The sequence below is a fragment of the Panthera tigris genome, chromosome A1, assembly GCF_018350195.1.
Source record: "Panthera tigris isolate Pti1 chromosome A1, P.tigris_Pti1_mat1.1, whole genome shotgun sequence".
In the NCBI taxonomy this organism is placed as follows: Eukaryota; Metazoa; Chordata; class Mammalia; order Carnivora; family Felidae; genus Panthera; species Panthera tigris.
Window position 1 is genome coordinate 204,769,846 of NC_056660.1, and position 288,358 is coordinate 205,058,203.

The 288,358-nt window shown below is 38.7% G+C and overlaps 1 protein-coding gene, 2 long non-coding RNA genes and 2 pseudogenes across 24 annotated transcripts; 2 read left to right on the top strand and 3 right to left on the bottom strand.

Moving 5' to 3' along the window:
- The first annotated feature begins 2,531 nt into the window (after positions 1-2,531).
- PLCXD3 (phosphatidylinositol specific phospholipase C X domain containing 3) lies at positions 2,532-221,584 on the top strand. 21 transcript variants are annotated; one of them, XR_006221024.1, is made up of 8 exons: positions 30,013-30,662; positions 33,610-33,705; positions 155,253-155,335; positions 171,251-171,959; positions 174,728-174,839; positions 176,713-176,902; positions 187,594-187,672; positions 220,930-221,010. XR_006221024.1 is itself a non-coding variant. In XM_042995794.1 (6 exons), exons 4-6 carry the CDS (start codon positions 171,364-171,366, stop codon positions 221,002-221,004), a joined length of 783 nt encoding a protein of 260 aa, XP_042851728.1. In that variant the 5' UTR covers positions 3,818-3,904; positions 16,076-16,208; positions 116,335-116,462; positions 171,251-171,363; the 3' UTR covers positions 221,005-221,584. The 21 variants fall into 21 exon arrangements, 13 of the variants coding, with proteins under 13 accessions (XP_042851638.1, XP_042851649.1, XP_042851656.1 ...); XR_006221020.1 differs by lacking the exons at positions 187,594-187,672; positions 220,930-221,010 and adding an exon at positions 177,591-177,670; XM_042995794.1 differs by lacking the exons at positions 30,013-30,662; positions 33,610-33,705; positions 155,253-155,335; positions 176,713-176,902; positions 187,594-187,672 and adding exons at positions 3,818-3,904; positions 16,076-16,208; positions 116,335-116,462 and having other exon boundaries at positions 220,930-221,584.
- LOC122241081 lies at positions 8,924-11,752 on the bottom strand. The gene is made up of 3 exons (XR_006221046.1): positions 11,588-11,752; positions 11,356-11,501; positions 8,924-9,114 (listed from the first exon to the last, which is right to left on the bottom strand). It is a non-coding gene; the product is annotated as an uncharacterized LOC122241081 (long non-coding RNA).
- On the bottom strand, positions 25,538-29,874 carry LOC122241080. Of its 2 annotated transcripts, XR_006221044.1 has the most exons (4): positions 29,296-29,874; positions 28,196-28,261; positions 27,586-27,633; positions 25,538-26,228 (listed from the first exon to the last, which is right to left on the bottom strand). It is a non-coding gene; the product is annotated as an uncharacterized LOC122241080 (long non-coding RNA). The 2 variants fall into 2 exon arrangements; XR_006221041.1 differs by lacking the exon at positions 28,196-28,261.
- Positions 221,585-261,906: 40,322 nt separating the features above from the next.
- LOC102954345 lies at positions 261,907-262,716 on the bottom strand (annotated as a pseudogene).
- Positions 262,717-282,735: 20,019 nt separating this feature from the next.
- Positions 282,736-284,371, top strand: LOC102968040 (annotated as a pseudogene).
- Positions 284,372-288,358: the final 3,987 nt, after the last annotated feature.

The window sequence follows — 288,358 nt, forward strand, 5'->3', positions numbered from 1 at the left end:
AATTTTCTAATAACTCATTTAAAAAGAAGTAATTGGCAAAATCTAAAAATGGCTAATTTGTGTCTGCCTGCCTGTATAAGTAAAACGTTGCATTGTCCTTGTAGGTTGTGAATAAAGAAATAGTTAAGTGCATGTTTAGTATTGATGCTTAAGGAATTACATAAGAGCCTGATGCCAGGAGGTATAATGTTTAGGCCAAAAAGGTCTATTTTAAGTGTTATGATTAGGAATTACTCTTTCAGAACCAGGATACAAGCAGGAATTAATATTAGTTTCATTGTCATTTTTGTGAAAGTGAAAATTGTTTCCTAAATTAAAGAGGTTATTTGCATAGATATGTTGAATCACACACATAAGAAACAAATGCTTTTTTGTAAAAAAAAAAAAATTATTAATTTTCTAGAGCTGATAACAAATTACTACAGACCTGGTAACTTAAAACAACAGAAATAGGGGCACCTGGATGGCTCAGTTGGTTGAGCATCTGACCCTTGGTTTCTGCTCAGGTCCTGGTTTCAGGGTCATGGTATCGAGCCCCACATCAGGCTCCACACTGAGTGTGGGGCCTGCTTGAGATTCTCTCTCTCCTTCTGCCCCCTGCCCCACTTGTTCTCATGCATGTGCTCTCTCTCTCTCAAAAAACAAAGAAAAAGGAAAAAAGAGGAAAGAAAGAAAGAAAGAAGAAGAAAATAACAGAAATATATTCTGTCTCAGTTCTGGAGGCTGAAAGTCTGAAATCAAGAGGTCAGCAAGGCTATGCTGTCTCTGAAGGCTTTAAGCAAGAATTCTCCCTGCCTCTCTCTCAGCTTATGGTGGTTATCAGCAATCTTTGACATTCCTTGGCTTGCAAATACATCATTCCAGTCTCTGTTATGGCCATTTCTGCACATGTCTCTCTCTGTGTCCCAATTTCCTTCTTGTTACAAGGACCTGTCATTAGATTATAGCCTGTCCTAATCCAGTATGACCTTGATGACATCTGAAAAAGACCCTATTTCTAAATGGTATCACATTTGCAGGTGCTAGGGGTTGGGACTTAGGCATAATTCTGTGGTCAGTGTCTCAAAGCATGATTCTGTTCCTTTTTTGTGCATTTCCCTTCTCATCAGCTTTCTTTCTCAGGTACATAACCCATTGGGTTTCTCAGGCCAATAACCCATCTTCTCTGAGTTTTTACAAAACAAAAACAAGGAATCAGAAGAACTCATAGAACTCATGGACCAAAAGCAATGGATTAATATTCAGACACCAGAGTCTAGTCAGGAAAACATAAATCACACCAGTAGTTTTAATAGAGAGAATTTAATATAAGGAATCGGAAGATGGGAAAGGCAAAAAAGCAGCAGTGAGGTGACACAGAGGTAGTAGCTGCGGGAAGATCAAAGGGGAATGGTTGGAACTTGTGCTTGGAAAAGGGGCTCACAGAGCTGAGACCAAAACCACTGTGGAGATGGTGTTGGGCCATCTGCTGGTATCTTAAGGGTACACTGAGGTTAGTTATGAGTGTGGAAAATATTGGAAACCAGAATCACCTGCCACTGCCTAGGTGACAAGATGTCGCTAAAATGACACTGATAGCAACAGCAAACATTCAGGAAGGAGTATGTCCCTTCTCCTTCTGCCTGTCACTAGCGTCCCCTTAGTTAGTACATCTGATTATGCCAGAACCAGACTGGAAGCCATCAAGCAGAGGTGAGACACGTCCAGAGTCCTGGCTGCAGCATCGCAAAGCAGAGTGTGGAAAGATGGGTTTGGAGCTGAGAGATGTAGGTCCAAGTTTTCAGAGCCATTTTTTTTTTCAGATTTGAAAGATTAGTCAACACTGGAAGCTGGTAGAAAGGGGGTAAAGAGGAAGTCTTAATGAAACTCAGAAAGAAGCAGAGGAAGTGGGGAAGAAAGACTTCTTTCAAGACCAGGAAGTAGAGTAGAATGAATGAAGTTGGTGGATTCCTTACTAACACTGGATATTTTTAGCCCTTGAACTGAAGGTTTTGAACTTAAACACTTTGGTTGGAGATAAAGGCATGTGGGGGAAAACCTTACCTTCTAATCAAGGAGGAGCTAAAAAGACCCAGGTGGGAATTTCCTCACAACCCGGGGCAGCTGCTGGGACTACATCGCTGTTTAAATTCTACTAATAGGGAACAAGTGCTATTTATTATATGCTCCTGTTGTATGCACTGAAGGGAATAGAAAAATAAATATGAACACATGTATAACTAATTATGTAGCAATCAGTGGATAGGAGTTTAGGGAACAAATAATTTATACTCTGTACTGCAGTGTTTCTCAACATATTTATTTCTCATTGTATGTCTGCCCCTTGAAAGTGCCCCTTTCAGACACTTTTTCCTAATTGTTCTCTTCCCATAAAATTTTCATACCATAGATACACTTAACTATACATCTGTCTATATAGTGTGGCTGGAGAGACACAAACCATTGTAATGCCGAAGGTTTCCCCTTCCCACACCCTGCAAGAACTAATTTACCCCCTTGAGGGAACACTGCCCCACTGAGAATTTACGCCACAGCGGAAGTCGTAGATGCTCCACCCGGAAGTCGTAGATGCTCCACCCGGAAGTCATAGATGCTCCACCCAGAACTCCGTCAATGGTGGTGAACCTCTCCACCCAGCTGCTTTGGGCGTTGCCCTAGGAGAACTCTCCAGAGGATTGCCCTAGACCCAGTGGAGGTTTTATCCGTCTCAAAATCCCATCAAATCCTCCCCACCTAAAAAAGCTGTACCTACTTACAGTGAGGTACAGAAGGCTGACCTTCTGTTCCCTGCACGGGCTCCTGTAGGCCTCTAGTTGTGCCAAACTGGAAGCTGGCCCCTCAGCCTTAGGCTCCAGAGCAAGCAAGTAAGCTTTTTTCACAATAAGACAGGGGGTGTGTTTCAGTCCATTGTCTGCGCAGTGCCCTGGGGGTCCGCCGAGAACTCTCGGATGATTATAGTCCCATAGGACCCAGAGCCAGGCAATCACTTAGTGACCCCTGGGAAGCAGCCGTTAAAAACCAGGGCACCAGGTGTGTCTAAAAGCTCCCCTCAGAGGATATTAGTGTTCTGGAGTGTGGCAGAAGGAAAGCATGAAGTTGGAGTCCACCAGCTGAAATGAGGCAGAGGGAGAGTATATAGATGTTTCCTGGGGGGAAAAGTAGGAGGGGGGGCGAAGCCCAGGGATAAAAACAAGAAATATTTTAAATGGAATGGAATGGAATAGAATAGAATAGAATAATAAAGAGGGTGCCTGCTAGCTAGAGTGAGGCCGGGGAGAGCTTGAAGATATTGCCCGCCAGCCGGCAGGCCTCTAGATGAGTGCTAAATTAGATGCCTGCTCCTCAGGCCATCACTTTGAGGTTAACAAATGAGCCTCTTTCACATAACGTCTGGGCATCTAGATCTGCTGCTTCTTTGCCAAGCTGTGGGGAGAGTGAATCCCAGTGGGTGACCCCTGTAAGAGCTATTTGTCAGAGAGCTATAGTCTTGTGGGCCTTGTGGATATGGGCCCCAGTGGCTTTTAAAGCTGGATGTTTTGAGGGCTTGCCTCTCAGGTACAGGTCTTAAAAGTTGGGGCTTCCCAATGTGGGGTTCAAACCCTTTCTTCTCAGGGAGAGAAGTTCCAGGTTCTGAGATCCCCCCTGACTGTGGTAGCCACCTGGGGGTAGGGCCTATGGTGAGACTGTGTCCCAGCCTCTCCTACCAGCTTTGATGTGGGCCTTCTGTCCTTTGTCCAATTAGGTATGATCACATAGTTTTTAGGTTCTTTTCAGAGGAGGTTGTTTCATATTTTGCTGCAGGTTCCATTTGTCTGTGGGGAAAGGTGAGCCTAGGGTCCTCCTACATCACCAAATGCAATGAGAATTCCAAGAAGCTCCATCCTAAAGGAAGAGTCCAAGCTAGGTGAGTAGGGATGAGTGAATGAAATATATTTGTGCACATCAAAATGGGAAAAGATGTAGAAATTTTTGGAGATGGTGAAGAGGCTGTGTGTTCAAATTAAAGAGTAAATCAAAATGAGTGAACATGGTCGCTATTTGAGAGAATGGTTATTCTGTTTTGCAGAGAGATTAGGAAATTTTGAAGTGTTCTGGAGAAAACAAAAGCAATTCAATTTGTTAACCTCAGGGAATGATTTACTGAGAGGTTGCTTACTTACTTGGAGTGAGGGAGGGGAGACGACAGACAGAGGCAGGCACTTCCAGACCCTGATTAAGTGGGAAGGTCAGACAGACACACACATGGAGTAGTCCAAGAGTGACAGAGGGTAGTGTAACAAAATGTAACATTGTGTGGTTCCTCTGTGCTGGCTGTAGGATTGTAGAGAAGAGTGTGACTGATGTGGTTGACTGATTATGCAAATCCTGAGTGATAAAGCAGGGCCAAATAGAGATAAAACAGGATTTGGAACTTAAAGCCGTTCATAGTATAAGTCACATTACCTCCTTATAGGCTGTTGGGCTGTAGCAGAATGAGGAGTGGGTGAAAGCAGATAGCTATTTGGACAACCTTTTCAATAGTTCTCTGTCTTCAGAGATCTGACATTTCCAGAAAAAGCAAGCCCCGAGTTTGTCAGATGTTCTGCTTTTGGACGAACGAGCTTCCTGTTGAGTTTTGTTCTCCTTCTTTTTGGCAGAAAAATCAAACTCTGGCTTATAGATTGAGAGAGCCAGTGAGAAAACTTCACTGCACATCCCTATGGTTAATGGCCCTGAGCATTTGAGGAAACACATTTATTCCAAAGTAGTAGAGGACAAAACAGCCTGTTGGAAATAAGAATAACTGAAAGGTAGTGGATCAAAGCAAAGGAACCATGGACATCTAGAAAGGGTGGGGTTAAGGGAGTATAAGATTAAAGAGAGAAAATGATAGTCGATGCAGATTCACCTTGAGGCAGATTCTACAGTTCTTGCTGATTCTAACTTTTTATTCTTTCTTAAATTTGTCCCCATCTCTCCATACTCATTGCCACTGCCCCTGTTTGGATCACAGTTACTGTTCACCTGGACTGTTGCAACACTCTCCCAGCTTGGCTTTACTGCTTCATGCCTTGCCACTCTCAGCCTGACCCCAATTCATCTTTCACTCTGCTGACAACGAGCTTTCTGAAATGTTCATCCATTCATCACACAAATATTTGTGAAACACCTCCCATGAGCTAGGCACTCTACTGGGTGCTGGTCAGACATTGATCCGCTAACCATACATGGCCTCTGCCTTCAAGGGGAATGTCCTTAATGGACAGCTGCAAACAATGAATAGGGTTTTGAAGACCAAGTGTGAGAAGGGTGCCAGCACCACAGGGGTCATGGTGTGGTTGGGAGGAGGGAAGGGGCAGGATCTAAAAGAACCTTAAGAGACCGATGGCTGCAGGTCATGTTAGAGCTTTTAGTTATTAGCTGAAAGCTATAGAAAGGCTGGCCAGATGAAGTTTGTTGATAAGAGGAGATCTGAGTTTTGCTAAGACCATTCTGGCTGCAGAGCTGAGAAAAGTTTGGAGGGTGCTATCTAATTGTATCTCTGCCTTCTCTCCTCTCACACAATCCCTGAGTTTTCAGGTTTAAATCCTGGCCCCTTAGTTTAGTGTTGAAAGGCTTTTAACAGACTGACTCTGCCTCCCTGACCAGTTCCATCAATTGTTGGATCTCTTCTACAGTTTATACATCTGGCTCCCAGTCAGAATTACCTGGGGACATGTTAAAAATTCAGATTCTCAGGACCCATCCCCAGGTATTTTGTTTTATTAGTTACAAGGTTTGACTTGAAAATTAACATTTTTTTTTTTAAGTTTGTTCGTTAATTTTTAATTTTTTTCAATGTTTATTCATTTTTGAGAGGGAGACACAGGGCATGAGTGGGGAAGGGGCAGAGAAAGAGGAAGACAGAACCTGAAGCAGGCTCCAGGCTTTGAGCTGTCAGCACAGAGCCCGATGTGGGGTTCAAACTCACTAACTGTAAGATCATGATCTGAGCTGATGTCGGACACTTAACTGGCTGAGCCACCCAGGTGCCCTGAAAATTAACATTTCTAAACAGTATCACATGCTGACCGTCTAGACCAGGGATGTCTAAACATAACTTCCTGTGAAAATGGAATTTTCCCTTATCTGTACTGTCCAATATGGTAGCCATTAGTCACATGGAACTATTGAGCACTTGAAATATGGCTAGTGCAACTGAGAAACTAAATTTTAATTGTAATTAATTTAAATGAATTAATTTAAACAGCCACCTGTGACAAGTGGGTACCAAATCAAACAATTCAGGTCTAGACTCTAGTGTGAGACATTTCCTGACTCATGGCTGTACTCAATCTGTAGTTCCCTGCCTAAGGGTCTAGGCACGAGTTCCCCATTCCAGGAGTCTGTTCTCCCCTAATCATCCTGTCTTCCCTACATGGTCAGCTTCCATGAAGTTTATGGGTCTCTCCTCCAAGAACATTCCCTTGACCTCTTCAGGGCTGGATTAGATACCCGTCTTCCAGTATTGCAAATGTATGCCTCTTTGTATTCCCAACACCTTGAGGGCTGCCTGGATACAGAACTGTCTGTACATACTTGTTGTATAAGTAAATAAATGAAAAAATAAAGAACACTAAGGTGTAGAATCACTTAACTGAGTCAGGCACAGGTAGATACTGATAATTAGAAGGACTGCAACTTTGCTATATGGAACTCCACAAAGCTGACCTCCAGAGAATTAAACTGTTCATGATCTTTATTTGATAGTGGGGTCGATGTCATGTCTTCAATCTGTTTGTGGTTCAGTTAGCTTTGCAATGTGCAGGTGATGGCATAGTTTGGGGAGAAAAATTTTGGAGCCAGACTACCTGTATTGAAACACTGATTCTGTCACTTACTAGCCGTGTGACCCCAGGGTAGATGTTGTTACTTAACATTTCTTTTACTCAGTTTGGTCATGTACAAAATGGGTTAACCATAGTACCTACCTCTCAGTGTTGTTAATGAATTAATATTTGTAAAGGGCTTAGGACAATATTTGACACACATTAAAGAATTAAGTGTTTGTTAAGTAAATGAAAAGCAAACTTAGCTATTGACTCCATTAATATCCCTAGTTAGTGATCTTGTATCTTGATCAAAAGGGGACTTAGGAGAAATGTAGGCAGTATATATTCTTTCTTTCTTTCTTTCTTTCTTTCTTTCTTTCTTTCTTTCTCTCTCTCTCTTTCTTTCTTTCTTTCTTTCTTTCTTTCTTTCTTTCTTTCTTATTGGTTTTGTAGATGTTTTATTTATTATGCCACTTCTCTACTAACTTTTTTTGTTTCAGGTTTTTATTTAAATTCCAGTTAACATCTAGTGCAATGTTAGTTTCGGGAGTAGAATTTAGTGATTCACCACCTATATATAACACCCAGTGCTCATCACAAGTGCCCTCCTTATTACCCATCACCCATTTAACCTGTTCCTCCACGCACCTTCCCTCCAGCAACCCTCAGTTTGTTCTCAATAGTTAAGAGTCTGTTTTGTGGTTTGCCTCTCTCTTTTTTCCCCCCATGTTCATCTGTTTCATTTCCTAAATACCACGTGTGAGTGAAATCATCTGATATTGGTCTTTCTCTGACTTATTTCACTTGGCAAAATACATCATTAATAATTAGCAATCACCATGTCTTCTAGGACTCAATCAGGATGAGAGGGAGAGATAGCATTATGAACATTGAGACAGGTTCATGGTAAAGAGCACTGCTCTATGAGTCACTACAAAGACTGCAGAGTGTGAGGAGTAGGTGAGAAGGAGTTCTGGAAAGGTAAAAATGAAACAATCAAGTTTTAAATGAAATCTGGGGGGATTTTGATGTAAACGTAAGCTTTCTGTAAAACACCTCCTTTCAGATATCTTATTACTTTTTCAATCTAAGCCTGAAATAGATTTTGGAAATAGAATGTAAAGTAAACTTCCATGTCTTCTTTCTCAAAGGGTTGCTAATGGGCATTGGATGTTCTCTCATCTACTAAAATTATGACTCTTTCCTACTAGCACCCTTCTTTCTCTTCTGGGGGGAATTTCCTCCTTGCCATTGTAGGTACTCTTGGTGGGGAGGAAGTCAAGGTGCCCTGTCCGCCTCTGGGGGATGGACATGGATCTAACACAGGCTAATCAGACACTTTCCTCTAGGACTTTGAAGTTTGAGGGAAAGATATGTGAACTGGATTTACCAATCCAGTCATTCATTACCTTGATACCTAAACTCCATGGTTAAGTAGTTCCTTAAGGCTTTGGGCTTAAGGCTTTGGGTTTGCCCTTATTCCTGAATTGGTTCTGGAATTCTGGCTTATTCAGAATATTAGCTACTAAATACACCTCCAACAAATTCCAGGTTGTGTTTACATTAGCCAAAGTTAGTTTTTGGTGTAAAGGGTCTAAAATATGACTCCATATTCACTTAAGTCGTGACCTAATGAAATGAATGTTGAACTTTGTAATTTTCCCTCAAAGCACTATGTTTGAGGATATTCTTTTTGTTGACTCTGAAGTAGAAAAGGAAGTTGCAAGGTTGCAGTGATGGGACTTTTTGAAGTGAAAAGGAGTGCTAAACATTTAGGGATATCAAATAAGAAATACAGACTAAAAAGGGAAATTATGTCCCCAAATCCATCTCTAGAACAGAAGTCTGCAAATATTTTCTGAAAAGGCCAGACAGTAAATAATTTAGACTTTGAGGGCCATACAGTCTTGATCAAAACTCTTGAACTCTGCCTTGTATCACAAAAGCAGCTATTGACAATGTGTAAACAAATAAACAAGGCTCTGTGCCAATAAAACTTTATTTACAAATATAGGCAGCAGACAGGATTTGGCTCATGGACCATAGTTTGCTGACAGTTGCCTTGGAATTGTGCCTGGTATATGTCAGGCATTTAATGAATATTCATCAACTGGATGAATGAAAAAAGGGTCAGTCTCTAGGAATGGCACAGTTCCCATCTGATGACTTCTATTTTCTTTGAGTATTAGCAGCAAGAGGTCAGATATTGACAGTGGAATAGAGTTGGGCTTTGAGATCCTTAGAGAAGTTCTGAAATAACGGCTGGTTGGGGACAATGTCTGACTCCAAAATCCAATTCCTGTAGTTGGCTAAGAATAGCTTACTGGAAGGGAAAGGAAAGGAATTAACATCAAGAGTTCGTCATGAAAAGCTCTTTGGAACACTGGAAACAGAATTATCTGAGGTGTTTGTTAATAGATGGGGATTCTCAGGCTCCTCCCCAGACCTTTTGAATCAGAGCCTCTGAATGCACTGCTATTTTCATCAAGGTCCTAAAGTGATTCTTATGCAAATTAAGTTTGAGGACCAGTGGCTTGGTTGATATCAGCAACTTAAAATATATTGTATAATCTTCACAACAACCTTATGCAATAGATATTATTAGCCCCATTTTATAAATGGAAATACTGGAGCTTAGAGTCACAGAGAGGATTGTGCAGTCACATATATAGTAAGTGAAAGCACAAGGTTGCACATCTGCACTTGTCTGCATTAAAGTCCACGATTCCCCACTATGCTTTTCTGCCTCTAGCAACAACAACAAAACGAAAACATGGATTAAATTCTTCTAGGACGTTATTTGGCTCCATCTGTGAAAAGATTGAAAATACTGCTGAGGTTCAATTTGAAAATGAAATAGCTGAAGATGAAGCATTTTGGACTGAGATTTGAAGACTGTTGTATAAACTAAGGACAGACAGTCCTATAAAAGTATAGTCCCTGGGATGAGTGGCGGATTTGGAGTAAGGAGGAGTTTCTTTGAAATGTGTCATATTTTTGTTTTCAGTGTTCTAGCACAACAGAGATATGCTAGAGATATTTTTCTGAGGCTGTTCCTGGAATCAATTTGATGCAAGCTCCTTTTGATGTGTAAAGAGATAAACTAAAATTCACTCATGTTATGAATAACATCCAGATTGGCTCCTTCTATAATCATGTTGTATCTTATTTTACCATGCATAACATATTTAGTTCCCCTGTGTTGGCCATGCCATCATTTCACAGAATTGTATATTATATAGGCTATGTTTCAGTTCAAGTGGGGTAAACTTAACTGCCAGTTGTTTCCAGCTATGTACTACCACCACATTGAACTGGGACTTCTGTGCTAATTCCTTCATGCAGGCCATCCCTTGACCAGCAAGCCAGCTGGAAACAAATAAGCATAAGTATGATTTTCCTCCATCCAGTGAGGAGCTCTGAGATAGGGCTTGGTGAGATCCAGAAGGTACAAGAAAGGACCATGTGAATCTCCTGCAAATGAGGCATAGTTGGGTCCTCTTGCTCTCCCACTGATTGCTAACTTATGTGTATCTGAAGTTGTACAAGTTTGTTGCCTGGCTAACTTTATTCCAAGACTTAAAAGGCTCTGTTTTTGTTCAATATTTGGAAATACAAGGCAACTATGAGAATTTGAGTATGGAGGAGGATCTGGAATACCAGAGGAGTAGCGATCTATATTAACTGTAAAGAAAATGTGCCTGTTCTGAACAGGCAATATCTATTCCATTTACTTATATAAAAGTAAACCCTAATCAGAAAGACAGAATTTACTGTACAAATTTAATAAAATTTAAAAATAACTCTGATTATATGCAAATTTGGGTTTATGGGATACCCTTTTGAAGGTCACCTTCCAGTATGATGTGACTCCGCTCTTTTGAAATAGTTGATACGTGCCGAATTGCACCTTAATTAAATTCCCTTATGTGTTGTTGGATTAAAAGCACCATCAGCACTTCATAAACTGTATGTAAATTTTTTAACAGAAATTTGAAACATTGTACACTGGCTTTTATTCAATACCCTCCCCTCTTTCCACAAACTGCTGTCAGTGGCTGTGTGCCCATTTAATACCAGTCTAGGCAAAGCATAGATGGAAAAAAATCACATCTATTACCAAAAAAAAAATCATCCAGTATAATATGTTCCCCAATTATTATCCAAGTAGTATATTGTGTGTTATCTATGCCAAGGCTCAGCTTCTTTTAGCATGGAAAATCGAGAAAGGACTAGACAGCCAAAATTATAGTGTTTACAAAGGACAACTTTATGAGCCAGAAAGAAACTGCCCTACATTCCTGCCAATGGCAGGAAAGAATGCCTTCCTCCTAAGCCCAGCCATAAGGTTCCATCTGCCAGGTGATATTGCAGTAACAAGGAACAGATGATTCCATGGTCTGCCCTGATTTTCTTACCCCACAAAGAGTCTAATATATAACATATAACAGGAGGAATGGCTGAGAACTCTTGTACTGAATGAAACCTGCCTGACCAAAGATACTGCAGGGTCAATACCCTGCTGATAAATGTCCTCTGGAAGAAGTAAGAAATTTCACAGTACCTTACTTAAAGGGACATCCAAAAGAGCTGCCAGAATTAGAGCAAGGAGAAAACTCTTGGCTGAAAACAAGTCTTGAGACTCCTCTTGAACTTTTATCCTTAAGAATACAGGTTCTCCATTTTATGAACATCTCATTTGGAATTATTCTGTATATAAGAACAAGTGGCTCACGTCAGGTAGGGGCAGTGGAAGGAATAGTTAGTCTTTGCACTCAATTAGAAACAAAACTTACCAGATCCTAACAGATGTCTGGAAACAACAGACCCCAATCAAGTAGAAGGAATGTAGACAATTTTTAGCAGTGAGAAGTCAAGCACCACAGCAATGATGTTTTGTAAGAAGCAGTAAGAGTTCGCATGATGGGTACCATGCCATAAAGACTGGAATCTGGGCCAGGACTCCAGATTGCAGGAGAATTCTGGGGAGAAAGATAAAAATCTCTGCACCAAAGGAGTGAAGTTAGGGAGCAGACACAGGAAATAGCACAATCGTTTTCCCAGAGCAGGAAGAATGTCTTAGTAATTTTGGGGCCCCATTTTCTAGCTCAGTGCCTCGGGAATAGGGAGTGCATTTGAAACTGCTGATCACTGTATTCACTCTTGAACAACAATTCCCTTTGGTTTCTGTGGCATTAACTTTTTCTGTTATTCTTTAACTCCCTTGGCCATGCCTTTTAAAAACCTCCTTTGAAGGGTTTCTTCTCACTACTTACAGGACATCTCAATGGATATCTCATTGGTACCTCAAATTCAGTGCATCCAAAATACAGACTCTCATCTCTAAACCCGAGGCTTCTCCTGTGTTCCCTGCCTCAGTGAATAGCACCATCATCTTCCCAAAAACTTAAAACACAAGCTTGGTGGCAGCCTTTCCTTTTTCATCTCCCTCAGTGTCTGCGTCCAGTCACCAAATCCAATTGATGTGTCCTTCTAAATAGCTTTCAAAACTACTACCCACTTTTTTTCCTACACTGACTGCACTACCCTATTCAGGCTACCATGATCTTTCACCTACATTATTGCACAACCAGCCACTCTTCTTGCTTTTACCTTTGCCACCATCCAAAGCATTCCCGCTAGTGCAGCCAGGCAGAGCTTCTAAAAACACAAATCTAACCATGCCTTTTTCTCTGATTAAATCCTTCAGTTCTCCATTATTCTTGGATTTCCACATTAAGAATAAAGTCCTGGTTTCTTAAAATGATTATAAAGCTCTTTTTGATCTGGCTTCTGATTACTTCTCCAGCCTCCTCTTTCAACTCCTTTGTCCTTTATGTACCCCTCAGGCCTTTTCCACTTTATTCTAGAAGCATATTGACATGAGCTGTCTATAAAAACTTCAGACCTTTGCACACTGCTGTCTCTGCCTCAGATGCTCTTGCCCTCTTTGTCTGGCTAGCCGCTATTCATTTGTAGGTCACCCTTTATATTTCACCTCTTCTGGAGCATGGTCCATGCTCCAAACACCCCATCATGGAACTTATTAGAGAGTATAGTGATTGCTTTTCCTTTCTTATACTCTCTATTAGAATGTAATCTGCATAAAGGCAGACATGATCCATCTGCCTTGCTTATCATTATATTCCCAGAGCCTAGCCCTGTTTCTGGAACATTATTCTCTTCTAGTGAGTAGTGAATAAATGAGGGTTTATTGAACTCACCTGAAGAAATTTATAGACATGAGATTTGAAGGGAGAGGTTGAACATAAAAACAAGGCAACACCCCAAAGTTGTAGCCATGACAAGTGTGTGGCCTTTTTAAGAGTCCTGGAGGAACTCTGCAGTAGATTAAAAATGGCTAAAAATTCTTTGACTCTTTTCACATGGAAAGGCAAAAGTTTATTTCCCCTCCCTTTGAATCTGGGCTGGCCACTGTCAATCTGACCAATAGAATATGATAGAAATGATGCTCTGCCAGTTGGAACCTGGCATTTGAGAAGACAGGTATCTTTTACGGTACTCTCATGGAATTCTAAGATGCCACGTAAGAAGTTCAACTACTCTAGTGAAGGGACCACAGGGAGAGGCTCTGAGACTGCATGAAGAGAGAGAGGGACCCAGCTGAGCCCAGGCTTGCAGTTATTCTTGTTAAGGTTTTGGGCATGGGAGTGAAGCTGTTGGAGTCTTCTAGGACTTAAGAAACAGGCTACCAGGCACAAGTGATCCCAATAAACTCCAAGTGAGAAGAAGAATTGCTCAGCAGAGACTTGCCCATATTCTTGACCCCCAAGATTATGAGATATAGGAAAATGATTTAGGGGTGGTTTGTTATACAGCAGTAGATAACCAGAACATCCAGTGCTTCCTTTTCACTGGCTGTTAGAGATGCAAGGTAGGGAAGGGATTTTCTCAGTTCTGCCATATTCTCCCTGCAGTAGCTGGGGCTTCAAAGACCTGTCCTTGCAACTTATTTCATTCCATCCCAGATTATGGGGTCAATCAAACCCCTAGGTGGAGTGCATATAATGGCTAAAGGAATTTATATAAGCTGGTCTTTTGTTTTGGCCTAGTAGGATTCTGGTGTACCAACTCCTAATTACTCATGGCTCATTTTCCTGTACCAAGTCATTGCCTGGTATCTCAGTCCTTTAAACAGGTATTTTTTATGATAAAAATCTCAGTCTCCCAAAGACCAAATCTGTGATATCTGCTGCCACATATCTCTTATTTATCTCAGACCTTGTGGTTTCTCTGAGATATAGAACTCTGGAGATTACTTGACCCACCTCTACTTAAAACAATGTGCTTAGTTTGGGGATCCATTTGGACTTCTCCTCTCTCATTCTTGTGCTCTAGTTCCCTCTCCAGTTATTACCACCACCTTCACCTCCCCTTAAAAGGTTAAATCTCCAGTTGGTCCCAGTTGACAGTGTGCTTAAGGCTTATTCTCAACTTTGTTTCCAGATTCCTACCCTTTTGATAACAGGGTTATTTCAGTTGTAAGAGACACACATCCAACTAAGTCTCATTTAATCTAAAAGAGAGAATGTATTGTTTTTTGTATCCAACTAGAGAATGAGAGCATCCTCTAGGGCAACTGGATCATGGGAGTGATCCATGGCATTATCTCCTGATCTCTAGCATCTGCTTCTCTCATTCCCTTTTGCTATAAATGTGTCAGGAAACAAAGCCACAGAATTCAGGACTTCTATCCTTTTAGTAGGAAACAGAGAAGGAAAAAGAGTTTTCATTTTTACCTGATGCTCTGATCATTTTTAGCTGATCATTTCATGTGCCCAAACTAGAGCAGTCATCATAGGGCAAAGCACTATGGCTGCCTGGGTCTGAGCACTGTGCCCAGCACTGTGACTAGAGAGGGGCCTGTTACCAGGTAGGTGCTTGGCCTAAGGGAGGCCTCAGAAACAATGGTGTGACTTAAGGAGACCCTCAACTTGTATTTGCAACTCTTGCAGCTGGGATTGTCCAGGAGTGAGCTGGGATGGCATGGATGAGAGGGACTGCGGAGTCACGAGGAATCCACATGGGAGAGCAGGAACAGAGCAAGGCAGGAGTGTGTCCATCTGAATATGTGCCTGAGTTCAGAGCAAGGGAGTATAGGGGAAGAATGTGGATTTTTCCCAGAGAGGCCAGATCTTAACTGTATATCCATTTATAGAGATTTGTTAAGAATGAAACATCAAATATAAGCATTGGAGGACTGGACAAACTTGAGATTGAGCTGTTTATTGCTGGCATTAGAATGGTTATTTCCTCCGGCGCCTGGGTGGCTCAGTCGGTTAAGTGTCCGACTTTGGCTCAGGTTATGATCTTACGGTTCATGGGTTCAAGCCCCGCATCGGGCTCTGTGCTGACAGCTCAGAGCCTGGAGCCTGCTTCAGATTCTGTATCCTCCCCCTCTCTCTGCCCCACCCCTGCTTGTGATCTGTCTCTCTGTGTCTTTCAAAAATGAATAAACATTAAAAAAAAAAAAAGAAAGGTTATTTCCTGCAGGTAATTCTGTTTTATTTGAATTGTGTTTATTTACTTATACTGTGCCCAAAGGATAATGGCTGGACTTCATTTGAGCTGTTAGCAGACTCAGGAAGGAGGACCCTGACCTGAAATAGAGTATGAATAAAGATAAATATGTTTTTCTTTTTTCAGCCAAAAGCAGCTAAAGAGATGAGAAGCTATTTTCAGATAACTGTAAAATGATGAAGGGAAGGCAAACAGATTTTTTAAAAAATTCTTTTTACAAGAAGGAAATTAAATATTTTGAATAGATAGCCTAATTACCTTATTTAATAATATCTTGTTAACTAAGAAAATAAAGTGAACATGTTTAAATAAATTATGAGTTGAAAAGTTATAAAAATGCCTTTAAAAAACAAAAGCAAAGATATTGCATTTTGCAATGAGTCAGAAACCTTCTGTCTACTTTGTTCGTTAATGTGCATATATTGCATTACTAAATTGATTGTCTAGAATATCCTTGCCACTTTATGGATTAAAGCTTAAGCATCTGTATAAGCCTTCATTGGTAAGACAATTGATTTTAGAGTCACCTATATTAAATCTTGGGATAATGCTATGTTTACACACATTAAAACAAATATTAAGTATGTACATATTAAGGTAAATCATGCTTTACTAACAAATTATTCTGGAACTGCGGTGCCTTTTCTATTTCCTGTCTTAGTTTTGATTCTAAATCTGGTGGACAATTTTGAGATCTGAGATGAGAGAATATTCTTTTCACGGAAGTATTTTTGTCTTTGCAGAAGGCAAGGGCACTATAGTTGGCTGTTTTTCACAAAATGTGGCTTCGTGTTTCTTGATGGCTCCTGTGACAAGTTGACCGTCCAGAGAAATTTGGATTTCGCATATGTAGTTCCAGTGACTGCATTCATCCAGGTTAGACCATATGTCTTGGCTTCATGTTCAGAAAACATGGACTTTATACTCAGGCAGCAAGAGTGGTATAGATTTTACCAATTTTCCAATGCTCACCTGGAAAGCTTAGTTCAAATTGGCTGAAGTGGGAAAACTGTCATAAAGTGAAAAGTGGCTCAAAGAATACAAGAATGTGTTTAAAATGAACACAACAGGTAGTACCTGAGCCACATCTAGAATCCAGTTTATTAAAATGCAGATTGGACTAGAGGAAAATCATTGTAGAGAGAAATTCTCAATATGTGAGAAACTCACAAATCAGTCATCCTGCGGAAGGCACAGGTTGAAAAGTAATTTTAAATATCCATGAGTATACTGGGTTGTATGGACATTTCAAAATTGACTCATGGAAACAGATGCTGAAAGGCAATAAGGAGACAAAATGTTTGAGCTGCATATTAGGAGGCAGCTTCTTTGCAGACCATCAGGGGGTAACAAATGGGCAAGATGCAACTGCCTTGATGCAAAGCCATCTCATGAGATAGGTAGATAGAAAAACATGGAGCCATGTCTTGAGAGGTTTCAGGGGGACGTTTGTTTTCTCCCCTTGGTTTGATGATGTTAAAGTGTTGAATAGGGTCCCCTGCAAATTGATGTCTAACTAGAACCTCAGAATATGACCTCATTTAGAAACATGGTCTTGGCAGACATAATTAGTTAAGGATTTCAAGATGAAATGATCCTGAATTTAAGGTGAGTCCTAAATCCAATGGCTGGTGTCCTTTACCAGACATGTGAAAACACGGACAGAAATTAGAGTTATGATCCACATACCAAGGAATGCCAGGAGCCATCAGAAGCTGGAAGAGGCAAGGATCCTTCCCTAGAGACTTCAGAGCAAGTGTGGCCCTGCTCACACTTCTTTTTTTTTTAATTAAAAAAATTTTTTTAATGTTTACTTATTTCTGAGAGAGAGAGAGAGAGAGAGAGAGAGAGTCAGAAAGAGAGAGGGAGACACAGAATCCAAAGCAGACTCCAGGTTCGAGCTGTCAGCACAGAGCCTGATGTGGGGCTTGAACCCACGAACCATGAGATCATGACCTGAGCCGAGGTTGGATACTTAACTGACTGAGTCACCCAGGCGCCCCCCCCTTTTTTTCTAATTTTGGAAAAATGTTTATTTATTTATTTAGAGAGAATCCCAAGCAGGTTCCACGCTATCAGCACAGAGCCCATTGTGGGACTTGATCTCATGAACCATGAGATCATGACCTGAGCTGAAATCAAGAGTCAGACACTCAACAAACTAAGCCACCCAGGCTCCCCTCACACTTCTGATTTCAGATTTCTGGCCTCTAGAAGAAGGAGGAAGTAAACTCTGGGTTTTATTTTAAACCACCGAGTTTGTAGTAATCTGTTACAGGAGCTCTTGGAAGCCATTACAAAGGGGGAGCACTCTGTAAAGCTGTCTGAGACAGTGGCAAGTCCCCCTGAAGCCACTGCATCTGGCTACATAGAGGTGGACTTTCTCAGTCTTTGAAAACATCTCATTTGTTAGTAGGGAGGGACAAGCGCAAATAACCACTGCACGGGTAGGGTGAATCTAACGTACAATCACATTTACAAATATTACATCTGCGTGGGGAGTGGTTTGTGGGAAAACAGTATGTAAATTGTACATCAGTTCTCCAACTGAGAACTGACACGTAGGTACATTTTTATAGAGATTTTAAAAAATATCGGATATGTCTTGTAGCCCAAAATTGTTGAGTGGAGGGGAAGTCTGGCCCTGGGAGTCTCAGTATACAAACCTGGTGCAGCAGAACAGCTACTAGCAGCTAGAGGCTCCCACTAGTGGGAAGCTCTGAAAGTAAGGTGAAGGAACCCAATATGAGTAGAACATGTAGACATATGTAAGATGTTTAACAAAATGCTTAAAATATGGTAAATATGACAGGTGTTTAATAAATGTAAATTCCCATCCTGGTCTCCTTCCCATATTGCTAAGCATAACGAACTCTAAAGAATTATGTATCTTATATATGAAATATTTTGGAGCTATTCCCCATGTAGGTCAACGTCAGAGCATGGTCATATCGACACAAACCAAACCCCAACAGAAATTCTAATGTTTACTTGTCCTTTTCTCTCAATGAGAAGGATACAAATATATATTCCATGGCAAGTATTTTATTTTATTATTTTTTTAAATGTTTATTTTTGAGAGAGAGAGGGAGAGAGCAGGGTCAGGGGAGGGGCAGAGAGAGGGAGAGACACAGAACTCGAAGTGGGCTCCAGGCTCTATGTTGTCAGCACAGAGCCCAACGTGGGGCTTGAACTCACGAACTGTGAGATCATGACCTGAGCTGAAGTCGGACACTTAACCAACTGAGCCACCCAGGTGCCCCTCATGGCAACTATTTTAAATTCTCCTATTTGCTTCTGTTCTCCTTTACCCCCAAACTGGAGGTCTCTTATTGTTCTACCTCAAAGAACTTTGTCATCCACGCTATCCAGGCCCTGCTTGGATCTTTGTTCTAAGACCAAATCTTATCTATGCCTCTATGGCCCCATGACATATTCCTGACACTTGGGTGCAGTTAGGTCTCAGGAACTATAGTGCTTCCTTCTGTGTGATCTTCCCAAGAAGCTACACATAGCAGAAATTTCATCTTTTTTCTCCTTGAGGAAAAGGGAAAGAAGAAATAAATCATCAGGCAAAAGGTATCAGGGAAAGACGGCAAACCTTTCCACATCAAATGATTTTATTCAATTATATGCAATCTAATAAAGCTATCTATATTTGACTTTCCTGTGCAGCACATTTTTCTTCCCATCTCATGTCATTTAACTGAATATGGAACCTTCATTTTAAACCTATTAACAAAATTACCTGATGGTGTGTGGTAGGTGCCATGTGCTATGGATGGGGAAATGAAACTAAGATGAAAAACGTGCCCAGAAAAGTATTGTCGAGCAAAAAATGATATGTTGCTACATTTCTGTCCTCAAATGCCATTGGTTTTGCTAAACCTAACCAACTCCTACTGATTCTTTAAGCCCCCTTCCATATTGTACTTCTGCTGTGAACTCTCTTCTGTCTCTCCCAGGGATAATCTATCATTGTGACCCCACATAAATTATTACACAGTTATTTATGTGTGGATGCTTTGTAAACTGTTGGTGTATCTGTCCCCCTGGAAGACCACTGGTCCCGTAGGGATGGGGACCTTTATCCTTAGAGTCAAGCACATATGTAGTAAGCATTCTGTAAATATTTAATATAGTTAGTTATTTTTATACTCAGTTTCTCTATACTTTTCCATGCACTTTCAATAATTTATGATGAAGACTATTGGACCTACCTGATTCATTACAAGAGTACTATCTAAACTCATTGATTATAGATTTTGTCTTCAGTGGGCTTTGACATGTGACCTTTGATCAAATAGTATGATGGAGGAAGGATCCCTTGTGTGGCTGTTTAATTCCATGTTTCAAATAATGACCTTCATTCATTATTTTAAAAGGGATACCCAAGTATCTGCTAGCCATAAGTGAGTGGCCTCTCAGGAGACAAGAGGAGCTCAGAGATGAGGAGGCTTCGAGGAGCATGGATTCAGTAAAAGCTTATGAGAACGAACTTGAAATATGGCTGTTGGAAAAGGTCAATAGCCTCTGGTTCCTTTACACTTAGGCCTCACCTCCCATCTTTTTCTTGTCAAGGACTGCCCTCATCTAGACTTGGACCAGTCATTTTGGACCAAGAGCTCATTTTGCTTGGTCCTCCAAAACTTTTTTTTCTTTTCTTCTCCTTCTTTTTTTAAATCCAGCGGCTGACTCTGTGAAGTACATTACTAAAATTGGCCAAGATTTTTGCCCTAGAAGACCACGAGGCACAGGAGGGGTGTAGTGAAGAGGAATAACAGGAATTGAGAAACTTCTCTTTGTGAACCTGATGGAATGGAAAGAAGTAGACTCTGGGTCTAGAAAACCATCCTCAGGATGGGCACGGGAAACTGGAAAAAAGTGAGAAATGTGTAGAAGAGCGTCCTGCTTATTGCTGGCCAAAGTGTTGGTTTGCGGTGAATATACGCAGTATGGACATGACTTAATCTCTTATTGAAAAAGTTGTAAATTTGCTTCAAGCTGTATTTCCTTCTTTAGTAGCTTCTTTTTCTCTTTCTTTCTTTCTGTCACTTATTTTTGAGAGAGAGAGAGAGAGAGTGTGTGTGCGAACAGGGGAGGGGCAGAGAGAGGGAGACACAGAATCCAAAGCAGGCTTCAGGCTCTGAGCTGTCCAGCACAGAGCCCGAGGTGGGGCTTGAACTCACAAACCATGAGATCATCACCTGAGCCCAAGTTTGATGCTTAACTGACTGAGCTACCCAGGTGCCCCAGTAGCTTCTAAGTTGCCTGCCACTGTATTATTAATGTGGTTGAGGGCTACCCATTGGCATGCAGGATTGAGTGGTTGAAAGTACTGGCCTCAGAGGTACACACCCTGACTGTTACCAGAGGAGTTAGTCTACAGATGTGTTCTCTTACCTAAAATGATAATAATGCATGAAGTTTTGATGTTCTCCAGGTGGAAGTATAAAAGTGCAGCTGCTATGTTATCATCATCATCATAATGGCAATTATTGTTTCTGTTAACAGTAAGAATCTCAGAAAGCTAAAAGAACTTGAAAAGTGAAATTTAATGGAAGCTGAAATTGCCAGAAGAAAAATTAAGCACATTATCATTTATCTCCCCTTTAATCCTCCTCTGGAGGGAGCAGAGGGACAGAAATTTCAGGTCAAACCTTTTTATCAACAGTAGTTACACAGAAAGTGTATCAGACAACTTCTCTTCTTTTCCCTAGAGCTAAAAATCAGGGTGAAACTGTTTTTGGATATTTTATCCCTTCAAAGAACCAGAACTTCTATTGCCTACTCAGAGCATTCAGAATCCACAGCTTTGCAAAAGAGATTAGCTTAAAAGAAAACATTATTATCTGGTTTTACAGAGACTTCCAGCTTTGCTTCAAGTCATGTGTTTTTCTTCCCCTCTAAAAAAAAAAAAAAAAAACAAAAAAAACCAAAACATAAAGAATAGAAAAGCGGATATTTAGAAGGTCAAATGCATTGTTAAAGGGAGGATATATGGACTTTCAGTCTAATTTTCCTATTTCCCCAAGGATCCTCTGTTAGCTTGTGGGATAACCAGTGCAGCCACTATCGAATGGGAGTTCTGAAGCTGATGAGGATCACATATGGGGTACAATGAGGCGTATTGTGGAGGAAGCTATTCTTGTCCAGGAGGCAAGAAAGAGCTTCTCCTATGAAATAATAGGTAAGAAGAAACCTGAATGATGAGTAGGAGTTACTTTTCAAAGTGAGGGAACATGATGTGTGACGTTCCCAGGCAGAGGAACTGAGAGAAAACCAATTTGGGTAGACTGTGTGGAATGAGGGATGGGGGGAGAGGGGAGAAGACAGTTTGGGAGATAAGCAGACTTTGAAGGGGCTCAGAAGGCATTCTAAGGGTTTTGAGCTTCATTCTGTAGTAATGGAAAATGAAGAAAAATAAGGATCAGATTTACATTTTGAAAAGATTCACCCAGCTTCATAACTGATGCAGCCAGTGATCATGGATGGATGCTCAACCATTGGATGGAAGGTCGAGGGGACAGTATAGTAGCATGGTGCTGGGGATCACCTGACAAATCACTTTCAAATTGGAAAGGGAAACATGTACAGTTACAATGAAGAGAGCCTAGAGCTGTCAGTCAACACCTTAACCAAGTGCTAAAATTTAGCATCTCAAAGTGAGGAAATAAGCCAACACATTCAGAATGTGGGACATTCTACAGTGTAACTATCTTGAACTTAACAAAAATTCAGTGTCATAGAAAAATGGAGACAATTCTAAAATAAGAATTAAAAGAGATATAACAATGTAATGCAATGAGTTAATCCAGGTAGAGGAAGCAACCACAAAAGACATTCGTTGGGCAACTGGGGAATTGGAAATATGGACTGGCTATTATAGGATATCATGGAATTATTTTTAATTTTATTAGACATGGTATTGTGGTTATACAAGACATTCTCCATATTCTTAAGGTGTGTACCCTGAAGTCATAGGGGTAAATTCTCATGTTATTTATAACTTACTTTCAAATAGTATAGATAAAATTTGAATAGTTTTACATTCATAAAAGTATTATATCAAAAGACTGAAATAAAGAAATACAGTACAATGTTAACAACTGGGGAATGTACGTTGTTCATCGTAAAATTTCTTTGAAGGTTTCTATGATTAAGACTTGGTAATAGAGAGGATTCAATACAAAATAAAAAGGAATAAAGAAAGCAAGAGTGAATGTGGCACAGTCAGTTAGGTTGTTGTAGTAGTTCAGGTAAGACCTGGAGCATACATGATAGGAGTGGTGGAAGAGATAACTTAGCAAGTTAGATCACTATTTAGGTAATAGAATGGACTAAACAGAATAAATTAGAAGTGATTGTTTGGAATAGTGCCTGGTGCCTACTGCCTAGTAGGCACTTAATTGTCTCAGTGCATAAAAGGATGAATGTATAACATGGGATTCAAGAAGAGGGAGATGTATGCTTTACAGATTTTTTACTTAACCAATTGGGTGCATAATAAGACCATTAATTAAAATAAAAAACAAGAGAAGGAGCATGTTTTGGGAGGAAAATGATATGACTAGGTTGAATTTGAGATTTCTTACAGATCTTCAAAGTGGAGGCCTCGGGTTGGCATTTATATATAAAGCTCGGGAGCAAGTGATTTCAGAATTATTAGCCAATTAAAAATTGAAGCAGAAAAAAATATCCCAGGAAGAGTTTACAGAATAAAAGCTAAAGCAAAAATGGTCCAGGATAAAGCCCTGAGGCACTCTAACCTTTAATGTATGGACAGAGAGGGGTGGCTAGCCAAAAATGTTGAAACTGAGTTGGAGAAAAACCAAGAGAGAGTAGCAACAAGGAAGTCAATGGAAGATTATTTTAAGAGGGAAGTATTTGAACAGTATCATATATTATCATATATTATTGAAAAATCAAGCAAGATGCGATTGAAAAGTGAATATAAAGACTTAGCAGACTTAAGTTGTTGGTCTGAAAGAACAATTTTGGAAGAGTGATAAGGGGAGACATTAACCCACATTGGCTTGTGAAGTTGAGTGAGGGGAGATGATATGAAAAGAGTGTTAACTCCTTTGGGAAATTGGACTGTGAATGGAAAAACAGAAACCAGGAGTGGGAAGAAAGTTTTTTTTAAAGGTGGGAGCATTGAACATATATAAATAGAAATTGGAAAGGAAAGCTGTGAAGCAAAATTATAGTTACGGAAGAGGGAGGGAGTACCTAATAGTACAAAGTCTCTGAGAAGATTGGATATGGTGGGATCCAAAGCAGAGATAGGAAAGGTAGGTCTCGTTGTCTAACCATGCTAGGTTCCAGTTTTTATTGATGAAGAGCATCAACTGAAAGATTTCCAAAGTGCTTTTAGCTCTAGCAATTTATCGTTTTGGGTGTCTGGAAGAAGAGGAGGGGCTTGGAATGTGGATCCTATTAGGGTATCAAGAGTGTATAAAGGCAACTGGACACCATCAAACTTCAGGGTCGGGAGTGACTGTTCATGGGGTTGTCATCTGTAGGGTAGATGAAGTGAGTGAACGGACACCTGTGAAAATCACTCTAAACTGTGAAATACTGGTGGTTGGTATCACTCCCATCGAAGCCAAAACAGGAGGAAACAGAAATCACATTTATTTTGCAGTTTTACCCATGGCTAGTCTCACAGCTGCCAAAACTTTAGAGTTACTCTGCAAGATATTTTTTCAACTGGCAGCTGAATTTAAAATAGTTTTCTTTAAGGTTGTTTTTATATGCAACTCTAATAAAAGAGCTTGACCTTCCCAAATGTTTTTTTTTTGTTTTTTGTTTTTTGTTTTTTTTTGACTCTGTGGTAACTGTGCCTAATGTAAGGATATTGGAGAAGGCAGACTTGAAATAGGAAAATAGTGAAAAGAGGGACTGTGGGCCAAGATGTGAAAGTGGGTCAGTGCAATGGAGAGGAGACAGGCAATGAGATAGGGACTGATAAGCACTGATGCTGATTGTGACTCCTATAGGGGTTCAAGAGTCCATTTTTATTCATGTTAACATGAATCACAACAATAATATGACCATTTATTGAGCACTTACTTTGTGGCAGGCACTATACAAAGCTATTCATGATCTCATGTAATTCTCAAAACAATCCCGGGGTGGGGGGGTACTATTATTATTCCTATTTTAATTTTGGTAAGATATATACCACATGAAATTTACCATTTTAAACATTTTAAGTGACATTAAGTACATTGACATTATTGTGCAACTATCACCAGCATCCATCTCCAGGACGTTTTCAACATCCTGAACTAAAACTTTGTACCCATTGAACAGTAACTCCCCCATCCCCCTCTCCCCGGTTATTCCTGTTTTGAAGATGAGGCAGCTAAGTCTTCAAGAAAATAACAAGTATTTCCCAAGGGCACAGAACTGATTTGTGTCCTTAGTTTTAGAGTCTAGAATTTATGTGTCTTGAAGAGTTTAGTTTCAAGTGCATATGGAATTCCAGGCAGAATTGCCAGTCTGTGCCTTCAGTTATCCGTTGAAGTAAGAAGGATTATGCTAAGAATACAAGTCTGAGTTCTGGAATACCAAAGGCCCTTTAGAACAGTTAGCATTCTGCTCTGGCTGAAGAGTTTGCTACTCTATAGTCTCTCTTACTCATGGCCAAGACCTTGGGCCTCTATGAAATCTCTCCATCCTGCCAAGGAATAAGGACTTTTGAGGATAACCAGGAAGCTTTCTTGAGTTACCTTTCAGGCTAGAATGGCCAGCTACAGAAGAATCTAGTAAAGTATATCATTTAACCCCAAACTGTGAACTCCCCCGGAAATTAGTAATTTATTGAAAAATAGCTTGACCAACCCCTTTTTTGGGGCACACTTAACTGAGAAATTTTTTTAAACACTGAGAAACAGTACTACTTTTCCTTGTGGTTTTATCTGCTTCTTTTGCTTTTTATGCCTTTCTTTTTCCTGCCTCTTAACCTCTTCTGTAAAGTCAAGCTTACCCACAAACTATACATACATCCGTTGGCAGTGCACTTTAATATGTTGCTTGGATACAGATGTTTGGAACTATAGGAGCAAAATTTATACCTGATTCTGTTACTAAGGAAACCAGGGCAACTTAGGAATTTTCCTTTGGGAATCATGGCCATAAACTGGAAAGAAATCTATTAAGACTTTTGGAAGAAGAAAGATAGGTAATACATGGTTTAATTGTATTTCTACACTGGCAAGTTAATATTTATGAGCTTCTGTAGCCTTTTTCTGCCTGTGGTATAAATATTGCTACATGAATCTTTTTCAGTAAGTTTGATCACATTATATGTGGGGGTGGCCAGGGTATTTAAATATAAACACAAATCACACTTGTAAAACATTTCCTAAACCAGACTATAAATAAAAGCATTCGTGCTTTAAGGGACAACAGTTACAGGATTTTAATTCTATAAGCCTTTCCTTCACAATCAGAGCATGGGATTTGCAGGAGAAATTCTTTGCTTATGTCAGCCCTACTGGCAAATCATCCCAGGAGAAACAAACAAGAAGTTAATTTGCAGAATCTGTTTTGCTTCTCCAACTACAAGGAAACATTACACCTGTCTGAGATTTCCTTCCATCCAAACCCTGACTGGGTTTCTTAATGTTAGTGAGGCTGGCACTGCGAGAGGTAAGTTTAGTACAGCAAGAGAAACTCTGCCTGCCCAGGCTAGCTGATAGAACCTTTTAACATGTATATGTAATCTTGTGCTGAAACAGAGCTCTTCATGAAAGCGAGAATGTTCTCTTCCAGACGGTGTCTTTGACAAAGCTCGGTGTTCTTGTTAGAGCTCTAGTCATCTTCTAAAAACTGCTGCAGCCCAACTGTAGGAAGTACCTTGTCTCTGAACACAGAGCCCAAACAGTGCTAAAAAGGGAAATGGAACATATGGTAATAAACTCTCTGAAGCTTGGATGCCGGGTTGTAATCAGCAACCAGGGTGAGAGAGGCACTGGCAAACATGAACTCTGCCCCTAGGGCCTCATTAACAAGGCCAACTGTGCCGCAGTGGAGGAAAACAGTATCACATTCTTGAGGGAGATCACAGCCTGTCAGGGCGAATCCTAGATTTCCCTTTGGCTGGAGGGAACATTAACTGGAAGCAGAGGAAGCTTCCGCAAGAAGCTGGAAGAAAACCATGGCCCCCTTTGCCATACCTGCCTCTGCTTATTCAGAAATAATGATGATGAGCTTTTCAAAGTTTATTTCTGTCAAATGATGTATGCAGAGCACTGGAGGTAAAGGATCAGATTTGCTCTTTGGCTACCCCTAGCATCATGGAGGTGGGAAGTCATTCTTTGCCTCACCTTTCCCACAAGTGTAATGAGGAGGGCTGTCTGGCCTGAGTATTCTCTAGGATCCTCCTATATTCTGCTAAGACCCTCCCTCCATGCAAGAGACATTTTTCCTCAAGGATGAGAGCAGTAGTGGGTGATTTTATGGGCACTGCCAACCAAGACCATGTGTCTATATTTCCTTTTGACTTCAAAAGGTATCTTTATGGGCAAGTATTTCTGAGGCACACATGTATCTCTGTATACTGTGTACATTGTACCCACTTCTATTCTCTTCCTTTCTCTTCCTCTTCATCTTCTAACTTATTCTTGCTAATGATAGATTTCCAAAATTCTTGGTACTATGCGCTAAAGATACACATCAAAATGAGAAAAAAGTTTCAAGCTGGGTAATATCCCTGATCCTACCAACTGATTTAGTCCCAGTGGCCTCTGGTTACCCAGTCACAATCATATTATCTATTTGTATGCAGGGTTTTTTTTTTTCTTTTGCATTTTACTGTGCAGTTCATAACTGCTTCTTACCTCTTTCTACTCAAACGCACTTTATTTAGCAGCTTTCCTTTGAAAATAATAATATTATTCAGTCATCCCTTTTTTGTGCTTGTTATATTCTTTAAATACAACATCACAATTAATCATTTAAGCAAGTCTTTGGTATGAGTGTTATTATCTTCATTTTATAGATGAGGAGGCAGAAGCTCCTAAAAGCTCTAAGTCACAGAGGGAGTGAGTAACAGTCTTGATTCGTAGGCAGCTCCCTGACTTCAAGATATGCAGCCATTTAATTATATAAGGCTACCTTTCGGAGTAACCATTCTCTAGGGCGTCCATAGCACTGGTGATCACATGCCTCATTCTGCCAGGAAATGGGGCTAGAAGTATATGTGTGTGGGTATGTGAGGGGGAGCTGAAATTCAGGCACTTACCCCAGATTTCCCTCCATCCTTTCACGGTTTCTCTTCTAGGTTGATGATCTAAGATATTTAGAAATATTTGTAAATATTAAATATTTAGAAATGTTTTTAAGATATCAAGAAGACTTGATTGTAATTTACCTGGAGCAAGAGGACACCTGAAGCTCTTTCCAGAGCTATATGTTGATGCTCTAAGTGTGGCACATAGTGTAGATATTTGCAGCCATATGGTTACAGTGAAGTATGGAGTAGGGTATGAGAAAGTGGTTGAGAAGTCAAGAGAGACTTGTATTCTACCCTTATTTCCAAGGGTAACAAAATGTAAGACTTTGAACAAGTCACTAACCAATTTGCCTTCCTATTCCTCCTCTGTAAAATGATTAGTGAACTTTTTATATGGCTGCGTTAAAGGAAAATTAAAAACCTTCTATTAATCTGTGGCATAGAGAAGCTAACTAGATCTGTATAACATTTATATTTCTTAAAGTCACTTAAACCTTTGTAGCATCTCTTAACAGCCCAGATGTGTTCTAGAAGATGGGTGTATCCACACCGAATGACTTTTCTGTGGGACTGGTAGTTGAATGGAGAGAAAGGGGACAGAGCCCATGGTTGAAAATACCTCCAGACCCCAACTTTGGAGCTCAAGGTCATGATGCCTTTCTGTCAAATATCTTAGATCATGAACCTAGAGGAGAAACAGTGAAAGGATGGAGGGAAATCTGGGGTAAGTGCTTGAATTTCAGCTCCACTTCACACACCCACACACATATACTTCTAGCTCCATTTCTTGGCAGAATGAAGCATGTGATTACCAGTGCCATTGATGCCCTGGAGAATGGTTGCTCTTGTTGGAGAGCATGTGTTGGGAAGTGCATCTCCTCTTGTTGAGAGAGATGCTCCCCAGGCAGAGCTGGAGAGACTACCCTACACTCTTCTAAACTGGGACATGTCCCACATAGGGCCTATTGTTGGTGCTTTGTGGATCCTTCCCTCCCAGAGCCCATGATAGTCCTCTTCTTTGGAAGGGATAAAGAGGAACCTCCTGCCACTACCTATTAAAGAGCCACGCTCCCTTCCGCCTCCATGAATAGCGCTAATCTGCTTCTCTCTCCTGTCTGGATCATCTCTCTCATCTGTGGGGTCCTATACTAATAACAAAGCAAGATATTTTATGTTAGGTCTCCCACCTTTTGGAAATGCTTGCAATGTATAGTTCTAAAAACTGCCAAACTTTATAATAAATGCCTACATATCGAAAAAATGTATGCACTCTGAAGTTGCATCTTGAGAAAACACAAATTCCTCCATTTTTCCTCTGGATATTTTTCCAAACAAACTACTTAGTCTTTTGTTCAGTCTTCTGCTCATGCTACAACAGCAGCACCTGCCCAAGTGAGATGTGGAGCAGGCAAGGTTAATTCTCACATGTACAGGCTCATATAGTCAACTATCTATTGGACATCTCCATACATTTCAGATGTACCTAAAAAAGCACTGGAACTTAGCATGTTTGTTGAGCTCTTGATTTTCCCTCCAGCACCAGCTATTTTCATATTCTACATATCTACATTATTGACAACTGTCTTCTTTTAGTTACTGTAGCAAAAAGTCTTGTGTCATCCTTGACTCCTCTCTCTCTTTCACACCCCATGACCAATCTGTCAGCAAATTTTGTTAGCTCTACCTTCAAAAAATATCCAGAAACTAACGACTTCTTACCATCTCCACTGCCAATCCATCATCATCTCTCACCAGGATTATTTCAAAAGCCTTATAAGCTGAATCCCTGCTTCCATTCTCTTCCACTATATATTTTTAACAGTGGCTGGAAAGGTCCTGTTAAGATAGAAGCCAGATCATGTTATCTTCTGATCAAAATCTTCCAAGGGTATCCGACATTACTTGGAATAAAACCCAAAGTCTGCATATGATCTGGCTCCTTTATAACTTCTCAGAACTCATCTCCTACCACTTTACCCCTTGTTCATCTGCACCAGCCATGCTGGCCTCCTTGCTTTTCTTTGAACACGTCTGGTATATTCCACAGAGTCTTTGCATATGCTCTTGTGCGACCATCCACAGGCTGGCTCCCTTGTCTTCAGATCTTTATGCAAATACTTCCTTTCATTGAGACTTATTTTGGCTACTCTATTTAAATGCATCTGACCCCTATTCCCCACCTACACACATGTCATAATGAATTTTCCTCCTTCATTTTTCTGATAGCATCTAGTTTGGGTTGAATTGTGTCCCCAAACACATCTATTGAAAATCCTAACCCCCTGTGCCTGTGAATATGACCTTATTTGGAACTAGTGTCTTTGTCCATTTAATCAAGTTAAGATGAGGTCATGAGGGTAGGCTGTAAGCCAGTATGACTTATGCCTTTATGACTGGAGGAAAACATCATAGAAAGACAGAGACATACAGGGAGAATGAGAAGTGACAACAGAGGCAGGGAATGGAGTAATGCAGTTGCAAGCTAAGGAAAGCCAAGTATTGATGTTCACCACCAGAAACTAGGAAGAGGCAGGAAAGGAGTCTACTCAGAGTTCTAGAGGGAGCACGGTCTCACTAACACCTTGATTTCAGACTGCTAGCCTCCAGATTATGAGAGAATGAACTTTTGTTGTTTTAAGCCAGCTAGCTGTAGTACATTATTATGGAAGCTTCGGCAAACTAATACAGTATGTATCACACCTTCTGATATACTACATATTTTACATGTTTGTTGTATTTATCGTCTGTCTCCCCAACATGGTAGAGTAAACTCCAAGGAGGACACACCATTTCTGGCTCCCTAGTCCATACTGCTCTGATCTCTGCTGGGTTCCACTCGATTCGACTTCTGCCTAGGATTAATTGATCCTAATGCTTCTGGATGAACCTGCAGAGAAATTTCATGAAGATATGAACTGAACTCAAAGCAAGAAGTGGAAATTCTACCTTCTAAGGATAGTGGAAGAATAATTTGGAATTGTATAAAATTTGGAGACGACAGACTACAGTGCTGTAAAGGAAGTCTTCCATTTGGACTCCCAGATAATACTGCCCATGTGCCCAGACCACATAGTGTGAAGGGTTAGGTAAGTGCCTGTGTATTAGATGAAGAAAATCATGATGGATTGGTTGGACACAGAAGGATATATACCCCAGAGAATTCCTGATAGCTCTGAAGATATCTTGTCAAAAATTTACGTGTTTTTAATTTTTCCTCGGTGTTGGTTTTAATAGCTTTTAATTTTTTTTCACAGCACTGAAAGTGTCTCAATAACACTATGCCTCAAAGGAAATGTATTGTCTTTGTAACACAATATTATACGCATTATTGAATTCTGAAGCTAAACATGCTAGAAGAGCAATGCAAAATGAACAAAGCATTCTCTAGAATGCTTCAAATAACACCAAAAAGATATGTTGTCCATCTATCACCCAGAAGATGCACTATACCTTATTTCTGGTCTGTAAATACAAATAGAAAATTATTAAGGAGAGAGAAAAATTTTTAAAAATCTGAAAAATAAAATGAGGATTCTTAGGGCAATATAATGCAAAGTTTGGGGGAACAAGACTATGGAATTAGAGCTGGGTTTGAATTCTGGTTCCAAGACTCAGTAGCTGTGGAGTTACATGATAATAATATTATGTTAGTGACGACTAGTACATGCTTAAAGTGTTGTTGTAAGTTAAAGTGGGTTGTAAATGAAATACACATGAAAAATACTTAGCTTCATCCTTAGAAAGTGGCACCTGTTATTGCTATGTCTTCCAATGCAATTGCTATCTATAGGTGAGATTTATTTTAATCTCTTGTGAAAGAACATTGAGAGAGAGACTCAGTTCGCTACTGTAGAGCCGCTCAGAATCTCCTTTCAGGCTATGATCTGAATGTGCTTGTTGACAATGACTATTATTGGGATAAAGAATCATGTACAGTCTTCCTGATTAACTACTGTATCACTTCCCATCATTGTCCTTTTCATCTTATTTGATATAAATATGTAACCGCATGATCCTTTCACTTAAATCTCTCCTTTGATGGGGAGATTTTCAAAGTGCTTTTTCAGAAATTCATTAATTAGGCAAGTCTACCCATTTTTCTAGAGCCTATTACTGAGATACTTGAAGAACTTTGGGGACTAGGAAATTCCCCCTAATTTTCTAGAGGAGATGGAGAGATAGTCTCACAAATTTCAGAGTATATCATGTATAGGAGGAAAAGGGTTATTCTTGGAGTTAACCTTATCATTGTTTTCATATTAATGTTTATTTGCAAGTTCCCTTGAAAAGCTTTCACCATATGCATGAATTGACCACAGTCTATCATGACAATTTTCCTCCTGGAAACTGTGCCTCCCTATTTTGATTATCTTCCTTTTTTAAAAAATATTTATTTATTTTTGAGGGAGAAAGAGAGGAAGACACAGAATTCAAAGCAGGTTCCAGGCTCCAAACTGTCAGTGCAGAGCCCGATGTGGGGTTCAAGCTCACAAACAGTTTGATTGTGACCTGAGCTGAAGTCTGATACTCAACCAACTGAGCCACCCAGGCTTCCCTGATTATCTCCTCTTTAAGGCCTGGCATCATGGACTCTGATTTCCCAGCAACACCTTCACCTCTCTGATTTCATATCATGGCAAATGTCTAATTGGGGGTTCAATTTTCCCCTTAACTAGGTGTAGCTGGTTGTTAGATAACTGTGAACTTAAAAATACTCAGCTACGGCCACCTGGGTTGCTTAGTCAGTTAAGCATCTGACTTTGGCTCAGGGCATGATCTCGGGGTTCATGAGTTTGAGTTCTACACTGACGGTGCAGAGCCTGCTTGGAATTCTCTCTCTCTCTCTCTCTCTCTCTCTCTGCTCCTCCCCCACGTGTATTTTCTCTCTCTTTCTCTCTCAAAATAAATAAACTTAAAAAAAAAAAAACCAGCAAAAAACTGCTAGGCTAAAGGAAACCACCAGGTTGCAGATGATCCAGGAACTTCATTGAACCTGAGTTTTGGCTGGCAATCTGAGCAGAGAGCTTGGCTGTCAACGAATGAAGCATGTTTTAATTAGGAAGCTTTATTACATCATTACAGGGAGTAAAGAGAGTGTGGTTTGAGAGATTGCAGGCTAGATGCTTAAGGAGGCTCTCCTGCCATGAGACCCTTGTCAGAATTTGACCTTTGTCATTCTGTAAGATGATAAGAAAGAAAAAGTGCTATCTTCCTTGGTTTGTATGGTGGTTAAGAAAATAACCAGATTTTTTGAAATTGCAGTAAAAGTGCCCTTCTTCAGAATTATTTTGGAAAAAGAGTGTGAGATCATTGCTGTGCCCTCTTCAGGAAATCCACACCCTAAGATTGCATGCTTCTCGCTTTGCTTGGATATCTCTACTCAAATGCCTCCTCCTCTATCTTTCTTTGTGGAACACATTACAACCTTCTCATTATAATTTATATTTGTAGGGTTATTATTTATTGTCGCCTCTACTGGAACATGAAGTTTATGATGGCACAGACTTGAGATGGTCATCACTCCGTTGCCAGTAAATAATCATTAAATGAAAATTGAAAGATTTGAAGGAGGGCCTGGGTGGCTCAGTCAGGCATCCAACTTCGGCTCAGGTCATGATCTCACGGTTCGTGAGCTCCAGCCCTGTGTCGAGCTCTGCACTGTCAGTGCAGGGCCTGTTTGGAATTCTCTTTCTGCCCCTCCCCCCACTCGTGCTTTCTCTCTCTCAAAATAAATAAACAAACAAAAAGAAAAAGACTTGAAGGAGGTGGTGGAGAGATGTTAGACGCATGGTGTACGATAATCAAATGGACACAACTAGCTGGTCTGGGGGCTATCAGGCCTAGTTTGAAAAAGTTTTATGAAAACCTGACTAGTCTTGTAAGAGCATAGTTTCTGTCACTGTGGTAATGAGAAGCAGGAAGAATTATAATATACAAATAATCCTAAGAAACTCTTAAATTTTAGCCAATAGCTTAACCTCTCTGCCAAAATAACCTGCCTCCTATTTTCTGCATTGTTTTTCATTACCCCAGTCAGAAGAGGGAAGAGATGAGCTAAGGAAAACATCAGAGAGTAAGGGAAGGCTGGCCACTGGATGTGTTGGGGCTGGTAGGGACTTGGTGTGAAAGGTAAGTGTTGAGGCTTTCTGTCTCAGGTGGCTGATGACAATAGCCTGATACATCGGATTTACTCTCCTGTTCTCCATGGATCCTTCCTTCCTTCCTCACTGCTAAACCTTATTTGAACCTTCCTCCTTTGCTTTCCTTTCTTATTAGTATCTTTCTTTCCATCCTGCCTTCATGACTGGGCAGCAGATGACTCAGGCTCCCTCTGGGAGAAGTCAGAGTATGAGGTTTGGAGCTAAAGGACAGGGACACCAAAATAGTATCTGTTCTTTTAGTTATTGGCTGAGCTGGCCAGACTCTGTGGTTGGGGGGGTTGGGTATAAATCATTCGTTTTTCCAGTTTGACTTTTGCCCAGGGAGTGGTAAGAATGGAATAAATCTTAAATGCATTTTTAAAAAGTATACTTATGCTCTTCTCTGTGTGTCTGCTTTGAATAAGTTTATTGTCTACTTTAGTGAAAAATATGAGACGATGATGGCAATTATGAGGGCTATCATTTCTGAACGCGAATGTTTCAGTCCTTGTACTAAGCGCTATATTTGCATAATTTATTTTTTAATAGTTTTAACAATAAAGGTGGGTATTAGTATCAGCTCCATTTTATAGCGAAGGAAATTCAAATTTAGGTTTAGGAACTTGCTCAAACTCGAGCTAATAAAAAACAAAGTTTGCGGTTCAGCATAGGCAATACACCACATTAGTAGAATGAAGTATAAAACACACATGATTATTTCAGTTGATGCAGAAAAAGCTTTTGAAAACTTCAACCACCTTTCGTGATAGAAACAATCATTAAACTAGGGATAGAGGGAAACGATTCGAAAATGTTGGCAAGGATGTGGAGAAATTGGAACTCTTGTAAATGATTGGTAGGGATGGAAAACGGTGGAAAAGGGTGGAAAACGGTATGGAAACTATGGAAAACGTATGTCAGTTCCTCCAAAAATTATAAATAGAATTAACATATGATCCAGCATTGTCAATTCTGGGTATATATCCCAAAGAATTGAAAGCAGTGTCCTGAGGGCATGTTTGCATACCCAAGGTTATAGTGACACTATTCACAATAGACAAGAGGTAAGAAGCAACCCAAATGCCCATTGATGGATGAATGGATTCACAAAATGTGGTGCATATATACAGTGTAATATTATTCTACCTTAAAAAGGAAGGAAGTTCTGACACATGGTACATCATGAATGAAACGCAGGGACCTTATGCTAAAGTGAACATAAGCTAGTCACAAAAGGACAAACGCTATAGGATTCCACTTATGTGAGTTACCCATATGAGCCAAATTAAAAAAGATGAAGTAAAGTGGTGGACAGGGGCTGGGAAAAGAGAGAATGGTGAGTTAATGAAGGAACAAACAGTTTAGGAAGATGAAAAAAGTTCTACAGATGGATTGATCACGATTGTTGTACAATGTGAATGCATTTAATGCCACAGAACATGCACTTAAAATGGTTCAAATATTAAGGTTTAAGTTATGTATATCTTGCGACAATTAAAAAAATAAAGTTAGGACTTATACTTGAAATTTGTTAAAAAATGCTTTGAGAACCCAGCGTGCTCAGAGCACTTGGCAGAATTACAAAGTAACAACTCTTCTATTGAGCCCACGGATTCTGAGTGTCTTCTGTGTTTTGGTCCAAGATGCCTGACCAATGTGATACAGAAACCAGTATTAAAAAATGGGTAAGACTTCCATTTCACAGTCAAAATGCCTAACTTCAAGTCCCACAGTTCATGCATGAGATTGCATTGTCTGTTAATTGGGTACCATCCTTCTGATGCCCTGATATGAGTGGTAATTTCAGAAACTTCTGAGGCACATATCAGTTGCACTGCTTGTTTGGACATAGTTCAGGTGTGGCCTGTACCACAACTTTATGAATGAGGTTTTGAGGCAAGAGCTATTCTTTCACACCTCATGTCCTTACTTTTAGAAAATATTTTGTGAACAAATTCAGTAGACAATGGAGTGGACGTAGATTTGGTATGGTCTAGCCTTTTGAAGTCTAGACTTAGCAACATGTGAGACTTTTCAGTGGGCTATTGTAAAAGAGGTTGTTGTTTTTTTTTTCTTTTCCGATGTGCTTAACAGAAACTAAATATCTAAAACCAGCTTCAGCCTCTGCTTTAATGACTTCCAACCACCAACATGGAAAAGGGTATCCAGAAGAATTTTAGGAAAATTAAAACTTATTCAGTGCATGGAGGGGCCATACATGCAACTTCTAATTATGGCCTTCTATACTATTTGTTGGCTGTGTGACATCGAGCAAGTTAAGTAACCTTCCTGAGCCTCAGTTTCTTTATCTTAAAGTGGGTTTTGTAATAGTGTCTACTGCACAGGGTGGTGGTGAGGATTAAATGAGATGATCCCAAATGGTCTTTCTATTTCTACCCTTGCTGTCTTAACACTATTTTAACACAGCACTAATAGTTACAGGCATACTTTTAAGTCAGACCATGTTGCATCTTTGCTCAGTACTAGAATGGCTTGCCATTTTGCTTAGAGGGAAAGCCAAAGTCTGCATAGTGGTCTGCAAGGTCAGATGTGATCTGGCCCCTCTAACCTCTCTGCTATCCACTTTTACTATTTTCTGGTCTCTTCCCGTTAGCAATTGTGACCTTCAGCGTCTAGGGATATTCCTGCCTAGAAGCTTTTCTGGAGGCTTATCCTTCTCTATGGAACATTCTTTACCCCCATTATGAACCTAGCTCATTCTTTACCTGCTTTAAAATTTTATTTCAGGTTCCTGGGTGGCTTCCTCAGTTGAGCATCTGACCCTTGGTTTTTGGCTCAGGTCATGATTCCAGGGTCGTGGGATCAAGCCCTGCATCAGGCTCCATGAGCCTGCTTAAGATTCGCTCTCCCTCTACCCCTTTCCCCCATGTGTGCTCTAAATCTCTCTCTCACTCTCTGTCTCTGTCTCGCTCGCTCTCTCTCTCTCATATAAAAAAACCAAACCAAAAACTTTATTTCACGTCACCTTTCAGTGAGACCCACCCTAACGACCCTGGTCAAAATAGAATACTCCCTCTCCAGCATTATCTACCCCCCTTAGGCTTTTATGATCTTTATTGGCACTTATCTTCTAATACACTAAGCAATAAACTTACAGATTGCGTATTTGACTATAGGCACTACTAGAAGTTAAGACCATGAGGACAGGGATGTTGATCTGTTTTTTCATTACTGAATCCCCAGTGCCCAGAACAGTGCCTGGCATATGGTAAGCATTTAACAGTTTTGAATGAATGAATGATTCCATATAAAGCACTTAGCACCGCTACTGGTACATAGTAAGTGCTTAATATATAGTAGCTATTTTAGGGACTGCAGGCTGCTTCAAATCTGAGACCAGATGTGGTGTTTCAGACTTCTGCTGTAATGAACATGAGGAAAGCAAATTTATCAAACACGTATATGGGAAAAGTCCTGTGATGCCAAGGTCCTGAGCATATTATTTCCCATTCCCTAATTGTAGAAAGTGGTTAACAAGGGCATGTTTTTCATGTCATATAATTTAAAACAATCAAGGGTCTCAACGAAGTATATCATTACTATCAGGCAATCCAATTCTTAGAAAGAAACTTAGATATTTTTGCATTAACCTCTTAAACAGCAACTTTGGTTAACTATATGATTTGGGGCAAGTCATTAACCTCAGTGTCTTATCTGTTAGTGTCAGGTGACTGGGGATTGGAATACAGTTCTGGGTGTGGTCTCTCCAGGACCGTCAATTGTACCATTCAGTATTTTCATGGGATGAGAGGTTGAAGGTCTTTATTCAGACCCATGTCCATCAGACTAAGGCTTAAGAAAATAAATGAATATTAGGCCCTGGAAAATTGTGTCTACCAAGTCAACTTCTGTTTGAGTTAAGCTTAGCCTAAGAAATTGGCTCTCTGTAAACTTGTTGCTATGGTTTTGAACTTTGCTTTTTGTTAGTTCTCTCTCTATTTTTCCCCTTCTCTTCTGTCCTCTTCTTCTCTTTCTGCATTCTTCCTTCCTAAGGTGTAACCCCTGCTCTGTGTGGCTGCTCTGGTCTTTGGGGACTTTGATGTCTATTCCCAAGATGAGGAAGTCCACATCTATATCTAGCTCTAAAGATTTTCCCTACACTCAATAAATTAATAAGAACATTATGAATAATTTTATGTAAAGAACTCTGGAAACTTACATGAAATAGGAAAGTTATCTAAAATCACAACTTACAAAAACTGACACAAAATGGAATATCTGAATAAGGTCTATATCTGCCAAAGAAATTGGAACCGTAATCAAAATCCTTCCCATGAGGAAAACTCCAGGCCTAAACAGCCTCACTGGTTTATTCCTCCAAAAGTTCAGGAAATAATACTGTATTTATACAGATTCTTTCAGAAAATAAAGAGAATGCTTACAATTCATTTTGTGAGGTCAGTATACCCTTGAAACTGAAAAATGATAAGGATATTATAGGGAAAAAATTACATCTTTTTATCTACCATGAACATAGATGCAAAATTTCTAAACACAATATTAGCAAATAGAGTGCAGTAAGATTGAAATAACATAATAGTTCACAGCCAGGTAAAGTTTATTTTAGGAATATAGTAATAGTTTAATATATAAAAACCAATTAATATCATTTAAAAAATAACTTTAAAATAGAGAAAATCATATTATCATCTCAATAGATACAAAAAAGGCATGACCCACTCATGACTAAAACAAAACAACTGTGAGAAAATTAAGATGAGAACTCTCTTAATGTGATAAAAAGGAATCTAAAAAATCTACAGCTGACATCATTTCTAATGGTGTAATACTGAACTTTTTTCCCTTAAAGTTGGAAATGTCCACTGTCACCATGTTTATTCAACATACTTTTGAAGGTTCCAGTCAGAAGAAAAAGGAATAAGAATTACAAAAATATTATATAATGAGAAGAATAAAGTTACCTCTATTACAAATGACATAATTATATAAGAAATTCAAAAGAAGTTATAAACTATTAGAATTAAGGTATTACCAAATTTGCTGGATGGAAAACCCATATGGAAAAAGTACTTATTTCTATATTTCAGCCAAAAATAAAACCATAAAATTAGAAAAGCAGTACCATTTAAAATAGGAGCTAAAAACTATGTACCTCTGGGTTAAACTTAAGATTTATAAGATGTCTATAATTAAACTACTAGTGTTGGTGCTCCTGGGTGTCTCAGTCGATAAGCATCTGACTTCAGCTCAGGTCATGATCTCAGGTTCGTGAGCTCAAGCCCCTCTTCAGGTAAAACAACAACAACAACAAACAAAAAACAAAAAAAAACCCACAAAAACCATGAGCCCTGCTTTGGGTGAGCCCCACTTGTTTCTCTCTCCCTCTCCCTCTGCCCCTCCTGGGATTCTCTCTCTCTCTCTCTCTCTGCCCCTTGCTCATTTGCACCCTCTCTTTCTCTCTCAAAACAAAACAAACAAAAAAACCCCAAAAACCTTGTTGCTAAAAGAAAGAATACTTAAATGGGGGAGATGAATAAAGTTTGTGGATTGAGAGATTCAATATTTGTAAGATGTCATTTTCTCCAAATTGATCTATAAATTTGATCTGACCCCAATCAAAACCTAGCAGGATTTGTGTAGAAATTGACAAGCTGATTCTAAAATTTATAGACAAATGAAAGTACCAATAAACCTTAGATAATATTGAACAAGAACAAAGCTGGAGGGCTTACAACACCAGACTTCCAGACTTAGTGTAAAGCTCCAGTAATTAAGACAGTGTGGTATTATGCAAGGAGAGACAAACAGACCAACTGGACAGAATTATTAGTCTAGAAATAGACTCACACATACAGAATTTCTTGATTTATTAAAAAGGTGCCACTGCAGTTCAGTGGGAGAAAGTTGGCTTTTCATTAAATGGTGCTATAACATTATTCTTATGAAAAAAATGAACCTTGCCTCCTATATTACAGTATACAGTAAAATTAATTTGAGAGGGAATATAGATCTCTATTTGCAAGATAGAAAAAAACGGAGCTTTGGGAAGAATACAGAAGATATCTTTACGACCTTAGGTAGGCATGACTTTCTTAAACAAGATACATAAAGCATTAACCATAAAAAAAAAAAACCCTGATAAACTGGGTTTCAACAAAATTGTGACTATTAATTCATCAAAAGATATCAATCATTATGATAATGAAAAGACAAGCCATATACTGGAAAAAAATATTTGTCATTTATATGTCTGACAAAGGCCTGGTATCCTGAATATACAAAGAGTTCATGTAAATTAATATGATATAAACAAATCATACATTTTTTTTAAATTTCAGGCATTTCGTAAATAAGATCCAAATAACCAGTAAACATATCAGAATCTAATCTATGTTATTATTCATCAAGCAAACAGAAAGCAGAATCAGACCTATAAATACAGAGAACAAACTGATGGTTGCCAGAGGGGAAAGGGTGGGAAGATGGGCAAAATGGGTTGATTTTGATCTCTGCCTTGATTCAGTGGTGGTTACACAGGAATATACATATATGAAGACACATCCAGCTGTATAGTCAAGATTTGTGTACTCTATGCACTTTACTAGATATGCATTATACTTCAAAGGCAAGCAAAATTAAAAATTAGATTTTAGTAAAAGTAAAAAGCATTAGTTAAAAGAACATACACAAGAAAGAGTCTAATGGGAATGGACTAATGGGAAAAAGTGTCTTCAACAAATGGTGTTGGGAAAATTGGACAGCTATATGCAAAAGAATGAAACTGGACTAATTTCTTATACCATACACAAAGATAAATTCAAATGGATTAAAGACCTAAGTGTGAGACATGAAATAATAAATCCTAGAGGTGAACATAAATAGTAGCCTTTTTGACATCAACCATAGTCACTTCTTTCTAGATAAGTCTTCAGAGGCAAGGGAAACAAAAACAAAAGTAAACTATTGTGATTTCATAAAAATAAAAACTTTTGCACAGCAAAGGAAACAATCAATGAAACTAAAAAGGCAACCTATTGAATGGGAGAAGGTATTTGCAAATGACATATCTGATAAAGGGTTAGTATCTAAAATATGTAAAGAACTTATAAAATTCAATATCCAAAACCCAAACAATCCAACTTAAAAATGGGCAGAAGACATGAAAAGACATTTTCCCAAAGAGGACATTCAGATGACCCACAGACACATGAAAAGATGCTCAACATCACTCATCATCAGGGAAATACAAACCAAAACTATAATGAGATATTACCTCACACTTGTCACAACGGCTAAACTCAACAACACAAGAAACAACAGATGTTGGCGAGGATGTGGAGAAAGATAAACCCTTTTGCACTGTTGGTGGGAATGCAAACTGGTGCAGCCACTCTGGAAAGCAGTATGGAGGTTCCTCAAAAAATTAGAACTACTCTACAATCCAGCAATTGCAACACTAGAATACAAAAATACTAATTTGAAGGGATGCATACACCCCAATGTTTATAGCAGTATTGTCTACAGTAGTCAAATTATGGTAACAGCCCAAGGGTCTATCGACTGATGATTGGATAAAGAAGATGTGGTATCCTTGGAATATTAGTCATAAATATTGAAATATGAGTCATAAATGAGAATGAAATATTGCCATTTGCAATGACATGGATGGAACTAGAGAGTATAATGCTAAGTGAAATAAGTCAGTCAGAGAAAGACAAATACCATATGATTTCACTCATATGTGGAATATAAAAACAAAGGGAAGAGAGAGAGAGAGAGAGAGAGAGGGAGAGAGAGGCAAACCAAGAAACAGATTCTTAACTATAGAGAAAACACTGATGGTTACCAGAGGGGAGGTGGGTGGGGAGATGGGTGAAATAGGTGATGGGGATTAAGGAGGGCACTTGCGATGAGAACTGGGTGTGGTATGGAAGTGTTGAATCACTATATTGTACACTTGAAATTAATATTACACTGTACGTTAACTGGAGTTTAAATAAAAACTTAAAAAAACAGAATAAAATAAAAAAAGATAAGCCAACAGGTGGATGAACACAAATCCCAAATTCTCACACCAATGAATGGGCAGAGCACCAGGTCACAGTTCCTTGGGGCGAAACAACAGGCCGTGTACATCGAGGTCTGTGCAGGATTTAGGCTTGGTAGACGTCCCCTAAGCCCCTGAGCAGCAGACTGTAAAGCTAACAGCCCTTCAGCTCCTGTGGGTAGCTCAGCTGATACCAAATAGGCATGAATATCTCAAAAAGAGAACTGAGCAGCTTCACCAGCTGGACTCTGCAGTCTAGGAGCCTCTAGCAACCAGAAGGGAGCCTTTAGCAGTTAGCCTTTCCTTATCTCACCAGCAGATCCTGGAGGATGCCTCTGGCATGGACTGACTTAGGACCTTTGCCTTTGGTTCATTTTCCACAAAAAAAGAAGTCCCACTCTGTGCAAACCTTTCTGAGGATGAGTTTGTAGACATCGTCAATAAGACGACCACTTGGTAATCCATTTTAGGATATTGGAAAACTAGTTTAACTCCATTCTGATGGAAGATTTTATGCAAGAATTAAAGCATTCTAAGTCTGGTTTTTCGATTTCATATCACATCAACAAACTTTGCTGTGGATGGATTTAGCAGCCAAAGAGCTCTGTCTAAATCATTGCTTTGTGTTGTCCTAAGCTTTCTCAGTGTTGGATGTTGGCTTAGATGCCAAGCTGGACCAAGAACATCGTAAACTTCTTGTCTATTTAATGACTAAAATAATAGCCCTGTTTGATAATAGCCATCCCAGACTTATCCATCTCAAGCTATAAAGGGAGGCACATTAGTATTTGTGGTCACATATTGACCAGTTGAAACCGCATACATGGCTTTCAAAAGCAAGTGAACAAATGGTTTTTTGGGGTGAGGCACTGCAAAGAGCTATAGAGCATTGTAATTGGAAGCTCTTTATACAGCATACATTCATACTCACTGATATTATCTTACATTTATACAAGACTTCACAATTTCAACATGCTTCTCTATACATTCTCCCACTTGATTTCCATAAATTTCCATAAAATAGGTATCATATCCATTGGAGGTGCATTCAAAGTCACCAGTAAGTGAAGGAGGTATTCACATGACTTACTACATCCATATCTATGGTTGGTGAGGCTGGACTTTCACAAGTGAAATCCTTTGCTTTTCAGCTTTCGAATTAGAGAGTTTGAACTAGCAAGTGGCCTTTCCTTCTTCTATCTCGTATTGGCCCCAAACCTTGCAATTCTTGACATTTATACAAGAGGTGCTCATCACACCATTCTATGAGGTAAGTCATACAAGGATCATGAACCTCATAGAGATCTTATGTTTCTCCAATATGATGGGCACCCATGATAAAAGTAGGAGCCTTGTAAAAAGTCATAAGAAAAGCTCCACATTTTACTTTAGGTTTAGAGAGTGTCAGACAAACTTTTATTGAATCAATAGAGAAAGAAAACAAAAGCATAGTTGCCCTCTGAAACACCTAAATGACATTATTTTTTTAAATAAAGTGTAAAATATAGGACTTAACTCTAGGAAGACAGTTTAAAAATTAAGTTCTCTGTGAGGTCATTCAGCAGCTGAAATGATTAATAGTAGATAAAACTCATGAACTATCATAATTTCCTATGCTGTGGGTATATTATTTTTCTCTCTGGTTTTATTAAGATATATATGAAGAAAATATAATTTATACCAGCAAAATTCCTCCTTGTTAGCTGTTCAGTTCTGCAAACTTTGGCTAACGCATACAGTTGTCATACCACTACCCAAATCAAGAAGCTAGGTTTAAAAACATGTCAGTCAGACCCACCAGCTCTTTTCACTATTCCAGGGTACACTATTCTTGGGATCTGGAGGTATAAAGCTAAGAAATACCCAATTTATGCAGACAGACCTAAGCAAGAACGTCTGCTAGGAAAGCAGTACCTGCTGAGGTGGTCTCCAGCTCCCTGGTTATAAAGAAATAGGTTGTTCTTTTTCTTTGACAACAAACCCACCTTCATCAATAATTTTTGACTTAGCCTAATGTAAGACTCTTATCCCTGTATGAATACTGCTCTGATTTTCTAGTAGAAATTTGATAGAGAATATATTTATAGACTCTGATGTACTTATCCAAATGGTTAATTCCACAATTCTATGATTACAACTACAACTTGACCTTAAAGTATGTGATGCCTAATTTTATCAATGGGCAAGCTATCCTGGACTGAAACCCCAAAGAGGAAGAATGGATGAGTAATCAGACAAGTAAAAATTTGCTGCTTATAGCATCATCCAACTGTGTGTAGAGCAAGAATCATTATATTTTAACATGCTGGGAACATTTGTCTTGATTGAGTGTTAGTCAATAAAAATTCCTGTTTAAAGGATTGCTGCTGTGGGGTCTGCCTTTGTTCCTGAAACTGCAGGGACACACTGAAAATTCGAAGAAAAGCATACTACACAATACCTAATAAAGTGTTATAAAGTACAAAAATAGCACAGTCCCTTGTCCATTAAAAATGTAGTAAAATTTTCTGAAAATGAAATTTAATATTATGTGTTATTTTTTCTTTCTTGGAACCATAGATTACTTAAATATTTCCATTAGCGCCAAAATAGAGTGATATGATAAAAATGATGAAATGAAAGATTATGGTTTTCCACTGAGTATCAGAAGAAAAAAGATTGGGAGAATTATAATAAAAATAAAACTCAAAGGAATTCAAATGCATTCCATTTGCAATTAAAGCACACATTTAAGTCATAGGGTGATGTAGCCTTGGAAGAGGAGCTATGCTAATTTATAGGTATTTAATTAACTCCACAGGGTAGAGTCCCCTGTTGTTACTTTGTGTATATAATATTTATATTGATAATTACAAAACTAATTTAAAATACTAAAAAAAGACCTAAGTGAATACAGTAAAGCCCATTCTTTCTCAATTTCCAAATGGTCCATATCAGATTGTGAAAACTGACCCAATATATTTCTTTAAATTTTTTAATGTTTATTTATTTTTGAGAGAAAGACAGAGCATGAGCAGGGGAGGAGTAGAGAGAGAGGGAGACACAGGATCTGAAGCAGGCTCCAGGCTCTGAGCTGTCAGCACAGAGCCTGATGCGGGGTGTGAACCCACAAACTGCAAGATCGTGACCTGAGCCAAAGTAGGATGCTTAACCGACTGAGCTGCCCAGGTGCCCCAAAACTGACCCAATATTTAGCAAGGTCTTTACTTGAAACTTTAGTCGTAGTGGAACAAGGATGAAGAGGGAAGAAAGGAAATGTAGAAGATTCCTTCCTTTTGTTTTCTTTGGATGGACGAATCTAAAGAGTGTCCTATGTAAACCTAAATGTGAGACCTGAGACCATAAAAATCCTAGAAGAGGGCACAGGTAGTAATTTTCTCTGATATCAGCCATAGCAATCTTTTTCTACATATGTCTCCTGAAGCAGGGGAAACAAACGAAAAAATGATCTATTGGGACTACATCAAAATAAAAAGCTTCTGTATAGCAAAGGAAACAATCAAAACTAAAAGACAAGCTATTGAATGGGAGAAGATATTTGCAGATGACATACCTGATAAGGGGTTAGTATCCAAAATATATAAAGAACTTCTACAACTCAACACCCCAAAAACAGATAATCCCATTTAAAAATGGGCAGAAGACGTCAACAGACATTCTCCAAGGAAGACATACAGATGGTTGATAGACACATGAAAAGATGTTCATAATCACTTACCATCAGCAAAATGCAAATCAAAACTACAATGAGACATCACACCCGTCAGAATAAAATCAACACAAGAAACAACAGGTGTTGGCAAGGATGTAGAGAAAAAGGAACGCTCCTGCACTGTTGATGGGAATGCAAACTAGTGCAGCTACTATGGAAAACAGTATGGAGGTTCCTTAAAAAATTAAAAATGTAATTACCATATGATCCAATAAATCCGCTACTAGGTATTTATACCCAAAGAATACAAAAAAACTAATTTGAAAAGATGAAAGCAGGGGCGCCTGGGTGGCTCAGTCGGTTGAGCATCCAATTTTGGCTCAGGTCGTGATCTCATGGCTTGTGAGTTCCAGCCCCGCGTCGGGCTCTGGGCTGATAGCTCGGAGCCTGGAGCCTGTTTCGGATTCTGTGTCTCCCTCTCTGTGCCCCTCCCCTGTTCACACTCTGTCTCTGTCTCTCTCAAAAATAAATAAATATTAAAAAAAATTGAAAAGATGAAAGCAATCCTATGTTTATTGCAGCATTTTTTACAATAGTCACTATGGAAGCAACCCAAGTATCCATTGATAGATGAATGGTTAAAGAAAAAGTGGTATATATACACAATGGAATATTATTCAGCCATAAGAAAGAATAAAATCTTGCCATTTTCAACAACATGGATGGAGCTAGAGCTTACAATGCTAAGTGAAAGAAGTCAATCAGAGAAAGACAAATACTATATGATTTCACTCATACGTGGAATTTAAGAAACAAATGATCAAAGAAAAAAAGATGCAAATCAGAAAACAGACTCTTAGCTATAGAGAACAAACTGATGGTTACCAGAAGGGTGGTGAGTGGGGAGATGGATTAAATAGGTGATGGGGATTAAGAATTCCACTTATCACTATGAGCACTAAGCAATGTAAAGAATTGTTGAACCCTGATATTGTCACCTGAAACTAATGTAACACTGTATGTTAACTATAGTGGAATAAAGACAATAAGCAAACAAACTATGTCCTTTTGCTTTGTACCATCTTGGCTGAAAGTAACATAGGGCCAACAGAAAATGAAGTTTTGTTTAAAAGACAATTAGTATTTATTCAATATAATTTTTTCACTTTGCTTGTATTTCTACCATTCCCTTTAAGGTACTTTTTTTTTCCTCCAAAGTCATCACATGACTGTTTTCTCCTTTCTGTTTAAAAAATGGTTCAATTCTTGAGTTTGCTGGAGGATCAGCCTACAGGGCTGTAGACCTCAGGCAATTGTGGGCACGTCCATGCTCTCCCAACAGTGGCGGCAACATCACTGAGTTGAGTAGGCAGAAAAGTCCTGAACAAAAATCCATTAAACTCAAAATTCTTAGAGGAAGTAATGGAAATCTAAAAAGAGGCATTAGTTGACAATATTTACTGAGCATGTAATGGACAGTGTTTACACAATTATCTCTAAGCTTCATCTTGCCTGCCCTTGGAGAGGAGTGTACAGTGTTATTTTCTAAATTGTCTAGAGTCAAAGCTCTGATTGATTCCAAACATATTAGAGAGATTGTTACTAGAGTAAATATATTTTTAAAAGAATAAGACATTATTCGTTACTCAGAATGGTATACTTAGAATATAACATTAGATCTATTACAGTATAGCGTTTTTAGATCTCCCTCTCCTCTGCTTCTGTCTTCCCATCTCCTTCCTGGACTCTGACCCTTCGGCCCTCATGCCTCCCTCTTCCAAGGACACTTAAAATTCCACTGAGCTCACCCCAATAACAGGATAATCTACCCATCTCAAGATCCCTGACATATGTACATCTGCAAATTTCCTTTTGCCATGCAAGGTAATATATACACATGTTTCAAGGATTAGGATGTGGATAACTTTGGGGGAGTCATTATTCTGTCTATCACACATGCCAGTTGCTAGGATGTTTTTCCTTGATGACCATCCCAGGTTTCTACATCTCTGGTTTGAGATAAAACTATATTCTCTGCAAACTATATATCTACTTTAGTAGCTTGTTTTCTCTTAGGTTTTGCCAATAGGGGGCATTAAAGGATACTGCAAGGCAGGACGAGGAAGTGAATTAATTCTTTTTTTTTTTTTTAGCTCGATGCTCTTGATTGGCACTTCCCCAGAAAAGACCCTCCCTGGCAGGTGCAGATGGTGTAGATCCCAGCTTTTCCTCAAATTCTCAGCATGGCCACACTTCCAGAATCAGTCTCATTACCCTCAGACTATGCACACAAGCTGGGCAATGGACATCTTCCGAAGTTTGAGTCTTCACTCATCAGAGCCACTGTTCCAAGCATCTGGCTTCTGAAAACCTCAAATTATTTTCTTTCTTTCTCCAGTCCTAGAGATGACAGCAGCTTCTTGCAATAATTAGCATAGTGTTCATTTTTAGGCGTTTCAGTTCTCCAGCATCTGTTTAACTATTTCCCTACATTAAAATCTCTTGGTTGAAGTACCTGGTATACTTTTGTTTTCCTGATAAATTTGCACTATGGTCAGTTTTTTTTTTTTTTTTTTTTTGGTCAGTTTTTAAAATACCCCAACAAGTGGTTACAGAACTAAAGAGTGGTAATAGTCTTAGAAGAAATGGGTAGAAAGACCTCTGAGGGAAGAGATCTCAGACCTGTCTGATGCAGTTGTTTTGCAAGAAACATTATGGTATAGAAATAAGAGCCTATCTTCCCACCAAAATCACTTCACAGGATCATAACATCAGATTTTTTTCTTAATGTGAAGCAACAAAAATCCCAAAGACAATTACTTTGTTTTTGGGGTTTGTTAAATAGCAAAATCCTTTAAAAGAATACAAGACAGAATTACTAGAATATCTCAATCCAGTTTAAACTATGTAAGAAACTGATTTAATGTGGCCAGATTTAATTCAATACTTAGATAACCTTTAATACCAGTAGTTCAATAGTCTTCTCAGTGAAGATCTTAATAACATTTCACACACATGTGTATGTGTTCCCATGTGTGTGTTATAAGAGAGATTTACCTTACATACTCTTAGTCTTTTAGCTGCCAAAAGAAACTATGCATTTGAATTTCTACATGTGTGCTATAGTGAAACTACCCTCACAATTTATGACCTCGTTACATGTTTGAACATCCTTTAGATTACACTCTTGCCAGAGATAAATGCACTCAACATAAAATAATAATGTTTCAATCATGGAAATGTGATCTTAATCATGTTTAAACCTGCTTTTTAAACTCTGACATTAATTAGCAACTCAGAACTCCTTCTAAACCTCCATACCAGTCTTTGAAGAGGTTATTCATCAGATAAGAATGATGTTTGTCTAGGAGTGTACTTCTCTTAATGGACTTAATATCATTATTTCTAAAATGTCTGGGTCCCCTTCTCCCTCATCTCCTGCTCAAGTTCAGTGGCCTACATAGCTCTTTAAAGTCATTAAGACACTGGGAGGAGGTGATGTACTAGAAGTATACAAGAAGTGAAAACAACCAAGTACATGTATAATAAAAAGATGACACCTTAGGGGCTAGGTAAGAGGGCTTGGGGACATAGAGCAAGTCACACTGAAGGTTATCAGGTATCTGAAGTTGGGTTACATGAACGATGGAGTTTAAAAGGGAAAAGTAATTTCTGAAAAGAAAAACTGAAGTGGCGTGTATGTGTGTGCACACATGTGTTTAGGGTAGAATGTGAATAATATTTTCATGTTCCAATATGAGGTCTAGTGCTAGTGCTAAGAAACCCAGGGAATGTAATGGAGGTTCAGGTGCATGGATTTTCCCCCACTGATTACTAGTTGCTTCCTTGAGTTGTTGTCCATCCTTCTGCTGTACCCTCCTCCCCCAAGCACAGAGCTCAGGGTTATCACAGAGGTTTCCCAAATCCTAAGATAGTCTTGTATACTGAGAACTTAATGAGCTCTTAAATGGGATTAGTTATGTCATTGTCTAATATGTGACCTATCATAGAAATGACCTTAGCAGTCTTAATTATTGTGCAATATAAGAGATCCAGAATGCGTGCTAGGTAGAAAAGAGAGAAGAGGTTCTATGGGAAAATATTAATTTTGATTTGAAAATATAGATGTAAGGACAAGGACTGCCCTTGAAGTTTAGACTCTAGAGGAATAATACCAAACTTCAGGAAATCTTGACTGAAAGGAAGACCAAAAAGAAAATCAAGTGAAGGAAGAGCAAAACCCACCTATAAATTAATTTCGAGTTTATAAACCAAATTCATGATTCAAAACTATAGACAAAGGCTTAATTGACCCCCTTGGTGTATACCTAGCTTCCCATACATGCTTTTCCTGAATATCACAGGATAGTGAGCATGGGAAAAGCAGAATCATTAGCAAAACACACAGTGAAGGGTATAAGAAAGTGGTAGAAGGTTTGAGGATATTTAGCACCTTTGCATTTTTCTGATGACTCCATGAAAATTCAAGTCTAGAGAGAGGACTTTGGGCACTAATGGGTTAATGCCTCTTCATCCCCATGTGAGTTAATAACAGAATCATATACATACTGTGTTGTTTATCCTAGTGCCTACAGTATGTACTAACGACTCAGTAACTATACCTACTATTTTATGTGTGCCTGCCTTCTTCCCTGGTAGTGATTTTCAGATAATATATGGTAGGGAGTCTGGATCGCTGAGTGAAATATGGCTGATTAATTTTTCTTTTAATTATTATGTTAGATGAGGGTATATTTTCCGACATTGTTTAACAAATATTTTAAATTATTTTAAAAATGTTATTTTCTATCCTCTTGTGGCCTGGCATATGTCTCTAGGGAATTACACAAAAATTTACCACTTGGGTCTAATTTCTGTTGAAATGATGTATACTGCCAAAATATCTAAATGAAACAAGAACAAAATTCAAGCCTTACTGATATAGGCAAAACATCTGAATAATTGAATGAATCACCCCATTTTCATCTGGGTGTTTTGTTAGAGGGTAGCTTTAGGCGTAAGTACACAATAGAAAGTGAAATGAAGAGGAACAAGCTAATTAGTGTTGTCAAATAAACAAGAGTGCAGAGGTGCCAAACTTGGTGTCTTGATCCAAATTAGCCAAATTTTCTACGGTAATTGTATTAACTGAATAATTTCCAAATTTCAGTTTTTCTTTCTGTTGTAAAGAATGGTCAGATAAGTTCATGTGTTATCTCATTGTCATTCCATTTCACCCTTTGCCATGTCTTACACCCAACTTTTGTTTTGTTTCTCTTCTTGGCTTCTTCTGTTTTCATTCCATGATGGCTTCTGCTTTTCTTCTCCTCTGTCGATTGCTTGCAGTATAGGTTATACAGATCATGTATAGTTTAATCTTAAAATGGTTAAGACTTCTCAGTGATAGATACTTAAAATTATCTTTTGTTAGTCTGAAGCCATTATGTCATATTACTAATCAGCTGACCTGCCAATATTTGCCTCACATGAAATCTGGTCACATAATTTCTAATTTTTTTTTTTTTCGAGAGAATATGCAAGTCAGGAAGAGGGGCAGAGGGAGAGAGAGAGAGAGAGAGAGAGAGATTCCAAAGCAGGCTCCATTGATCCCACAATCCTGGGATCAGGACTTGAGAGGAAATCAAGAGTCAGATGCTCAACTGACTGACCCACCCAGACACCTCTAAATTTTTTGTAATATATTTTAATTGTTCCTATAACTATTAGTTCAACAAATCCTACCATCAAATCACATCATTAGATACATTGCATGTGGAAATGTGCTTATTCACATAGTTTTATTATTGTTTCCAACAGCTATTTTGTATAGTTTATTTAAAAGTAATTTTTAACAAGGTGAAGGCCTCCCGATCCCGTTTAGAGCCATTGTCATGAACTGCAGTCAGTTCAAATGTTGGATTTTCCAAGTCCTGTGTCTTTTAGGTATAAGGCAAGAGCCATAACTCAGTTTTTCAGTGCTTGTGAAAGAAAATACGAGTGGCATGAATAATCATAGTAGATCTATTCTCTTTCAATCTCACTAATCAAAGTTAACAATGAGGTTTAATGAGTAATATCTTCGTGGAAAATTATAACAACAACTGTCATGTTGAAAAATTCAGGTTTTATAATTATACAAAGTACGTGATAATGCTGGGTTATAATTTTCTTACTAGAAAATATTTTAAATAAAAAATAATTTCCCTGTTATTAGCCAGTGCATACTGGGACATTCTTCTGTGGCTTAACAGCCTGCAGGTGGCCACATTACTTAACCATAACTTTAAGTATTGCATTTGGGATTTCTATGCAAAATCAAGATTAGTCTTGTGACTTTTTGGAGTGAAACCAGCATGATTCACTTTGAGAAGTGTGCCACTTTTCACTTTCCTGACCACATGAGTTTTCTGCCAATCTCATTAAAATTTAGAGGCTGTATGCTTACTGATTTTTCTGTTTCCGGAAGGTAGCTCCATAACTTCCTTATCCCACAGTGATGTGGGAAGATTGTGGGGAGGTCTCCTCTTGAATTGTGTTTTCTTAGCTCTTATTCTCTTCCAGGTGCCTTACAAATTAGAATCTCTCAGCCAGGGAAGTCTAGGCATTTGCAGTCTCCTTTTGGACCTTTTTAGTCAGTTGCTATGTGATTTATTATGGACTTGGCATTCATCTCTTCAGGGTCCACAGTTGTCTTTGCTGGGGCCAGGAAGGCTTCTCCTGAGGGACTTTATATTAATGATACTTTGTTCCTTATTTGATGTGGTATAAATTTCGTAACCATCTTCTGCAATGTGTGTAAAGGCAAGTTTGTTTACAAGCTCCTTATACAAGCTTTTAAAGATACTTTGATTCTAAATATAGCCATTTAGCACTCTGTACAAATATTTACATCATTATTAGATAGAATGCATTCCTATATTTTAGCAATGTTATTTCTCTATAACGTGAAAGTGTCCCTATATGTATCTTCAGAGCATCTTTTTTTAAAATTTCTTTTTTATGTTTTATTTACTTTTGAGAGCGAGAGAGACAGAGCATGAGTGGGGGAGGGGCCGAGAGAGAGAGGGAGACACAGAATCTGAAACAGGCTCTAGGCTCTGAGCTGTCAGTATAGAACCTGACGTGGGGCTCGAACTCACATACCACAAGATCATGATCTGAGCCAAAGTCAGACGCTTAACCAAATGAGCCAGTAAGGCGCCCCCTCAAATGTATTCTTAATATGCTTTCAAATAAGGGGCGCCTGGGTGGCTCAGTCAGTTAAGCGTCTGACTTCAGCTCAGGTCATGATATCATGGTTTGTGGGTTCAAGCCCCGTGTCAGGCTCTGTGCTGACAGCTCAGAGCCTGGAGCCTGCTTTGGATTCTGTGTCTCCTCCTCTCTCTGCCCCTACCCTGCTCATGCTCTGTCTCTCAATAATAAATAAACATTAAAAAATGTGCTTCCAAGTATTATTTTCAAGCTATATGCAGTAATTAAGTAAAATTATATTAATGCCTATATGAGAAAGTAAACAAATATTACATCTTATATACATATGATACATAATAAAATAATTTAGTAGTCATGTGGGTGACTTGGTGTGTAGTGAACAAAATGAGGCCTAAGTCTTGTTTTTTTTTATTATTATTAAAAATTCAACACCCTAAAGCCAAATAATCCAATTAAAAATGGGCAGAAAACATGAATAGATGTTTTCCCAAAGAAGACATACAGATGGTCAATAGACACATTAAAAGATGCTCAACATCATTCATTATCAGGGAAATACAATGAGATGTCACCTCATATCAGTCAGAATGGCTCAAATTAACAACACAAGAAACAACAGGTGTTGGCAAGGATGCCCAGAAAGGAGAACACTCTTGCACTGTTGGTAGGAATGCAAACTGGTGCAGCCACTCTGGAAAACAGTATGTACGTTCCTCAAAAAGTTAGAAATAGAAGTGTCTTCCTATCCAGCAATTGCACCACTAGGTACTTATCCAAAGAATATGAAAATACTAATTCAAAGGGATACATGCCCCCCAATGTTTACAGCAACATTGTCTACAATAGCCAAATATGGAAATGGTCCAAGAAGATATGATATATATATCACGTCTTGAATGAAATCCATAAAAAAGAATGAAATCTTGCCATTTGCAACAATGTGGATGGAGCTAGAGAGTATAATGCTAAGTGAAATAAGTCAATCAGAGAAAGATAAATACCATATGATTTCACTCATATTTGATGTCTGACATACTGTTCCCCAGCTGATCTGCAGTCCCAGGACTAGGGCTACACTGAGAGCCCCTTATCTGGCTTTTCTTCTCAGAATCTTCCCCAAGGTGTTCGTGGTGTCCCACAGCATTACTGTGCCCACCACACAGCCCAAGATATAGATGGTTGAGTTTGGGGTTTGCAAGTTGAGTGAGTTACCCTGCAGCAGGGATTATCTTTGCTTCTATATACCCAAGGAGCTATTCGATGGTGGCAAGAGGATACAAAAGGTTTCATGGGGCATACTTGTGCAAGAACACTCATGAAATATGAGCTTACACATGCAGACATATAATTTGCTTTGTTGCATCAATCTGTTCATGCCATAAAGTATAAATGAAAATGTTATGGATGGGGAGTGCCTATCAAAGTTGCTAATGATCTCTATGGTTGACAAAGATCTACTAGACTAGGATTCTTAGAACTCCAGATAAATTACATTGGGCCATGTCCTTCTACTTCATGAGTGAGAAAGAGAAAATTAGTCCCTGGCATCTAGCTGTTCTCCAGGTCCTATCACCTTGGCTTTGGTGTTCACCTGTCGGACATAAACACATTCACAGAACATCAACATTAGACAAGGCCACTCTGTGACCTTGATGAAAAAAGACATGATCCCTCTGTAATCATCTGTGAAAACAGACAATACCAAAACATTGGTATTGTCCGTGCCACAGAAATAATCTGCTATACTGTGCTCTCATGAGTGACTCTTGATGCTTTACTTACTATATAGCTCTAGCCTTAGTCTAGTCTATCCTCCTTCTAGATAAGACTTTTAAAGATCCTCATTGAATTACCCCATACACCACTTCCTGGCAGCATCCAAGTCAAAACAAACACACTTCCTTAAATCATCCCCCCGAAATAAAGAGTAAATTTTACAATTCAAACACCCCCTTAGGGAGATGTTCTAAAGTTCTCATGATATGTGTTTTCCCTCATAGCAAAAAATAATAAACCCAATTTGTATATTTTCAGGTGTGTTCCTGGTAGTCAACAGCTAAAAGATAAACTATTACTCAATGATTATGGTAGGAACTTTATAGTTGATCAAACAGCTATGGTCCTTCTGATGGCCAACAGTTGCTGGTCCTTAGGTGTTGTTTTTTTGTTGTTGTTATGATAAAATACATATAACATAAAATGTACCATCTGAACTATTTTTAAGTGTACAGTTCAATGGCATTCAGTACATTTACATCGTTGTGTAGCTATCACACTAACTATCCATCTCCAGAACTTCTTCATGATCCTAAATTGAATGTCTGTGTCCATTAAACCATAATTCTCATTTTCCACTTCCCCAGCCTCTGATACCTAAATGTTGTACTTTCCGTCTCTGTGTATTTTACTATGTTAGGTAGCTGGTATAAGTGGAATCAGATAGTATTTGTCCTTTAGTGTCTGGCTTATTTCATTTAGCATAATGTCTTCAAAGCTCATCCATGTTGTAGCAGGTATTGGAATTTCCTTCCTTTTTAAGGCTGAATAATATTCCATTATACAATTATACCACATTTTGTTTATGCACTCATCTGTCAACAGACATTTGGGTTGTTTCCACCTTTTGGCAATTGAGATTAATACTGCCATGAGCACTGGTATAATTACGGGGTAATTATTTTATTCTTAGCAAAGATGAGTAAAAATAGTTTCAGGATTTTTGAAAATTCTGCACATGAACCTAAAAGCAGTCTCTTCCTTCCTTCCCAGGCCATCCTTCCCCTCTAGCAACTGCCATTCTCTGGCAACTCAAACATTTTGCAAGTAATAACCCCTCAAAATCAACATCATGTTTTTTCTAAGTGTCATCACTGACTTTACCAAGGTAGCACTAGGGCTGGGACAAATTAGAGGAAACAGTAGAGATGCAAAACAATTTGAACCAACTTTTCTTTCAAAACATACTCTCAAAAATAAGTTATGTCTTTTAGTACTTAGTAAAGTGCTAAAAGACAGGCAGACTAAAGGAGGCTTATTGACATTGAGATGTCATTTATTTATTCAGCCATTAAGTTATCATTTGCCACTTTCTGCTAGAAACAAATTCAAGGGACTTGCTGCTCTATCTTCTCTAAGAGCACATAAGAGACATTCAAGAAATATTTACGAAATGAGTAAGTGAGAGATTATTATGAGCCCTTATTATGCCTGAGGCACCGTGAAAGCCATTATAGGGTATCAAATAACACCATCCCTGTCCATATAATGCTTTAAGGCTAAATGCAGAATTAGAAATACACAAGATAGCTATAAACAAACTGCAGTGGGTGTGCAGAAAGAGAAGATTACTTCTACCTTGGATAGTAAGGGGAGTTGCAAAGATGAGTTAGAATTTTGACAGGTAAAAGCATGAGAGTGCATTCCGTGGTGGTCGCAAGAAGCAGAACTATAAAGTTTACGGAGTTCCTATTCTGCTCAGTAAATTTTAAGTTCTCCATTTAAGCCTCGGAGTGCCTTCCATTTTCCCACCCACAGGAGGAAATAATTTCTCTTCACACATTAGTTAAGGAAACCAAGAAACACACAATAAGTGGGAAAACATGGATTTGAACCCAGGCCTTCCGATTCAAGAGCACGTGATTCCAACCACTAGATTATATTCAGTGGGTGCTAATAGCTTCTTCTGGGCTGGCACATAAGGTGCAGACATAGGGGAAGAGGGGAGAGCGAGAACCGAAAACTGCAGGGTCAAAATGGTGGAGGGAAATGGGGATTGTAACTTTTTTTCTACTTTGAACTTAAGTGCAGAAAGCATTTTTATACTCGAAATACAGTAAAGCTTTTTGAATGGACTATTGTAAAGAATAGTGAGAAAAAAATCCACATTGATTTTAATAGTTAATTTTACAAAGATTCTTTATTGCCCATTTTATATGCCCTTTTCTTTAAGTTTGACTCTATAAATGTATATTTCCAAACACTGTGTTTTTTAATGATCTGGCTAAGATCATTAAGCAGACATCCTCTTTTAAAATATTTATTGTTCAGCTGAAATGTGTTCTAATGTTTTCTGACCTATAAGAATCTTTGTTTTTCAGAAAATAATTCAGGAACAACTTAATTATAAAAATAAAACACATATTCTCTCCAACAACTGAGAAATATTGTGAACTACTGAAAGAAAATGCATAGCAAAGAGGCATGTATATTTTTTCCTCTAATATATTTTACTTTTTAAATCGAAGTATAATTAACATATAATGCTATATTCGTTTCAGGTATACAACATTGTGATTCAATAATTCTGTATATTACTGAGGACTCACCATGATAAGTGTAGTCATCATCTGTCACCAAACAACATATTAAAATATTATTTATTATATTCCCTATGCTGTACTTTTAATCGCCATAACTTATTTATAACTGAAAGTTTGTATCTCTTAATTTCCTTCAGCTATTTTGCCCATCCTCTTACCCACCTCCCTTCTGGAAACCATCAGTTTGTTCTCTGTATTTAAGAGTCTGCTTTTTGTTTGTTTGTTCATTTGTTTTGTTTTTTAGATTCCACATATAAGTTATATCACTTTGTATTTTTGCTTTGTCTGACTTATTTCACTTAGAATAATACCCTCTAGTTCCATTCATGTTATTGCAAAATCCCATTCTTTACCATGGCTGAGTAATATTCCATTACATTATATATCATATAATATATATGTGGTATAATATCCCATTATACCTATCTCTATCCATTCATCTATCAGTAGACCTTCGGGCTGCTTCCTTATATTGGCTATTGAAAAAAAATGCTGCAGTAAACATAGAGGTGCATGAATCTTGTTGAATTAGTGTTTTCATTTTCTTTGGATAAATATCCTGTAGTGTAATTACTGGATCATATGGTATTTCTATTTTTAATTTTTTAAGGAATCTCCATACTGGTTTTCACAGTGGTTGTACTGGTTTACGTTTCCACCAACAGCTGCATGAAGGTTCCTTTTTCTTCACCTCCTTGCCGACGCTTGTTATTTCTTGTCTTTTTTATTTTAGCCATTTTGACAGGTGTAAGGTGATATCTCATTGTGGTTTTGATTTGCATTTTCCTGATGATTAGTGATGCTGAGCATCTTTTCATGTGTACATGTTGGCCATCTCTGTCTTCTTTGGAAAAATGTCTATTCAGGTCTTCTGCCCAGGTTTTGATTTTTGTTTTGTGTGTGTGTGTGTGTGTGTGTGTGTGTGTGTGTTGAATTGTATAAATTCTCTATGTATTTTGGATATTAAACCCTTACCATACATATCACTTGCAAATATCTTCTCCCATTTAGTAGGTTACCTTTCTGTTTTGTTGATGGTTTCCTTCACTATGCAAAAGTTTTTTATTTTGTTGTGGTTCCAATCAGTTTATTTTTGATTTTGTTTCCCTTGCCTGAGGAGACATATCTAGAACAATATTGCTAAGTCCAATGTCAAATTATTGTCTATGTTTTCTTCTAGGATTTTTATGGTTTAAGGTCTTATATTTAGGTTTTTAATCCATTAAATTTTTTTTAACATTTATTTATATTTTGAGAGACAGGAAGAGACAGAGTGTGAGTGGGAGAGGGGCAGAGAGAAGGGAGTCACAGACTTTCAAGCAGGCTCCAGGCTCTGAGCTGTCAGCACAGAGTCAGACACAAGGCTCAAACTTATGAACCGTGAGATCATGACCTGAGCTGAAGTCGGATGCTTAACCAACTGAGCCACCCAGGCTCCCCTTTAATGCATTTTGAGTTTATTTTTGTGTATGGTGTAAAAATGTGATCCAGTTTCATTCTTTTGCATGTAGCTGCCCAGTTTCCCCAGCACTATTTGTTGAAGAGACTGTCTTTTCCCCAGTGTATATTCTTGCCTCCTTTGTTATAGATGGACTGACCATATAAGCATGGGTTTATTCCTAGGAAGAAAGAACCATGTATTCTTAATAGTGGAAGAGGATATGAAGAAAATGTTCCAAATAAGTAGCAATGTTTACAAACTGGGCATGTGTGATTTTGATGGACAACTAGAGTACATGAATAAGTTTTAATGGTAGCATGAAGCCACTGCAATAAGTTATTTTGTTCTTTCCACTTATGCTTAGAACAATTTTTTAAGGTTAGCTATTATTGATACCACGATTAAAAATCATTACTATTTTCTCATTTCTGTTGTGGTGAGAAAATTTTATTCTATACCTTGAGTTTTCTTAGGGTAAAAGGATAGAGTTAAAAAAAAAAAGACAAAGGAAATATTTTCATTCTTTCTCTTGCTATTTCCAGCAGCCATATGCATAAGAAAGTATCAGTTGTAGAATACTAGGGTCACAGTGGTCATTAGAAATCAGTAACAACTTCTAGTTTAGTCCAGTTTGCCAGTGGTAGTGATGGTTAATTTTATGTGTCACCTTGGTTAGGCTATGATGCCCAATAGTTTAGTCAAATACTAACCTAGATGTTGCTGTGAAGGTCTTTGTGGATATGATTAGCATATACTTATTTGACTTTGGGTAAAGCAGATTATTTTCTATAATGTTGTTGGGCCTCACCCAATCAGTTAAACGTCTTAAGAACTGAGACAGGTTTCCTAAAGAATTCCTCTTCAAGTCTGCAGCATAGAAGTCCTACTTGAGTTCCCAGCCTACTGGCCTGCCTTTTGGGTTTTCCAGCTCTTATGATCACATGAGCCAGCTCCTTAAAATAAATCCTTCTCTCTCCTTCCTTCCCTCCCACCTTTCCTCTCCCTACTTCTCTCTCTCTCTGTGTGTGTGTGTGTGTGTGTGTGTGTGTGTATGCAGAGAACCATGACTTATACAGTGGGCAAAGTAAAACCCAGTGAAATCACATGATTTTCTTAATGTCATTTAGTAAGTGGTAGCAGTACTGGTAATAGAAAGATGAGGAAACTGGGTCATAAAGTTGCCTAAAAGATCGTTTATAAGTCTGGTAAAGAAATTCAGAACTATCAACTTTCAACCCTGTCCTTTCTGGTGGATTGCATGCTGAGAAATGTGAAGTTTTATGCAAAATCAATATATTAAAAATTCTGGAATTTAAAGCAGATAAAATAGGAGAGGGATTGTTTGCTTTACCAAAAGATACAGTGTACAATTCCTTATAGAGACAACTTTCCTCAACATTTAAAGTGGTTTCATTAAAAAAATAATAAAAAATGTTTGTAAATTTTTAGAGACACATAAGTTCAACATACTTGAGCAGGGCATATTTTTAAAGTGTATCCTATTAAAAAATATTCCCAAGATTCAATAATTATTTCATTCTCTTGAAGATGAATACTCTGTAATTATAGAAAAGGCAATAAAATAGACATATGTTATTGTCTGAATAAACATAAATCTCACATTTCATATGCTGCTTTGCTGATAACAAAGCTTTTCATATACGCCCCTAGAAGATTTACTACAAATCTCTGAGTTATTATCACTATTTTATAATGGAGATAACAAGGGCTGACAGAGACTAGAAGACTTGCCCAACATACTCAGAGACAGAGCAGCTGATTCCAGATCTGAGCTCCTATCATGGCCCTGCCATGATGCCCACAGAGCACCAACATTAGTCAGAAGGGTGGTATTTGTAGAATCTTATAGTGAGCTAAATTATTCACTCTAATCAAAAGGATATGTGGGCTCCTACTAGGCTAGCAAGAATATTAAGATTTTCCTTAGGAAAAAAAATCCCAGGACGTTTCTACCTTATTCTTAAAGATAACCCTGCCATGTCTTCTTGCAGCTATGATCTGATTCTAGGCAGGAATGGAAAATTTGATCACAAGGATGGGGACTGATCTCTTCTCCCCAACCTTCTCCCAGTGCTCCCCATTTGGAGTCAATATTCTTTGGGCTATGCATCTTCATACGATAAACAAGCTTTAATTGTGGATTTTAGTGCTGTAGGGTTTACTGAAATGAAATGATCATTCCCAGGTTTGACAGCTCTCTCTCTCACCTTGTTTTCATTTCCCCAACAGAATAGCATTTTACTTTAGGAACAGGATTTACACACCACTGGATCACAGAACAGAGGTACCGTGTTGCATCTACATTCTCTGGGTTGCAAAGACCTAGCCAATTTTCATTGCATCACTTATACATTCCTCAGGCCACCCTTAGACTCATCATGTTTGTAAAACTTTCCCTTCTCTTTCTCATCTGAGAGCAGGTGGACCAAGACAGTTCTTTGGAGGCTCAATGAGTGATTTCTCCTGAGAGAGACACATCTCTCTAGTCTGCCAAGGAATGAAAAATCAGACAATCGCATAAATCATTTTGAACGTTGCCAAATAAATTCCACCAAATGGTACTGGCAATAATCACAGTATGTCACCAGGAAATGTGATTTTCTTCTATCATTGGGCTCTAGCCTTGTCCTGAGTGCCGTGAAAACGAGACAGAGGACATAGCTTTCCCATGGCGATAACAGATTTCTCATGATCCCAGAAACGAAGGGGTTGAAATGCTTCTTTACCTTGAAACGTCTGGAACAGGGTATCAGGAATTAAGTAGGAACCACCTGGAATTTACTGCTCTTTGCCTACAGCACAATTGCCAACCATTCCCCAAATTAGGCAAATGGTGATTAAAGACCACCATTTTGTTATACGCAGGGCTGTGGGCTCCGGCTGAGAAGAGGCACAACCTGTTGTAGCTTATAAAAAAGGAAAGCTCTTTGGTAAGAATGGAAAGTCCTGAGAGCCAGTAGGCGAGTCTGCTCCCCAGGAGGCGATAGCATCCCAAGTCCACTAGGATTTTAGCTTCAACCACCGGACTGTCTTTCGTCCAGACTGGACCAGGAAGTCACATCAAAGGGCCGAGCAAGACCCTGGACAAAGCAGCTGGGTGAACCAAGTTACAAAGAAGCCAAGGAAAGCTGCAGAATGGCGAGAAAAGGCAGAGACGCATAGGAGGGATAAGACGGGAGGAGGGAGGCGGGGAGGGAGGGGAGAGAGCAGAAAGCCGAGCACGGACGTCAGGAACAAAAGCTCCGGCGGAGTCTGGCGGAGGCACTAGGGGAGCACGGGGTGTTTTGAATAATTATTAAAATTAGCATGTGTCTGCGCCATCCTGTGGGTGTGGCGCAGAGCGGAGTGTAAACTCTAGCGGGGCCGGAGCAAACACTGGATTAGCGGCAGCAGCCTGCCAGCCTGCCCGGGAGTGTGGGGACCAGCGCGCGGCACGCCGACCGGCACGATGGCCTCGTCTCAGGGGAAGAGCGAGCTGAAATTCGCCGACTGGATGGCAACTCTGCCGGACAGCATCCACAGCATCCCCCTCACCAATTTAGCCATCCCAGGTAGGCGCGCAGAGGTTGCCGACGGGGCGCTCCACCCGCCCCGCCCTGCATGATCTGCCACGGAGTGGTAACTTGCCACGCTGCCCGAGGGAGAGGAGCTCGTCCCCAGGGGTGGGTCTCCGGCCAGGCGAGCGCGCGCTGGGAGCCTCGGGCCTCCTGGCGTTTTGCAAACCTCTGGGGACCGTGGCGCGGCGAGTCAAGGTGACTGCTGTTGCACTGGGCTGTGGAAGCAGGCAGGCTGTGCGAGAGGACTGGGGCAGGGGGAAGCCTCGGCCCTAGGGTCCTCCTCGTGCCCCCTCCCACGGTTTTCCTCCTAGACTCGGGGTGGGGGGGGGGCGGGGGCGATTTCTGGGTCTGCGGGGTGACAGTGCGCGGGGAGCGCGAGCTGGCGTCCGAGGGCTCGGCTCCGGCTCGTGGACCTCCGACTCCATCCCTGTCACGGAGTCGAGCGGATTTGGTAGATTTCTCGGTTAGAACCTACCCGAACCATTAATATTCGTCCCCAGTCTCCTTTAAAGAGACAAAGCGCTTCCCGAAGAGCGATGAAAGTTCGGGGACCCGCGGCGGCGTGACCACTGCCCTTGACGGGGAGCTGAAGGGAGCGAGGGGCGGAGGGGCGCCGCTTCCCGGTTTGCGTGGACCCGGCGGGCTTGGCCGCGTGGTCACCGTCTGGATTGCGTTCCGAGTGCTGTTAGCGTCGTGTAGCGCCCGGGTCAGGAAAGCAAACCCTTGCGGACCGAGCGTCTGTTGCTTGGGACAGAAGCCCAGCAGGGAAACCTGCGTGAGCGGCGGCCGAGGGTGCGATGAACTGGTCAACCAAAGGGGAAAAAGCGGACAGTGCGAGCGTCCAGACAGCCTAGAAGGAAGTCCGGCAAAGCGAGGAAGAGACGCGAGGGATCCAGAGTCTTCAGCATGGCGCGCGCGGTTTAGACCAGAGAACTAGGCAGCTTTCTGGGGCGGGAGCGCTCAGTAGCCCCTAGCTCAGGTGTGCAAGAGAGAGGGACATTTCAGGGCGGACTACTACGGTGAGAGCTGGGGCCACGGCCATACTTGGTTACCAATTTGACTCTTCACTTGGGCTGCGGGTGCAGATGTCTGATCCCTCCAGGACCCGGCTAAAGGACAATTTACCCGAAGGTAGTTCATCCCTAGCCCAGAGCTCAGCCTGGTTATCAAGTTCACCCTTCTGGTCTATCTCCTCTTGACCTGCCCCATCCAGCGCCCCCTCTCAGCCACTGGAGGAAGACATAATAAAGAGGAAAGGAGAAAAAACAAGAGAGAAGGGTTCTTTTGAAAAATCCCAACAGGCTGTATCTAGCCAGCAGCGCTGGAATTGATCAGTAACTCAAATCAGTGGTCGTTAGTCAAGTGGATGTTTGGCTCCTAGGACAGGCACAGGTTGCATTCTGAGGGCCAACCCCTGAAGGAAGGGTTTGTCTCCTTTTGCCCTTCTTCAAGAGGTTGCTTCCCAAGAGCCCAGGTATCCCCGAGGAAAAGAACAACCCAGCTTCTCCACCCTGCACTTACCCTGAGACCCGGGTGAGCCTCCAGATTGCTCTTTTGAAGGAGACGATAGAAAGTGCACAACTTTGTTGGCAAAATTTCACTCTCACTTCCACAGGCGTTCCTATCTTTTCTTGCTTTTTATTTGGCTTGTAGACGGTTGCTTTCATATGATCTCACCTGAGCATTTCTGTACACATAGAAAGTAATAAAGGCAAGGACTCTGATGCCAGCCTTCTGATAGATGACTCACCAGATATGCAGGGGGTTTAAAAGCCTAAGTTCACATTGCTAGTTCTGAGGGATGGTATGACACTATGTCAGAATCTATATTACATTTCTCTAATTCTTCACCTTTCAAAGCCATAGTATTTACACCAGATCACATAATCCTTCCCCAAACCTCATGAAGCACACTGTTTCTATTAACTCCATTTCATAGATGCAGCTCAGTGAAGGCAAATGATGTACCATCAGATAAATGATCTGGCCCCTAAAGTGGTCCTTGGGGAAAGTCTCCTAAGACTTTTAATAGGGAAACGCATTGGGATTTGTATCGGGATGACTCAGTGGCAAGAACTACTAACCAGGGTGAGGGGACAAGGAACGAGGCTTTAGCAGGATACAGGGCAATTTTCCTTTTCTTCCCATGAGTCAAAGTGAAAACCTGAGGTCAGAGACTTTGATATTCTGCTTGTCTTCCAGTAGAGGCATTGGGGGTGAGACTGGGAGGCTTCACATGAGACCCATTTTGAATATAGTACTAGAGGGGCTGTGGCATTGGACACAGTGGGAATTTTCACTGCTTTCCCAGCCCTTCTTAATATTATACTCAAAGCGAATCCCCTGCAAAGCATCCCATTCTCACCCCCAATACTTCTGAGAAAAAAAAATGTTTTGCCAAATCCACACCCCTGAATTTCCCCAGGATTTTGTAAAGTAGGTTTGGTAGATCCATATATATAAATCTAGGTGTAAAAATGGGTTTGGTACTTTTCTGCATTGCTCAACTGTGAGAATTTTTGGAGGAAAAAAGACATTCAAACTTTGATACAGAAGACTAATTGGAGACTATTAAACACTAATGGAATAATTGCCTTAAAATCATGCTAATAGCTTCCTGGCTGCTACATGTTTACTTGGCCAGTTGCTGCAGCTTGAATTAAGTAATTATCTCCACCATTTAAAACCACTCCTGATGCACCATACAAGTGTTTCTGTGGAAGGGAACGCCTGCTCAGTCATCCACTAAGTTCAGGTTTTCTTAGGTGAAGCAACCAGAGAGTGAAGAGCTGCTTGATAATGAGACTACCCTCTTGGGGCAGCTGACCCAGATTATTCAGGGCTAGTGCAAAGAACAATATGCAGGTGCGTGATATTCCCCACCATGAGTGCAGTTCTGGCATCTCCAAACATTTCTCTCCTGTCTGCGTCTTTAATGCTTTCAGAACCAAATCGCTTACTGGCTGTTTTGCATTTAAATGGCGTCATGATTTGGTATTGACTGGCCTAAGGAATTAAGTTAGTATTAGTAGTTTTTACTTCTAGTCTACTTTTCAAAAGAATGGTACTGTCAGAATACGTTGACAGTTACTCAGATTTTAGTCTCATTCGTCATTTCTTCCAGCCTCTGATGACACCAAACTAAATTTTCATTCATACATGTTTCTTTAAACAATATCCTGGCATTTTGGGTTATGAATGATACTTCCTCTCACTATGGGCAGGTGAGAGAGGATCGACAGAGATGCAAACAGAAAGACAGACTATAAAATTCAGGTGAGAGCGAGTCTGATGAATTTCTGGCATCATTACAGTAGAGGTCTAACTCTATAATCATGGTGCCTCCAGAACCATGGTAAAGAGATCCATCATTGGAGCAAGCAAGCTGTTGCTTGATCTGGGTAAAGTGTTAGTGATCTGGGTCTATGATAGGTAGTCATTCTGTCCAAAATTTGAAACATCGGGCAGGGTTTTTTTATTCCATGGGAGGGATCGGCTGTGCGTTTTCTGATATGTGGTGAAAATCTTCTTCACATAATGAAGCAAACTGACCAAGTGACAATGAAAGATGGGCTAAAATATGTGGTATTGGAATTCAGAGAGGATGTATGTTTCCTTGGCATTGGAGGAGTTCATGGAGAAGTGGAGACCTCAAGATGGACCCCACAATCAGAGGCTCCTTACCCCACCCCTATCCTTGGAATGTATTTTCCACACCTGGAGCCCTTTTCAAGGATGCTGCCTTAAGAGAGTAAGTTGTTATTGAGACCATCTGGCAGTACACGTGACCGAATCTGGGTAAGGCCTCTAAGATTCTGGTGGGTGGGTGCAAAGATGTACTCTTCTTGAGGCCACTGAAGACAAGCCTTGTATGTAGGTTCTCTTGCTTTACTAAACTTGCCACCTACCAGGCTGGGGGGGGGGGGGCTGCTTCTTTCTTTGGTCTCTCCTGCCCTCTGTGTACACAGGTCAGGGTTTAAACCAACGCTTAAACTTTCGATAAGGAACACAGAAGTACTTTGGAAATCAATAATCATGCTGTTGATTTTGTTCATTTCTTCCAGAAAATGCCAATGGCAATGAAAAAGAGCAGTTTTACTTAGAGAAATTAGATGTTTATATGGTCCTGATTTCTGTGTTCTTGTGTCTGCTTTTATTAGTTTTTAATGTCTTTCCCTACAACGATCTCTTCTTGTTGCCAGTATTTCTGGAGCCAGCTGTCTTTTTCCTTTTCCTTGTAACTTACTATTTCTGTTTTGATTGGGATGAGACCATCTACAGGACATATCTAGGATTGGGTCTAATTGTACAAATTTCTTTTAAAAAGCAAATTTTTTTCCCTATAATTTTAGTCAGGGTGGTGACACTGAGATTAATCCTGGAAAGCAAACAAAAGCAACAAAATTGTTTAGGATGAATATCTTTCTTGTGTTGCCTTTCCAATTCCCAGTTTTGTTTTTGATTTTGCTAAAAATGAAAAATTAAATATCTGGAACATAATTTATTCTAGGACTTTTCTTGATGAGTTGAACTGAATCACCAACTTTTAATATAAAGTGATCCTGATGCCATTTTACAAAATGCTTTCTCATGTACACACATGTTTTCTACATGTTCTATCAGTAAACCTCCAAGGCTTTGCCACTCAAAGTTGGTCCAGGAAGCAGGGAAGGAATAGGGGAGCTTGTAGAAATGGAGCTCAGACTCCACCCCTCAGACCAGTTTAATTACAATGAGCATTTTATGTGATCCCCACGTCTTGTTTTTTTGTTTTTTTGTTTTTTTTTTTTTTTTAATTTATTTTTGAGAGAGAGTGCGTGAGAGAGCGCACAGCGGGGGAGGAGCAGAGAGAGAGGGAGACACAGAATCTGAAGCAGGCTCCAGGCTCCAAGCTGTCAGCACAGAGCCCTGTCGCGGAGCTCCAACCCACAAACTGTGAGATCATGACTTGAGCCGAAGTTGGACACTTAACCAACTGAGCCACCCAGGTGCTCCCCTCCCTAGGTCTTGTTATATATACATTTAAAGTTTGAAAAACACTGCTTTAGGGTAGCTTTAAAGAGATCCTTTATGTAAGTGGCAGAGCCAAATTTAAATATACATTTTTGAGTAAGCTCTTTCTATTGGACTATGCAGTCTATTTATGAGCGTTCCAATTTACAATCAGGCTTAGAGCCAGAATATGGGTATTTGACTCCAGGCTAATGGCCCAGGTTGGGAACATACTGATAAGCTGATATTATAGTTCCTCATGCACCTTGAACATAAATGTGACTTAATTGCTACCTAAGTGTTCAAATTAGGTCGCTGTGATAAATGTAAAACCTTTCCCCTCATTTCCTTAAAGTACTGCTATCAGCCATCAACAGCACTTAAAATCATCCTATCTGGTGATGCTTGTGGTCACTAATGACAATTTAGGAAACCACCCTGTGTTGGTTCGTTGTCCATTGGTGTCATTCTTCGTTATGTTACAGGCTCAGCTACTATTGTTGTATTTATAGGTTACAGATTCATTCAATTTATCTATAAGCTAGAACTTTTCAGTGTTGCTCTTGAGTAATAGTGGTATCATGAATGCAAAATGTGTTAAATTATCAGCATCAGAAAGCCATCAAAACCATAGGTGAACAATAAATTGATGTTTTATTAAAAAGGAAATGATTGAGGGGTGCCTGGGTGGCACAGTCGGTTAAGTGTCTGACTCTTGATCTCACGGTTTTTGAGTTCGAGCTCCACATTGGGCTCTGTGCTGATGGTGTGAAGCCTGCTTGAGATTCTCTCTCTCCTTCTCTCTGCCCCTCCCAGCGTGTGCTCTCTCAAAATAAATAAACTTAAAAAAAGGAAATGATTGATCTTGTTTATTTTGCAAACCATGCCTCATTTGTTTGAAGCATGGTTGACATGGAATAGATATATAAATATGGTTATAATTCACTTACTTGAATTTTAGTTATTGAACATAATCTGTGTTCTAAAACAGTTAAAATTTTTAAAAATCCTCAAATTGCTTCAATGAATAACACAATGTTTACAGGTTAAGGCTTACACACTTTACCCTTATGCAAATTTCTCATATCTTTACTTAGAGTTTATTTTCTCATATTTGATGCCAACCCTACCCAATCCAAATAGAGAGTGAATTACAAAGAAGAGGAATATGACTGCTGAGTGTCATGTATCAGCAGTAACATAGGGAATATTCACGGGGGAAGACTAATAAAAGACCCAGGGACACAGAAGGTAGGGTTTCCTAAACCCTGCCACTCCCAAAGTAAAATCAGAATCATGGGGAAATTGTCTGTTTTGATACTTCCCAGACACCTCTTTAATGGACTTCCACATAGTTCTAGAAATCTCTGGTAAAATTCTTAAGTATGCTTTTTAAGCTGATTTTGGGGGCTACCACATACGTGGTATCCGCCATTTTTCTTCTTTCCTGTTTTGAGGACACTTTAAGGAGTTGTCACTTTTGCTGATTGGACATCTACAGGACCTGTGCTTCCACAATTTTTATACCCACAATACCACTGCTGCTGACAATCCTGCCACGGCCAGAGCTATGTCTGCAGAGACCCAACGTGGAGGATGTTAGTGTGTCAAAAAGGCCCTGGATTCCACTGTGGTCAGAGGCTCCCAGAACTGGTTTCCCTATTGTGGAAGCTGCTGATGCCAACTTCTGACCTGGTCTGCCATCACTGCTTGAGCTACGAATGCCAACATTGACAGAAACTTTTAATATTTTTGCCTAGCAGGGATGTCAGCAAAAGAGCTTTCTGAATCTATATTGATTCTTTTGTTGTTGCCCCCTCACCCTAGAACTCAGGTATGAGTTTATAAAATAGAAGATAATATGTAGGATAGACTTTGTTCCTTACTGTGAATTATTCTCAATTTTAGCCCACTCTCCATGCGCACGTGTGTGTGTACACACATATAGTGGTAATCGACTTTAACTATTTTTCCAAGAAGCTTGTCTTTTCCCTCTGCCCTGTAAGTAGACCTCTGGTGGGTGCTACCTAATTAATCCTTCCTCCGGACGGGTCCAGAGTAGGAATGCAGCTGGGGTCTATACTGTTTTTGGTGAGCAGCCTGGAACAATGTAAATAGAGCCAAATAAACTGACATACCTAAAGTAATTGCTGACACTGCCGTTGTTTGAAAGCAGAAGAGTAGAGTAATTGATGTACTCTGAGACTTAAAGAAAAGTTTAAATCTCATGCATACATAGATATGTATACACACGTTTTATTGTTGATCAAAGGAGTCAGCTCTGTTAATATAGAAATTTTTACCTATTACGACTAATGAAGCTGCCTCTTACCTAAAAGCATTAGTTTGGGGAAACCGGATGAGCACTCAAGGAACTTCTGGATACAATCATGGGACTTGATAGTTTCAAGAAGTTTATATATTCTCTTATTTCTCCTTCTCTGGGTGGGGTTAGGATCCATCTTAGAAGATTGGGGGCCAGAAAAATGCCTAAATCATATATTCCAGAAGGCAGGAAAAAGTGAGAGAGAAATTTACCATGGTTCACATGGAATTCTGCTGCCAGAAGCTTTCTACAGAGCCATATGTTTTTATTATGCTCTATTAAGAGAGGAAGATGGGTCAGGAAGAGGGGCAGGAGGAGATGGTTAAACATTCTTGAGAAGCAGCCAGGATTAGTCACCTCCGGAGGCCAGGTACTGAAGCAGATGGCACATTGATTTGTTAGATGTGCTCTTGTTATGTTCCTATCTTTCATCACAGACCCTGGGAATGGACAACTCTGTTACCACTCTATCTTAAATGCCAGCCAATACTATGTTTCACATAGAATTCTTCCTGTGAATTAATTTTTACGAAGCAGCCATGTTTATCCTTAGTCAACATTATAAATGATAGTTGTGTTCCTTGATCTACTTGGAGAATTTACTTCATGAAGAAAAGTGGACTAAGATGAATGGGTAATCTTAGTTGCCTGCTAGGCTTTCCTGGAGGTCCCCTCTGGCTTCTTGGGTGGCGAAGAGGAAGATGTGCTTGAAGGTGTCCTAATGGGCAAATGGGAACTTATCTCAATGCATGTCTCAGGCCACATTGCACTGTGGAAGGAGGAGGGGCAAGGGGAGGGAGAGGAGGAGGAGGAAGTCCAGGGCTGTTTTTTGTAGAGTTAGCTCTAAACATACTCCTGCCATGTCTTGCCCTGAGCTTTTCTCCCAGGAAAGGGTAGGGGAGAGGCGGTGTTTGGGGGTTGGGGTAGGTGGTCAGGGGGATGTGAAGATACTGACTTGAAAGTTGCTAGAAGGGAAGGCTAAAGAACTGTTTTGTTTAGTCTTGATCACACCCTCAGGTCCTTATTTCTCCTTGTATCTGTTCAAATTCCTTGGGTCCAGCATTAGAGTCCCAGTCTTGAAAATGTCCTTATTTCTCTTATCTCACTCTTTCTATCTGCTTACCTGGAAAAGCTTCAACTTCATTAACCTCTATTTTTTTTTAAACTTATTTAAATCCCAGAAAACTTCAGTGGCTAAACATTACTGGTGGAAAAATTACATAGCCTGGATGCCTCAACTCACTAGAAATTTCTGACCGTGTATCTTATTGTACATCCCCAGTAAATTAGTTTCCCTGTTCTCTAAGATGATAATTTCATACTTCTTCTTGCTCCTCAAATCAACTTGCTCCTTCCCACCTCACTCTAAACTTAGGACCTCATCTTATGTTTTACCCACACACACACACACACACACACACACACACACACACACACACACACACGCACACACGCACACACACACACAATATACGTACAGAGAAGAACTTCCTCAGTTTCCCATCATTAGCCCAGCAACCTACCTGCACTGGTTTCTACACATTCTGCTTTTTCTTTATGTAAGAGAAAGCCCTGGATATGTTCCTCCCTAAGTCCACCTTCTCTACTTGTGGTCTGGATCCCATCCACTTAAATCTCCTCAGAGTTTACTCCCAAATTCATCCCCTCTCTCTCCTGTGTCATTATTTTTCTCTACCTCTACTGGATCACTCCAGTCAGTATACAAACATATGTAATTATTGCTCCTCTTAAAAAAAAAAAGCCCTCTGGCTCCATACCAGCCTCTCTCTCCACTGTACTATTTCTCTCTGATATTTGTAAAAACAACTCCTCTGTCTTGAAGTTTCTTCCTTTTCTCTCTTTATTCCATGCTAATCTCATTATTTCCCTACCACTGGCACTAAAATTGTTTTTATCACGTTTGTCAGTGATCTGTATTTTGCCAAAGCTAATGGTTAATTCTATATCATCTTATTTGATCTTTCAAAATCATTTGATGTGTTTGACCCCACATCCTTTCTTAGACATGTTCTTCCTTTGGCTTCTTATGGCACTTAAAAAAATTGTGGTAAAAAACACACAACATGAGATTAACCCTGTTTTTAAGTGTATAGTATTATTAGCTATAAATATAGTGGTGTGTAGTATATCTCTAGAACTTTTTCATCTTGCATGACTGAAGTTTTATATCCATCAAATAACAACTCCCCACTTCCTCCCTCCACCACCCCTGGCAACCACCATTCTACTTTTGCTTTGATGGGTTTGACTACTTGATGCCATTTGAATGTAGTATTTGTCTTCTGTATCTGGTTTATTTCACTTACCATAATGTCCTCAGGTTTCATTCAGCATATGACAGTATTTCCTTCATTTTTTATGGCTGAGTAATATTCCATTATATGTATATTCTACATTATATTTGTTCATCCATTGATGGACAGTAGGGTTGTTTCTACATCTTGGCTGTTGTGAATAATGGTACAAGGAACATGGGAATTCTAGTATCTCTTTAATATCCTTATTTCAGTTTTTTTTTTGATAAATACCCAAATATGGAATTGCTGGGTCTTATAGTAGTTCTGTTTTTATTTTTTTTGAGGATCTGCCATATTGTTTTCCATAGCACCTGTATCATTTTACAGTCCCATCAGTAGTAAACAAGGGTTCCAATTCTCCACATTTTCACCAACATTTATTTTCTGTTGTTGTCTTTGATAATGACCTTCCTATCAGGTATGAAGTGATATCTCATTGCAGTTTTGATTTTAATTTCCGTGATGATTACTGATGTTGAACATCTTTTCATATACCTGTTGGCTGTTTTTATGTCTTTTTTTGGAGAACTGTCTATTCAAGTCTTTTGCCATTTTTAAAGTTATTTGGTATTTTGCTATTTGGTTGTAGGGGTTAATTATATATTTTAGAAATTAATCCCTTATTGATATATTGTTTGAAAATATTTTCTCCCATTTCAGAGGTAGCCTTTTCACTCTATTAATTGCTCAATTACTTTCTTGCATGTGGAAGTTTTTTTATTTTTATTTTTTATTAAAAAAATTTTTTAATATGAAATTTATTGTCAAATTGGTTTCCATACAACACCTGTTGCTCATCCCAACAGGTGCCCTCCTCAATGCCCATCACCCACTCCCCCAACCCCCCATCAACCCTCAGTTTATTTTCAGTGTTTAAGAGTCTCTTATGGTTTGCATCCTTCCCTCTCTGTAACTTTTTTTCCCCCGTCTCCTCCCTGCTGGTCTTCTGTTGAGTTTCTCAGGATCCACATAAGAGTGAAAACATATGGTATCTGTCTTTCTCTGCCTGACTTATTTCACTTAGCATAACACTCTCCAGTTCCATCCACATTGCTACAAATGGCCAGATTTCATTCTTTCTCATTGCCAAGTAGTATTCCATTGTATATATAAACCACATCTTCTTTATCCATTCGTCAGTTGATGGACATTTAGGCTCTTTCCATAATTTGGCTATTGTTGAAAGTGCATTGGGGTACAAGTGCCCCTATGAATCAGCACTCCTGTATCCCTTGGGTAAATTCCTAACAGTGCTATTGCTGGGTCATAGGGTAGATCTATTTTTAATTTTTTGAGGAACCTCCACACTGTTTTCCAGAGCGGCTGCACCAGTTTGCATTCCCACCAACAGGGCAAGAGGGTTCCCGTTTCTCCACATCCTCTCCAGCATCTATAGTCTCCCGATTTGTTCATTTTAGCCACCCTGACTGGTGTGAGGTGGTATCTGAGTGTGGTTTTGATTTGTATTTCCCTGATGAGGAGTGACATTGAGCATCTTTTCATGTGCCTGTTGGCCATCTGGATGTCTTCTGTTTTTTTTTTTTTAATTTAATTTTTTATTTTTAAAAATTTACATCCAAATTAGTTAGCATATAGTGCAACAATGATTTCAGGAGTAGATTCCTTAGTGCCTCTTACTCATTTAGCCCATCCCCCCCTTCCACAACCCCTCCAGTACCTCTCAGTTTGTTTTCCATATTTATGAGTCTCTTCTGTTTTGTCCCCCTCCCTGTTATTTTTGCTTCCCTTCCCTTGTGTTCATCTGTTCTGTGTCTTAAAGTCCTCATATGAGTGAAGTCATGATTTTTGTCTTTCTCTGACTGACTAATTTCACTTAGCATCATACCCTCCAGTTCCATCCATGTAGTTGCAAATGGCAAGATTTCATTCTTTTTGATTGCTGAGTAATTCTTCATTGTATATGTATACCACATCTTCTTTATCCATTCATTCATTGATGGCCATTTGGGCTCTTTTCATACTTTGGCTATGTTGATAGTGCTTCTATAAACATTGGGGTGCATGTGTCCCTTCAAAACAGCACACCTGTATCCCTTGGATAGATACCTAGTAGTGCAATTGCTGGGTCGTAGGGTAGTTCTATATTTAGTTTTTTGAGGAACCTCCGTACTGTTTTCCAGAGTGGCTGCACCAGCTTGCATTGCCACCAACAATGCAAAAGAGATCCTCTTTCTCTGCATCCTTGCCAGCATCTGTTGTTGCCTGAGTTGTTAATGTTAGCCATTCTTATAGGTGTAAGGTGGTATCTCATTGTGGTTTTGATTCGTATTTCCCTGATGATGAATGATGTTAAGCTTTTTTCATGTGTCACTTTTTCATGTTTCACTTTTTTTCATGTGTTGGTTGGCCATCTGGATGTCTACTTTGAACTGTCTATTCATGTCTTTTGCCCATTTCTTCACTGGATTATTTGTTTTTTGGGTGTTGAGTTTGATCAGTTCTTTATAGATTTTGAGTACTAACCCTTTATCTGATATGTCATTTGCAAATTATCTTCTCCTATTCTGTCGGTTGCCTTTTAGTTTTGCTGATGGTTTCCTTTGCTGTGCAGAAGCTTTTTATTTTGATGAGGTCCCAGTAGTTCATTTTTGCTTTTGTTTCCCTTGCCTCTGGAGATGTGTTGAGTAAGAAATTGCTGTGGCTGAGGTCAGAGATGTTTTTTCCTGCTTTCTCCTCTAGGGTTTTGATGGTTTCCTGTCTCACATTCAGGTCCTTCATCCATTTTAAGTTTATTTTTCTGAATAGTGTAAGAAAGTGGTCTAGTTTCATTCTTCTGCATGTTGCTATCCAGATCTCCCAGCACCATTTGTTAAAAAGACTGTCTTTTTTCCATTGGACATTCTTTCCTGCTTTCTCAAAGATTAGTTGGCCATACTTTTGCGGGTCCAATTCTGGAGTCTCTATTCTATTCCATTGGTCTATGTGTCTGTTTTGTGCCAGTACCATGCTGGCTTGATGATTACAGCTTTGTAATATAGCTTGAAATCTGGGATTGTGATACCTCCTGCTTTGGTCTTCTTCTTCAAAATTACTTTGGCTATTCGGGGCCTTTTGTGGTTCCATATGAATTTTAGGATTGCTTGTTCTAGCTTTGAGAAGAATGCTGGTGCAATTTTGATTGGGATTGCATTGAATGTGTAGATTGCTTTGGGTAGTATTGACATTTTAGCAGTATTTATTCTTCCAATCCATGAGCATGGAATGTTTTTCCATTTCTTTTTTTTTTTTTAATTTTTTGAACGTTTATTTATTTTTGAGACAGAAAGAGACAGAGCATGAACAGGGGAGGGTCAGAGAGAGGGGGAGACACAGAATCTGAAACAGGCTCCAGGCTCTGAGCTGTCAGCACAGAGCCCAACATGGGGCTCGAACTCACGGACCGTGAGATCATGACCTGAGCTAAGGTCGGATGCTCAACCGACTGAGCCACCCAGGCGCCCCTGTTTTTCCATTTCTTTGTATCTTCTTCAATTTCCTTCATAAGCTTTCTATAGTTTTCAGCATACAGAAAACTTTTACATCTTTGGTTAGTTTTATTCCTAGGTATTTTATGATTCTTGGTGCAGTTGTGAATCAGTTTCTTTATTTGTCTTTCTGTTGCTTCATTGTTAGTGTATAAGAATGCAACTGATTTCTGTACATTGATTTTGTATCCTGCGACTTTGCTGAATTCATGTATCAGTTCTAGCAGACTTTTGGTGGAGTCTATCAGGTTTTCCATGTATAGTATCATGTCATCTGCAAAAAGTGAAAACTTGACTTCATCTTTGCCAATTATGATGCCTTTGATTTCCTTTTGTTGTCTGATTGCTGATGCTAGAACTTCCAACACTATGTTAAACAACAGCGGTGAGGGTGGACATCCCTGTCGTGTTCCTGATCTCAGGGGGAAAGCTCTCAGTTTTTCCCCATTGAAGATGATGTTAGCTGTGGGCTTTTCATAAATGGCTTTTATGATGTTTAAGTATGTTCCTTCTATCCCGACTTTCTCAAGGGTTTTTATTAAGAAAGGATGCTGAATTTTGTCAGATGCTTTTTCTGCATCGATTGACAGGATCATATGGTTCTTATCTTTTCTTTTATTAATGTGATGTATCACATTGATTTGTGAATATTGAACCAGCCCTGCAGCTCAGGAATGAATCCCACTTGATCATGGTGAATAATTCTTTTTATATTCTGTTGAATTCGATTTGCTAGTATCTCGTTGAGAATTTTTGCATCCATATTCATCAGGGATATTGGCCTGTAGTTCTCTTTTTTTTGCTCTGTCTCTGTCTGGTTTGGGAATCAAAGTAATGCTGGCTTCATAGAATGAATCTGGAAGTTTTCCTTCCCTTTCTATTTTTTGGAACAGCTTGAGAAGTATAGGTATTATCTTTGTTTTAAATGTCTGGTAGAATTCCCCAGGGAAGCCATCCGGTCCTGGACTCTTATTTGTTGGGAGATTTTTGATAACTGATTCAATGTCTTCGCTGGTTATGGGTCTGTTCAAATTTTCTATTTCTTCCTGTTTGAGTTTTGGAAGTGTGTGGGTGCTTAAGAATATGTCATTTCTTTCAGGTTGTCCAATTTGTTGGCGTATAGTTTTTCATAGTATTCCCTGATCATTGCTTGTATTTCTGAGGGATTGGTTGTAATAATTCCATTTTCATTCATGATTTTATCTATTTGGGTCCTCTTTTTTTTTTTTTTGAGAAGTCTTACAAGAGGTTTATCAATTTTGTTTATTTTTTAAAAAAAACAACTCTTGGTTTCATTGATCTGCTCTACAGTTTTTTTAGATTCTATATTGTTTATTTCTGCTCTGATATTTATTATTTCTCTTCTTCTGCTGGGTTTGGAGCGTCTTTGCTGTTCTGCTTCTATTTCCTTTAGGTGTGCTGTTAGATTTTGTATTTGGGATTTTTCTTGTTTCTTGAGATAGGCCTGGATTGTAATGTATTTTCCTCTCAGGACTGCCTTCACTGCATCCCAAAGTGTTTGGATTCTTCTATTTTCATTTTCATTTGTTTCCATATATTTTTAAATTTCTTCTCTAATTGCCTGGTTGACTCATTCATTCTTTAGTATGATGTTCTTTGACCTCCATGCTTTTGAAGGTTTTCGAGACTTTTTCCTGTGGTTGATTTCAAGTTTCATAGCACTGTGGTCTGAAAGCATGCATGGTATGATCTCAATTCTTTTATACTTATTAAGGGCTGTTTTGTGACCCGGTATGTGATCTATGTGCATGTGAGAAGAAAGTATATTCTGTTGCTTTGGGATGCAGAGTTCTAAATATATCTGTCAAGTCCATCTGATCCAAGATATCATTCAGGGCCCTTGTTTCTTTATTTAGTCTCTGTCTAGATGTTCTATCCATTGTTGTAAGTGGAGTATTAAAGTCTCCTGCATTTACCACATTCTTATCAATAAGGTTGCTTATATTTGTGATTAATTGTTTTATATATTTGGGGGCTGCTGAATTAGGTGCAGAGACATTTATAATTGTTAGCTCTTCCTGATGGATAGACCTTGTAATTATTATATAATGCCCTTCTTCATCTCTTGTTACAGCCTTAATTTAAAGTCCAGTTTGTCTGATATAAGTATGGATACTCCAGCTTTCTTTTGACTTCCAGGAGCATGACAGATAGTTCTCCATCCCCTCACTTTCAATCTGAAGGTGTCCTCAGGTCTAAAATGAGTCTCTTGTGGGCAGCAAATAGGTGGGTCTTGTTTTTTAATCCACTCTGATACCCTATGTCTTTTGGTTGGAGCATTGAGTCCATTTACACTCAGTGTTATTATTGAAAGATACGAGTTTAGAGTTATTGTGATATCTGTAGGTTTAATGCTTGTAGTGGTGTCTCTGGTACTTTGTGGTCCTTGCAACATTTCACTCAGACTCCCCCTTAGGATCTCTTATAGAGCTGGTTTAGTGGTGACGAATTCCTTCAGTTTTTGTTTGTTTGGGAAAACCTTTATCTCCTTCTATTCTGAATGACAGACTTGCTGGATAAAGGATTCTTGGCTGCTTATTTTTTTCTGTTCATCACATTGAAGATTTCCTGCTGTTCCTTTCTGGCCTGACAAGTTTCAGTAGATAGGTCTGCTACTACCCTTATGTGTCTACCTTTGTATGTTAGGGCCCGTTTATCCCTAGCTGCTTTCAGAATTCTCTCTTTATTCTTGTATTTTGCCAGTTTTACTATGATATGTAGTGCAGAAGATCGATTCAAGTTATGTCTGAAGGGACTTCTCTGTGCCTCTTGGATTTCAATACCTATTTCCTTCCCCAGATCAGGGAAGTTCTCAGCTATGATTTGTTCAAGTACACCTTCAGCCCCTTTCTTTCTCTCTTCTGGAATTCTTATGAAACGGATATTGTTCTGTTTGATTGCATCACTTAGTTCTCTAATTCTCCCCTCATACTCCTGGATTTTTTTTATCTCTCTTTTTCTCAGCTTCCTCTTTTTCCATAATTTTATCTGCTAATTCACCTATTCTCTCCTCTGCCTCTTCAGTCCATGCTGTGGCCGCCTCCATTTTATTTTGCACCTCATTTATAGCATTTTTAAATTCATCATGACTATTTTTTAGTCGCTTGATCTCTGTAGCAATAGATTCTCTGTTGTCCTCTATGCTTTTTTCAAGCACAGCGATTAATTTTTTCAAGCCCAGCGGTGGCTATTATTCTAAATTCTTGTTCCGTTATATTGCTTAAATCGGTTTTGATGAATTCTTTAGCTGTTGCTACTTCCTGGAATTTCTTTTGAGGAGAATTCTTCCGTTTCATCATTTTGGCTAGTTTTCTGTCCCTTATGTGTTTTAAAAGCTTGTTGTGTGCTCTGCACCTGTGAGCACTGCTATATTAAAGGAGGGTCATACACTGTCCAGGGCCTGGCGCTTCAGGAGGTTTTTTTCTGGAGATTGTTACTTGCTCTCTGTTGTTGTGACTTTGGTTATTTTATTACCCTACTCGTAGCAATATTATGGACCCTCCACCAGGTGTGCTTTGATTTGTTCCTTGGAGTAGCCCTGTAAAGGAAAACAGACAAACAGGAGAAAAAAACCACACAAACGCACAAATAAGTAACACAAACAAACAAACAAAAACAAAAACCTAAAGAATAAAAACAAAAAACCCCAAAACACCGACTGCAAGTAAAGGAGAGGGTAGAGGTGGAGCTAAGGGAAGAGCACAAACAAGGAGAGAAATAACAGGAATGGGGCGGGGGCGGGGGTGGGGAGGAAAAAATAAACATTGATTAGGCAGAGAGACTAAAAGGCTTAATCCAGAAAGATAGAAAGGAAAATAAAGATGGAGGCGGGGAAAATAAAGTTACCCAGATGGAGAAACTATATGGCTTGATTATTCCAGAGAGAGAGAGAAAGTGTAAAGAAGGAAGTGTAGAACATGTATCAAGACACTGGATTAAATATGTTTGTTTAGACAGACCAATAACCAGAGTAACCAGCCTAAGGGGAGGGAAGAGATAAGGAGGAGAAATGGGGGCAGGGGGAGAATATATCTCGATATCCAGAATTGACCTAGAGTTAATCCAGGCTGCATCACTTGTAGGTAGTAGCTGTCTTCAGGGTCTCTGCCCTTCCGGTGGATATGCAGTTACCCAGTGCAAGGGGGCGTGGTTTGGCGTAATCTGAACCTACCTCCACTATGGGCCCTGGGAGTAATCCCTGAGGCCTCGCCTTGGTGGTGGTGGGGCAGGAGGGGGGTGGATGGTGATTCCCCAGTCTCTTCTCCATGGAGCTGGACCCGGTGGAGTCAGTTTGAGTCGTCCTCACTGTGCCACTGGCAGAGATTGGGTGGTCCTTCTCTCTCTGCCAACTCCTTTGACTCTGCACCTGGCTAGGATTCAAAGACCCACTCCATGAGCTCTGGCCCTGGGGAAGCGCCTCTTAGTGCTGCAATATGTGGTCCCAGCTGGCTTTGTCTGTGCCACTGCACTTCAGGGAGGTCTGACTTCTCCTACTGCAGACTGAGCCGCTGCCCTCGCCTCTACCAGCCCCCAGGGGGGTGGACACAGGCAGGCTTTATCCTTCCTACAGCATTCCAGGGAAACAGTGGCCTTATCCTCCTGCAGATGTACCCTCAGCCCAGCCACTGTGCCTGGGGGTGGCAGACGCAGGCAGGTTCTGTGCTATCACGCAGCCCTCCAGGGAGGGAACTGCTTTCTCCAGCTGTGGACTCAGCCTCTGACCTACGCCGCACCCAGGCCTGACTCCCCTCCTCCCCAGGTGCACTAACAGGGAGCCGGCTGGATCCCTCTCAGTCTCAGTCTGAGGTCTTTCTCCTGTCCAGATATGGTCCTGCACTTCCCTAGCCGCTCTTTCTCTTCTTTTTGTGTCTCCTCAGAAGGGGGTCTCTCCCCTCCATGCCCACATGGCCTTTTTTTATCTCTGCCTGTTCGCAGTTACCCACCTATCTTTTTTTCCAGCTTTCCCATTTTATTCCCAGAAGATTCCGTCTCTTTTCCTCCCAGGCTCTGGTGTTCAAAGTCCTTTGGCTTCTACACTTTTTTGTTTGAGAGACGCTGGAATTATGGATTTCCCCCTACTTCTCCACCATGTTGGCCCCCACATGTGGAAGTTTTTTAGTTTGTAATCCCACTTTTCTATTCTTCTGTTGTCTGTTCTCTTGGTGTCCTATGCAAGAAATAATTGCCAAGACAAATGTCCAGAAGGGTTTTCCTCATGTTTTCTTCTAAGAGCTTTACTGTTTCAGGTCTTATATTTAAGTCTTTAATTCACTTTGAGTTAATTTTTGTGTATGGTGTAAGATAAGGGTCCAATAAATTCTATTCTTTAGAATGTAGATATCCAGTTTTCCCAACACATTTATTGAAGAGCCGATATGTCATTGTATATTTTTGGCAACCTTGTCAAAGGTCAGTTGACTGTATGTATATGTGTTGGTTTAGTTTTGGGCTCTCCATTTTGTTCTATTGATCTATGTGTCTGTCCTTATGTTAGTACCATACTGTTTTGCTTACTATAGTTTTGTAATATGTTTTGAAACACAAAGTATAAGTCTTCCAGCTTCTTTTTTTTTTCAAGATTATTTTGGCTATTTGGGTTTTTTGTGGTTTCTTATGAATCTTAGGACTGTTTCTTCTATTTCTGTACAAAAAGGTCATTGGGATTTTGATGGAGATTGCATTGAATCTGTAGATAAATTTGGGTAGTCTGGGCATGATAACAGTATTGTCTTCCATCAATGAACAGGGGATGTCTTTCCATTTATGTGAATCTGTTTATGTCCATCTGTTTCACAAATGTTTTACAGTTTTCTGGGTACAAATATTTTATCTCCTTGGTTAAGTTTATTACTAAATATTTTATTGTTTTTAATGCAGTTACATGGGATTATTAATTTCCTTTTTGGATTGTTTATATTTATTTTTTAAGTTTATTTATTTTGAGAGAGAGAGGGAGAGTGAGAGAGAGAATGAGCAGAAAGGGGCAGAGAGAGAAAGAGGGAAAGAATCCCAAGCAAGCTCCTCACTCAGCACAGAGCCTGACTCAGGGTTTGATCTCACAAACAGTGAGATCATGACCTGGACCAAAATCAAGAGTCAGACACTTGATCGACTGAACCACCCAGGCACCCCAGGATTTTTTTTTTTTTTTTGGCATATAGAAAGGAGACTGATTTTTGTATATTGATTTTTGTATCCTGCAACTTTACTAAATGCATTTATTCCAACTGTTTGTGTGTGTGTGTGTGTGTGTGTGTGTGTGTGTGTGTGTGTAATCTTTAGGATTTTCTACATATTTGATCATATTATCTGCCAGCCAAAATCATTTTAATTCTTTCTTTCCTATTTGAATATCTTATTTTTCTTGTAGAATTGCTCTGGCTAGGTCCAGTACTGTGTTGAATAGAAATGTTAAGAGTGGGCATACTTGCTTTGTTCCTAAGAGGTTTTAGCTTTGAGTGTGATATTATCACAGACATTTCATATATGACCTTTTTGATGTTAGGGTCATTTCTTTCTACTCCTAGTCTGTTTAGTTTTTTTTTTTTTTAATATGAAAGTGTGTTGAATTTTTGTCAAGTGCTTTTTCTGCATCTGTTAAGATGATCATGTACTTTTAATCTTTTATTATGTTAATGTGATGCATCATATTGATTTTTTTTTAACATTGAACTATCCTTGCACTCTTGTGTTAAATCCCACTAGGTTATGGTGTATGAATTTGGTTTGCTACTATTTTGTTGAAGAGTTTAGCGTCTTTAACTCATCAGGGATATTGGCCTGTAGTTTTATTATCTTGTAGTGTTTTTATCTGGCTTTGGTAGCAGAGTAATGCTGGTTTCACAAATGAGTTTGGAAGTGCTACTTTTTAATTTTTTGGAGGAGTTTAAGATAGATTGGTGTTAATTCTTTAAATGTTGGGTAGAATTCAACAGTGAAGCAATCTGATTTCCAGCTTTTCTTTGTTTAGGGATTTTTGATTACTCGTTTAATCTCTTATTAGTTATAGATTTGTTCAGATTTTCTGTTTCTTCATGATTCAGTCTTGGTCAGTTGTGTGTTTCCAGGAATTTATGCATTTATTCTCGGTTATACAGTTTGGCATATAATTGCTCATATTAGTCTTTTTTTGAACTGTTTTATTTCTGTGGCCTCAATTGAAATATAATACATATATATAAAGAATATATTGTTTTTATGCATTTGAGAATTTCTTATTCTATTGATTTCTAGTTTTATTCCATTGTGGACAGAAAAAGACACTTGGTATGATTCTAATCTTTTAACATCCTTGAGACCTGTTTTGTGACCTAACATATGATCTGTCCTGGAGAATGTTCCATGTGTGCTTGATAAGAATGTGTATTCTGCTATAGTTGGATGGAATATTTTGTGTATGTCTGCTCAGCACATTTGGTCTATAGTGTTCAAGTTCTCTGTTTCCTTGTTGATCTTCTGTCTAGATGTTCAATCCATTCTCCAAAGTGGAATATTGAAATTTCCTATGTATTTCTCCTTTCAGTTTTGTAGTATTTGCTTTGTATATTTAGGTAATTTGTATATTTCCCTTGTAAATTGACCCCATTGTCAACTAGGTTTTATCTGTGGGATGCAAAGATGTTTTAACATATACAAATCAATAAATGTGATATCCCACATTAATAAAATCAAGAATAAAAATCATCTGATCATCTCAGTAGATGCAGATAAGCTTTAACAAAACTCAATGCCATTTCTTGATAAATTCTCCCAACAAATGGGGTATGCAAGGAACATACTTCATAAAATAAAGATCATATATGACAAAGCCATAGCTAACTTCATACTCAATGATGAAAGCTAAAAGCTTTTTCTCTAAAATCAGAAACAAGATAAGGGCGCCCCCACCAATTATTCCTATTCAACCAAGTATAGAAGTGCTACCCATAGCAATTAGGCAATAAAAAGAAATGAAAGGCATACAAATTAGAAAGGAAGAAGTAAAATTGTCTGTTTGCATATGACATGATCTTATATGTAGAAAACCCTAAGAACTCAGCCAAAAACCTGTTAGAACTAATAAACAAAGTCAATAAAATTTCTGCTTAGAAAATCAACTTACAAAAATCGGTTGTCTTTCTATACCTAACAACAAAATTTCTGAAAGAAATTAAGAAACAATTACACTTACAATAGTACCAAAAAAAAAAACCCAATAAAATACCAAGGAATAAATCTAACCAAGGAGATGAAAGACTTGTCCATTGAAAACTATAAGACATTAATGAAAGAAATTAAAAAAGACAGATTAATGGAAAGATCTCCCATCTTCATGGATCATAATATTGTTAAAATGTCCATACCACCCAAAGCCATGTAGATATAGATTCAGTGAAACCCCTATCAAAATTCCAATGGCATTTTTCACAGAAATAGAAAAAAACTATCCTAAAATTCATATGGATCCACAAAAGACCCTGAATAGTCAAAGTAATCTTGAGAAAGAACAAAACTGAGGCTTAACAATACCTGAATGAAAACTATACTACAAAGCTACAGTGATCAAAGCAGTATGGTATTGACATAAAAATAGGCACATTGACGAATGGAATAGAATCAATAGTCCAGAAATTGATCCATTCATATATGATCAACTAATATTTGGCAAGACATCCAAGAATAATCAATGGAGAAAGGATAGTCTTTTCAATAAATGATGTTGGGAAAATTGCTATTTGCATGAAAAGAATGAAATTGGACCTCTATCTTAACTATACACAATAACTAGCTCAAAATGGATTAAAAACTGAAACTGTAACACTCTTAGAAGAAAACACATGGCAAAAGTTTCTTAGCATTGGTCTTGGCAATGACTTCTTTGGATACGACACCATATGTATAAGAAATAAAAGCAAAAACCTAAACCAAAGAGGTAAAATATCTGCATACTGAAAACTACAGAAAGCTTATGAAAGAAATTGAAGAAGATGCAAAGAAATAGAAAAAAATTCCATGCTCATGGGTCGGAAGAACAAATATTGCTAAAATGTCAATACTACCCAAAGCAATTTACACATTCCATGCAGTCCCAATCAAAATTGCACCAGCATTCTTCTCAGAGCTAGAAAAAACTATCCTAAAATTTGTATGGAACTGGAAAAAAACCAGAATAGCCAAAGTAATGTTGAAAAAGAAATCCAAAGCTGGAGGCATCACAATTCTGGACTTCAAGCTGTATTATAAAGCTGTAATTATCAAGACAGTATAGTGCTGGCATAAAAACAGACACATAGATCAATGGAACAGAATATAGAACCCAGAAATGGACCTACAAATGTATGGCCAACTAATCTTTGACAAAGCAGGGACGAATACCCAATGGAAAAAAAGACAGTCTCTTCAGCAAATGGTGTGGGGAAAACTGGACATTGACATGTGGAAGAATGAACCTGGACCACTTTCTTACACCATACACAAAAATAAACTCAAAATAGATGAAAGACCTAAATGTGAGACAAGAAACCATCAAAATCCTAGAGGAGAAAACAGGCAACAACCTCTTTGACCTTGGCTGCAGCAACTTCTTACTTGACATGTCTCCAGAGGCAAGGGAAACAAAAGCAAAAATGAATTATTGGGACCTCATCAAGATAAAAAGCTTCTGCATACTGAAGGAAACAGTCAACAAAACAGGCAACCCCCCAGAATGGGAGAAGATATTTACAAAGGACATATCGGATAAAGGGTTACTATTCGAAATCTATAAAGAACTTATGAAACTCAACACCCAAAAAACAAATAATCCAGTGAAGAAATGGGCAAAAGACACAAACAAAAGACACTTTTCTTAAAAAAATTTTTTTTAGTTTTTATTTATTTTTGAGACAGAGAGAGACAGAGCGTGAGAGGGGGAGGGGCAGAGAGAGAAGGAGACACAGAATCCGAAGCAGGCTCCAAGCTCTGAGCTGTCAGTAGAGCCCGACGCGGGGCTCGAACCCATAGACCATAAGATCATGACCTGAGCTGAAGTCAGAAGTTCAACCGACTGAGCCACCCAGGTGCCCCAAGACACTTTTCTAAAGAAGACATCCAGATGGCCAATAGACACATGAAAAGATGCTCAACATCACTCATCATCAGGGAAATACAAATCAAAACCACAGTGAGATAACACTTCACACCTGTCAGAATGTCTAAAATTAACAACTCAGGAAACAACAGATGTTGGTGAGGATGTGGAGAAAAGAGAATCCTTTTGCATTGCTCATGGGAATGCAAATGATGGATCCACTCTGGAGAACAGTATGGAGGTTCCTCAAAAAATTAAAAATAGAACTACCTACAACCCAGCAATTGCACAACTAGGTATTTATACAAGGGATACAGGTGTGCTGTTTCCAAGGGCACATGCACCTCAGTGTTTACAGCAGTGCTATTGACAATAGCCAAATTATGGAATGAGCCCAAATGTTCATTGACTGATGAATAGATAAGAAGATGTGGTATTTATATACAATGGAAATATTACTCAATGATCAAAAAGAATGAAATGTTGCCATTTGCAATGATGTGGATGGAACTAGAATGCATTATGCTAAGAGAAATAAGTCAGTCAGAGAAAGGCAAATATCATATGATTTCACTCATATGTGGAATTTAAGAAATAAACAGATGAACACAAGGGAAGGGAAGGAAGGGAAAATAAGATAAAAACATAGAGGGAGGCAAATCATAAGAGACTCTTTTTTTGTTTTGTTTTAATGTGTGCTTCTTTTATTATTTTTATGAAGATCATCTTTTTTATATGGTCAGGGGCCATTGGTTTTTCTTTTTTTTAACTTGTTTTATTTTGTATTTTTTAAAATTGACATCCAAATTAGTTAGCATATAGTGCAACAATGATTTCAGGAGTAGATTCCTTAGTGCCCCTTACCCGTTTAGCCCATCCCCCCCCAACCCCTCCCGTAACCCTCAGTTTGTTCTCCATATTTATGAGTCTAATCATAAGAGACTCTTAAAGACAGAGAACAAACTGAGGGTTGCTGGAGGGATGATGGGTAGGCAGATGGGCTAAATGGGTGATAGGCATTAAGGAGGGCACTTGGGATGAGCACTGGGTATTATATGTAAGTAATAAATCAGTAAATTCTACTCCTGAAACCATTATTATGATATATGTTAACTAACTTGGATTTAAATAAAAAAATGCATTCTCCACATTTTTAACAGAAAAAAAAACCTTCTTTGTCAAAAAAAAAAGAAAAGAAATAAGCAAAAATGAATAAAAGCACATCACAGCACCTGGGTGGCTCAGTCAGATAAGCATCCGACTCTTGATTTTGGCTCAGGTCATGATCTCAAGGTTTCTGTGTTCGAGCCCCACATTGGGTTCCCTGCTGATAGTGCAGAGCCTGCTTGTGATTTTCTCTCTGTCTCTGTCTCTCTCTTTCCCTCTGTCCCGCATTTATGCTCAAAATAAATAAACTTAAAAAATTAAAAAAATAAATAAAAAAGCAGGACTATATCAAACTAAAAACCTTCTGCACAGCAGAAGAAATAATTAACAAAATGAAGAAGCAACATATAAGATGGTAGAAAATGTTTGCAAATTATATGTCTGATAAGGGGTTAATTTCCAGAATATAAGGAACTCTTACAGCTCAATAACCAAAAAACAAACAAACAAACAAACAAATGAAAACCCAATCTGATTTAAAAATGAGCAGAGGACATGAATAAGGCATTTTCCAAAGAAAACATGCAAATGGCCAACAGGTACATGAAAATATGTGCAAAATCACTAATCATCAGAGAAATGCAAAAAACAAAACCACAATGAGATATCACCTAATATCTATTAGAATGGCCATTATAGAAACATACAGATAACCTGGCTAGAGATTCTAGAGGCCTCTCGAACCACTTTTGTGGATGTGTCTTCTCTGGGCTTGTGTTTATAGATTCTTAATTAGAGGGATTTGCTGGTCCCTCCTCTACCCTGCCAGCATCTCATAATTTCTCACTCCCTCTCGTGTTTATTATGATGCCACCTAGCTCTTTTTTGTTCTCAACAGTTCTTGGGCATCTAGAATATGCCAGATCCCATCAAGAGGCAGGCAAAGCAGCGGTCAGTTCCTTGAGCAGCTCCTTGAAAAATCACGTTGGACACATGCTCTATTCTTCCCTACTCCTTGAGGAAGAGGTTGCCACGCTGTACTGGCCTCTGTCTGTGATATTGCCAGTGCTCTGGAGCAACAACAAACCACACAGCTTTCTTGTTTTTAGTGAGCCCCAGGCATCTAGAATGTACTGGGCTTTCCATTACAGCTCTTAGACAGGTGAGGCAGAAGCCAGTGTCTTGGGTAGCCCCTTGACCCCCAAAAAGTCAGAACATTGGAAATATGGTCCAATCTTTCCCTTTTCAAAAAGAAGCTGGGAATTTACTCTCAATCATGTAGCACCGTGTCAGGGAGGGACTAAGGCAAGAGTGTGCCACAAATTTTCCTACCAGCTTCAATGGTTGGTATTGCACTTGTGTGGGGCATAGGGGCTTCTGACTTGGTTTCTGGATTTCTCACAAAAGGAATTGATTAATATATTGTTGAAAAATTAGTGTCTCCATGGGGGGAAGAAGGGTTTGTGGCTTCCTCTTCTGCCATATTGCTACTGTTACTCATTACTATCTTATTTTTCCAACCTTATTACTATTTCCTTTAGGTCATCTTTGCTAGCTATGCCTCCGTTTCTTTACATCTAGGGCTTAGGCCTTGATCTCTCTTTCTCTCTCTTTTTCTATAATGACACTCTTCCCCAAGGTTAAAATATATAAACCAATGACTTGAGATAATATCTATGTGCTGATGACTCCTTAAGTTTATATTATTTGCCAGATACCTCTGCTGAACTCTGTCCTCAGATACCCCACTGCCTTCCTATCATTTTCATTTGAATGTCCTATAGAAACCTCAAACTTAACATGACCTAAAAAGAACTCTTAAGTTTACCATCCATTGTTACCATCCAAGTTTGTTCCTAATCAAGTGTTCCTCATCTAAGTCTTTTACCTCACTGTCCGTCAGTTTCTCAAGTCTTGGAATGATTCTTCAGTTTTTTCCCCTTCAAACCCTAAAACCACCCAAACAGTAAATCTTGTTGAATCTTTCTCCAAATGTATCCCATATCTTTTCATTTCTCACTATATCCACTATTAAAATGCTAATCTAGTTACTGTCCCCTCCCACATGAATTACTCCAAAGGCCCCTAACCCGTATCCCTGGCCTCATTTTTGTCCCTCTACACAGAGTAGCTTTCAAAAGTATAAATGTGGTATATTATCCATTTATTAAAACTCCTCTACCTTTAATTACTAAAATTACTGACCTCTGTCTGTCTCTCTGACCTCAACTCCTTCTACTCTTTTCTTACTCACTCATCATAGCCTTTTTTTTTTTTTTTTTTGGCCATCAGGCCCTCCCAGTTTTCCTCTTGCTTTAGAGATTTGAATCTTCTAGATTGTCACCACTCTGCCTTCTTCCTCTTCTAATGAAGTCCTCTCCTCAGGAGACATCCCCTGACCATGCTAGCCAAAGCAGTTTATCTCTATCCTTATAATTTTTCCAACCATTGCTTGACCTATCTTCTTTATAGTGCTTAAGTAAAAACAATTAACTACTTTCTTTATATATTTATTATATGTCAACCGAGTATAATACAAGCTCCTTGGGAACAGGACCTTGTCAGTCTTTGTAGGTACACAGAATATGTCTGGGCTACAATCAGTATGCAATCCATACTTGTCGACTAAGAAATAACAGTATAGAGGGAGTCTGATCTTTCACAAAGACCTCTGATCAGTTGATTTGAGAACAAGGCAACCCAACAAAAGTATTCAAGGCAGATTTATTATTTGAATTCTTTGTAAAGTCCTGACCTCCATGAACATTAGTTAAGATTATACTGGGCTCAATGTTTTTTTGAATGAGATACATGACAGTTGAACAGAGTGAAATCGGAATTTGCTTTATATAGCAATTTTTAGCCATTATGGTACCACATGTTCAACCAGTTTTCTTCTATTTTTATATATTAAATTGAGTTATCATAATAAAAACTTTGATGAAATATCAGATTGGACTATGACTTAAGGGTAAAAAAAAGTATGCAATCTTTAATACTATTCTGGTTTCTTATTTATTTATTAAAAATTTTTTTTAATTAATTTATTTTTGGGAGACAGAGAGACAGATGCAAGCAGTGGAGGAGCAGAGAGAGAGGGAGACACAGAATCTGAAGCAGGCTCCAGGCTCCGAGCTGTCAGCACACAGCCCGATACAGGGCTCAAACCCATGAAGTGCAGTATCATGACCTAGGCCAAAGTCAGATGACTAACCGACTGAGCCACCCAGGCACCCCAATACTGTTCTGGTTTCTAAGCTTTGTATTCTAATTGTCTGTAAGTTGGTCACTCGAATATAATCTGTATAGTGACTTATTTAACCAAAATATAGTAATAATACTAGACCCCACAATTACTTTGAGTGCTTTTATTATTAGCTTCATAAGAAATATGAGAAATTCTATTAAAATACAACAAAAGTATACAGGCTAGCCCACAAGGCAAAAAAAGAGGATACAAATATGTACAAAAGATGTAGGAGCTGTCATTTAATTGCAGAAATGTATCTGCGTGACTGAAGTCCAAAAAAGGTTGACACTCAAACAAAGATAATATCAAGATGTCTCCTCCCTATGCTTGGAGCTAGATGTAGTACAAGGGAGGTCTAGAAGATTGCTTGAGACAGATCATGTAAAATGAACAAATGATACCAAGAAATAACCACTCCCTAAGTCAGGCAGGGGAGGCATAGTTTAAAAATTCAGGCTCTGTTTTCGAATACCTGGGTTTTGGGTTTGCGAATTTGGGAAAATTATTTAATCTCTCTGTCTTCCAGTTTCCTCAACTGAAAAATGAAGATAATAACAGTACTATAGGTTGAGTACTTCATAGGAATAGTATTTCTTGGCTTGTTGCAAGGATTAAATGAGAATTAAATGCTACCTATTCATATTTTATTTGTGATTTTCAACCAGAATGAATAATCTTCAGAAGCAAAGTGAAAAGCTAGTAAGAAGAAATGTTTTCAAATGTGTTCAAGCTTTTGTGCCAAGGCAATATGTATCTCTAGGTACTAAGGGAAAAAACAACTGACAAAATGTTACAGAAGTCAACGGTCATTTCTAGAGATTGTAGAAACTGAAGTATACAGATATATAACTGCCACAGTTTTCAAAAGAGGAAAAATAGATCCTAGCAACTTTACGTGGTAATAATGAATGGTCTGTGAGTAATTAAAAAGGAAGCGATGGTAATCTATATCCTGGATAGAGGTAAGGCATCACCCTCTGGTGAGAAAAGTGAACTGCCTGGGAGATATAAGACGCGCATTGTGGTGTTGATTTGCAAACAAGTCTTGGCAAGTCACTTAACTCCACCCAGCCTCTGGTGTTACCTTTGTAAAACTGCTTAACAGTTGATGTTATGGGCCAATTTGGTCCAAGCCATGGCTCTGCTACTTACCAGCTCACTCAGGGGAGCTCCTAAAAATTCTCTGGGTTACAATTTCCTCAGCTCTAATATGGAGAAAATGACAGTACCAACCTCACATTCTTTGTTATAAGGATTCAATAGGAATAAGCATGTGTATGTGTGTAAGGTGCCTGGGTGGCTCAGTTGGTTGAGCATCTGACTCTTGATTTCAGCTCAGGTTATACATGTGGTACATATGTACACATATATATGTATGTGACAGCATACCTGTCACGGAGTAAGTAGTCAATAAATGTGGTTTTTTAATCATTCCATCATGTCTAATTACCCTCATTTACTTTGCTGACTGGGTCTCTGGCAAGGCCTACCTGGTTCTCTGCCTCTCTAAGTGCCTCTTTCCTTGTCTCCCCTCAATTAAAGCTTCTTGGCTTTTCTGTCTTCCCTGCTCAGGCTCAGCACAGCCTTGGGCTCCAGAACCAGTCCAACTATAAACAAGGGAATGTGAAGAGGGCTACTTCAATGTTCACCTTCCTGTGTCTAGCATTCAGGTTCTCTGATGCAGCTGAGTACAGAAAATGGGCTTTATAGGAGGGGCAGATGAGAGTAACACAGAGGAGACTGGATCTCCCACTGGTGGAGAAGATGTTGGCTAGGTAGATACAGTGACAAGTGATTGGGAAGGTGTCCATAGCCAGAGAGGACAGTGACCAGCAATAGTTCTGGTGCAGCAGAAAGAATAGGTTCCAATATATGGACAGAGATAATAGGAAATCTACAAGTAGGTTTTACAGAAACACAGGAAAACTGCAGCCAGATTAGACTTCTTCGTATGAAGTTTACTTGTCTGTGTTTGATCTTTGGACACCACCTAGATGACTAGATTTTTCTAAGATTAAGCTCTTCAGCCCCAGACTATACCCATATCATAGGACAGAAAGATTTCTGTACGACTCTTCCTACCAAGTTTAGAATGCCTTGTGCCTGACTGAGTGCTCTCTCACTGTGATTTATGAGAAAACTCCCAGTTGTCACAAGTTGATATATTAGGTAACGGAGCCTAAATTTTAAAATGACTTATAAACTTGAAGATTAATTGAAGCTATTCTGATGAGCTTTAACAAGAATCAAACTAATAAAAAAAAAAACAAATTAAAATATGAAATATGTAATAGGAACCTATGGTTTGTGAGAAAAAGACCTAGGACACATAGCCACCTGGAAGCTGAGTATAAATTAGTAGTGTGACATGGCAGCAAAAATGTATATACGTGCTTGGGCTGCATGGCTAGATACAGTTTGCAGAGCAAGGGATGTGACAGCCTGGCTGGCCCCGTGCTCAGCTAAGCCATTTGCAGCATGGTGCTCCGTTCTAGGCTTCAGACTTTCACAGAGGTCTTGGAAAGCTGCAGTGTTTTGGGATAGCAAGGGAGTGGGGATTGTGGGAGGGCTTTACCAAATCATTGACTCTGACATTTCTGGAAGCCAAACCATATGGGAATATAGCTACCTCTCTTCAAATACACGAAGGAGAGGTCTCTGGAGTTCTAAATTAAAGCAACCATAAAATAGAATGGAGGTATGAAGGTTTTGGCAAGCTGAGGGGAAAGGGAGAATGCCTTATCAATGTGACTTTTAAGTAGTGAACTCGTCCTCTCCAGTAGAAGTGTGTAAAGAGAGGCTGGATGGTCATCTTCCAAACAGCTGCATTGACACAGTGTTTGAGCCAGATGACCTCTAAGGTCTTTGCTGGTTTTAAGATACTGTGTGGTTTGGTTACTTAGTCTTTTTGAACATCAGTTTCTTATATAAAATACGGATATGAATAGTACCCATTTTCGTGTGGTTGTTATGCAAATTAAATGGAATATTTGGTCTGAAATATTTAGCATAGTGCCTGACCCCTAGTAAGTTCTCAATGTATGAGTTATGAGTATTTAAGTAAGCTAATGAATTATTGACAGACAGAATAAATCAAATGTCCTAATCACTATTTCTACCTTACCTGTTCTCCATCTATAGCATGTTTTTGGTCTTTTACCTTCATTTTTTTTATAGTTTTACTTATTGTTTAATTGCCTATAAGGATTTAGCAATCTCTTTCGGCAGGCAGGATATGAACTGAAAATTGAATACAGCAGGACCAAAGGCCGTTTTAATTTAGGACCTGAACATTATTTCCAAGGCTATTAGATTAAACAATAGTTTGGCATATCAGTAGTTAGAACTTACTTTTCTCTTGTGTCAGTGTGATTATTGAGACTAAACTCCTGTGATAGAAGATGTGCAGACTCCAGGCTGCAATCATTCCATTACCTATACACAGATTGGGATCCCCTGGGCCTTTCCTGAAGTCACGGTGCCAGAATGACCCTAAGGACCTGACTTCAAGCAAAGTTCTTGAAGGAGAAAGCAACAACCCTGGCTTCAAGATTTTTGAAGAATGTTTTTCCCCTGAAGCCAACTGATTCTTTATTTCATTATGATAGTGGACAGTTCATCTCAAAGCCATTTAAACAGTTTATTGGGGGACACACTATAGTATTTGGCAATGGTATTTGCTTATTTAATGGTGATAAAATGAAAGATTGGCAATAGAAAAAACTGCTGGACTTGAGAGCTAGAAATGTAAGAACAAACACCTTGCAAAAAGTTGCTAAAAAACAAAGGTATGTGACTCATGGAGACAGTAACTTAAACATGGCTCCCCTACTTTGGTCTCAATAATTCAATGAATGTGCATGTGAACACTAGAATATGTGTGCATTTGTGTGTTTTAGGATCTTAAATCACATGTTTTATTGGTATCAAGTATTACCAAGTCAGTCTGATTAAATATTGGAAATAAAAAATGTAAGACCAATTTCTCATTCCTCCCAGTGTACTTGAGAAAACGGGCATTACCTTTTTTGGTGATTGCTGACAGTCCGGACTCTTGGGGTAGAGTAAGTCACTCAACATCTTTGTGATTGTTTGCCCACCTACTCAGATGGTGGTCTCAATTATTGCTTTCTCAAAAGGAGAATGATCCTATGTTAAAGCATGTAAGGCTTTTGTAAAATATGTGTGATAATACCAGGATCAGTAAAATTAGACTAAATAATTATGTGTGCGTTTGTGGTGCTGACAGTATTTTTGATGCAGGAGTGCAGAAAAATGGCAATTCAAAATTGAAACACTGACACATGACTATGAATTTACAAGTGAAAATATGACTTTTTACTTACCAAATATATAATCTGAGTGACCAATAATTTTTCAAGATGTAAATAGTGTTTTATACATATATAAACTTAAAGATTTATACTTGAAAAATTATGGTAAGAGATGTACAACACAAGATTTGCCATTTTAGCTCTTTTTAAGTGTGTAGATCTGTGACATTACATACATTCACTTTGTTGTTGCATCCATCACGGCCATTCACCCACAGAATATTTTCATCTTACAAAACTGAAACTTGCTAAACAATAAGATTTAAAAATTACTTTGAAAATAACCTTACTTTTACCCATAAAGCACTTTTGATATTGTAAAGACATAGTATCTATTTTATCATACTTGCATCAACAATCTTTTAAGAAAGATGGGGACTCAAGTGTCTCTGAGTGCTTGGTAGCTTTGCTGGCTCTCGCTCTTCCCATTAATTGGAAAGTCAGGACTGGAACTCAGGACATCTGGCTTCCTGTGCAGTAATTTTCCTTCTTAACCCCTTAATAATAAAAATGAACGCATTGTTGTTTTCGCCTGTACTCAAGTAACTGGGCTCATTTTCCTTGATTGTGCTAACCCATTGTAAACTTTGTATTGCCCTCCAGGTTCTCTTTTTAATCCCTATTGTTCGAGGTTTGTGGGTTTTTTTCTTTTTCTGATGGGATCATATTATGTTCACTTTAATTGAGATTCTTTATGCTTTCAATGATATATGTAGAAACTGATGTTAAAGTGAACCTGGATCTTGAGAACATGATGCTAAGTGAACTAATCCAGTCACAAAAAGACATATACTGCATGATTCCACATACATGAGCTATCTAAAATAGTGAAACTCACAGAATGAAAGGGTAGATGCCAGGGGCTGATGGCAGGGCAGGGAGCTGGGCGGTTGTTGGGCGTGAGTAGAGTTCCAGTTTTGCAAGATGAAAAAGTTCTGGAGATCTGCTGTACAACAGTGTGAATACAATTAACACCATTGAACTGTGGAAAGTTCAGGTGGAACAGGTGGAAAGTTTTATGTTACGTGAGCATGTATTTGTTACCACAGTTGGTGGGAGACAACTTGCCCAGTCAGATCAGGTCTTATGGTTTTGGACATAAGTGGCTGGAGGTTAACTCTGTGGTTTCCCAGACTGTTATAATTCTTTGAGTCTCTGACATGAAGAAACAGCATCTTCTTTAGCTTTGCTTCTGGCTATGAGACTAATAATCTTGTTTTTTCCTCATTTCATTCATGATTTCACTGATTGGAGATGGCCAAGTCACATTACCTTCTTAGGTCTCTGTGATATCAGACTAATGTACTTTGTTGTCTTTAGTATCCTGCTGGTAAGGATTAATGAAATAATAGATGACAAGCTTTCAAATTCTTTCTATTGGAAACATCTTCCTGGGTTTGTAAAACAGGTTAGGATTCACATTGCACAGAGTTACCTACCAAGGAAAATTTCTCTTCTTGGATGGAGTGAGTGGCACCATACTACAAATTGGACAAGATCAGGATTCATTCTTCTAGAAATTACATACTAAACAACATATCCCAGACTGTTCTTGGAGCTAGAAATGGAAGTAAACAAGCTAAGTCAGGAAATTCCATTCAGTTGTAGGAGGGAAGGAGACCCTTTGAAAGAACTGGCAAGCAACTGTAAGTTGTAAAGTAAAATGTATATGTTTATTTGAGGTCTTAGCGATTGTAATCTGGGAGACAGAATCGACCAAAATCAAAAACGTGCTGGAGAAAGACAAGGAAGGCTAGAGTTTTTAAAGAGGAAAGAGGGGATTCACATAAGTTGTTTTGAAGAAAAGGTGATTGGTGCTGGCTTATCTACAGTTACATTAGTCTATGTGTGATTGGTTGCTGGGGCTGGTGTTAGGCAGAAAGTCCATTTATGCCCATTATATCAAAAGTATGTGCCTTCGCTTTTAGCTGAATTCAGAAAAAAGATAATCAATTCCAAGAATTTGAGACAAAAGGTGTGCATGAGTCCCACCTCCTCAGTGTCCTCTCAGCTCCATTTAAAATAACTCTCTTAGCAATAGTTACTCCATTTTCTTTTCTTCATTGTTAGAATTTACCTAAATCAGAGGATAATGTTGAATTTTATTGAAATATCTGAGCTGTAGGTGAAAAAAGTCCTCTTGGAAGATTTTATTTGTTTTCATATTAAAAGGTACAGCATGGGCACAGTGGTTGGGGCCCCATCACATGCTCCCATAAGCACTCTTAGGTCATTATCCACATGGCTTGGGCCCTGAATAACCAATTAAAGACTGAAGTTTCCACTCTCTTAGTTTCAAATATCCAGCTGAAGGCCTGGACTTTTCATCTTTCTCAGGGATGTTCTTGTGGACTAACTTTCTGATCTTCATGCTGGAAAGTGGGACAAGGGAGGGAGGCCATGGCTGAGGTGCTCATCCCAGAAGGCTCTCCGCCAGCCTTTAACCTTGTTCCCTACGCGGCCTCTGTTTTTTTAGTCTCCTTCCAGACCTGGGGACAACCGCTTGCAATCGTATTACACTCTTTATTTTTCTGCATCTTCAGTTTCAGGCCCTGACGGGAGTAATATCAAAAGAAAGCATCTGCTCTTTTTGCTTGGCCCTTTTAGAAGCTGTCCATCTGGTTGGAGAATGCTTACTGAGTTCTGGGGTCACCCTGCTGAAAGAAGTTGTTTCAAAGGTGATGGAAAGGCAGTTGTTGGTTTTTTTCCTTATGTTTGATTCCAAAAGCGTAACCTGACTCATCTTCAGTAGGCTGGAAAGCTCTCATGCAGTTCTGGGAGGTTTAGGTAAAAGTCCTATAGCAGTATGTTCGTAGAACAAGATTGTGTTAATAGCTGCCATTTATCAAAGGCCTGCCTTTTGGCAGTTTCTTATGTATACTAACTCTAATCTTTATAACAACCCTGTGCAGTCAATATTATTCCCATTTTACAGGGGTGCAAACAGATTAAACACTTGGGTTCACAGAAGTATTAGCTGATGAAGACAGTGCTGTCAAATTTCCAAGTTCAAGTGTTCTTTTCTTTTCTTTTTTAAAATTAGGTTTTGTATCCTGAATAAAACTTTTAGGTCTTGTGTAGCAGTCCCCATTATTTGTCCAGAATTTTTTTCTTTGATAAATGATATTTTTCTGTGTTGCTCTGTTTTAAGTAAAGAGCATATTTGAACACATTTAAAGACAATAACTATTCGTGTATTTTAATGTTTTAACTTACTTTCTTGTTAGGCTCTAACTTTAAAGAAAGGACCTAGACATTTTCTTAAATCCTTAAACAAGTAAAGCACCAAACCTAATGGAATTAAATTCAGCACGAGTAAGATTAAAAGTTTGCTTTATGGCCAAATTGTGTTTTTTCTTTACATCCTATCCCTGGCTGCAAATGTCATCATACCATTTTCTATCAGATGAGAAATAGCAAATGTTATAAATGAGAAAAATGTTCAGTGCAGCTACATCAGCCTCACAAGTGCCTAAGTGGAACTTTAAATCCAGTGTTATATTCGAAAGGACATTGCTGCGTAGTGCAGCTTGGAAAGCCTCTCAATGGGTGATGCATTGGTCCTTGACCCTGAGAGATGGCATTTTGATTTTGATTGCTTTTTTTATGGCGAGTTTAGAACCTTTCCTAGAATATTGCTTTCAGGGGATTTTTCTTGGCTAATGTTTGGGCAAAAATCATTTTTATTCCAGCTGAAAGTCATCTTTTTTATCAGAATTCAGAGTAGAATATGACAAAGCTTTGGCTCCCATCTACTTAAAACTGTTTGATTTCACTGTAATATTTGCTGACAGTCATAACAAATGTATTTTCCCAAACTTTAAGACAATATTTTTTTTTGCATTGAATTTTATTTTATTTTATTTTATTTTATTTTATTTTTATTTATTTATTTTTTTAATATATGAAATTTACTGTCAAAGTGGTTTCCATACAACACCCAGTGCTCATCCCAAAAGGTGCCCTCCTCAATACCCATCACCCACCCTCCCCTCCCTCCCACCCCACATCAACCCTTAGTTTGTTCTCAGTTTTTAAGAGTCTCTTATGCTTTGGCTCTCTCCCACTCTAACCTCTTTTTTTTTTTCCCTTCCCCTCCCCCATGGGTTTCTGTTAAGTTTCTCAGGATCCACATAAGAGTGAAAACATATGGTATCTGTCTTTCTCTGTATGGCTTATTTCACTTAGCATAACACTCTCCAGTTCCATCCACGTTGCTACAAAGGGCCATATTTCATTCTTTCTCATTGCCACATAGTACTCCATTATGTGTATAAACCACAATTTCTTTATCCATTCATCAGTTGATGGACATTTAGGCTAAAAAGAATGAAATCTTGACACTTGCCATTCACAATGATGTGGATGGAGCTAGAAGGTATTATGCTAAATGAAGTAAGTCAATCAGAGAAAGATAAATACCATATGATTTCACTCATATGTGGAATTTAATAAATAAAACAGATGAATATATGGGAAGTTGGGGAAGAGAAGAGAAGGAGACAAACCACATATCTTAATGATAGAGAACAAACTATGGGTTGACAGAGGAAGGTGGGTAGGAGATGGACTCGATGGGTACTAAGGGGCACTTGTGATGAGCAGTGGGTGTTCTATGGAAGTGATGAATCACTGAATTCTACTCTTGAAACCAATACTGCACTGTATGTTAAGTAACTAAAATTTAAATAAAAAGAATAAAGATCTATAGTATCTCACGGAGGCCAATGATTTTAGGGAAAAATATGTAAAAATACAAAAAATAAAAATACAGTATGATTAGAACCAAAGTAGAGATCTGCCATGTATAAGCAGTAGGAGGAGTGGACAGAGAAGATTTACCGTAAGAGGCAATGCTGAGGTTGTGTCTCAAGGAATTCATTTTCTTGGTAGAAAAGGAAACCCAGGACAATTCCAGGCAGAAGGGTCAGTATGTGCAAAAAGCATCAAGGTGTCAAGTAATAAGGCACATTCATGGAATCGTTAGTCGTCAGACACAAGGAGACATTTGGAGATGATGTAGAGTAGGTAAGGAGTCGATAAGAATTAGAGGAGAATGAGGCATTTTCAGCGGGAGCTGAAAAAGAAACATTCTGGCACCTATGCTTAGGGAACAATTCTGTATTTAAATATGAAATGCCAAATAAGACTTCATATTAGAACAGCTATAAGTCTGGGGAATCCTATATCACTACATTCTTTGATCTTTGGAACTGGGACCACTCAGTTCCACTCACTGTATAGGCTCCAGGCAATTCATCTAAGACTTTGGGGACTGGAGATATCTCTCCCAACAGATTGGTTGCTTAACGTTAATTTAACTTCATTTCCCTGTGCATTAATTTCTCAATATAAAAGAGGCTTTGGATTGGCTTCTCAATCAAATTGGTGATCTCACTCTGACATTTGGTACAAGGTTCAAATGGCTTCTTAATACGGAATCCTAGAGTTAGCTTGGCTAACTCTTCGGGACTCTAATTGTTATAACCTGACAGAGAGGGAAACATAACACATTCTCTGGTAGGACAGGATGTCTGGCAAGAGAAAGGCAAATGCTATATGTGATAGAGTCATTCCCGTGCCCTTAAAGGGAAGAACAAAAAAGTAGGCATAGAAAGAAGGAAGGAATTCCTCCCCTCAAATAACATCTGCTCAGGTTTCCATAGGACTTGAGTTTTGTCTTTCCACATGATCCTCCAGAGGACTTAAGTTATACCTTGAATCATGGTTCCCATATCAATCCTGCCATCAAGTTGGACACCAGGATACTGCCTTCATCTTGGCTTTCTTTTCTTGCCTCCTATTTAAAGTTCCCCTAATTGCCTTTTGGGTTTGTCTCAGCTTTATAACCTGTCAACAAAGCCTAACAGCCAAGTATTGTTCGTAATGGGTAATTTTACTCAGTCTTTCTAAGCTCTTATTCCTGTTGAGGGAAGATCATGGTATGTGTGATTCATTGTGTGTGAAAAAATGGTTTCCTCTGGCTAGTTGTCATTTAACTTTTCTGGTACTCAGAGTTCTTGTTTTTAAAATCTGAGGATTGGACTAGATGATCCTAGGATCCAGGAGGCTATCTTATCTAATGACTCCATAGTATGTTGAAATATTGGCCCCTGTTCTTCATCTTCCCACTCATCCACATGACATAGCCTCATTATGAGCAGAGGATACTTTCCTACTCCTTGATTTTGGAATTGGCCATGTGACTTGCTGAGAATAGAACAGAAGGTACAGTATGCTAGTTCTGAACCTAGTCCTTAAAGATGCCTCTCTCCTGCACTTCTGCCATGATTATGAGAGTAGCTTCTCTGGGTAGCCTGCCAGTCCCCAGAAGAGGATGAGAGAGATGTGGAGCAGAGCCACCACACAAGCCACTGCTTCCTCATGTGAAGCCTTCTTGGCCACTTCAAACTTTTAAACAAGAAGTGAGTGTTTATTGTTGTCTGCCACTGAGGTTTTGGTTTATTACATAGCAATATTATTGGAATACCTAACTGATTCAGCCTATATGGCTGTAGTGTTTTCATATAGTAGACTTGATAAATATTGATTGAATGATTCTGTTATTGAGAATTGTCTTATTGTTTTTGCATGAAGCACAATGGTCAGTATAAAATTCCCCTTAATTATACATAGAATCCATCTAAACTGCACTGATTAGGGATTCTTAAAAAACACTTTTCTGTAAGAGAAAGTGGAGTAGCAGTTATTGAGTGCTATACCTTTCAGACATTTCTTAAAGTACTTTTACCCTTGCAACTACACTCAACTGCACCCCTAGTCAGTACCTGTCTGTCATCAGTCCTTAGAGACACTACTCCACGCTCCCTGCAGAAGCTTCTCAAATGACTATGTAATTTCTCTAGCTGGTTGTATTGGGCCATCCTGACCTAGATCATTTGGGGGAGAAAAGAGCAGCTGCTGAAGAGATGAAGGTTTTTAATGAGACTCTTTTCACTGGAGTTTTTACAAATTAGGTCAGTTATAATCTGATAAAAGCAGGAGATAGTCTAGTGGATAATTAGGAAATTGCACTGAGATATAGGACAGCCTCTTCAAAATGACTTTTAATGCCTAGATGAGTTTTTCTGGAGCAAGCTGCAATGCTGAGAAATCCCGAGTTCAGAACTTACTGTGGTATAAGGAGAATGGATCTTAGGTATCATGGACAGGAGAGACCTCTTGATCCTGAGTACCATATAAGGCTAAGTATCTGAGAAAAGAGGCACCTAATCCTTTGAAGGACCCTTCAGAGAGAACCAGGTAATGTCATAAGCCTTTTAGCAATGAGGATGCAGACTCAGAAGATAAGAAATTGACCCAAATTCTTTCTACTACCCAGTGACACTCTGGTTATTTTTGCCATGCTAATAAAGTATGTTTTTAAAATTGATCATCTGCAATAACCTGTGCATTGTACTAAGAGATGGGAAGATTATTGGTTCTTTTTGAAACTACATCTATTACTAGTAGAAAGTGCCATTTCTTGAGTTCTTATTTTGAACTAGATAATTTTATCTGTGTTATTTCATTTGATTTTCATAATTTTACTGTAAGGATGATAGTATTATTACCATGTTTCAGATGAGAAAGTAAAGCCCAGAGAAAAGAAGTAACGTTTCTTCTTGTTCACAGAACCAGAAATATAAAACATAGGCTTTTAGGAGATTTGAGGGAGTTTTTCTCAGGATAACAGGGATAGAAAAATGATATGTGGTAGATGGTATCAGTACATGTGACATAATATTGGCTAGGAGAGCAAGGCCTTGGCATGAAGGGTGTAGACGACAGAGCTCAACCTTTTTCTATAAAGGGCTTGGAGGGCCATATGGTCTCTTTTGCAATTACTCTGCCAGTAACATGAAAACAGTCATAGAAATTTGTAAACTAATGGGCATGGATGTGTTCCAATAAAACAATATATGAACACTCAAATTCAGATTTCTTAATTTTAATGTCCTCTTTTATTATTCTTTTGCCTTTTTTTAACCACTTAAAAATATAAAGGTATTCTTGGCATGCAGACTGTACAAAAACAGGTAGCAGACTAAATTTGTCCTGTGGTCTGTAGTTTGCTGACCCCTGGTCTGGCATCCAGCAGTACGTATGTATCCATATGTATAAGTTTTCATTATTTATTGTAGCAGGAAATGGGAACAACACTGTCACCGAATACTGGTTAAACAGAGAAATCTGTGGAAACCTCATTTTGTAGCCGTCTCAAAAGCAGTGGAAGATGCTTTCTAGATCGTTTCTTTTCAGCATGTTATGTCCCCCAGAATCATCTTTGACCTTTACTAAAAGCCTTGATGAGAACTTTGGGATTTTCTTAACCTTTCTGTACTTCAGTTTTCTCCTCTGTATAATGTGGGTAATAAGAATACACTCTCTAAGTCAGGTTCCCTGAAACCATCCCCAGGTTCAGCAATTCACTAAGGGGAATCAGAGGACTCATCATTTGGTTATATTCACAGCTGTGACTTACTGTGGTTGAAAGGATACAAACCAAAACCAGGAAAGGGAGAAGGCACGTGGGACCAAGCTAGGAAACCAGGTGCAAGCTTCCATTGGTTCTCTCTCTCCACGCGCCTTTTCCCTTTCCTGATTTTGGTTTGTATCCTTTCAACCATAGTAAGTCCCACAAGACATGCATAATTCTTTCAGCAATGAGTTAAGACAACACATGTGAGATGTTGTCAACCAGGGAAGAGCATTAGAGATTCAGGGTTTTTACTGGGGGCTGATCAGATAGGCACCCTCCGTCTGGCATGTGTCAAATTCCAGATACCCAGAAGGAAAGCAGATGTTCAGGGTATCATTCGCACAGATAGTTTAGGCATAGTGAACTATTCCTGTCATTTCCGGAAATGGTAGAAAACTCCCTGAAACCCAATTCCTAGATGCCAGCTAAGAGAGAAAGTTGTAAGTAGGCCTTTCAAAGGATAGCAATGGGGCCTATTAAGTTAACTCTTTATTGCGTACTTTCCCAAAGTGGTGAGGATTACGTATGAGTTAACATATTGTGCTTAAATAATGCTTGGCAGAGAATGAACCCGCCCCCCCCCCAAAAAAAAACTGTACATATCACTCTCAGAAGATTAACCAGGAGACAAGAAGGCCTAATTAGAAGGTGTCCTAGGGTTGCAGATAGGGCACATTCTCTCATGGATATATTTTTGTGGTGTGAATCATTATACACTCATATAAACATATGGGAAAGTGTAGTTAATTTTACCTCTTAAACTGTAGCAATTAAGAATATGCCTTTCCCCAGTAATCTATTCAGTGTTATGCCTTATAGGCCAAACAGATACTTAGAGAGGTCCACACACCAGAGACAATGTCATCCTTCTGTTCACTATCCTTCTGGTAGTGGAGGATGCTGTTGCTCATGAACTCCTGAAGATTTGAAGAGTTGTTTGAAATTAACAAAGAAGACATTTTGTTGTAAGTTTCCACTGAAGGACTGGAGGGGATATCCAAATCATTGTACAATAGTAAGTGACAAGGTTACCTCTGTGGACTGTTCTGTATGGCTTTCTCTCTACTAAGGATGCCTGAATGCAGAATGGTTCTTCTATTGGTTCAGTCATTGTATTACTCACAATTGGTACCAAGAAAGGATGATAAATGTGCTATCAGTTTGTACGAAGGAGCAAGTCATTACTTTGTTTTGTGCTGCAGAAACCCCAGTGATCATAAATTGATTCATTTAAGGCCTAAGATGTCAGAGTTCCTCTTTTATTCTGTTGAGATACTGTTAATCCTCAATTACCCGCCAGTGCATTTTCCACTTTATGGCTAATTTAGATGCTAATTTTTAACACTGGGCAGAGTTTCTCGTGCCATCCAGAATATTTTCCTTTATGTGGAAATATTTTTTTAGACAATAAAAATGCTTTAGAGAGCAAAACAGTTAAAAATCTTCAGCATAACGTATCATATAAATTAAGGAGCTAGACATGTTCTTTACACATAATAAAATGATTTATCTTTTTATAATGGAGCTGTAACTTAAGATGCATATTAGTATCTATAATGAGCAGTTCTTCCTTTTTTTAATCTCCTGAGTATTGAGGAATTGATACTGAGCTAAAGATCATCAAGTCTCTAATAACCCAATGGTTTTCTGACAAATCCATAACGTTCAAGCCATCACCACTTCTTAGAAAGCAGAGCCTTAAGCCACGGCAGTGTCATCTCTGAAATACAACAATATGGCCTGCCTATTCTGGGATGACAATTCATGGTATTTTTTTTTAAATATAGAAATTATGGTCTAGATCGTTTTCTTTTTAAGAGTCTGCTTTAATTACTGACAGACTTTTTAAAAATCCCCTTGAGTGAAAACTAAAAATTGCAGCTATTTCTAATTCTGTCATGTACAGTTTAGTATAGTTTATAAATTTCTTCATCGCCTTAAATATCTTACTGAGTTTTGTAGGCCTAGGAGTCTTAAGTCACGAGAAAAATGGTATTTAGTTTGACAATAAGGAGAATGAATAATTTACCCAATTTGGGGGCTATACTCTATTTACCAAGCGGTTTAGAAACCAGACAGGGCAGATTGGATGCAGCTACTGATACAGAATTAACTGCCTGTTCCTGAAATGTATGGAATGGCAGAAGCATTATAGTTAGAAAAATGGAAAGAGGAACTGCCTCAACAATATATCTTTTATAACCAGATAGGGCATCCCTTATGCCATAGGCCTGTTGGAAACTTTAAATTGTGAACTCATTACATTTGGCAACTTAATTTTAAGTAAGAAATAGATCCAGATTTTAATTCTGTGCCACTGTTCTGAGATGGGACCAGGGGTTTAGAGTCTTGGCAGTCACGGAACAGAGGAGACGAGATAATCATTAGAGGGCAATCAGCTACATAGTGGGCAACAGGAAATAAGGCAATATAAAGAGGGAAGGGTATAAGCAAATAAACTATAATTTGCCAACAAACATTTCTATATGTAACAGTAGGAAAGACCATCTTTAGTTCTGATAAGCAATCATATTGGTATTTAAGCTTGGTTATGAGTGATTAAGCTCAGTCTCAACCCCAGAACCTTAGTTAGTGAAGTGGGGAGGGGGTTTTTCATTTACCTTCAAAGATGGGCCTAAGGAATGGTACTGCCTTTAGTAATTCAACTAGACTCAAGATCAAAATGCTCATTTTATTAAAATTCATATAGGTTTGTTACAGGTGTTCATTTAAATTATCCAATTAAAATCTGAATTAGGTTAACTGTAACTTTCAGTATGAATGCACTTTGAAACTTGCCTTTGCTAGAAAGTCCATTCTAGGATACATTCTAAAAATGTATCCTACTGATATGTGTGTACATTTATAAAGTGATATGTGTATTAAGATGTTTCAACATTGTTTGCAATAGCAAAACATTGGAAACAACCAAAACACCTATCTGCAGAGATCTTTAAATAACTTATGAACAATGAAATACTCTGCCAGCATTAAAAAAAAATAGTAGGATAATTCTATATGTCCAATGTGGAATGATCTTCACAGTATTTTAAATGAAAATTATCATGCATAAATCTGTATTATGTGCAGCCATTTGTATTCAAGTATATTTTAATGCTTATTTATGAATATATATATGAATTCATATATGAATATATTCATATAAATATGTGTTTATATTCATATAAATATAGGAACATATGAATATAAATATATGCATATGAATGTAAATACATATTTATATTCATGTTCAAAATCCATAGAACATCTTTGGAAGGATACTTAATAATTGGTAACAATCACTGCTTCTTGACAAATGAAAAGGTGTTGAGCACTAGGGATGAGAGGAGGATTTAAATTTCACCTTATATACTATTTTACACCTTTTGACTTTTGCAATGTGTGTGTTTTATCTACTGAAAATGTTGTCTTAAAAAATTTACCTGCTTGGGAAGAGCAAATGAATTTGTCCTCTTTTGTCCAGAATACTTTGTTCATACTATTATTATCACATTTCTCAAATTGTCTCCTACTAGGAATTTTCTGTTGAATTCCCTTGTTAGTTTGTGAGCTCCTTTACCTTATATCTGTTTTATGCATTTTAACATCAGACCTAACATCTGGCATATGGTAAGGGTTCAATAGTGTTGTATGAATAAATGTAGTTTTGTATGACATGATTCACTTTTATCTGACTAAAAACTACCTTAGTTTTTACTTTATTATTTTATGATAATCAAATTGCAAACAAATCAATAAATTATATAGTACAAAACGGCTTATATTGTGAAAAGCAGAAGTCACCTATCCCCATCCAGTTTTGTCCTATAAACTACTCTTAACTTCCTTTTTGCTGCATTTTCTGATATTTGCTTCCATACCTCTAAATAATAATTTTATATTGATGTTTGATGATATTTCCATTTTGGACACCATCTGTTGGCTTCTTGGTATGGTACTTGAGGACTTAACTCCCTCTACTGACTCCTACTGCCTCCCACCTCCACTCCTATCATCTTCTCATTATGATTATATTGCTATTTTTGGTTAAATCCTAGAATTAATGTGTACATTCCTATGGCTAGATATCTATTGTTCACTACTAAGCCAAGTAATATACTATGATTATATTTCATACAGTTTTTTTTCTAAAGCTAAAGATTGCATTAAAAATTGTTTTCTTTATGCTTATGGCTGTTATGTTCCAATGCTCACAAAGGCTTGTCACTTGCCTATAATAATTTTTCCAAATGTTCACAGTTCCACATGGTGCATGGGTTTATTTTTCCCTGGGTACCCCACTCCTTAGCCCTCCAAGCTTCTATCCTAGTGTGGATTGTTCTCTAGATAATATGCAGCTATGTCCTGGACTTACTTTTCTGCCTCTGTGTCGAATTTCCTTTCTCCTGGATTCTAAATCTGTATCTTCTGTGATATAGTAAAGCCAGTAGTGATACTGAATAGCATTTGTTATGTGCCAGGCACTGTTAACATTCATGAACTCACTGAATCCTAATATACTCATGAAGTTAGGTACTATCACCTCCATTTTACTGATGATAAAATTGAGGTGCACAGAGGTTAAATAGTTTTCTCAGTGGCCCACAGCTGGAAAGTGAAAGGATTCAAGCCTAGGATTCTGATTCCAGGATCTATGCCTTAATCAATTTAATATACTGCCTCTTGTTCTCAAAATGTGTCTTCAGTATACATGAAAGGGCATTTAGGAGGGAAACTTTTGAGTCTTTGCATGTCAGAAAATATAATGTATGCTCATGATTGACACATTAGCTAGATATAGAAGTCTAAGTTGAAAATCATTTCAACTCAGAATTTTGAAGGTATCGTCTTTTATTTTTTATTATTTAAAACCCTTTTTTAAAAATTTATTTTGAGAGAGAGGTAGAGAGCAAGCAGGGAAGGGGCAGAGAGAGAGGGAAACAGAATGCCAAGGCAGGCTCTGTACAGAGCCCAATGCCGGGCTTGAATTCATGAACTGAACGGTGAGATCATGACCTGAGTTGAAATCACGAGTTGGACTCTTAACTGACTGAGCCACCTAGGCACCTCTGAAGGCATTGTCTTTTAGCATCAGTGTTACTTTTGAGAAATAAAATGCCATTTGCCTCCCTGTGTTTTGATCTGTTTATAAATAACCTCTGTAAACTCAGGAAATCCTGTTTAGCTCTAGTATTTTAAACTCTGATGATACGCTTTCATTCATTCATTTTGCTGGGTAATTGGTAGCCCTTTCAGTCTATAAATTTCTGTTTTTAGCACTCAGAAATTTCCCTTTATTGCTTCTGTGCTAATTTCCTTCCTGTTCTTTTTGTTTCTTTATAAAAATCCTATTAGTCTGTGTCCTTAGAGATCCCTTTTCTCGTTTGTTTCTGGTCTCTTTCATGTTTGGAGTTTCATTCAAATATATGGTGATCCTTGGATTCCCAGTCATGCTTAAGAGTGAGACCAGATGAAAGTTTATTGGAAGTTTGAGAATGATGGTGGTGATGATTTGAATGTGTATTGTAGGGAGCTAAGGGGTGCAGCTTATCAATTCTCAGGATTCATTCTAAGGTGATCAGATGGTAAGCATGTCTGCTCACTGAGGTAGATACCTCCCCAAGTTGTTCTGGGGAAGTATTTTAAGAACATTCTAGGGTTTTATGTGTGTGCATGTGCATATGCATGTGTATGCGTGTGTGTGTGTGTTCTGCCTGTTTAGGCTTCTAACATTAGGGAAAGTAGGCCAGGAAGGGAGCTGGGATTTCCACTGCTGAATAGCATTTGCCCACCTTCAATTTCCACCATACATAGGCCCCTATTGGGTCAATTTCTCCTGAGCAAATCTTTGTCCTCCTTCCAGTTTGTGTGAGGAGAAATCCTTGCCAAGTTGTATGGGATGAAGGAAGATACCCAGTTATATGGGTCTAAGTGCTCTGATTTCTAGATTTTTGACTAATGCTTTCCTCATTTCTACCTTGTCTCACTGATTTCTAGATTTTTGACTAATGCTTTCCTCATTTCTACCTTGTTTCATTGTATCTCCCATGATACTTGGTGCTTCTAAATCCTATGCTTTTTCAGGCTTCTATGGAAATTGTCTTTACATCTGTATCCTTCAGGCCCTTGGGTTGCAGCTCCCTCTGCTCTTCTGTCATTCATAAGTTATTTGTTCATCCACCTTTTACCTTCTAGATATGTGTTGATATTTCTTTATTTCCTTTTACATTCTCATTTTTTCCTGTAATTTTTAAATCTCTCTCTCTTTTTTTTTAATTTGGGGAGGAGGCAACATATTTAATTTGCCATATTTCCTAAGTTTATTCCACATCGTCCACTAAAAAAAATTGAAGTATTGTTGACATACAATGTTACACTGGTTTCAGGTATAGAACATAGTGATTCAACAAGTCTGTACATTATGCTATGCTTACCACACATCAGATATGTGTATGTATGTGTGTGTGTGTGTGTGTGTGTGTGTGTGCGTGTGTGTGTCTGTTTTAAAGCTCTATGCCCAATATGGGCCTCGAACTCATGACCCTGAGATCATGAGTCACATGCTCTACCAACACATCATATATCTTTAACTGATGCCTTGGCTAGCAAAATCACTGGACACAGCTGCTGGTCTGGATCACACCAAAGAGGCCTTCTTTCTAAACTATCTGCTTTCAGCCCATAATCACCTTGATCTCACCATTCTTATTTTCCATGTCCCTGAAGCGAAGCAAAGTATTTAAGAAGATAGAGACTATGGATAAGGCTGTTGGTGCCTAAGATCTTTCATTAAGGTGAAAGAGTATGGTAGATGAATTTGTGACTCACACCACAAAGTGATAATAAAAACAGCATAAGCTCTGACAGAAAGAAAATTTTCCTACCAAAATAATATATAAGTATAAAGATGAAATGTACCCTGATGTTTTTTCACTCGTTATTTCAGTGATGGTAAGTTTTTAAAAACATAATTACTGCTATTTTATAAAAATTTAACTATTATACCTTTTATAGTATGCTGCTTTTCCCCACATTGCTAGATTCAATTATTAACTTTATATCCATTTTTAGATCTGCTTTTTCTGTCCAGTGCTCGATTTTCTTATGCATGAAAGTACTTTTATTTTGTTTAGTTTTTTTTTAATTTATTTTTTTAAGTAATGTCTACACCCCAGCGTGAGGCTCAAACTCACAACTTCAAGATCAAGAGTTTCATGCTCTACTGACTGAGCCAGCTAGGCACCCCTGAAAGTACTTTTCAATGAAATCTTAAAAAAATTCTGACCCTCAAAATTTGTTTTTTATTAAACATTTATATAGTATTTTAATGTTAAATTCTCATTAGAATTTTAATTCTATTTAGAGACTACAACTCTTTAGGAGATTAGAAAAAGAGGGCATGAAAGAGAGAGCAATGCTTTTTTTTAAGTGTTGGTTAATGAGATCCAGGGAGAAAGATGAAAGAAATGGGTTTCCTTTTGTGTTTGCAGGAGGATAAGGGGAAAAAAGGAAGAACAGACTTAATTGGGTAGTTTTTTTCTTACTCAAGATTTTGTTTTCATGGGTTAGGAAAATTTGGGACTTAAAGTCTTAGTCAATTTCATAGCAGAGGTATATATTCACATTGAATTGAGAGGAAAGGTCTTTTGAGGTTAGTAAGAAGCATCAAGAGGGAGCTGAGACAGCAGCTTTTACCCTAGGCTATTTGAAAAGTCAAGAGCAGAGCTAAGAATAGATGTTTGCAATGGCCTGTCCAGTTTTCAGACCACAGACACATGCTCCCTGGTCCCCATGGCTGCTTAGAGTATCACTTTAGAATATGCAGTGGTTGGGTATATTGGAAGAGACTGAGTCACTTGCCTATCCAGGCTCAATTTTTCTTTTACTGCCCTGGTTGGTTATTAGATTGAAAGCAAAGCTGAGGCAAGGACCAAGAGCAAGGCTTCTGGATCAAGGGAGTGTATTGAGAATTGAGCACATGCTGAATCATCTCTCATATGCTTTAAACTCATACAAAAATATTGGGTGCATACTTATAAAAATTAAGAAAAAAAGACATAAATTTCAAATGCTGAGAAAGGGAAATCTCTGGAGACTTTAAGTAGAACTGCTTAAAAAAATTGACAAACACCTATGTGGATAGGCAGAAGCTGAAGTTTAGGAACATAAAATGCTGTTCTTAAGCTGAGTTTTCCTAACAGGGTCTGAGTGTTGTGCACTACACCATCAACGCTGAAGACTTCATGAAACTATAATGGGTTTACACAGAAGATAACCTCCCTGAGTACCTGATAAGGTCAATAGAATGAAAAGCATGCAATAAATTTAGCAGGCTTAGGAATCTATATTTCCCAAAGCAGGGATTATTAAATAATCTGAGCAAAATTAAACAAATACTTATAATGTCCTTTAAAAGATAAATAATGGAATAGGAACATAAAAATGTATAGGTGATAATAAAATAAGTGACCATGAAAAAGCAGGTGTATTGAAATTAACATTAAGATTCTTAGACGGTAGTAAAATAGTTCTAGAAAAACCAGAGGGAAAACACATACATTGCATAGAAGACTGGAAACAGATGAGGAGAGAATGATGAACCAGGAGAACGCAACACAAAGATGTAGAAATGGAAAGTATGAGATAGTGAGGGGACATAGAAGATTCCCAAAGTCCAACGCACATGCGCTACAAATTGAGAAAGAAGAAAATACAAAGAATGGTGTCAAAACAAAATATAAAGAGATAATGGTTGACAATTCCCTAGAACGAACGTAAGAGTATTCAGATTAGAAATGCCTTTTAAGTACTGCGCAAGATAAACAATGACCAGGGGAAAATAAAGGAGCAATTTTTGGGAATGGACACCAAAAACAAAATTTTTACTCATATTTATTGTATCTCATCTCTTTCTATTATATGCGTTATACTGTTCACAATATACAAAGCAGTAGTATACACACATAAATATTTTTTTGCTGATTGTGGTGCACAGTCAGTAAATTTTGGGACTCACTGATATTTATATCTCATAAGTATAATCTTAGGATTTTTTAATAGGTAATTAAGCTCAACCTAAACTGTGGGAACTTGATGTATCCTGAACCTCGTATGTCCTGAAACTAGACCATAGAGTTCTTCATATTAAAGCTGACTGATAAATCAGCACAGTGTAGAGTGAGGGATCCTGTCAGACTAAAAAGATAGAATAATGATTATTTTGCAATCAGTACTGGGCATGATGTTGGACTGGTGTATGAGTGGCAATTGGATGGTTCAATTATGGAAGCCCAGATGGTCAGCGAAAAACTGACCCAAAGTGTCTAGAGCAATACTTGTAGCATAATAACTAAGAAAACAATTACATTAAAAAGTGTTGTCACTGATTTTGTTGAGTTCCCAAGGATTTAGGAAGCCTAATTTTCCTTGAGAGGGCAAGTATTCAAAGAGGAAGGGTAATCCTGAAAGTGAATGCCATGATTAGTAGAAAAGAAGGAAGCTCAAGGAAAACTAAGCCTAATAGTGGTCAGTGACAATGCACAATGCAAGAGGCATGGAAATAATAGTACATCAGCAGGTTAGGGATACCTGCCATGATCAGGAATACAAGCCTATGCTAAGGTAATTTAACTCTGGGGAAAATTTAACTCATAGAACCTTTGCATCCAGATAGCAAGATCTGGGAAAATCCCTAAGAAGTTGCAAATAGGGATTACAGATGGAAAGCAAACACTCAAAGACCAGAAATATGAATCTTCTACCATTAGAAGCAAGTACACTATGGGGCACCTGGGTGGCTCAGTCAGTAAAACGTCTGACTTGGGCTCAGGTCATGATCTCACTGCTGGTGAGTTTGAGCCCCACATCGGGCTCTGTGCTGACAGCTCAGAGCCTGGAGCCTGGTTCGATTCTGTCTCCCTCTCTCTACCCCTCCCCTGCTCTCTCTCTCAAATATAAAATAAAACATTAAAAAAAAATTAAAAAAAGAAGCAAGTACACTATGACAAATTTTTCTTGAGGTAGGATTGGTGTTTAGGTGAGACCACAGTAGTTTTATACAATTGGTTATAAGGCACACAGTTCATAAACTTTTCTCAAAGACAAATTTGCTCTGAGTTCTATACATGGAAAGATCTTACTTTCCATTCATTTTCTCACTTAAATCAATCTAATTGCTGTCCTTACCATTCTACTAAAAATGCTTATTATAATTTACTGATAATTTTAGGTTGGCAAAGCGAATGCACACTGTTTAATCAGCATCATTTCACAAAGTTGAGCTTATTCTTTCTTTCAACAAGATAGTTTATTCCATAGGCTGCTGTTCTGGGCACTCTCATGGATTTTTTTCCTACCTCTTAAGCCACTCCTCCTCAGGCCTCCTCTTCTATCACATTTCTAAATATTAGATTTTGGTTTTATCTTGGACCCTCTTCTGACCCCTCAGTCTAGATGAGATCATTGAACACCACCAATCTGCAAATAACTCCTAGATTTATATGTTCAGTCAAGATCTCTCATCTTTGTTCCAGGACTGCTCAACTCCCCACATGCTGTCTCCATGGGACTGCCTCACAGGCATTGCAAATATGTTAAAAACTGCACTCCTCAAACCCCATTTCCCCTGAAATCTCATACCCGGATTTCCTGATCTGACCCTTGGTTAACTTGTTAGCTCTGTTCTGCTGGTGACTTGATCAGAGCAAAATGTTAACCATATTTTTATGCAGAATTGCTTATGATAAATGACCTTGGCTTTCTAAACTGAATCTTGACTAAGAGCATTGCCATATACCTCATGTGAACATCATAGCTTTGGGCTTCCCTGAATATGGTGACTCTTGTAATTGGACATGTTCCTTGCAGAAATATGACACTGATTGCCTGGTATAAATGACTTGCTGAAGGACTAGACTGAAATCACATATGATCCTGAGGCTCTCTAAGGCTGCTAGGTGCAGTTTTAATATCATTAATTTCTCAGGGCTGTGGGTAGAACAAAGTTATTGATTATGAGACATGTACTTCTTCAGTGGATTTGACACCTAATTAGAATTAATTAATTAATGTTGATTAATGTAAAACAGTTGTATGGACCTAACTTATCACAGCTTGATTTTTAAAGAGTTGTCCCTGAGATAGGAGTGGAAGGCTGATGTGTTGGTGTGGAACCCAATTGGGTTCTGACCATGACACTGAATTGGTCTGCTGCCACTGATTTGGAGCAGAATAAGTCGTTTCATTCTCCATCTTCCAAGCAACCACCGTGGCTGACCCTTCCTCTGGATGGTCTTATCACATAATCATTTGAAAGATGATCAAGCACTTCTGAGACACTGTAAAAATAAGGTGAAAGTAGAAATATCAGTGTAGGTTAACGAGTGGGGAAAGATGATGAAAAATGCTCCTATAACCCAGTGTCTTAGGAAGAAAGAAACCACCACAATTTTGCAGCACACTTTATAGGGGAGAGAAAACTAAATTCTCAAGTGTGTGTGAAACCAATTGCAGTGACTTAGAGGAGAGTCATTATTTCAAGAAAATCACATTATTCCTCCCCCTCTCCTCTTCTACAGATTTTAGAGGTAGGAGGGACAATTTCCTGATCTTTTGTAGGATACAAGAAAAAAAAAAAGGAAATTATTTCAGTCATGCATTACACTGTTCCTGTAGGCTTCTCTAGCTTAGAATCCTGTTGCCTTCATATAAGCTAAAGTACCCATTTTGGTTGTATCTGTTGAGTCAATTTATGGATTATATAGAAAAGTCTGTTCCAGTATCTAGAAGAAATGTTTTGCTTGAGTTTATTTACAAATAACTAATATAATAGCAAAATGTATTATATAATTTGATTATCCATTTCAGTTTTTAGATGTAGTCCAAACAACTTTTAGTCCTTTTGGAAAATAGCAAACCAATTGTTAGAGGACAAATATGAGACACCACTGAGAATGCATTTGCTGATAAAATATGAACAATTAATCTTACACCAAATTTAGAAGCCAGACTTATTATAATCCCTTTGATCAAAGGCAGAATATTTAGGCAACAACAATAATTGCAGCAAGAATAAAAACATGACAATTCCAAAACAATCAAAGAGTAGTTTCAATAACTTTAAGTTTACACGTTTGTAATAAGACTTGTAAATAACACAGAATGCAAACTGTAAGCTTCTTGTTAATGACAATACATAAAATCTAATTATCAAAGATTTCAAATGAAATTTCATTTCATAAATACATTAAAAAGTCTATCATAAATAGAGCGATGAATCCTTCAATTCTTGCAGGGTAAAGAGGACTCACTGGGTAAAATTATTTGTGTGGAAACACATTTAATTTCTTGGTTACCTGCAGTACGATGTCAGTAAAGTAGAAGCATATGTAAACCGCTTGACTTATTTCAGTGTGCCAGGCTCTGCTCTCCGTGTTGATGAGCTGCAATAAAGCCCAGAGTTTCCATGCTGGGATTTGATAGCCCACATTCCGATGTTTCTTCAACTTAAAAAAAAAATGGTGAATCTGATGATGCACATGTCTTAGTCCATTAGGGCTACTCTACCAAAATTTTATGGACAAGGTGGTTTATGAACAAGAGAAATTTATTTCTCATAGTTCTGGAGGCTAAGAAGTCTAAGATTAAGGTATTGGCAGATTTAGTGTCTGGTGAGAGCCTGCTCCTTGGTTCATAGATTGTTATTTTATGTATGTATGTATGTATGTATGTATGTATGTATGTATGTATGTCCTCATACAGCAGAAGGGGAAAGGAAGCTTTCTAGGGCATCTTTTAAAAGGGCACTAATCCCATTCATGAGTGTTCTACTCTCATGATCTAACACCTCCCAAAGCCCCACCTCCAAAGGGCATCACATTAGAGATTAGTGGTTTCAGTACATGAATTTGGGAGTACATATTTGGTTTAAAGCAGCACATACTCTTACAGAAGATGAGAAAGTCATGTATCACCTGTGCACCTCTATTTAGCCACAGTTTGAAAGATTTAAGTACAGTTCAGCAAGAACAAAGGTGAAGTGTATTAAAATTCAACCAACATTTTTGATAATTGACTTGCGGTCACCATTGTGGTGGGCATTGGTGTGCTGAAATGAAATTCCCCAGTCTCTGAGAGGTTTATAATATAGATGGGGAAATAAAGCATCCATAAAAGCACCTTTTGCAGGAGACTGGGAATTACATTATATTTTTATACACACATATCTTTCTTAGAAAACATAGGTTAGTTAACTCCTTTAAATTGGAGTTCTTTTCTCTCTGCACTGTATAATTAAGTCTTTGTTGCATATGACCTTGACCTGGGATTGTTTCTTGACATTTTACTTTGACCTCCATCATTAGTTCCTTGCAGGATTTGTGTTTATGTATCCAATCATTTCTCCTTCCCTTCTCCCCACACAGAATAGATGCTCAGTCAATACTTGTCACTTGTTTGATTGTATGCTTGATGGAGGTGAGCCTTAAGTTGGGCACAAAAGAAGCTGGTAGGAAGAGGTGAGAATCTGACAGGTAGTTGAGAGTGCTGATATTGGCAGAGAACATAATGGTAGACTGAGAAGTCATAGGGAGGTATCTGATAGAAAGGAGTAGAATGTGTTATGAAACAGTAAGAGATATGGCCATCTAACCAGCTGGCAGTCTTGAAGCCGGGGCTATGAAGTCTTGTTATTACTGACTTTAGGAACATGGTATTTTAGGAACATTAACTTGACATTGGTGTGCTAAAGGGACTTAGGTAGTGTTGCTAGTTGGACATGTCCCATTCATTCATGTGAATTTATCATTCTTTCAAAATTAGTGAGATAAAGCTGGATTTGAAGTATTAATTCATCATGATGTTACTATTATTATTTTTTTTTTATCTCAGGTTGTGTTGACTGATTTCTCACCTCCATTTATAGTAATGGAATCTAATTGAAGGGCTTTTAAGTAAGCAACTCTGCCACACTGATGTGGGTGATTTTTTTGTGAAATTCTAATGACTCTTTTTTCCCTTTTATCTAGTCTGAATGGCATTTACATTTGGAAGAATCAAGACATGAAATCCTTCTAGCCTCTTCAAACATAAAAGTGGCCGTGAATATGTTATTTGTCTTCTTAAGCCATATTTTTCTCTACAGCCTTGAACCTAGGTGAGGAGACTTAGAAGAGAGTGTTTAATCAATGACTTTACTTTTCTTTTATTTAGTCATTTGAAAGAGTACTTGGCATTTAAGGGAAATATTTTTCTTTGAAAAAATAGGTAAGAAAGAGAAAAACTCAAGCAGTACGCCGTGGAAATGTCTAAACAAAAGATGCTTTGCATAAGGAAATAAGTTGTAGGAATAGATACTCTGAAAAGCATATAAATATATCTTTTCTTACTTGAAAGGGTACAGCTAAAATGTAGCATGAGTTGCATATGTTTGCATAACACCACCCAGTGTTTCTGTATACATTTTTTTTACAGGGTCTGATAAGAAACTTTCCTTGTTAAATGTGTATGTAGCTCCTGAAATAAATGCAATTTATGTAGATGCCTTTGAATGTTTTCCCTCTGATCCTTTATTTTTCACTTCAGCCCATTCTTCCTGCTTCAGCTTTCTCTGGCAGCCTCACAGCCTAAAGAAAAACATTCTCGGGTTTCCAGGGGGAAATTCAGCATTTCTGTGAGCTGACTCCACCCTATATCTTGGCCACTTGCTTTAAATCCACTGTTTTGTCCACCACTTGATCCCAGCAATTAGCATGGCTTGTGGCATGGGATTGGCATTCAGTTAACATTTCTAAATGAAAATGATTAAAGGTCCTTAGATTTGCCCCAACTGGTAAACTTTTGCTGTTCAAAGTAAATGACTCTATAATTTCTTATCCATCTCTATCACATTTCTTCTTCCCTCTTATTTTAGTTTCAACTTTTCAGTTTTGGTGTCTAACCTTTCATTTCCACTGGAGATTCTCAGGCTGTTCACTGTGTTCTTTATTCCTTCTATGTTCAGTTCTTTCCATATTGAACCCCTAAAGCTTCATCAAGTTGGGTCATATCTAAATCTGTTTTCTAAAATCTTACCCTGACTACCCTCTACCCTTTCATCTCTGATCTAATTAATTTTTAAGAATTGAAGTAAAATTGACATATATTAGTTTCAAGTGTGCAGCATAATGGTTCGATCTTTATATTTATTTCACCTAGCTAACCTTTACCACCATGGCTATTATCTAGAATGGGGAGAGGGAGAAGGAAAAGCGATTGATGGATGGTGGTTAAACACTGTTCCGGTGACAACACACATTTGCTCTCTCCCTTTGAAAGTTGTTGTGTTTCAAATATACTGTGTATGATGATGGTTGATTCTTCCCTAAATTAAACTTGCTGCCTCTGTTGGTTCTATCCACTCATATATACGCAGTTTTTCTTTGCAGCCATCCACCAACAGCATTTTATTTCTGTGACTTATATACTGTTTTCTTTCTTATAACTATAGAATATCATTCTTTGGGAGAGTGAGCTGAGACACAATGGTCTGCTGAGATGGGGAAGACCCAGTCTTTTTGCAATTCCTCGAAGAAACTTATGGCAAAGTCAGGGAAATACGATCGTCTCAAGAATACCAGGGACTTGCTGAATGACTCTGGGGAATTCAGCAGCTATCCCCTTCTGGGGAAAAGTGACTGAGACACAAATTTCCTGCACGTGAACTTATTCTCATGTCTAAGGACTGGAGTCTGGTTGATACACAACCCTGTGCAGAGAAAGCATCTATTTCCATTGAGGAAATATATTTAGTAACTACCACATGCTCAGAGCTATACTAATGTCTTTATAAAACATAAGTAAGTCATCTATTTCTCCAGACAACCCTGTAAGATACTTATTAGGTCCATTTTACAGAAGAGGCAAAGGTATTGTTAAGAAGGTTAAAAACATTTTGCCCAAGTTAAATAGTCTTAATGAGTCATTGGACTAGAGCTTGTACCCACGTTTGTCTACACTTATGCTGTACAACAGAAACAACAAAGCAGACAAACTCCAGGTGAGTGACTAAATGAGGGAACATACCTATGAAAGAATACAGATCTCTAGGAAACCAGTCCCCATGTGGTAGGAAAAAGATGATAGAAAATAGTAGGCATAACAGCAAAACATTCAGCCAACAGTCCGTGATGCTTATATCAGTTCTTTGGCATAAGAATATTGATAGGACCGCCTGGATGGCTCAGTCAGGTAAGCACCCAACTCTTGATTTCAGCTCAGGTCATGATCTCACAGTTCATGAGTTTGAGCCCCACATTGGGCTCTGTACTGACAATGTGGAGTCTGCTTTGGATTCTCACTCTCCCTCTCTCTCTGCCCCTCCCCTGCTCATGCTCTCTCTCTCTCTCTCTCAAAATAAATAAATAAACTTAAAAAACAAAAGAATATTGATAGACTCTCTGGCAAGAACGGGAATGTTACAGGGTTTTTAGACTGGAGTTAGCTGTGGGAGCCTCAGAAATGTGTTGCTTTAAGTGTAAATGCTTTTAAACTTCTGATACTTGCTGGGAGGGCCAACACTGCTCAAGAAAATCATTAACTATTGTTTTAACAAATATGTCTCTGCCCACATTGATCTTGAAGTATACCACACAGAGATCCCTGGGAGGAGGGCAGCTGAATTGTGTATCACTGCCTTGTGTGCCTGCTTTTGAGATTTTTCACTTGGAGGTCATATTGGACACTATCTTTGTTGTTGTTAGTTTTTTCTCTGTAATCTGTAGTGTTGTCTCTTTATCAACAGTTACACAGGTCTCTTGGATTGAGTTTCACCTGCTCTGGGAGATCATGAACTTCTCATTTTAGATGCTGCACTGGATGAAAACTTCATAGCCTCTACTTATAAAGTTTAGACCTTTCAAACATGCCTTATAAATGTGTTGAAAATCTTACCAGCTTCATTTCATGTATGTAGATTTTTCTTGAGTAATTTCCCCTTTGTTCTTCCTTAATATTTAGGAAGTTTCCACACTTGTGAAAGTTCTATGCCATAGTACGAAAGAGAACCAAAGGGAGTCTTGTCCCAACTCTGATGAGCAATTTAACAGGAGACAATGCCAGCAAAATTTGGGAGAAGAGAAGCCTATGGGAAGGGCAAACTTGGGAGACAAAATCAGGGCAGCTTTGTCTGCTTTCCCCATCAAACTCTTTCAGGCATCAGTGCCTTGGGCACTGTTTTTATTTCAATAAGGAATGTGATCCCTGAGAGAGGAAGGAAAAACTAGGCTGACAGTGTGGTAACCGAAACATCTCTCTTTCTCAACATTGCCACAAAATCGTCCTCATCTGAGAGTTGGGTAAATATTCCACTCTGCATGCCAGGCAGGGCTTGGGAAGCCTCTAACAACAAGAAAATGATATTTTATCTTACTGTTCAGTGAATCAGTTGATTATATTGTTTAAAGAAAATTGCTATCTGAAAACTCTAGAATAAAGTAATAAAAGTGAAAAAAGAAAGAACCCCCCAGGGAGAGCCAGTTCTTAGGGTGCGGCCTCCCTCCACCATCATTCAGTGAGTTCATCTGGTTCTTTGCTGATAACAAGGATTAGGAATTGATGCCCAGTGGGAAATAAAAAGAGCCCAGCTCTACCTGACAAAACAATCACTCTGTTCCTCTTCTGAGGTATTTCTCAAATGTTCTTGGCAAAGCAGTGCTTTTTCGTCTCTGCATAAACATTCGGGGCACACCACCTTTATTATCACAGTGGTCTACACCCGTGTTTTCTGCTAGACTTTGACCTTGTTGGCACCAGGGACAGTTTTATGCTCACTTTTGTAATAATAGGCATACGAGTGTCTGTCAAACTGAATTGTAAATATAATCCCACCATTTTCCTCCTCAAGTGGAGATCTTTTACAGAATTTCCCAATGATCATCATATGGCAAATATTCTATGCACTTCTTCCGGCCTGAAATTCACTGGCTTACAAAATATTCCATATGTGTATCTCAGGAGCCAAAAAATAATAAAACAAATGTAGATGTGCACTTCTTTTCATTGAGATGTCTTAGGATGCTTTGACATATATGTATCTTATGAAGAGTCTAGACTAAAACTCTTTGTTCAGTATGTACCAAAGGAACATTATTTTCCCAGATTCCACTTATTTCATCTGAAGTTTATCAGAACATGCTCCTGATTCCGAGGCCTACTCCAAACTAGAAAGAAGGACACCAAGTTGCATTCCAGGGTCATACTAATTTGGTATAGAGATAGCAGGAGGCTCCATCTCCAGTTTTGCTAACTGTCCTCCTCATCCTCCATTTTTCTGCTTCTGTCCTCCCCAAGGTGGATGGGTCTGTGCTGCAAACTATCTCCTTCTTTGCCCCCTTTCTATTGCTTCTCTTCTGTTTATCTGGGGAAACTTTGAACAGAGAAGAGGGAATGAGTTGATGCCACCCTTCTTCACAGAGAAGGATGAGTATGCATGCCTCGGGGGCAGCCCAAGGAGCCGGGAGACCTGCATTTAGAAAATGTGCCACTGATAAAGGAACTTCTATAGAAACTTTTATCTCCCCTTAACAAATAAAGCATTTTTGGAAGATGAGAGTTAAATGGGAAAACAGTAAATCTGTCTGTCTTTGCTAGTGGGGAGACCTGAAGTCAGGTGTGTTTTGCAAGAAAATTTCAACATGTTCTATCAGTTTAAAATCTGTGTAAATTGCCAGCAGTTCTCCTGACAGCCGCCTTTCCCAGAAAGTGCCCATGGAATGTCCTCTTTAAACTGCTGAGGAATAGAAGGTTAATTTTCAATTCTCTGTCAACTGAAACTTGTCAATTAAAATTTCATGTTCTTTTCTCTTTAAGACTTTTGAAGAATGGAGTAGAGGAGCTTGTCTAGAGGTAATATAACTACTACCTGGCTTGAAGCTTTTGTACCTGAGATGCTATAAATGTTCATTTCCTATCAGTTGCAACCTGCAAGAAAATCCACAGCTTTCCTGCTTTCCTTGCATCAGTCTTTCATGTGGCATCTTCTTTTTTTTTTTTTTTTTTTTAAATTTTTTTAATGGTTATTTTTGAGACAGAGAGAGACAGAGCATGAACAGGGGAGGGGCAGAGAGAGAGGGAGACACAGAATCCGAAACAGGCTCCAGGCTCTGAGCTGTCAGCACAGAGCCCGACGCGGGGCTCGAACTCACGGACCGTGAGATCATGACCTGAGCCGAAGTCAGGCGCTTAACCGACCAAGCCACCCAGGTGCCCCAGCATCTTCTTAATCCTATCCTTTGTCCCTATCTTCACTTCGCTCCTCAACATCTTGATCTGGGGGAAATCAAACTAAAACTAAGGGGAGCTTTGCAGATTAAAGAAAGGTTGAAGTCCCATGGAACAGAGTTACTTTTTATCTGTTTGTTCTCAGGGTACCATTTCTGTATATAGATGTACTTACTATATAATTGCTCTTGTGCATACTCCTCCAAAGAATGTCATTGACATCTCCTTTAGAATGAGGATTATGAAAGTATTCGGTGTCAATACCATTTCTCTGGTAACAGTTATGCTTTAAGATACACGGTATAGCAAACCCGGTTGATGTCCTGTATGTATATCCCCTTGGCACTCCCCATTCCTGTGCCTGCCAGTGGCTTCTAAATGCAAGGCTTCTTAATGACACGATGATGGGGGTGGGGTGGGCGGTGGGATGCCAGCAGAGCTCTAACCAATGAGGAAAGTTTTCTTCATCCACCCCCCCTCCCCCCCTGTAAGACAGCTCTGGGGCATGTTCTATTTTATATCCTAGATGGTCCCAGCAGGAGGAAGCCCTGGTCTCACAGTGATACCCTGCTCATTACCACACCTTGCATTGGCTTCTTTTTCTTTCCTGTCTCCCTTCCCCACTCTCCTTCTGGTGCTTCTGCAATCACCTCCCAAATAAACTACTCATCTTAGGCTCAGCATCTGCTTTTGGGCAATCCAAACTCAGCTACAAGCAGAGATAATACATTTTATTCTTCGAAAACGAAAATGTATGGTGTCATTGATAGTGGTAGAAAAATCTGTGTATAGTTTAGAAAATTAGAAAGTTATCTTGAAAATAGACCAGGGCCTATGCTCTAAGATTTCTGCTTTATAATCTTAGCACAATCTTGTTCAGTCACTCATTTAGAATTTTTTTCTTGAGCTTTGATATAAAAGATATTAATGCAAATTGCTGTGGGGATATCAATAAATGTAATATCTTTTCCTATTCATAAGAATATTAGGTTGTACATTTGAAGAGATTAGGGGAAACATAAAAAGATAAAAGATAATAGATAATATGCAGAATGTCAAGCAGTAAATGTTAAAATGTAACACAAAAGTCGAGATAATATATACTGTAGGAATTCAGAGAGACCTATGCATGGGCTAAAGGAAGTTTTACAGGTACAGAGTGTAGAAAGCATGTGTGTGTGGCATTCTGGGTCTGGCTGAAGTGGAAGATTCTTTTAGGGAAGTGCTAAAGTTAAAAATATGTAGGTACCATGGCGGGGAGGGAAGGGGAAAAATAGTTACAAACAGAGAGGGAGGGAGGCAAACCATAAGACACTCTTAAATACAGAGAATAAACTGAGGGTTGATGGAGCAGGGGGAGAAAGGAAAATAGGTGATGGGCATTGAGGAGGGTACCTGTTGGGATGGGCACTGGGTGTTGTATGGAAGCAATGAATCACGGGGATTTAGCCTCAAAACCAAGAACACACTGTATACATGATATGTTAGCCAACTTGACAATAAATTATATTAAAAAAATGTAGGTACAGGGGTGCCTGGGTGGCTCAGCTGGCTGAGTGTCTGACTCTTGGTTTCAGCTCAGGCATGATCTCATGGTTCGTGTGTTTGAACCCCATGTCAGGCCCTGCACTGACAATGTGGAGCCTGCTAGGGATTCTCTCTCTCTCTCTCTCTGCCCCTCCCCACTCTAAATAAATGCATAAATGCATAAATAAATAAATAAATAAATAAATAAATACTTTAAAAATAAAATGCTTCTTCTCTTTAAAAACAAAATATTTAGGTACATTGTCCCAGTTAAGAAGAACCTGAATGTGTCTAAGGAGTTTGGAAAGTGAATACAGTTTTTCTATTTCTTTTTTTTAAGTTTATTTTATTTATTTTGAGAGAGAGAGAGAGAGAGAGAGAGAGAGAGAGAGAGAGAGAGAGAATGAATCCCAAGCAGGCTCCACACTGTCAACACTGAGTCCAATGTGGGGCTCAATCCCATGAACAGTGAGATCATGACCTGAGCTGAAACCAAGAGTCAGACGCTTAACCAACTGAGCCACCCAGGCACCCCATCTTTTTTTTTTTAATAAAGTGCTATCATTTATTCACTTTCTCATCTGTTCACTAAACACATACTAAACTGCTCTATTTAAAGACATACACTTGGTTTTGTTACTTGAAAAGAAGACAGGAGAAAAGGATGACTCAGATGATTAAGAAGGTAGGAAATTTAAGAGAGAATTGAGTTTAATTTTAGACAAATTCTGTATTTATTTAGTTATTCACTAACTTTTTCAGCAACATTTAAGGCAGGCCACCCTGAACCCAATATACCAGTCCTGTGTGGTTTTTACAACATGAGAGATCTTCACAAATTTCTCTCATTCTCTGATTCTATCCATTCTCTCAGTTACTTTTTGAAAACCTAATTGGCACCAAATTTTAAGAGATTTTTCAAAGCATTACAGTAATGGCCAGTAGCCAGATTAGGATGTGGGATCAAGAAGGCTCCAGCCAAAGTAAGTTCACCCTAAGCTTGGCCCCAGACCTCTTCTCTTCAAGGGCAGGTGGCCTTTTCATCCTTCTCAACTCATTGAAGTCCACAGGGTTTCTGGCTTGGATCAACTCTGCAGGTCCCAAGAGTGATGAAAAAAATGGGCTCCGGGTGCCAGTCAAGAGCACCTTGTCAGGTGCATTGATTTTATGAAACCTTTGATGTCTGTTTTGGTCCTGGAGATCTGGGGAAATATGATCTATAGAGTTGCTGTTTCTACACTTTATGGCATGTTAAGAGCTATTATGAGGCTTTCAGTTACAGTTGCACCAATGTCGGAGGGTAGGTTTCTCTCTTGCCTCCTCCAGTCTCTCTCGTAATTTTGGTGTGTGAATGGTTGGTGGTGTTTGTAGTGTTATATTGCACATCAACTGACAACAGCCAGAATGCTTCTGAATCCACATTTAATTTATTCACAGCACTGTGTGCAACCAGATGATGATGGCAAGTTAATGGGCTTTGCCTTAATGAAATAACTGCCTCCCAGGTTTGGAGGTTTATGCTAGTTTTATTTGTCAGCATTACCTAAGTGGATACAAGAAGAAATTGTAGCTTTATGCTGACATATTATCAGGTCCATTTGCAGAGAAAGACAGATGTTATGGCCTCCTGCTGCTGCTCTGTTCTTTGAGCCGTGTCAAGTTTTATCTCCCTTCATTCTTGACAATTAAATGCTACAGCCCTTGGGGCTCACCTATGTGGCTTAGATGAAGAGGCTTTTCAAGTTGCATATTCCATGGAGTTGCATCTTAATTCCAATATGCTGTTATCGAGCAAGGCCTATAAGTGTACTGGCTCTGTCTCTCTCTCCCTTTTCCCTTTCCTGCCTCCTTCCCTGTCTTTTAATTCATCAGCATTTAGAATCCCAGAAATAATATGACATAAAAACCAGTGCCTCCCAAAGAATGGGAAATTGACAAGATGCTTGGCCTTAGTTTTATATGTACATATTTTGGCTTTGTTCTTTTTCTCTCAAATTCTTTTTTCTTCAATTACTACTGAGTCTTTAACCCCGGCTAAGGACTATGCCTTTCCCAGTCTGCCTTTCTGGTAACTCATTAATGCTTAGCAATGAGAAGAAAAGGGCAACGGCTCTATTAACACAACCAAATTGATTTATAATCAGACATGAACCAGGAACTGGGTGAGAGTTTTACAAGCACTAAAGGTTAATAGAACCATTCTCTAGCCCATTTTCCAAACCAACCTTCTTGAGGTTTTCTGACCTCCACCCCCAGATATACAGCCATTGCATAAGAGACTTTGGCAAGGGTGGCATGTAGGTGGAAGTTATTTATGAACATTAATAGCTTTTTCAACTATTGTACAATTATCAGAGAACCCCTACATGTAGCCCTAGCTAGGTTCAGAATAAAGCAATTATATAGTTAATTTAGCATTTATCTGGAAGACTGGGTTCCAAATTAAAAAGCTTGTTCAGTTGAGACTAGCACTTATTCATTTCATGGGGATTTTTACACAGGCTCTGTTTGCCAGTATGAAACACTCATATGAAACTCTTTTTTGGAGTTGACTAGTTGAGTCAGATCACAGTCCAATCAATTTCAGAATGAACAGCCAGCTGGATAGAAGCCATACTTTCCATTACTGGTTAATTGCTTTGGTATGAATGTGAATGGCTAATCCATCCTCCAAAGCCAAGAAGACTTTAAAATAGTTTGTATGTGGTGACCAGTGAATTACTGGTAGGAAGGAATCAAACAACAGCACTCCCCCTCAACCACCCCTTGTATGCTAGTCTCTGATTGTTCTGAAGAATAGTTTCATCTTCCTCCCTCTCCCCACAAATACAGTTTCCCTTACATTTTAGTGTTTGGAGATTTTATCTCATTGATCTTTTTCTCAAAAACGACTCTGCCACAGTTTCACAGAGGAACTCAACGAAGCCTCTCCCCTTGGAATTCGAGCCTTGCTTCCTAGTGAGAATCAGTGGCAATATTGCCATATTCCCACTGACAGAGTTTTAAAGATTTTACTAATCCTTTACCTGCTGGATGACTCATTTGCTGAAATTCTGTCATGCACCTGAGGTGTGATATTAGTTTTCCTTTGACCCACTGGATAAAATGTGGCATAATAAGGACACCTCAATCAGCATGATTTCTGTGTTTGGAGCCAGGATGATCTGATTTATGTGCCCTTCCTTAATAAGAGACCCTGAAACACTGGATATAAATAAATTGGTACTTGAAAATAGTCTGCCACCAGGAATTATGCCCCACAATGCAATAAACCAGCCTTGTTATGAATTCGGTTGGCAGGATCCTAGCATCACAAATCATAATTGACCCTACCCTTGTCAGCTGTGCTCAGCACATTAATATAAAGAAATGGGTTTCTCTTCAGGGCCATGGACTTAGATTCCTTTCCCATGAATGGAGAGTGTTTTCTGGAGCTGTGTCTAGGAAAACCATGTTACAGATTCACATGTTGTTCCTAGCTGTCTCTGTGACAAAAGCTTATTGGGGAAGCTCATTCTCTTCCTTTCACTTCAAGAATACGACCCAGGGGCTCCTGGGTGGCTCAGTCAATTGAGCGTCTGACTTTGGCTCAGGTCGTGATCTCACGGTTCATGAGTTTGAGCCCCTCATCGGGCTCTGTGCTGACAGCTCAGATCCTGGAGCCTGCTTCAGATTCTGTGTCTCCCTCTCTCTCTGCCCCTCGCCCACTTGCATTCTGTCTGTCTCTCTCTCTCAAAAATAAACATTGAAAAAAATTTTTTAAAAAGAATATGACCCAATTATTACTTCTCTCTCTCCCATTTTATTCTTTAAAATATAATACCCAAATAATACAAAGAGTACTCTACTAATTCTACTGCAAAAATTAATACCCATACTAATAGCAAACTCTTATATAGACCTTACTATAAGCTACCATAATCAAAAAGCCTAGCAGGTGCTAATAAAATACCTTGGGCACAGATATGCTATGAGAAATTTGTGTCTGTTTGTTCTGATGCACAGTTAATGGGCTTCAGCCTATGATGCCTACTTAAAATTGAATTGACCACTTGATTATTCATTTTTATTAATGTCATTATCTGCAGTTGTGAAACCAATGCTTAAAAGGTGTCCTCTTTTATTCATTCATGTAGCATTAACCTTCCAGCATGTATTGTAGCTTAACTGGTATTATAGGACCCAAGTCATTTGTTTAAGTAATGAGGACAAAATAAGAAGAGCTGGCCATATATTTCAGAAGGAGGATTTAGCTCAATTATAGGCAAACAGGCTGCTCTTGGCAGACAAAGTTGATACTACTCCCCAGGTGGAAGATTGGCTAATGCAATCTGAGAAGCACCGAATGAGTCCCTGTAACCTCAACCGAAACTGTGACTCCATCTGTTTCTTCTGGTACCTGAAGTGCTATCATTAGGATTTCTTTCCTTTGAATCTAACTTTGCCATCCTTGGACAGAATGGTTATAGTAATAGTACTCCTAAAAAAGCTTGAGGAGTCTTGGGGACATGTATGAAGAAAGCCTAATCAGATGGAGATACCCCTGGATATACTAGGGGACTAAAATACCAGACAAATAACCAAATGACTGTTATGTGGGAAACATGGTTGTCATCACTGTTCACTTGGAATTAAGGCCACTGAATTCTAGGGTGAAACTTAATACTTGCCTGAAGATAAGTAATGAAATGTGAGATGAAATATGTATACAGACTGATTTACACTCGCTGTTTTTTCCCATGTAAAAGAATGCCTATAATAATTTAATTAGGAAAAAAAAAAAGCAGACTCCAACCTTTTACCAACAAAATAGCTCAGGAAAAGTACCAAGACAGAACAGAGTTAAAAAACAAAAACTAAAACTAAAAGTTGCAGAAGAGTATATATGGATTCTCAGACAAATTTGTTCTTTTTTAGTACAGTCACAGGCCATCCTATATACTTACACCTAAGTCTGGTATGTCTGTACTTCACCCCAGCTGCCCTGAAATACTATTTTAAAAAGCTAATAATTTTGTTTTATCAACACATCTCCAGTTTCCTTAAAGGGAAGGCTCAATTCCTATTTCTTCCCTAAGACTGCTGCCCTACTCAGCGTTCCTGCAGAAGGTCAGCAGTCTTTCCAGCCTTCATGCTGTGCTTCTCCTAATTAAAATAATAATAATATATTGAATACTTACTAAGTCTGAGGTCCTTTAATGACTGATTTTATCTATCTATCTATCTATCTATCCATATATCTATCTGTCTATTTAAATTACTGGACAAATGTTAATATGTGAGGATTCCCTGGATCTCCTTATCCTCATAATAAGGAGAATTCTTCTTCAGAATTTACACACACACACATGCACACACACACACACGCACACTAATAGAATCATCACAACAACTCTCTATAAGGTAGATATTACTTCCTTTACTTAACGGATTAGAAAACTGAGACATGAGACATTACATAATTTGCTCAAGGCCACGTAGCTAATAAATGGTGCAGTTAGGATATGAACCCAGCAGTCTGACTCCTGATTCCATGGACTTAATCGCTATATATTCCACAGCTCTTTATAAATGGCCATCATATAAGCCAAGCCATGGCCCCCAAGTCTATGAATATTTCCCTTCCTACCCTTGTCCCAGTTGACTTATTCCTTTCTACTTCTTAAAAGTCATCATCACTTCTATTCGATTTAACACTAGTTACTATTGTACTATTGTTTTTCACTGTTTATTCTCTAAATTCTTCCTGCCCAACTAGCCTGAGCAAATATCTGAAAACAGACAACGTTATATGGTTCTTCTGTGTCTCTGGAGAATCTGGTACTTGAAAAGGGACCGACATACAACTGAATGGAAACTTGAGATACTGGAAGTTTTAGAAATTAGGTTTCAATATGTAGGAGGTTGTCAATTTAGGAGTAAGTTTCATGGCATAAAACAGAAGAAAAATTCAAATAATAGTAGCTTAAGCAAGATTTATTTTCTTCATGCCTGAAGGAAGTTTGGAGGGCTAAAACGGGATCTTTAAGATGTCTTCAGGGACCCAGCTCCTATTTTTATGCTCTGTCATCTTTAGTAGTTAGTGTCCATCCTCAAGGCCACTTATGGTCAGATATTACATCTGCATTTCAGACAGCAGAGAAAAGGAAGGGCACTTTTCAGTGGGAGAACTTTTAAGGAGACTTCCTGAAGGTCTCAAATAATACTTTAATTTATATCTCACTGGACGGACCTCTTTATACGGCTGCATGGCTGGGAAAGGTAGTATTTAATTTAGCCTATCAATGTGCCCACTTAAAAATCAAGGTTCTAGTAATAAATTGGAAGGGGATAATGGATATTAGATAGTCAACTAGTAAGTTCTGTCACAAAAAGAATGAAAATCAGTTTCTTCTCAGGTATCTTTTGTTTTTTTATGAAAAGGTTTTCCATTCATGACCATGACCGTGCAAGAAATTAAAATATATTCTGGGTAGCTCCTGGGAGTTGCAGGACACCTGAAAATCAGCCTGGTCTCCTTTCTATAGAAATAAGTATCAGGAAATATCCCTGAGCACCATTGCCAATCACTGATGGTACTGTTTTTGTTTGCTTAGATTGTTAAAGATGAGGGTTTTCTTGCATTGAAATTTACCTTGATAAATGTATTTTTATAGTTATAGGAACGAATACATGTAAAGCTTTGCTTTCTTTGGCTCTTTTCCAAGGAGGAAAACATTTGGCTGAGCATTTAGATTTTTTGATGCTCTGAATTTAGTTTGTATAAATAGCTTGTAAAGTTGTTTGTCTAATCAGAAGTTCAATACTAAATAATAATTTCCAAAGAACTCTCCCCAAGTTAACAACCTTGGCTATTTCTAATGGAGAGACTTCCATATGTGTTTGCATGCTGCTCTTATTGTCTTGTTTATTCATTAAGGTATGATTAAGCTGCTGAAATAAGAAGCCCAACAACACTTTGACTTAAAAAGAGGAATTTAATTTCCCTCTCACATAAAATTCTGATGTGAGTGTTCTAAGTCAGCAGCTTTGGTCCACATAGTCATTCAAGGATTCAGTAATGATTTGTCTAGTGACCACGTTTCCAGGCAACTTAAGACAGAACAAACCAAAGCCTAGGGCTAGGCATTTCTTTCCAAACATTACTTTCCCTGCATTCCATTGGTAAGTACTGCACATGTCTTATCATGTGTAAGAGGAGTTGGGAGATGTCTTGTAGCCTTGTGTCCAGTGGGGTGCCTGGGTGGCTCAGTTGATTAAGCGTCTGGCTTCGGCTCAGGTCATGATCTCACGGTTCATGAGTTGGAGCCCCGCAGAGGGCTCTGTGCTGACAGCTCAGAAACTGGAGCCTGCTTCAGATTCTGTGTCTCCCTCTCTCTCTTCCCTTCCCCCACTCTCACTCAGTCTCTCTCTCAAAAATAAATAAGCCTTAAAAAAAAAAAAAGAAAAAACTAGATTTGAGTGAATGGCTAGCAGTATTTATCTCACACTAATGGTCAGTAGTTAGTCTCCCATCATAATCCAATCTCCCCCACATTAAAAGGTCTTTTGAAAAAGTAAATTAGATATTACTTTTTTTCTGATCCAACTTCTCTGATGGCTGCCCTTAACATTTGAATAAAGTCCAAACTTTTTGCCACTATCTACCAGACAGGGCATCATGTAGCTTATGACTCTTCTTCACCCCATCCCCTACATTCTTGCATTGTTTGGGTTTTGCCACATCGGATTTTTAAAAAAAAATATTTGTCTACTTTGGGGAGAGCACAAGTGGCGGAGGGGCAGAGAAAGGGGGACAGAAGATCCCAAGCAGGCTCTGTGTGGACAGGCTGATAGCAGCAAGCCCGATGTGGGGCTCAAACTCATGAACTGAACCATGAGATCATGACCTGAGCTGAAGTTGGATGCTCAGCTGACTGAGCCACCCAGGTGTCTCTGGCTTCTATTTTCTTGACCTCACCATGCTTTCCAACTTTCAAGCTTGTGAATTTGCTGTGTTGTGGGTCCAGACTAGAGTACACTGAGATGATCCCGTTGCTGCTTCCTTCCCATGATTTCACTTTCTCCTCAAAGGTCACCTCAGCAAGGCAACCTTCCCCAACCACTTCTCACTACCAGTTACTGTAATAAGACTCTGTTATTAAATTACCTTTTTAAAAATTCATTTTCTTATTTATCGTGTTTATTTGCTATGTGTGAAAGTTTATTGTGACCAGAGCCTCTGTCTGACTGGATCATAGCCCTATCCAATGAGCCTGATGTCTCAGTAGTTCATATTTCTATTGGTTTCATGTATGTTGCATTGTTCACTATATTTAGATTATAAGCTCCACAAAGACAGAGGTGATATTTTCTAAATAATTATATATTTAAATTTCCAGTAGGCTGAGTTTATTAAAGATAAAAGGGAAAAATATAGAAGGTTTTTAAAGAGAAAATGGCCCAAGGGGCTAACATTTCAATCAGATTAGATTTTATACCACTTCTCTTTCTAACCTCATGAAATTCTGGTGACAAAGCTTGTCCCTATGATGCTTAAGTAAACAAGTTTTCAGGTGGAATTAAAGTAACACTTTCTGTTAAATTCATAGTTTTTCCTTGACTATATATGCTAGATATCCTAAAGTATAGAACCATGCAATAAAATAACCGAACTTTAGTCAAAGTGTATAGAGAAATTATTTTGATTTTTGGTTTTGAAAAATCTGTTCTGAAGTTGGTTTACATCTTTTGTCCAGTACAGCTCACAGGAATGTGTAGTTTTCTGCTTCCTACAGGCCCTGAATTTAGCTCTCTATACCTTCATTTTGTGCACCTGCTAAATAATATTGAATTGAAAGATGTCATGGCTGCTTGCATAGTAGGTAGAGGGTCACAACATTTGACTGTTGGAATTTCTTAGTAAAATACCTGCTGATGCCGTTACAAAGAGATGCCTTATAAGAACTTTTCAAATAATTCAGCAATAGTAAGAATTAATATTTATTGAACATATTAAGTAGCAAACTCTGATGAGAGTGTGTGTGTGTCACTATTTAACCGAGTTTCTGGTTGGAGATGTATCAACCAAGGGTTAGAGACGTTAAGTCACTTACAAATGATCAGACAGCTGGTAAGAGATGAAGCCAGGATTCAAACCCAACTTGGTCTAGTAATAGATCCCATTCTTTTAAACAATGCTAAAGTGCCTCGTATTAGTAGGTATTTACAGGGATGGTGCTCAGATATCTTTAGAAAATTGCTAAGTTAGTTTTCAGGGTTGACATTTATAAATCTAACCCGTTGTAGTATTCAAAATATGTATCAGGCATTCAGTCAGAATGGATACCTAACTAATGTAAATGGATGCTAGCATATCTTACCCGATACATGCTTACTGAATATCATTCCTGTTCCAACGACTCTTTCAATATTTGCCCTTCCTCAGAGAATACACCAAGAACCTCTCATCCCCAACCAACGTGTCAGGATTAAGTGGTATCTGCAGGGCGGGCCATGCTGTCAGGTGCACGGCTGCCATCCAGAAGGTGGTATGGAGTCATCTCAAAGGCCCCACAAAGGGTTCTGCATAGTATGATGCTAAATGATAGTTCTTGTTTCTTCATGGTAGAAAGAGGGTCTCCTTTCTCTGCTAAAGTATGATAAGAACCTCTGTTCCAGTAACTCATCTCCATAAATATTATCTTACAAACTTTATTCAGTGCTTTAAAACTTATTTTGCAACAGAACCATTATGTTTACCAAAGAACACCTATTACCTTTGCTCTGGATTAGTGTTTTGGAAGTGCTGTGTAATCTGAACGTGACTTCCCCTCCTGTACACGACCAACCCTTCTCCCCCCACCCTACCCCCTTATCTGTCTTTCCCCCCTGCTCCACCTCAGTTACATATGAAGAAATTCATTTTCAGAGAAGCTTGGTGACTTTCCTAAGATTTCTCGGGCAAAAGCTGAGACTCTCAAGTTTTCAAAATCTTTACCATCTAGTCCAGTGCACTTTCCACTATATCCCCCTGCTTGCAGTGGGGGATACAGCTGACCACTGTCCATGTGAGTGGCATCCAATGAACTTCAACTATCAGATGATAGACGAGACACTAATCTTGGGTTTCAATGGCACGTTGACATTTTTTGCATACTCTGGCTTCTCTAAAGATGTTTATTAGAAGGTTACTAATAATTGTCAAAACTTGGAAAATAATATCCATCAACATGGGACTAGTTCTATAAATTATGGTGCAACAATATAGTGGCATCTACTGTCTTCTTAGGAATGGTGACAACATTGTACACTTGTGGAAGAGATGCCTAGAGCATATCAAACAGGAATAATGGCAGCTCACCAAATAATGTTCTCGGTATGATATCATTTAATATTATATGTATGTCTTCGTGGACACATGTCTATATGCCAAAAAAATCTAAAATCTATATGTCAAAATATTTACAGACAATTATTTGAATAGTGATATTATATGAATTTTTATTTTCTTCATATACATTTTATGCTGCTAGAAATATTTTATGATGAGTGTGTAATACCATTAAAATTAAGAGGAAAAAGTTATGATGTTATTTTTTTTAGAGAAACAAAACATCAGCCATTTTTCATAGCTTCTTTACCAGTTCTAAACCCACCATTGTCTCTGACAATGTTCCACAGTACCTGCTAATACTTATCTCCAGGCATAACCCCAGGAGCCACCTAGAAATAATTCCTCCTGCCCTCTCTCTCATCAGGCTCCCTTTCCCCAGGTCCTTGATAATTGGCTTCCTTCTTGTATACACAGTGTCTGCCTCTTCACCTTTCACCATGTTATCTCTATCTACCAAAAATGTATTCATCTCTCAAGACCCATTCTAAGATTCACCTTTGGATAAACAGATGCTTGGTGCCTTTGAAATCACCCCATCCATTGTATTTTTATGTTGCTTTTATAAGATTCCATATCACAGGATTGGATGCAGGGCTCTGTGCTGAATATGCCTTGTATAGAGGTGTGTGACAAGGGAGTGAGTGGAGAATGAAATCCAGACTGCAATCTGATCATCAAGCTGAGCCCCCTGACCTCCATTACTAGGTCACATCCCTCTGTTATTAACCATTGTCCCACTTATAATTAAACATTATTAATACTCATCTCTTCATTACCCAACGAGGAGAGGGTTTGGGTCTGCTTTTGCTCCCCAGTACCTAGTACTGTGTCTGGCACACAGAAGGTGCTCAATAAATATTTGATTGAGTGAATCAATAAATTAATAAAAGGCCAAGTGACTTGTCTAAAATGACAGACAGAAATCACCCCCGGGGTGCTTTGTAATACAGCATCTTGGGTCGTTGCCACCAGGGCAAAGAGAGGTAAGCAATGATATGTAGAAGAACCACAAGTGTCTCCAGCTTTTGGCGAGTGCCCCCTGGGTCTTTCTTTCATTCTGTTTCCTGTGCAGCGGGAGAGGAATGAATGGCTGTGGCACTGCTGCTGAATGTGTTTGCAAGGCATGTGCCACCCGTGCTCAAACACTCCTTCCCATTGGCTCCAGCCACATCATAAGACATCACAGCGACACAAGTGACCCATTCATTTTCTCTTCCCACCTCTAGGCGTTTGATGGAAGCAGATTACAGGAGGGGAAAAACCAGATCACCTCAAGGGGGATGAGTCATTTTATGTTTTTGTTTCTGTGCATTAAAGAATTGATTCATGAGATTTTAATGCTTTACTTGCTATTGCAGAAATTTTCTCTCCCTACTGTGAGGGTGCTGATGAGAGCCACTGAGATGTGCAGCACTGCGTTCACACCACTGTAATCATTCTTGGAAGGAGCATTTTATTTCCTGATTTCTACTGTCATCCTTGTGAGTCAGTAATAGAAAAAAACACTTTGGCACCAAGGCTCAGGTCTCGTATCTTCTGTGCCTGAGCAAATATGGAAAAATCTATAATATTGCTCTCAAGGTTACTGAGAAATTAATCTAGCTACCTTCAGCTTGAGACTGAGGAGAGGGGTGTTTTAGCAATTACTGAGTGGACTGCCTTACGATAGGGAGATTTGGGGACCGAATATCAGACCATTTTTCTGGCTTTCTCATTAGCAGTACTGAGGCACATACTAGGTGAGAAAAGGGGCAAAAGGGAAAGAGATGAGTATCACTTAACAAACACTGGGCATATTCCAGGATGTAAGTATTAAGGATTTATTGTCATGTAATCCTCAAACAGAAGGATAAGGTTGGTGTGATTATTTTCACTTAGGCTGTGGGTTCAGAGAAGCAAAGATTGGCCCAAGGTTACCTGATTGGTAAATAGCAGTGTCTAAATTTTCATCCTGGTCTCACTTTAGCAGGGGAACAGCCTCGAAGGCATAGAAGGCAGGCTGGTGTGTGCAGGTTAGCCCTGAGCTCCTCTTTTCACGTGATGGTGAGAGCCTGGCTGTCAGGGTGGTTGAACAGAGCTTCGGTGTGCAACATGACCTTGCTAGCAGCACCAGCTCACTGCTCCAAGACCTTGAAAATAAGGTCGAGTTCCTTGTGGAGGAAACTGTTCCTTGTAAGAAAAATGGTTCTCAGTTAAAAGAAAACTACAGGCAAGACAGAGGGAGATGTACAGAGGACAGAGTAGACAGTCCCTTTTGCCCCTTCACGGGAAAAGAAAAAAATGCATCAGTCAATTCATCCTGTGAGCAGGTCAGTTCAACAAAAATATCAAGGAAGTCACTGGATCGCACAGCTATTTGTTTAAAGCATAACAACTGGTTGCTACATTTTTTGTTTTTCATCTGTTGGTCTGTTATATTAAATAGAATCTTCTTGGTTGTGCTATTATATTAAATAGAATCTTCTGGCTACCATTTATTTACTCAACAAATATCCATTAGTCACTGACTGGCAGATTTTGCTGGGTGCTCAGATATTACAGATGTGATCTCTTTCCTCTTGGAACTTGGTTCTCTTGCTTTTCTTTGGCAGAAGGTGCTTTGGAAAGTACAGTTTTAAAGCACTTTCTGGAGAAGTAGACATTGAAAGAACACCGTGCAGTTTCTCACTGAAAATTTTAAGACTTTATGAAGGAAATAGGGAATAAACATCAATTCGGTACGTCTTCCTTCCTCTTCCCTCCACTTCCTCTGCTCCTCTTTTCTTCCATTCTTCCTTTCCTTTATCTTTTGAATATACTCATTGCTGTCCACCAAAAAAGCAGTGGCAGCCAAAGAAGTGAGAGTTTTTCAGCTATGATGAACTTCCCCAATTTACACAATTGAAGCATTTAGAAAGAAACTCTACTTGTAGCACAAGTATAAGAATTGCAATTTCTACATTAAAATTGCTTTTCTTTTAAGTTATAGAGTCAGGTGAGGGAGGCTTGCAAAATTATCCAGGGTATGGGCCTTCTAAAAGTCTTAGTCTGCTCTGGATTATTAAGTCAATTTAAACAATTGACTTTTCATCCAACAGCAGGAAACTAGGGAAAGTTGGGTCCTTTGTGGCTAGGCACTGTCTAGTTAGAAAAAGTCCCTCTTGTTTCCCAGTGAGATCTGTCTCTTCAACTTTCTTGTCCCTCACTAGCTTCTCCTTCCTGTTCATCTTTCTCAAGGTCCCATATAGTTGCCTTGGTCACTTTTTGAACAACAAACTTTACGGGTCTAGCTATCATGGACCAGTTGTAAAGAGATGGCCTTGAAATGGGAGGTAATTACATTATTGTTCCCCTCTTGAATTTCTGAAAACAAAGTGTAATCTGAATCCCTCTGAAATTATCTGCTTCTCACCTTCACAAATCTTGTTTCTTTTAGGGATTTGTGAGTAATGGCTCAGCAAGACAGCCAGGTCAATGAGACCTTCCTTTGTGGGTTTTAATGTAAAATACTCCACATTTAGTCTGAAAACAATCAAACAAAAGGATGATTGGATTCTGTTCTGCTAGTTTTCTTTTTGAATGAAGAACAGAAAGATAAAATATACAAACATACAGCTAGCCACTTAATGTAATATCTAGTGAATGTTTTCCTCCCAATTCATGTTGTAGAATTTCTAGGACCTCTATATCTAGAAAATTATCTACCTTGACAGGAAAATTTAGGATTAACTTATTGTGAAACGTGTTTGTGTTATATGAATAAACCTATAACCTAATACAAAAGTCACTTGTGTAAGAATTTATAACTCTAAATGTAGGGAACTTTATGGATATGTTTATGACATAAGTCGTGATAATGGTTTCACGGATATTTACTAATCTCCAAACTCATCAAGTTGTTTTTGCTATATATATACAGCTTTTTGTATGTAAATCAGACATCAATAAAGTGTTTTAAAATATAAATATAAAAAAATAAAACATAAATATCAAGAATTTTATATACTCAATGTGCTTTGTATCTTTGCACTCTTAGCACTCTGAGTATACTCTCATATACTCAGAGAAGTATATATAAATAAATATTTTTCTGATTCCTATTCAAGCCAGAGAATAAACCAGTAGTTCTATCTGTGACCATTCTATAATTAATTAAACTTTTGAGTAACTACCTCAAAATCTAGTGCTTAGAATTCAAAACATCATTAGTGAGAGATGAAAGCTCTACATGGAAATGGATCAGTCTGGCCTGGGAAATTGGCATGAATATTCTCTAATTCTGACATTCTCTGCATCTGCTTGGCGATTCTTTTTTTTTGCTTGTTTGTTTTGAGAGAGAGAGGGAGAGTGGGGTAGAGGGGAAGATGGAGAGAGAGAATCTTAAACGGGACCTGATGCGGGGCCTGATGTGGGGCTTGACCCCACGATCCTGGAATCCAGACCCAAGCTGAAATCAAGAGTCAGATGTTCAACCAACTGAGCTACCCAGGCACCCCTGCTTGGTGACTTGCCCATGGTATAGTGAGCTCTCAGGAGAGAATTTCTTTCTTGCATATTTCCAAGTGAAGAAAGTTTGGTCAAATACCCAGTAGAGGACAACCAATTAGTCAGTCAAAGCTGGGGAACGACAGTTGCTCTTAGAGCCTGCTTAGATGAAAACGTTGTAATGGGCTGGAAGGACAAAGTTCTGAGGTGCCAGCATTTCCTCTTTCATGGTAACTTTCCTATTTCCTTCACACCTGACCGTAAGCTTTTAAGGATTTTATCATTTAAATATTTCACTCCCCCTTCTGAAGCTCTTAGGTAATTTATATCTTCTAATTATATGAGCCCCAAGTACTATACCCCCTTGAAGGTGTCCTGGAGAGAAACTGGGAAGGTCACCCGCTAATAAGTAAGTGCCTTCCCTTGGCATGCAGCACACATCGGGACAGAGAATTCTCTTGTATGCTTGCAGAGTTCATTTTGGACAGGCAAAGGCCCAAGTGGAGAGGCAGGTGAAAACCTAACCACGCCTGTGAAACATTTTGTGTCTTTCCTAAATATTCCTGCCTCATTAAGCTCCATTATTATGGGAAGATGTGGAAATTTTTGCTGCTGAAGCTGCAGTTATCTCCAATAAATTGAATTAGTGCTGTTTTCATACTTAACCTTGGAAAACTACAGACAGGTCAGTTCTTTATGAATTCATTATTTTAGTTTCACAATCTAATCTTACCAGAATTCCAAGCAACTGTTTGATTCATTTCAATTTGTACCTTTCATGTTCATTCTTCTTTCAATTAATTAAATGTATGGATTTACTTTATTGACAAACATTACATAACATTTGCTACGTGCTGGGTACTGTTAAAAGTGCTTTACAAATATTAATTCACTTAATTCATAATAACCTGATGCAGTAAGTGCTATTATTATTCCTATGATATCTGTGAGGCAACTAAGATACAGAGAGATTAAGTAATTTGCTCAAGGCTACACAGCTGGCAAGTAGCAAAGCTAGGATTCAAACTCAGACAGTCCTGCTCTAGAATTTGCTCTCTTGCGTTAGATCACTGCGACATGCCTTGCCAAATTGGCATTAGGTCCTATCTTTGACATTTGCTTTCCTCTGATATATGAAACAGTGTTTACAGAGGTATCAAGGTTGATAAGAAGCTGAATATTTTTCTAACATTATGATACTGGTAATTAACTGGTGCTGAATGAAAACATTAAACATAAGTTAAACTTTAGCTTATATGACTTCTTAACTGACTTTTATAAATTTTTGGATCAGTTTGGATGTGAAGAGATGTTAGCTTTTACAGAGAAGTCTCAGATCTGAACTTTTCCCTTCCTTATCCTTTTTTCTCTTTCCCATATCCTTCCTTATCAGGCTTGCTCATTTCTCTTTTTTGAGGACATTTATTTCTAAAGCATCTGCATATTCACAGCATCCACTCCCAGTACACCTGTTTTTTTTTTCTTATGTGAAATCATGTGAACACATTCATATTCAAGATGATATGGATCCCCAATTTGGTGACATAAAAATCCCAGTTCAGTAAGATACAAATCCACAAAATTCCCCTTAAATTATTTGGCATACAGTCATGTGTAATCAATCTTTACAATTATATTTCACCAGGTAGTTGCTAAGGTAACATGAAATAACATCATTAGCCATCTCTCTTTATCCCTTTCTCTTTTCCTCCCACTCTTTCTCTGTACCACGCCCCCCCCCGCCCGCCGCTGCCCAGTAGGTCATTTCCAGATATTAAATGTATCTATTCCCCTCCCCACCAGTAGCAGTGTCTTCTTTGTCCTATTCCATTCAGTTTTCAGTCTCATCCATGAACTTGGTCTTTCCTAAGCAAGCCTTAGCAGAAAGCAGACAGATCATGCATGAGTCCAGTAGCTTTTCTCAATGGTGAAAATTTTCATAGGTAATATCGCATTTTTGTTTTGGTGGTTGACGGTATGCCCAATGCAATAGATGAAAGAGTGACTGCCCTTCTGAGGAACATCCCAAAGTCTTGGCCGTTTGGGTATAGCCTGAGTGGTATAGATACAAAGACTTTCTAGGAAGCTGGAATAATTCAGTACTTCTTCAAGGTAGAAATGCTCGTTTCCAGCTCTCCCAAAGTCAGTCCATAGTATGACAATTCCAGTTTCTGAACTTAGAAAGTCTTTGAAATATTGTATGGATAAAACTGGTACTTGTTTTACCCATCCTATGTATCTTACTGTGATACCAATTTTTTAAAAACTACCTTTTGGGGCGCCTGGGTGGCTCAGTCGGTTAAGCGTCCGACTTCAGCTCAGGTCACGATCTTGCGGTCCGCGAGTTCGAGCCCCGCGTCAGGCTCTGGGCTGATGGCTCAGAGCCTGGAGCCTGCTTCCGATTCTGTGTTTCCCTTTCTCTCTGCCCCTCCCCCGTTCATGCTGTGTCTCTCTCTGTCTCAAAAATAAATAAAAACGTTAAAAAAAAATTAAAAAAAAAACAACTACCTTTTGTTACCAACTGTTTGCTTTTTAATAGCAACGGAAGCTTCTATAAAGTATTTTCTTTGTGTAGAAAAATGCACTAAATATTATGGGGTAGAAGTAGGGAGGATGAGGATATTGATTTTTAAAAATTAAGCAATTTCTGAAAGAAATATCAGTAGACTAGGATGGAGATACTTGTGGTAAAACACGGTAATAGTCTGCTAGGGCTGTCAAAACAAAATAGCACAGATGAGTGGCATAAAAAACAAATTTATTTTCTCTTAGTTCTGGAGACTAGAAGCCCAGGATTAAAGTGTCAGCAGATTTGGTTTCTTCTGTGGCCTCTCTCCTTGGCTTGCAGATGGCCATCTTCTCTCTCTGTCCTCATATGATCTTTTCTCTGTGTGTACACACCCTGGTGTCTCTCTTTGTATGTCTAAATTTCCTCTTCTTATAAGGATACCAGTCAGATTGGATTAGGACTCACCTTAATGCCCTCATTTTGACTTAATCACCCCTGTAAGGCCCTATCTCCAAATACAGCTACATTCTGAAGTTAGAGCTTAGGGGTTAGGGCTTCAACATAAGAATTTTATGGGGACACAGCTCAGCCTATAATAAACATCTAGGAATGCTGGTTGAAATATAATTTCTTAAATATATGTCAAGGTTAGAAGAAAGATACAGAAATTCCTGTGAGCCGGAGATAAGAAGGAGCTAAAGGCTAAGGGAATTGTTTTCCATATAAGCCATGGCAGAATGGGGTGCAAGGTGTTGGGGGGAGGGATAAAGCTTAGGTTTGAGTGTCTTCATAGGGACAGAAACAAGGCATCTGACCCAAAGAGATCCCACGGAAAGTTGGAAATGGGTACTGAGACTCCCAATGAAAGATGGAAAGCTTGAAGCATTTCTACTTTAAGAAAAAGGAGGACTAACTGGATTCACCACTTAGCTTGGGAAAAATGCAAGATGTTTGTTTGTTTTCTGGTTTTGAATAGATTAAATAAATATTCCCATGTGCCTTTAATGAGATTGGAGCCCAAATTTATCCTGCCTAAGTAGTACTTCAAGCCCTAACCTGAAAAGTTAACTTAGAAGTTGTTTCCATGTGAATGATACCCATGGGGTGAATGGAGGAAGAAAATCCCAAACTGTTTGACAGCAACACTTCAGCAATCCAGACTCTCTTAGGAATGGGAGTCAGGATTCCCTTAGGAAAAACAATGCTTGCTTAAAATGGCCTCCCAATAAAAGTTTCAAAACACACTTGGAAATTATCTACCATGAACATGAGGCAGCAGATGATTAATTTGTAAGGCTGGCTGGAGGATTAGCAACAAGAAAACTTGATAAAAATAGACAAATCATCTGAAAGAAATATTCACATAAGTATAGCTAAAATTATTAAAAAGCTAAAACAAGATTTAGAAGACAAAAAAGAGTAAGATGTTACTTATAAGAATAAGAAAAATATGAAAAAACTCTTATGTAGAGAGTATTCTTCACTGAATTTAAAACATGATACGCTGGGTAAATAGCCATTTTATATAGAGCTGAATACATTTAATGAACTAGAAAACAGAGCTGAGAAAATTAACCAGACTGCAACACTGAGGGAAAGAAATGGATACATGGATGATAGGGTAAGAGTCACGGAGGAAAGAATGAGAAAATCCAAAATAAAGGTAATAGGATTTCTGAAAGAAATAGAATGGGGAATGCTATTCTTAGATCCAAGAAATCATGGCGGAGAATTTTCCAGATTTGATTAGCAACATGAATGCTCATAATGAAAAACCCCATGGGTCCTGAGTAGAAAGAAAACAAACAAACAAAACCCCCAAATTTACATGTAAACATATTGTAGTGTGATTGCAAAACAAAGCAAAAAGTCTTAATAGCAACAAGAAGGAGGATCAATATGTTACAAAGAATAAAATCAATTAGGAGAGTCCTCAATAAAATCATTAGTGGTCAGAAAAGAGTGAAATAATACCTTCAAAATGCTGATACTAATAATAGTCATTCTAGAATTCTTTATTCAGATAAATTATTTAAGTGAGAACAAAATAAAGCCATTTTCTGAAAAACAAAAACTGAGAGAACTAATCACTCAAAGACCCTCATCAAGTGGATTACATTAAAAAATGGCCCTTTAAGAAAGAATGGGATGAAGGAAGTAATGGGGAGCAAAGAAATTAATAGATACATATGTAAATCTAAATGAACATTAGATGTAAAACTTAATAACAACAATGATCATTTGGGCAGAGCATTATAACAAGATAGAACTAAGACCTATCTTCTATATAACTGATATATAACTTATATATAACTGATTTGTCAGTTCTATAATACCATGTTTTTCCAGAGAAGGATAGAAACATTAATACTAGACTGTTGAATTAAGTGTGTGTGTCAAAATTTGAAGGATAATGACTAAAATAGAAAAAGAATGAATAATTTTCAAAGCAGTAAAAGTACAAGAGAGAAATAAACTTGATTAATACAAAAGAAAGTAGAAAATAATCAGAAAAAGTACGGCAAATAGAAGACACAAATAAGATGGTAAGAATAGATCCAAACTCATTGCTACAATGAATATAAACAAATTAAGAGACGATTAAGAAACACCCCAATTAAAAATGGGTCAAAGACCTTAACAGATACGTCACTAAAGAAGATCTACAGATGGCAAATAAGCGTATTAAAAGATGCTCCACATCGTATGTCATTAGGAAGTTGCGAATTAAAACAACAGCGAGATGTCACTGCGCAGCTATTAGAATGGCCAGAATTCGAAACACTGACAATACCAACTGCTGGTGAGGTGGCAGAGCAACAGGAACTCTCATTCACTGGGGGGAAGAATGGAAAAGAGTTATAGTCACTTTGGAAGATGGTTTGGCAGTTCCTCACGAAACTGAACATACCAGCAGTAGTGCTCTTTGGTATTGACCCAAAGGAATTGAAAATTTATGTCTACACAGAAGCCTACACGTGGATGTTTATAGCAGCTTTATTCCTAATTGTCCAAACTTGGAAGCAACAATGATGTCCTTCAGGAGAATGGATAAATAAACTGCGATACAGCCAGACAACGGAATGTTATTCAGCACTATAAAGAAATGAGCTATCAAGCCATAAAAAGACATAGCAAAATCTTAGATGCATATTACTAACTAAAAGAAGCCAATCTGAAAAAGCGACATACCATATGATTCCAACTGTGTGACATTCTGGAAAAGGCAAAGCTCTAGAGAAGTGAAAGGGTCAAAGGTTGCCACGCATTAGGGAGGGAGAAAGGGATTGATGCGCAGAGTCTGTTTAGGTCAGTGGAACCAGTCTGTATGATTTTATAATGGTGGATACATGTCATTATATATTTATCTAAACCTAGAGGTGTACACACCAAAAGTGAACCCTAATGTAGACTATGGACTTTATGTGATAATGATGTGTCAGTGTTCATCAAATGTAACAAAAGGTTGATAATGTGGGAGGCTCTGGGTGTGTGAGGATAGGGAATATATGGGAAATCTGGGTAGCCTTCAATTCACCTAAAGCTTCTTAAAATATAAAGTCTATTTTAAAACAGACTTAAAGACAATTAGGAGGCAGTTTCAAGGAGTCCTGCTTTTGCAGTCTTCACGGGAGACTCACCTGAGACATAAGGACATAGGAAAGTTGAAAGTAAAAGGATGGAAAAAATATACTAAGTAAATATTAACAAAAGAAAGTTGGTAATAGTAGTTATCAGACTGTATTACGACTGTAAGGCAAACAGCATTTCTATGATAGAAAGATAGTTACTGCACAGAACAATTCACCAAGAAAAAGCTTGAACAGCCCTAAAGATGGCATTCACCTAACAAAATCAAAATAGCCTCAAAATATACAAATAAAAGCTGTGTGCATGTCAGTCACTAAAGCCACAATTTTAGTTGAAGAGTATTTTTAGTATAATTATCATATTATGTGCTAGATCATGCAGTTAAGAAATTAGTAAGGGTGTGTATGGTTTGACAAGACAATAAAAAAGCTTGATATAATGGGTATATAGAATCATGCTCCCCTCAAATTAAAGGATACTCATTCTTTTCAAGCACATATGGAATATATTTAAATATTAATCACATACTGGGTCACATAACAGGTCTCAAGAAATACCAAGGTTAATTATCAAGATTATACCTATCACTTTCCTTATTTTCAATGCAAAAAAAGAGAGAAATAACAAAAATACAGAAAAAGTAGTTTTTAAAAACATCATTAAAATATTAAAAAAAATATTTCCTATTTTGAATAAAAAGTAATGGACACTAAAGTAGGTATCAAAACTTGCGTAAGAAAGCTAACCTGGTCAATAGAGTGGAATTCAGAGCCCTTTACGCATACATTAGAAAGGAGAAACATGGGGGTGCCTGGGTGGCTCGGTAGGTTAGGCAATTAAGCGTGGACTTCAGCTCAATTCCTGGTCTCATGGTTGGTGAGTTCAGGCCCCAGTGCCAGGCTCTGTGCTGATGGCTCAGAGCCTGGAGCCTGTTTTGGATTGTGTGTCTCCCTCTCTCTCTGCCCCTCCCTCTCTCCCACTCATGCTCTATCTCTCTCTCAAAAATAAAGAAATAAACATTAAAGAAAAGAAAATCATGGGAATTAAGAAGCTAATCATCTAATTTAAGAAGTTAGACAAATAAAGAGAAATTAAATCCAAACAAAGGAAGGGAAAATGATACTGGCAGAAATTGATTAAATACACATCAGAAAATATAGAAAGACAGCAAAATAAAAATCTATTTCTTCTAATAAAATAGACTATCCTCTGGAAAAACTAATCAAGGAAAAAAGAGATTACAGAAATAAATAATGCTAGAAATGAGGAGGTGTAACTATTAGTGCCATAGAATTTTAAGAGTTCATGAATTACTTTATGCCAACACATTTGAAAAATTGACTGTTTTAGAAAAATATAACTTAACTAAAAATAACTCATTTGAAATAGAAAATCTGAAAGGTCTATAATGATTAAGCATTAAAAAAAAACTTAAAAAAAAGTCTATCTTAACTGACAGATAAAACATTTGGATCAGACTATGTTCCAAGCATAATGTTCTAAGCCAGTAGAGAACATATAACCCCTATTTCATATAAACTTCTGGAGAAAAGAAAAAAAGTTATAATAATAAATCAAAGCCAGATAGGGCTGATGTCAAGAATGCAAGGATATTTTAAAATGAGAAAATCTATAAATGTTTTTTACCACATTAAAAAAATTTAAAAAGGGAAAAAATTGATCAACTCACAAATGCAGAGAAAGTATTTAAAAAATTAAACACCCACTTATAATTTTTAAAAATATATACTTTTTAGCAAGCTAAAAATAGAAAGGAGAATCCTTAACCTGATAATGTATCTACCAAACAACTAATTTTAGCACTCTATTTAGCAATAAAAAGACTCTCATTAAGTTTAGAAACAAGACAAAGATGCCCACTGTCATTACTGCTCTCCAGCATTGTGTCGGAGGTCCAGCTAGAGTATTTAAAAATAATAAATAAAAACACACCTATTGGAAAGAAAGAAAGAAAACTGCTACTTTTTGTAGCAAACCAAACTATAACATACCTGAAAATAAGTCTAACAAAGAAGCATACAAACTTCATAAACAAATTATAAAGCCTTATGGACATAAAAAAGACTTAAAGAGTTCAATATGTTATTCAATATGTAGTTCAATTCAATATGTAGTTCAATATGGGGACAATTCTCCCCAAATTGTTCTATCAATTACTGAAATCCCAATCAAAATCTCAACACATTTTTTCTTTTTTCTATTTTTTTTAATTAGAGAGTACAAACAGGGGAGAGGGGCAGAGGAGAGAGAAGGAATGTTACGTAGATCCACGCTCAGCACGAGACACAATGCGGGGCTCCATCCCATGATCCTGGGATAATGACTTGAGCCAAAATCAAGAGTCGGATGCTCAACTGACTGAGCCACCCAGGCGCCCCTCAAATTTCTTCACTGGATCTAATATATTCTAAAATTAATAGGAAAGAATGAAACTCCAACATTAGCCAAGGCAATTTTCACCAAGAAAGGGAAGTGTGATGGTGAGACCCGTCATATCCAGATATGTAAAGACAGTGGGTGATAAATTTCCCAAGACTAGAGTTTAGTAAAAGGCAAAGCTAGGATTAAATCCTAGTTCATATTGCTGCCAAGTCTACATTCTCACATATCATGCTCCTCAACGACATTTAAGTCATAATTTAAAGTTATTTCTAGGATTGATTAAATGGATAATGTGCATGTAAAACAACAAAGGTAAGGAAGTTATAAGAAGGAGCAAGCTAACTAATTGGGCTGTGGACCACATTAAATCTGCATTATGAATAATTATTCAGAACTATAGAATTATAAGTCTTTGCACAATAATGTATGCTTTCTATTATCTATAAAGATCCAGAGGAAGGATAAAAATACAAGAAGCATGTTAAAAAGAATACATACACAAGTAATTTTTAAAGCAAGGTTGACAACTTTTTATATGCACTAGAAAAATATATAAAATATATATTTGGAAGAATCTAGGTTATCTTTTTGTGAGTGATACTGAGAATTGAGTAAATATGTGAAGAAAGTATATGTCATTACATCAAACGTGTTTTATTAATGGGTAGCTAGAACATGAGATCTTACTGCTTGGGACACCTGAGTTGACTTGAGTGTAAATTTTTGCTAAAATCAGCTGAAATGAGAATATGCATATATTTAAGTTTTCCATTCATCTGGTTTCTGCCAGCTAGTTTTTTTTTTTAAAGATCTGCTGAACATCCACAATATAATACTCTGTAGACTCTTAAAAGAAATATAATTCATGGACTCTACCTCCTCTCAAATTCCTTATATTTTAATTAGAGAGATATGGTCTAGACACAATTAAAAAGGAATTAAGGATTGAGCATTGTGAATCCGGCAGTGGATTTTATGAAAGAGACAGGAAAACAGAAGTATCAGTAGGGAAGAATTTAATACATTCTGGTTTTAGTATTTGGAGCCCTGATATTAAACATATTTTTCTATTTTTATGTTACTGAAAAAACCCTCTAGGACTTCAGAGATCAGATATTGTTACTGGAAAGGTCTTTTGTTCACCTTGGGAGAACAGAAGACAATCAGGGGTCTACTTGGTAGGTAGGATTCAACTGAAAGAACCAGAGAATGCAGGGGGAAATGTCCCAATCTGTGAGCTTAATTGATAGTAAGATTTGATTATCTGTAGCCTCACATGATGGAGTTAACTGGCCACATGACTGCAGAGAAGTCGCCTGAAAGAGTTAGGATAGTGAAAACAACCAATAACTTTCTACCACGCAGAGGTGGTGTGACAAAATTAAGGGGTGGGGGAAAGACTACAAATGCAGAAATAATGTCATTTTTTAATCTGTGTTCCATGGCCTGGCTGATTGCCTATAATTATCCTGCTGTGAAAAGGTAAATTCTCTCCTGAGCATTAAAGGTGCCATTTGCCACAGAGGAGTGGGAGGAATTGCACTGCTAAGCGTGTTGGATTTGGCAGAAGCCCAGTCTGAGAGATGTAACCTATTTGCTGACTAGTAGGGAAAGGAGTTTGGTAGGTGGGCATAGACAGTTTAATTTCTTTGCATCTTTTCTTGTTTCCCTTTAGAGTCCTGAAAGAAAATGTGATTATCATAATCTTGTTTCATGTGGCATCTTAAGTTGGCTGTTGTGGAGGATGAGGAACACTGAATTGGTGCCAATAGGTGTTGGGGGTTGTTGTGTAGCCATGTGACTCTGAAAAATGTGGTTTTCTGGGCCAAGGAAAAGAGACAAACAGAATGGATTCATTTCTTTTTTTTTTAATTTTTTTAATGTTTATTTATTTTTGAGACAGAGAGAGACAGAGCATGAGCAGGGGAGGGGCAGAGAGAGGGAGACACCAAATCTGAAGCAGGCTCCAGGCTCTGAGCTGTCAGCACAGAGCCGGACGTGGGGCTCTAACTCACGAACTGTGAGATCATGACCTGAGCGGAAGTCGGACGCTTAACCGACTGAGCCACCCAGGCGCCCCACAGAATGGATTCATTTCAAACACTTAGTGATATATATGTGCTTTCTTCTTTTTTCTTTTGCTATATGCTCTGACATATATCCAGAAGTTCCTTTCTGTTGTATGGATAAGAATTAGATATGAAACGAAGTCCGTTTAAGAGCTCATAGGTAAGGTACTTGATATAGGTACAATCATGGTCTTTATTTGCATTTATAATTTACTTCCCACATACTTTTTGAAAAGATTTGAGCATATTGTAGCACACCACATTTGACACTAGAAAATTAAAATAAAAAAAATAAAAGGAGATTAGCAATTAAAGGAAAGAGATAAAAGAAACTACCATATATCTCTAGCCTGGAATTATTTCGCTACCAAAGGAACTTGCTAAGGAAGGTTCAAGACATAATTTTCTGACAATAATCATAATCAAAATCATAATACCTAATTCTTTGGCAAGCACTGTGCTGAGGGCTTTATGTGCATTACATTATTTAATTCTGCTTGTGGCCCATTGAATGAGGTTGGTCTATGGTATTTTCCCTTATCACAGCTCAGGAAACTGAGGCACAATAAGATTAAGTCATTTAAATTGTCAGATAGCTAAGAAGTAGTGGAACTGGGTAATCTAACTTCTAGAATCCATGTCATTCTCTCCAGTATGACTGTTGACGTGGAATGAGTTAGTGGACAATAGGGTAATACTCTTCAAGAAAATAAGAGGATTTTGCCCTGGATATCCAGGGGTTCAGTCTCCGAGTTTTTTCAATTGCTTCATGGTAAACATATTGCAGAATGCTATTTACCATTTTCCCCAAACTCCAACTATGTCTTGGCATCATGGAGATTTGCCTGACTTGCCATATATATGTTGTCTGTTGAAAAGAAAATCTCATGTCCTAGGAAACCTCATAAATCCTCCCTAGCTCTTTGATTCCAAAGTTCCAGGAAATTATTCTAAATAATGCATGCATTGCGTAGGATATAGGACCTAATTTTTTGTGATATCCTTTTTTTAATCATGAAATCTGAGGGTATGGAGTTATATGATTTGGAGGAGACTTGTGACTGCACAATCTTCAGCAGAACCGGGAAGGGAAGAATTCTTGCTGCTGGCTGCATTTTCCTATAGGGAACCCCATCAGAGGGCATTTTCCCTCAAAATGATTAACCCCCAACCCCTTTCCTGCAAACCTTCCAACTTTTATATTTCTAATCTACACAGAGGGAGAAAAGAGAACTAACAGTGACATAGAGTAAGATCTGTTCAGCAATTAAGGGCTATGCCCTCAGTCATAGCCAGTCCAAGATGGCAGAACTTCCTCTATTGCCTGAGATTCAGATTTGGCCCCTTTTTGACTCTACTGCTCTCCCCACACAAGTGATTTTATAAGGCACAGTGTAACCTTTTGGGGTGTAATGGTTCATCATTTCACTGTGAATCATAGGAAATGATGAAATATTTGGGAGTCATATCCTTTCAAAAAAGATGAATGATTCAAGTGTCACTGTTGGAATAGCAAATGGCTCAGATAGTTTATGAGTGAATGTGTTTCCAGTTGGAATCTGGGGTGGAAGGTGTGGGGAAGAGGTATGGCAGGAAGAAGAGAGGGAATAAGAAGATATTACTTCCACTTTAGGAACTCTTGATCTAGTCTTATAAGCTAGAGGACTTGTGAGGTAATCATAGTGTTCAACTTTGTGGTTGGCTCAGTGTCTAGGATATTGCCAGGCATATGTTAAATATTAGGTAAAGTCTACCAAAAAAATATAATATAACCCTTATGTATTTTTTGTCCTAAGCTTCTAGGTTTATAAAAGACCATAAGGGTTCTTTCTGCTGCTTGTCCCTCCGTTTCCACATAGGGCTGTACATTACCAGAATTTATTGGAATTTTCCACCCAAATACTTCTCTTTTTTAAAAAAAATATATATAGAGAGAAAGAGAACATAAGCAGGGGAGAGGCAGAGGGAGAGAGAGAGAATCTCAAGTAGGCTCCACTACATGGGGCTCGATCCCTTGAACCCTGGGATCATGACCTGAGCTGAAATGAAGAGTCAGATGCTCAACCAACTTGAGCCACCCAGGCACCCCTGTACTCAAATACTTCCAATGACTCTTTGTGAACAGAAGCCCCCAAATAGGAGTGGGGAGGGGGGTTTGAGTGTTGTCCAGAGTAGCCTGTCACAAAAGAGGAAGTCTTTGAAGCCTCATGTTTCATCTTAAAAACAAAAGCAATTTTTGTCCTCTTTTTGGTGTGTGTGTGTGTGTGTGTGTGTGTGTGTGTGTGTGTGTGTGTGTTTGATAAAAATAATCTTATTCTCCTTAAAATATCAGCCAAAATTGGTGTTCTATAAACATATGCCATGCTTATGCATTGGCTTCTAGAACACCACACTGCCATGTACCTACATTGCAATTTGAAAAGACCTAAGCCTTCCTGGACAAATTTTTCCCCTAATAATGAAGAAGCAGTTAAATTTGTTGTCTGATTATTTGATAGGGCTGAAGTTCAGACACTTTAATATGTCAGTTGAGTTCTGAAAAACAGTGCATAGGTAACTCTAAACTGTTAGAACTGTTAGTAAGTAGTGAGATGACACAACACCTGAGTGTATTTTCTCTCCTCTATCCCATACATCCTACTATCCAAAATCTTGCTTGATCTGTTCAGCCAGTCTGACATGTGCACCAGATTCAGCTCCACCGTAGGCGGGCTTCTCTGGCCACCCTGCCCTGGTGTCCATGGATTTCTCATGGAAGTCTAGTCATTGCAGGTTTGTGCAGCACATATCTGTGCCATAGCTTGACAGCTTTGTGATGGCAGCAGGGGAAAGGTCGGTAAACTCATTTGCAGCAGTTAGCTGCTGGTCAGAGAGTAGTTAATACTAATGTGTTATTCTTTACAGGATGTTTTTTTTCTTCTCTTGGGATTTCTCCAAGGTTTTCTCAGAGGCCTGATTGCCTTCCTCCTGTTGATTCTTCAGTCACCAGCTCTGTCTTCTTGCCTTGCTAGCTAGAACAAGAGGCAAGGGAGTACTTTTTCACAGTCTGGATCAGACAGCACCCTGAGTCCCTTTCTTGTCATCAAGCCAAGTTCATCATCTGCTTCTAACTATTAGTCCTAGGGTGTGAAGAAGGAAGCTGACCCAGGAATTCAGCTGGGGTTCCTGAGAAGACATGTTCCGTCAACATTCTTCATCTAACTGCAATGAGGAAACTGTTTGTAATGCAGGAATCGACAATGGAACCATCTGTCAGGATAGTGGCCATCCTAAGGTGTAGAAATGGATATTCCTTCCTGGGGCCATTAGGCAGCCCACAGTGGGTAATAATAACAATTGTCATATGTAGAGAGCCCTACAATTTACAAAGTGCTATTTCATTGTTTTGTTTAATTATCATAATAGCCCAGTGAGCAATGTCTACAAAGGAATAATGGGCACCATTAGTGTTAACTACATATTTGAGAATGAAAGAGAGAGGTCTAGTAGACATCTACTAGATCATCCTGAAATGTCCCCACCATTGTTCTTCTCCTGCCTGTGCATACTAGTATTCTCAGTCTGATGATTAGTCCTGGAAAATGTTTTTTGTTCATATAGGATTAATTGTTATCTCTGGCACTCTGCTGCAATGGAGTTTTAGGAGAGTTGCCTTCAAGCCCACAAACAAGTGTGAGTCTATTCCTGTCTTCCAGAATTTGGTTTCACCTCTTACTGGGGCAGAGGTCTTAGGTGTGGGCAAAAGGACACCAACGGTTCTTGAACTTTTCCTCCTGCCAAATCCCTTCTCACATAGAAGGACACTTCACAGAGTTAACTCAAATTCTGAAAATTAGTATGTCTATTTTAAATCCAACCAGATCTGTCTTTGGCTATGGTCCTATGCTTCACACTGTGTCCGGCCTGCCATATGCTGGGTTGTGTCACTGTTTAGCAAAAGAGATGCTGAATGGATCTTGTTGTTTGGAACATTCTACTCACTTGGCCCTGGGCACTACACTGGCTTCCCATCTGCTTCTGGGTACAGCTCTTGGATCTGATTCTAATCCTGAAAGTAGGAGATGGTCTGAGACCCACCCTCACTGGGCTGTGACTCAACCTTATGTGTGCAGAGCTTCCTTCTTTTGGGGAGAGTTTTTATTCAATTCAGTTGAACTCAACTCAAGTCATTAGGCATTTTGAGCAGCATGAGAAGAATTACGTTCTAGTTAGTAGTGGGTCAGAGTTTGGAGAATTACAACCAAAGCTATATGTCCTACATATTGTTTCTTTCCTCCAGATATCTCTTCACTTGCTCTTGGCTCCTGACTATTATGGACTTCATCAGTGGGCTTCTGTGTTCTCAAGTTCTCATTGGTTTGACCTTGAGTGGAGGTACCTTGAGTGGATGTAGGAAACTGATGTTGGGGTCTGGGGGATTTATTGCTCTAGATACCTCTCTGAGCTTGCTTTGGGTGGGTGAGTCCCTTCACTAAAGATTCCTTCCAAGACAGCCTTTATTAGAGCCCTCTTCTACCAGTGTTTGGTAACACTCTTCATCCTTACCCTTTGCTGCCTAGCAGTGGTAGCAAAGTCTTTGACTGTTACTAGCATTAGACACTACATTATAGTCTGTGGTTTCTCTATAACCTATTAACATGGTCCCATCATATATAAATTTTCCTTGAATTACCCTAATTGGATTGTGCCATCTGTTTTCTGTTGAGACTCTGACAGATACACTGTGTGATTTGGGGCAAGCCCCTTCACAGAACTAGTTAACCTCAAATGTTGTGGGAGATTTAAAGCAGATAACATCCCTTCCAGCTCAAAATTTGCTTGGCAATGTAGGGACTGAAAAATAAATCTCTTTTTTAGGAACCTCTGAAATGCAGAATAAAACTAAGCATCCAAGTGATTAGGATACATAGTAAGCACTCTAAGAATTTGGAAATGGGCAAGGTCACTGATGGTCAAAGGAAACATATGGATCTGCCAGTGAGTTCTCCTCCAACACTGAATAACCTTTTATTCGTGGATTTCCTAATCTAGATCCAAATTGGATGGTGTCTTCAAGCCTGTACCAAGCAGAAAGCCTATTTTGGGACTACTCCAGAGATCCCACACAATATTGGTTAACCTTAGACAAGGCCTTTTGGAAATGATTTACTCTTGATTTACTCAGATACATCCCACAATAAAATAGAAAACTTCTCGGATTTATTAAATTGAAATGTTCTTTTTTAAAAAAAAAGTGTAGAAAAAGCAGATTAGGAGCTGAGAGGCTGGAATTCTAATTTTAATTGTCCTTCTTTAGCTCTGCCTTAAATGTTTTTTGATCTGAAAAGAATTCTCTTTTATTTTGTTATAGGTTACTTTGGTTTTTTTCTTTGATTCATCTATATTAAAGACATATACACTGATATAAGAATAATATAATAATCACCATCATATCTACCATACAAATTAAAAGATGAAATACTATCAATACAATTAAAGTCCATGGTACATGCACTATATATATATATCCCATTTGGATACTACTTTTTTCTCCACCAAAAATAATTCCTACTCCCTCTCTCCACCTACCCACCCCTACTCCCTCTTTCTACCCGCCCACCCCAGCCAAGGCCAAGATGGACACATCGCTTTGCCAAATCCCTTTGTGTAGGGAAGCCTCACTTTCACTGAAGATATAGAGATATACTTTAGCCTCAAAGGATGTTAGCTTTATGTGAACACTGCTTGCTCAGGCCCAGGCCTTTCTGCTGTGTATCTGTAAAAACCCAAAGCCTTAGGGGTTTAAATCCGTAAATGTCCCCATGACATCCAAGGCTTCAGGGCTGGCTTACCCTATTGGATTCTGTCTGCTCTTTGGTTTGGTTTTGAGCATCGGAATTTTCCTTATTTTCTTACTAGTTCAGTTGTACATTTTTAAAATAAGATATTTTAAAAATATATCTTCACATATTTCTCTTATAGTAGAAGACTATTTAAAAAAAAATTTGGTTTTCCATATTCTGCACCAGGGTACAGAAGCTAGACATTCTACTGAGAATCAAAGACTACTCATACTCGAAGTTTGGGAACTCTTCTCCCATTTCATAGGCAAGATGACTATTGCCTAAGCTAATTATGAAAATAGAAAAACTTTTATAGCCATGAAGCTAATTTGGCTAATCCAAATCTGCTGTAATTCAAATACATTGACTATTAGAAATGAATAGTAGAAAGTAAAATAATAGTCTCTTTAGCAGTATTCTGCTGTAGAACTTTTCACTTAACATTCCTTAAAGGCAGGGACCATCTTTTTAAAAATATTTAGTTGAGTTTATTAGAGGCAGCAATTGTCGTACTTATTTTTACATCTCTCATGGTGCTTAGTACACTTCTTTTCATATTGCAGGTGTTCAAAATGTATTTGCTAATTTGATTTGAATTGACTTTTTCAAGTTCAATGTGAAAACAAAATGGCCCTCATGTTTTCTCTTGTTTTGCTTGTCCTGACACTGACATTGAGCCAGTTCATAGCAATCCCTTCTGTAGGTTCTAGAGAATTTGTGACTGTCCTGGTCTAATATTGGGCTCATTCAGTCGCAAAGTATTTGCTTGGCTTGTACAAAAATAAATAACTTTTAACTAGGGAGTTGTGTTTTAATTATTTGCAATCCTGTGTGGCTGAGTGTTAACTCCCAAGTTAAACATCTAACAAGTATAATACAATAAACGGCAGAGTTTGTTATGATTACGTTTGTTTTGTTTTCATCTCAGCCTGGGATCATTAGAAATGACTGAGTGGCGTGGGAGATCATTCCATCTATCATTATGTCTTTTTCTCCCCGAAGAGACCAAAAGTGAGTAAGAACACAGAGTGCACATTTCACCACAATTTAAACCCAATCTGAACACTCCCTACTTGAAGACAGCACAAATAGTCTGGTACAATAACAAGGATTTCCAAAAAAGGAAAAAAAAAAAGAATTTCCTTAAGAAGTAAAACAATCAGTTGAGGTCTCTGTGCCTGGTTCTGTGTGTTCTACACAGTGCATGTCCAAGTCCAGAATCTTTGAGCTAAGGCCTGGAGTCGCTAGACATCAGAAGTAAAGACTAGCAAAAAAAGAATATAAATGAGGAAATAGAGATGTGAGGCATGGAGGCTGAAACAAGAAATGTGTGCCCCGCCGGGAGCGGACTGAGGAAGGTGTGAGATTGGAAGAGGGTCGTAGCAGGAACGGGGGGGTGGGGGGGGGGCAGGGGAGCTGGAATTTTCCCCAGTCACAGCTCCCATGACTGCCGCAGCCTGCTTTGGGTGTCCTTTACTTCTCTTAAGGTAGTGATCCGGGGCACCTGGGTGGCTCAGTCGGTTGAGCGTCCGACTTCAACTCAGGTCACGATCTCGCGGTCCATGAGTTCGAGCCCTGCGTGGGGCTCTGGGCTGATGGCTCAGAGCCTGGAGCCTGCTTCCGATTCTGTGTCTCCCTCTCTCTCTGCCCCTCCCCCGTTCATGCTCTGTCTCTCTCTGTCTCAAAAATAAATAAAAACGTTAAAAAAAAAATTAAGGTAGTGACCCAACTCTGAAAGGAGATAGGAAGAATAAAGTAGGGGAGGAAGAAAGAGTGTGTTAAGTCACCAAAAAAATGAGACCACTTATTGTAAAAACAAAAATAATAGGAGGAGATTCCCTTCAGTATAATTTATATGAGAGGAAGTTCAGAAATGTATGCTAATAAAGGGATTATTCTTTTAAATGTTTTTATTTTTGAGACAGAGAGAGCATGTGAGCAAGGGAAGGGCAGAGAGAGCGGGGGAGATAGGATCCAAAGTGGGCTCTGAGCTACAGCAGTGAGCCTGATACAAGGCTCTAGGGCTCGAACCCATGAACAGTGAGTTCATGACCTAAGCCAAAGTCTGGCGCTCAACCAACTGAGCCATCCAGGCGCCCTGCTAATAGAGGGATTATACATGTTAGCATATGCAATATAATGAAATCATCTAAACAGTGTTTGAAGACTATGTCATAATGATGAAAAAGACTATGGAAAAACTTTGATGATATAACCTAATGTGTTTGGTCTGCGCTGATCAAACTGTGTAAACTATGAATGCGTATGGATCCATACTAAAAAAAACATATGGGTAAATGGAAGGTTTTCTCTAGGGTGGCTCTATTCAGGTAAGAAAACTACATATCTTTTCCATTTTTAAACTAACCCTTAATGTTGTCATATTTGCTTTGTAGCCAATAAAAACACCATATATGTGCTGGAGTATGGAAAAGGAAGTGGGGTGAAGTGGTTTGGGAATATTTGTATTGTGTGTAATACGTATGTGTGTGCATTCTTGGACTTAGGAGATCAAATATCATGTAGCAGTAAGGTGATGCTATTCAGAATCTTCTTGGATTTAACGTTGCTACCCGTACTCTAGTTTTTAGCAACCGGTCTGCATGCGTGCACCAGATCTACCAGACACAGCTTATTATCTTAGCTTGGTAGTGTGTTTGGAAAGCAGGAGGAGGTATGCAGTTCTCTACATACCCAGATTTCAAATCCGAAGGCTGGAGGAAGGGAAGGGGAGATTGGTAGAAGGACCAAAGGAATAAATAATCCCCATGCCTCAAACACTTCTTTGATAAGAAAAGATCCAGCTGTTGGCTAAAAGTGGTGTTTTGTGAGGGCATCATAGAATCAAAGGCTTAAATATCAAGGAGATGTTCTCTCTGTAGCACAAACATGATTAAGGGCAATGTTGTTTTATTTCAGATTTTTATTATTCATAAAAGGGAAACCAATAGTGCCAGACATGCAAGAACAAAGCTAAATAAGCTTCAGAGGCCTTCTGGCTCTCAAATCTAAGAGAATATAATAACTGGACTGTTTATTTGCCATGTTTCATATTTGTTTTCTTCTTAGAGGTATAACACAATAGAGATTCATTTCATTCAGAATAGTTGGTTTCAATGATAGGGTTTCGGTCTTATGTAATCTGTCCCCTCCCTTTCCCCAGGTCATTCATTATGTCTGCCCACGTAACCAGACCTGCTCCTGTGCCTACAGACATAGAGGGCTGCCCCAAGCTTTGGGATCTGTCAGTATAGGGAAGTTCTAGTGGAGAAACCAGTGGAGCAGGTGGCGTTAGGAACACATCAGCATCTTAAACAACTAGCTCCTAAAGAGGAGTGGGGAATGCCGGGCTGCGCGTCTGGTGACCACATCTCCCTTCCCAACTTCTTTGCCCTTTCGATGCATGTTAGCAGAGTCTGACTGAATTTCCTTAGTTCCTGCTTCAGTGGCTGCTCAGATTTGGGTACCTGTCCCAAGTATAAAACTCCTGGGGGGAAGAGGTGGTCATGGAGTAAGCTTTCCTACTCTCGAGCCCCTACAGGCGATCTGGGTTGAAGGGAAGCTAAGGGTCGTGGCTCTGGATATCAGGAGGAAAACTTACACTTGTAAGAATCTGGAATGGCATGTGTGTAAGGAGCAGAGCCTTCCTGTGATGGCAGGCTTTGGCATTGCTGCATCCAGTGCGGGAAAGGACACCCGTGGTCCAGGGAATCGAAAAGAGAGAGGACTTTAAGACATAATTTTCTCTCCACTGCACCCCTAGATGTAGTGGCAATATTTTCACTGAGTGGTTCTACAAATTTATGACAGCTATAGTGTTTATAACCTTTTGGTGCAATTCTCATTCATTCATTTATTCGGTCTATGCTTGGTGAGAATCTACACTGTGTGCTAGGTAGTTTGTGCTCAGAATTAATGCGGAAATAATAGTTAATATTGATAATAAAAGCTAGTACCTATTGAGTATTTTCTATAATCAATGTTTAGTGCTTATCATTTACTTAAACTTTATAGGTAGATAGCATTATCAGTCCCATTTGCAGATTAGGATATTGAGGTTTAGAGAGATGGAAAGACATTATTTCATACAACAAATATTTATTGAATATCTTTTATGTGCCCATAGCCATGCCTTTTAATGGGTATATAGTAGTGAAAAAGACAGATTAGAATCTCATTCTCATGGAATTAAATTCTAGTGAGGGGAGATAGACAGGAAGCAAACAAGCAATTAAATGAAGTGCGACTTGAAACTAGTGATAAATACTGTGAAGAAAATAAAAGGTGATCATGTGACAGAGACTGACAGGCAGTAGGGAAGGGTTGGATGAGTTACACTCACTTTACATGCAGGAGGTTTACTTAAAAAGATGGCAGTTGAGCTGAGACTTAAACAAAAAGTTGCCAGCCCTGAAAACAACTAGGGGCAGAGTATTGCAAGCAGTGAGAATAGAGAGAACAAGGGCTAGGCTGGAATGAACTTAGTGTATTCAATAAGCAGAAAGAATCCTGGTGTAGCTGGAGTCCAGCCAGCAGAGGGAGAGGGACCCATCTTGAGTGGCCATGAGACCCGGGGCTACATTCTACCAAAGGCTCCTGGGAGTCTAATCTCCTTCGACTTCATGGTGCATCTTTGGGGCCAGTGAATGTGGAAAGAACCACACAGTCTGCTCTGCAAAACAGGTTTTCTTGTTGCCTCTTAAATAAAGCATGTCTCTCCCCGGTTCAGAATGTCTGGTCCTTCTTGAGCTGTCCAGGCCCTTTAGAAGTCAAGGCAGAGCAGATCGCCAAAAGGAGCATGATTTTTTTTTCTGGTTCTCTCCCAGATTATTTGCCAACAGATAAGTCCCTTCTGAGTTTCCCTCCAGGCTCTGCTAAAATAACTAAGGCCAAAATTATTGACAAACTATGCCATTTTTCTTCCGAATCTTTGCCACATTTCTTTCATGGACACCATCTCCCATCTTTCTTATTTAGTCATCCTTGATTGATTCTTTTCCCTGAATCATGGCATCTGGCAGAGTGGCCATGATGAATCTGGAAATACAGACATCTGAAGAAATTGCAGCTTGGTGGCCTCAAGGATAAGAGCAACGAGGCTTACCTGTGCTCTGATTTGCTCCTGCCTTTTCTTATAGCTGGGACTTGTGTTTGGTTATTACTTGAGATGTGCAGATTGATTGGCAGTGTTCATATGAGTAGTAATGAGCAAATGACTTCAGAAAATTTATCAAAAACATATTTTATTATAAAAATTACCAATATGAATATTTTATTGATAAATAAAAAGATCAGATAAGATTTTCTTCCTTGTGACACAGCAAAGTATTCAATCAATAATCCAAAACACAAGCATTATAACATCTTCCCAAACTGCACACAAGCAAAAGTATATGCATCAGTGTGTGTGTGTGTGTGTGTGTGTGTGTGTGTGTGTGTGTGCGCGTGTGCGCATGTGCAGATAAGGGAACTGAGGAATAGGGATGCACAGAACAATGGGGAGAGAAGGCAGTATAACAGTAGTTGCAGAGAAGATGAGGCCAGTATTATCTTAGTACCTTGCTATTCAAAGTGTGGTCCTTGAAACAACATTGATAATACCTGGGAGCTTGTTAGAAATGCAGAATCTCGGGGCCGCCTGGGTGTCTCAGTCGGCTAAGCGTCCGACTCTTGACTTCGGCTCAGGTCATGATCTCACTGTTTGTGGGTTCAAGTCCTGCATTGGGCTCCGCGCAGATAGTGCGGAGCCTGCTTAGGATTCTCTCTTTCTCCCTCTCTCTCTCTCTCTCTCCCTCAAAAATAAATAAACATCAAAAAAAAAAAAAAAAAAAAGAAATGCAGAAGCTCATGCCCCTTCCCAGACCAACATAATCAGATTTTAACAAGATACTTGAGTGATCCCTATGCATATTAACACTGAAAAAGTTTCATGTGTTTGGGGTTTTGTTCTCACCCTTTCACATTGATTAGTAATTATTCTGAAAGATCCTGTTGAGCTCAGGACTGAACTACTCTTTTATCAAAAGGTATCATATGTAGCTTATCATAGCATCTTTCATACTTTATGATAATGGTGGCTTTTCTTGCTTATTTCTCCCCACTATGATCTGAACTCCACAAGGACAGAACCTAGATGAGTCTTGCATCTGTTTTATTTCCATATCCTTGACCCAATGCATGGCATATAATAGATACTCAATAAATGTCGACCAAATGCTTGGCCTGATAGAGCAGAAGATAAAGCATAAGAAACAGAGGGAACCCACCTTCCCTTTTTTGACTTAGTAAATGCTAATTATTTTAATCTCTCCAGCCCTCCACCTCACCTCTTCACAGCCATGCATAGAACTTTCATACTGCCTTGCACAGAATAGGTGTTTGATTTATTTAATACATTAAAGAAGAACTAGACAAATCTTGTCCTCATAACATTCATGCCACACAGAGGCTTCTGGAGTGGTGATGAAGACAACGAATAAAATGTACCTGTCCGCATGGGTTTAATTTTATCCTAAAAGGGCTACTGGTTACCTTGAGAACTTGTTAGAACAGTTGAACGAAATGTTGAAGTAAAAAATCAAGAGATTAGTAGAAATAAATGCCAAAGCCACATATTCTGTTGGGCTTTAAATAAACTCAAAAGCAATGCCTCATGTGTGGCAGTTTTTAGTTGCGGTACGTATTTAGACAGCTTCAAAATAGAATGGCACAATAAGTGTATGAGAGATGTGTTATAGGTGTGGGGAAATGTGTATATTACAGATGAAGCAGGGAAATTCAGAGTGTTTGGTTTCTACCTCTGGAAATCGCTCTGCCTGTATGGTTTCCACTAGGGTAGGCTTTCTCAGTCTTGTTATTACGGGCATTTTGGGCTGGTTGATTCTTTGTGGTGAGGGCAGTTGGTGGATGTAGTTGTAGGATGGATAGCAGCATTCCTGGTCTTCTGCCCATTAGATGCCAGTAGCGGTCCCCTTCAGCTGTAACAATGCAAAGTATTTCCGCATGATGTCAAATATCTCCTGGGTCAAAATCACCACTGGCTAAGTACCAGGGGTGCTTAAAAAAGCAGATGGGTCTATTGCTCTTTTGAATTACCTGACAAATACTGCTGATCTACTGATTTTTTTCTTAAGACTTTATATTTACGATATAGATTCTTCCTGGTCTCAGGACCTTCCCTTTTTGGAAACTGCTCTCACTGATGCTGTGTTGCTGGGCTTAGAAGGTCATAATGCTGCCAGTGTTGGCTTAACAGCACAATATACGTGGCAAAACCTCCACTCACGATTCCATTGGACTCTGCTGAGAAGAAGGGCCGAGATAGATGCCGTGGAAAGAGAGAACGCATTGTTGAGCTGGCTTAGACAGTAATTTCAAACTTCTCTATTTCTTGGGGTCTCTTTTAATTATTTTCTCTGGCATCCCTATTGATAGTCCTTAAAAAGAAATTCCTATAAAAGAAGGTTCAACAGTTTCACCAAGGGTGGCAATTAGAACAAGCTGCTTTTTCTGCCCCTTGCCTGGAACATCACTGCTCTTAAACTATTCACTGTCGGCTCATCTATTGGTTTAAGGAAACAGCCCAGTAATTCTAAAGATATTGTGATGAATATTGAGCTTCTGTACTCCTGGGAAGCATCAATGTAATAGGGCTTCTCAAATTTGGCATCTGGGATCCTGGATCAAAAGACTTAAGTAAGGAAACCAGCCTCTTTTACTTCAGCTTACTATCTCTGAGGTGTGCTGGGGAAGAAGGCGTTACACAGTATGAAAGATACAGATTTAGCCAAAGAGAAATCACAGCACGACTATTTTGATTATTCCTTTACAAAAAGATTCATCTCAGTGTTCTGCAAGATATGTCAGGTTTATTACTTGAAAATGTTTTTTCTATACATTTATTATGTCAAGTAAAATATATGCATTACAGGTGTGTAGTTTTTAATTATCCATTCAATCCTAAAGTGTTCTGGTTTCTGATACATATTGTACATTATCTGATGATGAAAAATCTCTTGTATTGTGCACAAAGACCTGATCATGTGCTGTAGGGCTGAGGCAAGATTGTGTGCCAGGAGTAAGGAGTGATCCCTATTCTTCAAGGTTTGGTCTTTGTCTCTAAAACAAATCCCAATAACTCATCAGTTTAATTAATGGGGCAAACAAAAATTAGTGAGATTAATGATACGTTGTCAAGTAAGAACCAACTAATTAATTTTAAAGTTTTTTTTTTTTCTGTCAGATTGAGCATCATGTATTTACAATGGAGAGGACTGATTGACTTCCAAACCAAGTAAAAGTGACTTAAGAATTAATATTATTTCCATAATCTGTGCATTTTCTCTCCTCCATTACAGTTAGAAGCCAAGAGTGGATTTTATTTAAGTACTACCAGTGATGGGGCAGTACAGATCCACCTGCAGAGAGGATCATGTGCTGATGTTAGAGTTCCATATACCATCAGTCAGGTTTGCAGCCTCTCAAAGCCAGAGTCCACACACAGGGTTGTGTTTAGTGATTTAGTACAAGGTTACAGTGGATGGAGCTGTCTAATTAGTACCCTGGAGACAGCATTGAAGGGTATTAAAGGAATACCGACAGGTGGACAGACTCAGCAGATAACCAGGTTTAGTTACCATTCTAGTATATAATGATGGGATTTCAGTCTCCCAGGGGTGGTAGGGGCTTATAAGAGCAAATAATTCCCCCAGAAGAGTTGGGTACTAGATATGTTACCGAGTCAAAATTCCTGTTAATGAAAAATGGGGCAGAAAGCAAAAGGGACTTGTTGATGAATGCCAGGGTATTTAGCTGGAAATCAATTATATCTTCTTTCTAAGGTTAAATCCATTCTAGAGGCCAAGACAGGGTAAAACCTTTGAGAAGGGTAGAATGGCGGCAACTGGGATGAAGGAAATAGTACCTGAAAGCGATTTCAGTGGTCCCAACAGGAAACCAGGCCCCTGGCAGTGGAACAGAAAAGAAGAGGGCATATCTGAGAGAGGATTTGAAGGTCAATACAATGGGACTTTAAGACCAATTGAATGTGGGGTTTGAGAGGCAGGTAAGAATTGAAGATGAAGCCAAGAATGAGATAGAAGAATCATAAGGTAATCAAGTATGTTAGGCAGCACATGAAAAGGAGGATTTTGGAAGAGGAAGATGCTAAGGTTCACCTGGGACATTTTAAGTGTAAGGTTCCCACAGACTGATGAAATTTAGTTGCCTGGTAGGCAGACAGGGGGTCTGGAATGCAGGTCAGATTAGATGGTGTTAATTCATGGTGCATCTGTTAAAGGCATGAGGCCAACGAGGTAGAGGAGATCAAGCAAGGAAAAAGAATGGAGCCACTTGAAGTCTCGAATAGAGCTCTGAATAACACCCTCATTTAGGAGCTGGAAGAACAAGAAGAGGTGGTGAAGGAGACTGAGAAACAGCAATCACAGAGGGTGTAGAAAGACTAGTAAAGAGCTATGTCCCAAAAGCCAAAGGAGGAAAATATTTCAAAGAGGGAGCATAGCAGTATCAAATGTTCCAGAAAGGCTGAGAAGGATTCATTCATCTGCTTAATCAACGACATGAGCTAAATGCCTGCCACGTTCTGTGTGAGGGCTTAGGAATGAGATCACAGAAGTGGCTCGTGGGTTTTCTTTAGTGGTCATCAGTGATATTTCACAGAGGATGGATATGAGTTGCAACAGTGATGGTCTGACTACAGTGGATGAAAGATGGAACCAAAGTCAGGGAAAGAGAACCGGGCTGTGTAGACTAATTTCCTGAGAAATTCGAGAGGAAGTGGTAAAGAAAAATTGCCTAATCTGTAACAAATGATTATTAGAAGCAATTATTTCACCTTTGCAGCATATCCTGTATAAATTTTATTTGGACCCATTGGCCTAAAATAGGTTTATATTAATAAAACCAGGTGCAGTAGTGGACGTGGACTTATAAGGCATGGGTTTTTTGGTTTTGTTTTTTTTTTTTTTTAGGAAGCTTGCAATCTGCTTATAGTGTGTGCATATATATGTGTATATAGGAAGGAAGGTTTGTGGGTGGAGAGTCAGAAACAAAGAGAAAATACTTAATGAACATGACGAGTGTTAGTAACAACATCTAATAACAATTACTAGTTGATGAAAGGGTGGGTGCAGACCAGAGGGACTGTGCACTCAGGAGACAGGAAGACCACCATGAATGGAAATAATTCTTCGCTGTACAGAAGGGAATACTTGTGGGTCATAAAAGAAGACTAGGATTAAGAATTTCATAAAAGGAAGACAAGCGGGTAAACTTCACACCATCTCTTCCAATGGAAAGTGGAGATTGTGCCACCTGCTCATCCCTACCCTAGAATGAGGACTCAGAAACAAAATCTACCTTTTCAGTTCCTCACCCAGCAGTCTTCTTTTGGTTCCCAGGTAAAAGGTACATATGCTTCCCCATTCCTGTGGTGTTGGTCCTATTATCATAAAAGGTATCAAGGTATCAAATATGCAGGAAGCCTGTTACCAGACAGCAGGAGTCTTGAAAACCTCAGCCCTGTGCCAAACAACAGGAATAAAATAGGGAGAGGGAAGCCTGGTATGCCATACATAAATTTGCAAGCTCAGTGCTCTGCAGAGCAAGGAGAGGAGCAGTTGTCATTTTGATGGAGTCAGAGCCTGAATTCTAAGGTCAGGCTATAGATATTGGAATTGTACACTCATGGGCACGTCAAACCTTAGCCTACTGGGCCTTTTGTTCTGAAGGTTCACAGATGAAATTGACTTGATACATTCTCTTTGATGTTTATTAACCCCATGATTTTGTAGAATTTGAAATGGAACTGTGGCCAAATCAAGAGACCAATAGAAGTTCATCCCAAAGAACTTGTATAGATAATACTGGAAAGATACTGAATGAAAGAAGGTTACTATTTAGTGTAAGTACATGGCAGGATGTCACTATTCAGTTGCTGTTCAAAGCCACAAGACACGGGGTACATTTGATCGTTCAATATTTGCTAAAACCTTAGACAAATGGCGGATAAGAATCTTGTTTTCAGAAAAGTATTTACAAACCTAAATCCTACAATTTAAATCATCTCCCATGTGAGTGTGCACTGCCATCCCGACGTGTATTCACCTAGGTAGTGTTTCTTTAGTCACAAGCGTATCTGTTTTGTGACTAGGTATACCACTGCAAGAGAACAACAGTAATTTAAGTTTTATAGTCCTTTTATGGGACTTTTGCAAACATGGTTTCATTTGTTCTTTGTAAGAACCCTGTGAAGTAAGTGTGGAGAATGTTTTAGTTGAGCAAACTGGTAAACCCAAAGCCAGAATGGTAAACAGTCTGATGATCCTCCAGTGTCAACTTGTGAGTTAGCGATTGAGCTTGAATTTGAAACTAGTCACCCAACCCCCACTTTAGTGCTGCCTTCATTACCTGATTTACTTTAATCTGAAGACCAGACTGCAAATCAAAGTGTTGGCCAAGGCTGTAGTCTCATCACCTGAGGCCGAGGCTCCTCTTGCAAGCTTGCTGCTTGTTGGCAGAATCTAGTTCCTTGAGTTGTGGGACTGTGGTCCTCAAGCTCCTAGAGGCTGCCCACTATGTAAGGGGTTGGGAGGAAAACTTTTTTCCTCTCCCAGTTTGGGTCCTGTGATTGGCAGTCTGTAAAGTAATTGATGATAGATTAATAGGAGAGAAGACAAGGTTTATCTATGTGTCCACAGTGTACATGTGGGATCACTCAGTGATGAGTGACTTACTGAATAACCAGAAAGGAAAGGCTTGTATATTAAAGTTAGTCAAAGGGAGGCAGGTAGGGCTTCAGTGAGAGGGTATGGAAGGTTATATTGGTTTTTTTTTTTTCTAATGACCAGCTGAATTTACACAGTCTTCCCAGTCAAGAAAGTCCCTGGGGGAGAGGTCAATGGCAGCTGTATTTTCAGAAGCTCTGCTTAAGTTTAGATAAATGTTTCTTTTTGTGGCTGCTGATTGTTCAGATGTTTTCAAATTAAAGAAAGTCTCATAGCACTTTGGTATTAATCCCTTCAACTGCCATGTTGCCCTCTCTGCAACATTGCATTTTACTTAAAATTGACAGGAGAAAACCTGTTGCTGCTTGTTGTCACGTTTTATGGCTTACCTGCTTAGGTCAGGCCCACCCAGAATACTCTCTCTTTGGTTAGCTCAAAGCCAACCAGTTAGAGACCTTAATTACAAATGGGGGAAAAAACTTCCTTTCCGTATCCTGGAACATAATCACGAGAATGATATCCCGTCATATTCACCACATTCAAGGGGAGAGGATTACACAGGGCATCTGTACTCACAGGGTGGAGGTTTTGGGGGCCATTCTAGAATTTTTCCTACTACAGCACCCAATAGAATGAGCAGCTAAGTCCAGTGCTATCAGAGACCATAAAATGAGATTATCATACATATTCTTTACATTGTTGAGTTAATAAAATGGGTGATGCATGCTAGTTGGTTAGACCAGATGACATCTAAGATCATCCACCACAGTATGCAGAATGACATTACTCCAGTTGTGGATTCAAGAAGACCTTTTAAGCCAACTTTCTTTCATTCTTCCTCTTACCTTATAGTTTTTATGCATAGAAAGTTGCACATGAACATTAAAATTTTTTTTAATATTTATTTTTGAGAGAGAGAGAGACAGACAGACAAAGTGCAAACGGGGAAGGGGCAGAGAGAGAGGGAGACACAGAATCTGAAGCAGGCTCCAGGCTCTGAGCTGTCAGCACAGAGCTGGGTGCGAGGCTCAAACTTGTAAACCATGAGATTATGACCTGAGCCAAAGTCGGATGCTTAACCAACTGAACCACCCAGGCACCTTGCCCATGAACATTTTTAATTAATTTTTCTTCATTAAAATTTTGACTTGTCTATTTAGTTTAAGTATGGTTGACACACGATGTTACATTGGTGTCAGGTGTTACAACATAGTAATTCAACTCCATATATTATGCTATGCTTACCACAAGTGTAGTAAAATTCCAAGTTCTTATATTGGGCAGTTGAGTCTTTAGACCTCAAATCCTCTCATCAACACAAAAGAGTTGTCACAGCCTGTATTTGTTAACTGTTGCTATGTAATAAATTATCCCAAAACTTAATCACTTAAAACAACACACAGTTTCTATGGGTCAGGAATCCAGGCAAGGCTTAACTGGATTCTCTGCTTCGGGTCTCTCTCAAGGCTACAAATCAACATCCCTCCGGGGCAGGGTGTGCTTCCAGTCATACTCTGTGGCTTCAGATTCAGGATTCAAATCCTTGAGGGCTGTTCAAATCAAGGCCCTATTTCCTAGCTTGCTATTGGCTGGAGGCCATTCCCAGTTCTTTATCACCTGGACCTTTCCAACATGACAGTTTGCTTCATCAAATTCAGCATGAGAGAAAGTAACATGATGGAAGTCACAGTGTTTGTAACCTAATCTCAGAAGTGGTATCCCATCATATTTGTGTTATTTAATTCATCAGAAGCAAGTCACTAGATTAGGCCCATACTGGGGGGTCAGGGGGCAAGGATGAATGCCAGGAGGTCAGGGATTTGGGGGGTCAATTTTAGAAGGATACCTACTGCCTAAATGAAGGGATGATGTGGCAGACTGAGGAGGAACTAGTAAAAGTGATTGTTTCAAAGAAATGAAGGGGGGGCAAAAAAAGACCTCTTCTAATCAGTTCATTTCTTCAGAGCCAGAGCAAATGAATTTGATTGGTGTGGGTTCATAATGGGAGTGGCCAGGTCTTCTCTGACTAGAGAATGCAAATCAGACCCAAAATTCAGAGGCTAAGTTCAGAATCAGGGGAGCAACATTAAGTATCAGGTCCAAGGTATGAGTCTGGGTCTGTAGACAAGAAAAAGATAAGAGGTGAGGAGCCCAGAAATACTGAGCCAGTGTAGCAGCAAAATATTAGAGCAGATAAGGCAGAAAAGTTGTGGATGTAGCCAAGAACAAAGAAATAAAAAGCACTGTCTTGCTTGTGGGCAGGGCTCTCTGGTTTTTAAAGAATGAGGGCTCAGCCAGACTTTTCCTCTGTTACTGAAAGGTCATAAAATACCATTGTATTTTTGTTTTAAGTTCAAACAAATAAAAAACTTAATGGGTTAGTGAAAATGTTAAAATTGGGGAGGAAGTACTATTCCAAATGAAATCAAAAGCCATGAAGATAGTCCTTTTTTGGCCAACGTTAGATTGTGTATTCTCTCCCCCAGTGCAAAGACAGTGTTTTTTATTGATTGATGATTTAATTCTCTCCAAGTGATGTTTGCCTCTGCACCAAATGCTGTACATGGACCTCAGAATCACCTAGCTTAGGACAAAAAATGGTGGGGGTTTCTTCTGACTGTTAGCTGTTTTTAATTTTTATTCCTAACATTCCCTTATTTTGATCTCCTAACATATTGTCCTGAAATGTCAACAAATAATTTAATCTAGAGACTAATGTCCTTTTATACGATTTTCAAAATTGGTGACTTTTTCTAGGCTTTTTTTTTTTTTTTCTAATTTGCCAGATAGCCACATGACAGAATAATGAAACCAATGTCATATTGAAAGCAAAGAACCACTCATTTCTGGAAAAAGAAATCTAGTCATATTTAAATTCCCTTTCTGCTTGCTTCCAAATATGTCTATCACAATATTACAGAAGTAGCCAATTATTTTCATCTCCCTTCTTTTCACATGCTTGGAAATTAACTTTAAAAATTTTTCAAATTTTATAAATTAACCCTTATTTTGAGAGTTTAGTTTTTCATTTATACCTATTTTAATCCTAGATCATTTGATTATAGCTCTTCTTCAACTCACCTTTTTATTTCTTCCTTTAATCATGTTCTGTCTGTATATTGAGCCACAGCACAGGTTGTTTAGCGTTTTCATTTATATAGCAATTGGCTGAACAGCAACTAATAAGTTGATATGCGGCAATTTCAATCCCTGTTAAAATTTGCCAATACAGATCCAGACTGCCAGTTTTGCTTATTTAGAAAGTGCTAACATTTTCTTCCTATCCCATGTACTGAAGATAAATAGATCAGACAGTTCCAGATTAAATTAAACATGGCATTTCTGTATTTTGGAGTTACCTTTCATTGTTTAAAAAAAGCTAATAATTCTGGGGAGTTAGCTGTTCCAAATCTTAAAGGTTATCATTTGTAAGGCATTAAAGTATTCTTCAAAATATTTTCGCTAACAATTTACCAAGGTATCTGAAGTTCATACTCTTGTTATTCCTCTGGGCTGTTTAATGCTCGACATAGATAGATGTACACATGGACATATAGATATAGATTGACATAGATATGGAATATAGACAAAGATAAATATTGCATCACCGAAAACAATTGCTTCAAATAGCTTATCAGGCAAAGGCCTTGAGGTGATGGATGATAAATATAAAGGGAGTATGTGTGTGTATGTATGTGTGTGGGTGTGTGTGTGTGTTGGGTGGGAGGAGTGTAAGAAGTAGAACAAGGTGTGTCTTTTTTATTTTCAAAAGAACTAGATCAGAAATGGGGCAACAAGGTCGAAGGAAGCCTGAGTAACAGATGGGGAGTGATGCGTGTGAAAAATTCAGGACATATTAATTTCATGTTACCTGTTCAGTAGGTCATGCCCAAGAATTACAGGAGGCTTTCAAAAATAAAATTAAGGGGCATCTGTGTGGCTCAGTCCATTGAAAGTCCAACTTTGGCTCGGGTCATGACCTCACGGTTGGTGAGTTTGAGCCCTGCATTGGGCTCTATGCTGTAGGCACTGAGCAGCTTTGGATCCTGTCTCCCTCTCTCCACCCTCCCCTGCTCATGCACATGTGCGTGATCTCTCTCCCTCTCAAAAATAAATAAACATTAAAAAAATTAAAATGAAATAATTTTTCTTGATTAGATCCAACAATATTTTAAATGGCACTCTGTACTTACAGGCAAATCATGCACATGTTCATTGCTGCATTTCTGGAGTTTTGATATTTGTAACAGACAAAAATAATAATAAATAATTAAACTAAATTAGTAATAAATAATAATTAAATGAATAATAATAAAATAATACATTAAACAATTAATAATAGTTAAATACATAATAATTAAATGATAATTAAAGGTTGCCCTTGTTCTTCCTAGGAAGAAATTCTTCCAAATTTGGAAGCTAACTCCAAAGAGAGCTTTCACTGTTGAGAGGAAATATTTGTGAAGAAAATAGTCTATTAGTTAATTTTTTAAGTGCTGTCAGTTTTGTTAACTTATAAGAAAATCTGCTTATTCAATATGAGAAAAGTACTTGGCCTCATCCAAGTTCACCTTTGCTCAAATGAAGAGTAAGGAATGATGTTAAATGTTATCAACATTGTTCTGTCCTGTTGCTTCTTTCTCCCTGACTCTAACCCTGTGACATCTTGTGCCTTCCAGACTGTATGAGGTAGCAATTCATATGTTGATCATCTGTCCATGAAAAGGGCTTCTTTATTCGTTGACACAAGCTCTCTACCATTAAAATCAACTCCGAATGAATGGAAAGGGCAAGATCATAGACAAAGTATTTGGAAACCAGTGAATCCCCATAAATTCCACTTTCTAAGTGGTCACTTAGGCCACCTATATGGAAAGTCAATCCTAATGAATACATTAAATTCTTTGTTGACAGAAGTATGAAGGTGATCATTTGTATTTAAAATACTGATCAGAAGGAATTTTTAAGTCATTTTATAATCAGTTTGGTCTGTTGAAGTGCTGTGTGTACTGTATAGGCTATAAAAAGGGCCTGCCTAAAACATGAGACTGAACTGAGAAAATATTACTTATTATTTCCCTTGGTTCATTTGAGGGAGAGATATGGACATTATAAGAGGGAAAGAAGTTGGGGAGAGCAAAGGACTGAACTATAACCACATTATGCCTTGTCATTCTTCTAGGATCTCATGATTCCTTCAGCTTCTACATTGATGAAGCCTCTCCAGTAGGGCCTGAACAGCCAGAAACCGTCCAGAATTTTGTCTCTGTGTTTGGAACCGTAGCCAAAAAGCTGATGCGGAAATGGTTAGCCACTCAAACAATGAACTTTACTGGTCAGCTAGGAGCTGGGATCCGTTATTTTGATCTTCGAATTTCCACCAAGCCCAGGGACCCCGACAATGAACTCTACTTTGCTCATGGTTTGTTCAGTGCCAAAGTCAATGAAGGCCTTGAGGAGATTAATGCATTCCTCACAGATCACCATAAGGAGGTAGTATTCTTGGACTTCAACCATTTTTATGGGATGCAGAAATATCACCATGAAAAACTGGTCCAAATGCTGAAAGACATCTATGGAAACAAGATGTGCCCAGCGATTTTTGCCCAGGAAGTTAGTCTAAAGTACCTGTGGGAGAAAGACTATCAAGTGCTGGTCTTCTACCATAGTCCAGTGGCTCTGGAAGTGCCCTTTCTCTGGCCTGGGCAGATGATGCCAGCACCCTGGGCCAACACCACAGACCCGGAAAAACTGATCCAGTTTCTTCAGGCATCCATCACGGAGAGAAGAAAGAAGGGCTCGTTTTTTATATCTCAGGTGGTACTGACCCCCAAAGCTAGCACTGTGGTCAAAGGAGTGGCCAGTGGCCTCAGAGAAACGATCACAGAAAGGTAAGTGTCTTAAGGTATCGAGAAAAAGTCTTAAGGAATTTAACCCAAATTCATAGAGCTAGTAACTGACAGAGCTAAAATTTATACTCAGGTGTATTAATATCCTAGGGCTGCCACACAACATACCACAAACTGGGTGGCTTAAAACAGAAGAAACTTACGATCTCTCAGTTGCGGAGGCTAGACATCTGACATCAAGGTTTCAGCAAGGTCAACTCCATCTGATAGCTTTGAGGGAGAATCTTTTCCATGCCTCCCCACTAACTTCTGGTGATGGTTGACAAGCCAATGTCTTGGCTTATAGATACACCATTCCAATCTCTGCCTCCATCTTCACATGGTGTTCTCCCCATGTATCTTTCTCTTCTCTTCTTATAAGGACACCAGTCATATTGGATTAGGGTCCACCCTAATTATATCATCTTAATTATGTCTGCAAACACCTTATTTCCAGATAAGCCTCAGTTATGAGTACAGGGGATTAAGACTTCAATGTATTTTTTTCTAGGACACAGATCAATGCATAGCACCATGCATTTTGACTCCGTGTCCAGTTGTATTTTCATAGCACTCCTTTTCACATTTATATAGAACTTTACAGATTACAAAGCTTTTTCTCTATTTCTTGTGGACTTGTTTTATATACCTAATTCCATCTGATCTGCACAATAATCCTAGGAAGTAGATAAAAAGTGAGGTTTAGAGAAGTGAAATGTTTTGCGTAAGGCCAATTGGACAATGAAGGAGGAAACCAAGACTCAAATTCCATGCTTCTCATACCATATTCTATTCCTTTATGCTATACCATAAGCAAGGGTCACTCTCCAGAGCATGGGTTTCCATTTGGCAAGCCCAGCCATACATGTTAGAGTGGTGCTTACTTGTGAAGTATAATTTAAGCAATCACCAAAGATCTCTAGCTCTTTCCCATTGGTATGATACAATATGTAGAATTGTACATATTGTTTATTCTTTTCAGTTAAAGTATCAAACAAAGCAAATATTGTCTGAAGAGAAACTACAATTCTTACCAGACCTTATCTTAAACTTTACTTGATATTTTGAATTACGGTAAGGAGATAGAGCATATATATTTTGCTCAAGGTCTTTGTAGGAAAAGACAAGGAGACGAGGAGAAAAGATTAGGAGATGAAATCGTATGGATGGCCTCATAGCATAGCATGTAGAGTAGGGAATGGCAGGAGGTGAAGCTTGCAGTGGGGCAGGAACACACTTGTAAGAAAGCCTTTAGCCAGGCTAAAGAAAGAAGTTCATCTTATGAACAACGGGGAGCTAGAAAATTGTATTTAGTGGCATAGTGACTTGACCGGATCTGCATTCTAGATAGATAATTGGTGTAGCGTGGAGGCAGAGGATTGGAGAGAGTGGACAGTGAAGAGGTGCTCGGAACTATTTCAGCAAGGTAACGCAAGCTAAACTGAGGAAATGAGAAAACACAGAAGGGGATGGTATCCCACAGCAAAAATTAGAATTATTTGACTATTTAGCTATGTGGTGTGAACGAGAGAAAAGAGTTAGGGATAAAGTTTCTTCTTGAGAAGTAGAATGAGTGATGCAGACATTTACAGAATCAGGAAACAAAGACTTAGGGAGGAGGTGGGGAAGCTACAGTCAAGGTTATGCTAAGTTTAAAGTATGAGTAAAGCATCCGGTGGATGTGGCCAATTGATCATTAGGAATATAAACCAATTCAAGTGGCAAATTATTGGCATTTTTTGGCAGTGAAAGCCACAAGCTATTTGAGTTGAGGCGTTCCTCCATACAGAATTGTAACTTCCTTCTGTTATTCAGATATTAGCTGAGATCTCCTGTTCTTTAAAATTTTAATGTGATCCCCAGCTCTTCATTGTATACCCTATGCAAGTATAACGCCTTCCCTAGGATTTCTGCCAATGTCTAGATTTCTTACATTCCTATGGTATGAATGCTTGCTGCTTCTGGTTTATATCACTTTATGGGTTGATTGTCCCCTGTGTCTTTTCCATGACCCTGTAGAACCTGAAACTTGCTTCTTGCTCAATTTCTACAATGGTTTTTAGATTTTACTGAGGATTTGAGACAACAGGTTTGGTTTTATAATTATAATAATACAATTAATTTTAAATTGAATTTTAGACTTGTCTATAAGTACAAATATTCTGGCCCAGGATATCTTCCCCAGATGACGTCTATATCACTTTAACCCCATGCTCCAGTCTTATGACTAAACCCTCTCCTCCACCTCCTTCTCCTTTTCTTTTTCTCATCTCTTTTCTTTCCCTAGGCACACATTGTCTTGGAGATTCCACACTCTCCTCTAGATTATTATGCCAAACTATTCTCCTCATTTGTGGCCCTAAGGCCCAGCTAGTCCCATCAGACTGTATTTGATAGCACCACCTTCTACAACAGTTCATTGTTTTGGTAAATAACAACTTACCACTTCTCTTACATCCTTAAAAATGAGAGAGTTCTAGTGTATACACATAAGAATGTGTTGTTCTCAACTACACCCCACAAAGGCCCCAGATTTTGAGAAGTCCCTGAGGACCCATTAGACCCCACAAAGGCCCCAGATTTTGAGAAGTCCCTGAGGACCCATTAGAGGTAGGGAAGGCAGGAGGGGACTGGGAATCAACCAATGACAACATTCTTTATTATCACTACATCTTTAATGAAGGAAGCTTCATCTCTAAATTTTACATATTGGGCATGAAAGGAGTCTTCCCTTTCTTTCTTTACCTTCTGTTGCCTCGTTCTATATTTAGGAAAAGACTTTCCCATCTAATATGCCTGGTTTGCATTTGGCCAAGAACCATACCCTGCTTTTACTGTGTAAGGAATAGCCTTTGGGAGGTCAAGAAGAAAAATCCACTCAAGGTATAGATTTTCATTTTTTTCTCTTATAGGATTTCATGCAGTTAGGTCTTTGCAAGTTATAAGTTGAACTGTTCTTTGGTTACTTATGCTATAGTACAGTATTAGTAAAGTAGGATTTGTGGAAAAAAGATCAAGTAAGTTAGGAAAGTGCTGAAAATTAGATATCTGCTTAAGTCTCTCAAAAGATTCACAATCTTTATAGCATGTAAAAGTCACTAACAAGCATTTTAACAAAGAATTCTGTTTAAACTGAACTAATACAATGTTTTGCAAACACTTAATATTTTCTCAGATAGCACTTATTAACAGCCCATAGAATTAATTTTGAAAAACTGTCCTCAGTCATCTGCTCTAATTCAGAACTTTTCACTTGGCTCTGGCTTACATATCTGGAATAGTAGAGCTGTGTCACTGAAAAAGGTGGAAGAAAGGGGTGCCTGGGTGGCTCAGTTGGTTAAGCACCCCAGTCTTGGTTTCAGCTCAGGTCAGGATCTCGTGTTCGGAAGATCAAATCCCACCTCAGGCTCTGCACAGGTGCCTGGTTGGGATTCTCTCTCTCCCACTCTCTCTCTCTGTCCCACCCACCACTTGCTCTCTCTCTCTCTCTCTCTCTCAAAATAAATTAAAAAAAACTTAAAAAAGAAAAAAGAAAAGGGGGAAGAAAAATTAAAAAAGTAGAAATGCAGACCCTGTAGGTAGAATCAACTTTTTTTTCCTCTCTAGGACTATGCAAATTACTTGCAAATGATTTGCAAATATATCTGAACCTGGCCATTATGAACAGAGTTTGTCTCAGAAGTACTAGAAAGGCCTCCTTGTAAACAAATTGGAATGCCTGTATCCTGCATATGGTATTCGTGTAAAGCTCTGGTTTTGTTTTTATTTGATTTGACATATTTCAGCCTTCTGTGTGAGGCTTATAGGAAAAGGTCATTGTCAGTCCTTAGATAGTTCCTTGCAAAGTTAATTTACTTACCTCTGAAAGTCATCGAAATAGTTGACTTCCCAAAGACATAGTGCTTCTTTTTTCTCATCAAGTGATAAAGCCCATGAAGACTTTTTGCCCTTTTCCTCTTGCTATTGTGCACAAACGTACTCATTCAGAAAGTCCTACATTAACACCAAAAGATGTAATGAGACTCTCCTTTGCCACCAAAGAAGTCGCTAGGCAATTTTAAGATCTTCCTGGACCTTAGGTATTTTCACCTGCAAAGTTTGGAGTTTGAACTAGATTATTTCCAAGACACTTTCCAGTTCTAAAATCCTACAGTTCTAAGATCCTGCATGTGACTAGTTTCTCTATAATATTTTATGGCGTCTAATATTTGGACTAACAAAACTGTGAGCACATGCATTTAGAAAACAGTGTTTGAAGGTGTAGGTGGCTTTTAGGACAACTCAACTCAGGTAGTGTAGCTTTCAATCTGGCCCCTGGTTCCAAATATTGCAGATGCATTTTCCACATTTTAGTAATGCCAAAAGACACAGATTTTTATTTCTTAAAGACCTATTTTTAATTTATTTTTCAAACACCAGCTTTTGCACCTCACCCCCACGGAATTCACACGTTCTTAAAAAGAAGGTGTGCGACTTGAGTCAAGTCCTTCTCTAATTCATGGAAGTTTATTAAATTATAGGTTTTGTTAGTTTAAAAAAATCAGTTAGACCACCTGTTGGAATATTTAAGGAGCAATACGTCTTTGCAAGTAAATTGATGCTGAATTAATTAAGACAAGGTTTATACAGGCCAGTAATTTAGATGATGATGATGGTGGTGATAATGATTATGATCATCATTATCATCTATTTTAAGTGTTCCACATCTGTTTAATACTGTGCTAACTGCCCTGCCCATTTTCCCTCATCATCACAGTCATTGTTTGGAGGATGAAGTAAAATATTCAGCATGTAATTGGTTGTTGGCTGACTGTGAATAAGCACCAATGTCACCCAGCTGGGAAAATGAAGGCTCCTGTATTGGTTGAGCCCACATTATGTACCAGGCACTGTACTAAGTGCTTTGCATGAATTTATCCATGTAATCTTCCCTCCAGCCTTGCAAGGTAAGTATTATTAAATACATTAGAGTTGAAAAAGTGAGGATAAGAAATGTCTAGTACCTTGCTCAAAACTCTCATATTATTTGGATTTGTTTGACTCCAAGTTCCATGCCTACTCCTGCAAACTAGGTAAAATTCACGTTTCTTAGCAGTGGGTACATATAATATGTTATCTCTCATCTTGGAGGGCAGAGTCAGGTCTAGGGGTTTGGCAGGGAAACGTATGCCGCAGTTGGGGTAGGTAAAGCTAATGAGAAGAGTAGATTTGAAATGTTTTGGTTTCAGCTCAGGTCATGATCTCAGGGTTCGTGAGTTCGAGCCCCATGTCGGACTCTGCGCTGGCAGCGCAGGGCCTGCTTGAAATTCTCTCCCTTGCTCTCTCTGGCCCTCCTCCATGCTCTCTCTCGCTCTCAAAATAAATAAACTTAAAAAAAAAAAAAAAAGAAAGTGAACCGAGGTAGAATGCTGTCATGGGGACCCTCATGGAAGCACCACTATTAAATAACAGAAAGGAAGGGAAAATTTAAAGGTGACTTGGTTTCCACCTCCTTGCCTTGTGCCTCAATTGCCCATTTGACTGTTTCCGTTGAGTAAGGAAATTGAGGCCAGAGGTATGCTAAACGATTATCCGAAGTAACAGAAGTAACTGGCAGCAAATATGGGATTAAAATCCAGGTCTTTTGGCTTGCAGGCAGAATTTTGTCCTCTACACCTTAGGGAAGGATGAGGACAGAGGATGGACAAGAAGGCTAGGAAAAGTCAGCGACCATCAGACTGCAGGGACCAACATGGAAGGGCCAACCGGCTCTCTATCTGCATCGTGTGCAACATAACAAGGTGCCCTAGAACCTTGACCAGAGAGGATCAGACGTCAGACCTGGGGGTGGGCCATCGATTTGGGCAGGGCTGACCTTTCATGGGCTCTCTTTCTGCCTCGTGAACACAATAAACTCTAATATTTCCATCTTATGGGGACATACCCCAGTTCACAACCATACCTCAAACAATATTTCTGCTGCCCGATTTACCCTGTTGTTGCCTGGACCCAGCAGGTGTGGGGCTGGCCTCTGGGAAGTTGTTCACCTGCGGCACCGTCACCTTAGCAGCTTCAGGGAGCTCACGAAGGGTGGAGACTCAGAATGGTTCAAAGGCAGCTCAGGGTGACATGAGAAAGCACCAATCTCTATGAAGAGCAGCTTTCTGCCTCTGCCCTATCCCACCCCCCACCCCGCCACCCCTGCCATGCCCCAATAGGTCAGTGCACTGGTGGGACAGCTGATAATGGATTAGTCTCTTCAGTAAAAGGGAAAGTGGCCTCCTCAGGAGACACATGCCTAAAGAGAAAGAATGTCAAGGAGACCATGGAAGATCGGCATTAGAATAATCATTGTTCATAAGATGCTTTCATCATAAGGTTTAATTTCTTCAACATATACTTATGGAGGCCTCATTTGTTCAACAGGTATTATTCTTGATATGCAATTTAAGAAACCGAAGGTCAGAAAAACTAAATAATTTGTTCAAGTGGGGCTTGAACCAGTGCTAGGATCAATTCAGAATCTAGGTCTTTTGAACCATTAGAAAGAGGAGTCTGGCTTGTAAATAAGATGGAAGCTCCAGACAAATGGGGCCACGCTTAAGAAGCGTTTGTGAAAATGCAAATTCCTGTGTGCTTTCCTAGAGGCTCTGATTCATAAGCCTGTGGCTCAGAGTTTTCAATTTCTAACAGCCTCCAGGTGAGTCCTTCTTTGAGCAACACTGCTCCCCTCTGTAGGCAAGCTGCACCTCAACCCCCACCCCAGCAACAGATGAACTTGGTTTCAAGAAACCTGGAAAGAAGACATCTGGATGGCCAACAGGCACATGAAAAGATGCTCAATGTCACTTCTCATCAGGGAAATACAAATCAGAACCACACTCAGATACCACCTCACGCTAGTCAGAGTGGCTAAAATGAACAAATCGGGAGACTATAAATGCTGGAGAGGATGTGGAGAAACGGGAACCCTCTTGCACTGTTGGTGGGAATGCAAACTGGTGCAGCCGCTCTGGAAAACAGTGTGGAGGTTCCTCAAAAAATTAAAAATAGACCTACCCTATGACCCAGCAATAGCACTGCTAGGAATTTACCCAAGGGATACAGGAGTGCTGATGCATAGGGGCACTTGTACCCCAATGTTTATAGCAGCACTTTCCACAATAACCAAATTATGGAAAGAGCCTAAATGTCCATCAACTGATGAATGGATAAAGAAATTGTAGTTTATATACATAATGGAATACTATGTGGCAATGAGAAGGAATGAAATCTGGCCTTCTGTAGCAATGTAGATGGAACTGGAGAGTGTTATGCTAAGTGAAATAAGTCATACAGAGAAAGACAGATACCATATGTTTTCACTCTTATGTGGATCCTGAGAAACTTAACAGAAGACCATGGGGGAGGGGAAGAAAAAAAAAGTTAGAGAGGGAGGGAGCCAAAACATAAGAGACTCTTAAAAACTGAGAACAATCTGAGGGTTGATAGGAGGTGGGAGGGAGGGGAGGATGGGTGATGGGTTTTGAGGAGGGCACCTGTTGGGATGAGCACTGGGTGTTGTATGGAAACCAATTTGACAATAACTTTCATATTTAAAAAAGAAAATAAATAAAAGTTAATCAATTCACAAAAAAAGAAAAAAAAGAAACCTGGAAAGAGAGAGTCAGCCCCAAAATTTATCAGTCCCCTTCCAATCCCAGATTCAGGTAGTTCTTCCTTAAGCCATGATTTCTCTACCCACAGACTGTGCTAGATTTGTTCTGTCACTAAGGTAGAGCTACCGTCACTGATTTCCAGAAAAAATTGGTCCTTTACTATTGTCTCTCATGCATCTTCTCTCCCATGTCACATAACTCTATCCTAGGATTATTGTGCTGCAGAAACATGGGCAAGGCTTTGGGGAGAGACTCTTTTCCCCTGGGCCCAAAAGCACATTCCTTTGCAAGAAGCGTTATTAACTTTGAGATTGTGTCTTCCACCAAAACCAATTAACATTACAGCATTTGCAACTCAGTGGCCTCCCCAGTCCTGATTTCAAACAGTAAAAAGAAGTTTCTATAACAACTTCTGACCATAAGGCCGTGTGACACAAGAATGATTTCTGCCTGGGTCCTGCTGGGGTGTGGCAGGAGGGAGGGCTGCCTGTACCCCTCTCTGTTTTAACAGCTTTTGACCCAAGAATTTTTAAAACAGGAGTGTACATCAAAGCTCACCTTCTCCTTCATTCTGCTGATGTTGTATGATTAAATGACAGGTGAATACAGGCAGGCATCTTTCATTATCTGTGTCAGGAGAGTCAAAGACTAGAGAGAATGCCAAGCTGTTGGGAAGTCAGTTGCCCATTCAGTGCCTGGTGTGTGTGTGTGTGTGTGTGTGTGTGTGTGTGTGTGCGCATGTGTGTATCAGAGAGAGAGAGAGTGTGTGTGGAGGAGTGGGAAACTTGGGAGTATGTGTGTAGGGGAGAGAGGGTGTGTGTGAGAGAGGGGGAGGGAAAATACGTACACTTGTCTAACAAGCATGGCGTAGGATAGAGGTTTACCCACTTTAATCTCTGGATCTAAATTTTCTTATGGGGAATTGCTTGGCAGATTGAATTTAACATCTGAAAAGGAAGTAGCCTAGTATGTAACTGGCATTCACAAAAAGCTGAGAGCAGGTGGGTTGATGGTGGGCAGAGGGAATAAAGATGGAGGGCCCAGGCAGCAGGGATGTTTAGTCAATTAGATTGTGGCACAGTAATTTGGAGACTTCAGCCAGCAACTGAGGAATAAGGAGGCTTGTTTGGGATTTGAAATGAACCAAAGCACATATTTTCAGTAGATGAGCCAGTAAGTGGTGTCTGTTTCAAGAAGTAAAATGGGTCGGATCCGGACAGCACAGGCCACATACTGAGGCGCAAGGAAGAGCCTTCAGGCTGGTGCTCCCTTTCTGCCCTGTACTCACAGGGCTCCTGAAGGGAAGCACAAGCCCATTCCACTGAGCGCTCATCCAAAGGGAACAGCTCCACTCTGGAGAGACCTTATTGAAAACTGGGGGAAGGGGAAGCATTGCCACATCACTAGACACAAATATATAGTTGAACACACTGACCTTCCTTGTTGCAGCAAAAGAGAACTCCCACCATTGGGAACCATGATACATCCCAGTGAGAGGGTCGGAAGGGATTTTAAGCCCTATAGAATTGGGGCTTAGGTTGAGTGACTTGGGGAAAGTTTCAAGGAATTAGAGGTTCTCTCTAGATTGGATTGTGTGAAAAGGGACGGATAATTCTATAAGTGGGTATCTCCATAAGCCTTTACTTATTTATTTATTTTTTAATATTTTTTAATGTTAATTTATTTATTTTGAGACAGCGTGTGAGCACACGAGAGGGGAAGGGGCAAAGAGAGGGAGAGAGAGAATCCCAAGCAGGTTCCCAGCTGTCAGTGCAGAGTCCGTCATGGGGCTAGATCCCACAAACCGTGAGATCATGACTTGAGCCAAAATCAAGAATCTGATGCTCAACCAACTGAGCCACCCAGGCACCCCAAGTCTTCTTTTTTTTATGTTTGTTTGTTTGTTTTGAGAGAGAGATAGAGAGAAGAGGGGCAGAGAGAGAGGGAGAGAGGGAATCCTAAGCAGTATCCACACTCAGCGCAGAGTGCAGGGCTCAATCTCACTACCTGAGCCAATCGCTTAACTGACTGAGCCACCCATGTTCTCCATGAATAACTCCTATCTGTATGGCCAGAAGAAGGATAAACTATAATTGGCAAAGGAGGTGCAGTCATTTATTTTAGTCTAGAGAGGTAGATGTTTGGTTACTTTGTGGGTGATCTTGTTTTTGTGCTTAGACAAAATTAAAGTATCCTTTTTTATCCCACTCTCTCATGATCTCAAGGAACCTAGTCTGAGGTTGGTATTCTGGGAGATTGTTCGGGTCCAAAAAGAACATAATAGGCCTAGTTGTGCGTCAGGCCAGCTTCTAAATGTCAGGGGTGGCTTTTAAATTTCTTTTCTCCCTTTTCAGTGCAATGCAGGGAAGAAATATCACTTCCATTTGGTTTAAAGCCTCTGGTGTGAATTAGGCTTTCCATGTGCTGTTTCTTTGTGGTTCTTTTTCTCACTGAAATAAGTGAGGCTGTATCTATGTAGGAGCCCAGACAATTTTGATAATGAAGCCAATCAAAGAATTGGTGATACCCCAGCCCAGGTTCGTCTACTGAAAGTGAAAACTCTTCACATTGAGCCATACTGACAGTCTTGATATTCTTTCTCTGCAGTCTTAAGTTTCTGCCTATCTCATTGAGAAAGGGTTGGGGCTGAATGGCAAATATAAGGAACCCAGGTGGTAGATATCAAAGGAGTTGAGGGTGAGAAAAAAATGTGAGAACACAGAATTTTATAAAGAGAATTGCTGATTCTTTGATATTGGTGACTATTCCAACTTTCTTCCCAAAGTTTCACAACTTGTTGAAGGCACAAAGAAGCCAAAGGGGAGAGTCAGCTGTCACATTTACAACTGAATTGTTTCCTTGCCCTTTATTTTATTTTTTTTTTAATTTTTTTTAACATTTATTTATTTTTGGGACAGAGAGAGACAGAGCATGAATGGGGAAGGGGCAGAGAGAGAGGGAGACACAGAATCGTTAGCAGGCTCCAGGCTCTGAGCCATCAGCCCAGAGCCTGACGTGGGGCTCGAACTCACGGACCGCAAGATCGCGGCCAGAGCCGAAGTCGGACGCTCAACCGACTGAGCCACCCAGGCGCCCCATTTCCTTGCCCTTTATGGCAGGGGGAGGCATATCCGCCTGGGCTTGCTTGAATGGGTGCACTAGCAGGCTTATTTGTGTTGAGTGCACTTGGTAGACACAGCTTTGGGTGCCTAATCTACGCATTCCCAAGGGTGACTCCAACAGGTATAAATACTTATTTCAGTGAGGTGTATGAGCTAAATCCTCTCTGTGAAAGGATAAAAGGGTGAGGAGTTGCTCTACCTGCACCCCACCTAACAAAATTGTTACAGAAATCTCAAATGAGTTAACTAACACCACTCTAGGCAATGACATTTCAACTTTTAATTTATCACATTCAGTTGATACAATATTTTCTTCCTTAATATTCTCATTATAACAACAATTTAAAAAGCTGTAAATATGATATTTTCTCAGACTCTCTGGCCTTGGGGCATTTCAGAAGCAAACACTACACGCATCGGCGGCAGACACTAATCTTTGGCTTCATGGTGTAGAGCACAGATCTTCCAGCTCTTGATCTGTGTGTCTGGGATTGAAGCCTCGCTCATTAACTTATTTTAAAGTACTAAAAATAATTAGGCAAGGATAGATAGAAACTTGCTTGTCATAATTGATTTTTTTTCAGAAATCGCAAGTATAGCTTGCATTTTTGCTTTAGAATATTCCTTCCTCCCACCCCCTCATCACTTATTTCTCTGTGGCCTCAGCTGTTAAAAGAAAAGAAGCTTACAAGTTGTTTCTGGAGCTGTGACATCCTTTCTTGAAGGAGCGGTATGTGGCAGTGAGACTGTAATGTGTGATTTCATTAGTGAATGCTAACAGCACAGGCTGCCCTTTGGAAATGTATGGGAGATTCGGCCAATATAAAACTGAGCGAATTCACCGCGTAGCTGCTGCCTGTCTGAATACTAAGCAGAAAAGCTGTTGCCAATATGACTTAACTATGGGTTGAAAATGAACCAGTCAAGAGGCTAAATAACACGGTAACAAGTTATTCATGAATGTACATTTTTCAGATGTTTTGGTTCATTTTTGAAGAGTTTAATTTAGATGGCCTGTTTCTCCAAATAAAATACTTGTAAGAAGTAGCTTTTAGTGAAGAGATTGTAGGGAAGCTAGGTTAGATAGTTCAGTCTAAGTCAAATCTGTCAACAGATACCCTGTGTTGATTTGGGGGACATATGATGGAAAAAAAAATAGCCTGGAAACTTAGTTTTATTCCTGTCTTAGTTTTACATTTACTGGTTAGCAGTTGAACGTTTGTGTAATGAATTTGACCCTTATTGCCATTCACAAGAAGAGCAGGCTGCCACGTGCATTTCTACCTGGTTTTATAGACAGAAGGAGAATTTCACACCTTTGCACACACACACACAACTCATTACCACTATGGGCTTACACTTTACACTTGTGTTCTAAGCAGCCCCCAAACAGGATATGGCCAATACTCTTGTATCTGATAAGGACTGAGAGACTCCATAATACCATGGACATTGAGGCAGATGTTTTAATGTCTCCATGACATGGGCTGTGCAAATAAAGGCGTATTCAATGGTCCACAATTTTTTGCTCCAAGTAGCATTAGGTAGCCAGCTTGAGATTGAAGATGTGATGTGTGTGTGTGTGTGTGTGTGTGTGTGTGTGTGTGTGTGTGTGTTGAAAGGTGTAAGAGAGAAGTAATGAAAACAAACAGAAATCTACTTTTCTCTCAGCATCTGTGAGAGTATATCTTCTGATTGGAGGTACAGAAAGTGTTCAAAGACCAGATGTGGTGCTCTCACCTAGTTTCAAGATTGTTCTGGAGCATACAAGTACAGTGATTCTTGAGGTATTTCTTTGGCAATTGAGTTGTGAAATTTTATTTCCCTATCCCAGCATTGCATCGCTTATCTTTGTGATATTTTGAGGCTTTTGTCTTTCTATAACTCTTGCTAAAAATTCAGATAGAACTTAGATATGGTGGGATAGAGAGGAGAAGAAAATAGCATAAACCACTTGGTGAATGTTTTTTATGCTATGGATGTAGAGAATTTTAATTTCTCTTTTTAAAGTGACCAAAGTAGTTTTTCTTAGAGTCCCAGCTCAAGAATCCATCCATCTTTTGAATCAGCCAGTCACTCAACCAAAAAGAATGTGTTAAGACCATGCTGTGGGCTTGAAGTGGGGATAGGAGAGGCATGGTATACTGTCTTATAAAATATTGTCTCCTGATCCTTGGGTTACAGGGTAATCTTTTTAGAACTTGAGATTTATATAGGAGACAGAATTAGAGAATGGCACATGACAGAATTTGCAACTAGTACTAACATTTTGACCTGTAGATTTCATATGCCATAGGAGCTCAAAAGAAGGAAAGATGACAAAAGTGACTTATCTAATATTTCAGGATAATAATACACTGACCATCTCTGCCCTTTACCTTCCTCCAACCATTGCAATGTGTTGTACACAAATATCAAAAGTATGTCTATTTTCTCTACTCAGATGTGGTCTACTTTTGTGGTTCTCTAATCATTGACCATTGACGGTGGTAAACGCATCTTTTCTAAGGTAGAAAATTCTGCTTGATTTTGGGAACATTTCCAGGCAATAAGGTTCAAACTAGGCCAACAAGTTGAGTTCTGTGGTGGTTTCAAAGACCCAACACTTTGTGTGTTTACTGGCGTTAGTGATGGCTGTTTATGAGAGAAGGGAAAACAAAACCATTATGTGAAAGGATTTTCTTTTGACCACAAAATTCAGCAAGTCCCCTGAGAAAATTTGGCAACTATGTGATTCATGTCTTATTTTTTAACTTTGAGGTAGAAAAATATGCTTTTAGGTTTGACATTCTGTCCTGCCCACTGTATATGCCAAGATACTTCCTTTTTTATCAGAAGTACATATCAATGAAGTACATTCCTTCACTTATTGAATTAACTTGACAAGGGAGCCACCTTTGGGATTTCTGAAAGATAGCTGGGAAGCAACTTTTGACAAATATGGTTGGTCTATTTTTTCCTCTCTTCCTTCTCAGTTTTGCAGTGAAAAGGGACAATTTTATAGCAACTTGGCAAAACGTAGCGCAGGAAGTCCCAGCTGTTCTTGCCCCAGCTGCCTGTGAGATCTAATAACATAGGGTGGGAATAGCACATCTCTCAGAAGAGCGCACACATTTTAAGTTGCTTTAATTTTCCTGCCAATTAGACTTTTAAGATGCCAAATGTATCTCCAGGCAACCTCTGTGACAATTTAGTACCCTTTGGTAAAGGAGCTTAAGGCAAAGAAAGATTTTCAAGTGGCAAACGGCAGGGGATACATTTATTCTTTCATCACCAAAGAAAAATGCATGTATGTACTTATGGAGGACACAGGGATATTAATACTGACGCCACTGAAGGATGCTAAAGAGACTGGGAGTCAGAATTCTCAGCCTAGGGCAGGATTTCTTAGCCTCAACACAATTGACATTTTAGATAGGATAATTCTTTGTTGTGAGGGACTGTCCTGTGCATTGTATGACATTCAGCAGCATCCCTAGCCTCTACCACATGACTCCAGCAGCACCTTGACCTCCAGTCAGAACAGTCAAAAATGTCTACAGACATTGGTGTGTGTGTGTGTGTGTGTGTGTGTGTGTGTGTGTGTGTGTACATGCGTACATGTGAAAATTCCCTCTAGTTGAAAACCCCCGGCCGAGAGCAGCCACTGCACAGATCTATGACAGTTACTTTTTCTGGAGCTCAACTCCTTTACTTGTTAAACAAGTGATACCAACTGCTCAGGGATTAGGGAAACATAAAATATTTAGTTATATGGCTTGTTTTTTTTGTCTAAGTGAATATGCCAAAATTTATACATTTTCAGTGTCTGCTGCCTTCAGAGTAGTCACCTTGGGAATTTACTTATCCATCCAAGTGATACTGAAGCAATTTTAAGACCAGTTTTAGTGGGGGTAAATCTTTATCTTTTCAGGGTAAAATGGTTTTTGAAACAACCTAAACTCATTCGGAGCCAAGTTTAATAAATAAAGTGGGTGAACAGAGACGATAAATGCTGTTTGGAGGCAAAATCCAAATGGTACAATAATGAGATTGATTTTTCATATGTGCCTCATGAACATACTCTGAAGGCAATTTCAATAGAGGAGTTATAAAAAGGTTTTGAGTCATCCTACCATTGATGGAATAAGTGAACAATCATCTCCACAGGTAACAATTCTGAATGATAGCTCACTTTCAGCTTGTAAGTTTTGGGGGAGTGTGTTATAAAAAGAACATCCCACGACCTTAGAATCATACCTCATAGAATAGGGTAGTATAAGAGAAAATATTCTTGATCTTGAAAATAATGTCTGTCTTTGAGTATGTTTATTATTATCTGTATTATGTGGCTGTGCTAAGTGCCTGCTCTTCAGAATGACTAATAGATACGATCAGTCCCTAGTCCTCAAGGTGGTTACTTTCTAGTGGGGAGACATATTCATGAACAGTTTAATTCAACATAGTGTGGTAAGTGCTAAGATAAACCAGAAGCAGATGTTCACTGGTTTCTGAACCCAGCACTGCCATTTACTAATGAATTATGTAAGCTGGAGGAAGTCAGTTTCGTCTGCCTTCGGTTTCCTGATCTTGTAAAGTAAAGACATTGACTAGCCTTTGTCCTCTCTTCGGGCATCAGTACTCTAATTCTGTAGTAAGAGTGACAATTTCCAAGGGCATATGAATTACAATGTTTTGTAGGGGAAATTTAATCATATGGTATCTGAACACTAACCTTTAGTTCCATTTGAATTATTACCAAAACAGGAAGAAATTCCCAATTAGATGTTCATGAATACCAACTCTTGAGAGACCTGACCTGTTACTGGTAGTTCATTATTAAAGAATGACTGTAAATCAAATGAATTATACTGACTTTCTTTTTCCCGGACTCTGCAGGGTTATAATGAGCTGTATGTAGCCTTGGTTGACCAGAAGTTGCTGTATCCTAAGAAAATGGCAAGCAGTGGAGAGTGAAGTAAAACGTCTATATTTAAAACTTAAATCAATAATCTTTCGTTATTCAAATCAATGCATTACTACAAAAATATGACTGACATCCATAAACCTAGGTTCAAGTTTAGATGATTTACGGGGTGTCAGTTTCTGACCTCGACATTCTCAACTGTAACATAAAGAAATTGGAATGAGAAGTTATATTTTTGAATAACTACAGTAGACATATCTGTTCTCATTTTAGACCTCCTAGCAATTGAATGATGCAGATATTTTCATTTCTACTTTATATGTGGAAAAAAGGAGGCTTAGCAAAGCAAACCAAATCACCCAGCCTTACCCAGCATCCATGGCAGAGCTGGATACAAACATATGTCTGCCTGATTTCAGAGTCTGTGTTTCTTTTTTAAGCCCCTACACATCACTCCACGTTCTAAGTTGTTTCTGATTAAGTTCTGAAATTGTATGATTTTTTTCACAAATAACCCAAAGCAGTAATAAGAAAGTATCATATTTACTAACAACTATAAAATGAAAGAGAAGAAAATGTTTCCATCTACTTCCAAATTCAGGAATTTCAAACAACAAACAACTTAAAAGTCCTATCAGAAGAGTAGCTTTTCCCAACATGTGAAAATGGCTTCCAATGAATGTCATTGATTCTTATCCAGAATATTTTAGATTCCCAAAGCTTTAGGGATAGAGGAAAAGGCAATCCAATTTTCAGATTATCTCCTTTGGCTAGTGTACTGATTGACATGCTAACAGAAAAATAAGTGTGGTGTTCTATTTGGTGGCTTGCCCAAAAAGCAGCTACCTCCAGCTCCAGTTTTAAACTTCCACCTGTAAGGAGCCTTGGTGATTCAAGAGCTTGTGTACTCAAAGTAGTGATAGTTCAAGATTAAAATAGTCAATTAAGTGAAATATCCCTTTTAACTATATTACTTTTTTATGTTGTAGATTTTAAAAAGCTGTAGCGAAATATAAAGCTAGAGATTAGCAAGAGCTGTCAGATGTGGCTTCCTGTAGAGTGGCACAGCAGTCTATCTGTTCATTTCTTTATTCCTTCATTTTTTCTCCATCCTGGGAATGAGTTCATTCCATTGGGTATCTTGTTTGTGTTTTCTGTATAGTTTAAGTAGCTCAGAGAATTCACTCTGGACACTGAGCTGCGCTTGTCCTGACTCTGCCAACTTGCCATGTGTGATCTTAGGCAAGTTCTTTAAACACTGAGCCTCAGTTCCTCTTCTGGAAAAAAGAAGTGAAAATACACCTGTCTCATAATGCTACTGAAGAGCATAGCATGATAATCATGCAAGGTGTTTAGCTTAGAGCCTAGTACATAGTAAGAGATAAATGTTGACTTTCATTATTATTATTAACAACAGTTTTATGAGGACACCCAAAGGCATTCTGCTAAATTAAAAAAGTAAATAATTCTCTTCGAGAACCCAATTTCCTATGAAGATATTTTATTATTGAGGCTAATTAAATTTACTTTAAATAGAACTTTACTGTAATAGAGCTTATTATTATGATTTGGATTTTCCAATAGATGTGGATACACATGACAATTCTACACACCAAGGGTCAGATGTTACATGGCCATTTTGCAGCATGTATCTTGGGGTTTTGTTTTTCTCTAACACTAATATTACAGATTTCTATTATGTTGCTCATTATTTTTCTTATAATCATTTTTAAAACTAAGCTCAAATCTGTTACAGTGATTCTGTACATCGGAGTTACCAGTGGAACTTTACAATCTACGTGTGTTCAAGCCCCTTCTTTGGAGATTCTGCAGTGGGCCTGGATCTCAATGTCATTTTGGTGTTGGGTCTGGTTTGAGAACCACTGATTGACTATCCCATGAGCTCCTTGAAGAGAAGGACCACCACCTTTTCAGTTTTATACTTCCTAAAATGACTTATAATAGCTATTAAGTCTTTTCTGAGTAGTTTTGGAGGTCAGATATCATAGAAGAAAATGAAAGAAAAATTGAGGAACATATTCCAAAGAAACCAAGTCTTGCATGTTTTTAGAAATGAATTAATATCTAACAAATTCATAATTGGCCAAAGTCACCTAAACTTATTATGGTAACAATTTTTTAATTGATAATGTAATTTTCAAAAATTCAATCTGTAGTATTCTTCTGACATCTGTATTGGTTTATACCAAGGAGTAAAGAAAAGACTAGCCACAATTAACAAATAGCTTAAATACTTATCCTTCAGGGATCTACTAACAGGTTGGGCTAGCTAGATAATGTTGACAAGGAGCTGCGCTGAGAAAGACATATTGTTGTCATTAATCACATTTCCATTGTTTAAATACATCAAGCAATGCAGCAGGTTCTGTTGCAAGTAAGCATATATCCATCTCAGGGTGAGGTCAAGCGTGTCTGCACAAATACGGTTGTTATAGTAAAACTGAAAATAATTCATTACAACTCTTCTAGGATCTCTGTCACCCTTGGTGACAATTTGTTGTGACTGGGGTAATTGTGCAACTAATTCTGGCAGTGAATGGTGGGCCCTTAGGTTGTGTGAGTTCTCCACATCCTTGTGCCCCCCTCCGTGTTTTTCCACGTGGCTTGCAAAAACATCACGCACCCTCCAGATGGTATGGCTTAGTGAGCATTTCCCACTGCAGCCCCATCAGCAAAGAGATGGGAAGGGAGAAAGATTCCTTCTATCTCTAGGAGTCACTTCCCTGTGAGGTTTTGGAAAGGGTTGTTTCAGAATATATTGATGTGTTTCAGAATATATTAATATCAGAAAGATTTGTTCAGACATGGTACTCTGCAAACTGGATGAAGGTGAGCCATTTTTATTTTTAAAACCAAAGATCCACATGGTTTGGGAATTGTTGATACCCCTAATAATATGAAGTCTAATATTTGTGTTAATGAAAGAACAATCAAAAGCAGTGACCCCCAAATCAGTTAATAATAACAGCATCTCAATAATTGCTGATGCCTGTAATCTTAGATCCACACACCTGAACTGATTTCCCCAAAGTCACTTGCTGATTTTTATTTAGGCCAAAATCTCCAGTTATCATGCCCAGTTTTCTCTCAACAACACAGGGTCACTCTTGGTAGTAATGCCCACCATTGTAATAAATTTCTCAGGGACATCAAGATGCTCAGTTTTCTTAGAGAAGTGATTGGGTAGTAAAGATAAATGGACTGGTTTTGCAAACAATTGTTTCACGTAAGTTAACAATTGAAGCCAAAGGAAATCATCTGATGTCCAAAGGAAAAACATATACGTGTGGAATAAGAAATAAGACCTAAGGTCTGGTGAGCAGAAGTTATTTTCTTCTTCTCCTAGTATTATCCCGATCTATTCCAATCTAAACTTCACCCTGACCAACACCCACCACATCTCCACTTGCCAGATCTTACACGCAACACACTTTTGTGATTAGGACAGCAGGGATGGGAAGAGGACATTTGGTGAATGAAAACAATGCACAGATGCTCATTTCCTTTTAATGTGTATAATATATGTCAAACCAATTAAAGAAAAACTCTTAGGCACAGTTTTCCAGTTCCCCAAGTGAATATGTAGGTCCTCTTCAGGAGCAGCAGGGAGTAAATTTGGATGGAGTGTAAATGAACACTAACTGTCCATAGCATGACTCTGTTAAGAGTTCAGAAAAAGGTGGGGCTTCAGTCTTAAACAGGAGCATGGAGGTTGGGGTAGAAGTGGTTTGTGATATTATCATTTCAGACAAGTGCCTTGGAAACATTATTAATCAAGCTGTAAAGTGTTCTAGAGATCATTGTCCCTGTTCCAGTTAGAAAGGTGTTGCTCCAGGTATTATATGGCTCTTTGTAGCTCTGTGCACTTCAAAGTATGATCTCCAATGACAGAAAAATCATTTACGTCACATAGTAAAATGTTAGGTTAGGGGTCTGTGATATCTAGAACTCAAAAAGTACGTTCTGTGTGTCATAGGTCGAAGAGGCTGCCTGCCTCTACCCTCTTAGCAGACTGATGCCCGGTGTCAGCCTTGTGCTAAGGGAGGGAGGGGGTGGTAGTGCAGTGAGGTGCCTTGGAATAAACACGGACACATTGGGGTCTCAAAAGCTTGGTGTGAGTGTGTATTCTGTCAGGGAGCTTTCCTTTAGACATATAGAACTCTATGTGTCTAGGGGTAAGGGAAGCATACAGTACATTAGGGAAATGACAAGGGGTTCTGTATTCTGTAACAGCATTTGGGATTAGAGCAAGAAATAGCTGTAGAGAAAGAAAAATGGTGCACATTACAAAGGGTCTTCCTTGTATTTCATCCTAAGAAATTTGAGGTTTCCGTGAGAACTAACTGAATGGTTTTATGCAGGGAAGGGTATGATCAGATTTGGATTTAGGCAAGTCACTGTATCCACAGTAGAGAGAATGGGTTCAAGCGGGGCAGTACTGCAGACAAGGAGACCAGAGGGGAGTTGCCAGACCAAAATTCCTATTGGAGCAGGAAGTTTGTCTAGTTTTGCACCTCACGATCTAGGTACATAATAGGTAGTCAATAAATTTTTGTTGTGGTTTTAATTTAGATACCATATGGTGATGGACGAACTAATATGGTGACATCAGAGATTAAAAGAGATACACAGAAATTCCAAAGATGTTAGTGAGGTAGAATCTATAAGAGGTGACAATTGACTTGCTATAGGAAAAGGTGAGGGGAAGGAGTTGTAGGAGTCAAAATAAAAACAAAGGTTTCTGGCTTGGCTCCCTCACGATGCCATTCGCTAAAGTCAGCAACACTGGACGTAGAGCAAGATGTAGAGAGAGAGAAGATGACAGTTTGCTTCAGAGATGTGGTCTTCGAGAGGTTAGTAGGATGTCTAAGTTCCAGAATGCAGTGTTTTAAACAAGAGTCCACACTGTTATTTAATGCCTTATTTACTGCCTCTAGTAAACCTCCTTAGCTGTGATGTGCATTGTCTTTAAGTCATATGAAAAAGTCTTCATACTTTCTTGCTCTTTAAAGCTTTTCACTAAGAGGATTCTCCTTCAAACAGGTCCAACTCTGGGAAGTATGAGGTGGCGAAGGGTCTTTTTCAAATTAACGTTTCTCATTTAGAAATCTCTTAGAAAATTACCTGAAACTTAAAAGAAATTCGCAGCTCCAAAAGAATGACTTGTTAAAAAAGGATTTGTCTCATTTTAAGCTCTCTAAACAAAGCATTTTTCAGCTGTCAAGAATTGTTCAGATGTACGTTTGTTTTTTGCTTGAGTAACACAAAGACATCTGAGTCTTAAAAGCATCAGGCTTACTGGGGCAGAGTTCAGAATAGTTTGTGCAAAGGTAATTTGTGCAATGGATTGCTACCCTTATTGTTAACCAAGTGCATTAAGAAAAACAGGCAGAGATTTAAGACAAGGCTAATTATCATTCATTCATATCTTGAGCACCTGCTTTTGCCAGCATTTGCTAGATGTTGTCCATTCAAAGTTAAATAAGATATTGTCCTTGCCTTCGTAAACCCAGAGAGTTCCAGGAAAAATTCACAGAAAAAGTGGGTTTTGATCTAAAAATTATAATCAGTAGGAATTTGCCAGATGAATCTGGGGGAAAAAAAACTCTTAAGGCAGAAGGAATACTGCATGCAAGTTGTAGGAGGTGTTTAATAGGCAAGAATGTTCGTGTTAAAAATGCACAAGGTGTTTAATGGGGTTTGAACTGAAATTCATGTGGGAGGGGACCAGATGAAGTAACCAGAAGTTTAATAGAGGTCAGACAATGGGGTGGGTCCTTTGTGTATAAAGTCTTTCAATTGATAAGGGAAATATAGTTCCTTGTTTTATATTTTTAAAAAATACATGGATGCATTGGGAGAGCATATCTGTGGCTATAGTTCATCCTGTGACCAGTTTTATCATCAGCCAAATTCACTGATTCAAGTTCTCAGGATCTGGCCATTCTTGGAAATCGACCATATCTGGCCTCATTAAGCCCACACAACTTAATGTTGCAGTAGGTAAATTAGATAAAAGTGACCTAGTTCTTAAATGTAATATTCACCATGAAATTTAATCTTCACCATGACAGAATATTGCAATCATTTTGCTCCTTTTTTCAAATGTTCCCTCAAAACAATGAAACAAATGTTTCCTCAAAAACATGGCATATATTTCTCATATGTTTCAGAGCAGCAGAGTGAGGCATGAAATTTGAGTTATATTACTTAATTGAAAAATAATATACACTCGACTTAACATCTTAAAACCAAGATCTTTGGTCCTTAAAGTGTAATGGGCAGTAGTAATATCATTAACATTGTTTATTCATTGAATGAATGAATAAATAATTTACTACACTGACAACAGTGAGAAACCTGGAATTTGAAAACTGGAAAGGATGTCCAGCTCTCCTTATAGCAATTTCACTTAAATATATGAAAACTGAAGGCCACAAGTCCAAGAGCTATTTAGTAGAGTTGGTCCTAAAATTCTGGTCCTTGGGCTCTCAGGCCAGTGGCTCCTTCCCACAATATGTCTCCTGTCATCACTGAGATAATGTTTGAATTCCCTCTGTTTTGCAAGGACTCCAAGTAGGAAGGACAGCGAGAACCTCACTTTACTTGTATATATGGAATGCTCAGACCTCCCACCACATTATGGAAATGTAATGACAGATAAAAGGAAAAAGGATCCCTACTAGCCTGAAGCTCATCCTTCAGTGAAAATAGATTTTAGGGTGATGGCTAAATAAAATCACACTGGTATGAAATGACAAGCTATAGGGAATGGTAAGTGGGAAAGATGTATGCTCCAACAGAAGCAGATAGCAGAGGGACCTAGTGAGTGAGTAGGGTATCTACCTTGATTTTTACATTTTCTTAAAAATCCAAGAAATCTGAAAGATAGAGCAAGTTTGCCTCAAAGAGAGTTGTGCGACAGCACTTGGGATTTCTTTGATAGTTTATGAAACACGTCATCACCTAATTTGAAGTTTTTCCAATCTTTGCCAAAAACAATATGATAAAGGATGGTTTGGTGAATTTTGTCCAGTGTAACAACAGGGAGCAACTTTTTGCAGAGTTTACCACAACCTCAAGGTGGTGGTAAAGGCATAAAGTTGCGAAAAGTAATTACCAGTCTCAAATTCCAAAATAATAATAAAAACACCAAGATCTAAAAAGGAACTTAACAAATATGAGATTTTGATTTGCTTATGCAATATATTGCTCAGACTTAAGAGGCAATTTTCTGGGGAAAATACTGTTGTTTATAATTACTCTACTCCATAGACCTCTGTGGGACTCTTCTTATACTAAGTCTTCTAGAATGGGTACCAGGACAATTTTCTTAATCTTGTCTTTGGACAGACTTGGACCTGATTTTTCTGATTTATCTTATATGCTCAAATCACCATTATTGTATTCCATTAAGTATGATTTAAGAAAGATGACATTTGTATTTGATGACTCAGCCCTGCATGGCAATGACAGTCTTTTTAATGGGATATATTTGACCCCTAAAAAGAAAGATAGATTCCCGCGAAAGTTCATAGTATCTTCTGCATAAAGGAGATAGGACCTAAGATCCTAAGATTATTGCCCCTACTCTCATAGCTTCAGGCAGAGAAAAAGGAACAGATGGAAGAAAAGGCCAAGCGAAGAGAAAGTCTCAAAGAGAGATGGGGAGTGCAGTAGATGTGGGATCAGGTAGGGGAACTGCAGCAAACAGACCTCTCCCGGTACCTCCTTTATGGGGTCTGCTGTGGAACTGGCTGAAACCAACACACCTCATTCATTTTCAACGAATACATGGGAGAAACTAGGAGAATGAGAGAACTGAGCCCTTCAAGAAAGGGAGGTGGAGGAAAGCCTCGGCCAGGCATAGGGTGTTTCGAGCCTAGTCATTTCTGGGAGTCTCACTGCGGAAATGCCCTTGAGTGTTTTAAAGCAAGGGCACTCAACCAGCATGTTGCAAAACTGCACGCTGAGCTGTCAACTTTTGATCAATGTGTAAAATTTACTTTGGCTTTGTTGTGAATATAAGGAAAGCAGACAGCAAACTGCCCCCACGTTTACTACGTGAAGAAGAAAAGACATAGCAGATACTCAGCCTAAAGGGGAATGATTTGACTTTCGAAGGCTCCTGGGACCTTGAAATTAAAAATGTTCTATGCAGAACTACTTAAAAACTTGAACAAGAGGCGGCTGTGTGAGGCTTGTGATATCTGGCGATGCAGGGGATGGAAGACACTTCTTGCGTGGGAAGTGTGACTGCAGTCTTCATCAGCCTCACCCATCATGTAATCATCTGCAGACAGACACGAACTGAACAGGCTGGGCAACGCAATGCAGAACTGGATGCAGTTCTCTACAACAAAATGGAGCAGAGCACTAAGAGAAAACAAAACAACCTCCCTGTTTCCTGGGACATTCTAAGACTTTGCCCTGGGAGTTTACAGGTACAGTGACGGGAGAAAGCAGGTAGAATAAGCACAGAGCTTGGACAGCCAAGAGAGCAGTGCTCCATTAATGCAGAGTGATTTATACTCACTGTGGTGCACGTGGTTGTATTGTAATCATTACTCGTTTAGTGCTTTTTTTATCAAGGGTGCAGCAAGGTATTCCATAGCATTTTAAAGTGTCATTTGAATCTCCAAAGTACAAGAACCACTGCTTTAAACCCTTGGACTCCTTCATGTGGGGAAAGTGTGAGATGTGTTTGACAAACCCTCACCTCCAACTCTCCCCTTCCCCATGAAGCCGGATGTCCTCTGGTTGTCGCAGTTTCAACGAATGTTGATTTCTTGGGGATAATATCCTTTTATCGCATTCTGGCAGAATTTAGGGTAACAAAAAGTTAAAGAACTCCGCACACTTTTCCCAAAAAGAGTACTTGACATCTCTGAATTTGGGAGAAGTTATTTTCCTGAGAATGAAAGCCCCGTTTAAGAGCTGATTGTCAAAATGACATTTTTCACCCCTCCATATCACTTTGAACTTGTGATCACTCTTTTGTTCCTAAAGTCACACTTAGTACCCTAACTGCCTCTAATGAGTCCAGCCATCCTCATTTTTAGGGTTTTACTTAAATTTCAGTTAGTTAAAAAAACAATGTAATATTAGTTACAGGTGTACAATGTAGTGATTCAATAATTCCATACAACATCCGGTGCCCATCACAAAGGCACTCCTTAATCCCATCATCTGTTTAATCTACCTCCCCTCTGGTAACCATCAGTTTGTTCTCTATAGTTAACAGTCTGTTTCTTGATTTGCTTCTCTCTCTCTTTTTTCCTTTGCACATTTGTTTTGCTTATTAAATTCCATATATGAGTGAAATCATATGGTATTTGTCTTCCTCTGACTTATTTCACTTAGCATTATACTCTGTAGCTCCATACATGTTGTTGCAAATGGCAAGATTTCATTTGTTCTGATGGCTGAGTAATATTCCATTATATATATGTAATTCCATTACACACACACACACACACACACACACACACACACAGGACATCTTCTTTGTCCATTCGTCAGTGAACGGACATTCAGGCTATTTCCATAATTTGGCTATTGTAGATAATGCTGCTTTGAACATTGGGGTGCATGTATCCTGTTTGTATTCTTTTTTTTTTTTTTAATTTTTTTAACGTTTATTTATTTTTGAGACAGAGAGAGATAGAGCATGAACGGGGGAGGGTCAGAGAGAGGGAGACACAGAATCTGAAACAGGCTCCAGGCTCCGAGCTGTCAGCACAGAGCCTGACGTGGGGCTCGAACTCACGGACCGCGAGATCTTGACCTGAGCCGAAGTCGGCCGCCCAACCGACTGAGCCACCCAGGTGCCCCTGTATTCTTTGGGTAAATACCTGGTAGTGCAATTGCTGGATCATAGGGTAGTTCTATTTTTAACTTTTGGAGGAATCTCCGTATTGTTTTCCAGAGTGACTGCAATAGTTTGCACTCCCACCAACAGTTGCAAGAGGGTTCTTTTTCCTTTGCATCCTCACCAACAATTGTTGTTTCTGTGTTGTTGATTTTAGCCATTCTGAGAGGTGTGAAGTGATATCTCATTGTAGTTTTGGTTAGTAGTTCCCTGATGATGAGTGATGTTGAGCATCTTTTCGCGTGTCTACTGGGCATCAGTATGTCTTCTTTGGGAAAATGTCTATTCATGTCTTCTGCCCATTTTTTAATTGGATTATTTATTTTTGGGGGTGTTGCATTATATGAGTTCTTTATATAAGAACTTACTTATATATTTTGGATACTAATCCTTCATTGGATGTGTCATTTGTAAATATCTTCTCCCATTCTGTTGGCTGCCTTTTAGTTTTGTTTCCTTTGCAGTGCAGAAGCCTTTTTTTTTTTTTTTTTTTTTTTTTTTTTTTTTATAAAGCCCAGTAGTTTATTTTTGCTTTTGTTTCCCTTGCCTCTGGAGACTTATCTAGAAGGAACTTGCTACAGCTGATGTCAAAGAGGTTACTGCCTATGTTCTCCTCTAGTATTGTTATGGTTTCAAGTCTCACATTTAGATCTTTAACCCAGTTTATTTTTGTGTTTGGTAGAAGAATGTGGTCCAGTTTCATTCTTTTGCATATTGCTGTGCAGTTTTTCCAGAACCATTTGTTGAAGAGACTTGTCTTTTGCCCATTGGATATTCTTTCCTGTTTTGTCAAAGATTAACTGACCAGCCGTTTTTTTGAAAAAATAAATCTTGGGGGCGCCTGGGTGGCTCAGTCGGTTAAGCATCCGACTTCAGCTCAGGTCATGATCTTGCGGTCCGTGAGTTCGAGCCCTGCGTCGGGCTCTGTGCTGACAGCTCAGAGCCTGGAGCCTGTTTCAGATTCTGTGTCTCCCTCTCTCTCTGACCCTCCCCCGTTCATGCTCTGTCTCTCCCTGTCTCAAAAATAAATAAACATTTAAAAAAATTTAAAAAATAAAAAATAAAAAAAAATAAATCTTGCTTTGGAAACAGAAGAACAAACACAAAAACAATTTTATGGACACTTAAACAACTACTGGATAGAACTAGGGGTCTTCACCTTGCATCTGTAGAACTGGTAATGTGTAGATATGTAGAATCTTTCTCATACTTTTATACTAACAGCCATTATTTGTCAACGGGTATTGCCAACAAATCATAGTAAGGATTAGTAGGTGACATCACAATCATCTAAGAATTTTGAATTATGTTTGAGACCCTGTTGCCAGATAATTGAAACAAGTATTTAGATGTGTGATTATTTGACCTTGTTAGTTCCTACCATTTTTTACTATCCTTGGCAGACTTCCCAGGGCTCAGTACTTCTGTACTTTAAAAGTATAGAAGGCAGTTTAAAAGTCACTCTTTTGGGGGCACCTGGGTGACTTAGTTGGTTAAGCCTTCTGACTTCGGCTTAGGTCATGATCTCATGGTTTGTGGGTTCAAGCCCCTCATTGAGCTCTGTGCTGACAGCTCAGAGCCTGGAGCCTGCTTCAGATCCTGTGTCTCCCTCTCCCTGCCTCTCTCCCTCTCACACTGTTTTTCTCTCTCTCTCTCAAAAATAAATAAACATTTTTTTAAAAAGTCACTCTTCTTCCTTACCAAGCACTCATGGATCAACTGAAGGTCTTGATCTCTCCCAATGCCTTTTCCTTACTGATCCTGCATTTTAGGGACTACAGAGCATCTAATGTGTTCACCATCACCTCTGGTCCAATGCTGTTTGGATATAAAACAAAACAAAAACAAAACCCCTAATAATTTGCTCTATTTCTAAGTCATCATTTGATGTAATGGTAATGGAATTTTTGGAAAAAAAACTGTTTCAAAGTTGGAAGACCTTTTGTCATTTTATTTGCAAAAGCCACTTTATTTTGTTACTTAACTAGTTCAATTAGACAAGTAGATATTGGCATTGCAAAAGAACACCAAGAATGCCTGGATTTTTTTTCCAGTTTCCCATACCGACTCAAAATTCTGTTCTCATTTTTCTGACATTAAATATAAAGATACAAAACATTAGTTCCTGACAGGATTTCTCAGCTATACGTGATTGCTTCTTTTTGTCTTCCCACCTATATTTTAAGATAATGGTGTGCTGGGGTCCATTTGGAACCTCTGTTAGACTATAATATCACACAAATAGTCATGCCTTTTTTTTTAAATAGCATCCAGACAGCTGCTCCCCTAACTCATTTTGGAAATGAGGCTAATACCTTACAAAGCAAAAAACACTTTACCTAGAGAATCCTCTTAAGTCTTAAATAATCATTTGTAAAAAAGTGTTTGTTTCTCCAAATACCCACGAAAGCTACTGGAGAGCATCTCTAAAAAATCTCTCCATCTTTCTTCCTTGGAGGAAATGGTTGGAGCAGCAATGCCTTGGAGGAACAATGACAGGATATCCAGCATCCCTGAAAGAGTGGTGGTGGTAACAGAGATGCTGGTGTCACCATCAGGAGAGTGGGGGAAGCAAAGAGAAAGAGTGGTAAAGCCAGCAACTTTCATTGTCTTATGGATTGGTTAGCCCTTTGGGGGACAATGGTGTTTTTTTTTCCTCTCTGTCTTTTCTTTCTTGCCCCTGTTTGGTGATGCTTTGAGTAACAGTTGCCCCCACCTGATGTAGTGTTAGAACAGGGAACACCTAGGGAATCTGCAAGTCAGGGCAAACTTGTCAGAGAGAAGATAGAGAAGCTGAAGGCCAACAGGAGTTTGAGTGGTTTCACATGTCCCCTGCTAATATCCATCATAATCAGGAACACCTCTAAGATGATAATTGCCACATATGGCCCTGAGATGCAGACACAGGTACAATGAGCTCCCTGCCTTTAGGACCTCAAAGTCCAATGAGAAAGGTGGGCATAGCAATAAATTGTCATAGTGTAGTATGATACACCACTAATATAAGTATGAACAACATGATGTAAGAGTTTGGAGAAGAAATCTGGCATTTTGTCTTTGAGTGAAAGGTTGCTAAAGACCTATGAAACTGATCTAGTAAGTACCAGAATAGACCAGTTCTACTGGATAGTGAGTTTTGCCAATAATGGACCAGAGATCATTTAAATAAGTAAAGAGGGGTTTTTCGTGTGTTTTTTGTTGTTGTTAGTTTTTTGTTCACTTGTTTGTTTGTTACTGTAGTAAGGTCTCTATTGGAGGTCCTAAACTGTCCATTTATTAAACAAGGAGATAACTATGCACCTGTTAGAAAGGCTAAAGTCCAAAACACTGACAACACCAAATGCCCCACCCAATGTGGAGTGACAGGAATTCTCATTCTTTCTGGGAGGGAATGCAAAATAAAACAGCTATTTTGGAAGACAGTTTGGTAATTTCTTACAAAGCTAAACCTAGTCTTACCATATGATCCAGCAACCTCACTCCTACGTCTTTATTAAAATGAGTTGAAATCTTACGTCCACACAAAAGCCTGCACATGGATGTTTATAGCAGCTTTATTCATAATTGCCAAAACTTGGCAGGAACTAAGATGTTCTTCAATAGGTGTATGGATAAACAAACCATGATACATCCATACAAGGGAACATTATTCAGTGTTATAAAGAAATGGGGCATGAGAAAGCATGGAGGAAACTTAAATGCATATTGGTAGATGAAAAAACTCAGCTGAAAACATTCAGGTAAAGGAAAAGCTATGGAGACAGTTGGATGCTGGTGATGGTTGCACAGCAATATGAATGTATTTAATGACCACTGAACTGTACACTTAAAAATGGTTACAAATGTAAATTTTATGGTATGCACATTTACACACACACACACACACACACACACACACACACACACACACACACTATAGGGACAGTAAAAGACCAGTGGTTTCCAAGAGTTTAGGGGAAGGGAGGGTGGGTTGAATAGGTGGAGCACAGCATTTTTAAGGCAGTGAAACTATGGCACTGTAATGGTGGATTTGGGACATTGTGCATTCTTCAAGACCCACGAACTCTACAGCACAAAGAATGAATCCTGTTGTAAACAGTGGACTTTAGTTAATCATGTGTCAATACTGGCTCATCAGTTGGAACAAATGTACCGCACTCAGGCAAGATGTTAGTAATACAAGAATCTGTATATTCACGGAGGTAGGAGAGAGTGTATACATAAGGAGCTCTCTGTACTTTCTGTGTAATTTTTTTGTAAACTTAAAACTTCCCTTAAAAATAGAGTCTATTAAAAATATCCATTTGGATAAGGCCAAATAAGTACATGGCAAAAACTCAAAACATGGTTGGCCATGAGTTAATGTCAGTTTTGATTTGAGCAAAAGAATACAAATCTGTAAAAGTTAGTGGCATTAAATCTGAAAATATACATATGCACACACACATACATGCATGTACACTCATGCACACATTTTGGGGGAAAAGATGATACATAATAAGTAATTGGAAACTTACCAAGATATTTAGTTGTATGCATTAGCTATATTTTTTCTCTCACCAGTGGCTTGAGCTAAATGACAGATTGTGTTCAGAAAACAATTGTTACTTCATGAATATTCTCATTCTCTAGCCTCTCTTGTCACATTGCTATTTCAGTTATTGCCTTAGTGCATCAAAGTAGATAACATTAGATAAACCACACCCAGAGTGGCATGGATGAGAGGGAGGCACTCTGGACAGGATGTTAGCATAATGGGATTCCAATTTCAGCTCTGCCACCGAGTGAAGACAATACAAGGACAAGCTATTCACCCTTCCTCATGTAGTTTCTACATCTATCCAGTAAGAGGGTTGGGCTACATACTCTGAACTCCATTCTTGCTCTCAAGTTCTTTTGTTTTGTCTGGTTAAATATAGCCAAGACAGGGGCGCCTGGCTGGCTTAGTCGGTTAAGCGGCCGACTTCAGCTCAGGTCATGATCTCATGGTCCGTGAATTCGAGCCCCGCGTCGGGCTCTGTGCTGACAGCTCAGAGCCTGGAGCCTGCTTCTGCCTCTGTGTCTCCCTCTCTCTCTGCCCCTCCCCCATTCGTTCTCTGTCTCTCTCTCTGCCTTTCAAAAACGAATAAATGTTAAAAAAAAATAAAAAAAAATATAGCCAAGACAAATTTGGAGAATCTCAAAGAAAACCCAAATCTGCAGAGATAATTTCATTTTGAAACAAATCTAATGTTGACTTACATCATCAATTACTATTTGGACTTTCAAAAAGAAAATATTCAAGTTGCTATCCTGATTACCCTGACTGAGTCAGAGTCACCCTCTTACATGCTCTTATAGAACTATTCAACTTCCTTACATATCTCTCACCACAGTTTGTAATTACAGTATTATTTGTATGATCATCTTGTTAATGCCTGTGCATGCGCACGCGCGCACACACACACACACACACACACACACACACACAACACTGAATTGTGAGCTATGTGAGAGCAAGGAATGAATTGATTTTATTCACTTCCCAGTGCTTACAGCCCAGAGTAAGTGGGAAATGCATATGTACTGAATCAATCAATAAATGAATCAATGAATGATTCAATATATTAGTTGAGTGCAACAGCAATATAACTTTAATTTTATGAAGTAAAAGAATTATGATATTTAAAACATGATTTAGTCTGCACAAATTAGGAAGCTTTCCCTAAATGATACCAAACATAGGTTGCAGAGTTGAGCTGAAAGTTTTTCAACAGAAACTTAGGAATTTTAATTTTTAGTAATCAGTGGTAATTTCTTTTACATAAATGATCTTCTGTTAATTAATATGAGCCACAGGCATTAGCTGCATTTATGGACTTCTTATCTAAAATAATTTCTAGGCAAATTAATGAATTAAAATAAAGTTATGAGAGCAAATTAATCGGAACTATGCTCAACATAAAACTTATAACAAAAATAACTATTTCTTTATGTGACATAATGGAAATAGATCTTTCCTTTAGATGCAAATATTTCTTTGCTTGATGATTTGATTATTTGGAAATGTAAAAAGTCCTACCTTTTATTTGAATAAGAGCTGAAGAAACCTGAAACTTTAATTATTGAGTCTACTCCTTCTAAAAATAAGTTGCATTTCTAGATGTTTGACTTAGTGCTTAGTCTTTTGGTCAAATACGTCAATAAAACATTGGATGGACTACCTTTTGCCTTCTTCTATCCTATATTCATGGAGATGACTTTAAATGCCAGCTTAATGCTTTCCTTTATGTCCAATTCATTATTCATGTTTTAGAAGCCCGTCTGAAAACATTCCTTTTAAACATGCCCATTAATTTAGAACATCAACTTAGAAAGATTATTTCTTCAGTCCAAGATAATGTTTTTTTTGGTGAATGGAGAATCATACATGCCATTTAAAACTTAAGAGCTAATATAAGATGGTGAAAATGCAATATAGTTTGTTGTTACTTATCTGAAATTGACATAGATGCCTGAGGTGTAAGGAAGATTTTTTCTTTTCAAACAAATGAATCATCCAATTCAGTTTAATCAAGTAAATAACATAATTCATGGAAATATTTGCCCTGTGTGTAGCAAATATATGCTGAGGCTTTAGGGGAAAATGTTTTAATATGACTTAACACTGAAAAACATTTTCATTAAGATCAGAAACATGTCAGAATCCACTATTAGTTGATGCCATTCTTTATTTTCTCACGTTCAATTATTTTGGATATTTATTTTAATATTCTCAGCCTAGGCATGTGTTACGGTTTTAAATTATTTCAATCCAGTGTTCAGGATGGAGATACACACTGAGTTTAGTGATTTTTGTGGCAGTCCAACATGGAACCACCTACCGGAGTTAGACATTTTAACTTCAGAACTAAATTGACCATTTATTTTCGCCAAAATAAAGGTACTTACTTTGCATATAAACAAAGTTAATCTTCCTTTTGCCTTACTGTAATTCACTTGCAAAATATTCATTGGATATTTACAGATATTTTATTTTGAGTTTGGATTGTTTTTCTGTTTATAGAAAACATTTTTGAAGCAAAACAAAGTAGATTTCAAGTAAACATAAAATCTGCAGATTAAGTAATAAAAGATAGTCACTCCATTTGAAGGAAAAAATGTGCTTTTAATATCTGTAGTCCAATTTCCCTCATCATTGTGGTGTATTAAGTGGTCTCCATGTACCTGAAAGCCAGATCAATGAGTGAGGATTCAGGGCAGGAAAGGCAGAGCTACGTGGGTTTAACTCTGGATCCTACAGCTACTTCGATGTTGGAGCAGCTTTGACAGCACAGGTGTGTTGACTTTGATGAGTTAATTATCATTAAGCTTTTACATGCTTCTGATGAAAAAAAAAATCTATACTCACACTACTCACATTCAGGTAAGTACAGATCTTTGAAGCTGCCAATTCTCCACTTTTGAGAACATGAAGAGTTCTAGGACCCATCCAGATATCCATCATTATTTTTACTTTTATCCAGATACTGTCTTCAGGTAAATGCAAAAAAAAACAAAAAAACAAAAAAACAAAAAAACAAAAGAAGCACCACTGTTTATGTTTCTCTATATGTGAAGCAACAATTTCGACTTATTGAAATAACTAAGTACATTACCAAATCTTACATATTTCAGTTTGGTAATGAATCAGCTCCTTTCCTATTAGTTTGTGTTTACTTTTATGCTGCCCTTGTGAGTTTTGCTTCTGTTTTGAAAGTTTTCTACAACTGTTGCTGTTGACTTGATATATTAAACAGAAATAGAGAATGAGCTGTTGAAGCTGATAATTGAATATCGACATAAAATTTACAAAGCATTCTAGGCATCTTATTTTTAGGTTCAGTAAGACATATTTTGTGAGCCTTCGTGTTAATCATCAAACTGCATTGTGACTCCAGCTCTTTGGGCTCAGCCTTTCTGTACCATTGTTAAGGAGATTGGTGGACAAAATCAATAACATCTAACTACTGCGTGAATGTTGAAATTAAGGCCATTTCCTGAGTATATGTTCAGGTTTTCTGGTTTAAACTAGAAACTTGAAGGTCTCATCTTTATATACTCTAGAGTTCACTCTTCAACACCTAGAATGATGCCTCCATTACCTAGCACAGTGCCTGATGCAGTAGCATTTGGTCTAAAAGGATTGAATGAAAACTATGGCATCACTAGCCAGAAGAATCCAAGAGTGCAATACTCTGAGTTTATGTTTCCATGGCTTGATCAATTAGAAGATATGTTGATTACCCTGTGGGGCACAGTGCACTCAAAATCACATCTGCCTGCCATTGTGCTCATTTCCAAAAGGGAAAGATACTGGCTACCAAGATTTATTTTTGAATAGATAGATAAGACATGGATCCATCAGACTTCAACCCCTATAATGAAGTCTCATTTATTATAATGATTAGAGCAAAGCTTTCTTGTGGATGGTGGAAAGCCCAACTGAGAGAGGGCTGTGGACTTGTATTTAAGTAAGAAAGCATGGCTAAAAATGGGCACCTTTGCAACCCAGTTGAGTTGTTTGGTCGTAAAACAGTAAGCTAGAATCTCAATTTATCACCACTAGGTACCTATATAGGTACATAGTAACTAGAAGACTCCCTCTTCATTTTAGATTCAAGTTATTTGAGATTAGAAACATGGAGGAGGGTCTAAGAAATCCAAAAAGAGTGATAGAAACTTTCTTCTCTACCATGACCTTGACTATTTCCCTGCCTCCTTTAAAGCCTCCAATAAGGTAAGAAGAATGATTCCTAGTCAAAGCAGGTTGGGTGAACAAAGATTGAAAACCCAACAGCAAGCCAACCCATTTATAAGTGAAAACTTCAGCTGAGGGCAAGGAGGGTTTTCAGTTTACATAATTCTAAGTAATTCACTTAAGTGGAAAAACCTACATTTGTAGGGCTCTTGGCAATTTTCAAGGGTATTTACAGTCATGATTGTATCTGAGCCTTCCCCATAACTCTGAGATAGAGTGATATATTTTCACCCTGCACACTGCACAGAGTCAATCATTTGCAGACATGGCTCAAGTAGTCAGTCTTTGTTTCGAGAAATACTTTTTCATGGAAAGGAAGCTGGCCATTCTGGACATTAACATAACAGTGGAGAAATGTGATAGTGATGGCATGGCCTTCCTCAGGTTGTCTGTTAGTGGTAGAGCCAGGTTCAGAATCAAGGACTCATAATTCTCAAGTCATTTTTACTGATTTTGTTTGCTACTCAATTCCACTAGATATGATAGTGTGAAGTAAATAAGAAAGTTTACTAAACTTTACTAAGAAAAGTAAATCAGCATTATGGACCTTCTTTATTTGTCATCAGAAATAGTAGCAAAGAGTGTTTAAAAATGGCAAGTATTTTATCAGCAATGTTTTTTATATTTATTGTAAATACTGTACTTCAGTAAGATATTAAGAAAGGTTTCTGTTTGTTTTTTAAGTGCCAATCCCTTTTTTATCCCCTAAAATGGAATGGAATACCAGGAATAAGACGTGTTATAAAATACATTTTCTGTTATTTGTAGCTAAGAAAGCCACACATCTGAAGATATTTTCAAATGATTTCTACTTAATGACTTCCAGTGGGACGGAAGTTCCTAATAGAATTATTCTTTGGGTTCTTTCCTGCTGATTTGATCTTTTAGTTGAAAAGTATTCATTAATTCTTTCACTTGAAAATAGCACTGTCCCTGTGCAACAGTTCCCTCTCAGACGATTCCACCTTAAAGAAAGTTCTTCCCTGACCGTGTGTCTCCTAGGGGCAGGGCTGGTAAAACTGATGAACAGCTGGCCCACAAGTCATCAAAGACAGTGCCCATCATTATTGCTGCTGTCTGATTCGCCACCAACTTCTCCTTGTAAGTTCCTTTTCAAATTTGAACTTGGATTGTTTGAAAGAAAAGTTTTCAATCTGTAGTGGTGAAGGGATATACGGGATTTTTATAATTGTACTTCTTGTCTAGAACAGAGAAACTAAGGACACCTAGCATTCAACTTTTGGTTAATTGATAGATCAATTAATTGATATGTCAGTGATATATAAAATACATTTTGTTGTCTCTAGGGAGGTTTTGATATTTTAATATGTTAGTTACTTAATTTCATAGTATCATGTCATGTGTTTTCAAGGACACTGTGTGTGGTCAAGTTCAAAATTCAGTTGTAAGCAAATACTCTGATATAAGGCAGATTGTGGTGCACGCTGGTCACTTCATTCCCTAAAAGAAACTGTTTCTTCATTATTCCACACAAGTGCTGCTGATGGAAGGACCCAGGAGAGCAGCATCTGTATAAAAACATGCAGTTGTAGGAGTGACTCAATAGAATTTTGGAAGTTAATTGAGATTCCAGAAAACATACACACATACACATGCACACAACACACACACACACACACACACACACACACACACACACACCCAGACCCTCTTTTCTGAATTTTCAACAACTCTTCACATCACTAGCATCAGGCTCCTGTCACCTCTCTATGCCAGTGACTTTCCTTCTATTCCAGCTTGAATCAGTTCTATAATAATGTTTAAAGTCTTACCCCTGCAGACTCCCCTCAGATAACCCAGGACTGTTCTGTCACGAGGAAGCATTTTATTTCACCTTTTTTTTGGGGGGGGGGCTGACATTTTTATAGCATTATAAATTAACGTAAAGGAGGATTTTAGTGAAGGAAAAAGTGTAGCAATTGTTCTTTTAGGACCACATTTCAAACCCTCCCCTAAAATTTAACCAGACACTGTTGGTAATAATGCTCATCTTTCATACAGCACATTCTATGTTCATTGACTCTTAGAATCAATAGCTAGTTAATTAATGACTTAATTAAAGCTAGAGTGAGCACCAGCCCTAAGGAAGGGCAGCATCGTCACTGTGTCATCTTGCCATGCCCTGCTTCTCAATTTGCTAAGTGAAGACTCAATTAGGCAGGCAGATAGTTCACATGGCCAAATATTTGCATGCCTATGTGATTCCAAATTTTGAAAAATTATATCATTTCAAATTTCTCTGTATATGTACAAGTTTTTCTGATATTGATATCTTAACTCTAAAACAACCCAGAGGAGACTTACCTGGATGGCTAACATCCCCTGACAAGGTCATTGCTACTGCCAGCTGGAGCTACCTCTGAGAAGCCCAAAACTTCCATTTCTCCTCTGCTCCTACTCCTTAGTCTCCAGCAGCTATCCAGCCTCACACCATTCTTGAGGGCTATTCTACAGTTCTGGGGGGATCTCAGTTCCTACATGCTGTGTATCTTCCTTGGTGGCAGCAGAAAGGAGATTGCCTGAGCTAAAGAGGGAGAAGAATGTGTAAGGTAGCAAGCTTGTGTTGACTTTTCTATAAGCAGAGCTCCTGCCCCTGCACTAGCATTGCCGAATAATACCTTCCCGCTTCCTTCAGAAGCTGTTAATTCCAGAGAAAAGGTGATGATGCAAACATCTCGGAAGCATTACTAGAGAAACAGTCAAAATAATCTTTGACCATACTAAGAGAACAATAGTACCCAGAATGAGGGTAGAAATACTCTGTTATACTCTACACCCAGGTTAGAAAATTGCATTATTTTCCAGGTACCTCTTTTGGAGGAAGTATCAACAAAGTGGAGTGTCCAGAAGAGGTTGACAAATACAATAAGAATGTTCCAAACTGGGGGCGCCTGGGAAGCTCAGTTGGTTAAGCACTCAACTCTTGATTTCAGGTCAGGTCATGATCTCATGGGATCAAGCCAGGCGTTGGGCCCTGCACTGACAGTGTGGAGCCTGCTTTGTACTCTCTCTTTCCTTCTCTCTCTGACCCTCCTTTGCTTATGCTTTCTCTCTCCCTCTCTCAAAATAAATAAATAAACTTAAAAAAAAAAAGAATGTTCTAAACTAAATTATATAAGGGAAAGAAATAGAACGTCTAAGATGGAGAAGGGGAGATACAGATGGTGGGGTAAGAGAGTCCCAGTTATTTTCAAATATTTAAATGAATATCATGTGGAAGAGGAAGAGATTTGTTCTGGATTAACCTAAGAAAGACTAGTGGGTAGTCAGAAAGAACCTTCTAATAGTGGGAGTAGTCCAAAGATGTCTGACTCAGGAGGCTATGAGAATTTCAAGTCCCCAAAACATAGGGCAGAGTTGAGCCCTTGAAAATGAGGCTGTACTGCAATAGTTCCAGAACGGTGTTACTTTAGAACATTTGATCCACCTCATGTCCACTGGTGATTTATAGGAAGAAATAAAAAGGGTGTATATATGCATGTTGGTAGTTGTGGGACTGTCTTTGGGTCAAATAAGTTTGAAAACAGGAAAATAAATTTTAACTTATTTAAATAACATTTCAATGGTTTTAAAATGATAATATGCTTAATATGCTATTATGTGTATTGTGCATATCAAAGAGGCTTCAACATTAGCTATACGTTTTTGACCAAAGAAATATTTATTTGTCTTAGGAATATCTTTCAATATCTCATGAAACATTGTTCCGTGGAACTCAGTTTAAAAAACATTTATATAGAGAATGTGGTCACTGTTTATGTCTTAAGGACTTAATACCCTCTGTCAGTTTTCTAAATATGGCAAGGAGAAAATCTATAAGAAAGAAGGAGAATGTATTAACAAATTATACACATATATGGCACCTCCATGGTTCAGCAATATTTGCTTTATATTATTACGTTTCTAGGAATTTTCCATGTTGTCAAAGAATGCTGAAGTGGATAATTTAAAAAGTGTCAGATAACATGATATCCCAAAGATACAACAAGCAGATAACACAATGGAAAACACTCTTCTCATACTAATTGACCTAAACTTTTGCATTCTTTTGGTACTATGAAAAGACTCTGACTTTGTAAGGTCACTGTCAGGAGGAAGTTATAGAATTAATAGCGTAATGGATATTATTCTCTTGCAGAACGGATGACGAATCATTCCTCTCCTCCTTGCACCTGTAGTTGTCACTGATTAAGGAGCAAAGGCCAAAGAAATCACCCCTGATAATTATGCATGATTAATTACATGGGCCCACAGACACATGAACACATTAGCAGTTGGGATATTATGATCAAATTACATTCTGTGTGCGTTTGTTCTACCTGTTAGCATTTTCTCTAAGGAAGGTGAAATTTCTGAATTTGGCTTTTTAAAAAATTGAACATCTGATTTGGATGCTAAAGCACATTCATCTTTGAAAGAATGTGTCAGGGACACGGAGTTACACAGCGTACTTTACACAAAAGTCTGTGCTGATGTAATAAATGCCTCCCCCCCCTCCCCAGCTTCTGCTGAGCAATTTGGATTGAAAAAGTCTTCCATTAGAGTGACCATGACAAACATTTTCTTTAGAAGTAGGTTTGGATTTTCTGAGCCTGATATATTATTCATGGCATAATGGCATAGAGGAAAATTCTAACAGATGATTAAAGGAAGATTATGTGGTGAGAGTTTCTAAGTAGTCTAATTTTGGTTGCCTTTCTGCTTTGCCAGAGGAAGTAGAGGTACCGATGTGAGTCTGCACCGTGCATGGCACTAAACATAAATGCAGTTTTCCTCTGGCGATCTCCTCCCACCTGCCCTCCAAAAACAAACAAGCAAACAAACAAACAACCCTCAAACTAGCCTAAGACCGACGCTGTTTGCATTTTGGAAATGGAAATGTGGTTTCAATTTCTCCATCTCACTGAGTTTGCCAAAGGCCGCTCTTGATTCCTACTTTGGTTGAAAGAGAAAATCTACCGATCACAGAATTCCTGGCCATCTAAATCGGAGACTTGTAGGTTGGGTTTCCCAAGAAACGCACTCTGAGGTGCTGAGATCTGTATGCAGAAGTTTTGTTCTGGAACTCCCTTGGGATCCATGCCTATGGCAGAGTGGAGGAGACAGGATTAGGCGGAGAGAGGAGCTGGGCTGGGCTGCAGTCTCAACAAAGGCCTCAGCCAAGCCCACAGAAGCTCTGGACTGGGATGAATCTTCAAAATTGTCCCACTTTGAGGCAGGTGCCTCTATATACTCCTCCCCAATGTCAGTCATTAGGCTGTCCTCAGAGAGGGTATGTCACCTTGAGTGAGGTGGCTTTCTTTGCCTGAGGGCAGTTCTTGGACAGAAACTCAGCTCAGAGGTGGCCGCCAACAACACTCAGCCGCTGGGAGAATGAGCCACCCCAGTCTGGAAGGATGGATGTGGGCGCTCTTCATGGCAGTCACTATGCATTTTATACGTAGAGTAACTTTTTCCATCACTTGCCTTAAGGTAACCTAAAACGAGGAAAAATGAAAAATTCAAGGTAGCTAACGTTTATTCGTTGTCTAATGTGTCCTGGGCACTTTAAGCCTTAGCGAACGGTAAAAATGGAAGAGGAGCTAATATTTATGGGGTTCTGATCTTTCAGGCATTGTGCTAAATTTTATACACGTGTCATCCCATTGAATCTTCACGTTCCTTCTCTCTTTTTATTCTGTCTCAAGAGTGAGGAAGATAAAGCTAGAAGAGTTGAAGTGACTTGCCTCAAGTAACCCAAGTATAGATGAGAGTGCAGGGTGTGAATTCAGAGTCTGCTCCAAAGTCTTCACTCTTCACCTCTATGCTGTACCACCTATCTATATTATACTGTTTTAGTTTATTCTTGCAAAAACACTATGAGGCATGCACCATTATATGCCCAACTTACAATGGAGACACTTCACGTTGGGGAGGTTCCATAGCCTTCCTTGAGGTCACGTTTCATTAGTAACTCAAATAAGGCTCTGTCTGATTCTAAAGATTTTGCTTTTTCCACTGCCCCTATATCGATTGTTGGCAGTCCATTAAAACTCGATAAATACTCACTTAACTTACGAGTCCTTAGAGAGTAGTTTTTATTTAGCCTCACGAATTTATAAGAGTCCATGGAATGTTTCCATTTGAATTAAAGCGTGTGTCAAGAAAGACGCCAGCAGCTAGTTCATGAGGCCAGAGGAAGCTTTGGGGACATCTCCATTTGCTTCCATGCAAGGCTATTAGAGCAATTAAGCAATGTCTTATTTGCAGCAGTACAGGCAATTCCAGAATTAGTTCCATAATTAAGGCAAAGACCATGTCTGATCCACATCTGTATCTGTCCCAACAACTGCCACATGGTAAGTACTCCGTAAACATTTGTTGACAGTACAAGGGAATACATGAATGTGATGGAGACCAGTGGTTACCAGGATTTCACCTTCAAGGACCTTTTACCACATTTTCCCCTCAGAGAGCCTGTCTTCTCTTAATAAATGTTTATTTGATAACTGATAACTTATCTCCCCATTGTTAAAATTAAATGCATACAGAATTCCACTAGAACTGCCAATAAACAATAGGTACTCAACACTAAAACTGAATTAATACCATGATCCTGCCAGCAGTAAAGAAAAGTGGCATTTCAGTTAACGTGTGTGACGACAGCTCATGGGTGACTGATTTCTGTGGTGGCTTACATTGCAACCTCTGATTATCCCCCCAAGCAGGGAATCATTGAGAGCCAAGGGATCAACCTGGAGAGTCCTTGAGATGTTTGTTCCCAGCGAAATCAGAAATGTCAAATTTGATTTCAGGGTCCGTTCAACTGTGGCTCTTTTGTAGCCAATGGAAATCTTTCCGAAGAGCAGAAAGGCAGGACAGATGCCCACAGATAGAAACTGTACTGAATGAAGTCAATTGCTTCTGAACTTTGAGTACCTGAACATTGCCCCGAGTGAGGGGCTATCTGGTGTGGAGGAACAAACTGAGGTGAAAACCCCTGACCCCGCACAGAGGTGTTCATAATCGTGAGCTGCTACCCTTGAATGAAAACCCGTTGTGTGCCTCCTGGCAATCTAAATCTCAACATCCGGAAGGGTCTCTGTGTTTAGAATTTGCAATGCTTTATTGCTCGCTTGCTCCCTTAAAAAATTAGCAGACAAGAGAGTCCCTGCTCACTGGGAAGCTGACCTCTCACCCTCTGTTCTCCGAGCAGGGTTACGGCTTATGCTGCAACATTGGCTGGGAGCAAATGATGAGCCTGCAGACACAGGACATTTTATGAGCTCTAAACACCATTCTTCTTGTAGTCTCTATGATCTTGTTTTAATTGAAAATGAATTTTTAACGGTTTTGTTCCACGCCACAATAAGAAGCTCCTGTTGCCAGCATCAAAGGAAAGGAGTGGCGTCCTTTGCTTTGATTTGACTGCATTGCTTTTTGCTAAACAAATGCAAAAATAAACTAAACAACCTGTCCGGCATGGGAAGGAGGTGAGATAGCTTTCATGTACTCGTGAGGACTTGGAACGTATCCCTTTGAAAACTTAAAGCCACTAGTAAGGGTGATGATGAAGGCAGGTCCGTCCCCTGCCTGATATTCCTGGTATGACAGCAGCTCTTGTGTCCTTATCCCATGGCCCCCAAAACATGTCTGCTTTCACGGTTGTGCTGAGTCACGTTTAAACCACACTGTCCCGAGTGACACCCGGGTGGTTCAGTCGATTAGGCATCTGACTTCAGTTCAGGTCATGATCTCATGGTTCATGAGTTCTAGCCCCACGTCAGGTTCTGTGCTGTCAGCACAGAGCCCAGAGTCTGCTTCGGATTCTGTATCTCCCTCTCTCTCTGTTCCTTCCCTGCTCGCACTCTGTATCTTTCTCAAAAATAAATATTAAAAAAAAAATTGAGCAACCCCAGACCTTACACTTGAATCGTACCCTCATAGATATCATCACTTTGTGTGTGGGTGTGTCTACCTCCGAGTGCTATTATTTCTAATTTTACAATTAGGGAAATTTGGGATACAGAGGGTTTGCAAAATTTATGCAAGATTATAAATAAAACACATTACTATAGTCAGGACCAGAACTGAAGTTTCTCTCTTAATATCAACCCAGGTTTTGCTTTCCTGTTATTTGTTATTGTTTTGTTTTTTTCTTTGTAACAAATCTCTTTCCCCTACTAGACTGTATGTGCCGGGAGAGCAAGGACTGTGTCTGTTTCTGACCCCCACTGCGTTCTCAGCACACCGTAAGAGGTGCTTCATAAATATTTGTTGAACAGATGTCTTTATGAAGCTACAAATGGAGTTTTAAGCAGAGAATCTAGAAAAGTCGAGGAGACAGGGCTTTCGTCCTTTCACTGCCAGAGAGGGGAAAATTCAGACCAGCTATGTGTGTAGTCATGCCTTTAATTATTTTCTGTTTTACACCTAATGGCTGCAGTAATTTAGTTCTGCAAGTATGTAGTGTAGGTCATAGGAAGGCACGGGAAGCCTTTAGTCTCCTACTTAGGAAAGCTCAAGTCCTCTAAAATCTCTAGAGTTGTTTGTGAGGGCATTTGTCTTATAGATAATTCACGACTTCATTCTTCCTCTGTGTGCAATTCTAGGGGAAAAGGATTTTTTCAAAAATGAGCTATTTTCATCAGGCATAAATCAGATATGCAGCTTCCTGAACAGAAACAGGTTTAGCAAGGAATGATAAGCCTTGTATTTTAGGAAGTTATGATTTATGAGATAACCCATCTGTCTACCTGAGGTTATTTTTAAGCTTCTTTCAGGGTTTAAACCTACAGATGCAAAAGCCCTGCCTTTTATCACTGTATCCTTTGGTGAATAAAACACCAACCTTTTACGCAAGGGCTTCTCTTTATTTTGTCTTTCTTTTCTTTACCTTTTCAAGTGAAATTTCTAAGCTTTCAGAAACAGCCAGACTGATAGGAAATCACATTTTAAAATATGTCGGACTTGATTTTAATTAGTTGGTCCTGGGTGACTCAGTTGCTCATGGAAAGAAAGACCTGTGATTGTAATTTTAAACTTTGCTGATCAACAAAAATCCGTATCTCAGGAGAGGCTGGGTCTGGGACAGGCAGTAATGAGGCTCTGACATTTTCATTTGTAATCTTTATCCCCAAGGCCATCAGAGAGTTCTGTAAAAATTAATGAAATGAATTCGGAGATCCTATTTAATTCAATAAAAGAAACATGTCATTGTTTAATTAAATACATTCAAATAAAATTCACTGAAAGATGCAAGTATTTTATTATCTACGATCATTCATTCATAACTGCAAAAAACCCCCAGTTTCGAGAAGTTAGAGAAGTAACATATATAAAATGCATTTGTGGTAAAAGTATTATGTGTATACACACACACTTGAATATAAATTTGACATGGATTCCTAGTATATTTAAATCTAATTAAATGATAAGCAATTAGAATTAATCATGAACACTAATATGAAATTGATAGTAAATGAATCTGATTAAGTTTAATTCTGATATACTTTATTCTTATAAAGATAATGGTCACTACTATCATTATTATTACACAGACTCTCCCAACACTGTATGTGTAAGGCAGGGAAAATCATTGTACAAATTGGTCAAGTTAATTTAAAACACACACACACACACTTTCATCAACAAAATAGCATGAATTCACAAACTCAAATCTGTGGCAGTAGCCACAGTGAGGAAAACCGAGCAGACTTTTCACGAATTATGTTACTGCATACATCTCTATTCCCAAAGTAATTTAAAAACATAAAACCTGTTCATTTACTCAGTAAATGTTTATTGAGCACTTAGTCTATGCCAGGCACTACCATAAGCATTGGGGATACATCAGTGGGAAAACAAACAGTCCTCCTCCTCAAAGCGATTACAGTCTAGTCGGGGAGACAGATATTGATCAAATACATAAATATAATTACAATTCTGACTAGCATTTTGAAGCCGTGACATTTAAACTATCACCTGAAAGACGAGTGAGGTGGCCAAGTAAAGGGGCATAAAAGAGAAGACATTCTAATAAAAAACAGGCAAACAACAAAACAGCGTCTACAAAGTTCCCTGAGCAAACTCAGGCTGGTCCAGAAGCAAGACTGAGGACGTGGCTAGAATCCAACCAGGGGAAGAGTGACCGGAGACGCAAGTGGAGAAGCCGCTAGTGGTAGCTGTTTCCTAGGCCAGTTAAGGATTTTTACCTTTGTGCTCAGAGCACAAAGAAGTGATTGAAGCATCCTAAGTAGGAGATTGACATGAATTAATAAGTCAAGGTCAGCACACTGAGGGTTGCTGAACTCAGTACTTTCAACTCCTGTCTTTTCCTTTAAATCTGTTCAGAACCGATTCTCAAAGCCGACGCTTCAGAAGACCTCTGGCCGCCATTTCTCTCCCCTCTTGTTGTTCCTTGGAGGGAGGTTATCCGGACTCCTGCAGATGTGCCTGTTTCTGCCCTAAGAAGCCTGCAATCTGTTTGAAGATGCCTTTCCTCGGGAGAGCTCCACAGTCCAGAGAAGGGCTTTGAGGCTTCCTTTGGTTCTGAAACTGCTTGCTCTTTTGCCAACTTAATTAGCATCTGTAGCGGGACAAGCATACTCAGATGTTTGCCACAACCGTGTGCCTAGAAACAAAGCCCTTCCCAGGACATTTCCCTAAAACCCTCATCACCAGTCTTGCCCTTATAGCACCAAGACCTCTCTCCTCCTTTCTGTCTTTGATTGGGTTTGTGGACGTTGGAAACAAATCCCACGGGCTCATTTTTCCATTACGACTGTATTATGGCTAGGTGGCTGTCAGAATTTCCTGCTGCCTTCCTTCCTGGAGATTCTGGAGACTGGAGCAGGGCATTGCACAGGCCGTCCCTCAGTGGATATTCGAGACAGTACCACTGACAAAGAGCTAGACACTCATCTTAGCACTTTATATGCGCGACTCTAATCCTTGCCCATCTCTGGACAGACCCTAGGCTTATGCATGTACTTTCCCTTCTCTTGAAATGCCTTCCTTCTTTATCTAATGAGTCATGACCAAGTTCAGATGTCACCTGTTTTGTGATCTATTCCTTAAATTCTTCTTTAATTTCTCCTAAGTGACATAAATTATTTCATCTAATATGCTCCCATGGAATCCTATGCCCCTGATCATTGTACCATATTATATTGTTACAGTTGGTTCGCATCCATTTTGCTTGTTAGACTTTGTGACATCTGAGACCAAGATTTCTAGTTCAACATTTAAGTTCCACAAGTGTGTTTTTTTTTTTCCTTTCAGGTTTCAGGTATTGTGGTAGGTACAGGCAGTATACTGTAAGTATGATACGATTTTTGTTTTTTGAAGTGTGCAGGCACTGAAAGAAAGAGGCATGGAAATGAATTATCTCAATGCTGTGTGCAATGCATAGTCACAGAACTATGTTTAAAGGATATAAAGCATAAAGAAAGGAAAGGGTTCTTCACCCAGACTTAAGTGGGAGGGATCAAGATAATGGCTGAGCCAAATCGTAAAGGGCAAATAGAAATTAGTTAAACCAAGAAGAGGTACTGAAGAAGGAATGGTATTTCATAGAAAGGTAAGGCCTGAAAAAATACTGAGGGCATGATGAAACCACAGGGTGTGGTTAGGGAAAGATACAAGCCTCTCAGTATTGCTGGAGAACAAATTAGCACGTAGGAAGTAATAACAGACGAGGCCAAAGAGGGGTGTGTGTGGTGGATGGTGTGAGAGAAGTGTAGACAAATTCATCTACACTGCTGAAGAGCTAGGTGTATCTTGTAGGTGAGAGAAGAGTTTGTGGTTGTTTTTGTAGAGAAATAATGGAAAGAGATTGTCCCGGTTGTAGCGTAGAAAAAGCACAGAAAGGACTGTGGGGACAAGGCTATGGCAACATTTCTCTGGGAGAGATGAAGTTTTGAACTTCAGGGTGCTTCTAGGGAGCTGTAGTTAGAACCCTCTTCTCCAGAGGTGTGCAGTACATCTTTGTTGAATGAATGAATGATTTAAAAAACTACAGTTTAACCAGCTTATACCATGAAAATTGTTACACTGGGACAATATTTTATTAGCACCAGAGTAGGTCACTCTATCCAACACTAAATATAATCAAAACTTGGTAATTAGCTGTACATCTTGCATTGTCAATATCAATATTGCGCCCAAAGGGGCAAACCTTGGTTCTCGGGAGGGCAAAAGCAAAATCAACTCTTTTTGTGTATAAAACACAGATATATAATCAGTATATCGACACAGTCTATCATGGAGCAGGAGAGTGAGTAGGAAAAACTATTTGTAAAGGCTCCATAGGGCGGCCATAATGAAAATGGGTTAAGAAATGCCATTCTAAATAATTATAACTTCAGTAGCTTTAGCTGGTTTTAATACAGTATATTGAGTCTTTTTGTTTAATATAATTCTACTTAAAACTGTCTGAGTACTTGAGATCCAACCTGGCATTATTACTTGTTTTGTCTTTGGTATCATATTGTCTTTAGGAAAGTGTATCTGAACAGAAAAATAGAAGTATTCCCACAACTCAGAGAAATGGCATTTTAAATGTAAAACTCTTTTTTTTTTTCACCTGAGGCCTACACGCTATTCCAAAAGGATGTTTCATCGATCCTCAGAGCAATCTATTTTATAGGAAACAGAGCAGAGCACTCTTACATTCTCCTAACATCTCCCTATGGGGATGATAATGAGTTGCTAAATTCAGGCCCAGGAATTTTAATCTTTGAGTGGTAGAAGGCATCTGAAGAGCTGTTTCTGTGGTGGCCATGGTTGGGAGATGGGAATTAGTTGCTGTGACCTTGAACTTCAAGGAATCTAGTGAACCAGCACACAGTTTTGGTCAATACATAATGAGCACTGGCCTCAGGGTCATCCTATTCATGCCACCTCCCACCTCCCAATTTGTCCCAGGAAATGCCCCAGTTCTGATAACTTTTTCCACAGTGTCCACCTTTTCTAAAATGCCAAGATGATTCTGCATTCACAACAGAGAGATATCTTCTGCTCTGGCAAGTCCAGAAGAAAAAGTAATGGAATTCAAACCCGAGTGGCTGCACACACATAGCAAAGGCATCTGCCTTTCTAATCAACTTGAACACACTTGTGTCTGTACTTAGGGATCCAGATTTTTCATTGTAAGGTACAATTATCTTCTGAAACTGTTGCTGTGAAGACCAAATTTCTCCACCTGCCAGTCTATTCTATGAAGGCATTTAGATCCATGTCATGCTCGTTGAGAAGCAATTGGATCCTCCCCTATCTGTGTCCAATGGGAAAATGTATATGCTGAAAAACATGGATCAGAATTTTTAAGGTCTTATCCACCAGATTAAGGTAGTCCAAGGCAGTCGACCCAGTGTTGCCTGGGATAGTGGAGTTTGCTTAGACCAGATATGCTTTCTGAGATCTGGAGAAATGGGTGTCTATTCCATTCCATACTTCTGCTTCACAAACCGAAAGGGGCGTGGCTTCCTTTCTGCCCTGATTTTCATAATTACATGCTCCTGATTTTCCTTCTACCTCTATACCTACTTCTCTTTTTCTTTTCTTGAATCAAGTTTTCTGCTCAACCCTCACATGATCTTCAGATTCTCTCTTCTCTTCTCCTTCTGCAAAATCAGGTAATCTTATCCACTCTTGTAGCTCTAACTCTTCTATGATGGCTCTTAACAGCACTTTGTGTCCTGAATATCAGATCTTTTTCCAAGTAGACACGCTACCCCTTTAGGGCCATGGTGGTAACTGAAATGCTTTCCCTAGATATTCACATGACTAACTCCCTTGTCTCCTTTAACTTTGCACAAACATCCCCTTATCCATGAGGCCTATAACCCACCCATTTTAAGTTGTAATCTATACCACCCCTCTCTACCTACACATTCCTAATCCTTTTTTGTCTCCATTTTTATAGCTCTTATTCCCTCCTATCAAATGACATAACTTATTTAGGATTGTTATTTATTGTTTGTCCCTCTTTATTAGAATGTAAGCTCCTCACAGGTGAATATTTTTATCTTCTTGGTTCATTCAAGTTTTTCAAGGGCCTCCAATGGTATCTGGAATATAATAGGTGATCATTAACTGCTTGAAGGACGAGCCCTGATTGTATAACGTTAAAATGTTTTTCCGTATCTACCTTCCCACCAGCAAATCATGCATTCTTTGGATGCAGAGGTTTTTTCTGTTGTATCTATTTACAGTGTCTAGCACATTTTCCGAAAATAACAAGCTCATCATAAATGTTTGTTAGGTGTACGTAGTCATCTCTGACCTCACCACGCATACCTTTGCAGGGTTTGAAATCACACCATGCCAAACTAGAATACGCGTGCAAAAATGTTGTATTCTCAGTGGGAAAACTGCCCTATAAACTCTCACAGCAACTGAGATCTCCAAAGAGAGTCTAATATGGACCGCTCTAGTGAATGTTTCTCCTGCAGAGTCCCTTCAGAGGTTAAAAATCTACCATTGTCCATTTGGCTTTTTTTTTTTTCTCTATTCTGTGTCTATAATTGGGCATTTATTTTAATAAGTTAAAAAACTAAAGTTAAGCCTGGGTGTTGTAAGCTTGAAAAATAGTATCTTGCCTCCTGTGACTTCTCTTTTTCTTTCCTTTCTCAGAGCTCTTCCTGCCATGATGCAGTGGGTCCGCACACAGAAGCCAGGAGAGAGTGGCATCAATATTGTCACTGCTGATTTTGTAGAACTTGGGGATTTCATCAGCACTGTCATAAAGCTCAACTATGTCTTTGATGAGGGAGAAGCCAACACTTGATAGTACCATTTGGAGCATCCACGAGTAAGATAGAGAAGACTCATTGTACTAGGCATATTATCTATAAACACTCTGATCTTCCTATTCCACTGAGTCTCTGAGGGGATTAGGCTGGTAGTGGGTGGGAAAAGGGGGAATCCATTTCTTCAGTGATGATTATCATACTCTGCATTACTATAAATACTTCATTTCCCATTTGATGAGCAAAATCTGCTACTAGTGTTAGGGATAAAAAAAGACCAGTGAATTTTGTTTTTCAGAATTAGTCTTTGTAACGTATAACTCATGAGTGTTTACTTGATTGCGTTTCCGATTTCAGCCTAGGGCTCCTACACTGTTTCCACTAACTGAACCTTTCCGCTCCCTCTTTCGCTCGCTCTTTTTAATCAGCTGCCATATGGGACTCAAAACAATTGAATGCCCAACGTAATGTGTATTACATCGTTGTACTGAAATTTGTTTTTGTGAAGACTTGGTATAATATAATATTCTATAGTCGTCTGCAATTGGTCGATCATTGCTAACTTTTGGTCATAGAAAATATGCATCAAATCAGTTTCCCTGCATCAGTAATATTGGAGGCCATAATCAGTAATTTTTGTGTTATATGAATATAACAGTGTTTCACAGTGTTTCTATTTAAGGCAGCTATAAATATAGAGTAAAAACTTTTTTGAAAGAATGATTAGTGCCAACCCTATAGTGAAAAATGGAGGAGGGAGAAGAGATGGATGCCATTTTAATTCAGGAATCTCTTAAGTAATAGTGCCCTGCAAATCCTCAGTAAGTAAAAAATTATGACAGACGTGTTAAAATCAGGAAGCTCTGAAAAGAACCCTTACAAAATCTCCCCTATTAATTCTCTTGATTAAAAAAAAAGGAAGGAAAATGAAGAAGAAAGAAATGAAACATTGTGCAAGCTTTCCTACCAAATTGGCATCTCCGAACATGTAATTCTAAATCTCAAATTTTGAGGAACGGATTTCGAGCAGCTTCAGTTCAGATTTTTACTCGAAGTTGAGGAAAGTCGAGAAAAGAGGAAGGGTTGCAGAAAGAATTAAAAGTTTTTGAAACCATGTATAGTGTAAAATCTTAAAGATCCATGAAATGTTTTTAGGAGATGCTTAAATACATGGGGTGTGGGCAGACACACTGAAAATTAACACTGACTCATCACTTCTGGGTTCTATCCTACCCCAGAATCGAGCCTGGGACAGAGGCAAAAGTTTCACAGAACCTTTCTGTGTCTCAACATTTGATATAGTCCACATCTACAGAGAAGGAAAATGATAACTCCGCTTTGAGCCTTGCTCCCTCCTTGGTGTCTTTGTGATATTTGACAACTCTAAAATATTCCAAAAGAGCACAATAACCCTTACCTGCGTGCCTCACAGGAATACTGTGAGGCATTTCTAAAAATCTATAAATTGCTGAAATTCTTATAATTATGAATTGTTTTAACTTCGTGTTTAGAAATAATTGCACCTCAAGAGTTTCCCGGGGAAATGCGTTCCACGCAAAGTAGGGCCATAGGAAAATAGAAAAATAAAAGCATGTCTGTAGTTTTTAGTTAATTTAAACATAGGACATACGGTTTGATCTCTTACACCTAGGTAAGGGGGTTGATCCCAAGATTGTGTCAAGATTTTGAGTAATTAAGAGCTAGTTATAAGGTTATAAATACTCACTGTCAGAAAATAGTATTTTTTAGCAGCTGCAGGGAGGAAAGAGAAAATTTTCACCCTGAAGAGAATGTTTATGAAGAATGTGCAGTTGTGCTTGGGAGAGCTGCAGCAGCATGCAGACGTGCAACGCTTCCACATTCCAGTTGTGTGTCTGTCGTGCCACCCCCCGTATGCCGACACGTACCCACTCCTGCCGGCAGACAGATACAAATGCACACAGACACACGCAGACACGGGTATAATCACAGTTCTCCTTTTCCAGGGAAAATATTGGTAATATTTAATCACTTAATTTTGAGACTGAAACCCTTAGCAAGGTATGAAAAGAGTGGTTAAGACCTTTGAAAGTAGAGTAGCTGATTATCTTCAAATATGTTTGTAAAAATATTCTGGCTTGGGACTTAATTATTCACAAATATAGTTTTCTTTCCACCTTCCCTCCTCTTGCAGTTTATTGTCTTTTTTACCTCTTTCACCTGCTCTTAATGTGCAGTTGAATATGAATCCTTTTTAAAGGACTATGGATTATTGAAATTTATATCCTGTCAATTTGCTTTGTGAGCAGATCTTCTCTCTGACAATTCATTATTCATCCCTTGGGAGGATCTTTAGCCAAGCACACTTGCAATGACACAAGGATTTAACTTATAAATATGACAGAAAACAAATCTTTCAACATATTAATGAGGAATGAATAAAATATAGGGGTAACTATGTTGTATTTTCTTGAACTTAGATGCTTTCTTATAATGTTTGCTTAGAATTAGCTTTACCATATTTGTCATTTGGGTGCTGGAAAAAACAAACATGCTGAAGCATTAGACTAATTGTGCAGGCTTTTTTTTTTTTTTTACTGGAGAAAGCTTTTTATTGCTATCAATGATATGCATGCAGAAACCTTGTTGGACAAAAGGTACTTTCAAGTCAATGTTATGGTTTCCATGTGGACATACAGTCCCCACGTAGCAGGCACCAAGAATAAACGGACTTGCCTTCATTTCTAAAGGCGGGAGCAGGTAGAAGTGGACCATGGGTCCTCCAGCTAGAGGGAGAGTCACCAGGAGGGAGTCCTTGGAAAGGGGAACAGAGACAAGGTGGCTTTGGCTGTCTTCTGCCTACTGGCTCTGCCCTGAGGCGGATGTAGGGAGCAGGCTGTGGGCCTTAAATAGAGTGGGGGTGAGGACTAGTATTATGCAATCAGAGCTTACCCTCAGCCTCTGCTCCTTTGTCTTCGCAGGGCATTGTCTTTCCAGAGAGCCAGGAACACAAGGGCTACTAATAGGCCCCAGGATGTAGGCGATATATCTTGGTGCACTTTTTGTGTGGCTTTTTCTTAAAACTTTATGTCACAAGTCCTACAAGGCAAAAACAGAAACAAAATCCAACCACTACGCAATCTGCAGCAGGAAATCAAAGGAGTGGGTGGGATGAGGGAAGATATGCAAAGAATATCTTTTTTTTCGTTTGCTTTCCTGTCTGTAATTTTGAAGGACCGAAACGGCGAATACTTTGCCATTATCATTTATGTCTCCCTTATTACCACACATTCATACGAGTGCAGAGAATGAGGAGGCATCTTTGAAAAGCCTTAGGATATTTTGTATGATGACCTCAATATTCACTTTCAGCCATACTGGGAAAACTCACTTTTCATAGAGCACCACCCAGCAGTGAATGTACTAGAGCATTAAGTGTTTGGCATGTATGTGCCTGTGTGTGTACACGCATAGAAACACACACACACACATACACACACACGGGATGCACATCTCACACGCATTATTCAAGTTACAACTGCACTCTCTAATCACCCAACCTGATTCTATTGCCATTTTAACTCTTAAAATCAGTATTTCCTTATGTTAATGGGCATAAACATAACTCAGATATTTATATATTCAAGAGGAGAAAAAAATCACTAGAAAACCAGTGAAAAATGAGACCATCATAAATAAGAAATGACGAGCAGTGATAGTCTAAATACATCGTCAATTACGCTTCAAGCTGGAGAATTGAAGATGGACTTGAATCAAAGTTACAAACAAACATCTTGACTTAAAGCTGTTTTCAGTTCTTTGAGGTCCTAACGTGTTTTAGCCAGAGTTACCTGTTCAGGTTCTCCCCTGTTAGCATTCCAGACTGGAAAGTTGGAGGTCTCAGGAAATGCATGTTCTCGTGAGTTTCCAGTTCTATAGTTCTACAGATGCGATGATGCAACCTCCTAACCTTTGGTTGCTCATCCAAATGAGAGCTTCATAGGTAGAGTGCTTGACTTTTGAATCACTAACAGAAAATAATGCACAGTGTCCCTCAGGATATGCTAAACAAGGTTTTTACAAGTATTTTATTTGACAGCATTTTAGTCTTTTCGACTAGATTACAGTGACACAATGGTGTAGAGGCTATATTTGCCATAACTTATTGGTGGCTCCTGTGTTATATACAGTTTTAAATAATGCTCTAAATCGTTTGTTTTCCCAATGACATCAATAAAATGTTCTGTAGAATTTGTAAAATGTATTGATTGAGTCTGTTAAAAATTGTGCAGTTTTTATTTCATTTGTGGTACGATTTTATAGGTATTAGTTCTAAATGTATATTTGTATGAGTCAAAAGTATGTGCTTGTATGTGGTTTGTGTGTTAATATATTGTATCTTATCAAAAATCAAACTTATCCTAAAGAAAAAGGGCACATTATGACCAGCCTTAACTCATTGCCATTTTTTGTTGTAATTTGGGATAAAAATTTGAAGAGAAATTATGTTTTTGTCTAAAATGGCCTTTGTAAAAAAATCATGTAAGGAATGTGCTTTAGAAATTATCTGAGCTCCCCCAAGCAAATAGTTCAGCTTATGGAGTACCGGAAACCTCTCAAAAGTTTCAAATGTCAATGTATTTATTCACTTCATTATCATGCAAAAAAGTTAGATTCACATTTGTTTCCATCAGCAACAGAACCAGTGCACTTCAGAAGTTGTTCTTCCAAACACGGAACCATTCCGCTTATGAGGATAAGTCTTCCGTGAAAGATGATTTCTTCAGACATTTGCTTTTTAAACATTGGAATTCTCAGTCAAGGTGAACTGCTGAGGCTCTGTGAGAGTCACTAGAGACCCATCAACATTGGGTGGTTCCAACACGGTTCCCTTCTCAAAACACAGGTGTACGACATCCTTTTACACCTTTGTTATCTGCCTGCGTGTAGACCAGCAATAGAAAATGCAGGACTAATTCAAGGATCTGCGTGAGTTGTCATGCTCAGAGCAAAAACTTTGTAATCTTCCTTGAGCCTGGTATCTGGGTGTGGAATATTAATCAGTCTTATTGCCTCTCTTTCTCCATCCTCAGTTATTTCTTTTCCATATTTAGTCTTGCCAGATGAAACACAGGACACGCAGTGAAATTCACATTTCAGATAAACAGTATTTTTTAGTATGAGAATTTCCAAAACATTTCATGAGACATACCAAAAACTTTTCATTGTTTATCTGAAGTTCAAATTTAATGGGATGTGTCCTTTTTTTCTCTTTTTTTTCTCCTAATCTGGCAACCCTATCCATCCTGCCTCTTCTCTCTTTTTCAATTGGGCTACCTATAAAGGGTGAGATCCAACCTCCCTCTGAACCCCTATGTTAAGGTATCTTATGGAAATCTATAGTCCTAATACCCTTCCTGAAGGAAAATGTTGGTCCATGCCAAGTTCCATGAATGCTTTACAAAGGACCAACTCAAATATAGGTGGCATAATCAAGTAGCTCTATAAGATTAATGCCACCACATTCAAAATTTCCCTTCACCATCCTGTTTCGAGATCTAAACTCTCCCCCACTAATCCCTTAAGTAATATTCCCCAGGAACTAGGACATCCAAAAACACACCACACCTTAAAAATGCCCCTTGGGCACCTGGATGGCTCAGTTGGTTAAGTGTCCCACTTCAGCCCAGGTCATGATCTCATGGTTTGTGGTTTCCAGCCCCACATCCAGGCTCTGTGCTGACAGCTCAGAGCCTGGAGCCTGCTTTAGATCCTATGTCTCCCTCTCCCTCTGCCCATCCCCCACTCAAGCTCTGTGTCTCTCACATGTAAAAATTAATTAATTAAATTTTTTAAAATGCCCCTGGAAAGTGGTAGCACCTTCCAACTCGATACCAGGACCTCTTTTAAAATTCAGTTTCTTTTTCTTCAGAGAGGTAACGAACTAATCCATTACTCCCCTCATTACCACCCTACCACAAATTATTTTTATCAGTTTAGAGCTAATCATCTATGAAATTATAGAAAATCTGACATAGAAAGAACTCTTTTGATTGCTAAAAAGAGAGCGAGAAAAAAAGTCTGGGATATAGACACAGTCTCCTCAGGAGACTGGGTTGGGATTGGGCAGGTGATAGAATATGGACCTTGACAATGAACCAGTACCCCGCAGGGAGACTTGCCAAAGCAAATTATAATAACCAGTAGTTTTTTTGGAGGAAATGAGAACTCAAGACATCCCAGAGTAAGAATAATGAAATCTAAGGCCAGTTTCTAGAACAGTTTGCAGAGAATAGAACTATGTTGGAATTCCTAAAATAGAATTTTCAAATACTCTTGTATCCCACAGTGAATCCGTGACACGATCTAAACGTGGTTGGTGTTTGGGAACAGTTTTGGTACCTACCTCCTCTCAACATTCCTATGAATAAGAAAATCCAAATTTCTTAATGTAACATTTCCATCTCATGGTCCCTGCTTGTACACATTTGCATTGATTTGCTTCATTTCTAAAGGATGAGAATTTGCAGAGCTGGTGACATTTCCTTCACTAGACACCAGAAATTCACCAGAGGGAGACAGATCTGTGCCTTCTCTTTTTAGGATCTGGTCACTGATACTTTAATAAATGTGGTATAAAGAAAATACATACCTACCACTGTTCTGTTTAGCAAATGTGAATCTTTTGGATAAGATTGTTGTTCTTAATGTAAAAAAAGTTTCTTTGTATCCAGTGAAATGCCTAATAAAGTGCTGGTACCAGTTATCTTTTTTTTTTTTTATTTCATAGTCATCAGTGTTGCATTATAAGTCCAAAAGTAGATCTCTTAAGTAGAACATGACTCAGAGCATGAGAAAATATAATTTTTTTTAAAAATATGAATCATCATGTAAGGATTTCCTCTGTGAAAGGATATGTTCTCCACCAATAAAGGCAATGCCATGAGTACTGCCATTGCATCAAAGTTAGGTATCTCCAAATCTATTACTCTCAGCCTCTGATATTACCACAAAGAAGACCAATATCACTGCAACAAAATTATATTAATTTAGTATTATTATTATAAGATACCATTTTGAGGTTAAAAGCTTAGGGTAAATGAAATCTACTTTTGCTGAACCTTCACTATGCCCAATGCGTGAAACACTATTTCAAAAGGGAAATGCCTTTGTATTTCACCATACAAACCCTATGTATTGGAGTTCAAATCAGCCTTAAAACAAAATTTAAGCATTGTCATAGTATTTAAAAGACAACCCAGCAAAACAAAACAAAACAACATGTGGTCCAAGATAATTTTGGGGATTGAACTTGAACATAAGTGCCCCCCAAAACTCTGCCTATTATATACATTGGTGGGTTCATGACATGAGAGGATTTCTATTTATAAAGCTGTAATGATTTCTACATTTGTGAAACACTGTGCATTTGCAAATAATACTCCACATAATCATATCTTTGTCCTTAACATTGCAATAGTTGATCAGAGCCGTTATTCAGTCAGTTATTCAGCAAACATTTGCCAAGTACCTGCCGTACGCTAGGGTCCTTGCTAAGCACTACAAAACGTTTCTAAATTGTTCCTTAGGAGAAGGGATGAAGCACATCTTTGGTACTTTCTCAATGGAGCTAACAGGTGGCATCATTTTGTCCTCTAACAAATAAACAAAAAGCAAACATACATTTATTCTCAATGATCTTTTCAAGGTAATATCCCCAGATAGTAAAACTGTTCGAACACAGTTGTTCCTAAAAGCCTAAGAAGAAAAGGACAATTTCTGCAGTAAGCATAATTGGAAATTGGTTGGTCAGGGCCATACATGAGCGAAGAGCGGATTTCCCCTCCTCTCTCTGCCACATTCCCTGTCATCATGCGCAGGGCAGTGTGTACAAGCTTGGCTGCCACATTCTAACTGTGGCTCAAAAACAGCAAAAACTAGAGGCTCTATCTCTTCTCCTTCCTTTGCTTGCCTCCAGGGACTTCAGATGAATTTTTTTCTCGCCAGAAGAGGCTGACCGCATAAAGCAAAGCAGCCCCCATAAATTGTCTCTTTCACACAGGATAAAAACGGTGATGCTCCCTAGATCAAAGGAGCGAAAACATCATCTGGAATTGGAGGAAATACTTCTTTTTAAGTAGAAAGACCATCCTGCAATGGACGGTTTCAGCATTGGCTCTCTCAACATGTGCCTCAACATAGTCCTTAGTAATAAGCCATAATAAAGGCTGCACTGAAATCAAGGGCCAGAAGCAAACCTACATGTAACTGGCACTTTCTACCATATTCATCCTTCAGTGGATAGAAGTATTCCTGGGACCATCTGGAGCTGGCTATTAAGTAAAGATGAACCACATCAAAACTACATTGAATTCTGGAAAGTGGGATTTAGTACCCCAAGTGACAGGGAGAGAAGAATGCCAATGCCGGCAGTTCCCAAAGAACTCCTTGGCAGAATGCGTATTCTCCCCTCATACTTTTTCCCTCATAGAAATGTGTAAACTTGACCTCCTGGGGTTTTACTGAGAAATGATGAAGAGGAAATCTTTTGCCTCAATACAAGTGCTCAGCTATTATTAAACTGTGCTCTTTCATTTTTGGAGAAAAATGTGTCTGCAGGATGGTTTTTATTTTAGCAATAGGAAAAGGCAAAAATATTAATATAGAACCAATAATCCTTTTCTCATTGGGCTATAGGATTGTGAATCTTTGACTTAAACTTCGACAGGAAGAGTCACATCTTAGCAATGTCCGTACTCCCAGGGCATGGCAGTTATTACAACATGTTTGGAAGCAGTGAAATTAAATTGTGACTAGATGTGACCCAATCAAATGGTAGACAAGTGCTTGATGAGGGTCAGGCACATGCTGAGCACTGTTTGGTGGTGATGAGGGTTCAAAAAAGTCCAAGGCAGTATCCTCTACCTCTTTTTTCTCCTTGGAGAAATACTAGAAACATTGGAGGAATTTAGGAGAAAACATACTGCCTAGCGTTCTCTCCAAGGACAGAAAAACCTCTTCTCTTAGCTATAAAGTCAACTGAGTCTTTGCAAAGAATATTTACCCAAGGGAACTGGCTTGTGATGCATCTATTTAAAAAGAGCTGAGGAAGGGTGAGGGAGGGGATTACATTTTGAATATCAACAAAATCTCTTGCGAAATTTTCCATTCTTCTGCTTGTAGATACAAGTGAGTTTGCATGGATACATTATCTAGAATCCCACAGACTCCTGCTTCTATACAAGACCTCTGCTCACACACCCTTTTGGAAGACTGTTCCCCTCCCCACACTTTCCTGAGTCCCCAGAGGATGTTTCCTGTCTACTTAATAAAAAAACTCCACAACTTTCAGCGGCTGGCTGTTGTTATTGCCTCGTCTTAATGTTCACTTCAGCCTCCCAATATTTGCCTCTTTTCAATGAGCCCCAAGAATCTTCCAGACAGGCACTGCTTGTCTGGTAAAGCCCTCAGGTGCCGAAGGAGTGAGCAATCATGGCTGAATGAAGGTAGGTGTGAAATGCTTCTCCTGCCTTTATGTTATATTCTAATAGAGGGTCTCTAGTACCCTGATAATTACCCAAATTCAAATCTCTCTCTCTTTCTCTCTCTTTCAATCTCCCTCCCTCCCTTCCCACCCTACTCCCTCTCTCTGTTATGTATGGGCTTGGGACAGAAATTAATTCCAGAGACAGCCACCATGCTATTCTCAAAGTCATGTACTAGTCTCAAAGTCACTACTCCCCTCTGGGTACCAAGGCTTTCTTCCTGGTCAAATTTATTTTCATGAGTTTGCTTTCTCTCAAATTATTCTAGGAGGTTTCTTGGTTCTTAAACAAATAGGCCTCTGATGGACCCCCCCCCCTCCAATTCTGTTATTTAGACCTATTCCCAGATGTATGTACCTTAAAAGAGCCAGCAGCTCTGGCCAGCAGCCATCTCCATACAATGGGCAAATGACAAAATCGGGTAGAGGACTCTAATGTGCAGGTTCCCAGCTCCTCTTTAGTAGGAGTCCTCCTTCCTTTATCCACTACAAATAAAACTTATTTCCTCACAATCTGATGAGCTCGTTCACAATGAAGTATTAAAAGGACTTAAAGTGATGTTTTTCAATGTTACTTACTTCAAAGAAGCATTTACAGAAAAGTAAAAAGTAAAACTCGCAAAATGATTTATCACAGGATGGCTTTCATAAGGGAAAGGCTAATGGGTTCATGTCCCCCTTCCCCACCTGTGAGTTATCTTGAGAAGCCCTATGAAAACACCCAGGACTCCCTGTTGCAATTATCAAATTTTATCGTGCATACAATTACCGGAATCTTAAAAAAAATACAGTTTCTGGTTCAGCGAGTCAGAGATGGGGCACCAGCTTTCCTGTATCAGAGTGACTTAGCTCCTGCATGCAAGAGTAGGATGTCTCATTCTTACTGATAGAATTTCAAATAGTCGCAGTCACTCAAGAAGGGTATTCTTAGGACACTTTAGAGCCATGGTATGTCCTTGGCATTTCCTGTTCACTTTGCCAAGCTGGCTTTATCTCTGCCTGTTATTCTAGTCTGATGAATGGCCAGGCAGATTTTACTTTCTCAGTCCAAGATAATTTTTACCTTCTCAGTTTGTGATGGAAATAGAACTCTAATTTAAGCCCCCCAAAAGAAGGGGCTATTTCTCAGCCTAATCAAAACTGAAACAGAAGCAATTTGGGGATCATTGGATCTGGGATCTCACACAGTATCATGAGGGCTTGAATTTTCTCCTTCTCTCAGTTTTACTTTCCTCTGCATTGAATATATTTAAGGAGGGTTTTCCACATTGAGTCAAGATGACCAAAGAGCACTTCTTTTTCCCAGTAATTTCAACCAAAAAAGCAGAATTGAGTCTGACTGGTCTGAGTTGGGACTGAAGTCAATTTCCCAATCAAGCACCACACAAATGAGAATGGAGTGAGATGGGAGATGGTCGCGTACAAGGAAAATCAAAACTCTGCTAGGTGGGAGAAGGTGCTCCTGTCAGGCACAAATATGGATGTCCTCTAGCAAGTTTTCCCGTCACCTCTGAAAATCATGCCCTGTGTCGGAGCACTGCCTTTACTCATCGGCTTGGCCTTGATTGCTTTGACTTCAGCTCAGAGTCCCCAGAGGAGATAAGAAAGTAAAAACTAACATCAAGAAGATTTTTTTTAACATCAAGAAGATTTTTAACTTTTATGTTTTGGAGGGTTTTTTTTTTCCACTTTTTTATTTTAAATGATTTCAAACTTACAGAAAAGTTGCAAAAATAGTAGAGAAAACTTCCGCATATACTTTCCTTGGAGTCATTTTTAATTTTTTTTAATGTTAGGCTCTTCTCATCTGGGAAATAGTGTGTTTTAAAGCATTATTCAAATTCTAGAAGCAATTAGGATGTCAGTACTGAAAACTTTAAAAATCTATATCCCTGAAGCCATTCATATAATAAAGTAGGTCTTCATTCAAAATGCACAATATACTAAAGCACCACGGAGAATATAAAGATTAAGTCGGTGGCTCATATAAAAAGAGGAGAAAGGAAAATCCCTAAGATATATAAAATATGAGAGGATATTATGTGTGCTGTTTAGTCCAAATAAGATGCAAGTTAGATTTCATGCTGTGGAGAAGTGACAGGCAATTCTGAGCAAGACCATTTCCAGAAGAAGGTAATATAGTGAAATTAATGGTTTTATAATGGGAGAAATTATAGCCTTGGTAGCACCAAATCATTTCCCCCTAATCAACACTAATCGCAGGAGGTCCAAAAGTCATCAGCTCAGTCCTTGGGGTCACTCTTGAAATCATGGGATGAACAGAATCTACCTGATATCTGAGATAAAGCATTTCTGAAATAAGGAAGTGAATGAAGGAGAGTGTAGGGTGTGTCTCTGTGAGTGTATGTGTGTCTGCGTTAATGTTTGGAGCTCGATAGGATTTTCTGCAGGATTTCTTCTTCAAAGTTACTTATTAATAAATGAATTGTAAACTTATTAGATGCCTCCATCTAATAAGATTCCTCACAAGGCCACATTTCCAAATTTGGGCTCCCATTTCAGCAGCTACAATTACTTATGATGCTGCAAAAAGAAAAAGGCCTCCCAAATAAGAACTATTAGATAAAAACACGTTTTTAAACTAACAGTGGAAATATAAAAAGATGACTAGCAGCCATGGGGACATGAATGATTTTTGTGTTATTTACCAGTGAATCCCCAATACCAAGCACAATAACTGTGTATTTCCCAGAGCTGCTATAACAAACTGGGTGGCTTAAAACAACAAATTTATTCTCTCACTGTTCTGGAGACTATAAGGTGTTGACACATTTGGTTGGTTATTGCTAGGAGATCTAGGGAGGGAAAACCATCCTATGCTTCTCTCCTAACTTCTAGTGGTTGTAGGAAACCTTGACATTCTTTGGCTTATGGATGAGTCACTTTGCCTCCATCATCACACTGCCTTGTCTTCCATGCTTATGCCTATGTCCCCTCCTCTTCTTACAAGGACACCGCTCATCGCATTTAGGGACCACCTTAATCCAGTATGACTTCATTTGAACTAATTACATCTGCAAAGACCCTATTTCCAAAGCAGATCACATCTGAGATTCTGGCAGACACTCTCCAACCTACCACCAATTAGTACATTTCTTAAAGAAATGCTGGAATAACCACAGTGTGTTAAGAAATAATATCAGTGTATCATCCATCTGCCTTCTGATAAATTCCCCTATAGTTCAATGGGTGGGCAAGCTGTTCAGTAAATTTAAACCAAAACAGTGTCAAATTAAATTCAAATCTCTAGTGTGTAAAAACCCACTTGGAACTTTTTTCTTATAGACTGACAATATAAAAAAGCCTGGACACCATAAACAACATTCTCACATTGTTACTATATAACTCTGAAAAATAATGTTCTAACATACTCTGCTCAAATAATGTGTTTTTTTCCTACAACCTCTCCCCTGTTACATATCTCTGTAGATGTCTTCTCAAGGAGAATGACTACATGATTAATAATCCTTTTATCCTTTTTTATCCTTTTTTTTATTTGCCATTTTTGGTTGCACTTCAAGAGGTATAATAAATTTGTGTTAACAAGTTTACAGAACAGCATCTAGATAGAACAGATTTGTTGTCTCGTGGTTCCATTTAGATAGTAATAAACTCTGGTGTTTCCATGAGGAGCAAACAAGGAAACAGAAACTGCATAGTCATTTGAACAGGGAAAAATTAACATGAATAATTGTTAACTAAAACTGGAGATTGAAGTGATAGAGTATTGTCTAGCATTCAGTAAGGAGAACCAGAACTCTAAAGAGTATAGAAATAGCAGAAACAAGAAGCGCCCTCAGACTCTAGATGTGAGATAGAACATCCAAAAAAAGAGGTCTTCTCAGAGTGAAATCATATCTAATTGGGCACTGCTGTGTCACTGGAACTTAATGGCAATCTGCCCTCTGGAGAAAGCCATCCAGAGGGAGATGTTATGCCTCAGAACTCATTGCATGTTGCTCAAGTGGGTGCAGAAGAAACCACAGACAGGGGTCTGCTCCACCAGAGTCTCTGCTGCAGAGCCATTCCTAGGGAAAGCTGCTGGCCAATGGGTGTTTCTGAGCATCGTGCACTGAAGGAACACAATGCCAGAGAAGCCATATGCTGTAGGAACCCAACATTAGAACAATCATTTGGCAGGAGGCTGGCAAGAGATACAAACTGAGACCAGGAAGGCAATATTATACGTCCCTCCTTCAGGTCCTGTGATATTATGACTGATAAGAAATATATACAGTATTTGGTTTTCATCCACAATTCTTGGCTCACAGCTCCCAAAACCTTGAAATTTCCTAAGTGTTGATAAAGGTGTCTTTTGTTATGTTAATGTGGTGACTTTTGGATTCCCACCTAGGAATGGGGGCTGTTTGCCAATGAAGCCAATCACATGATTAGAGGGTTAGAAATTTCAATCCCATTCCCAGAAACTCCAGGGAGGCGAGAAGGACCAGAGGTTGAATCAGTCACCAATGGCCAACGATTTAATCAATTGTGCCTATGTAATGAAGCCTCCAGCTTGGAAAGAGTATGGAAGCTCCTGTGCCTTTTCCCCATGGCTTACCTTATGCACCCCTTCCATCTAGCTGTTCCTGAGTTATGTCCTTTTATAATAAACAGTAATCTAGTAAAAATGTTTTTCTGAGTTCTGTGGGTGGCTGTAGCAAATGAATTGAACCCAAGAATGGGGTCTTGAGAACCTCTGGTTTGTAGCCAGTGGACAGTATAGGTAATAACATGAACGTCCTCGGAGTATGGAGGACGACAATCTTTGTAAGATTGAACCTTCAACCTGTGGAACCTGATGCTATTTCTAGGTAAATAGTGTCATAATTGAGTTGAGTTGTGATTAATTCTTAGATACCTTATTGGTGTCCAAGAAGTGTTTGATGTTGTATAGGAGGCCCTGCCAATACATATGTTGGAATTAGATCCAAGAACCTAAAAAGAGTTCCCCTCCAGTGTGCTCTACCCCTAAAACTTAACATTGTGCCAGCTGAAAAAGGAAATCTATTTAAAGGACCCAGCTATATTTTCACAACACAGGCAATTAGGTGTTGATTTGGAGCTATAAATTCATAACTGGCACATCTGGACATCAACTTCCTTAGTTTGCAAACTGAATTTAATTATCTTTCCATGGCTTAATGACATATTCTAGACTGCTAACTTTTAGCATATTTTCATTGCTTAATGACATATAGACTGTAAACTTTTATAGGGAAGAGAAAGTTTCTCTAAATTCCACAAGTGCTAAGAGAACAGCATAACATTGGAGGTCAAATATCTGATGTGTCCTATTGTGACATTTCAACATAGTGATCTTCAATACTGGGCCAATTACAATGCTTTTTATCTTTAATATGAATAAAATTGAAATCATTACATAAAATTATTTTTAATTCAAAAGTCTAATTAGCATTATATCTACTTTCAATTATTTATTTCTCATCTCATGCTTTTTTTTTTAAAACTCTTTATGACTACATTGTTGTTTCTGTTAACTGTAACTGTTAACACTAGAAGGATCTAGCCTGTTTTAAGCATCTTTTATGGACTAGTACTTCCCTTATCTCATCTTATTTGTCAATATTGACATTGGAATTTAAGTATTATCATCTCCATTTTCTTTATTTAGATAAAACAAGACTTTAAGTTTAATAACTCTCCCAAGCCTTCATAAGCTAATAAATGGTTGAACCAAGATATAGATGCAAGCATCAATGTATGTATCAATGACCCATCAGGCCCCCATATAGCCTCTTGAAGAAAATAATACTAGTGTTAAGAAAAAAATTATAAAATAGTTATACCATTGCTACTGACTATTTGGCTTTTTTCCCCTTCAGTTTTAAGGCCAGAGAGCATCATTGCTTCTTGCAGAGTTAGACCAGATATAGCAGATCAATGATGATTATTTTTTAATAACATACATCATAACTTATGATGCTAATTATGTATACTTACAGGAACTAACTGTAGTCATTTTTTCCACTTCACCTTCTTGTTTCCCCATTCCATTTTACTCAGAACCTGGTGTTCATAGGTCTTCTTCTGTTATCACCATCTGACTCACAGAGATTCCCTGTTAATATCCAGGGGAAGGTGAAGCAAAGAATAAGTTTATCACCAATTCTTGCAATTATTTCCTTGGAGATTTAATGGAGTAGATCAATAAAGACAAACTATTAAGCGGCAACTTACAAGAATAAAGAAGCTGTGCAAACAAACATCCTGTAGATCAGTGGACATTAATGAATCTTCTCCTTCAGTAACTTGCTTTAGAACCTACCTAGGAAATACTCCACCCTGTCTTTGACTGCTTAAAATATTTTATTTGACAAAATAAATGCATAATCCACACATTGATTAAAATGTTACATATATTTAAGTGTATTGTGAAAGCTCACAATGCCAGCGAGGAACTTTTATAAGTAACTCATTCACTACTTGTTGAATACATATTATGTGCTAGGCTGGTGATACAACAATGAACAAAACAAAAATCACAGCTGTCCTAAGGCTCAGAGTGTAGCATGGAAGACTGACTATAAAAATAAACAAGTAGTTTTATGGTATATTAGACGGTTATATGGGGAAAAAAAATAAAGCAGGAAAGGGGTATTGGGAACGTGTAGGTGACTACAATTTTAAGTGGGAAGCTGAGGAAAAGTCTTACTGAGAAGGTAGCATTTGAACAAAGACCATCTTTGCTCAAAGGTAAAGTGAGCCATGTCAACATCTGGAGAAGAACACTCCAAGCAGAGTTTATCAGACACCTCTTATGCATCCCTGAGACCCTCTTGGCCTCATCTGTGTCTTGTTCCAGTTTTATGTGGAGTCTGATGGATATAATTTCTTTTATTCTGCCCCTAGGGCTTCTTGTTGATGTTGCTGCCGACCCTTGGGCACTTAAACCCACAATTGCACAAGTTGGAAGTGCAGGGGAATTAATGCCCATGTGGATAAACTTTAACCAATGCAAAAGATGAGCCTGTGGATAAATTCTTCCCCCTTAATGTTTCCCAGGAACACTGCTGCTTAAGAGTGCAGTCTACTGAATCAAACAACTAATTGCGCTAAATAGATGGCAGCTCAGTGTGTCCTTGCATTGGTTCTCCATCCTTTTCTGCATCTTTCTTCTCTTCCGTGAGAAAGAGAAATATCACATAAGCTCTATGCCTCTGTTTCTGGGTAGCCTAATCTAAGACATAAAAGGAAAAAGAAGTGCAAAGTCCTGAGGTAGAAATATGATTGACACACTAAAGAACAGCAAGAAGGCCATTGTGGTAAGGCCAGATGGAGCAAAGGGAAGAATAAAAGGAAACTAAGTCAGAGATGTCATTGAGGACCAATCATGTAAGGTCTTATAGACACTGAAGAACTTTGGCATTGGTTCTGCCTGAAGTAGGAAGTTATTGACATGATCTGACTTATGGTTTAACCGGATCACTATGAACACTCTGTTAAGAGACTGAGAGGAACAAGGGTAGACATGGAAAACCAGTTAAAAATCTTCCCTAAATATTCTGGTAAGAGATGATGGTGGTTTTGGCCAGTAGCAGCAGAGATGAAGAGGTGTGGTGGATTCTGGTTATATTTTGAAGGTAAATATATCAAGACTTTAGGGAGTGAGAAGGAAGAGGAAGTAAAGATGACTCTGTTGAAACTTGATTTGATATAAAATGTAAGGAAGAAAACAAGGAAAGAGTAGGTGTGGGAAGAAAGCTCAAGAATTTGGTTTTGTACATGCTAAATTTAATATACTCATTAATCTCCAAGTGCAGATGTCAACAAAACAGTTGCATAACATGTCTGGATTTTAAGGGTTTATGTTTAAAGTTTCAGAACAGTAATCATCAGTGTTGTTAATGTTTAAAGACATGAGACTGAATAAGATTACCATGGAAATGAGTATAACCAGAGAAAAGAAGGGTGCAGAAACCAAGCCCTCCCAGGATACTCCAACAGTAAGTAAGGGACATAGAGGAATCCACAAAGAAGACTGAGGAGTGGTCAATGAGGATGATGAAAACCAGGAATGGTGTCCACTTAGAAAAAAAAGAAAACACTTCAAAAAGAAAAGAGGATAAAATGAGAGAAAAGAAATAAATGATTTATTGTGTCGAATACTGCTGAAAGTACAACTAAGATGAGCATTGATATTTGATCAAATACCAAGCATTTGATATTTAATTTAGCAACTGGGATTTGTTGACAACAGTATTTTTATTGGAATAATAGAGACAGAAGCATGATTTGACTGAGTTCAAGAGAGAATGGCAGAGGAGAAATAGAGATAGTGAGAAAAGACCTCACTTGAGGGGGTTTACTATAGAGGAGACTAAAGGAATTGAGTGATTACTAGAGAGAAAATGAAAGGAAAGGTTTAGTTGAGATTGTTAAACTAAGAGCTTATAAGCAGATAATGAGAATAATCCACCAGGAGGGGAAATTAATGATGCAGGAAAGGAGTATTACTGGGGAAATAGCCCTGAGAATGTGAGAATGGAATATAATGGACAACTGAAAAGGTTGTCCTTACTAGGAACACAGACACCTCATCTGCAGGAGCAAGAGGGAAGATAAAATATAAGGGCACAGGTGCTGGTCAGTGAATGGATGTAATGTGGAAACTTGTAGGCCTTCTCCTGTGATTGCCACCATGTATTCAGTAAAACTGAAAGCAAATTCATCAGCTGAGAGTAAGCATGGGTGAGTAGGTGCTGAAGGTAAGGAGAGAGGAGAGAGCACAAAATAGTCATCTATCACCCTTTCTGTTTGAGAATTCTAAGTTACTTTCATTCTAAGCTACCTACTCCCAAATCCCCTACCCCAACCACCAATGCCAAATGGTAACCAAAGTAGAATTCACGGAGGGGTTTCATAGTGAGCAGAACCTGGTAAAGTAAACAACTCTGCTCACTCAAATTCTCTATTTTCTCTGGGGCACTTGGAATAGGGCCAAGCATGGTCTCTGTTTTTATCACTTGAATTGTTTTCAGCAACAGCTAATCCAACTTCATGTCCCATCCCAATGGTTCGATTGATACCCAATTAGTTCTGAGGGTGAGGAGTCAGGCTGAGCTTCTTTTCCTGCTTGGAATGACTTCTTGAGAAAAAGCTGAACCAACTTTCTCTGGTAGGCATCTAGGGGATTCTGGATATTTTGATGAGGCAAGATGAATCCAAAGTTTCCTTTCTTTCTTCTAGGCATCTAGAGATGCCCTAGATTGAACTTCTAGAGATGCCCTAGAAGAAAGGAAGAATGAGTTAGAATTTCTATGCCCCAGGAAATTTTAAGAACTTAACAAATATTGTCTCCTTCTTTTTGGTCTGCTTCCATTTGGCTATCCTTCATTATATATATTTTTCAGATACATAGACCTTCTTTTCCATGTCTGGATTGGGAACTACATTTTTCCTTGTCTTATAAACAAAATAAATTGCATTTAGAATGCTTTCCTTCTTAAAATAAACTTTACACATGCATTATGTCTGTCATGTTCACAAAAACTGTATCAGAGAAGTATCTGATTTTGTAAATAAAGAAACTGAGGTTTTAAATGACCTATTCAAATTTATGTATCTAATGAGCAAAGGATTATGTTTGCCAATACCCTTTTACCACAGATCTCATAACTTTCACTAAGATTATATTTACCCATCTTTTCTCTGCTGTCTACAACAATTATAGCACTATACCAACTCAATAAAATTCTAGATGGATTCAGCTAATCTAAGCTTAGAATATCCAACTAGAAATTGATTAGCAATGGACATGTACCTTACTGATCAAAGATTCTAAACCTTTCTGTCAGTGGAAACATATACTTCATCAGTAAAAATAGATGAAATTTTTCACTAGTTACTAATATGTTTAAGGAAGACTTAAATTACCTTAAGCTACAGAATTCTGGAGAATCTGCAAGCCAATATTTTAGCCAGCCAGTACCCTGTACATTAAAGAAAATCATAAGAAGTCTCACAGACCAGGAAGACTATGACAAAGGAGTTGGGGTAAGGAAGGAAGAAAAAAAAAAAGAGAAAATCTAGGTTTTATGGGAAGAGAAACTAACATTTATCCAGCTTTTGTAATCTGCCAGGCATTTTATACATATTATTTATTTCAACCTTGAGAGCCATGAAGTAGAAGTAGGATCTCTCAAAGACTAATAATGTTCAAAACATTGTAAACTTTGTAAGTAGGATTTCTACCCAATATTCCCTGACTTCCCACCTCATCTTCTTTGGAAAGGCTATTTTATTCCCAAGGATCCTAAAATACTTGCCAATAGCAACATGGTTACAATAAATGTATTTGAGCCAACAGACATAAACATATATGTAATAAACACTTAAAGAAAAGAAAAAAGTCCAATTCCTCCATAATATGCCAACCTAGGCAATTAACTAACACAAGTCTAGAATCACAAGGTGTCTTGTTTTGAAAAGGCCATGATAGAGCCTGCTATCTTCCTGTACATGCTGTTTTCAAATGTGAATAGTTTCTTTCCAAGGCAGCTAAAAAGAAGGCAATTTTGCCAAAAAGAACAATGTGTAACCCGATGTTTTGCCTGTCTTTATCAGTTCATCCTTAGAGATGTTAACTGTATGCCCAAACCTAAATTAAGAATCAGAATCCCAATAAATAATTGAACTCTTGGGGTGCCTGGGTGGCTCAGTCAGTTGAATATCCAACTTCAGCTCAGGTCATGATCTCACTGTTCGTGAGTTCTGGGCTAACATCTCCAGGTCTGGAGCCACCTCAGATTCTGTATCTCCCTCTCTCCGCCCTTCCCTTGTTTGTGCTCTCTCTCTCTCTCTCTCTCTCGCCCTCTCTCTCTGTCTCAAAAAAAAATAAACATTAAAAAAAATAATTGAACTCTTATAAGGAAGAGACATTCATGTATTGATTGAATTAACATTTTAATTAAAAACTCCTATTTTTCAGGTATTCTCCTATATCCTTTAGATACAGGGGTGAACAAAATATAAACATACTTGTTCTCATGGATTAAACATACGTTATAGGAGGGCTAGGAGAGCCATAGCCAATATAGGAGAGCTAAAGCCAATTATCAGACAGTTACATAATCACAAATGTAATACAATATATGAAGTGAAAATAATGAGTTGTAAGTAAGCATACAAAAAAATCACTTGACTTATTTTGGAAATCATAGCAGATTCCTAGAAGAAGTGAGACTTGAGTTCAAAAGGACAAGTAGGTGCTGGCTAGCTGAAGAGAGAGGAAGGGTCAGGGAAGGCATGGGCAGCAGCATTAAGTGGAAGCATGGAATGCTCTGGTTTCAGAAGGAATTCCATTAATGCTTTTGGGGACTGAGGAGGGAGGAGCTTGAGATGGAGCTAAAGAGGTTATGCAAGGTCTTGTGGACTTTGAGAAGCACTCTGGACTGTATTTATTTTTTTATTTTAATTTTTTAAATATGTATTTATTTATTTTGAGAGAGAGCATGCACACGTGCACAAGCAGGGAGAGACAGAGAGAGGGAGAGAGAGAATCCCAAGCAGGCTCCGCCTTGTCAGCACACATGCAGGGCTCCATCTCATGAACCATGAGATCATGACCTGAACCAAAATCAAGAGTACAACACATAACCAACTGAGCCACGTAGGGGCCCCTGGCCTGGATTTTGAAGGCAATCTGATGCTGTTAAAAAATTTTTAAGCAAGAGAGAGAACTAAACAGATTTGTTTCTTGAAAGATTTCTCTGGATGCTATGAATAAATTGGAAGGACCAAACAAAAATATTTTTCAGGAATTCAGGAAAGAGAGGAGGATGGTTTGAACTAAAATAAGGGTAATAGAGGTGGAGAAGAGTAGGTGGGCTTCAAAACACAAGAATTAGTGTTTAATTCAATATGGGGGTCGAGAAGAAAGAGGGTCTGATATTACGTCCATGTTTCTAACTTGAGAAAATCATGAAATTGTACTAATCATAAAAATGGAAGAAATCCAAGGATACACACATTTGGAAAGGTGCAGTATTGTTCCAACTTTAGACATAATGAATTTTAGATACTTGTTTGATGAGGAGGAGCTCTTAAGTAGGCTTGCTGGGTAAACTGGATGATGATACAAATTTGAGAATGTCTCCAAATCTATTTAGGTACAGAGCCTAGATTGAAACAAGGCTCCTTCTCAATTATTTAGGTTGTATTGCACAGTGACAGCAGGACACAGATATGCACAAAGGAGAAACCAATAACAGATACCCCTTGTGACAAGTATTTTCCTCCCATGTGGGCCCTCAAATTAACTGACCTTTTATCCTTCATCATCTAAGTGACTTCCTTGTTTCAGTTCTATTGGGATAGGATTTGAGCCATCAACAAATGGTAATGAAGATGTGAAAGCAACATTGCCTAGAACTTTTCCCCTTAAGGTGTGGAAAAGGCTAAAATTTTAAGAATGAAAAACATCTTCATAGATGAAAATTTTACAGTGTAGATTAAACAGAAACCAGGGGCTAATATCAAGAAAGAGAATATAGTTCATCAAGGATAAATTCTCAACATTGACCTAAGTGGTATACAGGGTATTCAAAAAATACGTGCTATACATCATGCTTATAATTAAAGGTGATGATTCATAGATGAAAGACATTTAATTATTAGGCAAGACAAACAAAAATTTTAAAAAATATGTTCAGACATATGGTATGGATTATTTGTTCAGTCAATAAACACTTGTTGAGGAATCATCGTTTGACAGACTCTGTGTTGTGTCTGTATCTCAAGACGTAGAGAAGAATAAAATATTAGTTTCTTCATTGAAGAAAGTCAAGTTTTAGGGGAAGAACAGAGAACTATCAAAAAGTTACAAAACAAACGTACTCAAAATAAATATGTGTTTTCATGGGAAATTCCATGGGAACATTTAAATTGGATCGATTAAATTGGCTGGGGTAAGGATATTTCAATTTGATTTAAAAAAAAAAGGTGAATGTGCCAAACTGAAAATGGCGGAAGGCCTTTATAAGCATAAGACATAGTTTGGCAAAAGAAACAGAAGAATGAAAGCTTGTGGTGGACTGACTGATATACAGGTATATGGTGGGAACCAGTGGGAACTGGTGGAAAAGAGTCTGGGATGGTGGATTAGGGTTCTGTGTACTGTGCCACGGATTTTATCCTGCAGGTAATGAGGGATCATCTGATCGATTCCCAAGAGAGAGGTGAGCCATGTTCCACATGGGACCGAGTCTGGATATTGGTGGAGTAGAATGGTTACCTGAGCAGTCATGGCAATGTTACGAATCAAGTTCAAAAGATAAGAAGCTGTTTAACATTAGGAAAGCCAAATCTGTCAAGCGTGAGGGTTGAGCACTATAGATGAATAATAGTACAAGGTAAATGGTTGCAGGAATGGGTTGAAAATAAAAAGGCAAAGACAGAGTAAAATAAAGGGCCCCAAGAACTAAGGAACAGCAGATTCACTTAATAGGCCTCTGTCTAGGACATGGGTGAGTGAGTTGGTTTAGTTAAAAGGGATGAAGTTTGGGGAGCTCTCGCAGAGGGAGACATAGGTTGTTAAACAAGGAGCTAACATAATCAGACTGGTATTTTAGAAGAATTGCACTGGAGTATGGAGTATTTTAGAAGAATTGCACTGGAGTATGGAGCGAAGATAAGGGTCAGGAAAGCGTTCTTTTGTGAATGTGAAAAAGAGAAAGACTTTGGTGAAAGTTTAAACTAGTTTATGGGCCAGAACAGTTTGGTCAGGAAGGGGAAAGATAAAATGCTGCCAGAGAGGTTGGGTAAGACTGCAAGGTGATTTGCAGGATGGGTAGAATTTGGCTCAATAGTGAGGAATGGGGAAGGGACTCCATATTGGAGGAAAAGGTAGCAGAACTTATTACAGGATAGCAGATTTGGGAAACTCCTGAGCCAGACTCCATCTGGCGTTTTGGTATTCATATCTGGTTCTCAGCATGAACTCTCTTTTGGAAAGGATTGGTAACTGTCCTCAGCACCATATTTGTTACTGTCCAGTGGCTTCCTGCATCGGTCACCTTCAAAAGTTTCAGCACAAAATCCTGTGGGTTGGAAACCAATACAATAATAGTTAATCCATGGGTTTGCATTTAGAGGATATTTTGTGCCTTGGTGTAGTAGAAAGAACTTGAGTTTTAACCACATACTAGCTAAATGATTGATGAAAATTATCTTACAATAAGAAAGATGGCTGTCTGTCAAAAGAAAAGAATGATATGGTTTAAGTATCTGCACATTGAGCTGCAATCAGAGATGTTCTGCAGACTGGCCACTGCTTTTTAATGATTGCATTGACGTCAGACGGTGTCTAGTGCAACCAGCTATTTTTATATATCAATTGAAAATGCAGCAGCTATCTCTCCTCTGAATTAGATCACAGAGCAGCAATGAAAACACATGCCTCTGCCATAAGGTAGATGAACAGGCACTTCTGGGTTATGTTAGAGAGAATATGAGTTTTTCTCAATCTGCCCTGGAGCAATGGTTACAGTTGTCAATTGTACAAATCACTGGGTACCTTTTCGTGAAGTATTTGTAAGAAAGGAGGAAAGGGAATATTTTGCTTCGCTGATCTGAGAATAGCTACAACAAAGCTGAGCACAGTACACACAGCAAACCAATCTTTAGGAAAGCAGCAAGATTATCAATGCCAGACAAGGAAAGAATGTCCTTTTCTCCATGTTAATGGTGATTCCATTAATGAAAAGGAAATTGGAGGATCAGGTTCCGGTCCAAGGTCCTGGGACCCAGGACGTCTGAGGGGCTGGGTCCATGAAGAATTCTTCCAACTGGATATTTTCTGATGCAGCTGTTCCTGAAAATACCTCCTGATGTTGCCAGATGGGAATCTCTGGATTAGAAAACCTTATGCATAAGCACACAGCAGCAGGACAACTGTGACTGGTATTCTCAGCAGAATGCCAGAGTAGCTCTGAATATATTTTCATGTGCTATCATACTTTGATTAGAAATAAAGAAAATGCACGATCAACAAACATTGCATAATACATGCTCAAGAAAAGTCTCATAATCATGATGACAAAGATCATAGTAGATTTTTAAATCTCCCTATATAAAATCAGTTCCTTGTGCATACAGTTTTGTTTGTTGGAGAAGGTAGAAACCCATTATTTTATAAAATTTGGGGGTGAGGTGGGAGGAATAAACATTCAAATTCAAAACCATCAGCTTTTTGTGACTCTATGCTATTTCCCAGATAAGTACAGACATTTCAGCAAGACCTTTGTTTGCTGGGCAGTATTATATGACTGCACTTTATAAATTCCGAATTTTAAATTACAGATGATAATATCAGCTCCCAAATGTCAGACATCATGATGAATTGGCTTTTCAACTTTTTAAGCCATTCACTTTCCTCCCTTCCGAAATGTCAAATGTAAAGGCTCCTGATAACAAAGCTGTGCAAAGCTTGTTATTTTTTATTTTTTTTTTTTGCAGGAATCATAATACTTAATGGACAATTCTTCCAAAGCTTGTTTCATATGTGTTCTTTGCTTGATATTCTAATTGTTCAGACTGTACCAGCTTTTGAGTAAACTAATCAATAAAATCTACCTCCCCCCAATATAGCAGTTTTGAAATGATTGCTTTCACCACTTCCATAGCACTAAAATTGTGTTTAAAATGTCAATTTAATGCCTAATTAACCTCTTACTTTTAATTTGTCTTTTGTTCCAGACACACAGATGTTCATTTTGCCCTTTTGGAAAGTGAAGGTAGAACAGCTAAAAAAAGAATGTCAAGGCTCATGAATTTTTCTTCATTAACATCTTAATCTAGCAAAACTGACATAAGAATTGCACCTTGTATTTCATGGAATGTTGTTATAAAGTGATATTAAAAACTGGACTGTCATGCTTTTTTCCCCTACTTTCATCAAAGCTAAAATGGAAATATTCATTGTTGAAAAGCACAGAAATTAAACTGTCGGTTGTTTGAAGGATTGATTTACTTACAAATATACTCATTTACTCATTCATTCAACACATCTTTATAGGGTATCAACCAAGTTCTAAGCACTAGGCTAGGTAAGAAATACAAGGTAAACAAAACACAGCATCTGAGTTTGAGGAGTTGGAATTTATGGTGGGAACAAGCTATATCATAGTTATAGTTAATAAGAACTTAATAGGTCAAAGACTATCTCTTTTTTTCTGAACATGACTTTGAAATTAAGTTCCTGAAGTTCTGAAAAGACTATTACACAATAATTCTTTAAAAAAAAAAAAACCACCTTACCTCAACTATAATCTAACATAGCTCTAAAGGATACTCTTCCTTTGTTTAGGTCACATTGCCATTCAGCTTTCATCCTTTTGCTCAGCTATGTCTCCCTGAGAACATGAAACAGGTCGCAGTGCCCTTATACATGCCGTAATACAAACAAATTCAGATTCCCAACAGTGACCCTCATCAAAGTAACTGTTTGTATTGCTCCATTTTCAGCAAATTCGTTTTCTATTTTCTTTTGTATCTCTCAGGAAAATGAGTGGGCATTCTAACCAACTCTGATGATTGCAACCTTGACTTTCATTACAAAGAGAGCACATAACTTTCAGATAGCTTAATTGAGGAACAAAACTGTTGACACAGAAGATTCAAGCACCCTTCCTCCGTATTAGCAATGGAAGAGAATAAATATCGTCATATGTTATATGCACCAAACATCTCGGGAAGGATGCCCAAATTCAGATTCCAGAGGCCTGTATCTTCAGATTAAAACTATTCTGCACCACCAGGAATAGAAGGGCTCGACATTTTTCTCAATGAGGAAAGCATTGTCAATTGAAGATTGTTAACTCTGATAATAACACCTAACCTTATTAAATTCCTACCACGTTCTTACTTGCAGGTACTGTGATTCACTTTTCTCATGCTTCATCTCAGGTCAGCTCTCACTTCCACTGCTACAATCCTAAAAACAGGCCATGGGCCAAGGGTAGCCCCATGCACATAGGACACCTTCAAAGCCTACTGCATGTAATCACAACTGCCAACTGGCTGTGCAATTTAATGGAACTTGAATATACAAAGGTAACTTCGGCGGTGAGGACCAAAGAGAGTTCTATTTATTACTTTATATTTGAGAACAGAGAAGTAAGCAAAGTTGTATGGTGCTGAGGGATCAGAAGGAGTGGAGATAAGAATGAAGCTCTGGGTGGTATATGGTGGCTAAAGGACTTTTCATCACAAAGATGCCTATGGTTTAGTTTTAATTTGTTCATGTGTATGTGATGTTACATTTGTACTCTGATATACTTCAGGAAAGTCTGCTACTGGGGCGCCTGGGTGGCTCAGTCAGTTGAGCGTCCGACTTCAGCTCAGGTCACGATCTCACGGTCCGTGAGTTCGAGCCCCGCGTCGGGCTCTGGGCTGATGGCTCAGAGCCTGGAGCCTGCTTCCGATTCTGTGTCTCCCTCTCTCTCTGCCCTTCCCCCGTTCATGCTCTGTTTCTCTCTGTCTCAAAAATAAATAAAACGTTAAAAAAATTTTTAATAAAAAAATTAAAAAAAAAAAAGGAAAGTCTGCTACTCACACAAAATGACCTTGTATAGGTAGGTGTATGTTTATTTTTGTTAGTTAATGGTAGGGGAGGGTTGCAATTTTTTTGGATATGTAAAAATTTGGAAAAGATCCCAGGGTCTTTGTGTCAGTCTCAGGGTTGACACAGTATGAGAAGAACAACATGAGCAAAAGAGCAAGTCAATTCATTAAATCAGAGCCAACTGTTGGAAGCAGGTGTCCAAAGCCAGAGGTGGCCATGAGAACACAAGTCCCTCTGGAGCTCATGGCAATCTGGGAAAGGGCTGTGGTCTTCCACATTCCAGGGAATGGGGCTCAAATCAATCCTCCTTACACCTAAAGAGTTAGGGAGAACTCCAAACACCCACAATACATAAGTATTTGCTTTGAACAAAACATTTTCCCCACAGTTATTACAGAAACCACAATCAAAAGATTTGTCTATCCATCGCCTGTTAGAAGGCTGCAGGAATATAAGACTATGCATTGTTTAAATCTCTTAAAAACAAGATTTGTCTTCCCTATAAGAACTTCATTTTTTAAAAGTAGGTTGGTCCCTAGAGAAGGGATTACTTAAATTAAAGCCAATCTGTGAAACATGTAATTATTTCCCTGGAGTGTCAGCATTTACTTCTCTTGGAGAAAGCCTGCAGATCTGGGCTGAAATGGTGTAGTTGCATCAGTATTTTGTGGTCATTGGACTTGGTTCCTTGTATCTGATAACGTATTTCTATAAAGGCTACATGTGAATTTTATGTAAAATGGTTATTGAAACGTTGTCCATTTTGTTATTTGCTGTCTGTGGCAAAGACTAGCAGTTGCTCATCAAATGTTTTTTGTGGTATATACCTAACCAGAAGAAGACTACATACACTTCCCAGCCAACCCTGCATCCTTACATGATGTGGCATGTGCTCAGTTGGAGACAATAAAATAGGTGCAAAAGTGGCTGTATGAGAGAGAGTTCTGGAAAATTCTCTTAAATGGAAAAGGACAAATAACTTTGGGGGCTTACTCCTTCTTTCTCACAGCCTGAAAGTCAGATATGATCACTAAAGCACCATAGCTGTGTTGGACCAAAAGGTACTTTAAGGATGGAAAGCACAAATCTTGAGAATGATCAACCAGAAAATAAGAGCCCAAGTCCTTGGTGACACCATGAAGATTCTCCAAAAAAGCTTGGGATTTCTTCTTTTATTTGAGAGAGAAATAGCTGCTCATTTGTTTAAAGCATTTTTATTTGGGGGTTTCCTGTTTTATGCAGCAAATCTAACCATCTGTCTCCTGCATAAGGATATGAATTGTAAGTTTCTTGTAGAGTTTATTGCCAGGAAAGGCTACTTCTTTCATGATAGGTTTACTTTATATCTCGCTGCCTTTGCTTTTTATGGAGAGCGGAGTTAAATTTAGTGGTTGTTGCAAAATGATTCTTGCCGTAGGCTGCTGGTATAATGATTTTTATCTCTCCCCCTGCCCCCAGCCTGAACCATTCCCACATCTTCTGGTACTTTACCTCCATTTGAATTAGTTCAGTTGCATATCTTTATAAACTTCCTGAAAAGTGCTTTTAAAAATATATAATCACAAGATTTAGCATGATCTGCTGATTAGGTGACATTACATTTTAGAAAAGAATCATATAGGAAAAGGGAACTGTGGCTTAAATCACTGATATTTAACCAAAAACTGCTTCATTCTCCCTTAGCTGAAGGATATTTTCTCTCTGCTCATCAAACAAATCAAAGACAAACAAGACCTATGTATATTTACAAAAACAATTCAGATTATAAATAGAGTTCTTACACTGTTGCTTCTTTTGTATACACAGAACTCAGGAACTCAAGACATGGCTATTTACAAGCGCTAAATTCATCAATGTTGGGTAATGAATTTTTATGCTAACCGCTAGTAAGGAGCAGAGCCAAAATTAAAACTCAGGTCTCTGTCCTCTGTCCATAGTACTGACTCCTACTTGTAGAAAATAATGAGATGGTGCAATCTCAGGGGGAAACAAAAGGGGTGGCTGCTGGTACCAACAGCCACCATCTCCTCACCTCTTCAAAGATGTTTTGTTTGTTTGTTTTTTAATTAAAAAGAACAGATAAAATAACAAAATAAACCTTTACAGATTTCACAGTTACAACTCTGCCACCAGTCTGAGGTGCTGGCCTCTGGAAATCAGTGACCTGATGGTGACACACCTCCTGCCCCTCCCTAACCTGTTCTCTTGCTTCCTTCAAACTGGAAACTTCTCAGATCTGCAGGGACTTGCTATAGGTATAAGTACACTGGGGACAAGAGTGGGGTGATTTTCACTACAGTATAAAAATAAATGCAGAAAATATAAGCCTTGTTTTCATTAGAACATAGTTCTGACTGCAATCTCTTTTGTGGGTGGATAAAGTTGTGCGCACAATAAATGATTTTGCTAAACTTACTGTCAACAAAAGAATAAAGTTAAATTTCCTTCAGGCAATTTCTTATATAAATACAAAGATTTTCTTAGCATAATTCAATAGAGCAAAATAAGGGTAGTTTCCCAAAAAACCTCTTAACAGCCCAGAGAGAGAAAAGACTTAAGTTCTCCTGAACATAGGTTTAAGTTTCTAGAATTATACAGGCCCCTCTATCCACTCCTCCATCAGCATTTGCCTTAGGACAGTGATATTATGTTCGTTTCTGTAGAAACCCCTCACTGTTGACTCTTGTAGAGCAGGGACTACAGCACAGTGACAGGAATACATGTAATGGGGACTCAGTGCCAAAATGAAATGAATTTCTGATTTAAGTCTCTCTTGCCAGTTCCCTGTTCTTTACAGAAAGAGAGATCTGCTCATACTCACACTTTATTCTCTTATTTGAAGATTTATATCTCCCTCTACATTCTCCTCTCCAAGCCACTTGTGTTTAATTGTTATTCTTTCTTAGTTTAATGTGGTTCTTGATCTTGACTGTTCCATTCCCTTTGAATGAGTGAGGAACCAACTCATTCCTTCATTGATAAACTAAGAGTAGTTCCAACAGCAATGAAAACAAGGCATGCTAATTAAAATGTCAAAGAAGATTCAGTGGCTGGCAGGCTGGCATGAATGGCTGTCTCCCGGAAGACCTGGTCTGGTCACTGAGGGCTGAGAGCCTAAAATCGGACTCCACAATGCACTTGCCATCCTGTTATATGGCATGCATGAGGCATGAGTTTTTGTTATCAGTTTTCTAATTAAGAAAAATTAGTCTAATTAGTCCGTAAATGGACTGTCCACTTCCAAAGAATTTAAACACAATAAAATATAATAAATTTTAAAAAATACATTGTGCAGATATTTTTTCAAAATCCAGAAAGATTGCAAGACTACATGTGGAGCATACCCAGCCCCTGGAACATACTAAGTTATGTTAACTGCGATAGGTTTTATATTATAATACAAATTATTAAGTTCAGACATGTTAGTAAACAAAAAGGTGTAGATAAAGAAGTCATTATATTTAACCAGCTTTGAAAAGTGGTTTTGATAACATCTTAGAATCAGATTGGGCAAAAAACAAAAAACAAAAACAAAAAGGCAAAAAACAAACCTATATGGAAGCAAAATGCTGAGGAATAAATGACCAGGTAGTATCTATTTTTAAAGAGCTTCTTCCAATAACAATTTATTAACATTAAACTATCAGGACATACAAGACACTGAGCTAGGAATTCTGCAGGAGTAACAAGATATAATATCTGTATTCTACCCTAAAAAGGCTTGACCCATAAAAGGCCATTTATGGAAGAATAGTAAACTCACAGTATAAGGCAAACCATTAAAGCAAAATTATAGGAACAACCATATACTCTCTACAGCTCAGAGGTAGGAAAGGTTTCTTCTTAGAGCAAAGCTCACAGGCCACCTAGGAAGGTTAAGTAATTCTATCTAAACGAAACAAATTTCTAGGAGTCAGTCTGTCCTTTGCCTCATGCTCCCGTTCCCGTCTCCATCCTCAAACCCAATCTTATTCCCTCATTGAACAAACCATATTTAAGCTCCCAAGGATACCATCCAAAACTCAGTGGATAACAGAGTAAATAAAGTAATGTGAGACTAAATTTCCAGCCTAATGTAAAGGACTTGTGTCACAAATTTGAGATTGAAATTTATTAGGTAGTGCTTCTACCTATAGAGAGGAGAGAAAGAATCTGTATTGGATAGAGAGAAAATTGGGGCAGTGATGCATTCACATGAAGCCCTCGGCCAACTCCACCAGAAATTTCCAAATTTAGCTGGGATTCCTTAAGAGTTGTTTCAAGTTGGGTCAATAGGCCCAGGCTGTCACTTCCCCAAGTCAACCAGTTAGTGAAGCAACAGTCTTGGGAAAGGATTTAGACATTGGGCAAAGTTAGCTCTCTTTGAGACAATCCTGAAAGAGGGCAGACAGCTCTCCACAGCCCCAGGAATAAATCTTTCAGTGCTGGAGGGGGATCAGAGTGGCATGAACCAACATCCACACAGGTTACACGATTTTTTCCATTTAAGTTTTCCAAAGTCAAAATTGTCTTCACTCATTTTATGCATATATATACATTACACTGATGTCCCCTGATTAGTATTATAATTATCAATTCTGAGTAATAAAAAATACTATAGCTTTGTAGATGACTGTGATATTGTGACTTATATACTAAGAAATATACATATTTGGTCTTTGTCTTATTTCTGGCACAGAGCTCCTAAAACCCTTGGAATATCCTAAGAGATGAGACCAAACAACAAAGTCTTTTGTTATGTTAATGCTATTACTTTTGTTTTTTTCTTCCCCCAAAATTATGTTTATTAACATACATCATTTATACAGATTTTTTTGATTTATTTTTTAATTTATTTTTAAAATTTAAATCCAAGTTAATTAACATATAGTTTAATAGTAATTTCAGAAATATAATTTAGTGATTCATCACTTACATATAACACCCAGTGCTCATCCCAACAAGTGTCCTCCTTAATGCCCATCACTCCTTTAGTCTTTCCCCCCACCATACCTGGTCAGCAACCCTCAGTCTGTTCTGGTATTTAAGAGTCTCTTGTGGTTTGTCTCTTTTGCTATGTTAATGCTGTGACTTTTGAATCCCACCTAGGGATGGGGTAAGTTGCCAGGAGAACAGATCCCATGATTAGAGGGTTACAATTTTCAGAACTTTGGCAAGGGCAGAGGGGCTGGAGATCATTAGGGCTAACTTCCAAAACCATGACCTCCTGAGCAGGGGTGAGCAGATTCTTTTCATTTAGGGTTTAGGGTGAATATTCAGAAGGGAAACTTTATCACCACATGTAGAGGTGGGTATAAGATCACATGTGTATCTTAAGGAAACATGCTCATACATACATTGTATGCTATGTTAATGAGGTTTGTGCTTCTCCTTGAGAAGAGATTGTAACGTTACAGTGACATAGAGGTAACCATGGGACACTCCAGGGTCCATCTGCGCAGAGGTGAGTCAGTGATCAAGCTCAAACTGGTCTAGGCCAGCAGGAGCTCTTGCTGTTGTTTTTCTCTGAAAGATAAGATTAACATTCCTATGAAGAGGAAGGGGGTCAGTAAGGGTCTTGCTGGTGACACTTCCATGTTGGTGCTGGGAGAGTGGTGCTTCTAGAGAGGGCATGGAAGCTCTGTGCCCCTTCTCCCTGACTTGCCCTGTGCACCTCTACCATCTGGCTATCCCTGAATTATATCCTTTTATAATAAACCAGTAATCTAGTAAGTAAAATTCTTCTCTGAATTCTGTGAGCTGCTCTAGCAAATTAACCCAAAGAGGAGGTGATGGGAACCTTTGATTTATACCCAGTCAGAGTTACAGGTAACAGCCTGAACTTATGACTAGCTTTTGAAGAGGGGGGCAGGGAAGGGGGTCTGTAGTCTTGTAGGAATGAACCCTTAACCTGTGGAACCTGAGGTTATGTCTCCATAGGTAGTGTCAGAATTGAGTTTGATAGCAACCAGAGTTCACACCCTGCTGGTGTCCAAAAATTGCTTGTTGGTGGTATAGGAAATACTCCTTCCACAGGTTGAAATTGGGTCTAGGGACTCAAGCAATGATAAAGCTTCCAAGCAGTTTTGGTTATTATGTTCAGACCTCCTTTTTCAACTAGAATATCTCTCCTTTCTCTCTTGCCCAGCTGTTGCCAAGTAATTTACAACTTGAGAAAGGATAATGGAGGTATAAACAATGCACAGATGTCTCTCTGATTTCCTTTATTGTGTTTCCTCTGGGAGGTATTAGGGATATCATTCCTTGACTTTGCCCGAGTTTGTTGAGGATGTTGATAATAATGGAAATAAATACGGGCATGCAAACAAAAGAACAGCCTTGTTCTTCTCATTAGAGAATGTGACTGGAGGCTCTAGGTCAACATGCCAATGCCATTGGAAGTTGGACTTCTGGAAAATTGTTTCATAGAGAATTTAACTATGATACATGCACAACCATTTGTATCATAGGACTTGTAGAACTATGATAGAGACTGGTGAGTTTCTCACTTAATAACTTTATTCATTCCCCAACAGATTTCTTAGTGAGCCCACTAAGAACTTTGGAGATACAGTAGTAAATATAACAGCTACAGCTACAGCTTCTAATGAGGACAGCAGAACAATGGGACAAATAAACATTTTAACCAAGAAAACAAAGTCCAAGGTGTCCCAGGAGTATAAGCAGGCCTTCTAATCTAAACTAAGAAATCACTACAGATCTCCAAAAGAAAGTGACATTTTTAGCTGAAACCTGAAAAAATGAGCTGGGTTTAGACTTTGAAAGAGGTCAGAGAGAAGTGTTTTAAATGAAGGGGGCATCTTGGTCCCAAGGAAAAAGAATGGCATACTTTAGAAAATAACCAAAAGAAAATTGGATGTTCAAGGGAAACAGTGAGGGGGAAGAAGCTGGAGGTCAAGGGGAAGAGAGGAACTAAATTATGAAGGACACCATTAAACCATGTTAAAGGGCTGGACTTTATTGTCCAAGGGACATAAGGAAGCTATTGAAAGATTTAAAGCAGAGAAAATATGTAACCGTAATTCAATTTTATAAAAATGACTTTGACATGAAAATATTGGAGATGGAGCTGGAGAGAAATGACTAGATTTAAGAGATAATTGGTATCCAGAATCATGAGGGTTAATGATTGATTGGATGATGTGAGGAATTGTAGGGGAGTCAGAGAGCACTTGGGCAATTTGGTGGAGACTGGTGCCATTTACTGTGTCAATGAATGCTGGAAGGAGAAATGATGGAGCTGACAAGTTCACTTTTGCACATTGGAGCCTGAGGTATCTTTGAGACATCAATGGGTAGAGTTTCAGTAGCAATTTGACTGTGCTTTGGGGGGTCCCTGGGCTAGAGACATCCACGAAAGCCATGTGAAAGAATGATATTGTCCAGGGAAAGTTTGGAGACCAAAAAGAGTAGCATACTTAGAATAGCACCATGTGTCAATATTCTAGAATGGGGTAAAGAACAGAGTCACAAATGCATCTGAGAAAGAATATGCAAAGAAGTAGGAAAAAGGGAGAGTTTGTTTGGCAGAGATCGTTACCTAAGCATCCACCTGCCTCCTCTGTTTCCTAGACTGTTTTTTCCAGCCTCCCAGGAGTTCAGTGTTGCCATATTGAGCTCTAACTAATGGAAGGGGAACAAAAACTGATGAAGGCCACTTTCAAAGGTGGTACATAAATATCTCTCAAAACTTCTCCATCTCATGGCTCAGTGTCAACCCCAAGAGGAAGTCAGAAACCTTCATCATCCCTTAGGAGAAAATACTATTAGATTTTACATAAGAAGGAAACTTCTTTTATGTTAAGCCACCAAGATTTGGGTGTTTACTGTAGCAGCGGCATTACCTTCACTCATACACACAGTGTGGAATCACAGAAACCAAGGGACTAAACTACTTCAAAAAGGAAGGAGTAGTCAACAATGTCAAATGACTGCTGAAAAGTCAAGCAAATTAAGTACTAAGGAATCTCTTAGATTTTGCAACCCATAGGGCCCGAGTGACCTGTATGTATCAGTATTTGCAACTGAAGATTTTTAGGATAAATGTAAACATATCTATGATCTTAATGGCAGTGGTTGTTTTAAGGAAGTTTCTGCATTCATAAATCAATTAGACTGTCTTGACAAACTCTGTGTATAGGTGTTTTAAATGTCATTTTTCAGTCAAACAAGACTTCCGAGATTGGTTACACAATTGAATTTTGATTTATCGACTTGGCCCTTAGTTTTCAATTGACTGAGTGGATTATTTAATTCTCTTGACTCAATTTGGATGAAGAAACAAAGCCTGTCCACAAAGTGTCAGAAAAAAACTTGGGATCTATAATAATCAATGAATCAATCAATGGCAGTTTAGCTTGGCTGAAACAATTACACTTATTGTGAATGCTCTGAATTTTCTGAATCAGTGATTTAAAACTAAATTTTATGCATACTGAACATTAGTGTGTGGAAAAGCCATAAGGTTCTTGTTAAAATGTAGAGGCCTAGAACCCTACATATAAATATTCTAATTCGGTAAGTAGATCTTGGGAGCAAGAATTCACATTTTTTTAACAAGCACTTCAGGTGATTCTGATAGGTATGGTCCCTAGCTCACACTTTGCCAAATACTGATCTGTATCTACCGGGATGCTTTAAAATCCAAATTTGTTCTCAAAAGAGGAACTGTAACTAACCCTTAGGTACTTGGCACCAGAAAGAAAATTTGGAAAAAAAACCAGAAGAGCATTTTTGTTACAAAAGAATGAAAAGGAGAATTTTAAAAGGCCATGTCAAATTTTTCTTTCTTTATAAATTTACAGACATTATTCTCTCCATTTTTATCCATTCTCTTCTTGTGAATTTCAAATAAAATGGTAATTCGATGATGAAATTTTCTCCTTTCAGAGCCCCAGAATACAATTAGCTGGTGATGCAGCAAGCTTCTGTAGCACTTTGTGCTATATGAACTCATTATGAAAATAAGAAGGATTTTATTTGCTCATTTCCTCATAATCTCATTTCCCTGCTTTTTTACTCACCTTTTAAAACAGCCCTCCCACTGGTATAACTTAAAGAACAGGACCTCTCCCTCCTACCCCATCCAGATGCATAGCCACTTAAAACCCTCGTTATTCTGCTCTCCATTTATTCTCTCTGGTTCTATGTTTCCTCGTTTGTAAAGACGGGATAGTAATAGAACGAACCTCATTAAGTTGTCATAATTAAATGAGATAATATATGTAAAATGTTTAGAAAATGTCTGGTATTTTGTAAGCCTTACACAAATGTTATTCAAGAATTATACCAGCACAGGTGTTTCAGCCATATTACTGCACTTACACCTTCTTCACTTTTTGCAAAATCACACACTAAACGTAACAGTGCTCACTGGAAAAAATAGGGTTAGGAACAGATCCTCAAAAGCCATGGTACTTTTACAAAAATGATAAGAATCCTGAAGATACAAAGATTGAGTTAAATCTCCACTAGCCTTTGCCCCCCAAATCTGTCAGTCCGCCCTTTGATGTCTCAAACCCTGGGACTCAAACTTCTCCTGTGGAGATACAGGTCTTTAACAACAGCCACTTTGATAAAGGATAGTTACATCCAAAATAAAAACAGGACTCAAAAGTTTGTTCTTTTGTTGTTGTTATTGTCTCATTTTAACACAGGAAAATCTCTTCCCAGGTTCTTAGTCTGCAAATACAATTTCTTCAGGTAGTTTCACCTAGTGGACAGTATAGCAAGGATTTCAGGCCATTAAGCCAGCCACTTTCTTGAATTAAAGGAAGATATTCAGAGCCTTTTAAGCGTTTTTTTCCAAACTCTTCAAATATCATAAAAGTTTTGTTTTATTTAACTGTGAAAAAGCTTACACAGTTGATTGCTTCGGACAATGAACACACTGGGAAAAACCAAGTTTGGTCCAATTTGTTTTCTGTGTTATGCTGATATCACTCCCCTAATTACCAATTGCATGAGTTGATTTGCATTTAAAAACACATGTTGTAGCAGACTGTAGATATGATTTTTAAAAATCCAGAAGACTTGAGAATTGCGCTATAATAAAAAGAGCCTTAGCAATCTAACTCCCCAGCATTCTTTTCCAAAAGTGACTTGAGCCCAATTATCAAGGGCTAAAAACGCTGATCTTGTTAGAAGTCTGGAATAGTGTGAGTGTTGGTGCACCCTGGTGGTAAGCAAAGACGGTCAGACTTGATGTATTTGGCTAATATATTAATCAGAGAAGGCAGCTCTACTGTTTAAACTCCATTTATATCTCAGCCAGTAATAAACAAATAAAACTCAGCTCTGAGCTTTCTTGCAGGACATTCTTTTGTTGGTGTTTTTTTCCCCTTCCATTGGTCATTAGTCATTGCCTACTTTTTTTTCTTTTCTCATTTCTCCCTCAAAACAGGTGGAAAGGAAGTCTTGGGTTGTTCTAACAGCAGGAGCTGTTTCCCTGAAAGATTTTAGGCCCTATTTCCTTCGAGGGGAAGTAATGGGAATGTGATATTACAACAAGCAGTGGCCCTCCAATGGCTTGTGGACCCTCTTACAGGTAACCAATGCTCCTACAGACTGCTAGGCTCACTCACTCCCCCTGCTCTGCGCTGGGAGATAGTATCACCAGATAAAAGAGAAACCACAAACTGTTGTGCATAAGGCATCAACTGCTGTACCAGCAACAAGGTAATGAGCATTGTTATGTTGTCAGCATTTATTCTACTGTCTATGAGGCACATAGTCAACCTCGAAAGATCCCAGTGGTAGAAACATTACAACACAAAACCTAGCTCACTTTGCTCCATCTCTTCGTGGCCCCAGGCTATACAAGTTTCTTTAAAAGGTAAAGTTTTCTAAAGTCCTGGATCCAATCTTTGAATATATGGATAGTAATTAGACAAAGTAGGGACCTGCTGAGCCATACATTGGCGAAGTCCATGGAACATTAGCAGCGTCACTTGTGATCATTAATGAAACAAAAGGCGACAGATCTCAGCAGAATGCAGAGTTGGATTCCTCCTCAAATTAGGAGAAATATGAGAGGGGTGGCCAGTTTGGGTGTGTTTTGGATCCCTTCATCCTGGCAGCCTTCTCCCACAGCCTCACTTGTTGATAGGATAAGTCATCAGTTTCCATCATATTTCATTTGCCTTATGCCACACACTCTGCAGCCTCAGACTCCTAATAAGAGTGTCTACACTCTGGCCACACATCCTCTGAGGCTGCCTTCTTTCTGAGGTCAATAATAATTGTCAAATCCGATGGCTAAAGCCAGGTGCTCATGTGCTGAGCTCTACTACATTTGGCCTAATTGTCCAAACCAACTCCTTCCTCTCAGAGTTGGTCTCCCCATGGCTGTTCTCAGGGGTCTCTGCCTACACCTCTCTCACTCTCACTTCCATTCTGACTGCCCACTCCTTCATTCCTGCCTCTCTCAGTATTACCTGTCTTCTTACCCACAGACTCTGTAAGGCCTGTAGCATTGGCTGATGCCCTGTAGCATTAACTTGCTTGTGGGTCTGACTTGCCATGAGGTCAGAGCTGACCCCATGTCTACATGACTGTTTGATCTAGTGTATGTGACCATGTGACAAGGTGTAGTCTCCAATCATATTTCTTCAGGCAAGTTTCTGATAGAGACTCTGCTTGATCGCAGTCAAACAAAAGGATGAACTGACTTTGCGCCGGGTATAAGCCTCTGGTCTAATCAGTTGTGGATAGTGGTGGGCATGCTACCCACTCCACAGGTCTCATAGGGAGCACTGGACGAAGGCCAGTTGACTATGAGTTCATGGCATAAGAGTTCGTCACCCTGTGCCCCCACCCCATCTCTACCATAATCCATTATTTACCCCTGTCAGTCCCCTGCCCTCCCCTGTCAACTTTTTGCTACATCCACAGTGGAAGTTTTGCCATTTTCCCCTTACCTCTTACTCCCTTTGCAAATGCCATTCTTTCTGCCTAAAAGGTCCTTTACCATTTCTTTGACTGTGAAATTTATCTTTTAACACCCAACTTCTCCCTCTCTGAAACTTTCAGCCTACTTTTGCAGGCACTGCTGCTCATCTCTGAGTCCCCATTTTCTTTCGTGCTTACTTCCATTTAAAGTTTTTCTTAATGTTTATTCATTTTTGAAAGACAGAGTGCAAGTGGGGGAGGGGCAGATAGAGAGAGAGAGAGAGAGACACAGAATCCAAAGCAGGCTCTAGGCTGTCAGCACAAAGCCCGATGCGAGGCTCGAACCCACGAACTGTGAGATCATGACCCGAGCCGGAGTCAGACGCACAACCCACTGAGCCACCCAGGAACCCCTACTTACTTCCATTTTAGCACTTACTATATCCATGGGCCATGTTTAGTACTAAACTTGTCTTCCCCGATAGAATTCTTGCCCCTTGAGGTACAAGTCTACCTCTTAGTCATCATAGCTTCTTCACCAATGCTTAGGATACTGTCAGAAACGCAGTAGGGATTCAGTAAAGGCTTTTTGAAGGAATCCATACATAAGTGAATGAGGTGTTTGGAGTGAACATGGAAATAGTAAATCAGGGATTAGTAACAGGGAAAGAAAGGAAATGATAGTACTTATGCTACAAATGGCAGTCATTCTCTCAGAATGCTTTTGGTGAAACACTTACACCTGTGTTAGGCAAATTTTTACTGTTTCGATTTCTCTATAAAAGGTAAGGCTACATTTATGGGAAAAGAAATTGATACTATAGCTTGTATATTATGGATCCCATTAAAATGAACTTCTTTGCTTTAAAATAAACCATAGTTTTTCTTAATGTTGACATCCTGTGGAAATTCTTACCATAGCAAAATTTCAAACTGGTCAGCACTATTGAATCTTTCCAACCTGTGTTAATCTGGGATAAGAGTAGGAGATAAGAAAAGAATTTCTTTTATAGAAAATGTAGAATTATATAACTTTTTAACAAAGAATTCAGCTACCTATCATTACAAATAAACAACCCCAAAATTAAGTGGCCTAAAATAACAGTCTTTTATTATATTTCAAGATTTTGTTAACCACAAATTCAAGTAGGACTCAATTGTATGATTCTTCTGCTTCATGGGTCATCCACTGTGATCACTTTATGATACTTAGCTAAAAGCTGAGCTGCTCTGGACAGTTCAAGATGGCTTTCTGCCACATCTGATGACTAGATGGGAATGCTAGAAGACTGAGCTCAGCTGGGCTCCTCTCTCGTCTGTGTAGTCTGAGGACCTCTTGAGCACTGAAGCTGAACTTTGGGTATAACAGCTCCAGGCTCCAAGACACCAAGGCAAAAGCCACCATCGTCCTAAAGATCAGAGCCAGAACAAATGGAGTGTCACTCTCTCAGGGCTCTATTGGTCAAAGCAGTGATAGGCTGGGATAGATTCAAGAGTGTGGAGAAATAGGGTGCTTAGGTGGCTCAGTCGGTTAAGCGACCGACTCTTGATTTCAGCTCAGGTCATGATCTCATGGTTTGTGAGATCAAGCACACGTTGGGCTTTGCGCTGTCAATGCAGAGCCCGCCTGGGATTCTCTGTCCCTGTCCCTGCCCCTCTCCCACTCATGCTCTTTTTCCCTCTCAAAATAAATTAAAAACACTAAAAATAAAAGAGTGTGGCAAAATATACTTCATCCTTTGATGGCATGTGATATAGGCAAAGAAGGAATAAAGACGGACAGCTACTCCAGAAATATAACTTTTCTTTCATGCTGTATTATCTCTAAATATAAAGTCTTCTAATCACATCATCTAGAGAGCATTTTACCCACTGCTCCGTCTGGTTGCCAGTCTCTTGTCTCTTTCTTCCGCAGTGGTGAGGCAGACATCGTTTCCACAGGAAAGAGAAACCCAAGGTTTGTTGCTTTTGTCAATATAAAAATGTTGGAGAGTTGGATGGCAAAGCTGCTGCCATTGGCATCTTTCACATGAACTACATCAAAAGAACCAGGATGCCCCTCTCTGTTGATGATCACACCAATTCTTCCCAGGTTAACACCTCCAGTCACCATACACAGATTACCAGCGTCAAACTTGATGGAGTCAGTAAACTTGCCAGTCTGCAGATCAATCTGAATGGTGTCAGTCACTTTGATGAAGGGATCAGAATAGCAGATAGTGCCAGCATCATGGGCCACCAGATGAAGAAGTCCTTTTGTCCCCACAAAGATCTTTCTCACTTTGCACAGCTTATACTTGGTCTCCTCAGGTGTAATCCAATGAATAGCAAAGTGACCCTTGGTGTTGCAGATCAGATGGAAATATTCCCCAGTCTTGTGTATGCTGGTGACATCCATAAAACCATTAGGGTAGGTTCTATCAGTTTGGACCTTGCCATCAATCTTAATAAAACACTGCATACAGATCTTCTTTAGCTCATCTCCTGCTAGGGCACACTTAAGTCTGTTCTTCAAGAAAATGATGAGAGGGAGACACTCTCTTGGTTTATGGGGACCAGTAGATGGACGAGGAGCAAACACACCGGTCAGTTCATCCAGCGTACAATGCTGAGCCCACTACATGCTTCAGATGTTTCTTGGGACCACGAGCCATGGCTGTGCTAGGCACAAAAAGATAACTTTATTACTTTTAAGACGATATAGTAATTTGATTCAAGTTTAAATCAATCAATGAATAGTTATTGAATATTTATTATGTGACTTATTCTCCATTTAATTTTATTTGGCCTGCCTTAAAGTCCTTAAAAGACCTAATTTCATGGAGAAGATGTCATTGCTAATGATGTTTTTAGAAGAAAAATATATCAATTTGGCCTTTAAAAAGAACCAGCCCTCCTTGGGTTGGGTCTCAGAAAAAGCAGAAGCTCCAATCTAGCTACTTGTGTGACTTCAGGTAGCTTAGTGGAACTTTTCAAGATTTCTGTTTCTTTATCTGCAAATTTATTTAATTAGTCTTTACTTAGTATCTATTCACTATCTGTACTGGTCTAACTACTGATGATACAAAGAAATACAAGACTATTTATTCCCTCAAAGAATGCACAAGGTAAGGGGCACATTCACAAATAATTATGAGGCAGTTTTGCAACACTTGGTACTGATTGCTGAGGTCTCTTTTATACCTAAAGTATGAGTTTTAATTAACTTATAAATAATTTATATGTAAATGAGTGTCTGAAGAATTTATTCTCTTGTGGCACCTGGGTGACTCAGTTGGTTGAGCATCGGACCCTTGATTTCTGCTCAGGTCCCGATCCCAGGGTCGTGGGATCAAGCCCCACATTGGACTCTGAACTGAGTGTGGAGCCTTCTTAATGTTCTCTCACTCTCTCCCTCTACCTCTCTCCCCCGCTCACATATTCTCTCTCTCTCATAAAATAAAATTATAAACAAGAATTTATTCTCCTAAGGATTTAAAATATGTATCTGTGCAATTTATTTATATTATTAATTTGTAATTAACTGCATTTTAATCTCTTCCTTCAGAGTCATAAGACTCTAAGACTGAAAGTGGTTAGGAATGCATCTACTTCAATTTCTTCTTCTATAGATAAGGATTCTGGGAAACAGAGAGGCTAAGGGACTTGTTTTACATCACACAGCTTGTTATTGGCAAGGCAGGCCATGCCAACATGTTCCACCCTTCATAGACCTACTTGCCTATAAGGGCATTTTAGTCCTGCACCTCTCCCCTCAACTGAGGTGCCAAATTCCAGAGCTCTCTCAGATTTATTGCATTTTTTAAAAACCTTCTCCAGAACTCTTGTGCTGTTTTGATAAAAAGAACTTTAATCTGTCTACTTCACAACTTCTGGAGATTATATAGTAATAGGTTAACACACACTTCTTTGGCCATGGAGGAAGGCTGACTATATAAACACTAAGACATACTGTTACAAGTTCTATTTCCATTTGTTATACATACAGCTCCTAACTGGGGTGAGATTAAAAAACACAGTTACTCACAAATACAAAAATTTCTTCATTATTCAAACCATGGTATTATTCTATTTTTTTATTAATAGTAATCCACAAAACATGTACTAGAGACATGGTTTTCTTTCACTGAGCTGTCAGGAGGAAGCATAGATTTCCAGAATATTGGCACCAGAAGGGACCTTAAAATACTCCTACGTCAATCTCCACATTTTACAGATGTGAAAGGTGAAGCCAAGGGGTCAGCAGCCTTTTCTAAATTTCCAGACAGTCTTACCCAAACTAAACCAGAGTCTAGCTTTCTGATTCCCAGGCAGTGCCCATGGCTAAATGAAAGAGCTTTGCTGGAACATTCTCAGAAAATTTTATTCTCGTTTTTGAGAATGAAAGGATGCAATTAAAGCTATTCTCCTCCAAAAAGATGTGCTGATATTTTGCTATACATCAGAGAAAAGCTTCCAAAGTCTCTCCTGCTCTCATTCATGAAGATATTTTCTCCTCAAGCCATTCAATCGGCCTACAAAGATGTGCTTGGATAATCAGTAAACATTCAATTTGTCTTAATGCAAGTCAGACAAAAGGGATGAGACTTCCATGTTTGCCCCAGAGATTTTCATTGATGTCAAAATGGTTTGCTATGGAAATTCCCTGAGCCATCATCTTCTGCCCACGGATGTTTTTCTCAAAGTTTTCCAAGTTAAGGAAAGATGTGTGTAGACATGCTATGAACCAGAGCAGAAACCAGCAGGAAAGAGCCACCCGTCAACAGTCCTGAGTACACTGATGCTCGGGAGCGGCATATGCCTCTTTCTGCTACTTCTCTTCCTTTACCTCCAAAGACTATGACATCTTCCTGTCTAAGTTTTCTTCATCTCTGCTCACGTTTCCGTCTAAACATCTACCCCTATCTTACTGTGGTCTTTCTTGTGTTTTCTTTTTCTGCAAGTATGGGTCCAAATCTATCTGAAAACAGGACAGTGTTCAGGCACTGCAGTATTCATGTCACGTAAACGAATCATCTGAGAGAAAGAATGGATACTTCACTTTTATTCTTTATGTATTGATGTTATATAGACTTAGCTTTGCTCCACCTGTATTTGGAGTTGAATAGGAAGCCTTTAGTTTATTTTAAAAATGGGCCCCTGCTGAGTAGCCTCACCTCTTTTGACCTAATTATGAAGAAAACACCTAGACCTTTTAAAAATATTCTGATTCTGACTCCCAGACAGACTGTTATTGAATTAGATCTGACCTTTGGGGCACAAACCCCTTAGGCAATTCACTTACTCTTTTCAGTGGGGTTTGCTGATATTTTCCTCTGGTTCTAATGTAGCTTAAACTCCTGTCTTTAAGACAGCTTTTAAAAAATTAGAGAGAAAGCAAAAAGCTAGCCTCAAGGCAAACTGTCCAAACTCGTCACTTTGGCAGGCTGAGAAATCTCCATTTGGTTGTGGCAGCAAGCCTAATGAGAAGAAAGCCATTAATTAAATAAACAAAACATTGCATTTTGGTCAGAGGAACAATATAGGTAGCAGCGCATTAGCCCTTTCCAAACCCTTTCTAGGAGAGAATTACACCTGTTCTAAGGAGTTGGTTTTGTTTAACCTACCACAATTACTTCCAGAGAAAGAACTTCAGAGTATATGCTTGTGAATCATCAAGTTTCTCCTATACTTTGGCTTTATCTTAGAGGCTAAAGTTAACTGTAACATACTGACTGTATTCCTTCCGCATGAGTAGAGACTAAAAGACAGAACTATCCCGATCTCCAGGTTTTAGGAGATACATCTCCTAGAACAGTCCTCTTGGCTTTTTCTTAGACGACTTCGCTTGTTGACTCCTATACCCTTGGTGTCTTGTGACCTACCCTGGAAAACTGGGACTACCCCACTCTGGGTCTTGTCTTCTCTCCACTGCACTAGTGATGGTGGAGACAGATGATGTAAAAAGCCTTGAGTGCTGTTCTTTCTCTATTATCTGGTCCCTAGCACAGCTGTGGTACCTCATTGGAACCTGGCCTAATGGTTTTATGCAGTCAGATAATTATTCACAGGACTTATCTTCATTGAGCACATGCTGGGGAGAAAAATAATAGCAGGATACAGGAAACATTATCTGCCTCAGATTCAAAATTGGCTTCCAGTGACTTGATTCTGGTTTATGTTATGAAAGGGAAATGAATAGTCTGCCTGTCGTTGTTATGAATGCTTTTGCTGAGCCCCTTACCCCATAACTTCACAAGCATACATTGGAAAACATAGGTTTTTCACACTGTTTTCCAATGATGGGGTTGAATCACAGAACCAGCTACATTTTCTCTGCTGGTCCTTGTTGGAAAACATGGCATGTATTTGTGCCATGGTATTGGGGGCGGGGCAGGGGGGAGTCCTGTCTGTATTTGAGTTTATGTGTTATGGCTCCAGGTGACCTTTGCTAAACATAGGAATATAACCTGAAAGTGGGAATACTGACCCACTGATCCCTAATGAACATGATAACAAGTTTGGCTAAAATTAGGTAGCTTGAATCCAAAGCCATAAAGAGAGATAGAGAGATTTTGATAGAGGAAATGATTAAGAAAGATTTCTTGGAAGTTCAGATTGTTTTAGGTAGTTAAAAATAAAGACAACATACACTGAGGAACTATTGCACAAGATCTGGGACCCCAGACAATGCTTAGAGAAAAACAACCAGGAGGTCTGGGAGGAGAGGAGCCACAGCAAAAGCTGGGAGATGGGAGGGGGGGTGGTTGGTGATGAGAAATAAGACAGCACCAAAAGCAAACCTTGAGCCAAGCTCACCTTTGATTTGAATGTGAACTTTGAGGAATTCATAGGACCTTAAAACAAAGAGTAAATATTGTTCAGATACATTACTTAAAATTTGTATTTAGACCTTTTAAAAAGTCAAATCATCTTAAAACAACAAACATCCTGTAGCCAACTTACTGAAAGTTTTGATTCATCCTTCTCAAATGAAACAGTGGGACTATTGGCCTGTAAATCACCAGCGTATGGTCACTTGTTCTACGGGGCACCGTAAGAACGGTCAGTACCTCCCATGGTCAATGTTGGGGAGGTACCTCCATTAAAGAGCCTTCTGCTTCACCACTAATTTAATGACTCCATGCTTCAATCCAATCCTAATTACAAAAACAAAAACCACATCAACTTACATACTCCAGCATTTCATGTTGCAATTTCTGCCTTCCTTAGGTTGTAGCCAAGATGAAAACACCTTGGCCAAAATGATTTGAAAAATAAAACTTATTTCACCTCGTGACCAAAGAGTAAAGAATCAGGTACCTAGGAGGAATGTACTTCTGTTTGAAGGAATGCTTTTCAGGTGGTGTTTTACGTCTGAAATGCTTTTCTGACGTTATTTTACATTTATACCTTCTATTGGATGTTCAAACATATTACCTAGTTAATTAAATCTTTTCACAATTTTGTAACACCTGTTTTCAGAGTGACTCCAAACAGCAGTGACATATGAAGTTTAGTCATGACCAAATGGGTCACAGTATACACAGAAGTAAAATTTCTAATAACATCAAATGTCCTAAATCAAAGAGTGTTTTCCAATTTTTTGGTGATCTCTAAGAATGGAAATATAAACAAAGATTAAATTTCATCCCAAAATTGGCAAATGAGTTATCCACACACATGCATAGTCTTTAAAATGGTCTTTCAAATTTTTTGTTTAACATTTATTTATTTTTGAGAGAGAGACAGAGCACAAGTGGGGGAGGAGCAGAGAGAGAGGGAGACACAGAAGTTGAAGCAGGCTCCAAGCTTTCAGCCCAGAGGCCAATGCAGGGCTTGAACTCACAAACCGTGATATCATGACCTGAGCCAAAGTCAGATGCATAACCGACTGAGCCACCCAGGTGACCCTAAAATGATCTTTTAAATCATCCCAGGAAACTCAAACTTCCTGCTTGGTGTGTATGCTCAAAAGTCCTCCAAGAGAGTGAAAAAGTAGTAGAAAGAGGCCCTTCCTGAGGAGAAAGGCTACAGGAAGCAGAATGTGGAATAAATAGGAAGGCATATTGGTTTCCTGTGGTGAATTCCTTCCTGATTTTCACACCACAGTACAAACCTGAGCTCCTGCTCCATTTTAAATTACTTCAAGCAGCTTCTACCACATTGGAGTGGGACCGTAGGTTGACTATAAATTTTCTGTTTTCTATGAATCTACCCCTCTTTGTTTTCTGTTTGTACTTTGTTCCTCCTCCCTACCCACCTTAGTTCTTCGATTCCAGTTTTGTGAAATCCACTTTAGGAAAAGTGGTTTGAAAGGAAGGAAGGACAAAGAAGAAAGAAAAGAGAGATAGAAGAAAGGAAAAGAGATGGAAGGAAGGAAGGAAGGAAGGAAGGAAGGATAGAATTTGTTTACTCATCCTATATTGACAGGACTTTCTTTTCTTTTTTTGCCAGTTGTTTTCCTTGCTCCAAAAGAACATGTCTTGCTTGTTACAGTAGTTAATATGTTTCATTCAATAGAACTTTTTTTATTTAGTTTCTGTGTATTCCAAAAGTTAAAGCCAGAATTTGAAAAGTATTTTGAAAGCAGGAAAAATCACCCCTTCTGGTGTAGTGATATTGTTATTTTTAAAAATCTCATTAAAAGTGAAATAAAAGGTCCTGAAACTGATATAAGACTGTATGTTAACTATACTGGAAGTAAAATTAAAAACTTAATTTAAAAAAAAATGAAATAAAAGATGTTAATCTTTGGACTACTAACAATTTAAAAAAAAATTTTTTTAACATCTATTTGTTTTTGAGAGACAGAGAGAGCCAGAACATGAGCAGGGGAAGGGCTGAGAGAGAGGGAAACACAGAATCTGAAGCAGGCTCCAGGCTTGAGCTGTCAGCACAGAGCCTGATACAGGGCTTGAACCCATGAACCACAAGATCATGACCTGAACCGAAGTCAGGTGCTTAACCAACTGAGCCACCCAGGCACTCCAGGACTGGTAACAATTCTTAAACTACTGTTGTTTCTATTTGAAACATTTTAATTGTAAGATAGATTTTAAATATTTAGATGCAACTCCAATGTTCTTTCCCTGAATTCATGATTGATAAAAATTGGAGTAAATATTTGTTTCATGTTTAGTTTGTATTTGTTGAAAAAAAGTAAGAATGGTAGAAAAAAGAAACCAAACACCACCGTTGTGCCTCTATTTGCATTGCCAAGGATGCTGTGGGCTCTGGCTTTTTCACCTGGTCCAGAGGGACCCAGATCCAATTTATCCCACCCACACCCTCATGGAAGATTCATGTCTGCCCAGGTTTTCCTCACACCCTGTCCTCACAGGAAAAGGCTGGTGGAGGCTGCTGGGTGGCCTTGATCACACACACAGACAAAACCTGTGCTGGATCTCACCCATCAAGGGGCACTGGTGTCTTGTTCTCACATCCCTCCTTCCTAGTTCTGCTGTTTCTCCTTCTAAAAAAAAACAGGACTTGAACACATTAAAAAAAAAAAACAAGTTTTGGGTTGCATGGGTAGCTCAGTCTGTTAAGCATCAACTTCAGCTCACTTCACGATCTCATGGTTTGTGAATTCAAGCCCCGCATCAGGCTCTGTGCTGACGACTCAGAGCCTGGAGCCTCCTTCAGATTCTGTGTCTCCCTCTCTCTCCACCCCTCCCCCACTCAAGCTCTGTCTCTCTGTTTCTCTCTCTCTCTCTCTCTCTCTTTCTCTCTTGAAAAAACAAACATTAATTTTTTAAATTTAAATAAAGTTTTAAGAAACTTAAACATGTAGAAATTTTACGCAGTTATAGAATTTATAGAGATTTCTCACTAAAATAGATTTGAGTCTCTCTTAATTTACCTTCAACTTAATATTTATCCAATTTTGTTGTGAAGCTGAGTCTTGAAAGCTAGAATGTTTTTGAAGAGAAATGCATCTCACCTAAACATTTCAAGACGTATTGAGATTCTTGATGAAAGCCATAATAAGGAATATGAAATTTGTTACCTGAGGCTTGGCTGTTGAGCTGAATTTTGTGCTGGTATTTTTTTAAGTCATAGGTAAGTGGTAAGTTTTCCATTTTTTTTATTATCCTCTTTCCTGTAGTAGTGGGCATGCATGTGAAGTTTGTGTTTCTTAGAATGGCTGGTTAAAAAAAAAAAGATTTCTAGATATAAATTGACTAAGTCAGTAACTAAGTGTTATAGACTATGTTTTATAGCACATAACACACCGTATCCTTTCTAATATGAGATGACTGTGTGACAAGGTCTATGTGAGGTGAGTGGAGATTTTATTTATGCATTTGGGAAGCAAACCTTCTTGTACTATCTTGTCATTACTAATTGAAGTGCAATCTTGTCATATCTAACTTGTTAATAGCTTCATATGTTCATTCTGTTTCTCCTTATTCATACTGTTTATCTTTAAGACTGGTGTTCAAGACTAGAGAAGTCATGGGGTGTTTGATTTGTTTTAGTGAACAATTCTGGATTTACTAAAAGAGGAAGTCTGAAAGTGCTGATTAAGCAGTTTGATATTATTATGTTTATAAGCCAGATTCTCAAAAATTTGCTGTGGATCTTTTTCCTGCAGAAAATTATGTAACCAAGTCACAAAGTTGTTGTTGTTGTTGTTGTTGTTGTGTGTGCACGTGCATGCCCCTGGTAAGTCTACCACGTGGTAACTACTTCATTTGCCCAGACTAAGAATTTAAAATATATTTGAGTTCTAGAATTTATATTAAGTTTGTGGCAGAATAGAAAAAAAATGTTAGCCTGACTGATACTTTTGAAAAAAATTAAATTATAGAAAACTTTGGCTATAACTTGTGAATAACCTAGAAATCGTTATCTATAAGTGGATAATAAACAGATGCATCAAAAAACAAATTAGTTCTTCCTCTGAGGTTTAGGTTTTCAGCTGGGGGTGACTTGCTTCCAGAGAACATTTGGAAATGTGTGGAGGAGGTTTTTGATTGTCATAATGACTGGGACAGCCCCAGGCATTTAGTGAGTACAAGGCCAGAGATGCCAAATAACCCTCAATGCATACAAGACATTCTGACTCAATGAAGAACTCTCACATCATAATGCCAACAGCACCCCTGATGGTGTCCCTATTGTTAATAGGTTTGACATATGGAAAATATTAGAAACTGGACTGGATAATCTTTTTCTTCTTCTTCTTCTTCTTCTTCTTCTTCTTCTTCTTCTTCTTCTTTTGTGTGTGTGTGTGTGTGTGTGTGTGTGCCAATATAGACTCAGGCCAATGAAATGGACTAATTAGTAAACAGAAATTTCTTTTTCCTAAAATTGTAGCTAACACCCACTGTAAGCAATTAGTAATTTAGATTCTCAATGTTTGTGCCAAGGGGTTTGATGGTTTTATGTAAGGTGGTAACATACTGGAAACAGTTTAAATTTTACTGTAGCAAAATAGTGCTAGTATCTCAGAAAGCAAAAGATTTCTTGTAATTTCAAGTGCTCAAAATTGGGACAGCTGGAGATTTAATAGCTTTGGACTTGAAAATAGGATTTAAAACTAAAGTTGAACCTGTTAACAGCCTAGACATCATTGTTTACACTGATGATGGAATAAACATAAGAAACTCTGGAAATCTATATAAATACCAAGGAACAGGATAAAATAAGCTAGGTATTTAGTTCAGCCTTGGACAATTAAACCTTTTTATCCTTTGTTTTTTTCCATCAAGAAGAGCTATGGTGGGATTCATATCTTTTTTTAAAATTTCATCAAATGTTTAACTTAATTTTTAAGTTGAGTAAGTTAATTTTTTCAAGTCCATTAGAGCAATATCCCCTAAAGGCAACACCAACTTATTACATTCTTTTTTTTCAAGTTTTTAGGATGTAATTTCTCAGCTGTGATAATGACCCAGAGTCCAGTTCTTTATTACAGAACTAAAACCCATGCACATCTTGGTTAATCTCCTCGTATATGTGTAGATGTGGTTACTTTCATGCAACAAGTCTCTAGCTTTAAAACCTGTTTAATATGAAAAGATCCCTTGTGAGCTTTCCAAAAATTTTTATAATCTTCTGTGATATGGCTGGGTTTTAGTTGTGTATTTCTCTGTTTTCAACTTTTTGAGTTATTGCTGGAAATCAAAGTAGATAATAGTTTTTAAAAATTACAGTTTACCCTTGAACAACATGGAGTTAGATGCCAAACCCCCACGCAGTCAAAAATCTGTATATAACTTTTGATTCCCCAAAAACTTAACGACTCATGGCCTACTGTTGACCTTTGACTGGAAGCCCTACTAATAACATCAATAGTCAATTAACATGTATGTTGCATGTTATATATATTATATGTTATATTCTTGCAACAAAGTAAACTAGAGAAAAGAAAATTATATTAAGAAAATTGTAAGAGAAAAATCTCCGAAAAACTTGACAATATATTTATTGAAAAAAATGTGTGTATAAGTGGCCCATGCAGTTCAAACCCATGTTGTTCAAGGTCAACTGCATTTGAGTTTTGACTAACTTCAGGCTATTACATTACAGTTGGTTGAACTGCACTTTAGTTCTGTTAGGAAACTCTTTGACATTATCTTAAATAATTTTCACAAAAACCATCTAGGCTCAGTGCTATTATTCCCAAACTACAGCAACAGGCATTTAAATAATTGGGTCCCAAGGTCTAACGTTTGGAAAAGAGCCTTGTAGTCTGAAGCTCTTCCTGTGATAGTATATAAGCTTGCTATTTTCATTTAAATGTAACTGCCTCATATTTTAGCTAATAAACACATTAAATAAAACCATGAAACTACTGGGGCACCTGGGTGGGTCAATTGATTGAGCATCCAGCTTGGGCTCAGGTCATGATCTTGAGTTCAAGCCCCATGACAAGACTGTGCTGACAACTCGAAGCCTGGAGCCTGCTTCAGATTCTGTGTCTTCCCCTCTCTCTGCACCTCTCTCTCTCTCTCTCTCTCTGTCTCTCTCAAAAATAAATAAACATACAAAAAACCTAAAAGACAAACAAACAAAAAATCACGAAAGTACTACAATGCTGAAATTTGAATCTAAAAAAAAAAAATTTGAATAAGGGTTAGAATCCTTTCTCATTCCATATAGAATAAATAAATTTATAAAATTTGACTTTATGGTTCTCCTTTGGGTCCTGAGGCTCTGCAAGACAATGTAAAAATAATCGTTTTCAAATTTGTTTTCTTTCTTTTCATCCTTCTTTCATTTCTTTTCATAATACATTAATAAGAATTTAAATCAAGATTTGAATGATACTACAAATATGTTATAAAGTGATCAGGAGAATTAAAGTAATTTAATTTTTTGCTTGTGAGAATCATCCCTGGTGTTGTTCTTCACTTTTTAGAAGTCATATCAAGTTTTGTGATTTGGTAGAAACACAGTGATTTACAGAAAAATATGTTAACATCTATGGTAAAATATTTTCAGTTTTAAATCTGGTTAAAAAGTTTCTAGACTTTTTTTAGACACAGTTTTTGTGCTTGTTTATTTTTTTTAAGTCATTGTATCTGTCAAAAACCAGAAAAGATTAAATGATAAAAAAAAAAAAAGAAAAACTGGCATAAAAATAGGGGACTTTCAGTTTTGCTGAAAAAATAAGCAGAGTAATGCAGGGTAGTTGGAGGTTGAAATGAGGGTAATTGTTTTATTTTGGTTTGTTTTTGAAATTGGAGAAATGGGAGCATGGATATATGTCTATGGGAACCATTAACAAAGAGAAGGGAGATCTGTCAGAGGAAAATTCCTGATTCAGTCAGGAGCAGACAGGATCTGGGACACTTAATTCCACTATAGAGTTCGAAGAGACAATATGGAACACATCTCAGACTTATTCCATCTGAGGAGAGAGAACGTGTGAAAGTGTGAGCATCTTTCTACCAAATCCCCAACTGTCCAAGGCTGAGGGCTACTCCAGCAGCATTAACTCCCTGGCATTTCTGGCTTGACTTTTGCATAGGCTGAAACTTCCCAGGGTCATTAACGAGCCTCAGGTGGGGAGTAGCAGAGATTTCATTAAGCAGGCTTCAGTGTGTAGGGGTGAGCTAAGGGGATATGGCAGGTCACCCATTGCTATTGCTACCCTCACACTCCAGACATCAGACACACTAAATACTAACAGTCATGTCTAGTTCAGTAACCAGTTACATTGTTCCCAGAAGAGCTTTATAAATCAGGAACTTAAAATACATCAGCCAAATCAAGACCTTCTATTTTAAAAGCCTAATGCGTTATTATGAAGCCCTCTACAAGCTTACAAAGGCCAAGAACAAAAAATTTCTTTAACATAAGTGAATAGTTATTTGTAATATCTGTAATGTCACAAACTAAGAGAAAAACAAGGCACCAGTAAATCATAAGATGGGAGTGTCAACATGAAAATTATTCAATCCATTTATTTTTTCAAATGACACTAAGTTTGGTTAATTGTTTGCCTGAAGACTGACCCATTTCCTGCTCCATTACTCTTTAATACATTATAGTCAAAGATCCATCCTTATGTTGGTGAAATAAGTTGCACTTGAAACAAGCCCAGTTGTGGCCTTAACACTTTCTTTATCTGTTGTCCTTAACAAAACCAGGCTCTCTTTTAATCTTTCACCAGTGGTAGCTGCTGCTTACCAAGTGTACCAGAAGGTCAAGAAATACAAGTTGGTGTTCTTTCCTGCACTCCCACCCCATCTCTTCTTCTAGACCGTAAGTCTTGCCTTTCTTCTAAAATTCTATCTTCTTCTGTGGATTAGTTCAACCTCCAATCCCACCATTTAGTTTTTAGACCACTCTCTTTCTCACCTCCCAAGGGAAACCTTCCTGATTCCAGACTCTGCCCCTGCACTGCCAACCTGTATCTTGCCTTCATTACACTGTTAATATTTGTGATTATAATAAAATTACAAATTTATCTATACATACTTACTATTAGTACTTTAGATGGCCCTCTAAATTCTAGTAATTTACATTAAGTTTTTAAATTTGATTCTTGTGATGACTACATTTATTCCACGTTTACAAATGAAGACAGTGAGTCTTGGTAAGGTTAAGAAATTTGTCAATATCACACAGTTAGAAGGCTGTGAGCCCATCCATGGTCCACTCAAGCTGACCAACTTCAGAACTTGCTCTTCTACCCACACTGCTTCACTGCCTCCATAGTATTTTAACTTGTTTTTTCATTATTGTTTATTGTTTATCTTCTTAAAAGACTCTAAGCTTTTGAAAGAAGGGGTCATATGTACATTGCCACCTACCTAGGTCCTAGACTCATGCCTAACACAAAACAAGTGTCTGATTCACATTTGCCAAATAAATGAATAAATAAACCAGTTACTACCCAATCCTGCATTGCTAAATAACTAAAGGGATGGTTGATAGGTTGGTGATGGGTCAGTGGTTTTATTTTTCTATGATAAAATCAAGTATATTGACTAAAACAGACTCACAAAAAATAAACTACTTCATACTAATTCATAGCACATACATGTAGATTATGTTTAAAAATTGCCATAGGCAAGTAAACATCTCGGTTTAGATGGATTGGAAAAAGGCTAGTTTCAATTAATGAAGTATCCTTAAAGGAATGGAATTTTATTCCCCAAATGTATATTGCAATAAACCAAGGAAATAAGATTTGCTTAATGGATATAAATAAATAAATGGCTTTTCAAAAAAAAAAAATTAAGTATCAATACACAAGCCCAATATTATGCTAAGTGTTATGAAGAATATACAAGGAGAAGATCTAAACTGTTCTTAAGTACTTTACAATCTGGTTTGATACATGAGACATAATGAGCAGACCAAGAAAATGTCTAATCAATGGCATTTTCTGTGACGCAGATTATAGCCTTATAGATACTCTAATCTGGAACTTGGCCTAGGGGCTGGAGAGGTGAGGAAAGTTTAGAGTACGAAATGGGATTTGGCTGAGAGCATATAGGTTTTTCATGAGTGGGTTGAAGAGATTTTAGGACAAGGGCAGGGGAGGATAGAGAAATGAGCAGACAAGTGGAAAGTTGACGAGTATAACAGAAAGGCAAGTTGCTTGCCGTGAGAACAGTTTGTGGTAGGAAAGAATTACAACACTCTGTTAAAAACCAGCTGGCTGATGGAAAAGGGCGATTATCAAGCTGAGCATTTAGACTCAACATAAGAGAGTTATTGTGGATTAAGAGCAAGAGTGTGGATATGATAAACAGAGGGTACTAGGAAACAACGCCAACATAACTTTTAGAAGGGGCTGAAAGTAGAGAGATCAGCTAGGAGACTATCATAGTTACTTAAACATGAGGTGGAAGGAGCCTGGATTCTAGATAAGACAGGAGGAATCAGAAGGAATAAAGAGATATAAGAAAGCCCATGAAGGCAGAGTTGAAAGGGCCTGTTGACTGGGCATATAGGTCTGGGGAAAGGAAGAAATAAATGGTGACCTCAAGGCTGTAAATCAGGAGAACTGAAAGCTCAGATTTAGAAACACTGCTCTGGGAATGCCTGAAACCATAAACATGAGATTTCTGAAGGCTTTTGTAAACACGAGAAAGAAACTTAATGTAAAAACCTTAGCTAGAAATGTATTTGGGAGTGAAACACAATTTAGAAGTTATTTTAAGAAATAGATTATGGAAAGATTTTTAAGATAATAGAGAGGTTTTTGAAAATTTTCTTAAAATAAGAAACGGTCTCCTTACAAGGGTGTACTGACTATAGTGGAATTGGTATTTTTACCTGGTAGAACTCAGATGTACCTCAAAAATGTAACTTTGTTTTCTGTGAGTTCTTCTTGCCTTCCTGACCCTAACTCAATGACTGAAGACAAATATTTTGAACTTTCAAATTAATATTATTATTCAAGGTAAATATTCAGTCAGCTCAAAATTTAAATTCCTATCAGTTTTATCTTTTGGTCTGTCATAGGGTTTCTTTTCTACCTTCTCTGTTTTCAGATTCATCCAAACACTCATAGAGGTGGTGGGATGGGGCCTTGAATCCACAGACTGTCATTTCACGCCACGTTGGCTGTCACGGTAATGGGCTTTGTCCTAATGACTTGCTCAGCATCTACAACTGGCATTCATTTTGAACGAGTCTTTCTATTTGGTCTTTAGAGGCTTTATGCTGACACCCACCATGAAACATGTGTTCCTCGCCATAGCATCTAATCAAGGCCTTTCCTGTTCTATCAGAGTTTTCTCAATAGGCACACAAGAGCTGAGGATATGACAAATAGGCTTCCCACAATTAGGAAAATTATCCCTGGTCCATTTACTTCCTGCAATATTCCTGCTTTCTTGTTGGCCTGCCATATTGTTTGTGACACCATTCTGAATTCAGGGCTTCTCTGAAAGCTTTATAATCGTTTCCATCTATGTCCAAGGTATCATAGTTCAAAGTCCAATATTTATTTGGACTCACAATTTGTTTGGATATATTTTGCTGCACCCTAGATTTCAACTCTGGGAGACAGAGTGTGTTACCAAGATGTAATGGTATACTAGAGCCAACTTATATATACCAGCTCATGAAAGTTTAGGAATGCTGCCAGCTAGTTGTTAAAACCAGACTTTATTTTAAATTAAATTATATGAATTTAGGTTTAAATTAATTAAAAACAAAAGCAATAAATACTCCAAATCATCACATCCTTATCATCTTAATACATTTTTACTAACTTTATCAGCATTTTAGTAGTAAAATAGACTTTAATAATACCTATGCCCTTGAGGCTTTTTATGTATATTTTCTCTTTCTACCTCTGTACTCAATAATATCCGGTTGGTAGCTTGAAATTGTCCATAACGTGAGTATTTACACCACAGAAATTGGAAGATGCTACAATTATTAAACATTTACCAGCACACCACTCATGAGTGTAGCTCATGACTCATCTCTTGCCCATTATTTCCTTAAATTTTTCATCTCCTCTTCTTCTTTTCAGTGGTCTACAGGCTTTATTACTATGTTTTCATGTGTGACAAAACTTGCCTTTGCATCCTCCTCTTTTACTAGGTCAAAAAATGCAACAATGGCATTTATTATTTATTAATAAAGAAGGGCAGCAGAGAGCCTGGACTTTAAAAAATATATATTGTCCTTATTGCTTGACTACTAACTTGCTTTCCAAATGTCTTTCTAATAAATAAAAGGACAGATCTCAGCCAAGGCTCCAAATCATCCCAAACTCCTAATTAATAGGGTTCCATTAGTGAGGATTTATTATAGCAACAAGTAGTAATAAATTGTCTGTCTTGAGTTCTGAATAATTCACAGTTGCAAATGTACTTCCATATTTTACTACCTTGACATTTCTCATAACTTTCTTAGTTTCTGATGGTAGTAAAGCTGATTTAACTAGTAATTAATGAACAGGAGTAATTGTGTGCCCTTGGCATCTTTAACAAATGGAGTCACCTTAGCATGGCAGTGTAGAGGCAGAGGATTTTCTGTGCTTCTGTTTCCACAAATGGTACAGAGGAGGTAGAGGATTGCTTCATTAGTCACCAATAATCATTTATAAAATTGGAGAAACCACAGACTAATGAATGTTTCAGCTTCTTCTAGCTCCTACATTCAGCTAGAAGAAGGAGCTAGAAGAAGCTGAAACATTCATTAGTTGCTAGCCCAATTAAGCTATAGATTAAATCTCTATTTTTCTCACTCTGTTGATTAAATGGCCACTTTGCCAGGTAGAATTTAAATGAACAAGCATTTGGGAAGTATATTTATTTCTAAATTCTCTGATGAAGTGATTCTAGTTCCCGAGTAATGCAACATTTTCCAAACAAAAGAAACTTAGAATAACAAAGTTTCACTTATTGGGAGAATGCTAGAATTTTCCCTGCACATTAAGGGAAAGTGGCATTTCTATTATTGAGACAAGGAATCTATGTACTCTGGGGGTGTTTATATATTGATGCCTTGCAATTATATAGTGCTTTTTACTTTTATTCTTCAAAAGAAATAATGCAAAGTTCATCTGGGAAGATCATTCTTGAGATAGAGCATTACGTAGGTAGTACTGTTCACCTCGTTTTGCAAACTCTGAGTTCTAAAACCTTCACTCAAATGGTTAGTAGGGTCTACCCATCCAGGTATCACATATAGCAATACTTGAAGGTGTTAATTTAATCTCAAGAATTTATCAAGAAAGCAAATATTTGTGGAAATGATTGAAGCAATATTCAGTAGTGATAATGTTGCCATATGTATATTATACCAAAAAGAGAAAAACAAATAAATTTAATGAAAGAATTAACTAACCTGGAAAAACATACATTGATAAGATTCTCATAACGCCTGCTGATAACCCAGGATAGTTAGAAAAAATGATCTCATGTCATCTGGGTTTGTCTCATGGTGATTTTCTTTCCAATCTTCTAAGATGGGAGAGATTGTTTTCTTCTCATCCCTTATTAATAACTGCAATTATTTCTTTTTGCTCATGCACTTACTTAGAAGCAACTGAGTGTTTATTACATTTCTGCAGATGTTTGCCACCCGCTAAAGTGCTCTACAAAAAGCTAATTGCCTACTTTTCTGTAATGGAAATAGCTGCATCTTGTTTTAGCTCTATGTTGTTTTCTTACCTAATTGCTCTATGATACTTATCCCTCTGCCATGATGTAAACATTCTATGTGTGAAGAGCTTCTCCATTTATGTGGTCAATAGAAAGTGTTACATCTTCCCTAGAGATATGAGGTAAACATGGCTCTTTCATATCACTTATGGTCCCAATGGTCTTTTTGTAGACAATCCATCAAGCAACAATGGTAGCAACAGTTTAATGCATCCTTGTTTAACTATTTCATGTTCTGTATCTTTTATGCCACAATTTCCTTGCATATCAGTGGGGCTCATTTACTTTTGACAATTCTCCAAATGAGTAGTTAAGGCGATTATCATTTCCTTATTTTAAAGATGAGGAAACTGAGCCCTTAAATATTAACTGATATGTCCAAGGTCAAATAGTTGGTGACTGAGCTAGTATTAGAAGACAGTCTTCCTATGGAGAAATGTATATGATATGTCATCAAACGAATTTTTAAAATACAGAAAATGGGAAAATACACATAGAGATTACATGCAGAATAGAATATTAATTGAAAACATACGCATATATGCACACAGAAAAGAAATACTGCTCAAAAAGCATATTTCATACATATCAAATATTCCATAATAGATAATATGTTTACAGAGAGAAGTAGATGTGGTCCTTGCAACACTAGAACTAATAATCTAGTGAAAGAGACAAGTGCCAATCAAATAAATACAGAAATAAATCTATACTAACACATTGTGAAAAGTGTAAACAACAACAACAACAAAAAATACAAGGTGCTATGAATAGCATCTAATTTAATATAAATATAAATTTAATATAAATGGTTAATATAAATGGGTTTAATATAACTGAAAAAGTTAAATGAGGTAGAAAACAGAAAGATGACTAGGAATTAGCCAGGTGAAGATGGTGGAAGATTTTTTAATTTTTTTTTTTTTTACTTTTCTGACTTTCCAAATTTCTACAAAACAGAGGTATTACTTTACCAATCAGAAACTATGCATATGTGAGTTTTGATTCTCTCTCTCTGGCAGAGTATTTCCTATCAAAACAAACCTCCTAGAAAAGCAACTCTAAATGTTGAAATTAAAAAGAGGGGGCGCCTGGATGGCGCAGTCGGTTAAGCGTCCGACTTCAGCCAGGTCACGATCTCGCGGTCCGTGAGTTCGAGCCCCGCGTCAGGCTCTGGGCTGATGGCTCGGAGCCTGGAGCCTGTTTACGATTCTGTGTCTCCCTCTCTCTCTGCCCCTCCCCCGTTCATGCTCTGTCTCTCTCTGTCCCAAAAATAAAAAAAAAACGTTGGAAAAAAAAAAAAAAGAGAATAGGGGCACCTGGGTGGCTCAGTCTGTCAAGCGTCAGACTCTTGACTTTGGCTCAGGTCAAGATCTCATGGTTCATGAGTTTGAGCCCCACATCAGGCTCTAGGTTGGCAGAGGGAAGTCTGCTTGGGATTCTGTATCCCTCTCTCTCTGCCCCTCCCTCGATTGTTCTCTCTCTGTCAAAACTAAGCAAAACTTAATTTTAAAAGAAAAAAAAAAAAAGAATAATCAGGGCAAGAAATACTTTAGCAACGAAGAAACCTGAGAAAAGGAAAATCCGCTGCAGTAAGATAAATTCTCTACTACTTTTCCTTCTAAGGAATTTTCTGATATATAAGTGCTGCAGGCCAGAGTCCTAATGAAAAGCAGCAGATCAGAGCTTTTTTCTACTTCACAGTGCTCGGGAGACAAAAGTTAGTAGGATGTTGAAGAGAGCCAGAACTCAAGAGATGAGTAAAGCTGTTGGGAGGTTTTAAAGCACTTCTCAATAGTAACCAATAGAACAGGCAACTCAGTAAAGACATCGAAGATTTAAAGGTTGCTTTTAATAAATTTGATCTAATTAAAATAGATAAAAGATTACAAAACTTCTTTATACACACTTTTCAAGTACATGTGAAACATTTACCATATATTGGTAAATGATCATATGTTGAGTCATAATGCAAGTCTCAATGGTTTAAAGGGATGGAGATATATAAATATAATCCCAAACAGTAGTGGAATTTAGCTGTGCATATGTATTCTGAAATATTTGGAAGCAGTGTGCCTGGGTGGCTCAATTGGTTAGGTGAGTGACTCTTGATTTTGGCTGTGGTTGTGAACCTAGGGTCGTGGGATCAAGGTCTGCCTCTCTCTCCCACTCCCCCACCTTCTTTTTCTCTAAAATTAAAACATATATATGTTTTTTTAAACTATATATATATATATATATATATATATATATATATATCACAGTTACATAGTTATGTATAACTATGCACACACACACACACACACACACGTATCTCACAGTAAAATCTTGGATTGCAAGTAATTTGTTCTGCGAGTATTCCACAAGACAAGCGAACATTTCTAATAAATGTTAATAAACAAGTGATGTCTTGCAATACGAGTAGCATGTGATGCCAAATGTCACATGATCACACCTGAGCCAATGGTTCTTCTCTTTCTCTCTCTCTCTCTCTCCCTGAGGGATTGTGGGTGACTGTCTCCTATGCTCAGATGCTGGGCCTCAGGCCGTGGTGTTTGACAGAAATCAGTGATATTTCAGAACGTTGGAAGGTGCCCACAACTGGCATTAGTGTATTTTTTGTCACCTGAAAGCACCTATGAACAGTCCTTTGCTTTTCCATACAAGAGTAAGCTTAGGAATGCTTTGCTTCATTCTAGGTCAAGCTGCCTGCAGACACAGACCCTTTCCTCTGCTGCTTTATTGCCAGGTACATTAAATACACTATATAGCAAGATTTTATTAATTCTGCACTGTAGTCAACATGCATGCAAGCATATACAATAGCCGCCATGCAGGAAAATATTGAAGAAGAAAGGTGGTAAGAAGGAGATGATTACTGTGGAAGTTAAGAAAGAAATCATCGAGAAGTACGAACAAGGTATGCGAGTGGCCAAAATTGCAAGATTTTATGAGAAGTCTATGTCTTCATCTCATCTGCAGAGGAGGAGGAGAAAAAGGCAGGGGAATACCTCACTTCAAATGAGATTAGGGAGATATGTAATATGGGAAACGGTGCAAAATGTTGTAGAAAAGCACCACCCAAATAAGGCTATAACAATGCAAGCAATGAATCTGGTAAATAATAATGCAATGTCTCATTTCCATGAAATCCTCAAAAGGAGGCAACAGTAAGTGTCATTGGATAGGTTTCTTGTTTAAAGTTGTACAAAAAGAAAAAGATTCTATTGAACCAACAGATAGCAGCGATTCCATTAGTGAAGTCGTCCTACAAAATGACCCTCCTCTCTCTTGTCTCCCCCACACTGGTCATGAAGGGTTTCAAACATAAGTGCAGGTTAATTTGTTTATTTTTCTCTATATTTTGTATTTTTTTATGATTTTGTATTATATTACAGTATTGTAAATCATTTTTATATGAATATTTTTGGGTTGTGAAACGACTCATCTGAGTTTTCCATTATTTCTTATGGGGAAATTTACTTTGATATACAAGTGCTTTGGATTACAAGCATGTTTCTGGAACAAATTATGATGGCAAACCAAGGTTTTATTGTATATATATTTGGAAGCAGAAGGCATGCATAGGCAATGGTTGGGGAGGAGCAAGAACTTGGCAGCAAGCTGGGAGACTAGGAGCCAGGGCCCTGGGAACCCCTGGGGCACCTGATGTGAGCACCATGGGGAGAAACCTGGCACCAGGGTCTCCAAGAAGTTGAGCCCTAACTGCAAGCTCAGCATGTACTTAGGCAAGCGGGACTTTGCAGACCACCCTGGACAAAGTGATGATGTGGTGCTTATGGACCCTGACTACTTGAAGGACCAAAAAATGTTTGTGACCCTCACCGATGCCTTCTGCTATGACTGTGAGGACCTGGATATAATACCCCAGAATCTGCCCTGCTTTGTCACACTGTAGCCAGACCCAGAGGACACAAGGAAGGCTTGTGGGGAAGACTTTGAGATTCGAGCCTCTGTGCTAAGTCACTAGAAAAGGAAAAGCCACAGAAGGAACTTTGTGTGTCTGGTGATCCAAAAGGTGCAATTTCCACCAAAGAAACCAGGCACTCAGATTTCAGTAGAAACCACACTTCACTTTATGTCTGACCTATCCTTGCACCTGAGGCTTCCCTGGACGAAGAGCTATACAACCAAGGGGAGCCCCTCAACATCAACGTCCCTGTCACCAACTCCACCAAGACCGTCAAGAAGACCAAAGTCTCTGTGAAACAGCACGCCAACATCTGCCTCTCAGCACTGCCCAGTACAAGTGTCCTGTGGCTCAGATTGAGCAAGATGACCAGGTGTCACCCGGTTCCACCTTCGGAAGGTGTATATCACACTACTGCTCAGCAACAACTGGAAGAAGCGCGGTCTTGGCCTGGATGGGAAGCTCAAGCACAAGGACACCAAACTGGATTCCAGCACCATCGTGAAGGAGGGTGCCAAAGAGGAGGTGCTGGGAATCCTGGGGTTCTACAGGGTCAGGGTGAAGCTAGTGGTGTCTTGTGGTGGGGATGTCTCCATTGATGTGCCTTTTGTTCTTATGCACCCCAAGCCCCATGAACACATCACCCTCCCTGGGCCCCAGACAGCCACGCCTGAAGCTGATGCCCCTGTGGACACCAACCTCATTGAATTTGAAACCAACTATGCCACAGACGATGACATCGTGTTTGAGGACTTTGCCCAGCAGCCACGGAAGGGGATGAAAGATGAGGACCAGTTCTGCTAGAAGGGAGCTGCAAAGAGGGGGCGGCTGGTGCAGGGAGAAGGAGGGTCCCAGGCTCTCTGCCCTCCCTCCACTCAGCAGCTTCCTCAGCTATCCTTCTCCCCACCTCCCTCCCTTACCAGTTTCAGCCAGACACTCTCTGAACCCATTTTTTGTTGAGAATGGATATTACTTTTTTGACTCTGGCTATGTTTCCCCAACCCCACTATGGGTGGCAAGTCATGTTCAAATCTATATTTTTTGGAGGGGGATGCTGAAAAGGGGAGTGACCGTAGGCAAAGTGGGGAGAAAGAACTCTCACATTCAACACCCCCCCAACACCCCTGCCATCACTCTTCCTCCCTTTTCCTTCAACAGGAAAGGCTGAGGTGGGAAGTGGGGGGAGAGGGTGAGGTCAGTTCTTTGTTTCTAAGCATAAAGAAGAAAATAAACCCTTTAATAGGGAAAAAAATTATAAAATATTTGGAACAAGTAATACACTTCTAGATTACCTATGGTTCAAAGACATAATATTAATGGAAGTTAGAAAAGGGGAGGAGCCAAGATGGCGGAAGAGCATGGAAGCTTTTTGTGTGTCTCGTGTCCATGAAGTGCAGCCAGACCAACACTAAACCATCCTACACACCTAGAAAACCGATTGGAAGATTAACACAACAATCTGCACAACCTGAACCACAGAATTCAGCAGGTACACGACACGAAGAGCTGAACTTGGGGAGCAAGAAGCCCCGAAAGGTAGGGAACACCTTTTGCGGGCAGTGAGAGGACAGAGACTGGGGAGGGGGGAGCATACGGGAAAAGCACCCCTCCCCGAAAGGAGCTGGAGAGAAAGTGGAAAATTCTAAACAGCTGCAGGGACTAAACTAAAAAGGGAAAAAGGAGAAAGGAGAGGGTTTAAATTCCATTAAGACTGTAAACAAGGGGAGCGCAAAGGCTGCAACTCCGCAGCTCCATACCTGGTGGTGCTCTGGTGGGAAAGGTGAATCCCCAGGAGCTGAGTGGGGTCCAGGAGGTTCTCAGGCCACACGGGGAAAAGCGGTTCCACTGCTGGAAGGACATTTGGTAGAGACTGTTGAAGCCACCTGGTCCCAGCAGAGCCCGGAAGGCAGCCACATTCTCTGGTGCTGGGGCAAGGTTGTTGAGGGTGAAGTCTGGTGCCAGATGTGTGTTGCAATTTTCCATGGTCCCTGAAATGCTGAGGCTACACTGTCTCACGATTTTTTGGGGGGGGTGGGCTGGCATCTGGCCACAGTCTCGGGGCACTGGGAACAGCAGGGTCCAGCGGGCGTCCTGGGTGCAGCCGACATTCGGCCGTTGCTCATTCGGCCATTGTTCGGTGAGACCCTCCCGCAGAGGGGCAGAGTGGGTCAAAGCCGCAGTCCTTCGGAAGTAAGGGGCCAGGGAAAACAGCCGCATCTGAGACAAAACTTGGGAGAGAGGTACTGCCTGGGGCCTGGTCACGGAGAGTGGAAAAGCGGAGAGTGGAAGAGAGCTGAAGACGGAGGACCGGTGCACAATTGCTGATCTGGAAGAACAGACTGGGTGGCTGGGTGGTGCCATTTTTCACTGCTCCCGCGCATGCGCATGTGCACCGATGAGCACTGCAGCAATCCACCCCAGTAGGCTAGCAGCGCCATCTAGTGGAGAGTGGAGCTGTTACAACAAGCCCCGCCCAATTGGGCCAACTTCGCTCTTCAAGAACACAAACCTCACCGCTGGCTTAATGTATGGACTATAAAGAGTTACATGGACTGACCTCTAGGAGAAAACGAAGCAATTTCAGTCCTACTTCAATCAGTTAGCAGGTTCATTATTCAATTTTTTTTCTCTCTCTCTTTATCCTTTTTCTCTTTTACAATTCTTTTCTTTTTCTTGAATACAGAAAGAAAAAACTCATTTTTATTTTCAATTTTTATTAAAAATATCTGTCTTTAATTTTTATTACTATATTTTTCACTTTGTGTAAATTTTTTCAAATTCTACTTTATTTGAAAAAAATACTTTATTTGATCTACTTCCATCATTTTATTTTAGTCTACTTCAGTGTACTCACTTTTCCAAATTTTCTTTTTTATTTCTTTTTCTTTTTTCTCTTTTTCATTTCTTTTCTTTTTCTTGAATGCAGAAAGAGAAAAACTTCGTTTTTACTTTAATTTTCTTTTAAAAATATTTTATTTAATTTTTATTACTATATTTTTTGCTTCTATGTAAATTTTTTCAAATTCTATGTTACTCCCATCATTTTATTTCAGTCTACTACATGTATTCACTTTTTCAAATTTTCAAACAATTTCTTTTTTGTCTTTTCTTTATTCCTTTTTATCTTTTTTCTTTTTCGTTTCTTTTCTTTTTTCTTAAATACAGAAAACAAAAAAAATCATATTTCTTTCTAATTTTTATTAAAAATATTTTTCTATAATTTTTTCTACTATGTTCTCTACTTTTGTGTATTTTAGTCTACTTTAGTGTATTTATTTTTTCAAAATCTCAAACGATTTCCTTTTTGTTTTCTCTCCCCCCCCTTTTTCTTTTGTTCATTTGTTTCTCTAATCTGTCAAACCACTTTCTACACCCAGAGCAAAACACACCTAGGATCTAGCATCATCTATTCTATTTTTCTGTGTGTGTTTTTAATTTTTAATTTTGATATTTTTTAATTTTAATTTTTTTAATTTCAATTTTTCTACCTCATTAATTCCTTTTCTCCCTTCAAAATGACAGAACAAAGGTATTCATACCAAAAGAAAGAGGATGAAGAAATGACAGCCAGGGATTTAACCAACACACAGACACAAGCAAGATGTCTGAACCAGAATTTAGAATCATGATAATAAGGATACTGGCTGGAGTTGAAAATAGATTAGAATCCCTTTCTGCAGAGATGAAAGAAGTAAAAAATAGCGAGAATGAAATTAAAAATGCTACAACTGAGCTGCAATCACGGATGGATGCAGTGGCGGCAAGGATGGACAAGGCAGAACAGAGAATCAGCGATATAGAGGACACACTTATAGAGAATAATGAAGCAGAAAAAAAGAGGGAGATTAAGGCAAAAGAGCACGATTTAAGAATTAGAGAAATCAGTGACTCATTAAAAAGGAACAACATCAGAATCATAGGGGTCCCAGAGGAGGAAGAGAGAAATAGGGGTAAAAGGGTTATGTGAGCAAATCATAGGGGAAAACTTTCCTAACCTGGGGAAAAAGACAGACATCAAAATCCAGGAAGCACAGAGGACCCCCATTAGATTCAACAAAAACCGACCATCAACAAGGCATATCATAGTCAAATTCACAAATACTCAAGCAAGGAGAAAATCAGGAAAGCAGCAAGGGAAAAAAAGTCCCTAACCTACAAGGGAAGACAGATCAGGTTTGCAGCAGACCTATCCACAGAAACTTGGCTGGCCAGAAAGGAGTGGCGGGATGTATTCAGTGTGCTGAATCAGAAAAATATTCAGCCAAGAATTCTTTATCCAGCAAGGCTGCCATTCAAAATAGAAGGAGAGATAAAAAGTTTCCCAGACAAACAAAAATTAAAGGAGTTTGTGACCACTAAAGAAATTTTAAGGGGGACTCTCTGAGGAGAGAACAGAGGAAAATATATATACATATATATATATTTGTATGTATATGTATATATGTATATATATGTATATATTTGTATATGTATGTCTATATGTATATATGTGTATATATATGTACATATATGTATCAAAAGCAACAAAATATTAGAAAGGACCAGAGATCACCACCAGAAACTCCACCTCTACAAGCATCATAATGGCAATAAATTCATATCTTTCAGTACTCACTCTAAACATCAATGGACTCAATGCTCCAATCAAAAGACATAGGATAACAGAATGGATAAGAAAACAAGACCCATCTATATGCTGTTTACAAGAGGCCCACTTTAGACCTAAAGAAACCTACAGATTGAAAATAGGGGGATGGAGAACCAGCTATCATGCTAATGGTCAACAAAAGA

Excerpts from the sequence above, each read along its gene's own strand:
- PLCXD3 (XM_042995704.1), top strand. The coding sequence starts at position 3,859 with ATGAGAATTCCAAGAAGCTCCATCCTAAAGGAAGAGTCCAAGCTAG. Across the intron at positions 3,905-171,250 it reads AAAGGAAGAGTCCAAGCTAG|GATCTCATGATTCCTTCAGC; the intron begins GTGAGTAGGGAT and ends TCATTCTTCTAG. Across the intron at positions 171,960-174,727 it reads AGAGAAACGATCACAGAAAG|GAAAAGACTTTCCCATCTAA; the intron begins GTAAGTGTCTTA and ends TTCTATATTTAG.